Raw genomic sequence first — 236,956 nt, 5'->3', positions numbered from 1 at the left:
ATAGAGAAAAAAAATAAAAGTAATAATAATAGTAAAAAAAAACAAAACCTATAGCTCAGATGCAGTTTCATTCAGTGTTTTAACATGATTACTTTACAATTGGGTATTATTGTGCTGTCCATTTTTGAGTTTTTGTATCTAGTCCTGTTGCACAGTCTGTATCCCTTCAGCTCCAATTACCCAATTACCCATTATCTTACCCTGTTTCTAACTCCTGCTGGACTCTGTTACCAATGACCTATTCCAAGTTTATTCTCGAATGTCGGTTCACATCAGTGGGACCATACAGTATTTGTCCTTTAGTTTTTGGCTAGACTCACTCAGCATAATGTTCTCTAGGTCCATCCATGTTACTACATGCTTCATAAGTTTATCCTGTCTTAAAGCTGCATATTATTCCATCGTATGTATATACCACAGTTTGTTTAGCCACTCTTCTGTTGATGGACATTTTGGCTGTTTCCATCTCTTTGCAATTGTAAATAATGCTGCTATAAACATTGGTGTGCAAATGTCCGTTTGTGTCTTTGCCCTTAAGTCCTTTGAGTAGATACCCAGCAATGGTATTGCTGGGTCGTTTGGCAATTCTATATTCAGCTTTTTGAGGAACCGCCAAACTGCCTTCCACAGTGGTTGCACCATTTGACATTCCCACCAACAGTGGATAAGTGTGCCTCTTTCTCCGCATCCTCTCCAGCACTTGTCATTTTCTGTTTTGTTGATAATGGCCATTCTGGTGGGTGTGAGATGATATCTCATTGTGGTTTTGATTTCCATTTCTCTAATGGCCAGGGACATTGAGCATCTCTTCATGTGCCTCTTGGCCATTTGTATTTCCTCTTCTGGTAGGTGTCTGTTCAAGTCTTTTTCCCATTTTGTAATTGGGTTGGCTGTCTTTTTGTTGTTGAGATGAACAATCTCTTTATAAATTCTGGATACTAGACCTTTATCTGATATGTCATTTCCAAATATTGTCTCCCATTGTGTAGGCTGTCTTTCTACTTTCTTGATGAAGTTCTTTGATGCACAAAAGTGTTTAATTTTGAGGAGCTCCTATTTATTTATTTCCTTCTTCAGTGCTCTTGCTTTAGGTTTAAGGTCTATAAAACTGCCTCCAATTGTAAGTTTCATAAGATATCTCCCTACATTTTCCTCTAACTGTTTTATGGTCTTAGACCTAATGTTTAGATCTTTGATCCATTTTGAGTTAACTTTTGTATAGGGTGTGAGATATGGGTCTTCTTTCATTCTTTTGCATATGGATATCCAGTTCTCTAGGCACCATTTATTGAAGAGACTGTTCTGTCCCAGGTGAGTTGGCTTGACTGCCTTATCAAAGATCAAATGTCCATAGATGAGAGGGTCTATATCTGAGCACTCTATTTGATTCCATTGGTCGATATATCTATCTTTATGCCAATACCATGCTGTTTTGACCACTGTGGCTTCAGAATATGCCTTAAAGTCAGGCAGCGCGAGACCTCCAGCTTCGTTTTTTTTCCTCAAGATGTTTTTAGCAATTCGGGACACCCTGCCCTTCCAGATAAATTTGCTTATTGGTTTTTCTATTTCTGAAAAATAAGTTGTTGGGATTTTGATTGGTATTGCACTGAATCTGTAAATCAATTTAGGTAGGATTGACATCTTAACTATATTTAGTCTTCCAATCCATGAACACGGTATGCCCTTCCATTTATTTAGGTCTTCTGTGATTTCTTTTAACAGTTTTTTTGTAGTTTTCTTTATATAGGTTTTTTTTGTCTGTTTAGTTAAATTCATTCCTAGGTATTTTATTCTTTTAGTTGCAATTGTAAATGGGATTCGTTTCTTGATTTCCCCCTCAGCTTGTTCATTACTAGTGTATAGAAATGCTACAGATTTTTGAATGTTGATCTTGTAGCCTGCTACTTTGCTGTACTCATTTATTAGCTCTAGTAGTTTTGTTGTGGATTTTTCCGGGTTTTCGACGTATAGTATCATATCGTCTGCAAACAGTGATAGTTTTACTTCTTCTTTTCCAATTTTGATGCCTTGTATTTCTTTTTCTTGTCTAATTGCTCTGGCTAGAACCTCCAACACAATGTTGAATAATAGTGGTGATAGTGGACATCCTTCTCTTGTTCCTGATCTTAGGGGGAAAGTTTTCAATTTTTCCCCATTGAGGATGGTATTAGCTGTGGGTTTTTCATATATTCCCTCTATCATTTTGAGGAAGTTCCCTTGTATTCCTATCTTTTGAAGTGTTTTCAACAGGAAAGGATGTTGAATCTTGTCAAATGCCTTCTGTGCATCAATTGAGATGATCATGTGATTTTTCTGCTTTGATTTGTTGATATGGTGTATTACATTAATTGATTTTCTAATGTTGAACCATCCTTGCATACCTGGGATGAATCCTACTTGGTCATGATGTATAATTCTTTTAATGTGTTGTTGGATATGGTTTGCAAGAATTTTGTTGAGGATTTTTGCATCTATATTCATTAGAAAGATTGGTCTGTAGTTTTCTTTTTTTGTAATATCTTTGCCTGGTTTTGGTATGAGGGTGATGTTGGCTTCATAGAATGAATTAGGTAGTTTTCTCTCCACTTCGATTTTTTTGAAGAGTTTGAGGAGAGTTGGTACTAATTCTTTCTGGAATGTTTGATAGAATTCACATGTGAAGCTGTCTGGTCCTGGACTTTTCTTTTTAGGAAGCTTTTGAATGACTAATTCAATTTCTTTACTTGTGATTGGTTTGTTGAGGTCATCTATTTCTTCTTGAGTCAAAGTTGGTTGTTCATGTCTTTCCAGGAACCCGTCCATTACATCTAAATTGTTGTATTTATTAGTGTAAAGTTGTTCATAGTATCCTGTTATTACCTCCTTTATTTCTGTGAGGTCAGTAGTTATGTCTCCTCTTCCATTTCTGATCTTATTTATTTGCATCCTCTCTCTTCTTCTTTTTGTCAATCTTGCTAAGGGCCCATCAATCTTATGGATTTTCTCATAGAATCAACTTCTGGTCTTATTGATTTTCTCTATTGTTTTCATGTTTTCAATTTCATTTATTTCCACTCTAATCTTTGTTATTTCCTTCCTTTTGCTTGCTTTGGGATTAGTTTGCTATTCTTTCTCCAGTTCTTCCAAGTGGACAGTTAATTCTTGCATTTTTGCCTTTTCTTCTTTTCTGATAAAGGCATTTAGGGCAATAAATTTCCCTCTTAGCACTGCCTTTGCTGCGTCCCATAAGTTTTGATATGTTGTGTTTTCATTTTCATTCGCCTCGAGGTATTTACTAATTTCTCTTGCAATTTCTTCTTTGACCCACTCGTTGTTTAAGAGTGTGTTGTTGAGCCTCCACGTATTTGTGAATTTTCTGGTACCCCGCCTATTATTAATTTCCAACTTCATTCCTTTATGATCCGAGAAAGTGTTGTGTATGATTTCAATCTTTTTAAATTTGTTAAGACTTGCTTTGTGACCCAGCATATGGTCTATCTTTGAGAATGATCCATGAGCACTTGAGAAAAACGTGTATCCTGCTGTTGTGGGATGTAATGTCCTATAAATGTCTGTTAAGTCTAGCTCATGTATAGTAATATTCAGATTCTCTATTTCTTTATTGATCCTCTGTCTAGATGTTCTGCCCATTGATGAGAGTGGTGAATTGAAGTCTCCAACTATTATGGTATATGTGTCTATTTCCCTTTTCTGTGTTTGCAGTGTATTCCTCACGTATTTTGGGGCATTCTGGTTCGGTGTGTAAATATTTATGATTGTTATGTCTTCTTGTTTAATTGTTCCTTTTATTAGTACATAGTATTCTTCTTTGTCTCTTTTAACTGTTTTACATTTGAAGTCTAATTTGTTGGATATTAGTATAGCCACTCCTGCTCTTTTCTGGTTGTTATTTGCATGAAATATCTTTTCCCAACCTTTCACTTTCAACCTATGTTTATCTTTGGGTCTAAGATGCGTTTCCTGTAGACAGCATATAGAAGGATCCTGTTTTTTAATCCATTCTGCCAGTCTATGTCTTTTGATTGGGGAATTCAGTCCATTAACATTTAGTGTTATTACTGTTTGGATAATATTTTCCTCTACCATTTTGCCTTTTTTGTTATATATATCATATCTGACTTTCCTTCTTTCTACACTCTTCTCTATACCTCTCTCTTCTGTCTTTTCGGTTCTGACTCTAGTGCTCCCTTTAGTATTTCTTGCAGAGCTGGTCTCTTGGTCACAAATTCTCTCAGTGACTTTTTGTCTGAGAATGTTTTAATTTCTCCCTCATTTTTGAAGGACAATTTTTCTGGATATAGGGGTCTTGGTTGGCAGTTTTTCTCTTTTAGTAATTTAAATATATCATCCCACTGTCTTCTAGCCTCCATGGTTTCTGCTGAGAAATCTACACATAGTCTTATTGGGTTTCCCTTGTATGTGATGGATTGTTTTTCTCTTGCTGCTTTCAAGATCCTCTCTTTCTCTTTGACCTCTGACATTCTAACTAGTAAGTGTCTTGGAGAACGCCTATTTGGGTCTAATCTCTTTGGGGTGTGCTGCACTTCTTGGATCTGTAATTTTAGGTCTTTCATAAAAGTTAGGAAATTTTCAGCGATAATTTCTTCCATTAGTTTTTCTCCTCCTTTTCCCTTCTCTTCTCCTTCTGGGACACCCACATCACGTATATTTGTGCGGTTCATATTGTCCTTGAGTTCCCTGATACCCTGTTCAAATTTTTCCATTCTTTTCCCTATAGTTTCTGTTTCTTTTTGGAATTCAGATGTTCCATCCTCCAAATCACTAATTCTATCTTCTGTCTCTTTAAATCTATCATTGTAGGTATCCATTGTTTTTTCCATCTTTTCTACTTTATCCTTCACTTCCATAAGTTCTGTGATTTGTTTTTTCAGTTTTTCTATTTCTTCTTTTTGTTCAGCCCATGTCTTCTTCATGTCCTCCCTAAATTTATCGATTTCGTTTTTGGAGAGCTTTTCCATTTCTGTTCGTATATTCAGCATTAGTTGTCTCAGCTTCTGTATCTCATTTGAACTATTGGTTTGTTCCTTTGACTGGGCCATATTTTCAATTTTCTGAGTGTGATCCGTTATCTTCTGCTGGCGTCTGGGCATTTAGTCAGATTTCCCTGGGTGTTGGACCCAACAGGTTGAAAGATTTTTCTGTGAAATCTCTGGGTTCTGTTTTTCTTATCCTGCCCAGTAGGTGGCGCTCGTGGCACACATTTGTCTGCAGGTCCATTAACTTTGGAAAACTCTGCCATAGGGGAGGTTCGCCAGCCGAAGCGGCTTGGAAGAGTGCCAGCCGGCCCAGGGGTCCGAACGTGGGGAGGGTCGCTGGCCGCCGCAGCCTGGGAGAGTGCCCGCCCGAATTTCCCAGTTGGCCCGGGGCGCCAAGCGTGGCGGGAGGGCGCCAGCTGCCACGGCCCGGGAGAGTGCACCGTTCCCAGCCGGACTGGGGAGTCACGTGTTTGGAAGGGACCCCCCCCCGGTCACTGTTCTCCGTGGCCTGGGGATTTCCGATCCAATTCTCTCAGTTGGTCCGGGGGGCCGCGCGTGGTGGGGGCGCCAGCCGCCGTGGCTTGAGGGGACTGCCTGCCCAATTCTGCCAGCTGGCCTGGGAAGGAGGAGGGGAGGGACTCCGGCCGCTTGCCGCCCGACCCGGGGAAGCTCGCACCCCTCGGCAATCTCACTGGAGCAGGTTCTCCCAGCCAGTCAGCCGTTCCAGGATGGGGTACACTGTCTTTTTAATCTCTGTCGTGGCTCCGGGAACTGTTCTGTATCATTACTACTCCCCTAGTAGCTGTTCTGGAGGAGGAAAGGTGAGGATGGCAAGGCTGTCGAGGACGGTGGCGGAGGAGCCGGTGAAGGTGGAAGAGGGCACGGTGGTGGTTGGAGAGCCGCCAGAGCAGGAGGAGAAAGGGAAGGATAAGATGGCGGATGGAGCGCCGCCGGAGCAGAAGGGTAAAGAGAAGGGCAAGATGGCGGCGGGAGCGCCGTCGGTGGAGAAAGAGGAAAAGGAGGGCTAGATGGCGGCGCGAGCGCCGCCGGCGGAGAAAGAGGAAGAGGAGGGCTAGATGGCGGCAGGAGCGCCGGCGGAGATGGGGGAAGAGGAGGGCTAGATGGCGGCGGCAGCGCCGCTGGCGGAGAAAGCCTATTACTTATTTTTAATACATATGTTTTACTCATCTGTCAATAAGGAGCATCAGACACAAGATTTTCACAATCACATTTGCAAAAGCTGTATCATTATACAAGCATCTTCAAGAAACACGGCTACTGGAACACAGCTCCACATTTTCAGGCAGTTCCCTCCAGCCTCTCCATTACACCTTAACTAACAAGATGATGTCTATTTAATGCATAAGGATAACCTCCAGGATAACCTCTCGACTCTGTTTGGAATCTCTCCGCCATTGACACTTTATTTTTGTATCATTTTGCTCTTCCCCCTTTTGGTCAAGAAGGTTTTCTCAATCCCTTGATGCTGAGTCCCAGCTCATTCTAGGATTTCTGTCCCACGTTGCTAGGAAGGTCAACACCCCTGAGTCATGTCCCACATATGATCAATAAGGGCAGTGAGTTTCCTTGTCGTGTTGACTGAGAGAGAGAGGCCACATCTGAGCAACGAAAGAGGTTTTCTGGGGGTGACTCTTAGGCCCAGTTTTAAGTAGGCTTAGCCTGTTCTTTGTGGGGTTAATTTTCATATGAACAACCCCCTAGATTGAGGGCTCAGCCTATCATCTTGGTTGTCTCCACTGCTTGTGAGAATATCAAGAATTCTACACTTGGGGACGTTGAGATTTCCCCCTTTCTCGCCATTCCCCCAAGGGAGCTTTGTAGTTGTAGGATTTTAAATTATGCACTTTATGCCTCTTGTCCTCAGTTCCTTTATTTGCAAAATTAAACAGTTGGATTAGTTGGCTTCTAGCTTTGCATATTATCTGGCTCTCCATATTCTATGAACTTTTGTATTTATCCTTTCATACAAGAACTATGGAGAATCATTTTTCTATTATGCAAAGATGAAAACATAAAGTATTTTCTAGTGGTTGTGATATGGACCTCAAGTATATCCTAGTACTTTCCACAAGACTATAGAGATTCTCACCAGAGGGGGCTCAGCCAGTCACCTCCTTTTCATGGTCTCTCCTCAGCAGCTGGCAAAGCTAAGTATACTTAACTCTTTGCAGTCCAGACTTCTGTGGGCTGCAATTCTGGGCTGTAACAGCATTTGCTTTGATTCCTTGCACATCTGTCATTATTCCTGGCTGGGAGACTCAGCATAATAAGGTTGAAGAGCTAGGGGAAAAGAAGAAAATGGTTCACATATTTTTGATCTATCATCTTTCTTGTTACGCTTTACTCTCCCCTCCATTTATACCTTGTTTTCAACAATGGACATTCTCATTGAGATTAAAAACTCTCCTGCCCCTCCCTGCTCCATTCAAGCCCTCTTTTCACAACCTGTCCTTTTTTTCCCCCAACACTTGTTTGCCTCCATGTCTCATAAACACATAATGCTCTATTGAATCTGCTTGCTGATTTTAGGTGGGGCCCTGTGTTCTGAGGTTTACAAGTCAGTTTGGGCAAATAAGTGTATAGCTTATTAGTCTAGCTGCTAGAATATCATAGTAGTTATGTAATCCAAGCAGGCAGGTAAAAGCAGACAGTAAAAAGAGTTGAAGTGGCTGGTAGTCATCCTTGCAGGAAACACTCCAGGTAAGCCAAGTGATTTAGTTCTGCTCAAAGCCTTCAAATGTTTGCTTTTTCTTTGTCATTGTTCCTGTGCCTTACTCATTTTCATTATCTTTAGCGCCCCTAAAAAACAGTACCTTGCACATTGACTAAAATAATCCTTACATTTGCATAATGCTTTAAGTTTTCAAAGCATTTAAAAATGTCTTCTCCAAACAACCCTGTTATGTACCAATGATAGATGGTTTTGTATTATTTTATAGAAAAGACTTAGAGACATTAAAATGACTTGTCTAAAATCAGTGCTGCTCAAGTGAGAGAGCCAGAAAAACTCGGGTCTTCTGGCTTCTAAGTCACACTCCTTTTAAGTTCTACCATCTGAATACATGGTACCTAAGAACTTGGAGAGAAACTGGATGTTAGGAATGAAAAGTCAAAGTCAGACCACAATTGTAGCTAAATTGTTATACTGAAGTGAATCATCAGCAAAGTAGGGCAGCTTATCAATTAACTTTGTGCTAGCAACGTGCAAAGACAATGTGTCTTTGCCAAAACATAGCGACAGCCCATTTCCTATCTGCCTTTTGAAAGCACAATTGAGAACCAAGAATTAAAAATATTTTGTATCCCTAATCTGGCTGGCTATCACTGAATGCACCTATTCAAATGCTCCTGATCCCAAAGCCTATTTTCTCTTTAGATACATTTCTAAGAAGGTTGGTTATGACATGTTACATTAAAAGCATTTAATTAGAAGGGGGATATAGGGTGTAACTAGTATAAAGGCACAAGTAAGGCCAGATGTTTGATTTTGCTGTATTCTGAGTCCTGGCATAATCCATGGCATCTACTATGTGCTGTCAATTCTGGGAATTGTTTTGGGGGCTGGAGAATTAGCGATATCTACCCAAATGGCTAAAATGGTTTGGATGGCAATTAAATCTTGACTTAGCTGATGCACGCACATTCCCTGATGCTGGAGCCAGCTGCCACTTAGGCCTCTCAACTCCAACGAATAATAGAAAGAAACAAAGTTCATTTGACTTTTTATTTAATGCCCCAGTGCTCATTTTGTGGCAGTTGGCTCACAAAGCAGTGATACCTGTTGGTGCTTTTGTCTCAAAAAAGTCCTAGATAAAATGCCTTGTTCGGGCTTGGTGGTGGTGGCATTGACCAGTCTCCTGTGTCATTCCTCTAAGCTGGAGGACCTAGGCAGGAAGGCAGTTAAGACACCAAGCAGTGGTCAAATTAAAACTTTGACTGTCTTCCTGTATCTTGTGGGATTTTATAAAACACATAGGGTATCTGGGATGTCGTGAAGCCAATATTGAAGACTGGGGGGGTCAAGACCCATATTCCAAAAGTGCTCCAGTCTTCCAGCATGTTAGTTCTTTCTACTTTTGTCAAGCACTTCCTAGACATTAAATACATGAGGAATTAAAAGCAACAGTTAATAGAAAGAAAACAGTCTTTTGAGTCAGTCAAGAGGCCCTGGGACCTTGGTCTCTTTCCTCATCCACCCGACAGGAGATGCCAACCACAACCACAGCCCCCAGGGCTGTGGTAAAGGCAGGCAGGAATCAGGTAGGAGAGAGAAGCACACACAGGGCTCGGCACAGACTCTTAACGGAGCCATCTGCATTTGGCATCTCAACAATCTCAAAGCCTGAGCAGTAAGAAAACCCTGGTTGGGCATCTCTTAGTAACTTCAAAGACCTGAAGACTTGATTTAATACCACACTCACAGAATTCTGTGAACGAGAAAAGAGAATGAAGAGGCCAAGTAACATAGTTTAACTTTGTATTTGTGGAAGGCTATTCAAAGTATACAGAGTGCATGGACTCATGGGAAATCTGTTTTTAAGGGGAGACATCATGAATGCTGTTAGCAAGTACAAACAAGTTCAAACACAGTGAAAATCTGAAGATGCTATAAAAGCAAACCAATTTGAAATAGCTAACTAGAGTGACAATTTATTTACAGTTTATTCCAAAGTCAAAACTAAGGCAAAGACTGCATATAATTGAAACTGCTCTTTAAAACATTTAGGAATATGCCACGAGGACGACATGCTATTTTTCCGTCAATAAACCCAACACAATAGCCACTTTCCAATATTCCACCAAATTGCTGGCTTGTGTTTAGAAGTCATACTGTCTGTGCAGTATGCATCTCTGAACATTAGGGAAGAAGAATGCTCAGTACCTCTCAGCATAACCACGGAGAAACCCACGGACTGAGTAAACTGTAAATCCACACTTCCCATCTCATGGATGTTCTGGGGCATAAATTTACTAAGTATCATAGTAAATGGGGCTTTCTGTACTATTTAAATAAGTAAATGAGATTATTTATGGTTAAGTGCATGTACTGAATTATTAAGTGTGTACGATTCACTGACACATTCTTTCATGTTAGAAATACCCAAATGTATATCTGGCTTAACTTTCTTGCAATTTTAAAAAAACTTTTGGGCCATGATCCATGGTAAGAAATTCATTTTATGCTGTAACACATGGCACAACATATATACATATGCTAACATATGACAAAAGACTCAGAAATAACTTACCTTTACTATTGCTCATAGCGATTTATTACATTCTGTCCTATTTTGTTAAAAAAAATCCAGGCTGCAACCTATTAATAGTTTTCTTGTTCCCTGATTGGGTTACAACCTATAGTTTGAAGAATAATGAACTGGAGTATTTCTTCTTAACTACTCAGGGGACTAGGTGGGGCAATGTCTTGAAATCAAGGAAAACATCAAACAAGCACAATTGTCCATAATATTTTAATACTTTTTCCATTTTTAAATACTTGTTTTAATTTTGTGATTGTAACATGGAAGAACCAACTTTATTACTTTTTGAAAACATCATCAGGATCATAAAGCTATTATAGAATAGTTACACTCTACACACTCCCAAGGTACTTGAAAATGATTATGTTTTTGAGTCTGTAGCCGAACAATGACAATAATCCAAACACACATCTGTACAGCTCGGACTAAACACTGGTGAGAAGTGTTTAACTGGACAAACAACCGATAAGCTTAGAGAACCAGCACAATCTCACTAGAGGACCAGCTCAGCCCAACTAAAATGTTCTCAATAGCAACTGACACTGATGTTACTGTAAAGGTGTAAAAATTAGTTGAAGGAACTAAAAATTCCTCCTTTTCCTTATTTTGCATTCTTGTAGCTCCCTCACAGACACCCCCCTCCTTGATCGAGCTACCCCTGCAGCAATCTCAAAGTGCTGCAGTGATTACCCTCCAGCTGAAAACCAAGAGTCCAAGTGAAACACTGTGCGCTCTCACGGCCACCGGGCACTCAGGGATGAGCCCCTCATCACAAAGATTTTCCAAGTTTCTATCACAGCACAAAGGGTAAAAGGATAAATGATTTTGCTTGGGGGAAGAGAAGTAATAAATATCTCTGGATGAGAAAACATAATGGATATTCAAAATGTAGATTTTAGCCTTATGAAAATAATCCTGGAGACTCTGAATATTGTCTAAAAGACTAGTAGTACTTGGGCGGGCCACGGTGGCTCAGCAGGCAAGAATGCTCGCCTGCCATGCCAGAGGAGCCGGGTTCGATTCCCGGTGCCTGCCCATGTGGAAAAAAAAAAAACTAGTACTTCTCCAAATTCTGACCTCTTTTGAACTCTTTCCACTTAACTCACCTCTATATCTGACTGAGCAGGATTAACTCCAGTGAAGTACAGTTATCTAAAAGTAAAATGCATCTTTTCCTTTTCTTCCTCTTTTTAATACAAATATTTTTTAGTATAATCATGTTATTTACAGAATAAATTGCAAAAGTACATCATCATATTTAGTGCAAATGTAACTAATGATTTAGATACTGCTTTGTAAACTTTCCAAACCTTTGTAAAATAAAGCCATCCAATTTAAACAGCTACTTATCTGTGTTCATGATAGTTACCAGAAATGGCAAACAGAAAAACACTTTAAGTGGGCATAGAGGATATTTTTTGAAGCTTCCCATCAGTGGCTATGGTGAATAAACCTTCCCCCCTACCCCCAGCCCTCCCACACTCCCATCTCAACCCTATAGCTGATTGTAAAATAAAATACACATCTGAGGTATAAATTTTTCTTTTTTAAACATCACAATATAAAATGTTAACAGGTGATGTAGTAAACTGATAAGATAATTTGTGTTATTTGCCTTACTAGCATTACCACCAATATAGGCACTTTTCCACATAGTCAAATTATGAACAGCATTTTTCTGTAAGGCATAGTCATGCACATCATATAGAGAAAGGTAAATTAAAAAATAGAAAAGATTTATGGAGCATGAAATCTGCGTGCATAATGTAAGCATATGTTCTATATGTATTTCTCTCTGTACAGAATTAATAAATACCACTATATCTGATGCAAGTAATTCACATCCAGGATTGTGCATATTAAGCAATCAGACTAATCCCATCATTAAATTATTATCTTGCATTTAGCATTAAGACTCCACTACCACATGTGAAATATATACAGGACATGTTTTATATGACAAGACCCCTGCTTTATAAAATGAGTCTGGATTTCAGTGTTTTTACAGAGATGAACAAATCAGCAAAGCATGTACAAAATGCCTCTGATTTATATAAACATATTTGTGTATAAACACAATGAAAATTTTGCAGTGGGCATTCATTTCTGCTTCAATGAGTACCACTCTTTGCCTCAATTCCATGCTTCATGTTTTTTCACAGAGAACTAAAATATAAAAGGTACTTTACATTTAAGTTCTAAACAGCAACTACGGGAACTATTTCAGTTTGAATCAAGTGGAATCCTCTACTGCTCTGCTCAAGTTTCTGATCAAAAGGCAAATAGGTGCACTACTTGCACGTTCTACGCTCATCTTGTTAGACCATCTTTTAAAATGATCAAAGCTGGAAGAACTGACATACCTGTTACTGAATATTAGAAATATTAAATCAAATGCTAAACTCAAATAGTCTGATTCGCTTTAACATGTAATACCGTATATACTCTTACAAATTTCAAGAAAACATGAACTCATTTTATCTTGATCATTTTACCAGAAAGTAGTCTATAGCTACAAGATTTGCACAGATGTTTCTGTTTAGAGGCAGGCAGAACCAATATGGTAGTTACTAAATTGTATTTGTAACAAACTGAAAAAATCTGTAGCTCACAGTACACAACTAAAAAATACAATAGAAATATAAAGATATCTGGGGAAAAAATAAAGCTTTTTACTCTTTCTCCATCAGAACCAAAGTTCTTCATGAGAGTAAGACCATAGAAAAGGCAGAATCACTGGTTACTGACAGCCCTCAGTTAGTAAGAGACACTTTCCATGACAACATGAATCAATATAGAAATCAGCAGCAATGAATTCTATGATTATACAAAGCAAAAAAGTCATAAAATTCTGGACATAGATTTGAATGTAGGCCTGAAAAAAGAATCCCATCAAGATATTTGGTGCACAGAAAGCACATGCCCCATGTGCATTCAATTTTTGTGCTTTTCTTTTGTGCACAAAATCTGATACAATGGTGGATCTTAGGCTGGACCACAGTAAATTAAAAATTCTGAAAAAGCTTCCAAAAATTAAAGCATCAAATCAAGGTTTGTATTTCAAGGTTGATTTTTTTTTTCTCTTCTAGGAGCAAGCAAATAAAAAATATAGCCATATACATGTAATTTTACATGTATTTATAGTTATATGCTGAGCGAGGAGATCTAGCTGGAGACAGCTAGTGCTAGATGTTCAGCTTTGCTATTGCAATATTTCTTCATTTTTGTGCACAAGGCTAAGATCTTGGACCACCGGCAAGACTATAGATCCTATGTTCCAGCTTAGAGCATTCAAGCATATTTTCTTCTCCAACATGGAATATCACATAGCCTTGCCTTCAATCACTGCAAGAAAGAAAATGACAAGCATTAAACTCAGCAATATAGTATTACTAACAGCTGTAACACTACCTGGTGAACAGATTCTTCCCACCTACTAAATTTATGGAATGCAAAGAACCTCTATTAAAATTTATATTTTGAGGATTTTTACTTTTATAAATGTAAAATTATTAACCTTACATATTTGAAATCTTTTTCAACTGTAAGGAATCAGAAGTATAAAGAATTTTTTGAAAGCTAGAAAATATTTTAAAAAGGGCAATGTACTACAGGGAAGCAAGGGGGGAAGCAATCAGAGGTCTCTGGATTTGTACCCCACAAACTGGCATTTTCTTTCTCCAGCCTTCAATAAAATTATGCCATACAATATCATTTATCAAGTTTAAATACATACATAGATATATGTAAATTATGGGAGAAAGTTCTGCTCTATCTTTAAGAAACAAACTTTTGCTCTGATTTTATCAAATGAGTTTAAGTGTTCTGATTAAGATATTTAAATTTCTTTGGACCTTGTTAACTCTTTAAAGAACTTCCTGGAAGATGATGCACACTACTGAAAGTCATTATTTCTCCATCACCAAAATTAAGAACACTGGCTTTCCTAGGGTTTCAATGCTAGGATCCACTTTATATATACATCTATAATTCCTGTGAGGCAAATGTTATCCTAGGTGTACAAAGATTTTCACTGCATTTTAAGGTTTGACTTTGATTCTTCGTCACAAAGGAGCTGAACCTGGACTCAAAGGCCAGAGGTGAGTTTTGATCAGTGAGTCTTTTCAGTTATGTCTCTACATACACACATATCAATACACAAATGATGCTGATTCCTTCCCCTGAGACAAATTTTTTGTAAGGACTTCAACCCCTTCCCTCCTAGGTCTACAAAAGAAAAACACACACACACACACACACACACACACACACACACACACGAAAGAATGAGTACAGGAAATGCTCAAAAGCCTAGAGTCAAACACTATTAATAAGCTAACATGTTTCTTTTAAATGTTAAAAAAGTTATTCTTCTCATTGTTGAGAGCATGTTTTATATACAATGACATTCTAATCTCTTTTGCTTAATACACTGTCATATTTTCTGCCCTGTTTAGATGAATATGAGTCTCTGTTAAGAAAGTCACCCTAAACCATTAAGTTGGAGCCTGGGGGTGGTGTAAAAGAAAAGAGAAACCTGATACAGCCTTTGAAATCTGAGGGCTCTGGGAAGAGGCATAGAGCTGAGAAAGGCGACAAGCCTACTGTTGCTATAGTAGCATCAGGTTTGCTGGTTTATTTGACAAAATAAGGTACAATAACAGAATCAATAAGAAGTAATATGCCTGGATCTAACCATAATAATTCTAAAATATAGGCTATTGTAAAAATAGGCAGTGTACTTATGCTTGAAGTCAGAATCTCTGAAAGGCCTAGCTATATCCCAACCATTCAGATAAGACTGGAACCTGTTTAACATTTTCAGGTAATCTTTTCCCTGGGAAAAGTTCTTTATCTGAGACAGTAGTACGAGGTTCTACTATCTGTCTAGTTTTTGAGCTTTTATTTTTTTAATTTTCTATTCTTTTATCATCACATAGTTGTATATTCATCATCAGGATCATTTCTTAGAACATCTGCATCAATTCAGAAAAAGCAATAAAAAGAAAACAGAAAAAAATTCATACATACCATACCCTTTACCCTCCCCTTCACCGATCACCAGCATTTCAATCAACTACATTTACTTTAACATTTGTTCCCCCTATTATTTATTTATTTTTAATCCATATGTTTTACTTGTCCAAAAGGAGCATCAGACACAAGGCTCTCACAACCACACAGTCACACTGCGACAGCCACATCATCATACAATTATCTTCAAGAAACATGGAGCACAGCTCCATATTTTCGGGCAGTTCCCTCCTACCTCCATTTGAGCTTTTATTTTTAAGGAAAAACATACTATAAATAGCATCAGACAAGAGAATTAAAAACATCAATCATTATATAGGTATTGATTATATTATTTTTAGCTAATGAAATAGACTCAAGAATATAATTTCTCAGCCAACAATTTAATACCCAATGTAGATGAGGATGAAAGGAAGTTCATATATTTGCTGCTTATATGTCATAATTTGATAATATCTATTAAAATTTGAAATGTTTACACCCAAATGACAGTCTTTATGACGGAATTATACAAGTGGTTCTCAAATGGACCAAAAGACACACAATCTCAATAATAAGAAAAAGACAAATTAAAACTACACTCAGAGAGTACTTTTCAAATTGGGAAAAATCCAAAAATTCTGTTATTCATTACGTGAGAAGGTGTGGGGATAGAGGCACTCCAATATACTGCCAGTGACAGGATAAATTAATACCACCTCTAAGGAAGGCAAAATCTCCATTTCAAATACACTAACTCCTAGCCCTGCCACATCTTGTAGTTTATTCCACCAACAGAATACTGGTGAAAAAAAGTATGTTCTTCTATAACACAACATGTCCCTAGGGGCTCATCATGTCTCCCACAAATGGCATGTTCAGATGCCAACTCTTGGTCCTGAGTCACATGTCAATAAACTTTTGCAGATGTTATAGTGTGTTCAAACTCAGTGAGGATGGGGCTTAATCCATTATGGCTGAAGTAATTATAAGCAAAGAAAATTAGACTCAGAAAGAGAAGCGACAAGGAGTAGCCAAAAGCCCAAAGTCAATGGAACTTGGAGGAAAAAGGAGATGACATCACCACGTGATGGAAAAGCCAAAACCAGAGATTGCTGGCAGCTGGCCCCAGAACAACATCTTTGGGAAGAAACCATCAGCCTTGCTGACACCTTGAGTTTGGACTTCTTCTAGCTTCAAAACCATAAGGCAACACGTTTCTGTTGTTTAGTCAACCCCTCACACGTATCTGTTTCAGCAGCTAGGAAACTAAACTACAACGGAGTACCATACGGCCATAAAAATGACTGAAGGAGGTCTATTCTGATATGTAAAGACTGCCAAGATAAAATACGTGGGGGAAAAAAAAAGGTGCAGTACAATATGCACAATTATGCCACTTTTTCTTTAACAATAATAAAAATTGTATGTGGGGGGAAATACATTTGTTTGTGCTTGTTCAGGAATGAAAAAACAATCTCTGGGAATATACAAGAGAAACTGGTAACAATAATTATACACTTTTTCAATTTTTTTGGTGGAGAAATCTGGGTGGATAGGGGATGGGGTAATTTTTCCCTCTATACCTTTTTACACTTTTAAAAATTAAATAAAAGAGTTCAGCTCTTGGTACAAAGATGTATGGGACAGTAAAAATGTGGACTCAAGCTGGATACTGTTAGGACTGATTAATAAACTGCAACATTCATATGACTGATTTTAAAAGAATGACACTGTTCTTTATATATGGAAAAATATTTAAGACATTAAGTGAAAAAGGCAAGCTGCAAAACAGTAACTATAGAATAAGCATGATTTTAAAAAATACTTGACACGTGTCAAAACATACATAGAAAAGTTTGGAAGAATAATAAATCTAACAGCAGTTTTCTAGAGAAGAAAGGATAATAGGGAATCTGTACTTCTGAATTCCTGTAGTTCTTTAATATTAAATTTCTTTAAATGAGCAGAAAAAATAAACAATGAAAAAATAAGTTTGAAAGGCTATAAGCCAAAATTCTACCTGGGAACATAATAATAACACAATCACTTTGAATAATTAATGCAATTTTAGTATCTGCAGAGTCATACTAGCCGAATAAAGTTTTTAGAAAAGGATAAAATACATCTTCCCGTACCTGTTAATACTAGAACAAAATAGGTTTCCCTGCAGTTTTTTCTTGGACGTAAGAAGTAAAGCGTTTTAGAAACTTGGGGTACTCTCTTCTGGCCACTGCCCTCAACACTGAAGCTGGCGCCCAGCCTCCTGGGTTCACTAGACAGAGAGGAAAATCAACACCTGTTAGGAAAAGTTTCTTCAAATAGGTGTGAAGTAATCAAGTTGTTCTCCTGCTGTTAAAAAATTCTTCAAGTTGGAAAGGTTAGAATTTCTTAAAGTCTTAGCCATTAACACCTTAATACTAATCACCAGAAATAATTTGAAAGCAAAGAAGAAAGCATTTATTCCATTTCTAAAATGTTCCTGGCTCCCTAAATTATATGCAGACACTAATATACAACACCTTAGGCTATTTAGGGGAGATTTATTCATCGACCTCTACTATAATCAAATAGTTTTCTGTAACTTACTCAAGCATAATTCTTTCTTTAACTGTATGGGCAGTTTGGCACTGTAATAAAAAGAGCTTTTTTTTTTTTTTTTTTTTAGTATTTGATACTATTGCAGGTAAAACATGAGTTTAGTAAGGAATTAAAGCAAATGATGAAAATGGGCTGTGCATAGTGGGCCTATGTGAAATAAATATGTAACTAGCAACTAATGAGGACTAGGAGAACAATGATTCAGAAAACTAAAAAGCTTGACAAGGAGAAAAAGAACTGTTAATTTCCTCTCCCACTTTTGCTTATAATCCTAATTATAAATAATTATGTTAGGCACATATCTAATAAAATGGTTCTTAAAATGAAGGATGATGTGATCTAAAGATTTAGAGATTAGTGATCTAGAGAACAAGTATTAAAATTTATCTCCCTAGGTTCAGCTTCAGAAATTCTTTTTAATAAAAATGGAAGACATTTTATTATTACAAAAGTAGTACATGCTCATTACAAAAATATCAGAAAACTGTAGATGAACAAAAAAGGATGAAAAGAAATCCTAATGCAGTAGATATGGAATGAAATTCTGGCATGTATATTTTGAAGAAGTTTCTTTCCTGGATAATTCAGATATATTTCTGTCAGAATTAAAAATTTCTACTCTAAGAGATAAGAACTAAAAAGGCATTTGTATGAATTGTCAGTCATCATAATCAACAACATCCACATTTCAAAGTAGCAAAGACAAGCAGAAACATACATACCATTAGCTACATAAGTAATCTTGCACAGAATGTTATCCCTGCTGATCTCCTGATTTCCCTCTGGTGGGCTTACTAAGGTTTGACATATCATTGCAATATTTATTTTGGCACGGACGCATCGATTGTTTAGCTGGAAATAAATAAACAAACAAACAAATAAATAAATGGCAAAAAGATACCAGTATAGTAAATATTCAGTATCTTATAATCTCTGCTGATATAAAGTTACATTAAGTTAACCAAAACCATAACTCTTCTACAATTTTCAGCAAAATCTTCCACCAATAAACAACACATATGAAGGTAAGATGATGCCAGGAACGACTTTCCTTCCACTGTAGTAAATATGGAGCTAAACCGAGGTAGAAAACAGAGGTTTCACAGTAGTCAATAGTGGCTTTAGAAGTACCTGTGAGTGGGAACCTGTGGTCTCCTACCCATTCACGCGCAGTTTCATTCCACTTGGCCAAGAGAGACAACAGCCCTGCTGGATGCTCACAGCATGACCACGGCCCTCAGTTAACACAGGGGCTATACTGTGCCAAGGGGCCAAGCCAATGGAAAACAAATCTAAGAAGCATTACCAAATCAAATACAAGTGTGTGTGTGTGTGTGTGTGTGTGTATTTACGGTCTCTGTCTGACATTGTGCATTTGGCTTTACATCATACAATTATACATATGTATACATAGTACTTACAGGGGCACCATCGTGATCCACAGAAAAATTACAAACTATCCAAGTTTCAGGGTCATTTTCAGTCAAGGCTGGTATTTTTCGAATGGCAGAAAGATATAATACATCTCGCTGAGACGCAGGCCACACTCTCTGTGTAAAGAGTAAAAACCTTTTAAAAATCTGAACTACTTCTTTTTATTTATATATAACATGGAACTAACAGAGAAACAAATGTAAAACCAATACATGTTTTAGCTGAAGGTGAAATGTGTCACATTTTAAATGGAGAACATCTGAGAATATCCAAAGGATTAAATCATAAGCATTACTTAAAAACATTTTAAGTACAATATTAAATCTTTGTTTAAAATGTCCAAAGACTTAAAAAAGCAAAGATTTTAAGGGAAAGAAGTCTGATTCTATGATATTATAATCACATTTTAAAGAATTCCTAATCAGATTGAATCATTTGATTTTATGATATGTAAAGACAAATACATTACTGAATGACATGGAGCCCAGGTCTCTGATAAGTGGGACTGCCTATTTTTACATTAAAGAAAAACTCCTTTATCATCTCTAAGCTACATTTATTTTGGATTTTCTGGTATATATAGATGAACTCAGTCCTTATTATACACAGGGTCTTTCCTGATTATGGAATGTAATAAAATAGCTGACAATTCAGTGCCAATAAAAGGCAAATCATTTGCAAAATAAAATGGTTGATCTTTTAAAGATGTAAAATTTCATGAAGTTGATGAACGAAGTGTTAGATGCCAATAATAAATGTGGATTTGGCTGAGCTAGAACTAATGAATGTAAATCTACAATGATGATGCTAAAGACAGAAATTTAAAGAGTATGAATGATTTAAATACTATCATGAGACAAATGGCCCTCTTCAAGACCACACTACAAAAATAAGTCAAATTTAAAGGGAAAGATGTTGTATAATGTTATCTAATTTTGTTGAAAAAAAATTATGCCAAGACATTCTATTTCAAGGAATTGGCAAATGTAATTTAAATTTTGTTAAATATAAGATATATTATTTTCATAATTTTTAGCTTTGTTTCTCAAGTACTAAAACCTGTATGACCCTCCCTGCCACATCTACCGTTATTCATCAAGTGGAATTCCTTCAGCAGAAATGGTTTCTAGGATCAGTTATCTTTAGATACTAAGGGTCATTTTAGCATTTACTACATTTTAGATATCTCATCAGACTGAAAGTCTGTATCCTGAAACAGACTCCTCAATTTTATACATTTCTTGAGTAACTACCATGTAAAGTGAAGCCCAGCTCACAGTTATTAGAAATAAGATGTCTCACATAAAATTAAGCTCAAGAAATACATAGCAACTCTCATACATTTTCATATATTCAGATCAATTAAAAATCGTATCAAAGTGCGATGGTGGCTTAGTGGCAGAGTTCTCTACTGCCATGCCAGCGACTTGGGTTCGATTCCTGGTGCCTGACCATGCTAAAAAAAATCATATAGGGTGGGCCACGGTGGCTCAGCAGGCAAGAATGCTTGTCTGCCATGCCAGAGGACCCAGGTTCAATTCCTGGTGCCTGCCCATGTAAAAAAAGAAAAGAAAAAAAGTCATATAATAAAGAAGAAAATGAAGAACCCATGGAATCATTATATTTCTAAATAACAAAAAATACTAGCTTTTGGTGGCTCTTTTCAAAATTTTAATTCCTTTTGTTATTCTATATAAATTTATTATTTGGCAATTTTTGGAAGAGCAGAACAAAGTAAGGCAAGAAGAAAGATATAAAGCAAGATAAAAGATACCAATTCTATGATTTTAACTATCCTGAAAAGCCAAGGAAAAATGAAGTGAAGGGAGAGAACCAATTAAAAATAGAATGTTTCTGTCTGTTCTGGTAGATGACCAACGTCTCAAAAGTCATGCTCAGCAATTTTCCCTTGCTTTCAGGATAATCCACTTAGATCACTGGCATATCTATTAGCCTTAACAGTGGCTAACAGCGTGTTTCCATTTCCTTCATCATTATTGTCACAGACAACCATGACTCACTCTCATGTTTGAGACACAGTGATAATGTGATATTCTACAGAGACCAGGTGCTAGCAAAATATTTAAATGGATTTCAATAATTAAGGAATTTATTTTCTAAAGTGTGCACAAAGAGAAACCCATGTAGATCTTTATCAAATACACTGTTTCTGCTTATGTTACTTATTCAGCTTCTTGCATGCACACATTTCTGCTCTAAATGAGGTGAATATACCTTTCAAATACATGACATTCATGAATTATTATATTAATAGTATTATCCAAATAGTATTTATTTGGATCTTTTGCAGCATTTAATTTCCTGCCGAACTTTACTTTAGAGAGTTTATGTGTCTCAGTTTGAACTACATTGGAATCCTTTTTGGATGAAGAGATCTTCACCTTGTGCGTTTGATAAACGATGATTGCATTATCAGCTAATGTTTCCACCACATGAAAGTTTTCTATAGTTGCTGAAATAAAAAAAAATAATATTAATGGCAAAAAAGATATATCACTTTTTCCTAGAATGTGACTCCTTCACCTATGTTAAAAGTCAACTGTAAATGGACATTACAATAAAATGAACAGGATCTTGACCTACTAGGCTAAGTCCAAATGGAAGGTAGTTAACACTTAGGACTATAGATGTGGCTGTGAGGTGAGCACCAGGAAATCACCTCCTCTTTGGCCCAGTATCTATCTTCCACAACAAGAAAGCAATTGTAACTACTACAGTATTACTCAGGCTCAAATAATTCCCTAACATTATAAGCCCTCCCTATAATCCCTAATTTATTAAATCTGAATAAACTGTTCTCCCTAGGCTTAAGAACTGTACTTATGAAAAAGGTATGTCAAATTGCCCATGACAAACATCATATGATGTTAAGAAATATTTATATTTATGAAGTTTGTTGACTAAAGGGAACATATATACATACAGGCCAATGATAACCGTACCCTAACAACAGCAGGATTCACCTAGGAAACAAAAGTCTAGGAAAAGAGTAGTAGATAATACTGAGAACACTGATTTTAATCCTACCTTTTCAACTAACTAGTTCTGTATACTCTGATGAATCCTTTGGCCTCTCTGAATTTCACTTTATTGGTATGTAAAATGAAAAGAATTACACATATCATGTCAGATTACTGAGGTATTAGATTAAATGACATAGTGTACTGGAAAGCATTTTGCATACTATCTGTATCTGATCCTCCAGATGTTTTCTACATTGACTTTGTAAACTACAGATAAGATGAAGAAAGCTAATTAAATCCGATATTAAATTCAAAATAATAGTTAGATTAAAATATATTAACATAAGTGCTTACTTTCCCAGTCATTGCGAACATCAACATTCCAGAAGTAATTGCAGACCTCGTGCCCTGTAACACCTTTAACTGCATGGGTAGCTTTCAAAGGATCCAGAACAATCCCATTTTCTTCTACTTCTCTTCTGTATACCTAAAGAGGATATATTAAAAAGTAAAAATTAAACCCCTAAAGTACAAATCTGATAGCATGCTTTTAAACTTAGTTGCCTTTTAGAATTTTATTTACGAAACATATTCTATTAAAAGAAAATCAAAACAAATTCTAATTTATTAAGATAGATAACATATAAAAAGTATTTAAAATTCCAAATCCAAAGTAAACTTCACGACAAATAACATTCGTGATGAATAGCTATTACTATGCATTGTTTAAAAATAAACATTACCAATTAAAATTAGGTATTATTTACTAAGCATTCTCAAAGACTGTTTAATATGGCTAAGAAGGCCAAATAAGTCTAGTTAGAGCATAATCTCCTTAAGGATACTAATTTTAGGCTGTTTTATTCAACACTGTATCCCCAGCCCATTGAAGAGTACCTAAAACACAGTAGGAATTCAATTATTTGTTGAATTAATGATTGAAAGTCAAAATAGCAAAGAGATTATACAGGTCTGTCTTGCTTTAAATACTGTGGTTGTGTACCTAAAGTACTGAATAAAATACATAATTTCAAAATTATACAGGGTTTGCTATTTATTAGAGCTCTCTGATAAGTTCTTTCGGGAAATAAACAAATATGTTATGATGGGTAGAACCAGCTCTCAGCTCTATGGAATGCCTATGGGGCCAGATACAGTTAGGCATTTTCACATACAATTTCTCTTTTGCAGTCTCTCTCCAAACTTCCTTTCCCTACAAATTTATGCACATTAGTAGGACCACCATTTTCCCAGTCACCCAACTTGGCAATTCTAGACTCTTGATTCCTCTCTACTTCACAAAGCCATTAAGCTTATTGGAAATCTTCTATAACACATCCAACAAGTGGACTTTTCTGCTGTTACTAACCTGCTCCAGATATTTTTATCACCTGTGCCTTTCTTTTTAATTTTCTTGATATCTAGTTTTTTCCCTATCAGATTACTTTTCCTAAAATGCTACTTTGCAGAGTAGCTGAACTACTGCTACAGACAATAGACTCAATTTTCCTTAGTGGGTTACTTTTTGCTCCCCTAGCCCTAATTTCCCTCTCGCCTATGTTGCAGACCATAAAAGTACCTATTCTCTATTGCTCATTGCTCCGTAAAAGGACTTCATCCAAAGTATCACTCCTGGCTTTTCTTCACTCCTCATTTCCTCCTCCCAAGGGGAGGAATAATGACTTATCTGAAGGGTGAGTAAAGGAAGAGCTAAGCAGGCTTAACTCAACTTCTTTCTTTTGCAGAGAACATCCATATTGGTCTGATACTGGGGCCTGATCCTGTGGGTAAGACCTGTGATTGTCCAACTGTCACTGACATTATGCTTCATTCTAGGGTATCAGCAAGACCTGTGGCTGCTAACCTAAACCCGTGTTCTCTAATAAGCATATCAAAATTATAGCTAACATTGTTTTGTTGTCCTCACCTCTGTCACACCTTGCTTCCACATGCAGACAGAGTGCAAGTGCTTCTCAGTGTAAAATATAATCTAATTGCTTTAAAGCATAGAGATCATTGAATAAGATCAGACGGAGCCAAGTAATCTTATCTTTTTAAATCAATAAGCATTCCTTTCCCCAATTAAATTGTCAACTTGGAGAGTCTTATTAAATATCTCAGTATGCTTAGCATAGTGCTTTGGACACGAGTTAACCTAAAATTCAATGCTGTTGTGGCCACTTTTCAATCCATCGCTGTATCTCTCATTCCCTGCTCTTATTCTGTGTCTTTTTTGTTTAGGGATGTAAGCAAGATTAGCCGACCCAATGGCTAGATCTCAAAAAAAGTTTCAGTGAGAAAAAGAACAAAAAGTAAGCCACAGAGTAAAGAGGGAGAGAAACAAAGTGGTGTCATATGGGCACAAAATTAATTACATTAAAAAAAACACCACTAAATAAAAACTGTCCAAATACAGAGCCATCAGCTAACCATGAACTTGTCACATTTAACCTCCGACTTTCTTCTTTTCTGTGACCTAGGCACACAGAATGGTTTGGGCTTAGATTTATATTATGACCGTAAAGGAATTATTAATAACTAAACCAGGGAGACAAAAAAGCATTTTATTTCACAACATCTGTTACTTCTATGATTATACATAACAATTTCTGTTTTATAGTAGTTTTAAAACACTATTTTTATTCAGATCAGTATTATCAACACCCTTAATTATTCAGTGAGAATTACCTTCATTTCTCCTTCTTCTACAACCAATTGCCAATTGGCATCTCCGCCTACATCCTGTAATGAATACGTTATATGATTCTGTACCATCTCTTCAACCTTGCAAAGAAAAAGAAAACCATGAGAATTCATGTCCAATTAACAGCTGTCACAATCACTTAAATAAAATGGTACTCAGTTTACTTCAGTTCAGAAATGGTGCCCTTAGAAAGCTGAGCAACCAAATATACAAGAGTTAGTAGGTTTTATATAGTGTTGTAGAGTTTAGTCCACATTCCAGATATCCAGGTTAGTGACAGGAAGGGGAAATGCAGGGAAGGACGATGTTTCACTCAAATAGCATAGACTAGCCTAATGTGCATTATGCAACCCAAACAAGCATTTTCTGGAAAAAAGCTATGCCATTTTTTACCATAAAATACTTCCTTACAAAGATGATGTCTTAAAGCATAAAATCATGGAATACTAAGAATAAACAGTCATGAGGAGATCATTTAGTCCAGTGTTTCTATATTTAAGACTAGCTACAGATATCAGAAAACTTATTATAAATATGTGCAAAACTTTCCTTATTTCCTAGTTTCCCCTTTTATCATGAAGATAAGCCAATTTAAAAATAATCAACCCTCCATTTACTTGATTTCAATTTCACTGTTCTAAATTCTTTTAGGGACAGTGCTAATATTCTTATATGCAAGCATTTAAATATAATCACCTTTTAGTTTACTCTTTCTAAATTTCTTTTGCTGAAATGTAAATGCAACCCCTGCTTTCAACTATCCTAAATTATCCTTATGGATCTTATGTAAGAGCAAAGAAAGTTAAGTATTTCACACTCCCAGAACCCTCAATCAGATGTATTAGAGAAAGAATATACATGATTTTTCTTTGTAAAGTGTTTCAGTTTGAAACATGCTATAAAACAGAACAAAAGCTATAAAACTGGCTCTTTTATCATTTACCCATATATACTGTTTTTTCCAAAGATCTACTTTCTAACCTTTTACTAATAATTTTGTTTTGTGTAATAAATATATTAAAGGTAGAAAAGAACCATTAGAAAATATGTGCTTGTACTTCTATTTAAAAATAGTAAGAAAATACATTTGCATTTAATTTATTTACTTTACTTAAAGTCTATTGTGTTGATTGGATACTGAACAAGGAAACAAGTTCAAACATTTGAAATAGATATTAATGGTTTTGAGGCAGAAACTCTTAAAATTATTAACCCTGGTAATATAATTTTTCTACACTAAAGAATGTGATTTTGATTATAAATTATGAATGGATGGTATGGTGTGTGAATATCATTAAAATTGCAAACAAAAAATCCCTGTAAATTGTACAACTCAAAGAGTGAACCCTAATTAAACTATGGACTATTGTTAATAATACAATTATAATAATATTGGTTCATCAATTGCACAAAGGTATTACACCAGTGCAAACTGTTAATACAGGGAAAACTTTATGTGTGTGTAGGGCGTGTATAGGAATGCTGTACTTTCTGCATGATTTTTCTGTAAACCTGTATCTACTTGAAAAAAATAAAGTAAAAAAAGAGGATGCTATCAATATATAATTGTGACATGCACTTCTGTTTTATTAAATCTTCTGGATCTTAGAATGCAATTTTGGTTACAAACAATACGCATGATATTAAGTATCTCTTGATCTGGCAATAATGGCAAGAAAGGTTTTTTTTAAATTTTTTTATTAATTAAAAAAAATTACAGAAAGAAACACAAACATTCCCAATATGTGATCATTCCATTCTACTCATATATAATCAATAATTCACAATATCATCACATAGCTGCAGTTTCATCATCCTGATCATTTCTTAGAACATTTGCATCAATTCAGAAAAAGAAACAAAGACAACAGAAAAATAAAATGAAAACAGAAAAAAAAAAAAACATACATACCATACCCCTTACTCCTCCCTTTCATTGATCACTAGTATTTCAAACCAAATTTATTTTAACATTTGTTCCTCCTATCATCTATCCCTATTCCACACGTTCTACTCATCTGTTGACAAGGTAGTTAAAAGGAGCATAAGACACAAGGTTTTCACAATCATACAGTCACACTGTGAAAGCTACACCATTATACAATCATCTTCAAGAAACATGGCTACTGGGACACAGCTCTACATCTTCAGGCAGCTCCCTCCAGCCTCTCCATTTCCTCTTGGATAACAAGGTGATATCTACTTAATGCGTAAGAATAACCTCCAGGATAACCTCTGGACTCAGTTTGAAATCTCTCAGCCATTGACACTTTGTCTCATTTCACTCCTCTCCCTTTTGGTCGAGAGGATTTTCTCAATCCCTTGACACTGGGTCTCAGCTCATTCTAGGGTTTTTCTCAATCCCTTGATGCTGAGTCCCAGCTCATTCTTGGATTTCTGTCCCACGTTGCCAGGAAGGTCCACACTCCTGGGAGTCATGTCCTATGTAGACCGGGGAGGGTGGTGAGTTTGCTTGTTGTATTGGCTGGAGAGAGAGGCCACATCTGAGCCACAAAAGAGGTTCCCTTGGGGGTGACTATTAGGCCTAATTTTAAGTAGGCTTGAGCTATCCTTTGTGGGGTTAAGTTTCATATGAACAAACCCCAAGACTGGGGTCTCTGCCTATAGCTTTGGTTGTCCACACTGCTTATGAGAATATCAAGAATTCAACTTGGGGAGGCTGAATTTTCCCCTGTTCTCACCATTCCCCAAAGGGGACTTTGCAAACACTTTTCTGCTCACTTATCAAATCACTCTGGGATTCATCGGGGCATCACTCTGGACAAACCAACAAAATCTCATGTCCCACCCAAGGTTCCATGCACTTATGTTGTTCAACCAACTATCTACATAAGTAATATTAGGAGGTGCACTAGTCAAAATATAAATTTTGTACCAAATAAACATTTTTTGCTTTAGTCTCACACATAAATTGAAATTTTAAAATATTAATTACCATCCATTTTCAGCACCCTGCAGTAATGACATTCCTTTGCTCTTCCTCATGCACAAACATTTTTTAAATCTGTACATTTAGTCACTGTCATTATACACTCTAGGCAATCCTAGATCACACCATCTCAATCTTTATCATCTTTCTTTCTGATTTCATTTGTGCCCCCATCCCTCCTCCCTCTATCATTCTCACATTCAGCTTCATTCAGTGTTTTAACATAATTGTATTACAGATAGGTAGCATTGTGCTGTCCATTTCTGAGTTTTTACAATCAGTCCTGTTGCACAATCTGTATCCCTTCAGCTCCAATTACCCAATATCTTACCCTATTTCTATCTCCTGATGGTCTCTGTTACCAATGAAATTCTCCAAGTTTATTCACTAATGTCAGTTCATATCAGTGAAACCATACAGTATTTGTCCTTTTGTTTTTTGGCTAATCTCACTCAGAATAATGTCCTTAAGGTCCATCAATGTTGTTACATACTTCATAACTTTATTCTCTCTTACAGCTGCATAATATTCTATTGTATGTATATACCACAGTTTGATTAGACACCCGTTTGTTGATGGGTATTTTGGCTGTTTCCATCTTTTGGTAACTGTAAATAATGCTGCTTTAAACATTGGTGTGCAAATGTCCATTTGTGTCCTTGCCCTCAAGTCCTTTGAGTAGAGACAGCATATAGATGGGTCCCGTTCCCTAATCCATTCTGCCTGTCCATGTCCCCTGATTGGGAAGCTTAACCCAAAACAACAGTGTTATTACTGCCAGGGCAGTACCCTTCTCTACCATTTTGCCTTTTGGCTTTTATATGTCCTTCTAATTTTCCTTCTTTTTACCTTTATTCATGGTCTTCCTTTCTACACTCTTCTCCATACCCCTCTCTTCTGTCTTTTCGTATCTGACTCTAGCGCTCCCTTTAGTATTTCTTGCAGAGCTGGTCTCTTGGTCATGAATTCTCTCAGTGATTTTTTTGTCTGAAAATGTTTTAATTTCTCCCTCATTTTTGAAGGACAATTTTGCTGGATATAGAATTCTTGGTTGGCAGTTTCTCTCTTTTAATAATTTAAATGTATCATCCCACTGTCTTCTTGCCTCCATGGTTTCTGTTGAGAAATCTATGCATAGTCTTATTGGGCTTCCCTTGTATGTGACGGATTGTTTTTCTCTTGCTGCTTTCAAGATTCTCTTTCTCTTTGACCTCTAATACTCTGATTAGTAAATGTCTTGGAGTACATCTATTTGGATCTATTCTCTTTGGGGTATGCTGCACTTCTTGGATCTGAAATTTTAAGTCCTTCATAAGAGTTGGGAAATTTTCAGTGATAATTTCCTCCATTAGTTTTTCTCCTTTTCCCTTCTCTGCTCCTTCTAGGACACCCACAACACGCACATTTGTGCACTTCATATTGTCATTCAGTTCCCTGAGTCCTTGCTCATATTTTTCTATTTTTTTCCCTATATTTTCTTTTTCATGCCGGATTTCAGATGTTCCATCCTCCAGTTCAGAAATCCTATGTTCTGCTCTCGAAATCTACCATTGTAGGTTTCCATTGTTTTTTTCATCTCTTCTACCGTGCCTTTCATTCCCATAAGTTCTGTGATTTTTTTTTTCAGACTTTTGATTTCTTCTTTTTGTTCATTCCTTGCCTTTTTTATATCCTCCCTCAATTCATTGATCTGGTTTTTGATGAGGTTTTCCATGTCTGTTCGTATATTCTGAATTAAATGTTTCAGCTCCTGTATCTCATTTGAATTGTCGGTTTGTTCTTTTGACTGGGCCATATCTTCAATTTTCCTAGTGTGATTTGTTATTTATTGCTGGCGTCTAGGCATTTAAGAAAGGGCTGTTGATAAAAATATTTTTGCTGAGATTCTACAGTCTTTTTTTTTTTTTTTTGGTAGGGGCAGGCACTGGAAAATAGACCTGGGTCTCCGGCATAGCTGGCGAGAACTCTGCCTGCTGAGCCACCACGGCCCGCCCTGCAATCTATTTTTGTACTAAATAAACACTATCATAATATTTTATTCCTTTATTCAAAACTCTCAAAATAATATGGTATTGGGTTACAGGTTAGAGAAATTGTACAATTTGACTAGCTTTAATTAGAAAATTTAACTGCCTGAGGAAACCTGTATACTTCTAAAATCTTCTTGGAGAGGTAAGAGTTAACACTGTATTTCTAGTTAAAAATATATACAAAATGTATCTGATTTCCAAAAAGAGGAAGAATAAGAAAAGTTTAGGTTAACATGCACAGGTAAAACTACCACCTATTTTTTCACATTGTGACTGGAAGAAATTCTTCCTGTTTTTCAGATCCCAAGATCTCAGAAATCTTAAGATTTCAGCATGTCGTTTTTAGGTGTGACACCAGGAGTTAAGAACATTCATATATATATATATTCATATATATATATGAATGTTGCTATATATTTGATATTTATTTATTTATTATGAGATTGGAGAGAAAGAAATGCTTACAGAAATAAACCTTCTATTTCAAATGGATTACCTGCAAAAGGAGAATGTGAAGGATCAGATTCTGTTAACAAAAAACAAAGTTCTGTTTTTTTAAAAAAATTATTTAGTTATTTTGTGGGAAAATATGGAGGTAGCTGTGTTTTGCTTGGGAGTTTATTCCCCAATTAGATGTTTTTAATATTTGAGAAATGAATTTGAGAGTTCTTTTGATTTACTTTTTGGTCCAAAATTTTGATCTACAATTATAAATTGATAGAGGCAATACAAGTTTAAATACTGTACTTTAGAAAGGACATTTAACATCATGTTTCCAGATATATGAAAAGACAATATTTCTATAAGTTACTACTGTACCTATGGAAAATAGTTTTTATAGGAGGATAATTTAAATCCTTCTATATGGTATTATATCAGTTTCCACCACATATAGCTAAAAAAAAAAAAGATGTGATTCATTATTCCTGAAACAAATCAATAAAGACCCAATACTTGACATTTCTGTTTCAAGCTGTTTTATATACCGAAGTCTTTTTTTCTTGTTTCCTTTACTTAAGAGAACTTCAAAAAGTCCAATAGAGAAATAAACATAAAAGATGTATTCAGTGATGTGCTGAATAATAAGGAAATAAAAGAAACTAATAATAAGTACTCAATTACTTTAGTGATCATCTCTGTAAAACGTTCTTCATCATGAGATGTTTCTTGAGGCATTTAAGAGAGCTATAGGTAAAATCGCATAAAATTAATTTTATGTTCACTGCAAAAATAATATGAAGTAGTTAATGTTATTTGTGGGGCAGAGGCTTCGGCATTTATGGTTACACGAACATTCCACATGTAACCTAATGGTCTGCTTTACTTACTGTTTCAGTTAATGACTATTTCCAAAATGTGGTTAACAAGAATCATTAAGTTTGATGTCAAGAATAAAAACAAATCAAAGTTAGCATTGTATTAGACTTAAAAGTTGATATTCTGGAAAATAATGTTACTATTAGCACCTGCTATCACTTAAAAAAAAAAAAAAGACACCAAAATAATCAAAGCAGATATCCGATATCCCCTGCTTTGATAGTGTTTGTAAGTTTAATCAGACCAAGCATAACTTCAGGAATCATGTCCTTGATTTTTCTGGACCCAGAACTGAAAGCAATGAATTGCCACACATACCATCTTCATGTCAAATTAACTATGGAAAAATATGGAGATAAAACATATTTGAGATAAGCAATGATAATGCTCCAATTCTAACCTTTTCTTCCACTTCACATCTGAATCATTCAGTAGGATGCCTAGCAATATTAGTACAAAAATTTGAGAAGATACAAGAAAATTCCAAAAGGGCTCAAACTCATCTCAGCACTCTTTCTCTTATACATGTGAAAGTAATACAACTATACTTGTTGCTGTAAGTCAGAAAACCTTAGTGGGGTTTGTTTGAATAATTTATTTAAAACAAAGGAATAAAGGTGGGACACGATGGCTCAGCAGGGAGAGTTCTCGCCTGCCATGCTGGAGACCTGGGTTCGATTCCCAGTGCCTGCTCATGCAAAAAAAAAAAAAGAAGTAAAGCAAAGGAATAGTGTACTGTTAACCCAAAACAAAAATGACCAAAGTCATGAATAGGCAATTCACTGAAGAAATGCAAATGGCCAAGAAGCAAAAGAAAACTGGCTTGGGAGTGTAAGCTGGTTCAACTTCCCTAATGAACAGTTTGCCAAAAAGAATTTAAAAAAAAGAACAAAAAATCCTTAGAAATGTGTATGAACTTTGTTCTAACAATTCTACCTGTAGGAATATACTGTAAGGAAAGATGTCTTTACAAGGATGCTCACTTGTAGCACTATTTATAATAGAGAAGAACTGAAAACAAACTAAATGCTCAATGTTAGGTGAGCAGATAAATCTAGTATATATAGCCATAAAATAGATAAAGAGATGTAGACCTTTATTTACTGATGAGAAGTTGGGCCTTAAAAAGTTTACAAAATAGTATATAGAGAATTATCTACTTTGGTAGAAAAAAGACAATTATTAAATGTGTGTATATATTAATATGCGTTGGGTTACATGCATGCACACATATAAATATGGAGAGAAAGTACAGGATATACATGAGAATATTAACAGTGATTCAGTATTCTAATTTTATTTATCTTCTAGTTCTGCTAAAATAAGCATATATTAACTTGTACTATAAAAAAGGGAGGAGTGAATAACTACTACAATAATGTTACTATGAACAAAAATTGGAGAAGAGCTTATACAGGTTCTTTTTACAGTGTTATCTGCCCCAGATTCACCTGCAGATATATACTATCCAGCCTTTGATTTCCTTTTCCCCCAACAGAGGATGATTTATTTTCCTCTCTGATTTTTGAGGTGACATCTTTAAATGATAATTTTGTTATGCAAACATATGTGACCAAAAAGATCCTTTTATAAATCCGTGTCTTTTCTACTTTCTATGTTCTTGAATATTATTCTCTGGTTTTGGGCTATCAGCCAACATTCCCAAAACTAGAAGTCCTTTATAGCTCCAATTTCTCAGATTTGGAGCTACTTCATTCCCAATATATGCCTATTAGACAAATACATGCACTGTCACTAATTTCCTAGTAGATTCACACATTTTTTTGAAGTTATGTTCAAAGCATTTCCAGTTCAACATCTGATTACCCTATCCAATTGGAATTATGAACATCATTTCACTATTGAACACACCAGTCATGAGCCAAGACTACTTTTATGTCGACAGCAAAAACAAATGATCAAATGTTTACAAGGAGGTGATGTAAATGATCAAGAAGCTAGATATCATACCTGCATATAAAGATGGAGTAGATATGAATTGACTGTGTAATGTATTTAAATCATCTTTTGCAAATTACTAAAATTTAGGACAAATTTTATGACTTAGTTTCTAAATTAATTGTCAAGCTATCACAAAATGAAGGATTTGATTACCTCAAATATTTTAAGGAATTATGTGGACTTATTAACATTTAATGTATATTATATATGATGTAATATAATATATATGCTATATCTTAGTAACAGCTTTTGCCTTTCTAATGTTATACCGAATATCCTTAAAGTGTCTTACTAAACTCTGCTTAATACGTAGCTTGAGGATATGATGATTAGGGGTACCACAGACAAATTAATCATTAGTATTATTTCATATTATGCTCAAGTTTCTCAGTTAATGTTATTAACCGTAGTTCTTGATTCAATGTGACAGTATAGACTCAATCTGCTAGATTCTTTGACAATGGGAGATAAGACAGTACAATATCCTCTGAAACCAGCAATCTTACTAACTTGGAATAAGTTACCTTTAGAGATGCTTATGAATTTAGTTATAATTTAGTCAATAATTAATGCCAGAGCCCAAATCTGCTAATGACAGCAAATGTTTTAGCAAGAATAATAAATTTTTGAAAACAATGATATTGTCTCCATTTTTACTTCCTAGGGCATACAAAAGAGCATAAAAATAAACTATGAGCATCATATAATAGAAAGAAATCCATCAGCATTATTTTATCTCATATAATAGAAAGAAATCCATCAGCATTATTTTATCTCAATTTATAGACAATTATGGGTTACATAAAAAATTATGTAAAGAAGTAAGCTATGATCGCTTCATGGCCTTTTGGCTAAGATCAGGTGTAGACGTAAGCTATGATTTGGCAAACTTTTGTTAAAAAAGGTAACTGCCATTCAGTGATATGTGCGCCTATATTTTGTAGACTTTAGCTTTTCTACTGCTCTGTAACTAGCGGTCCAGGTTTGGGTTTTGATGTCCTAATTCTTGGGTATTTTCTGTATAATGGGCTTACATCCTTTCCTTGTTCTCGGAACATTTTCTTCGCTTTGTAGCCTGTGTATTCCTGTATCTCAAGGGAAAATAGTGACCAATACTGAGGGGTTTTAATAAGTCCGTTACTTTATTATTTTAATACAAGCTAAGTTTTAACAGAATAAACCAAGGGCTCTTGATAATACCTAGTTTTGGCACTGATTTATTGTGAAGGTAAAAAGAGTCGTGTATTAAAAACCACATAAATGGATAAGCAAAAGATTAGAAATATAAGAAGTTTGGATACGGGTGATATTTGATTAAGAACTATCACATCTCTTTAACAGTTAAAGTACTTTAGCAGTTTGAAGTAGTTCTTTTCTTCCTTGAATCTTTTGGTTCAAAAGTTAGAAAAACACATTTTGAGTTTTAAACTTAATTTTCTCTTATTGCACAGTAAAAAAACCAATGTAAATTTTATTTGCATATGTAAAATATTAGAAAGTAGTTTTAAACTATGCCTTTAAAATTTTTTTATTGGAATATCCCAAAAGAGAAAAAATAATGATGCAGACAACTTTGATGAGCTCAAAGAAACTATTTTATAATAACAGCTAATACATGCTCACACTGTTTAACACTTACTTTGTGCTCAGCTCTGCCTAGACTACACTTCTAGCCAGATCACAAAAGTGAAACCCAGAAAAGCTAGAAAACTTGGCCAAGATCACACAGCCAAATGGAATTTAAATTTGGTCATTTTGACTAGAGTTCATGTTCTTAACCACTATCCAAAAAAATACAGTGACCATAAGAAATACAAAGTTGAAGAGCAAAGATGTGAAGATTAAACAAAAATTTTGGTTAATGCTGATACTAAAAAATGTTTCTTTAATGGTAATTTTATTTTTTTTCCTGAACCTTGGATTTCTATTTTTTTTAAATTAGAGAAATTGTGGGTTTATAAAATAATCATGCATAAAATACAGGATTCCTATATATCACCCCACCAAGGGTACTGAGGGCAGAGAATGAAAGCATCCATCTTCCAGTCTTAAAATGAAAAACCCTTAATGATGCTAAATAAACTTAGACCAATTTCCCTAGACTTAGCATATGAACAGGAGTATTAATTCATAGTACCCAAGAGTAATTTACATAAGGAAAATGCAACTTGTTCAATGGAGCTTAGTAATATCGTGGGTATGAGATAAACATTGATTTATAGTTATTTCTGTTGAATGTAACTTAGGGAACATTTTAAATTAGATCAAAAATTATGTAGAAACGTGCTTTTATGCCATCACATATCCTGTAGATCATATACATCAAAACTGCTGAATTCTGTTTGAAGAAACAAATATTACACGTATAAAAACAAGGTACTTTCTACTTCCTTCAATTCAACTTGAAAATCTTCCTGGAATATCTAATATAAAGGCAAAACTCTAAGCTATTCACAGCAGAAGGTACAAACTACAGGGTACTACATGCAAGCCTGGTAGAGGAACTATTTAGTAGATAAGGAAGGCCTTTTCAATGTTTACTGTTACTGTTCAAATTCAAAACCAAACAAGTGGCCTAATCAAAAGATTTCTAGGAAGTGGAAAAGCAGGCTGAAACAAAGCACAGAAAGACTCAAGTCCACTCTATACAGTTATACAGTACCTGGGAGCTGAATCTGTGCACATCGTCAGAGGCACTGACTAGATCAATGGAAGACATGGAGGAAGAGCGACTATAGGGCTACCAGAGACAGACAAAGAAAAAACCAAGTAATCAGAACAAAGGCACAACAGAGCATTCAGTACCAACTTCCAAACACAAGATAAAGAGAGAAAACAAAGCACCATATGAAACAAGCACAGCAGCAAATGCTGACTTCATGCACCTATTATGTATTATGCTCCGAAATCTTTCTAAAAACAATGTAGTGCTTCCAATAACACAGAATACTACTAGAACCCCAAAGAAAAAGAAAGAGATTTCATTTGACTAGCTACACTTCTAGTAAACTATTTTGGACTAGCGACCCCCTAGCCACCCACTCTCCTTTATTTCCTAAAAAAAAAGAACATTATGGTCAAGAGTTCTAACTGTTTTGGAGGATGCATATGGAATACAACATACGATACAAAAAAAATCTCAATGCTTAGATTCAAGAAAAGGGGAAGAAACTTATACTACAAGATAGTTTTATCAACAGTGAAGGACAATAAACATATACTTTCAGTGAACTCTGACATTATCTTACCTTTTGGACAAATCTATGAGACCCTACAGAAGAAAAGGCATCTCCAGATGGCAGGGATGTGGGCCAATGTAACCTGATCTTTTCACTCTGTGACTGAAAAAACACATAATGTTAAGACGGGAAGGTTTTAAAATTTATTTTGCAGCTTAAAAATGGGTAAATATAACATGGAACTACCAACATTTCATTAATGAACACTTTAGTATTTATAAATATTTGAATCATGAATCTACTTTATAGTCACAAGCCTTGCCAAATTCTGAGACTTACTTCATATATCTCAAATCAACCTCTTTTTTCTGACTCCAAAATACAACCTGAGTTTTTGTCTCCAATTATGACTCCTCAGTATTCCTACACAGTATCGTTTACTATGAGTCAATCTTAACACTACTGACAAAGTAATTTTCTCCTATTTAAAACTATGTTCAAATCAGCCCATTGCATCAGAGTCCTGTAGGCCCAGCCATAGGCTTATATATCATTAGAACCAACAACACTATTTGTTTCACTTACGTTTCTAAGAACAAATCATGTACATCTCTTCAACTGCTCTCCATATCAGGTATTCTGCCTTCATTCCATTATTCCATTCCTGTTAAACTGCCATTTTATCTCTTTCCGCCTTCTCAGCCTGCCTAGTTTCTTCTACCTGACTCATTCAACAAATATTTACTAAATATTACACGCCAAAAACTGTCCTGTGAAGGATAGATGTTCATCTTCTAACTATACAGAAGACAGGTAATTCCTGTTCAACTCTGAACACAACTGCTAAGATACCATTTCTCACTCACTAATTTATCACACCTATCTTTTCCTATGTTTGCAAATTATGTAAACTAAAAAATATGCATCTTTGGAGAACTTCTAAGTACTGGCAATGCTGTTGAGAGTCCTGTGCGATATATAATATTTACAAAGAGGGAAATAACCTGAATCTAAAGAACTGATGCCTTGGATTATTGAAGATTAACTACTTAAGCGCTTTACTACTCTGTAACTATCTTTGAGTATTACATGTCATAAATACATCTATGTGCCTAGCTATTTGGCAAGAAAATTCATAGTCTAAAAAAACAAGTTTAATAACTTGTTTTGTAGAGCATTTTCCAGAGTATCATGAATATATTGAAATTAAAAGACAACATATTCTCATGAATATTTCATTTTCTAAAGCCAAGAGAAGTTTTCATCTATTTTCTTAGGCTTCTAGTCAATTACTGTACTGATATTTAGTAGAGTAGCATTTTAGAGCCAGAAGGGATGCGAATCATCTTGTCTCATCCCCTTGTTTCAAAGATAAGAAAATCAAGGACCAGAGAATGTAAGTGATAAGTTCCTAGCTGCATAGTTAGTCAGTGGCAAAACTAAGAATAAGCTCAAGGTGTCTTGACTCTAAAGTTCACTGCTTTTCCAGTAGTAGAATAGAATTCTTAAGGTGAAAGTTCCCACTTTTACTGAGTGCTGTGTAACATCTTTTGGGTCTATAATATGAACATTTTTTACAAAGTAATGTGGCATGAACTTTGCATTACTAATTTAAACAAAGATAAATGAAAATTAATCACAAGAAGCAATCAGTCTCTACTGTAGGTGGTTTGCCCTTGGCTAGACCAGTAAATGGGTATAATGGTCATGACGTTCTTAGTGATGATGGGACATGAATAAGTCAACTTTTCTATTCAGTTAATGTTATGGTCAGGTACATGTGTCAACTTGGCCAAGTGGTGGTACCTGTCTGTCTGGTGGGGCAAGTGCTGGCCTGTCTATTGCAATGAGACATTCTATGACATTTCATAGAATTAAATCACAATCATGTCAGCTGCATCCACAGCTATCAGCCAAGGGGAGTGTCCTCTGCAATGAGTGATACTTAATCTAATCACTGGAAGCCTTTTAAGGAGAATTCAGAAGAGACAGGCTCTCTTCTTGCTTCGGTTGGCAAACCTCTCCTATGGAGTTCGTCCAGACCCTCTATCAGAATCGTCAGCTTCACAGCCTGCCCTGTGGATTTTGGACTCGGCATTTCCACAGTCACGTGAGACACTTTCATAAATTTTATATTTGCGAGTGTTTCCTGTTGATTCTGTTCCTCTAGAGAACCCTAACTAATACAGTTAATTTGTAGTACAAAACTGATTCATCTATGATTTATTTGCTAGACATTTTATAGCCACAGTTTATTTATACGTGCTCAAAAGGAAGGTTAAGTTTCCAACTTAATAAGCAGAGCTTAAAGTTACGGTGAACTAAAATTTACCCTAAAGTACCATCTAGTGGTAAAATATAACAGTAACACTGCAGAATTAAAGAAGGCAAAGGATCATTCTGAAACTAGAGTTAAAGAATATGAGAAATGCTTTCCTTCAATTTCTATAGAAGTTGCTGGTATAATTGCTTTGTCAATGATGATGACATAACACTAAGCCAAGCAAAGTGAGGAAGACACTACACTACAGGTGAAGGTAGTGAAGGCAATAAAGGGATAAGCTAATGGAAACTGAATAGTACTACCTAGGAACAACCTGAATCAGTTAGTATAGGCATTTTGTTTTACATCATTTTATTATTACTGAGTATTAATTTAAAAAACCCTGTGGGTATAATTTTGTAGGAGGGTGGAGAGCAGATAGGAAAAATAATCTTAAATTCTTGGTCATCTTCCTTTTGAATTCATGTACTTGGTGAATAATGCATACGCTGCTTGGTGAACAGAAATTCAGAGATGGTCTCTTACTAAGACTAAATATATACTTGATATTAATAGAATGATAAAGTTGGATACTTCAAGTAGAACAGGCAGAACTTTTCCATTTAATTTCACATTTATTATGCATATTACCTCAAACAGTTATTGGTCTTCTTTCTATTGCCTGGAAATTGATAAATGAGTGAAAAGACAAAGATTCTTCTACATTTATGACTCACTGTGAATGTAGCTAACTTTCTAGGTTATCAGGTTCATAATTTTCAAATTCTGTTTATCTGAAATAACATATATGAAGGAATGCCTATAGTGTTAAAATGAATTTCAACTTAGAATTTGAATAATAGGTATACCTGTTCTTCTATTTTATCTTGTCTGTCAAGAGCAGCTTCAACAGCATCAAAGAACTCTTCTTCGTTAATCAGACTGTTTGGGCCTTCCTATAAAAACACACATACATACACAAAAAGATACAGCTGTTTAAAGAAAATAGAAAACAACTATAACCCTGGTATTAACTCTAGGGGAAAGCTGAAAATTGACTCAAATATTTCTTGAGCACATATTTATGAATCAGTTGGTATGTAGTATGCTTGACAATATTATCACAAAGATGAGAAACACATGCATTCTGCAAAACATATATGAATGCTAAAATCAATGAACTCACTCAGTGCTACTATTTCCTGTATTCTGACCAATATTGTGTTTGGGTAATAGTCTAGAGCAGGGATTGGCAAACTACACCCCACAGGTCAAATCTAGTTGGCCACCTGCTTTTGTATGGCCTAGAAGCCAAAATCATATTTTTAAATGATGGGGAAAAAAACCCCAAAAGAATAACATTGTGTGACATGTGGGAATTACAAGACATTCAAATTTCAGTGTCCATAGGTATTAAGTTCTACTGGAACACAATCATGCTCTTTCATTTACATGCTGTCTATGGCTGCTTTAACACAACAGTGGCGGAGCTGAGTAGGTGTGACAGAGACAATAAGGTCTGCAAAGCTTAAAATATTTATGGATCACAAAGTCTAAGATATTTACGATCTGGCTCTTTAGAAAAAAAGCTTGCCTAAGCCCACTCTACAGAAACCACTATCTAGTTGGAGATTAAGGTACATACAAGGTGGCAGAAGATCTACAGTCAATGGGAAGTACAGAAAGGAGATCAGAGGGGAATGGCACAGGCATATGAAAGCCTTGCTTTAATGAAGTCATTCCAAATCTTTGAGAGTTACTGGGAATCCCCAACAAACTACTTATTAAAAAAACCCACCTTTTTATTAAATACAACATACAGAACAGAGCACATCTCAGTGAATTCACCCTTCCAACAACTAGCCAGGTCACGAGGGTCATGAAAAAGAACTTTAACAATCCAGAGACTCCCTCCTGCAGGTCTCCTTTTATAAAGCCAAAACACTCCAAAGACACTCAAATACCACAGCAGCATTATCTATGATATCTATGAGAAAATATCCAAAATCTACTCCAAATTCAATGTACTTTCTAATGATTTTTAAATTATTGATCATAACCACATCTATGCTCTAAAAATTAGTAATACACATTCAGTTTACAGGGTGCTAGTCAATTCAGAGCTTTAGGAGTCTACTAATACCCATTAAAAATTTCCACTTTGCCAGTGGAAGACTAGTAAAATGGGTTATTCTTTTTTTCCTTTGATAACAACTCTGAGGGAGATGTAGTAATGTCGTTAGAATAAAATTTCCCTTATTAAAAGACTTAAAAATATTTTTTATCTCATCATGCTTACCAAGAAAAGGTGCTGCGTATTGCTAAATATACTGGAAACTCTATAGCCTTTATTACCCTCTAAGTGGCATTTCTTAGGTTAATGACGTTCCTTGAAGAGTTCTCTTCCCTTGGAGTCCTAATTTCCTTCCTCCCTCTTGAAGTACTCCTCCTCCTAGGTCTATTCCTTAAATGTTCCTTCTGGTTCCAAACTTTTGCTCTCCTCTCAGCATTCTTATTCATTTCCAAAGCTTAAGTCACCAACTGATGATGCCCCAATTCATTGCTACCTTATACTTTTATATACTTTTATAGAATCTTATATATTGTCCTAGGTGTTCTTTAGGATTGGCAGGAATGGTTTTGGTTGGGGTTTGGCAAGTTATCATAGGTAGCAATGTCTAACTGAAGCCTGCATAAGAGGGAACTCCAGAGTAGCCTCTTGATTCTATCTGAACTCTCTCAGTCACCGAGACCTTATTTGTTACACTGGAAGGTGTATTTTAAATTGGTGCATAAAGGGTGGTTTATTCAACAAGTAGCCCTGGAATAAAATATAGATTCCTATATGATATTCCTAATTTAAAAATATCCAGATATATTAACAACACATTTAGAAGAGATCATTAAAACATTAAAAACCAGAAAATATTGGTAAATATTTGAAATAAAGAATGCCTTTTTCAGCATGAAACATATAGAGATCACTTATCAAAAGACTGAGGGATCAATTACATGTAGGCTTAAAGCTTCTATATGGCAAAACCCATTATCACCGAAAGGAAGAAAATATTGAAAGAATGAAAGGCAAATATTATACATCTTCTAAATCAAAAGAAACAACAGCAACAACATTCTAATAAAACATTCAAATAACCTGGGCAAGTGAGACATTAAAGAAATATAAAGATCAATAAACATATACCCCACCCCCCCAAAAAAAGATTCAATCACATTAATAAATAAAGCAATATTTTTTGGCTCTGAAGCCAGTAAACACATATACCTAGCACAAGGACCATCCAACCTTTCTCCCTGAAAAAAACCTGTGCTGACAGAAGCAGACAAGAACAACATGCAAATATATATGGCTGGTAGCAGATAAACTAGAACACATTATTTTAGTTAAAAGCCTGGACTTTACACATGACAAGATGGATGAGGCTTGAGGACATAAAGCTGAGTGAAATAAGCCAGATACAAAAGGACAGATACTGTATGATTCCACTTTTATGACCATGGTAAAGGTAAAATCAGAGGCTTACAATACAGAATATAGGGGACTTAGAGATACATAGAAGCTAGAGATGGGTAAATGGTTAGCTACTGAGGTTGAACTCAAATATAAGGGAATAGATAGAAGTAGGGAACAGAGAGAAGTGAAGGCAGTTCACTAGTGGGTCTATAAGTAATATTACCACATTGAAGGTGAATATGATTGAAAGGAGTTGTAAAGACCCATATGTTCCACCAATTAACACTACAAATATAATTAAGTTCTTGCATGAACTACTGCAAAGGCATGAAAGAGTATATAAATTTGGGGAATAGAGAGAAAACCACTATTTCATGCTATGGGCTGTGTTTAATAGGAAAACATCAAGAGTATCATAGCAACACCTGGGATAAATAATGGGGGGAGAGACAAGAGTTCAGGGAAGGTCTGGATTTTCTATTTGGTGAGGGTGTGTTTATCGACTATCTTTCTCCTGGGAACAATGACATCATCTAAAATTGAGGGTGTTGATGGACTGTGGACTTTGGACATTACACATGATCCCCAATGAATGGAGGTGGCTGAAGGATGCACTGACTGAGAAGTAGATTGGCGAATGATGGTATATATATATGACTGGATATTGTGCTGCTACAAGAAGGAACAAAGTTGAGGCATGCAACAATGTGAATGGACCCATGCGACATCTAGTGGGACATTTCTTTTAAATATTTAGAAAATATTTGTTAGAAAACAGGGGCCTAGATTGTAAGCTGTTCTTATAGCAGTCACATTTAGTCTGGAGTGATAATTGTTATTTCTGGATTTTGAGAGGCTGTTTTATAAACTGATATTTAGGATGAAGAATGAAGCTGATCAGATAGGGATTAAGGTAATTCAGAATACAGGGATAAGGAAAACATAATTCAGAACCTTATCTACTCTTTGAGACCAAAGAAAGAAAGATTTCTTTTGTCCAGAACCTAAATTTTCTGTGGCACATAATCTAACACAACTTGTCTAGACAGATCAATTAAACAATCCAAACACAGGGAGCCCAGAATAAAAATGAGGGCCTTTAATCCTGTATAGCTTAGTGTAATGCCTGGACACATCCCAGAGTATATTAAGCAGATAATCAAAAAGTGTTGGCAAAGTCCCTTCAAAGATGGGAGAAAAAATATGGAACTATTAAACTTTACCACCAGGGAAAGCCCTGATACTGTGGCAAACATTAGGGACACCCCAAATCAACAGGCCAAGCCCTTGATCTTGAGGCTTACTGTTGTGAAGCTTATGTACGTAGTGGAGAAGCTTAACCTATCTATAGGCATGCCTAAGAGTTATTTCTGTAGGACCTCTTTTGTTACTCAGATGTGGCCTCACTCTCTTTAAGCCCAACTCTGCAAGTGAAAACATTGCCCTCCTCCCTACGTGGGACATAACATACAGGGGTGAGTGAAAGTTTCCCTGGTGGCATGGTAGATGACTCCCAGGGATGAGCCTGGCCCTGGCACCATGAGATCAACAATACCATCCTGACCAACAGGGGGAAAAGAAGTATAACAAGGTGTCAGTGGCTGAGAGAGTTCAAATAGAGTTGAGAGGCTATTCAAGAAATCACTCTTATGCGAGTTTTAGTTAGACATTGCTACCTACCATAACTTGCGAAAGCCCAACCAAAACCATTCCAGCCAATACTAAAGAACACCTAGGGCATTATATATTCTACAAAGGTTCCACAAACTAGAGTAACTTTCCAGAAATCCTACAACTTCCAGACGGGTCCACCATTCCAGAATATCATTCCCCTATCTCATATTATTGACAGCCTCTTACAAAATGAAAAAGTTAGAATGGGCTTAGCCCAAGTACCCCTAAAGAGTGGGAGAAAGATCAAAGGTGATGATGGAGTTATACAGAGAAGGTAGGGTTTAACAAACGAGCATGACTGTTGAATCATTAAATTGATATTTATTTTAGTCTCCAATATGTTAGAGCAGCTAGAAGTAAAAACCTAAAATTGTGGAATTGCAGCCTATACCAAACTCTGAAATCTGTTCTACAACTGTTTGCTGTGATGTGCTTTGAAACTTATTGCTTTTTTGTATATATGTTGTTTTTCCCCATCACATAGTTGTACATTCATCATCATGATCATTTCTTAGAACATTTGCACCAATGCAGAAAAAGAAATAAAAAGAAAACAAAAAATTCATACATACTATACCCCTTACCCTTTCCTTTCATTGATCACTAGCATTTCAATCTACTAAATTTAACACTTATTTCCCCTATTATTTATTTATTTTTAATCCATGTGCTTTACTCATCTGTCCATAAGGTAGATAAAAGAAGCCTCAGACTCAAGGTTTTCACAATCACACAGTCACATTGCAAAAGCTATATCATCATACAATCATCTTCAAGAAACATGGCTCCTGGAACACAACTCTGCATTTTCAGGCAGTTCCCTCCAGCCTCTCCATTACACCTTAACTAAAAAGGTGATACTTATATAATGCGGAAGAATAACCTCCAAGATAACCTCTCAACTCTGTTTGGAATCTCGGCCATTGACACTTTATTTTGTCTCATTTCTCTCTCCCCCCTCACAAAAAAGAAAAAAAATTAAAAAAAAAAAATTAATCTTGAGAAAACTTGTTACAGAAAAACCTGTCTATACTCTTTTCAAAAATATATTATGAAAGGCAGAAAAACAGGAAGTCTTGCAGATTAAAGTGAAAAGGACACAACAACTAAATGCAATGCGTGATCCTGGATTGGACCCTAGGAAGACTGTCATAAGGGACAATACTGATACAATTAGCAAAATCTGATTGTATATTAGGTAACAGTATTGTATCAACGTTAAATACACTGATTTTGAGTATTGTTTCATTAGAGACTGTCCTTATTCTTGGGAAACAGATGCTGAAATCATTAGGGGCAAAGGGCATGATGTATGCAACTTACTTTCAAATGGTTCAGAGATAAAAAGTGTAAATGTATATGTATATATATATATATATATATATATGTATATATATATATATATATATGTATATATATATAGAGAGAGGATGATAAAGCAAATGTGGCAAATATTAGTAAGTAATTTATAAACTTATTTATAAATTTATCAATAAATCTAGTATATGAGAAAAAGACCCTCAGCTTTTAGGGTGTATGTGAATTTTCTGTAATCTTTCTATTAACATATTTTATTTATCATATTAAAAAATAAGATAATTTAAAATGCTGATAGTTCTCCCAAAACATAAACCTAAAATACTGAAACAATCTGCTTAGCTTCAGAATAAAAATCATTATTGTAAAAGTGTATAGTTTAGAAATCTAGATTCTTAGCCCCCAAGAAGATAAATATATATAAATTTTATACGCCTCAAAAACAATGAAATGACAGCTTAGTAATTTTAAAATATTACAGTTCAAGTCTCATCATTATGGATTTCTACAGTTGGAAACACATTCCTACAGATCAACAGTAGTACTTTTTTTCCCTTCCAGTATAAAAAAATGACAAGAAATTTCCTATTTTCTTAAATAGAAGCTAGCTGTAACTATTTTTCATTCTACTTCTATCTCAATGAGACATACTCCTTGGCAACCAATTTAAAAAAATCTTCATTTCAGGAATGTCAATAATGTTTAAAGCAATTACCAGACACATTTCTTGCACTTTTTTTCTTTAAAGAAATATGGCAAACAGCTTATAAAATTTATGTATATATAAATATAAATGTGCAGGGGTGGGAGCTGGAGAGGGAGATTTTATTAATTGATTAACAAGTAAACAAAAGGGAAAATAAGTTGGTTTTAGATGATCTGAAACTTAAAGGCAATTTTAGGACAGTTTATCTTCCTGCTACGGATAAGAACCTAAAATACAGTATAGACTAAAACCTTTAGTCAGTAAGAGTACTCCCTGGTACTTGTATAACATGAAATACATATTTAACCAAAATAAACGTTGAGTAACAAATCATATGTAAATCTAGGCTATTTAAAGATTACAAAAGCGTTATTTAAAAATTAGTCACTGCTGTGATATGGCATATGTGTTTCCCTTTCTAAGATTAAAAAAAAAAATTCATACCTCATAATCTGGTCCTCCAAAGTGGGATTTTTTCTTAAGTTCTGTCACGGCATTTTTGTAGGCTTCCTCTATTCGTCTTCTTTTCTCAATTTCCTATTAAAGGAAAAAAAAAAGCAAGTGAAAAATTAGGTAGATTTCTTCTGCCTTTCACAGAAACTTCAAAAATTTGATCACATAACAATTCCACCAGGCATGAAAAATTAGAATATTATTCTGCCTAAGAAATCATATGTGCTGGTTTGAAAGGCTATATGGATCCTAGAAAAGCCATATTTTAATCAAAATCCCATTTCGTAATGGCAGAATAATCCCTATTCAATACTGTATGTTTGAATCTGTAATCAGATAATTTCCATGGAGATGTGATTTAATCAAGAGTGGTTGTTAAGCTGGATTAGGTGATGACATGTCTCCACACATTTGGGTAGGTATTGATAAGTTTCTGGAGTCCTACAAAAGAGGAGAGCAGAGAATGCAGCAGCACCACGAAGCAGAGAGTCCACGAGTCAGCAACCTTTGGGGGAAGGAAAATGCCTCCTGGGGAGCCAGGAGAAAAAGCTAGCAGATGACGCCATGTGTCCTTCCAGATGAGAGAGAAGCCCTGACTGTGTTCGCCATGTGCCATCTCACTTGAGAGAGAAACCCTGAACTTCATCACCCTTCTTGAACCAAGGTATCTTTTCCTGGATGCCTTAGATTGGACATTTCTATAGACCTAATTGGAACACTTTCTTGGCCTTAGAACTATAAACTAGCAACTTATTAAATTCCCCTTTTAAAAGCCATTCTGTTTCTGGTATAATGCATTCCAGCAGCTAGCAAACTAGAACATCATATTTTCTGTGCTAGATATATATATATGCTACCACTTAAATCACCACTAAAATTGCCATATAGATAGGTTACGTATGTAAAGGACTAAGTAACCGCAGAAGTCTCTAAAATACACTTAAAAAGATAATTAGCACCAGAGAAATGCCTATAATATATTCTCGCAGATTTTTTTCCCCAGTAAGAGCATTATTTATTTTGTTATAAAGAAAAAAGGCAAGGAAAAGGTATCAGGAAGAAAATAACTCAATATGTGGAACCAGTAAATTCTAAGAAGATATTTTAGGAAAGATACATTTCTAGTATTTAATGACAGCTGGTTAAGACTATTTTAGAGTTGAAAAAGACCTTAGATGCGTGTTTTAACCCTCTTCTTTTATAGATAAAGCCTACAGGCCTGAGAGGCTTTATGACTCAAACTCAACACTCATTAAAAAGGCTGGCCCTGAAGATGGTGGCTTAGTAAGACGCGCGGGTCTTAGTTCCTCCTCCAGAAAAGCAACTAAAGAAACAGAAACAATACGAAACAGCTCCCGGAGCCACGACAGAGACCAAAAAGACAGCGTACCCCATTCTGGAACGGCTGAACGGGCAGGGAGAATCCGCTGCGGTGAGATACCCGAGGGGCGCGCGTTTTCACGGCCGGGGCGGCTGGCGACTGGGGTCCCCTCCACGCACGTGGCTCCCCGGTCTGACTGGGAACGTTGGATAGCGGGGCCCTCCCACCACGCTTGGCGTCTCGGGCCAGCTGGGTAATTTGGACCGGTACTCCCTGAAGATGCGGCGGCCGGCGACCCCCCCCCCTCCACGCGCGGTTTCCCGGGCCGACTGCGAGATTCGGATTGGCAAGTTAAAGGAGCCACAGCATCTTTTACTGGTGGGCCCCGCAGACAGACGAGCGCCACGAGCGCCACCTACTGGGCAGGAAAAGAAAAACAACCCAGAGATTTCACAGAAAAACCTTTCAACCAGCCGGGTCCCACACCCAGGGAAATCTGATCAAATGCCCAGACACCAGCAGAAAATAATGGATGACGCTCAGAAAATTAAAGATATGGCCCAGTCAAAGGAACAAACCAATAGTTCAAATGAGATACAGGAGCTGAGACAACTAATGCTGAATATACGAACAGAAATGGAAAAACTCTTCAAAAACCAAATCAATAAATTGAGGGAGGACATGAAGAAGACATGGGCTGAACAAAAAGAAGAAATAGAAAATCTGAAAAAACAAATCACAGAACTTATGGGAGTGAAGGACGAAGAAGAAAAAATGGAAAAAACAATGGATACCTACAATGGTAGATCTAAAGAGACAGAAGCTACAATTAGTGAACTGGAGGATGGAACATCTGAATTCCAAAAAGAAACAGAAACTATAGGGAAAAGAATGGAAAAACTTGAGCAGGGGATCAGGGAACTGAATGACAATATGAAGCGCACAAATATACGTGTTGTGGGTGTCCCAGAAGGAGAAGAGAAGGGAAAAGGAGGAGAAAAACTAATGGAAGAAATTATCACTGAAGATTTCCCAACTTTTATGAAAGACCTAAATTTATATATCCAAGAAGTGCAGCGCACCCCAAAGAGAATAGACCCAAATAGGCGTTCTCCAAGACACTTACTAGTTAGAATGTCAGAGGTCAAAGAGAAAGAGAGGATCTTGAAAGCAGCAAGAGAAAAACAATCTGTCACATACAAGGGAAACCCAATAAGACTATGTGTAGATTTCTCAGCAGAAACCATGGAAGCTAGAAGACAGTGGGATGATATATTTAAATTACTAAAAGAGAAAAACTGCCAACCAAGACTTCTATATCCAGCAAAATTGTCCTTCAAAAATGAAGGAGAAATTAAAACACTTATAGACAAAAAGTCACTGAGAGAATTTGTGACCAAGAGACCAGCTCTGCAAGAAATACTAAAGGGAGCACTAGGGTCAGATACGAAAAGACAGAAGAGAAAGGTATGGACTAAAGTGTAGAAAGAAGGAAAATCAGATATGATATATATATAATACAAAAGCCAAAATGGTAGAGGAAAATATTATCCAAACAGTAATAACACTAAAAGTTAATGGACTGAATTTCCCAATCAAAAGACATAGAATGGCAGAATGGATTACGACCCAGCAATACCACTGCTAGGTATCTACTCAAAGGACATAAGGGCAAAGACACAGACGGACATTTGCACACCAGTGTTTATAGCAGCATTATCTACAATTGCAAAGAGATGGAAACAGCCAAAATGTCCATCAACAGATGAGTGGCTAAACAAACTGTGGCGCATACCTACGATGGAATATTATGCAGCTTTAAGACAGACTAAACTTATGAAGCATGTAATAACATGGATGGACCTAGAGAACATTATGCTGAGTGAGTCTAGCCAAAAACTAAAGGACAAATACTGTATGGTCCCACTGATGTGAACAGACATTCGAGAATAAATTTGGAATATGTCCTTGATAACAGAGTCCAGCAGGAGGTAGAAACAGGGTAAGATAATGGCCAATTGGAGTTGAAGGGATACAGACGGTGTAACAGGACTAGATACAAAAACTCAAAAATGGACAGCACAATAATACCTAATTGTAAAGTAATCATGTTAAAACACTGAATGAAGCTGCATCTGAGCTATAGGTTTTTGTTTTGTTTTGATTTTACTATTATTACTTTTATTTTTTTCTCTATATTAACATTCTATATCTTTTTCGGTTATGTTGCTAGTTCTTCTAAACCAATGCATATGTACTAAGAAATGATGATCATGCATCTATGTGATGATGTTAAGAATTAATGATTGCATATGTAGAATGGTATGATCTCTAAATGTTGGGTTAATTTCTTTTTTTCCGTTAATTAAAAAAAAAAAAAAAAAGAGAAGGGATAATTGGAGCTGAAGGGATACAGACTGTACAACAGGACTGGATATAAAAACTCAGAAATGGACAGCACAATACTACCCAATTTTAATGCAATTATGTTAAAACACTGAATGAAGCTGCATGTGAGGTATAGGTTTTTTTTTTTTTTTTTTTTTCTTTCTATTATTGTTTTAATTCTTATTCTGTTGTCTTTTTATTTCTTTTTCTAAATCGATGCAAATGTACTAAGAAATGATGAATATGCAACTATGTGATGTTATTAAGAATTACTGATTGTACATGTAGATTGGAATGATTTCTAATTGTTTTGTTAATTCTTTTTTTAATTAATAAAAAAAAAAAAAAAAAAAAAAAAAAGAGAAAATTGCACTAAGAACCACCAGAATGGTTACTACGGTCAACTACCACTTGCCTATACTAAGTATTTTCAAGGGCGCAGAGCAAGTGGAATTCTCATATACTGCTGGTAGACGGGTAAGTTTGTATAACCACTTTGGAAAACTGTTTGCCAGTACCCACTACAACTAAACATACACCTATGAATCACCAACTGTACTCTTAGGAATAAGCCCAAGAGAAACGAGTGCATAAATCCATGAAAAAAAAACAACAGAAAACAAAACAGCAACACAGGAATGCTCACAGCAGCTCTATTCATAATAGCAAAAAAGTGAAATCAAACCCAAATGGCCACCAGCAAGAGAATGGATATATAAATAGTGGTATAATCACATAATGAAATGCTATACAGCACTAACAAAGGATGAACTACTACTAAATTTAACAACATGTATGAGTATGGTGTCGAGGGAAAAAAGCCAAAGATTATATATTACATGATATATAATATATGATTCTATTTATGTGATATTCAAGAACAGGGAAAACTAATCTATAGTGACAAGTTAAAACTATGTTCAACTCTAGAAGTGGGGATGCAGCATGGACTGGGAAGGTACATGAACGAACCTTCTGGGAGCTAGAAAAGTTTTATACCTTGATTTCAGTGGTGGTTACAAGAGTGTAGACATATATGTAAAAAAACTTAGTCAAGCAGCATACCTAGGATTGGTGCACATCACTGTATGTATGACATATATCTCAATGAAAAAAGGGAACAAAACAAAAACACAGTGTGACAATATTAAAGAGACTTAGGAGAAAGTGAAAAAGCAAGTGAAAGAAACATCTATGAGTCTATTAATGCAATCAAAGTTATCCTCGATGAACAGACTTGCTCTTATATTGCTAAAAACTGAAACTGTTTGACCTTAGAATATTTGGGTTTCCTGGACATAGCTAGCTAACAAATATATTACTTTCTATAACAGAAGAGATTATTATTCCAGGTAACCAAGCAAAATCATTACCACTAAAGAAATACTAATTTTCAATTACCTAGATGAAAGAAAAATGAAACTGACACTAGAAATCTTCATAAAAGTATAATTTAAATCAACAACTCTATTACTAAATTGCTGTTATTATGTCACCTATCACCTTTATCTCTGCATTCACTAAATTTTAAGTCCCTTGAAGGATTATTTCCTGTTCATCATTGCTTCCTAGCTTAGGACCTAGCACAAAGTAGGGATGCAAATAATTCTTGAATGAAACAGAACAGTTTCAATAAAACCATAGTAAGTTATTACCATTCTTTTCAATTCAATTTTATGAATTGTTTAAAAGACATTTGTTGATAAAGAACACTTTCTATTTAATAACTTTTCTAGTCTGCTTAATAACCATTCCATGTAAAATGTAACTGGCATCCTATTATTTCAACCTTGAGAAAAAAACTGCAGTAAAAAAGGTGAATAAGATTTGACATCAGATAGACTTATAAGAAGACGACAAAACACAATAGTTTCCAGATTTCAACTAATACTGCCAATCTTTTGTGTCATTCTTTAGGTAAGTGTGAGACATGCAGAAGCAGCAAAAGTAGTTTTTTCACAGATCTTTTGCTCTACTTATTACTCCCCAATAAAGAAAGGCAAAGGCAAACATCAACAATCCCGAGGGCAACCCAAGTCCCCTCCTGAGGCAGCACATTAGCAGTGCTGAAACACGTGTGAATGTGGCTGACGGCAGAAGTTCAGAGTCACGCATGTCACCAGAAGGAATGCCAGAGGGTAAAACGTGAGACCACATAACTCAGGAAAGCTTGTGGTGGCTGAGGACTGTGACTAAAAGTACAAATATAAAAACTTTCTTCCATGGACTAGAACAAATGTACAGCACTATTACAAGGAGTAATAATAGAGTGGTACATGGAAAAAAATGACCTGTTGCAAGCTATGGACTACAGTTAACAACAATGTCTCACTATTCTCTCCTCAACAGTAACTGATGGACTATACCAACGCTCGGGATCAATGACAGGTGTAGAATAGCAGGCATGGGATGCTTAAATTCTTTCTCTTTTTATTGGAGTAATAAAAATGTTCTAAAATTCATTGTGGTGATGAACGATAACTATATGATGGTACTATATAAGCCACTGATTATATGCTTTAGATGGATACTATAGTGTATGAATGTATCTTAATAAAATTGCATTAAAAAAGAAAACACATACACAAAGTCCACTTCCATTTTCAGCAGGGCAAATAAGAAACTTGATTGCTGTAAAGATGAGGAAGCCATTATTACATTTGATTCTCTTGAACCTTTAGGCAATGGTTTTAAGAGATTGCCAGTTACCTTAATATATTATTTGGTTTGTGATGGTTAGATTCATATGTCAACTTGACCAGTTGATGGTGCCCAGATGTCCGATCAAGCAAGCACTGGCCTAAGTGTCACTGCAAGGACATTTTGCAGCTGGTTAATAAACCAGAAGGCTAGTTTATCAAATCATCAACTGGTTGATTGCATCTGTGGCCAATTACATCTACATCAAATAAGGGAGTGTCTTCTGCAATGAAAGAATCCAATCATCTGGATTTAATCTAATCAGTTGATGATTTTTTTTTTTTTTTAAGGGAGAAGAGAGAATTTTAACTTTTCTTCAGCTGGCCAGCCTCTTCTGGAGAGTTCACTGATGACCTTCATCAGAGTTGCCAGCTAGCGGCTTGCCTTATAAAATTTGGACTTGTAAATCCCCAAAGTCATGTGAGACATTTCTTTTTTAAAAATTTATTTATTAATTAAAAAAATTAAGAACAAACAAAAACATAAACATATAATTCTGTTCTACATATATATTCAGTAATTCTCAATATCATCACATAGTTGCATATTCATCATTTCTTAGAACATTTGCATCGATTCAGAAAAAGAAATAAAAAGACAACAGAAAAAGAAATAAAGCAATAACAGAAAAAAAAAGATTATACATACCATACCCCTTACCCTTCATTTTCATTTATCACCAGCATTTCAAACTAAATTTATTTTAACATTTGTTCCCCCTATTATTTATTTTTATTCCATATGTTCTACTCATTTCTTGACAAGGTAGATAAAAGGAGCATCAGAGACAATGTTTTCATAATCACACAGTCACATTGTGACAGCTATATCATTATTCAGTCATCCTCAAGAAACATGGCTACTGGAACACAGCTCTACATTTTCAGGCAGTTCCCTCCAGCCTCTCCATTACATCTTGAACAACAAGGTGATATCTACTTAATGCATAAGAATAACCTCCAGGACAACCTCTCGACTATGTTTGGAATCTCTCAGCCATTGACACTTTGTCTCATTTCACTCTTCCACCTTTTGGTCGAGAAGGTTTTCTCAATCCCTTGATGCTAAGTCTCAGCTCATTCTAGGGTTTTTCTCAATCCCTTGATGCTGAGTCTCAGCTCATTCTAGGATTTCTGTCCCACGTTTCCAGGAAGGTCCACACCCCTGGGAGTCATGCCCCATGTAGACAGGGGGAGGGTGGTGAGACTGCTTGTTGTGTTGGCTGGAGAGAGAGGCCACATCTGAGCAACAAAAGAGGTTCTCTTAAGGGTGACTCTTAAGGCCTTAATTTTAAGTAGACTTGACCTATCCTTTGTGGGGCTGAGTTTCATATGAACAAACCCCAAGACTGGGGGCTCAGCCTATAGCTTTGACTGTCCACACTGCTTGTGAGAATATCAAGAATTCAACTTGGGGAAGTTGCATTTCTCCCCGTTCATGTGACACACTTTTTTTTTTTTTTTTTTTTTTTTTTTTTTTTTAAAGAGAGAGGGAGGAAAGGAAGGAAAGACAGAGAAGGAAGGAAGGATGGAAGGAAGGAAGGGAGGAAGAAAGGGAAACATTTTTAAACATTTTCTTGTTTTATTATATTTTGTTTGTTTGTTTGTTTTTTACATGGGCTGGGGCCGGGAATCGAACCGGGGTCCTCTGGCACGGCAGGCAAGCACTCTTGCCCGCTGAGCCACCGCGGCCCGCCCCATGTGAGACACTTTTATAAAATCTTTTACTTATAGATATATTGTTGGTTCTATTTCTCTAGAGAATACTGAGTAATATAGCTTGGTACATGGAATGGTTCCTGAGAATCTTAAAAATCAGTTTTTACAATTGGTTTTCTACTCTGATTAGATTCAAAGGCACTAACGACTCCATTTCTAATAATCAAGATGGCACTGACAGACCATTGCATGAGCTGACAATACAGATATGCAAAATATCATCACCTGATTCTCCTAATAGTATTCTTACATGAGGCAAGGCTCTGGGTGACAGTGTTTTTGACATGTTAACAGAGTTTTGTAGATTAAGATGTATAATGATGTTGGCTGATTGTTCTTAGATATGCTGGATACAATTATGAGAGAAAGGAATGAGCTGAAGCTAAAGGCTTCAAATTTGAAATTTAAACACCATATGAAAGATGTAAAAGTTTACATGTATGGAAAAAAAAAAGTTTATATGTGTGCCCTGAAAGAAATTCTTATTTCCTGTGGTTGCAGATGAGATTTTTGAAAACCAGACACAGAGCCTCATTGTGAAAGTAGCAGATTTACAAGGTAAACTAAAATCTCAACCTTGCAGAGTTGTCTGCTGTTAAGGAGCTTTCACTGGAAAAGAATGGGAAACTTGGGATGGGGTCATATGGGTTGATAACGATGGCAGTGGGGACATGGATACCCTGAATTTTGCTGAGTCTTTGCTAGATAGACCTGTAATGGTGTGTCCTGAGGAAACAGCTATCCAACCTCCAGTCTGCCTTTAGGAGACAGCTTTCTGACCTCTAGCTACCATGAGGAAATAGCCACCCAATCTCCAGCATGCCCTGAGGAAACAGCTTTCCTAATGTTCTGGTTTGAAAGAAATATATAGCCTAGAAAAGCCACGTTTTAATCCTGACCCATCTTGTGGAGGCAGCCATTTCTTTTAGTCCTTATTCAGCACTGTAGGTTGGAAACTTGATTATATTATCTTCATGGAGATGTGACACACCCAATTGTGGGTATTAACCTTTGATTAGAGGGATCCACCCATTACAGGTGGGTCATGATTAGTTTACTGGAATCTTTTAAAAGAGGAAACATTTTGGAGGAAGCTTTGGAGCCACAAGAGCAACAGAGTCCACGCAGCCAGAGACCTTTGGAGATGAAGAAGGAAAATGCCCCTGGGGGAACTTCATTAAACAAGAAGCCTGGAGAGAAAGCTAGCAGATGTCACCGTGTTTGCCATGTGCCTTTCCAGCTGAGAGAGAAATCTTGAACTTCATTGTTCCTCTTGAACCAAGGTGTCTTTCCTTGGAAGCCTTAGCCTGGACATTTCTATAACGGTGTCTTAATTGGGACATTTTTATGGCTTTAGAACTGTAATCCTGCAACTTATTAAACTCCCTTTTTAAAAAGACACTCCGTTTCTGGTATATTACATTCCAACAGCTAGCAAACTAGAACACCTGCCACCAGTCTGCCCTGAGGAGTCTGCCATCCAACCTCCATCTAAAGAGATTAACCCTTCAGTGCCAGCTAAACCTGTACCCCCTCTCCTGGGGAAACAGCCCACATCCCCCTGTCTGGAGGGATTACTCCTCTTTTACCAGACAAAACTACAACCAAGTACCATGAGGTAACTGGCTTGAAAGACACTTCTATTCCTTTCCATGACCCATACCCACCATCCCTCTTTACTTTAAGACTCATGACTAGACTAAAATCCCAACAGGCCCCAAAAAACGACATATGAAGTATGAACAATGAGGAAGTATGCTATACTCAAAAAGAACTGCATGAGTTCTCCAATTTATATAGACAGAAATCAGAGTAATATGTACGGGATTAGATATTAAGAAATCAGAGTAATATGTATGGGATAATGATGGAAGGAATATACAGTTGGTTCAGACGGAATTTATGAATATGGGCCTGCTAAGCTGAGATTCTGCATTCAGTGTTGAAGCTCAAGGGGTTGGAAAGGGCATTTGTTTGGGTGGTTGGCTGAAACATGGATCAAAACGTTGCTGACATTACCTAAGTTCAAAATGCCAGAACTGCCCTGGTGTAGTGCAGATGAGGGGATTACCTCAGGAAATATCCAGAGGACACAACCTTCATCAGGACTTGGAGGAACAAATTTGTGAGACTAGCAACTTTGTCCTTTAAAGAGCTCTGTAGTTGCCCTTCTCTGTAGGTCAGAAATTACTGTGTGAACTACCATCACTGAACTGGAGTCCTTAAACACAATGGGGGATGTTCAGATCTGGAGTTGGTAAAAGCCAAGAGGTAACAGTTAATTGCCCTAGACAAGGAGAACATGGCTACCATATTAGCAGAATCAAAGCAGCAGTAAAAATAATCTAACTTGCTGAGACTTATGGTGTTGGCCAGATCATGTGGTACCTACAAGTAAAATAGATGGGTAGTCTACTAAATTCTTGTTTGAGCTGTATAAGTAGAAGAGTTCTAGGTCAAGTGAACAGAAGACTAATTTGAATTATAAAAGCAGAGAGTCATGGCCCTTTAATCAATTCCCACATTTGAGACAATTTACAGACCCAGAGCCCCTTGAATGAAGGGAAGGCTGGGTACCTTGGGCAAGTACCCTGTTACACTGCTGAAAATTTACTATGAACCTTCCAGCATTCCCCAAGGAGATCTACGGAATTCCACCCAGGGTAACTGTGCACTAGGAAAAAGGAAATGATTAGATATTTCGTGGATTACTACACAGTGGCAAGAAGTGACACGAATTCCAGGAGATCCGAAATATCACTCTGGTTCACTAGTCAGAGTAGGGGCTTATTGGAGGTCAGGTGATTGACGGAATTTTAGCTTAGGTCCGTCTCACAGTAGGTCTATGGGTTCCCGGACCCATTCTGTGCTTGTTTCCCCAGTTCCCAATATGTTACCATTCCCCAGGGTGATCAGCCTGCTACCTGGTTACAATTACATTGGACCACGTCCATCATGCAAGGGGCAGTGATTTGTCTAATTGGAAACAGACGCATACTCTAGATATGGTTTACTCCAGATATGGGTTTTTCTTCCCTGCGTGCAATACTGTCACCAAAACTACCACCCATGGGACTTATAGAATGCCTTATTCACCCTCACAGTATTTCACACAAGCATTGCTTTTGATCACGGAACCCACTTCACAGCAAATGAAGTATGGCAGTGGGCACATGCTCATGGAATTCTCTGGTCTTGCTATGTTCCCCATCCTCCGGAAGCAGCTGGGTTGATAGAACAGTTGAATGGTCTAATGAAGACTCAATGACAGTGCCAACTAGGTGGCAATACCTTGCAGGCCTGGGGCAATGTTTTCCAGGAGGCTGTGCATGCTCTGAATCAGTGTTCACTCTATGGTGCTGTTTCTTCCATAGCCAATATTCAAGGGTCCAGGAACCAAGAGGTGGAGATAGGAGTGGCACCACTCACTATTTTCCCTAGTGATCCACTAGAAAAATTTTTGCTTCCTGTTGCTGTAACCTTAAGCTCTACTAGTCTACAGGTCTTAGTTCCAAAAGGAGTGCTTCTACCAAGAGACGCAATGATTCCATTGAACTAGAAGTTAAGACTGCTACTTGGTCACTTTGGGCTTCTCATGCCACTGAATCAACAGGCAAGGGAGGGGACTATTGTACTGGTTGGTGTGAATGATCCTGACTATCAAGAGGAAATGGGACTGCAATACACATTGGAGATAAAGATGAGTTTTCCTGGAATATAGGAGATCCCCTAGGGTGTCTCTTAGTACCATACCCTGTGATTAAAGTCCATGGAAAACTTCAACACCCCAATCCAGGCAGGGCTACTTTAGGAATGAAAATTTGGGTCACCTCATCAGGAAAGAACCACACCCAACTGAAGTACTTCCTGAGGGTAAAGGGAACATGGAAGGGGTAGTGAAAGAAGGTAGTGATAAATATAAACTATGACCACATGATCAGTGACAGAAATGAGGACTGTGCTGGTATGAACATTTCCTTCTTGTTTTGTTATAAGTATATTTGTATTTGCACATAAAGCAAATATCTTTTCTTATCATATAATATAAGTAGTATTATTCAAGTTATATATTTAAGTTACAGAATATCAAGTTTAAGAGAGAACGTTACCCTATTCTGGAGAGATTTAGTGTGTTTCTGGTTGTACACAGGACAGCTGAGTATTGTCAGATGAAATATATTTCTGTTATTGCATCCTATTTAGAGATTAAGTATGGTTTAAGGTGATGAATATAACCGCCAAGTGGACAAGGGGTGGACTGTGGTGGCTAGGTTCAGATATCAATTAGGCCAGGTGATGGTGCCCAGCCATCTGTTCAAGCAAGCCCTGGACTAATCATTATCACAAGGACATTTCATGTCTGGTTGATAAACTAGAAGGATGGTTTATTAAATCATCAGTCAGTTGATTGCATCTATGACTGATTACATCTACCATCAACTAAGGGGGTTTCCTCTGAAATTAGGGAAGACTTATTAAGGGAGAAAAGAGAATTTTTACTGCTTCTTCAGCCAGTGAGCCTCCACTGAGGAGTTCACTGATGATCTGTATTGCGGTTGCCACTAGCAGCCTGCCCTATGAAATTCGGACTCATGCATCTCCACAGTTGCATGAGACACCTTTATAAAATTTCATATTTTCAGATATGTCCTGTTGGTTCTGTTTTTCTAAAGAATCATCACTAATACAGTGTGTTTACAGGGAATCTAAAAATTCAATTTGATCCACATTGAATATAGAGTTGATATCTTTGAAGACAATACTTTGACTCTAGAATATCTAGCCAATATGACCTACTGTCACTTGCATTTCAGACTTCTGATTAGTTCTCTTTTCTTCAAAAACATGGGGACCTTTTAAAACACAGAGTGCTATTTAAATTTTATGGCCACTCTGCCATTACATCAGTGAATATTTTGCTTTCCTTAGCATCCTGCTCAAATTGGTAAGATCTTCAAATACTGCAAGCAATGTGACTTACTGATGAACAATAAAATTCACTGTTATCTGGCCTAGTATCCAGAGCTAAATATAAATATAAAAATAGAGTAAAATTCCTTTAATTCTGCTACTTAACACCTAGATATGCTAGGGCTCAAGGTCCTTCTATAAAATGACAGCACTGAATTAGAACTAGGTCAGGTTCTAAGGTATTTTTCAGGTATTACATTTTATTATTTTACTGAATTTGAATTATAAATATAAATTTTCCTTCTAAACCAGTTCAGTGATATTCATCACACTGGAAATTAAATAGTCATAATATTCTTATCAGTGTGCAATTTAAACAAAGGCCCGAAAATACAAACATAAACCAAAAGTTCAATAGAACAACATAACATGTTAAGTGACATCACCATGACCTCTGAAATACATGGCTATGACTGTAATAAGTAAATGTTTAACTTTATAAATCGGTGTCTAAGTTAGTTCATACAACTTAAACAGCTTCATGTTTTAGATGCTAATGCTGGGTAATTTAAATGATTCATCACTTCCATTCCAAAGCATTATCATTATCATTATAAAATCATTAAATTCCTTTCAAGAAAGCATATTTTACAGTAACTGAATAAAGAATGGTATATCTCATTGAGAAAATGAGCCTAAGAAGCTCACAAAGTTTCCTTGAGCTCAATGGATTCTTCCATAAGAAGTTCGGTTTAAATGTTCAACTGATACATAAAAGCTAAAAAAAATGTGAAAGAAAGAAAAACTAGTCTTACCTTATCCAGTCTCTTTTGCCAGCTGTCCTCACGTTTTACCATTAATTCAATACAGTGAGAAAGTGTAGCAAGGATTCCAGCAGTAGTCGCTTTAAAAGTTATTGCTTCTCCTTTAAAGTCTATGCCATTAATTCCTTTTGGTGTTACATGTGGAAATACTGAAAAATAAAATCATTCACTGAAAATTTTTCCAGAGAAGAAATAATTCTTGATCACAACATAAGATTAGAAAATGTTTTGAAAACTACCAATTCAGAAGTTTTTGGATTGTAATTTTCCTCCTGTGGACAAACATTTCAAAATCTTCCAATTCAGGCTTGGGGAGCCTTCCAATTCAGGCTCTCTCTCTTTCTCTCTCTCTTTTTTTTTAATGTTTCTACTGTCAATCTTAACAAACAAATACATAGACATTCTTGATATACAAACATTCTATACATGGTGTACAACCAATGGCTCACGAGATCATCACATATATCTTTTTGAGTCCTTTTTTTCTTGATTTTTAATGTTCTGAAATCTATTTACGGTGCTATACCCAGTGAATCAAGTGGCAGAAGGAGAAACGCTTTTTTTTGTTTGCAATTTTACTGAGATGTATTCACACAAACCATTCAATGGCTCACAGGATCATCATATAATTGTACATACACCCCCATGATCAATTTTAGAACACTTTCATTAGAGGAGTAACACTTTTAATAATAATATTCTGCCAATTTAGAGAAGGACCTAATTATGGCAAGAACTACCTTATATTTTGAAAAATCTAGAATTTTAAAATATCTGAAGATAAACCATACAAATATAAAATTATAAAATTTTAGATAAACTTCCCAATTCAAGTTCAGCATCAATATTCAGTTAAAAAAAAAAGGCTCTAGTGTTTACATTTTATAACTTTAACTCAAGGAGAGACCTTGAATGAAATGAAAAATCTTAAAACTTAAGTGATGCAAGCAAAAGAGTATACTATCTTAAACTAAAGCCATTCTGAAATTCTTCCAGTAAAACATTTATAAATGAAATAATCAGTCTTCCAACCTTAAAGACTCATATGTAGATCTGACATCAAAGAAGTCATAAAATCTATAAAAAATCTATAAAATCTAAAATCTGTAAAAGAACAAACTGATAAACTGTACTTCATCAAAATGTGAAATTTCTGTTCTTCAAAAGGCATTGAAAGAAAATGAAGAGACTTGCCACAGACCTGGAAAAAAAATCTTTGCAGAGCATATATCTATCTGATAAGGGACTAAGACCCAGACTATATGAAGAGCTCTCAAGACTCAACAATAAACAACCCACCAAAAAACTGGGCAAAAGATTTGGATACTTGACCAAAACAGATAAAGATAGCAAATAAGCATACGAAAAAATAGTCAATGTCATTAGTAACTAGGGAAATGCAAATTAAAATCACAATGAGATACAACTACACACAGAATGACTAAAATTTAAAAAGACTGACCACATCAAATGGTGGTGGGGATTTGGAGGAGCTGGAACTCTCAATACAGCTGGTGGAAATGTAAAATGACAGAACCACTTTGAAAAACAGTTTGGAAGTTTCTTTAAAAAGTCAAACATGTATCTACCATATGATTCAGCTATTCCATTCCTAGGTATTTATGCAAAAGAAATAAGATATATTTCCATAGAAAGACTTGTGCATGGACATTCATGGCAGATTTATTTGTAATAGCCTAAAACTGGAAACAACCCAAATGTCCACCAATAGAGGAAAGGATAAGTAAATTGTGGTATAATTATACAATGGAATATTACTGAGAAATTAAAAGTAATCAACCATTGCCTAATGTAACAACACTGATGAACCTCAAACCAAGTAAGAAAGGCAAGAAAGAACACATACTGTATGGTTTCAATTATACAAATTCCTAAAAGAGGTACACTTACCCTGCAATGACAGAAACAGATCAGTGGCTGCTTGGGAATAGGGGCAGGGGTAGAACTGAGAGACTGCAAAGGGGCTCTTCACATGATGATGAACATGTTCACTATACTCGAACATATTGCATACCCCAGAAAAGCCACGTCTTAACCCTAAATCCAACTGTGTAGGAGCAGCCAATCATACCTCAATAAACCTATTTTAAAAGCTTCTGCTTTCTTTAGAAAACTAAAAAAAATTCTATAATTATCTTTTCTTTTTCCATTATTCTTACAAAATTGCTGTTTTAGTACAAACTATTATTTTTATTCATATTAACTTACAAATCAAAGTCATCCGTATTCTATATAAGAAAATGTGTTCAACTCTAATAATGAATCCTCACTGCTATTTCCTAACATATATATTTAAAGTCAGTACAAGATGAAAGAGCAACATGAGACATCTTTGTAAAAAATCTTGTAATACAGAAATGTATCTCCTTCAACTGCACTTACTACTTTCAGAAGCAGCCACCTCAAATCTTTTTCAGAATGATATGGAAGTTATATAATACAGTTCTTATCTTTCAAATACTTGAAAACAAAAATACTACATAATCTTTTTCAGAATGATATGGGAGATAAACAATAGATTTCTGAGCTTTCAAACACTTGAAAACAAAAATGTTAGGTAGCAAGGCCTCTGAAATAAACAAACGTCTCTCAGGTTATACCTGTTAAGGAAACAAAAGTCAAGAAGCAAAACATCTTAATTTGTCACCTACCAGGCTCTTCTAAGTATTGGTTACTTTGATTTTTTGCTCCAAGTCTCTTAAACCTTAAATTGTGGAACCTCAAAGTTTTTGATAATTTTAGATGAGCATACTTTCTAAAGTTGGTAGAATTTAAGACAAAGGATAAAGGGCCGTAAACAGATAAAATGACATACTTTATTTTCCTCTGGAAAAATAATACAATTCAATAAAAGGAAGTTGAAAAGAAGTTACCCTGAATATGAAGGTCACAAATAGAAGGAATGACAAAATAATCTACAAATCTAGATCTTTAAGTACTCAGGCTCTAAAGATCATTTTTTAAACGTATAGTTTAATACCTTACCTTACAAACTTCAAAAGTCTTTTAAAATACTAACACACAGATAATCAAGGGATTATCCTTAGTTCTCTGTAAGCTAACATGAATATGTCAAAAGAAAAAACAAATGTTGACAGAAGCTGAATGATTTGGAATATCCTCATTTCATGAACACTCTCATGTTCCATTTTGAATGGTACACATAGGAAACCTAAGGGGGAAGCCCCACAGTTAGGAATTTTTTGTTTTCTCACATGAAGCATTCCAAATGACCATGTGCAGTTGTGAATGTGTGTGCAGGCATGCAGAGGGGACAGAGAGATTGGTAGAGAATTCCTTCTGAGCAGACAGGACAATAACTTTGTTTAAATCTCTTCACTTTGTCTCCTAACTTCAAAGAGAAATCATGGCTGAAGACTGTGGTCTGGCATCAACTATACAATGGTCAACATCAACTGGTTTGGTACTACTGCTTCATCCCACAGTTGGGCAAAAACTGAATTAAAAATATTCTGACATGAAAAATTTGTGAGCTAGTTGAAAAGTGATCTGCAGGCCAAATTCTTAGATAATTAAAGAGTGAGCAGGTGCACACGGACTAGGGAGTGAGAAACACTATGATAGTAATCTAGTTTCCTAAGGAATGCAAAATCCATCAACACTAAATTTCCTCTCAATGAGCTTCACTCAGTATATTTTAATTTGATAGAGCAATTAATATTTCCTCCATTATATATAGTAGGTGACATGACAAAATGCTCTTGTATAGTATGCACACAGTAAGAACAGAGAGAGGTTGGAATATTGGTCAGAAAATCTGGCTAGAAATGTAGTTAAATAGGGATAACTAGAAAATAGATATGAAAAATCCATCAGATATAAAAAACTGTCAACATTCAATGCAATTTAACCGTTCTGAGGGCTCAGAGACAGGGAATTTTTGCTTTCCAGTGTAGGGATAAAGAAATTTTCAAAGCCAATCTAAACAAGAGGCTGGAAAAAATTGAATAATATTTTAAGTCACCTTATATGGCTAGTTTTCTTGTAACTGCTTTGAGATAAAATTCACATACCATAAAATTCACCCACTCAAGGTGCACACTTCAGTAGTTTTCAGCATGTTCATAGAGTTGTGCAATCATCACCACAATCAATTTAGAACACTTTCTTTGCCCCCTAAAAAAAATCTACTATCAACTAGCCAGTCATTAAATGTTCATATAAATAATGCTGCTATGAACATTTGTGTGCAAGGTTTTGCATGCATGCACGTTTTCATTTCTCTGGGATACAGATCTAGGTAGGAGTAGAATTGCTGGGTGAAATGGAACTATGTTTAACCTTTTCAAAACTCCAAAACTGTTTTCCAAAGCAGCTCTACCTATTTAGATTTCCACCAGCAGTGTATGAGGACTCCCCTATCTCCACATCCTTACTAGTACTTGTTACTGTATTTCTCTCTGATTATAGCCATACTAATGAGGATGAAGTGATAACTCATTGTGGTTTGGATTTGCATTTTCCTGGTAGCTAATAATGTCGAGGGTCTTTTCATGTGCTTATTTGGTCATTTGTATATCATTTTTGGAGAAATGTCTCTTCAGATACTTTGCTAATTTTTTAAAGGGCATATTTGTCTCTATTAATGATTTTTAAGTGTTCTTTAAATATTCTGGCTACCAGTCCCTTACTAAATATATGATTTGCAAGAATTTTCTACCATTTTGTGGGTTATCGTTTCATTTTTTAAATGGTATCCTTTGAAGCACAAAAGGTTTTAATTTAATTTTTATGAAGATGAACTTACCTATTTTTTCTTGTGTCACTTCTGCTTTTGGTATCAAATATAAGAAGGCTTTGCCTAACCCAAAGCCATGAAGATTCACTCCTGTAGTTCTTTTAAGAACTTTAGAGTTTTAGCTCTTATATTTAAGCCTATGATACTACCAGAAAATATATGCCTGGTTGATAGGTACTCTGGAAACAGGGTAAGACAAGGAGATTGGGCAATGCACCCTTTAGTATGCAGTCTTTCATTGAGCCTCTGGCTACCAGAACAATGAGCAAAACTATGAGGCTATTAGAGCTCAATAATCAGTATGTAAAATTCTATGTAAACAGTCCTACTGATAGGCCCATACCCCTACCTTTTAATTAAAAAAATTTTTTTTAATTGTGTAATACAACATACACACAAAGAAAGAATAAAAAAAGCAAAATTTTCAAAGGACACTTCAACAAGTAGTTACAGAACAGATCCCAGCATTTGTCATGGGCTACCATTCCATCATTTCAGATTTTTCCTTGTAGCTGCTCCAAAATACTGGAGGCTAGAAGGAATAATAAGATAATGATTCAGCAGCCATATTCATTTGTTAAATCCCATTTTCTCTGTTATACCTCCTCCTTCTCCTTCTCCTTTAATTCTTCTCCCAATCTAAAGGGATCTTTGGAGAAATGCTTGTTCTGACTTTTTCATGTAGAGAAGGGGTGTCCACAACTAAAGGATAGAGGGATGTAATTTCCTGATAATCCTGGAGAAGCTGGTCCCTCTGAGTTTCAGGATTCATCTTGACCTAGAGTATGGAACCTTTATTGAGTCTCAGTTCAAGCCCTAGGTGTTCTTAAGAGTAAACAGGAGTGATATTGATTGGGGTTTGGCAAACCATGGCAATTAGCACTATCTAACTGAAATTTACATAAGAGCAGCCTCTGGAACAGCTTCTTGACTCCATTTGATTTCTCTTGGCCACTGATACTTATTTTATTACACTTCTTTTCTCCTTTTTGGTAAGGAAGGTGTTGTCAATCCCACAGTACTAGGGCCAGACTCATCCCTGGGGGTCCTGCTCCTGTTGTCAGGGAGATTTTCACCCCTGAATCGCTTATACCATGCTGTGGGCGGAGGAGGGAAACAATTTTCTTGCTGAGTTAGGCTTAGAAAGAGAGAGAAGCAACATATAAGCAACGAAGAGACTTCTTGGAAGCACCTCTTAGGTCTCATTATGGGTAGTCTTAGCATCTCCCCTACAAAAATAAGTTTCATAAGAGAAAGCCTCAAAATCTAGGGCTTCTTTCTCTCTCAGCTAACATGGCAAGCGAACGCACTGCTCTCCTCCTCCTCTACGGTTCATATTCCCAGGGTATAAACCTCCTTGGCAATGTGGGACAGAAATCCGAGGATGAGCTGGGACTCAGCATCAAGGGATTGAAAAAACCTTCTCAACTAAAAGGGGGAAGGGAGAAATGAGACAAAATAAAGTGTCAGTGGCTGAGAGATTCCAAACAGAGTCGAGAAGTTATCCTGGAGGTTATTCTTACGCATTATATAGATTCCTTTTTTAGTTTATGGTGTATTAGAGTGGCTACAGGGAAGTACCTGAAACTGTAGAGCTGTGTTCCAGTGGCTACACTTCTTGAAGATGATTGTATAATGATATAGCTTTTGCAATGTGACTGTGATTGTGAAAACCTTGCGTCTGATGCTTTTATCTATGGTATGGACAAATGAGTAAAAAACATGGATTAAAAAAAAAATAATAGGGGGAACAAAGGTTAAAATCAATTGAGTAGATTGAAATACTAGTGTTTAATGAGAGGGATGGGTAAAGGGTATGGCATGCATGAGTTTTTTTCTTTCTTTTACTAGAGAGATGCAGTGTTCAAAAAAATGATCATGGTGATGAATATACAACTATGTGATGATATTGTGAGCCACTGACTGTACCTATGTCAAGAATGTTTGTTGTTTACAATATAAATACTAAAAAAAGAAAAGAAAAGAAAAGCCAGGGCTTGGCCTATTTTCTTAGGACTCTCCAATGATTAGGAGGATACCTGGGGTTTCCCAGATGGGATAGTTTAATAGTGTGTATGTATATATATATATTTACATATATATACTTTCCCCTTCAGTTCCTCAAGGGATTCTACAAATACTTTTTAATTATCAGTCCACCATAGTCTGAGATGTATCCTCGTATTATATTAAGCTATAGAGAATTACAAGACCTTGTTCCCATTCTTGATTTCAGGAGCTTGGGCTGTTTAAATGAGCTATCCAGAAAGGTTGATTTAGATGATGTGTCACAGAAAATTTTGGTTCTAGATATAATAAACCTCTCTGCTTTTGATCTCATATAGTAGCTGAAGGTCTAGAATACACACACTACTTTTTACCCTGCATTCTAATTTACCTTAGACCCAGCCATAGTGGCTTTGCTTTATTTGAAGTTGATCTCTTTTTCAGTTACTTTAACTGTTAATATGTATATAGCTATACTAACTTTCAGGTCTGCAGCCCTCCATTTCTGGGACCTAGCTGTGTCACAGAGCTACTCAAACTTCTAAGGAAATACCAGCTAATACACATAATAGCTCAGTGTCTTAGAATTCAGAAATACATCCCCAACTTCAAACCAAATATGGCTGCTATAAAGGCCCACAATCTAGGCTCTCACTTTTTTATAAGTATTTTCTGAGAAAGACCTTCGCATATTTGCTCTTTTGTTTCTGCCTTATTTTGTACAGCCCATTATCCCTAAAGTTTATTCAGTCTGTCCTGTGCTCCTCTATGTCCCTCCTTTTTGTAGCCACATCAAATTCTATCAAGTAAATGTGTCACAGTTTGCCAGTGTACTTCTCAGTCATTGTCACCGGCTCCCTCTACCTACCGGACCATACACTTTACCTTTTGCTAAGACTGGTATCCCTGAATCTAGAACTCTAGTTCAATTTCTACAGAAACCAAGGTTCTTTCCTGCTGATGAATGTAGGTTAGAATAACTGACATTTTTACAACTCCTTTACAATTTTTTCCGACATCAAAACAGAAAATCTTTGCTCCACTGAAGCAGATTATCATTGTAAAATTAAAATGTAACTGAAAGATTCTTCCCCAAATAATTTCCTAATTCCATAAAGATACATAAATCTGTATGACTAACTAAATTTCAGTGTTTCAGGACCAAGTTATAAGGACAACTTTATAATAAAAGGTTAATATTTTTCAGGATTGGGAGTTAGGTAGGTTATAAGAAAGGAGGAAAAAGCAATGATGAAAATAACAAGGGAGCAGAAAAAAGGAAAAGATAAGGGAGAAAGAAGCATTCAATCAATTCTCAAATATCCCAATATGAATTGCTTCTATACATAAAACATTCAAAAATGGTTTGAATATGTACAACAAAGATTTCACTCCATATTCTTTCATAATGTTAGCAAAGTAAGAAATTAGATAGAATATATTTTTTTTACAAAGCCTTATTTCTAACAAAACATTTTTAGGAATCCACTCTTAGTTTTTTTTTTTAGGATATGTCTAAGGAATACTGATGGCAAATCAATGGTCTTCCAATGAACAATCCAGAATTCTATCTAAAGAGTTACCCATTATAAATAGGGCTGCCTTTAATAAAATATATGAAATAAACCATCTTGCTCCTGGGTCTATATGCTATTATGCTGTGAAATAAAAGCTCTATCAGTCATTCTCCTTTAATCATATGGACTGTATACTTTTTAAACTCCATTTATCTACTGGAGCATGGAAAAGATGGAAAGAAATACACTCAAAAGACACAATTCAAGGCAAGTCCCATGTTTCACCCGTAGAAATCAATTTGTTTAGTACTAGAATTTTATTATGTCAAATACTGTGGAAATAAGTGGACTAATACCTGGAATTTAGCATGATCGTTAGATGGTGAACAATTATTAATATTATTAACCTCAGAACTCATACTTTACCTACATATATTTTCCTAGAAGAATTTTTCACTTGGGTTCTAGCCAGTTCTACTGCTTTTAAAAAATTTATTCAATCAGGTACTTATTCTTTGTTATAAAGTGACTTATACAATGCTAGTAAGTGTATTTTATCCAGTTGAGGGAAAAAAGTGTATTACTTACACTTTTCCTTACTGCCATTGGTATTATGAGAGAATTCTCCATCGGAACGAGTTGTAGGAAAATCATCTTCATCATCTTCTACCACTAAATAAAATACATTATTTAAGAGTATTAGGATAAAAGGACATAGAAATTAACCAGTTTATTTTTACTTTCAAATGAGTCAATATACTGTAGTTTCTGTGAACACAGGATCTTACTCATCTTTGTATTTTCAATAGTTAATAAGGTATGCTCAAAAAATATGCTGTGGAACACATTTAATACAATTATTTATTTTAAAAGTGTATCCATTCTCATTTGTGTAAGAGATGGCTAATGATTTACGAATTATTTTGATTTTTACTTTCAGTCTTTTCTTTTTTACCTCTGGACTATTTCTTATGAGAAACCTAGAAGGGTTGAGCAGGGAGAGGATTATCTTAGCCTAATTCTAAGAACATTTTTTCTTTTTTTAATATATATGTATTTTTTTAAATTAGATAAGTAGGCACAGAAAAAGCAGACAGTTCTCCCTGTTGAGCACAATGTTGGCTAAGGATCTTTCGTATATGTCCCTATCATAGTGACATTTCCTTCAATTCCCACCTTTTGAAGAATTTTTATCAGAAAAGGATGCTGAATTTTGTCAAATGCTTTTTCAGCATCAATTGAGATGATGATGATATGATTTTCCCCCCTTGATTTCTAATTGTGCTATATTACAACTGATTGATTTTCTTGTGCTGAACCACTCTTATGTTACTGATATAACCCCCACTTGGTCATGCTGTATAGTTCATTTCATGTGTCACTGGATTCGATCTGCTAGTATTTTTTTTGAGAATTTCTACATCTATACTCATTAAGGAGACTGGCCTCTAGTTTTCCTTTCTTTTAGCATCTGTTTTAGTTTGTTAGTTGCTGGAATGCAATATACCACAAACACAACTGCTTTTAAAAGGGGGAATTTATTAAGTTGCAAGTTTATAGTTCTAAAGCCATGAAAATGTCCAAAGCAACTAACGTAAGGCTGTAGTCCAATTTAAGGCATCCAGGAAAAGATACCTTGGTTCAACAAGGCCGATGAAGTTCAGGGTTTCTCTCTCAACTGGAAAAGCACATGGCAGGAACATGGTGACATCTGCTAGCTTTCTCTTCAAGCTTCTTGTTTCATGAAGCTCCCCCAGAAGCATTTTCCTTCTTCATCTGCAAAGGTCTCTGGCTGTGTGGGTTCTTGTGGTGCTCTCCAAAACGTTTCCTCTTTTAAAGGATTCCAGTAAACAAATCGAGACCCACCTGGAATGTGTGGAGTCACATCTCCCTCTAATCAAAGGTTAATACCCACAATTGGACCTGCCACATCTCTGTGGAGATAATCTAAATTTCCAGCCTACAATGCTGAATAGGGATTAAAGAAAATGGATGCCTCTACAAAATGTATCAGGATTAAAACATGGCTTTTATGGGGTACATAATCCTTTCAAACTGGCGTAACATCTTTACCCAGTTTTGGTATTGGAGTGATGTTAGCGTCATAAAATGTATTAGGTAGTGTTCTATTCTCCTCATTTTTTTGGGATAAGTTTGAACAGGATTAGTGTTAGTTCTTTTTGGGATGTGAGCCATCTGGCCCTGGGTTTTTCTTTAAAGGAAGATTCTTCATGTCTGATTGAATCTCTTTACTTGTGACTGGTTTGTCGACATCTTCTATTTCTTCTTCTTCTTTTTTTAACATTTTTATTGACAAAATAACATATAAACACAAACATTCTTAACATACCAACATTCCATACATGGTGTACAATCAATGGTTCAAAATATAATCACATAGTAGTATATTCATCACCATGATAATTTTTTAGAATATTTGCATAAATAAAAAGAAAAAACTCATACATACCATATCCCTTATCCCTCCCTCTCACTGACCACTAGTATTTCCATCTACCCAATATATTTTAACCTTTGCTCCCTATTATTTTTTTATTCATATTTTTTACTCATCTGTCCATACCCTAGATAAAAGGAACATCAGACACAAGATTTTCACAATCACATAGTCACACTGTAAAAGTTATACTGTTATACAATCATCTTTAAGATTCAAGGCTACTGGAACATAGCTCAACAGTTTTAGGTACTTTCCTCTAGCCACTCTAATATACCATAAGCTAGGAAGGGATATCTATATAATGCATAAGAATAACCTCCAGGATAACGTCTTGACTCTGTTTGAAATCTCTCACCCACTCAAACTTTATTTTGTCTTATATCGCTCTTCTCTCTTTTGATTAAGAAGGCTTTCTCAATCCATGATGCAGGGTCCTCATGAATACCAGGAGTTCTCTCTAATGTTGCGAGGAAATTTACACCCCTGAGAGTCATGTCACATGTAGTGGGGAGGGCAGTGAGTTCACCTGCCGAGTTGGCTTAGAGAGAGACCACATCTGAGCAACAAAAGAGGTTCTCTGGGGGTGACTCTTAGGCATAATTATAAGTAGGCTCAGCCTATCCTTTGCAGGAATAAGTTTCATAGGGGTAGACCCCAAGATTGAGAGCTCAGCCTACTGAACTGGCTGTCCCCGCTGCTTGTGAAAAAATCAGAAGTTCTCCAAAAGGGGAGTCGAATATTTCCTCCTTTCTCCCCAGTCCTGATGGGGACTTTGCTATTCACTGTTTGAATTACTGTGGGATATATTGAGGCATCACACTAACCTGGAGAAATAATATCTCATGCCCTATTCAAGATTCCATGTACTTCTGGTACCCAACTAAACTGACCATACAAGTTAAATTAGGTAATGCACTACCCAAAATATAATTTTTGCACCAAATAAACATCTCTTCCTTTGGTTTCACACAGAAAATGAAGTTTTAAAATATGGATGATATCATCCTTTACTCTGTATTCTGATCTACCCCAGTCCTATTCAGATTTACTTCATTCATATCTCTAGTCAAAGTCTAATCATTTTTTCAACTTTTTAAACAGTTTCTGTATGGGGTAGTGCTGACTTTCATAGCTAGAGCTCTAACTCTGAGTCTCAGGTATCACATAAATACCTGAAGTCTCTGGGAATAACCTGGTTATGTACTAGCAACTCAGTATTTCAGAATTTAGAAATAACAGTCCAATCTTCTTCTTCCTTTTTTTTTTCGCTTGAGCAGGCTCAAGGAATCGAACCTGGGTCTCCAGTATGGCAGGTGAGAATTCTGCCACTGAGCCACCATTGCACCGGCCATTTCTTCTTGAGTCATTGTAGGTTGGTCATATATTTCTAGGAATTTGTCCATTTCATCGAAGTTGTCTAGTTTGTTGGCATACAGTCATTCATAGTATCCTCTTAGGATTTCTAAAGTTTTTTCAGGGTCCATGGTAATGACTCCCTCTCATTTCTGATTTTGTTTACTTGCATTCTCTCTCCTTTGTTCCTTGTCAGCCTAGCTAAGGGTCCATCGATTTTATTGATTTTCTCAAAGAACCAACTTTTGGCTTTATTGATTCTATTGTTTTTCAGTTCATTTCTTTCTGCTTTAATCTTTGTTATTTCTCTTCTATTTGCTTTTGGGTTAGCTTGCTGATCTTTCTCTAGCTCCTCAAGGTGAGCAGTCAAGTCTTTGATTTTTGCTCTTTCTTTCTTTTCAATAGAGGCATTTAGGGCAATAAATTTCCATCTCAGCACTGCCTTTGCTATATTCCTTAAGTTCTGATATATGTAGTCTCACTTTCATTCGTCTCCAAATATTTATCACTTTCTTTAGCGATTTCTTGACCCACTGATTGCTAAGAGTGTATTATTTAATCTCCAAATAGTTCTGAAAGCTCTGATTCTTTTGTGGTTACTGATTTCCAGCTTCATTCTGCTGTGATTAGAGAAATTGCTTTCAATTATTTCAGTCTTTTAAAATTCATAAAGACCTGTTTTGTGCCCCAGAATGTGATCTATCCTTGAGAATGATCCATGAACACTACAGAAGAATGTATAGCTCTATTTCCTTCATCCTCTGTTTGGTTGTTCTATCTATAGAAAAGAGAGTGTATTGAAATCTTCCACAATTATTGTTAAAACATCTATCTCTCCCTTCATTTTTGCTAATGTTTGTCTCATGTACTTTGGAGCTCCCTGATTAGGAGCATAAAATTTATGATTGTTATTTCTTCTTGATGAATTGTCCCTTTTATTAATACGTATCGTCCTTCCTGTCTCTTATGACATCTTTACATTTAAAGTCTATTTTGTCTGATATTAGCACAGCTACTCCTGCTTTATTTTGGTTACAGCTTCCATGGAACATCTTTTTCCATCTTTACACGTTCATTCTATTTATACCCGTGGGTCTAACATGAGTTTCTTGTAAGTAGCATATGAACGGATCATATTTCTTAATTCATCCTGCCAATCTGTATCTTTTAATTGGTCAGTTTAGTCCATTAACATTCAAAGCTATTATGGTAAAGGCATTTATTGAATCTACCATCATATCCTTTGGTTTTTATTTGTCAGATCTACAAATTCTTTTCCTTCTCTTTTTATCCTTTAAGTTTCCTGTACTGGTACTCTTTAATTCTGTGCCCTTCTCCAGACCTCCCTCTCCAGTCTATTTTTTTTCAGCTGACAGACCTCCCTTCAGTATTTCTTATAGCGTTGATCTTTTGTTGACAAATTCTCTCAGTCTTTGTCTGTCTCAAAATTTTAATCTCTCCCTCACTTTTAAGGGACAATTTGGCTGGGATCTTTCAGGATCTTAAATATAACACCGCCTTCTTACGTCCACGGTGTCTGCTGAGTAGTCTGAACTCAATCTTATGTGGTTTCCCTTGTATGTGATGAGTCACTTCTCACTTGCCGCTTTCAGGACTTTCTGCTTCTCTTCAACATTTGATTAGTATGTGTCCTGAAGCAGGGGGCATCTTTGATTTGCATATTTGCCTTTTAAAAGGGTTGAGAAGTCCCCCCCTCCCCCACTATCTTCTCAACTAGTCTTTCTAGCCCTTTACTCTTCTCTTCTCCTTCTGGGGACACCAATGATTCTTATATTTGGGAGTCTCATGTTGCCCATCATTTCCCTGAAATCAATTCAAATTTTTCCATCTCTGTTGCCATTTGTTCTTTTGTGCATTCAAATTCAATTATCCTGTCCTCTAGCTTGCTTATTCTTTCTTTTGCCTCATCAATTCTGCTGTTGTGTCTCTGGTATATTTTTAATTTGGTCTATAGTATCTTTCATCTCTGTGATTTATTTTTCTACTTACTCTTTCAAATTTTTTATGCTCTTATATTGTCTTTTTGTTATCCTTTATGTCTTTAGCCAATCCACTGAATTTATTTAAGAGAGTTGTATGAACATCTCTGATTAGTTGTTCCAATATCTGTATATCCTCGGGTGTTTTGATTTGGTCATTTGGTGGGGCCACATGTGCCTGCATCTTCATATGCTTTGTGATTTTCCTTTGGCTTTGAAGCATTTGATTATCTTGACAGGGTTATTTTGAAAGTTGATTTCCTTCAGTCTTCTAAGGTTTTGTATTTTCTTGGGTTTGCACTGAAGTCTTGTCTTATACTTGGTTCATCAGTAATCACTTGCCAAATCAAGGCCTGGACCTCATGCAGGGATGCAATTCTACTTGAGGATCTGCTTGAACCTAGACAGATACATAGATTGCTAGACTGTACATTCCGTTTCTTCCCAGCAGATGGCATTCTTGGGCCTCCTCATCTCCTCTGGCCTGCCTCTCTCCAGGTGTGGCACCCAGAAATTCCAGCCAGGAGTACTGGTCCCAGTAGGTGCTGAAAGCCACAAACCCCAGAGCTGGGTCCAGGCAGTTTGCTGGGCATGGCCTCTTATCCATGGTGGAATCCAGATGGAGCCCACTCCTCCCATTCTCTGCATTCCAATTCTTCAGGTTTTTCATCGAGGACCTCCCTATATAGTGTAGAAGACCCTCTCAGGTCACTTGTACCTTGGGAACTGCTGTTCTGGTCATTTTTCTGTCACTTCTGTAGATGTTCCTTGGAGTAGGGGTGAACTCACCCTATCCTATTCCCTTGAATTCTTTCTTGTGCCATGGTGAAGAACTTGGAAGCCGAGATGCAGCAACCTGTTTGGCGAGCAAACTAGGAGACACTTCTCAGATCATCTGGATTTGCACTAATCTAAGCTTTAAGCTAAAAGCACAAATACCCAGGAAAACAGTGAGTTGGCTCAACATCATTGGGATGATACTAGACCATCCTTCTCCTTAGTCTTCAAGGACCCCAGGGATGCCTGGGGATCAGAAGTCTGATTCAATGGACCCAAGGGATCAGCACTCAGAACAACAAGCCAACAACCTGGGACACTGGGGACCAGTAGGAAAATCTACCTTTTTTTCCCTCTCTCTTCTTTGCAATTGGTGGTGCTTTTCTACTGCAATACTGCCTAGCAGCATTATTACCTGCAGGCCAGCCAACACTGGCCCATGAATAGGACAGTCAAATATAACTCTATCTTACAATTAAATCTCTTTTGTAAGAGTGAGGGAAACAGCAAGAAATTCCTCATGTACAGCTTTTATGGCCTTATATCAGGACCATCCCATGAAAGGCTCTTGCAAATGATGTTATGCCCAAGAGAATTATCAGGAACTTCTTCCTCATGACTCTACTTGTGGAAGGAAGCAAATACTCTAAACAATCCCCTTTATATAGTATCCCTCCCCTAAATTCTCATTTAATCTCTATTTAAACCCACTGCAGCCAAATATATAGCTTTTCTTCTAAATTATGCTATATCTTTAGCCTTCAGGAAACAGGAAACTTAGAGGACAAAATATCCCCAGGAGCTTGGTTTTAGACTTCTCTCCGGTGGGATGTGCAGTAGCACCTTCATAATGTAAATATGAATAGCTCCCAGGGAGAAACATCCCAGGAATGCCCAGTGACTTTACTCCCTATGTTTCCAAGTAATTGGGCTGATGCAGAGGAAAATGCCCAGTTCTGGCAGGTGTTGGGAAAGCAACACAGTCACACTGATGTTAATAAAGTACCACTCATTTCTTTTTCCAGAGAAAATGGGAAATACACTTAATAGGAAAGCAGAGCCCTCTGGTGGGACACTCAATTATGATATCATTCTCCAGTCTGTAAAAGATAGAGAAACTAGAAAAAAAATTGCCTATGCCCAAATATTTATAGCTCTCTATCAAGAGGAGGACCTGAGAGGGACTTGTAGCTTATTATGCTCATGTCTGAATTTCCACTAAAGGAAAATACCCATCTGTTAAAAGGCATTTAAAAATGTGCAGCCAACACAGTTAATTGTAATAAGCTAAAGAAATAATTCAGGAGAAAGAGGAAACCCCATTTCTGTTCTAGGGGAGACTAGTGGAAGCCTTAAAAAGTTACCAGTGTAAGCCTGGATTTCCAGGAAGGTCAGATTCTGCTGGGTACCCATTTATTTCATCAGCCAGTCTGTCCCTAACATTTGGAGAAAGCTGCAAAAGCTCTCCATGGGCCTGCAAACTCTCACTACTGACTTATTAGAAACTGCCTTTTCTGTCTTTAACAATCAAAACAAAGCCATGGAGGAGGAGAAGGGAAAGAGAGGTAAGCAAAAGAACAAACAGCTTACTGCAGTCACTGTTAACAGCGCCTTGTCCTCTCAAGGTCATCCAATTCATGGCTCTAAGCCTCAAGGGTCTTGCATCAACTGTGAGTCAAAAGGCCACTGGCCAAGAGGGTGCCAGAAACCTCAGGACAACCCTAAACCTCGGGACCCACTGGGGCTTACCCCAAGTGCCATCACCATGGGCTCTGGGTCCGGGGACTGCACTGTTTCCTGAAAGGGGGGGGCAGGACAGCACCTTGAGCCCTCCTCACAGCAAGTGAAGAAGACCGAGGGTGCCTGAGGATGCATATGCCTCTGCTGACTTCATATCTGACCCACTTAGAGGAGCCCCAGGTGACATTCAACTTGACATGTAAAATTATTAATTTCTTAATTAACATGGGAGCAACTCTGTCCTAAACTGCCACTTTGGGTCTATCTCACTTGGACTTGCCTAGTTAAGGGAGTTGATACTAAAGTCAAAATCAAAATCTTCACTACCCCTCTCCTTTGTAAGCTCAAGGACACTGTAGTGTCTGATCAATTTCTCATTGTCCTTAAAGTCCCACCCCTTTCTAGGGAGAGATCATCCCTCATTGGGGGCCACTATAAAACTAGTAAACCCATGTGGTTAGTGTTTATCTCTTGTTTGCACCAAGGCCACTACGAGATCCAAGGCTTCTTGGCATCCCAAAGGAAATCCTTAAGCAAATAAACCCATCCTTATAGAACAAAGGCATCCAGGGGTGAGCCCACTAAATAGCCAATGTCTATATTAAAATTTTCAGTCCTAAATCTTAAAAGACAAATTCTTTTGTATCCCTCTTCACCCTAATTCTCAATACCTATTTGTTTCTAAATGGCAAGAGACTTCAAGATAAAATTCCTGCCCTGCTCTCTTAAACAGTGCTGCCCCAAGGGTTTTGAAATAATCCCTGTATCTTTAAAAATGCCTTAGCAAGCAGACCTTACTGACCTCCAACTGCCTCAAAGTACAGTCTTGCAATATGTTAATTTTATGAACTAACATATTAATAGTACGAAAGTAAATTCTGTCTACTACAGTCAATACTAACCAAAATTGAATAGGCCAATTTATAATATTCTCTTTAAGAAGTTCTTGTATAAAACCATGTATTCCTACAAAACTAAAGTTCAGTCTTCTCTCTATTAAAATAATATAAATTGTTAGCCTACTCTTTTATTGTATAGTATAACATATATACAAAGCAAAGAATTAAAAAAGCAATACTTCTCAAAGCACTCTGCAATAAGTTGTTACAGGACAGATCCCAGAGTCTATCACAGATGACCATAAGATCCTCTTAGATTTTTCCTTCTAGCTGTTCCAAGATACAGGAGGCTAGAGGGCTTGAATAATTTATCATCACAATCGACTTTTTTCTTTCTTTTTTTGTGAAAAATAACATATATACCAAAAAGCAATAAATTTCAAAGCATAGCACCACAATTAGTTATAGAACATATTTCAGAGTTTGACATGGGTTACAATTCCACAATTTTAGGTTTTTACTTCCAGCTGCTGCTCTAAGATCCTGGAGACGAAAAGAGATAACAATTTAAATGATTCAGCATTTATATTCATCTGTTAAATCCTATCTTCTCTGTATAACTCCACATTACCTTTGATCTTTCTCTTTAAGGTGTTGGGGCTAGGCCATTCTAACAGTTTACTCTTAATGAAAGGTTATAAAGTCTTTCTTCACCACCTGAGTACTCTGTCTAAATGTCTAAGTTAATCATATCATCCTTTACTTCAAAAACAGGTTTTCACATTCAAAGAAAAATTGTTACAAAGGATTTGTTCTCTCACCTTGTAAAAGGTACAAAATGGTTCAACGTATTACATTAAAAAAGTGTATGAAAAGTATTTTGATAATTAAAAGAAATTTTCTATCCTATTAGCTAAATTTGCAAATGTAAAATGCTGTTCACATATTTAAAAATTGTATAAAATTCCTAAAACTTGACAATGTTCTATCCTAATACTTACCTGCATAATGTTAAAAGTTACAAATCACGGGAACAACAAAATTTACTTGTCAGTTACACTACTCTAAGGCTTCTCTAAAAGTCAAGGTGGTCAGCCATATGTCAGAACTTGAAAGGAGAGAACAAGGCAACTACACAAACTATGTTTCACCTGTTAACATAACTCTAGTACATGTGTAAAAGAAAAACAATACAAAAATTCTGTTGTAGTTTGTCAAATATTTTAATCTCTAAAAGCGGTTTCATTAACCAAAAAAACAGTAAAAGTAAAGTATGCAGTATTCAGTCAAACTACAACCAAAGCCCTGCCTCCAGGGACTTTTAAGTCAAAAAGCAGAGCTAATTTCCCTCACCTGAGCTCTAAAACAAAAACAAAAAGGCTAAATCTTTACATTTAGTCTTCTACGTTCATGGAGCAATGTGAAAAGAGAAAGACCTTTTCACAAAAGAGAGAACCCCAATTAATGCTGCTCCAAAATACTCAATCTCTTAAATGCTGTGATTTTACCATCAGAAAAATAGTGGTAATTTTTGCCCTGGCCATTAAAAACATAATACTAAATTTTTCAAGTAAATATCTGGGCCAGCACGGCAGCAGCTCAATCATTCAAACCCCTTCTAAACCTCATTATTTTTTGTTTATGCTGTATGGTGGTGGGGGTCACATTTCATTCTTTTTCCATGTGACTATCCCTAAACCTTATTCTTGCACCCCTTAACTGTCTCTCTTATTCCCCAGTTAAGCAGGAGCAGGTCTCCCAGCTAGAATTCACTGTTAGACCTAAATAATGGCCATTTCCTTCCCTCCTCCCCAGTCTCTCTTGGCTAATGCGTCTTTGGCCCACTCACTTCTACCCTTCTCTTGCTATGGGTGGCCCTTGCATTTTTAACTTCTCACCAAGCTTATTTCTTACAGACTAAAAGCCTTTCACACCAATGCGGATGCAAAGACTTTCAGTTGTTTTAACCACCTGTCTCCACTTAAATGAGAAACCGAAACAGCTCTATGTACTATTAGGCAGGTCCTAAAGACTCTGACAAGCAGGAAGCAGCTACAGAAAACAGGTCCTCATCCTTCAGCAACCCTTAAGATTTAGGGTGAGAACTCTCTGACGGGGAAATTGAGGTAGGCTAGAAGAGGGAAAGAAAAAAATATGAGGGAGCCCTTGTGCAACAGTGGTTAATCAAGGTCAGGAGAGCCCATGTCTTGGACAGACAACCTGCTTAGGGCTATCCACTTACAGGAAAACACCAGGCAGCGGCAGCTGACCCACCCACCTGGAGCCAAATGACCCCCATCTAGGTGAGTCCTCTATAGAGAAGGGTGGAGGCAACTAACCCACCCAAATGCACTATATACCACTAGGCACCACCCTGGAGAGAAGGGAGGAGAAGAGAAAGCCCCGAACAAGGAAGTGTGTGTGTGTGGGGGGACGGGCGGGGTAAGTAAAGCTAATCTATAAAAGCAAATGGCCCCACATTGTTTCTTGGCCTCTCATTTCTTTTCCTGCAAGAGTGCCCATATGTTCTCTCACATATGTATTCAAAGAATTTTCTATCTGCTTACTTAAAAAAAAAAAGAGTAAGTTAACTGAAGACCCTCTCTTTAAAATAAAGAACACATTCAAAGTTATTTAAAAATTTATATTTGGCTCCATTATTGATTTCTTTTTCTATGAGAAAACAGAGGAAAGGAGGAAGGAAGAAAGGAATAGAGGGAGGGAGGAAGGGAAGGAGAGGATAAAGTGAGAGAAAAGGAGAAATAAAGAAAAGGAGAGAAAGAAAGTAGGAAGAGAAAAGGAAAAGGGGGAAGAGAGAGAGGAGGAGAGAGGGAGGAAGAGTTGGGGATGGGGAAAGGAGGAGAGAAGAAAATAGAATGGGAGAGTTAGGAAGGGAAAGAGATGGACTGATTCCATATCTGGAGGATTTAACAATACTTGCCTCTAGGATTCATCATGGGGTAACTATTAGACATAATAATGTGAAATGTCCCATTACCGATATGATATATACTATATATTTTTAAGGAAATAAAGAGTATCATCTGACAATATTAAATGGATCATAAATGAATTACCATGTTATGAAAGTACCCAAGTAATATAGACACTGAAATCAGTTACATTGGGAATTTGCAGCAAAGTGACTAAACTACCCTTATCACTTAAAGACATCATTACCCTTTAAGATCAAGAGGCTTTAAATCCATTCATTCTCCAAGAAAAAATAGCTGTAATAGCCTAATTAACCTTTATCCCTTTGAAGTTCATCCTTGGATACAGCATCAGCACAGGCATCAAAGTATTTCTGCAGAGTATCAACTTGTCTACATAAAATGTCTCTAAAGGTTTCCATTTCAGCCAATTTCTCACGTAAACTGTGGCCTTTCTGCAAAACATACAAAAAAGGGGATGTCTTTTCAATGGAACAGTCAATGTCATCTATGGGATCCTTATGGGGGTGTTATCTGGTCATTTAGAAGTCTTTGACTTTCATTACATTTGAACTCTCTAACATTTCTCAATAGTTGAAAACTGAGAGTAATGTAAAAGATTTTTGTCCATAGAGAAACAAATGAGCTTTGTCCAGTGGAGATGCACTGATTTTCATCTGTGAAATGAAAATTCTGACCAGTTTTGTATATATTAGCAAATTCATTTCAGCATTCTTCATTGCCTATATATGTGTCTGTTCTTCAAATTCTCCTATGAAACATTTTTTTTCTTTACATCTTACCTCGTTAATTAACAAATGAAATAAAATCTTTGACCCTGTTCATTTTATATTTGTATGAATTAATATTTTACTCCTTAAAATTTTAATCTGTAACAACTTCAAACAGGTTACTTTGCAGAAAAGTTCTTTTAAAAAAGCTATCAGATAAGTTCTGTTCACAGCATTCAATACTAAATTCACTCAATTTATGTTGCCTTAAAAGCAATGATAACCACAAACCTTGAATGAAGACGTGGATGTTGCAGAATAGCCACTTGCTCCAGATACCAGTGACACCATTGAGCCATGTCGACGCAAGCTGGATTCAGATCCATATCCAGATTCAGTCTAAAAAAAAAGTAAACTACATGAAAAAAATCAAAAAAAAAAATGTTTAAGAGAAAACAAAAGTTTTCCTATAAAATAGTATGATTACTAAAACAATAATTAGTAATTTGGGTTCACACAAGAAATATAAACAACCTACTGGCATTAAGCAATGCTTTTTCAACTCCTAATTGCAGTTTAATTTAGAAATTTACTACCTACCTATTATCTACTTGGATAGTGGACTGTAAGTGTAGTAACAGGAGAACTTTTGGTACTACTTCTTTAAACTGTGAATCACAAACTTTGACACAGCTCAAAAACCACTGTCTCAAAGAAACCTTTCCTATTGTACTAGGCAGTTTGACCCTGCAATTTGTTCTCAACCAGTCTTACCACAACATGACTACTGCATTTACCATCCAATTAGAGTAGTTTATATTTTATAATTACTACTGGACTTGAGCTTCTGGAAGCAGATTATAACTTTTTCTTTTTTGTAGCTACCTTAGAAGCTCATGCCACAATGGCAGTTTCCAATTTTTCTTGTCTTTAAGTAATCACACCATAGAAGATAACTGGATTCCTGGATGTTGGGACAGAATTAAGACTCAGCATTGTGAAAGTATTTTAATCTAATTTCAATGAGGTTGGCATTCTTCAGAGAATCAATTTTAAAGCTCATGTTCCCTAATATAAATGCAGTACTAACAACTGAAACAAAGCAATTGAATATTTGAAAAAAAAAAACTTCCAAATACCTGAAACCTGTACAAGTATTTTGGATAACCGTGCCAGTTTGAAAGGATGTATGTAACCTAGCAGCAACAATTAAATTAAAATCTCGATTTTCAAGATTAAGAAAAGCCATGTTTTAATCCTAATCCCATTTTGTAAAGGCAGCTGTTCCTTCTAATCCCTATTCAATACTGTATGTTTGAGACCTTGATTAGATCACCTCCCTGAGATAATCTAATCCTATAAAAGAGGAAACATTTTGGAGAAAGGAGGAGATTCAGAGGGAGCAGAGAAGCATGACATGGCCACGAGAAGCATAGTTCACCAGTCAGTGACCTTTGGAGACGAAGAAGGAAAACGCCTCCCAGGGAGCTTCATGAAACAGGAAGCCAGGAGAGAAAGCTCGCAGATGATGCCTTTCCAGATGAGAGAGAAACCTTGGCCGTGTTCGCCCTGTGCCTTTTCACTTAAGAGAGAAACCCTGAATTTCATCAGCCTTCTTGAACCAAGGTACTTTTCCCTGGATGCCTTAGATTGGACATTTCTACACACTTGTTTTAATTGGGATATTTTCTCGGCCTTAGAACTATAAGCTTGCAAGTTAGTAAATTTTCCTTTTTAAAAGCCCAGGTATATTGCATTCTGGCAACCAGCAAACTAGAACAAAAACTAATTACTTTCTATTGTTAATTGTTAAAGCACAGTGAATCAAAACTCTTCTGTGGAAAAATCACAAGGCATCTGTATTATTGTAGTGTGACAGTATATCATATCATCTCTATTACGGTTATTTCTCTATTATGATTTTATCAGATATTGAGAGTTATCAATTTTTCATTTGAATTAGGGGAAAATCCTAGATTTCTGAGACATGAAATGTTTTTGTTTTAACACTAAAGATAAGCACTGAAAACTTAATTTAAGAAATAAAATAAGACCTAGTTACTTTTAGGATCAAACCTAGTAGCAACAATTACATTAAAATCTCGGTTTTCAAGATTAAGATTTATAAACATTAAAATTACAGAGAATATATTCTATAAAACATTTCCATTGATACTTCACATCTCCTGTGCTCTAGATCCTGAAATTCATTACATAACTAAGGTAGCTATTGTTTACCCATGATATATATATATATATATTTTTTTTCACTGTTTGGGTTGTGCAATGGATTTTTTTTTTAATTTTTTTTTATTAATCAAAAAAAAAGAAAAGAAATTAACACAACATTTAGAAATCATTCCATTCTACACATGCAATCAGTAATTCTTAGTATCATCACATAGATGTATGATCATCATTTCTTAGTACATTTGCATCGATTTAGGAAAAGAACTAGCAAAACAGCAGAAAAAGATATAAATGTTAATATAGAGAAGAGAATTAAAATAATAATACTAATAAAATATATATATATATATATAAAAAGGAAAAAGAAAAAACAAAAACAAAAGATACAAACAAACAAACAAACAAAAAACTATATTTCAGGTGCAGCTTCATTCAGTGTTCCAACATAGTTACATTACACTTAGGTATTATTGTGCTGTCCATTTTTGAGTTTTTGTATCTAGTCCTGTTGCACAGTCTGTATCCCTTCAGCTCCAATTACACATTATCTTACCCTGTTTCTAACTCCTGCTGGTCTCTGTTACCAATGATATATTCCAAGCTGATTCTCGAATGTTGGTTCACATCAGTGGGACCATACAGTATTTGTCCTTTAGTTTTTGGCTAGACTCACTCAGCATAATGTTCTCTAGGTCCATCCATGTTATTACATGTTTCATAAGTTTAGTCTGTCTTAAAGCTGCATAATATTCCATCGTAGGTATACGCCACAGTTTGTTTAGCCACTCGTCTGTTGATGGACATCTTGGCTGTTTCCATCTCTTTGCAATTGTAGATAATGCTGCTATAAACACTGGTGTGCAAATGTCCATCTGTGTCTTTGCCTTTAAGTCCTTTGAGTAGATACCTAGCAGTGGTATTGCTGGGTCGTAATCCATTCTGCCATTCTATGTCTTTTGATTGGGAAATTCAGTCCATTAACTTTTAGTGTTATTACTGTTTGGATAATATTTTCCTCTACCATTTTGGCTTTTGTATTATATATATCATATCTGATTTTCCTTCTTTCTACACTTTAGTCCATACCTCTCTCTTCTGTCTTTTCGTATCTGACCCTAGTGCTCCCTTTAGTATTTCTTGCAGAGCTGGTCTCTTGGTCACAAATTCTCTCAGTGACTTTTTGTCTATAAGTGTTTTAATTTCTCCTTCATTTTTGAAGGACAATTTTGCTGGATATAGAAGTCTTGGTTGGCAGTTTTTCTCTTTTAGTAATTTAAATATATCATCCCACTGTCTTCTAGCTTCCATGGTTTCTGCTGAGAAATCTACACATAGTCTTATTGGGTTTCCCTTGTATGTGACAGATTGTTTTTCTCTTGCTGCTTTCAAGATCCTCTCTTTCTCTTTGACCTCTGACATTCTAACTAGTAAGTGTCTTGGAGAACGCCTATTTGGGTCTATTCTCTTTGGGGTGCGCTGCACTTCTTGGATATATAAATTTAGGTCTTTCATAAAAGTTGGGAAATCTTCAGTGATAATTTCTTCCATTAGTTTTTCTCCTCCTTTTCCCTTCTCTTCTCCTTCTGGGACACCCACAACACGTATATTTGTGCGCTTCATATTGTCATTCAGTTCCCTGATCCCCTGCTCAAGTTTTTCCATTCTTTTCCCTATAGTTTCTGTTTCTTTTTGGAATTCAGATGTTCCATCCTCCAGTTCACTAATTGTAGCTTCTGTCTCTTTAGATCTACCATTGTAGGTATCCATTGTTTTTTCCATTTTTTCTTCTTCGTCCTTCACTCCCATAAGTTCTGTGATTTGTTTTTTCAGATTTTCTATTTCTTCTTTTTGTTCAGCCCATGTCTTCTTCATGTCCTCCCTCAATTTATTGATTTGGTTTTTGAAGAGTTTTTCCATTTCTGTTCGTATATTCAGCATTAGTTGTCTCAGCTCCTGTATCTCATTTGAACTATTGGTTTGTTCCTTTGACTGGGCCATATCTTTAATTTTCTGAGCGTCATCCATTATTTTCTGCTGGTGTCTGGGCATTTGATCAGATTTCCCTGGGTGTGGGACCCGGCTGGTTGAAAGGTTTTTCTGTGAAATCTCTGGGTTGTTTTTCTTTTCCTGCCCAGTAGGTGGCGCTCGTGGTGCTCGTCTGTCTGCGGGGCCCACCAGTAAAAGATGCTGTGGCTCCTTTAACTTGCCAATCCGAATCTCGCAGTCGGCCCGGGAAACCACGCGTCGAGAGGGGGTTGCCGGCCGCCGCAGCTTGGGAGAGTGCCGGTCCAAATTGCCCAGCTGGCCTGAGACGCCAAGCGTGGCGGGAGGGCCCCACTATCCAATGTTCCCAGTCAGACCGGGGAGCCACGTGCGTGGAGGGGACCCCAGTCGCCAGCCGCCCCGGCCGTGAAAACGCGCGCCCCTCGGGTATCTCACCGCAGCGGATTCTCCCTGCCCGTTCAGCCGTTCCAGAATGGGGTACGCTGTCTTTTTGGTCTCTGTCGTGGCTCCGGGAGCTGTTTCGTATTGTTTCTGTTTCTTTAGTTGCTTTTCTGGAGGAGGAACTAAGACCTGCGCGTCTTACTAAGCCGCCATCTTCTCCGGAAGTCTACCCATGATATTTTAATTAGCAAACGTCCTTTCAGGTACAAGAACATAAAGATTCTACACAATTAATAAAATTTTTATGTTCTCATTTTTATGTAAATGATATTAACAATAGTTCATTTATCTGAAGCAATGCTTCAGTAACTTCAGCGCTTCTGGTATGACACCAAACCACAAGAACAAATGAACTATTATTAAAAAAAAAAAAAAAGCATGTTTAAAAAGCAAAAAGGGGAGATGTATCTTAGTTTGCTAAAGCTCCCAGAATGCAATATGCCAGAAATGGAATGGCTTTTTTTTTGCATGAGCAGGCACTGGGAATTGAACCCCAGTCTCTGGCATGGCAGACAAGAATTCTGCCACTGAGACACCGCTGCACCACCCTGGAATGGCTTTTAAAAAGGAAATATAATAGGTTGCAAGTTACAATTCTAAGGCTGTGAAAATGTCCAAATTAAGGCACCAACAAGAGGTTACCTTCACTAAAGAAAGGCTGATGCCATCCAGAATACCTCTATCAGCTGGCAAGGCATGTGGCTGGTGTTTGCTGTTTCTTGTCCCCGGTCTTGTTGCTTCCAGCTTCTGATGCCAAGGGTTTCTTCTCTAAACATCTATGGGCCTTCATTTAGTTTCTCCGGAACACACCTCTGGGTTCTGGCTTACATCACATGGGAAGGCACATGGCAATGTGTGCTAGGCTCTGGCCATGTCTAGGTATCCGCTCTCTCAGTTGGCACTCCAAGCATCCCCAAACATCTGTGTCTCTGAGCTCTGAAGCAACGGTTTGCCAAGCATCTACATCTGAGGTTTCTCCAAAATGTTGTTCCTTTGAAAGGACTCTAGTACACTAATCAAGACCCACCCTGAATGGGCAGAATCACATCTACATCTAACCAAAAGGCCACACTGACAATTGGGTGTGCCATATCTTCTCAGAGGTAACCTAATTAAAAGACCACAACTACAATCACTGTAGAGATAATCTCATTAAAGGGGTTTCCACCTTTCGGTATTGAATCAGGATTAAAAGAAACAATTGCCACCACAAGATTGGATCAGGATTAAACATGCCTTTTCTGGGGGTATGTAGTAGTTTCAAATCAGCACAAGATTATGAGTAGACATTAATTTTTAAAAATAACTACATGAGGCAAAGATTATGATCAACAAACAGAGGGAAAGACAATTGAGCTCTCACTTCCAAAGGTTAGAAAACCAAACTGCTCAATGAATTTAAGGTTGCAGAGGGCCTAATGTTACCTAAAATTAAAAGAACCAAGGCAAGCTTCCAAAAACCTTCCTTTGCGTCCCTATTACTCCTCAAAATATAATGGCTTTACCTTTGCAGGAGGACTGCATTTTCTTTCTTATTACCATGATCCCTCATCTTTTTACCTTTACCCAGTAAAGAAGTGTGTATTAAGTGCCTAGTTACGCTAGATATGGGAAATTCAGTGTCTCAGCCATTGTCTATCGTAGAGTAGCCTCTGGATCTTCATAATGCAAGATTAATGGCCCCCTAGTAAAAATCCATCCTTATCCTAAATCCTTAGTACATAAAATTCAGATGATCAGGGATCTTCAAAACCCCTATAAAGAAACAGTTCTCTGAGGGTCTGAGAATATGGGCCATAAGATGCAAAGATAAATATAAATCTTCTTTTCCTGACTATTCAATGATCCTTCTATCAGACCATTATCAGATCAACAAAATATTCCAGAATTCTTTAAATGGACTACCTTTCTCTATGTTACTGTGCTGATTTGAACCTATCATATACCCCAGAATAGCCATGTTTTAGCCCTGATCCAATCTTGTAGGGCCAGACTGATTAAGTTGTTTCCACAGAGATGTGGCCCACCCAATTGTGGGTGGGACTTTTTGATTAGGTGGTGTCCATGGAGACATGTCTCTACAAGTTTCAGAGCCAACAGAGGCAACATAAGACCCAGATGTTTAGCAATGCAGAAAGAAAACACCTCCAGGGAAGCTGTTTGAAATTAGAAGCGAAAGAACAAACAGACCTCACCATATGCCTTACAGATTGGCCTTTCTTGAGTCAAGATATCTCTCCCTGGATGCCTTAGTTTGGACATTTTTATAGAAAGTTGCAGTAAACTTTCAACTTAGTGAATTTCCCTTTTAAAAGTCTTTCCATACCTGATATATTGCCTTCTGGCAGCTTTAGCAAACCAAAACAGTTGCCTTGGAACTCCAAGGGGCCATAGCTACTATTTAGGATCTTGACACCATTAAATGCCTAAAAGCTATTAAGAACTAGAATCATACAGTTGATCAGTTCATTCAAATGCTAAGACAAAAAATGAACAAGAAAAACAAAGAGTAATGGGAAAAGAAAAATAGAGATTATAGGTGTTAGTAACATTGGCAGGGAATAGACATGAGATGTAATTTTTTTTTTGAACTAATCCTGCATATCAGGTATAAATCCCACTGATCATGCTGTGTAACTCTTTTAATATGCTGTTGGATTCAGTACAGTAGTATTTTGTTATGGATTTTTACATATATTCATAAACGATACTGGTCTGTAGTTTTATTGTGGTGTCTTTATTTGGTTTGGGTATGACAGTAATGTTGTCCTTATGGAATGGATTAGTCAGTGTTTCCTCCTCCTCAATATTTTGGAACAGTTTAAGCAGAATTGAAGTTGTCTTCCTGGAATGTTTGGCAGAATTCCCCTGTGAAGCCATCTGGTCCTGGGCTTTGTGGGAGATTTTGATTACTGATTCAGTCACTTTAGTAGTAATTGGTTTGTTGAGATCTTCTTGAGTCAATGTAGGTGGTTTGTGTGTTTCTAAGAATCTGTCCATTTCATCTGGGTTATCTGATTTATTGACATACAGTTGTTCATAGTATCCTCTTACAGCTTTTTTTTCTTGCCAGCTGGGTCTAAAAGAGCAGCGTGGTAGTTAGATTCAGGTGTCAACTTGGCTAGATGAAGGTTCCTAATTCTACTGCTGTGGACATGAACCAATGGCATGTGAACCTCATCTGTTGTTGATTACATCTGCAGTTGTCTGCCTGCTGCAATGAATGATGTTTGATTTAATTGGCTGGTGCTTAAATGAGAGAGCTCAACATAGCACAGCCTAAGCAGCTCAGCATATCTCATCTCAGCCCAGGTCTTTGGAGCTGCAGAAAGGAATTATTCTGGGGAAAGTTGCTGGAACCCAGAGGCCTGGATAGAAGGCCAGCAGAGATCGCCCTGTGACTTCCCATGTAAGAAAGAACCTCAGTTGAAAGTTAGCTGCCTTTCCTCTAAAGAGCTAACGAAATAAATCCCCTTTTATTAAAAGCCAATCTGTCTCTGGTGTGTTGCATTCTGGCAGCTAGCAAACTAGAACAAGTAGTAATGCCCCTCTTTTTATTTCTGATTTCCACTACTTGTGTCCTCTGTTTTTCACCTTACCCATCTAGCTAAAGGTATTGTTGATTTTATTGATCTTTTCAAAGAACTAACTTTTGGTTTTACTGATTCTATCATGTGTGTGTGTGTGTGTGTGTGTGTGTGTGTGTGTATGTGTGTGTGTTCTATTTCAATTGTCACTGCTCTAACCCTTGTTATTTCCTTCCTTCTGCTCACTTTGGGTTTAGTTTGCTTTTCTTTTTCTAGTTCTCCTAGTTTTGAGGATAGGTCTCTGCACTGAACTATTTTTTCTTTTTTTGGTGTAAGCATTTAGAGCTATCAATTTCTTACTTAGTACTATCTACCTCCATTGCATCCCATAAATTTTGGTATGTTGTATGAAACAATTATTTGAAGGTAGAACACTGACAGTCTCCCTCCCCCCACCATCAACAATGACCAGATGGTATTCGATTTAAAAGAAAAAAAGAGAAAGGAAAAAAAGAAGGAAGAAGTAGAAGACGGCAGGCAAAATCCATACCCAAAAGAGCAGAACAGTTCATGAAAATGAAATTGCTACTTTCAGGTAAAGAAAATGCATACATGGGAATAACAAACCCTCTAAACATTCAAACTTCCAGCAGATAATAGCACCAAACATTCAGAGTGAAATTGTCAAACTTTAACAATGCTTGCTCATAAAACATTCTATTTAAAAAGCTACAGCAATAAGTTCTCAACTATGAATTTACTAACAAAATATATTTAAAGTTAGAACTAGATGGAATCAAAACAAGACTTACATTGTGCTCCACATCTCAAAGTAAAGCAATGCTTTAGAGATGAAACAAAATAAATCATTTTGGGAAAATATTTTGGTGCCAAGAAAACTATTAAGAATCTTTCTATATGGCAGAATCACCCAAAAGGGATTTCAGCTTACAGCAATCATATAGTTCACAAAAAATAAGACTTGTTATCAGATATTGAGATTTATTTTAAGTCTTGGAACAAGGCACTGAGCTAGGTTCTTTATCCAAAATAGTTCTAGTTTCTTCTTCCTCTCTCTTTTAATAATAATGCTAACTTTATAAGCATAGCTTTTCTACATTTTAGTTGTTGTTATGGTAAAGTTTTTCATTAGATGTAAATATAGAAAACTGCAATAAAAATAGGACAGGTCTATTTGGTAAAAATATAAGATATTTCAGTAGTCACTTATCTCAGACAACTGTGCCTGATTCATTTCTAAACAGAAAATCTGAATTGTCCATTTAAATACAATACCACCCTACAATCTACAATCCAAATATTATACTAAAATCAGATTTTGGATATTTATTTGAAAATTATCTAAAATTCAAATGAGTCTACTCTAACTTACTTGCTCTATATCATATATTAAGTCTTAAACTGAGCAAATAAAAACTGCCATATTTGTTTTTATATCTTGAAATAAAATGTGATTATTATCAAGCTTTACTAAACATTTCTTCACTATAAACACATTTCTTGTATCCTTATCTATTTTTTCAAATTCCACTATTTCAAAACAGGCACTATCTCCTTATAATGAAGACATGATAGAACAAAAGAGCAATATTGATGCAACACATTTTAAGTGACAGTTAATAAATGAATGTGGAGGCAGAGCATTAATTGCATTTTTACCTCTAATAAAGTTTCACTTAAATAAATTCCATTATAAGTTATATAAATCATTCCAAAGAAAAAGTATAGTATACTCATGAATTCCAATTTAACTGTTATTCAATTTAAATAATGAAGATTCATCTGTGGCTCTATTGTAATCAGTAACTACACTGAAGTAACTATAAATATTAATAATTAACAAATAAGCACTAATGAACCCTCACTGCTTAAGAATCAGTCATTCTGGAAATGTCTATAATCCTGCCAGTGATCCTGCCATCATGCAAAACATTTCTGATGATCCTCTTACAACTGGAATCATTTTTATAACATAGCCACAATACAGGCAGAGCCATTTCAAATCATTTTTGGAAGCCACAGAATAAAACTTAAATTTTTAGTTTCATTATTTTAAAGGAATAGCTTCAAAATAGTGTAATTAAGCTTGATCATCCTACTTATTTCTACCTCGGGGCTCTGAATTAGTTTTGGATTTCCCTCAAAAATCAAATCTATCACCAAAGATAGTAATATCAATTTGATACCACTAGCGTTATTTTTTGTTAAACAGCTTTGTCATCAGGGCTAAACATAATTTTAAAAGGTATAAAACTGTTCTGAAAAGTGACAATGTTGTTAAGACACATACTTTGCTTCCCACGGTATCCACTTTGAAGGGAACTATTTTCATTTGAATTTATAAGGTCTGCTATTTGTTAGTAGGGTTGGAGAAATAAGGACAGACATAGAAAGAAATTACTTGGTGCTCACATGTGAAATACTGTTAAATGTTCTTAATAAATCTTAACATGCTTTCAAGATATCAATGATATGATTTTTAATACTTTAAAGATTCACTGGCTTTTTCACATCCCATAAGGAAAAAAAAAAAAGATGGTGAAGGTGAGTTTATAATCTCTAATCACCAGTATGATATTTTGAAAACACCAAATTTTACCTAAAATTAGTAATCTGGAATTCGAATACTGTAGGAGCTGTTTGTACAATATATCTGCTTTTAGATTCCACATATAAATTATTTTGCATAAAAACCTTCCTTCCCATATTTGCTAATATTTTAAAGTAGTATTCCTGAACATATTTTGTACAAACATGAAATGCCATTTTAGTTCAAGGAAACATTTACTGACCACATCCTACACAGAACAAGGTTTACTCCTGGATATTGCAGTAATGAGACCATGCCCTTGCTATTTTAAAATACTTGTTTCATTTTTTTCTTTAAAGAAAAGCAATCTAGTAGCCACTAGAGGGGGCCAGCAGCACATTTCAAGTAATAGTATACTTGGAAAGCTGATAGAAAGGTTACTTTTGGTCAAAGTCCAATAGTAACCTTTGGACTAATTTCCTTACATTATTCCCTCTGTACTTCGACTTTTCAGAACATTTAAAAGTATTAAAAATTGGATCATATAGTCCAAATTCATGAATCTAATAAAACACTAAAAACGCACAAAACCAGACTTTAAAAGAAAGCTCCCTTAATGTCACAGCTAAATTTTATAGTTTGCTTTAATCATGTGGGAGATGAACATGTGATATTTTGCACAATCTATTCATCAGCTAATCTATCTCCAAAAACAGTGGAATAAAAGCACGACGCAATTTCATGCTCATAGAAGTTAAAATCTCATTTAGCCTCGTAAATATGTATTGAGCCCTCTATAGGAGTAGCAGCCTACAAAGCAGAACAGAAAGATATGAGTGAGAAAATAGGCTCCAATGTAACTTTCAGAATGCTAGACCAAACAGTCATTACCCAGATTTAATTTTTCTTTTTTTGCATGGGCAGGCACCGGGAATCAAACCCAGGTCACTGGCATGCAGGCGAGGACTCTCCCTGATGAGCCACCCTGGCCAGACCAATTTTTTTTTTAATGCTGTATGGTGGGGGTCACATTTTATTCTTTTTTCATGTGAATATCCCATTATTGCAGCACCATTTGTTGAATTTTTGCTTGTTTTTTCTTTCTTTTGTTTGCTTGTTTGTTTGTTTTTGGGAAGTGTATGGGCTGGGAATTGAACCCAGGTCTGCTGCATGACAGGCGATAGTTCTACCACTGAACTACTCTTGCGCCCCTTATTTAAAAAAAAAACCTTTAAAACTATATGGCTGGTCTAGATATAGAATTCTCTACACTAATACCTAATACCAAATACTAAATACCAAAATTTAGGCAAACAATTAAAAACTGTATCTAGTGAATATCCAATATAAGACGGTCCCCCTTGTTGATCTAGTTGGAGAAATAAAACATTTGCAGAAAGATTCAACCCACAATGATTCCCAGAAATTGCAGCACCACATAAATCAAAGAAATTTAAAAATACGTCGAAGAAAATAGTATTAAAGAATTATTTTATCATATTCTAACCATCTGGAAACTAATGGCAATACAGTAACTTTTTTCTGTAAACAAGATACTTTTTCCAAATCATTCTGGGAAACATTTGCTCCTATTAGTCCATGAACTACCCAGAGAGAATTACCTCAAATTCCTTAGTCATTTCTGTAACATAATTTAAAAATCAGTACCAATTATAACATCTCTTTTGAAGGTCATCTATGGGACTTGGTTATTCATTTAACATTTTCTTCTACTAAACCAGAGCATGAGATGAAATTTCCTTTATAGAAATATCTGAACTAGCCAATTGAAATTATAAAAGTGTTCTTTCTTGAGTTGTAATACATGTACCACACTAATGTGAGGTGTTAATAATAGGGTAGAATGAGAACTCTATTTTACGCATGATTTTTCTACAAACCTATAAGCTCTCTAATAAAAATAATTTTTTTTTAACTGCTGTTATGAGATGAGGCCATATCTCAAACAGACGGTGCCTTCGGCAAAGATCCTTCTAAGTTAAGGCCAGAAAACTAAGTTTTAAATGAATGCTAGAACAAAATAAAACAGTAACACTAAAAATGCTCAAATACTATGTGGTACTGTAGAAAGAAAGGGCCACAAAATTTCCTTTCACTTTCCATCATTTCAGAGCTTCCTCTCTTATACTTTAGAGCTTTGGATTCCATAACATATTTCTAAATCTATGGGAATAAAGTAGGTTTTTCAGTAAGCTGTCAGTCCTTCTTCTGTAGCAAAATCTGTTAAGAAACCAATTTCTGACACAATAAGAAGATTCTAAATAAAGCAACTCTGACACTCTGAAATTCAGTCTTATTTTTTTTCTAGACATTAGTAAGGCAGATTTTTTTTCCCTTTGGGAGGAGAACTGATGAAAAGAAACAGATGAGTAATTAAAAATGGGTATTTTATATATTAATTCAAGAGACCCACCTTGGATAATAAATTATAACAACAGCACCAACAATAAAATCTAGTACTTAGGGCATCTACTTTGTGCCAGGCATGATATAAAATGCTTTAAATGGCTTTATCTCTTTTAATCCTTATAGTAGTCTATGTAAGATAGACACCATTATTAAACCCATCTTATAAATGATTCTATGTATGTCTTCAAGTCACACACTGTGAAATAAGGGAGCCAGGATTCAATTCCAGATTATGCCATGTGGCTTCAACACCCAGAGACTTTGCTTTTTACCTCTCTTAAATCTGTCAATTTCTTTATTTTCCTATTGCCATTCTCTAGTTCTGGTCACCTGATATTTCAGTTGGCTTAACATGCAGCTTTCCAGCTATCACAGTCTCCCCTCCCTTGAAATCTTCTCTCCAGTGCAGCCAGAGTAGTCCTTTAAAAACAGACATCTGGTTCTTTCACATCCTGTTTTAAATCCTATTTGGCTCCCCATTTCTTCTAGGAACAAGTCCACACATTGCTTATAAGGCCCTGCTGGAGACAGAAACTATCTCAGCCTCTATATTCATTTATCACTCAGTACTGGAGCCTTTCATATTACTTGCTTTAAGCGGATATTATCTGTTTTAAAACAAAGCAGAACTTGAAAAAAATAGACAAGAATATAAGAAGTATGCTTTATAGTGAAGAAATCTTTAGTAATGCTTTGCAAAATTTATATTAAATCATAAGTACTTAAATAATGTTAGCTACTACCTCCTTTCTACATTCCACAAATATGGGGTTTTCCTTTATATTTCTACTCTAGGAAAATTGATATAGGGGAAAACAAATAATAAAAAGAAGGAGGTGGCAGGAGATATAACAAAACACAACCACTGCCCTTTACATCTCTTGTTTTATAATTTGCCCTAGAGAAAAGGGCCAATGAATATTTTTCTTTTAAAAGATAGTTAGAAAAGCACAGTAAATTTGTTTTTTTTCAATATTTTTACTGATAAAACACAAACATTCTTTTTTTTTTTTTTTTTTTTGGTTCCTTATGTATTGTTTTCCTATCTTTTTATCTTTTATTTCTTCATGACAAAATGAGTCTGTTTTTTTTTAAGGAAAAATGGACAAGTGCACAACAATAAAACACAAAATGTTACCCATAGATAACTACTGTCAATCTTTTAGCGGACACAGCTTTCAGAGTTTTTTCTTTACATAGCTTACCAGGTAAATATCTTTGTGGTTTTATAGAAATGAACTGATACTATGTATCTGGTTCTGCAAACGAGTTTTTTTTAAATTTAGCAATGTATCATAAACATTTTTTTCCATGCAATGGATGAAAATACCCTACTGAAACACAGACCGCTGCAAGTCGGTCAAAAGGCGGCTGGTAATGGGACACCTAAAGCAAAGTATCAGCATAAGGTTAAAGCATAGAGCTAGCAAATGCCTGCCTGGGAAATGCAAGGAATAAGAAAGCAGAGTTGGCTATGTTCTTATCAGTCAAAACACAAGTGAAGCCCAAAGGCACTACACATAAGGAATGTCTTCAAAGCCCCTTTGTGAGGCCCTACAGCCACCCCTGAGCTCCCTTGGGCCCCTTGGGTGGAAAGGGTTCTGTAAACTGTTTTGCATCCACATAAACCCCCCCAATTTCTGTTTGGTTTTTTTCACCTCATCCTCCACCCTAGCCATCTCATCAAATTCTCTTATCATCTCCTCATTACTCAAATGCATATCATGTATGGCCTCCTTATATTCCTTGAGATACTCAGCTAGCCCTTTGTTGGTTTTTCTTTTTGCTTTTCTGGGTACACCATCCTCAGCTGGGCGCTTTACTGCTGCCCTTGGTTTGCTCTCTGGATTTCCTTCTTTTGGTTTTCTGCTATTCTCTGACTTTCCCTCCTTCTCTGGATTTTCTTTGTCCTTCAGCATTTCCTTATCTTGTGTCTTTTTCCTATTTTCTGCCTTTCCCTCATTTTCTAACATTTCCTTGTTTTCCAGAGTACAAGCTGCTTCTGTCTTTCCCTCATCGTGTGGCTGTTCTTCATTTTCCATCTTGTCTTGCTTTTCAGGCTTAATTTCACTTTCATTGTAGAGTTCTTCCATGTTGAGATTTCCCTTCCTTGTCCTGTCCTGCAAAGATTCTGAGCAAGTTCCTATCCTTTTTCTAACCTCGAAGAGTGTCAGGAACAACAGATGCACAGGCCTGAAGGAACCTGGAGCAACAATAAAGAATCCAAAGACGCAAGCCGACAGCGCCAGGGGCACAGCTGGGAGGGTGGGAGCCCGGGTCTCACAAACATTCTTAACATACAAAAATTCCATACATGGTGTACAATCAATGGTTCACAATGTCATCACATAGTTGTGCATTCATCACCATGAACATTTTTTAGAACATTTGCATTAGTCCAGAAAAAAAATACCACTTACCCCTCCCTCTCACCGACCACTAGTATTTCCATCTACTCATTTTAACTTTTGTCACCCTATTATTATTATTTTTTTAATCCGTATTTTTACTCATCTTTCCATACCTTAGATAAAGGGAGCATCAGACACAAGGTTTTCACAATCACACAGTCACACTGTAAAAGCTGTATCATTACACAGTCCTCTTCATGAAACAAGGCTACTGGAACATAGCTCTACAGTTTCAGATACTTCCTTTAGCCACTCAAATACACCATAAACTGAAAAGGAACATCTATATGATGCATAAGAATACCCTCCAGGATAACCTTTTGACTGTTTGAAATCTCTCAGCTACTGACACTTTATTTTGTCTCATTTCTCTCTTCCCCCTTTTGGTCAGGAAGATTTTCTCAATCCCTTGATGCCAGGTCCCAGCTCATCCCATGATTTCTGTCTCATGTTGTCATGTTGCCAGGGAGGTTTACACATCTGGGAGTCATGTCCTACATTGGGGGGTGGGGTGGGGGCGGTGGAGGGCCGTGGGTTCACTTGCTGCATTGGCTTAGAGAGAGAGGCCACATCTGAGCAACAAAAGAGGTTCTCTGGGGGTGACTTTTAGGCCCAATTTTGAGTAGGGAAAGCACAATAAAATTTAATCAATCAAACTATTTGGAGGAATGATTTTAAAAGTTGAATTTTTACATTGTTGTCTGGGAAAGATTTTTTTTAAGGGGTAACTATTTTTTTTAGTTTTCAACTATGCAGCCATGAGGAAAAAACTGAAATAGAACTGGGGCGAAGCTGGGGGAGAAGGATGGTGGAGGTAGATAGTACAAAAATTTTAGATGCTTTTTCTTGGAATAATGTCACCATTTACCGATCACCTATTTTGTCAGACATATGTCTAATATTTTACTTATATTCCCATAATCTTACAATTTCACTTGTGTGCAAAATGGCAATAACAACTATACTGAAATACCATCTGAAAAGATTAAATGATAACATATTAAAACGCCTAAGGACTCCACGTCTCTAAAGATGAGAGTGGTACTACTGAAAGGAATATAGAACTAGGAGACAGACAATGATACAAGCCTTCCTATCAAATATCCTCTGTCAAGTATGTGGATGAAATACGTAACTGAAAAATGACAGAACTATTTTCAGCTACTTTGATACTATTCCTGTTATTCCTACCTCAGTTGTCTTTTATCCCTTAATATCAAACAAGTCCAGGATATTCACCAGGCAATAAAGACAACATTAGCAACATCTTTTTAAGAAAAATTTCTACCTACCCCTATGTACAATATATTCAGCAAGTAAAATTAGAAAACAGCTTTCACTGTTGTCAAGATGTGTAAATCATGCCACCCACTATTATTTTTCCACATCAAATATAGAAAAAGCAGAATTCCATCTGTCCTAGTGACCACCTGAAATTTTCACTCCTGATTAAATAAAAATTCAAATATATCAAGACTGTAAAAAATGATTTTCACAGCATATCTCATCTTCTTTAATATCTTTATTACAATAATATAGAACTATTATTCTACTACAGATAGTCTTTTTTTATCTCTTATCTAAAATAATATTTTGCAAGCAATTTATAAACTAACCAAGGAAAGAGATGTAAGCTAAAACCTAGCAATATTCAGTTTAAATTGTTAGTAGCAGATATAAGGTAAGTAGTATAAAAACTTGTGAATCTGGTAAAACCTACACAAAATCATACAACACATTTTCAGGATACTATATTTGTAGTTACTGCCAATTCAACCATATCCTTAAACACTAAAAGTTCTCATCTTCAGGTAATACAAAGGATTCAATATGAAAGAAACATATGTTTAGATGATAGTGACATAAAAGGCCTCTGCCTACTCTGTGCTGTTTTTATGCCCCTATATTAAATGCCAAAAATATCAGATTATAAAACAGAAACCTTCCTCATCTTCATGGAACTTAAAATTTTTCATAAAAAACAGACAAATAATTACACAATTATGACTGGCAATCAAGTCAATGTAAGCTGAAATGAAAAGATAATCAGATTCTCTCGGATATTTACTTTGGGGATTTCCTCAAAGTTAGTAGTACTCATTTAGTAGTTAGTAGTTAGTAGTACTCAGAGTTGAAGGTAAAAAGAAGCCAAGAGATAGAAAGGGGTCATTACAAACTAGGGAAAAAAAACTTAAAGTCGAACGGGGAAGCAAAAGTTATGAACAAACAAGAACTATGAAACAGAAAGGAGAAACAGCATAGGATAGAATTAAGCTGTGTTAATTGTATTTGGGAGCAGGTGATAAGAGGGTAAAGAGTGATGGTAACAAGAGTATTCAAAGAGTGAAGTTCTGTCTTTCTTGGTGGGCAGAACATTCTGAATTTTGTGGTTCCTAGGTAATTTTCTCATTCTGCAAGATAACACGACTTGGCCTCGACTCCCTGTAACCTAAAGAGCTTAATTCCAATGAATGAACTATGACACCAATATCTGTGGTATCTTTCCAAATTTTTAATATCCATCTGATCTAAGTAGATGTCAATGCTTATTTTTAGTGCAGATGTTACAAAATTGTTTTACAAAGTGTCTGTACCAATTTACAATGGATGAGATTATCGATTGCTCCACCTCCTCTCCAACATTTGGTATTGCCTTTTTTTTTTTTTAACCATTCTGGTAGTTTTAGAATGGTATCTCACTGTGTATAAAATTTGCATATTTTATTAACAATTTGGATATCCTCACTCATGAAGTTTTTTGGTTATCTTTTTTTAATTGCAATGTCTACATTTTCCTTATTGACTTATAGAAATCTCCATGCCTATTTGGCATAAAATGTTGTCAAGTTATATTTCTTTGACTTGCTAGGTAATATATATGAATAGCTACCCAAATATCTTCTTTCTTTGCTATTCCATGTACAATCCTCCCAATCCTCTTGTGCCATCTTGGTTCCCAGATTTAAAAAACCTAGCTAAAAATTCTATAAATCAGTGATCTTTTTTTGCCCCCTTTCCAAGATAGTTTACTTGATTAAGTATTTATATACAGATGTTGGCTCAGATCAATCCAGTTTTCAAAAATTGTATGCAATGAAATTGAAAAATGCAAAGTTATTTTATAAACCTTTGACAGTTTATTTTTATTCTAGAACCAAGGAAAACTAAAGAGGACTGGTATCTTGTTTTCCTCCTTGACTTCATCAACCTCAGAAATGCTGGTAGTGCAATGTTAGCTATTTTGAGGCACTAACCATCGATAGATAGATAGCTGGTGAGCAATTTAACAATTAACTCTCACTATTAGGAGCTAATCAAATTCTTAAGTTTAGTGAGTGAAACATTCAGAGCTACAATGAAGTTTCTTTGCAGGCTAACAAAATTGCGTTGTGATTCTAGGTACTGGGTTTTTTTACAATTTACCTGAGAAATTAGCACAACTCTGACTACTCTGGCAACTACTAGATTTGCCCTACCTTCAAAATTGACAACTCTCAGACGAAAAGGGGAAGTGAAATCTGTTTCCATTTGCTTCTCTCCATCACCATCATATGATACAAACAGATAAATGGAGAATGGGTTCTAATCCACTGACCTCAAAAAATGATATATTAAGTACACACTAAAAGTAATGAGTTAAAAAAGTGATATTTTGCTTCTTAATTAAGCCTCTGCCAATTAAACCAGATTTAAAAGGTAAAGCTAAGTTTATATATTAAAGCAGATAAATATATAAGAGATGTAAAGGATCCCTGGTATCTATTAAGACAATTTTCCAATATTACAGTTGTTTTAAAAATGGCAAAGACAATATGACTTTATAGGGCTCTGAAAAACCTGTTAAGAAGTAACAGGTAAATCTGCTAAGTAAGTTTACATCAAATTTAAGATTAAAGATAGGAATGTGTGAGATAAGCAGAAGTTGCTCCTAAAATTAGAAAAAGCAGTAAAATCAGGCTGAATCTGAGATAGAATGAGGGAAAAACACAGTTCATTAAGGTGAATAGCAACACAATCTTTAAAAGATCCCTTAAGTGAGTCTTGGTTATCATTCAGGTGGCTCAACCATGGGAATCTTTTGGGAAGAAACTTTTTTCCATGTCCATTTCAAGTAGAATGCATAGAGGTCTGGTAAATTCCTTTCAGGAACGTTTTCCCATCTAAATTTCCTCAGACAAAAATCCCTAAACTCCTCAGGTTGAAAATAAATCTTTCTTCTGAAGGTATTCAACAGAGCTTTACATTTGAATTAACAGGCCTTCGCAATGGGTTAAGAACAAAGCACATTAGGGAATACAAAAAACATTAATTACAAAGCAACTGCCTGTAGATCCCTGCCACAGAAACTCAACATCTGTAAAAATTACTATTTGGTTGCTTCCTCCCTAATTGTATATTTTCCTATGACTCCTCATGTCTTGAATGTTTTCTCAAATGTAGGGAAAAATCTGTGTGGCCCATGACCACCAAGATTTCAGGGTCTACTTAGGTTGCTCTCGTACGGGGATAAAGGAATGTCATGATCACTACAAATGCTGCCAGAGCCAAGAAACTTAGTTTTTTCAACATGACTCTTAAATCTGCTAGTGCTAGGAAAGCTAGCTTCTTTTTTACTTCTCTCCCAACCTCCTTTCTTTCTTTCTTTTTTCTTTTTGCGGGTGTGTATGTAGTAGTGTGTGTGTGTGTGTGTGTGGTTGTGTATGTGTGAGTGGTAGCAGAGCAATATTTCTTTCATGGTAAGGAGAAACTGTGTTTAGGCAAAATCACATATATTCCAATTGTAAGATTCTAGGAATAATCTCACAATTCTTTTTTTATAACAGCATCAACAAATGGTTTATCTCAATTCCTTCAAACACGAATTATGTAGAAAATGCCTAGAGAGGGCATCTGATAATATGAAGGCATAACTTTACTAGAAAAATGTTAGTTTAATACAAATAAAACCAAACCATCCTAACTTTACACTCATACAGCTTTTTGTTTTTAAAGAATTTTCACAAACACCATCTCATTTGATCTCAAGACAACATGGACCAAAAAATATCTAAAAAGCCAAACCCCTTCTTTAAACATCATTTATTTGGTGTCTATTCCTAAGGAGAAATACAGAAAATTAACGGACTCCACACAATAAAACCAGCACACTATTTCAAAACAAAATTACTGGTCTGATACACATGCACCCCTTTCTCTAAATTAAATTGAAATAGGATCTCTGAATTTAAGAGTGACTTTCTTCTACAGGGCTACTGTTTAGAAGTCACACTAATTTATGCCATTTCTAACATTAAGAAAATGTAAATCACAGAATTATCTTTTAAAACCTTTTCTTGTACTGAGCAAGTTATTCTGGAAAAATACCAAGGATAAAATGACAGGGTTAGACAGATCAAAGAACCCTATTATATTTCTGTATGAGTAATCATCTAATACTGACAATGAAGATTAAAGAAAAAATATCTTCAAATAGGACAAATCCCCCCCAATCCTTACTGTACTGTAAATTATTTCAAGTGGAAAATTTATGTCTAATCCTTTGCTGATTCCTACAAAGAAGTTAATTAGTATGTGTCTAAACCTTTAAAGAGCTCATGGTCTACGCAGTAAAATACTACAGATATAAAGAATATATACAAAATATGAGAGCATCAGGATTCAAAAAACACATGATTTAAATCAACAAATTATATATTACATATATACATACTTGCAGGAAGACAGAAGTCTTGCTGCCTAAAAGCTTCAGATAGATATGGGTTTGAATACTGATTCCTTCACTAACTAGCTGTGTGACCCTGGACAAGATACTTAACCACTCTGTGCCTCAGCTTCCTCATCTGTAAAATTAGGATAATAATGCTAATCTCATAGGGTCATTGTGATGATAAAATAACATAAAGTGCTTATTACCATTTGTGGTACATGTTGAGTTCTTAAAGATGCTAGCCATTTGCATCACCACTACCATTAATACAGGCACACCTTGTTTTGGTGTACTTTTTGCTTTGTTGCATTGTCACAGATTATGTTTTTTTTAACAAATTGAAGGTTTATGGCATCCCTTCATTGAGCAAGTCTATTGGCGCCATTTTTTCAACAGCCTATGCTCACTTTGCATCTGTCATATTTTTTTTTCAATTTAAAAAAAATATATTTTTATTGACAAAACAACATACAAACACAAACGTTCTTAACATACAAACATTCCATACATGGTGTACAATCAATGGCTCACAATATCATGACACAGTAGTATATTCATCACCATGATCATTTTTTAGAACATTTGCATCACTCCGGAGAAATAAAAAGAAAAGAAAACACTCATATATATCATACTCTGTCATATTTTAATTAAAGTATACACATTTTTTTAAAAAGACATAATGCTACTACTACACACTTAAAGACAACAGTACAGTTAAACATGACTTTTAATATGCACTGGGAAATAAAAAAATTCATCTGACTCCCTTTACAGCAATAATCACTTTGTTGTGGTAGTCTGGAACCAAACCAGCAACATATCCAAGAATACTTGTATTGCTAAGGAGGTCCTGTGATAAAGAATTCTATTTCCATGTGTGTATGTGCAGTTATGTGTCTGTGTGTGACAGAGAGAGACAGAAAGAGAGAGAGAGGGAGAAAAAGAAATGGATCAATACACAAAGCTTACTGTAATAAGCAAAACGGCATTATGGAAAGGAAGGAATACCAGACACCCCTCCTCACTCCTTAATCTCTTCTTCCACATGTTGAAAATTACTAAAACCTGCTAGGGAAGTCCTAACAAAGGCCCAATAGAAAGAAAAGGCAAGGAAGAATCATTAGATGATATCAGAACAGAAAAAGACAGGTCCGCTATTCTAACCGTGATAACTGGTCCTGGTTCAGCCATTCTAGGAGCAGGTGGTATAGTTGAGGAAGTAACTGTGAGAATGACATGGGATGACAGGCACCCTGGTTAACTCTGAAGGACAAAATTCTTGCTTGATTATGACTTAGCTATTTGGCTTGCTTGATTTTGTTTGGGGGAGAGTGGTAACAATACTGCATACTGTCATCCTTCCCCTTTTAAGTAACTTACCAAGGTCATAAAGCTAAAAGTAGCAGTGCCAGGATTCAAACCCCATATTACCAGACTCCTCCGGAGTTCAAACCTTAACCAATACAATGAACTGCTCTTTTTGGCAATCTGTTGGCAGAATGATGTGTTCCTGTGTGTCTTGTAAATATACAATAGTGGAATTCAGAGGATACATTCTAACCTGAAGGGGGTGAGCTTATGGGAATGGCTTTGAAACAGAGCCTACCAAGGGTAATTGAAAGAAAGCAGATTTAACATAAAATAGAATCCTAAGAACCCAGGAGCCAAAAGGTAGTAGAGCCCCAAGCAAGTTACTTAATTTTAAACTAACTGCCAGATTTTTCATCTGTAAAACAATACTTTAAGTCAGCTCTCAGGAGAGCAGGGAGAAAATCAAGCCCTTAAAATATTCAGTACATTAATTAGTACTTGGTGATCTTCAATAAGTGACAATCATTATAATGCCTTAACAATTTGATACTATGTTTGAACATAATAATGCATATTTACATTGAAATAACTACATTTAGGTTTTGCCTTCAATATTCTTTAATGATACTGAAGATTACATAAGGAAATATCCTCACTATCTCCCTGTCTTGTCTACAGGAAAAATATTTTAAACTTTGCTGATTATGTTTGCTGATAGCATTTTAAATTTCTCCCTCCCATATGCTAGTTTAATAACTCAAAATCACTTATTTTTAGAGTTCACATTCTATTTAAATTTTCACTGATATCCTACTTACTTGGCATACATCATATAGATATTGTACTTTTCCAGATTAGAACACAATACTGATAATTAAAAATAGTGGATTTCTTTTTCTCTATCTAGGAATAAACTGCCTTTAGAAATCAAAAAGGAAAAGTTTTTACAAAGTATCTGGAACTTTGCAATTGAATCTTTTATTTTCAAGAACTTAAATTTGCTAAAAACCTCTTATTTTAGACCTGCTCAGCTTAAGTCACACTGCTCTGAGAGAGCAAAATATTTTATCTATTCACTGTCCAAAGATGCAAAGAAATCAGTAATATGGAAGAAATATAAAATCCAAGTTTCTTTCACTCAAGGAGAAAACACTGACAAATGGGCACCTTGCAAAGGAACTCTAACTGAACTTTATTGAAAAAAGCTAGTAAAATAAGTATGCTTAATTAAAACAGAACCTAGGAACCTAGTCCTGTAATTTAAATAAACTGATTAAGTCTTTAAAGGCCATCTCAGTTAAAAATATAGAAGCAGTTCTACTTAATAACATCTTTAATTATTAGTGAGAGGGTTGGTCTTACTTAAGATACATGAAATTGGCTATTCTCCGCATAAACAGATTTAGCAATTCTCAGTAAATGTAGAACACTTTATGAAGAAATAATTTAATTTCTTGAACTTAGATTTGACTTCAAAGACCTTGCTTCTTCCAGTGTGTCATTACGCAAAAATACATAAAACATTCTGGTAAGCATTTTAAATACATCTCATTTATTCCCTACTACAACTTCGAGGGAAATTTCCTCACCATTTACAGCTGAGAGACCACACTAAGAAGAGAGTAAACACCATATTCAAGATCACATGTGGTGCACATGGCAGGGTTTACAGTACTGAATCTTGGTGAATGCGGCGCCACAGCTTTGGGACTCTGAAATGCTAGTTCATGTCTCTTTTAAATGACAGAAATCAGACTCTTTTTTTGGAGTAATGATACCAAGATGACTAAGAATTCCAAATGCCTTAGCAAAGCTAAAAAGTGGAGAAAAAGAAAGGAATCCTAGACAATTTTCTTTTGTCTGGGAAAAAAATCATAATCAACATATCAAGATATAAAAGCTAACATGTGATCAGTATTAGGAAGAATGCATTCATGGTATCCTAGGCCAGACTGGTTTTTCTTGTTTTGTATGTATACACGGGTGTATGTGTGTTTTTCACCTGTTAAATAACCAAAACCGGTATTTCAACTACAATTCAGTGAAACCCAAATGGACAAGTACAGACAAGTACATAAAATAAGTACAAAGTAAGTTTCACCCAAGAATGGCACAGTGAATTTAGAATTTTCCTTATTCTTTGCTTTTACCATATTACTGAATTAGCTAATAATGCAGACCATATACTTCTGAAGTCTACTTACCACTGAACAGAAGTCAAAGCCTAGCTTTAAATTACAGGAATGTAGCTTTTGCATTTATATAAGACTTATAATCAACTTATTATTAAATAATTCCAAATTAACAAAGATTAAATGACTTATAATAGTTTATACTAAGAATTCACCCAAATGGTTACAAATGACTACAAAAATTTAAATAAAAGCTTTTAAATATTTGAGTTTCACAATCCACCATTACTTTAAAAATCTTTTACCTAGCTTATAAAAAAGGCGTTTGCTATGAGGCAAATCCTAAACATGAAAATCAAGACTTATTTTATAAAAAGGGAATATTTTTGTTTTTATTAATAATTTAAAAAATTCATAATAAATTTCCTTAGGGTAAAGTGTTAGAAATCATATTGTTTAAAAAATTTACACCTGTACTGCTTTAATATTTACCACCCAAATAATGTGAAACTTTTCAGAGCATACATTACATACCAAGAATTTTTAAAGGAGCTATTTCCAGTCTCTTTCCAAGTCCTCCACAGAGAGGTAAGTACTGGAGACCTTACCTTGTGCTGCTCAATGGCATCTATCCACTGTTGTCTGTGATCTGGATCCTGAGCACGAAGATACCAAACGCTATCATTTACACTAATATCAAATCGACATTCATCAAAATCATGAGGCTGTGCAGAAAAAAAGTAGAAAATGAAAACCAGAGCTAATTATTTTCTTATTTTTAACAAACACATGAACATAACCCATTCTCTGCTAGTGGGAAACTTTTTTACTGTTTTATTTTTCTACTCAAATAACATTTTTGAAGATGTCTCAGATAAGAGAGCACAATAAGACCATAGTTACCGAAACCAAGTATCATTCATACGTCTATCAACAAACTGACAATATCCATTTTAAAAAAGAGGTAATACTTTCATCAAATATTTGAGTTAGTAACTAGTGGGTATACTATTGTGAGCATAATAATAATAATAACAACAACAATAATAATAACCAACATAAGTTTTAGGAAAGACATTTCTTTTTTACTTGACCCCATTATTCAAAAGTAAATTCCAACAGGAACAGTATTATTTCATTAAATTTGATAATTAAGATATTTTTATATTCCAACACAAAGCATATTAAGATTTCTCTCCAAGTATCTAAAAATAACTTCCTAGGTCTTGTATGCCTTTGAAAATAATAGCTAGGAGCACTTTCAATGAAAAGCACAAAGTAAAATAACATTGCATAGGCTGTCTCCATCTTAAGTGTCAGCCCACCTGTGCACAGCCTCCGAATAAGGCTCCTTTAATTGAGTTTTCATTCCCTGTCCTTCCTCCTGGTCAAGAAACCTATCATTTTGGTGCTGAAACCTGGGACCTGGAATGGAACAAAATCCACTTCCCTCCATTCCATACTAACACCAGCAAATCATATCAGGGTAAGGAAAAATGTTCTCTTTTCTGGCACTCTTTCTAAGGGAGAGCTGCCTCTGCCAGGTCCGGGAGCCTGAAACTCACTGGGCTTAAACATCTCTGGGGGTTGGGTAGGCATGAAACCCTCTTGATTGTTTCTAAATTCTCTCACTGGGCTTAAAACTTTCAGAGGGAACATCTTGATTATTCCTAAGTCATCTAAGAGTGACAATTTCTCCTTACCTATCTGCTGTCATAGGGAGCAGGCAGTCCCAACTGCCCTGTGACACCCCTTTGGGTTGCTTACTTCAAAATCTTAAAAGTCCTTGGCCTTGCTGCTGATTTAAGAGCTAAGAGATTAATTTTTTATTGCAATACTGCCTGGCCAGAGTACAAATTAGATAACAGGTCAGCCTGGCCAGAAAACTGAACCCTTGACCCATAAATTCTTCCAGACTTTGACAATTACTGTCAGTATCTCTGCAGTGGAGTCTGAAGTCCTATATATCCAGGCCTCCTCTGGCTTGTGCAGGTACACCTCCCTCTCTCTGCCAAAAGACCTTCTCTTCAGCTCCCATCCCGGCAGTACGCAGCTTCCCGGGCCAACCTGCAGCTGCCGTGGCACACCAGAAGGCAACATGCCCCCATCTTCTCCTCCCAACCATCTCCAGACTCCACTCTACCAGAGTCTCAACCCTCTTCTAACCTTTCCTACCCTCCTCCTCCCCCAAACAGTCCCTCCTAGTGTAATTATTGTAAACAAACCTGGACTTAAAAAGAAACTGCCCTGGAATTTCCCTAAGGAGCAGAAAACTGCTAAAGGGCTGACGGTTCCAACTCAGCCTGGTCACAGCTTTTAGTAAAATAAATCTAATAATAGAAATAATTAAAGAAGGGTATAGGAATGCCCAAAATTCCACAGCCCTCACCTAAAACTTTCAAATCAAAGCTCAATACGCCTGATTTTTTTCTGTCAAACCCATCCCTGCTCCAAGGCCTAGCCACCTAAAGCAGTTATGGAGAGAGGGCTAGGCACAGAGAAATATGGTGAGGTGTGGTTTACAATTCTTTTTTACTGGGCCTGGAGATTAGAAATGGTAAGCATAAAGATGCTACAGAAAAAGCTATATTTATTAAAATAAATTTATGGTAAATTTTGAACTAAATAAATGCAATTTTATTCTGCTTAGATTTGTTCTCCCTAAATTTATACAAGCTTATTGATAAAATTAAGCTAGTCTAAGGTAATACTGAATTGGACTGAAAGATTTTAGGCATATTGCAGTGTAATCATTTGTGTGTTCTGAATACAAAGTATATATAAATACATGAATGTGTGCCTAACCCCAGTATAAATTTCGTCCTTCTTCCACTATTTTGTAGTATCTCTGTCTCTTTCCCCTTCAGGAATACTGTTACTGGAAGGAAGTATGCAGGTTCAAAAGCTTTGTGAATTTAGTATCAAATTTATTTCTAATTATCTGCAGTCTGGATAAATAAAAATTATAGGTGGAATGGATATGGAAGGTGATAGAAAGTTTAACATAGTGAATTCTATTTGTTATAGTTACTGTTGACTATAAGCACTGAATGAATGTAGAGTTGTAAAAAAAAGGAGTTCATGAAAGTGAATTTTGTTTGTCATGGTCAGTGTTGACTAAAATTTAGTAAGTCTTTTTATTATATATTTCAAAAAAGTTTTTGGTCAAGCCGGGTATTCACACAAAACTAAAGTTTAGCTTTTCTCCCTGTTAAAAGAATGTGGAATATTAGTGTGTTCTTAAGTAAGGATTTTAAAAAGTTCTGTTTTCTTAATCATTAGAGTACTCTGTCTAGAAAACAAAGATTTTACATCAGAATAATATCCTTAGCCTTCTCATCCTTTATTTCAGAAGACAAGTCTTCTCACTGTTCAAGAAAAAACTGTTACAAATAATTTGTTCTTTCACGTTGTATAAGTAAGGCGCTAAGATATTTTGACCTATTGCATAGGAACTGTTTGGGAATCCTGTTGCTGGTTAAATTTGTATAAGTAAAATAATATTATACATATATTTAGAGATTGTATAAAACTTCCAAAAATGTGACAATGTTCTCAGTATCCATGTTATATCCTATTACTAATTTGTATGATATTCAGCAATGTTATGGTATTAGTCATAGTTTTAATTATCCTTTACAAGCTACAAATCATAGAAACAGCCAAATTATCAGTTGTACTGCTTTGCTCCAATACTTCTCTAATAGCATATGTGGTCGGCTATAGGTCAGAGCTCTACCTGTAACAAGGAGAAACTTTAAACGAAAGACAGGACAAATATATATAATATATAAAATATATTATATTTTATCTGTTACTTAACCTAAGTCTGGTAAATGTGTAAAAGTGAAACATTTCAAATGCTCTGCTATGGTTCGTTAATATAAAACAACTGTCTAATGATTTCATTTCTGAAAGTAACTTCATTTAACAATGCTCATAAAAATTAAAGCTCAGATTGTAAGCTTTAATTGTTATTTTTAAATTCTACAATGTCTTACTCTTTCTATAGCCCAGTAGTTTCCTGGAACTTTAAGCGTCTCTGTGACACCTAAAACTCAGATTTAATCCTTCATCTTTGAAAGTCAGCATGGGTCTATACAGCAACCATTACAAAAAAATAAAAAATAAAAAATAAAAGCCTGAAAAAGATCAAACTCTGATTAAATATGTGATGAAACTGATCTAGTTAAAACAAAGGAAAATTAATATACAAGGTAAAGAATTTCTGTATTTTAAAGCTTTAACTTTTGTGTGCGATAAAAAGAAAAATGTTTACTTTGTTCAAAATTTAAGTTTTCCGTAGCACACTATCTAATTTAATCTGTCTAGGCAGTTAATTTAAACAACCTAACAACCTTATTTGATACAGAACCTGGAATAAGGAATAAAATCTTAATCTGTACAAATTAATGTTATACAGTGATGAATTTCAGAATATTATAGGCAAAAAATATGTAAAAGTGTTTGCAGAGGGGCTGGGAAAAATAGAACTATCAAACACCCCCACCTGGGGAATTCCTAACATTTTCTTAAGCAAGAAGGGCTTCCAATTTAATAAGCCAACACCTCAGTTTTGAGGCTTGCCCTTATGAAACTTATTGCTTGTAATAGCAAACTAAACCTACTTATGATTAATGCCTAAGAGTCATCTTCAGAAAATCTCTGTTGTTTAAATGTTGTCTCTTTATAGGCGAAACTCTGAACTTCCCCTCAATGTGGGACATGATTTCCAGGGGTATAAGCCTGGCCCTGGCAGCATGAAACATAAATGACCCAGGCACCGTGAGACATGACTGGCTCTGGCATCACAAGACATAAATTCCAAGGATGAGCCTGGCCCTCGCATCGTGGATTATCTGGCCAAAAGGGGGAAAGGAAATAGAGTTTCAATGGCTAAGAGATTTGAAATTGAGTTGAGACATTATTCTGAAGGCAACTTTTATGCAAATTTCAGCCAGATATTGCAAACTGCCACAATATGGAAAATCCCAACCAACAGTGTTCCTGGAAACCCTGAAAAATATTCTGTGCTCTATAAAATTTTAATTATTAGGTTTGTTTTTCAGAGACTTGAAACCTCCAGATTGTTCTAATTTCAGAGACGCTCTGAAACCTAGAGATGACGGATTCTCTAAGAACCACCACCAATTTAATTGTATCATCCCTTTGCCCTTGATGACAATGCCCCTTTCAGCGTTAAGAAGTTACAGACTCATTGCCCAGATATCTCGCCTCATTTTTGGGCCCTGGGCCTCTTAAAATTCTTAACCAGTTTTATACACAGAACTGTCCAAATCACGATGAAGCAGTCAGCGACATGCTACTCCTCTGGCAAAAACACGAGTACCAGGCACTGCCCCGTGACAAAACATAGGGACAGCTCTACACTCCCCATCAGTCTCCAGCAAATATTCTAAGAAGCTTTACCCCTACGATTTCCAGGGAACCCACCAAGCCCACCCGAGCCCATGCCTCTCGCCCTCCAGTGGCTGTAATCTTGACATAAGCTCCCCTTACCCAATATCTGCCCTCCAGCAGTTGCAACCCTGCATGCTACAGCGGTGTTTTCATTTTAAACCTCGCAATGACAAGGTGCCAACTCCTGACTTAGCCTCGCTTCCAAAACCAACCAGCTGTAACCTGCCAAATCCCTACTCCCAAGCAAGACACAGAAAACCACCAATTTCTTTTACCTACTTCCCATCAACCATCCTATATAAGCTGTACCCCGTCCTCTGCGTGGGGCTGTTATAGCATCAGCCCACCTGTGCACAGCATCCCCAAAAAGCTCCTTCAATTGAGGAAAAAAAAAAAAAACGAAACACAAACCATTACCTATAATCTATAATATCTATGTCAGATAGAGGAAACTCCCTATATCAAAGTGAAAACACCTATGAAAATTTCAATTTTTTGGCTTCAGTTTTACATTCTTCACAAGAATACATAAAATGAAAGTTTTCTATCCTTGATTTTTCCCCAATAAAAACATTTTCTAAAAAATGTTTAAGCCATATTAACACAGTGAACACAATTCAATAAACACATTATGAATTCAAACATGACAGAGTCCCATCACACATATTGTCCCTTCTCCCACTAGAGTACAGAATCAATCTATACCTCTTTCTGTGAACAATCTTAGCCTTATAGGGGAGAGAACTCTCTTGTCAATGTAGCGATAATCTTATTTGCTGAACACAATTTACATATAGTTCTTTCAGTATTTATGGATTTATTCTCTCCTTCTTTTAACACATCAACTTTTTATCTCCTTTTCAGTTTAGCAAAACAATATAAGACAACTTCGTTCTTCAGCCTACGGAACAATTTCTTTTAAGATTAAGATAACAAATTTTGGTTATGACTGACTGCCTAAAAGACACAAACGAACACTTCCTGACAGAGGGCTTCAAAAGGGATTTCTATAGATCAGAAAAAAGTGTAACAGAAAGATTATATAAAAGGTTAAACTCTGAACTGGGTGTAGAAAGACTTAGGTAGAAATTCAAAGAAAGACAACAAAATTTTTAGTGAACTTTATGGAGATATGATTAATGTACAGTAAACCTTACCCATTTAACCATATAATTTTATGAGTTTTTAAAACTGTATATGCCCATAAAATCACAAGGCAAACAAGATATATAATACTTCAGTGGTCTACAAAAGTTCCTCATACTCCTGTATAGACCATCCCTCGCTCTGCACCAGCTTCTAACAACAAAGGATCTGCTTTGTTTCACTATATATTAGTTTGCATTTTTTGGTAACTATATACAAATGGAATCAAGTAGTACGTAATTTTTTGTACCTTTGTTTTTACTCAGCATAAAAATGCTGACATTCATCCATATTGTTACATCTATCAGTAGTTTATTCTTTTTATTGCTGGGTAGAATTTCATTATACTGGATACAACACATTTTACTTATTCATTCACCTGTTGGACAATTGTTTCCAATTTTTAGCTATTTTGAATAAATTTGCTATGAAAATTCATGTCTTTATATGGACATATGTTTTCACTTCTCTTGACTAAACTACCTAGGAGTGGCATATCTGAGTAATATGAGAGGCATACATTCAACTTACAGGAATTGCCAAACAGTTTTCAAAAGTAGTTGTACCAAAATTTATATTTTGACTAGTGCATTTCCCAATATAACTTACGTAGACAGCTTAATTGAACACCATAAGTATATGGAATATGGAACCCTGAGTAGGGCACAAGATTGTGTTGGTTTGTCCAGAGTGATGTCCCAATATATTCACTGTTCACAGTGAGCAGTGAATAAAAAAGTATTTGCAAAGTTCCCTTTGGAGAATGGTGAGAAACGGGGAAAATTCAACTTCCCCAAGTTGAATTCTTGATATTCTCACAAGCAGTGTGGACAGCCAAAGCTATAGGCTGAGCCCCCAATCTTGGGGTTTGTTCATATGAAATTTAACCCCACAAAGGATAGGTCAAGCCTACTTAAAATTAGGCCTAAGAGTCACCCCCAAAGAACCTCTTTTGTTGCTCAGATATGGCCTCTCTCCAGCCAACACAACAAGCAAACTCACCACCCTCCCCCTTTCTACGTGGGACATGACTCCCAGGGGTGTGGACCTTCCTGGAAACGTGGGACAGAAATCCTAGAATGAGCTGAGACTCAGCATCAAGGGATTGAGAAAACCTTCTTGACCAAAAGGGGGAAGAGTGAAATGAGACAAAGTGTCAATGGCTGAGAGATTCCAAACAGAGTCCAGAAGTTGTCCTGGAGGTTATTTTTATGCATTAAGTAGACATCATCTTGTTATTCAAGATGTAATGGAGAAGCTGGAGGGAACTGCCTTGAAATGTAGAGCCGTGTTCCAGTCTTGAAGATGACTGTATCTTGTATCTGTTTCTTGAAGATGATATAGCTTTCACGATGTGACTGTATGATTGTGAAAACCTTATGTCTGATGCTCCTTTTATCTAGCTTATCAACAGATGAGTAAAACATATGGAATAAAAATAAATAATAGGGGGAACAAATGTTAAAAAAAAATTTAGATTGAAATGCTAGTGATCAATGAAAGAGAGGGGTAAGGGGTATGTAATGTATGAATTTTTTTCTGTTTTCTTTTTATTTCTTTTTCTGAATAGATGCAAATGTTCTAAGAAATGATCATGATGATGAATATGCAACTATGTGATGATATTATGAATTACTGATTATATATGTAGAATGGAATGATCAAAAGTTAAGAATGTTTGCATTTGTTACATTTAAAAAAAAATTTTTTTTTAAAAGTAGTTGTACCATCTATATTCCCACTGCAGTACATCAAAGTTTCAATAGTCTATCATAGTTCCATAGTTCCAGTCACTCTATAACCTTGTCAATACTTGGCAACTGAAAGTCTATTTAATTTTAGCCATTCCAGTGGGCATAAAGTGGTATTTCACTGTGGTTTCGTTTTACATTTCCCTGATGATTAGTGATACGGAACATCTTTTCATGTACTGACTGACTACTTACATAGCTTTTTCTGCAAAGTATTTCTTCAAATTATTTCTTTTACTTTTTTTTAATTAGAGAAGTTGTAGCTTAACAGAACAGTCATGCAAAAAATACAGGATTCCTAAGAATAAAATTAAAAAAAAAGAAAAATTTAAAAAAATAAAGAAAAATAAAATACAGGATTCCCATATATCAGCCTATTATTAACAACTTGCATTGGTGTGGTACATTTGTTAAAACTAATAAAAGCACCTTTTAATAATCATAATATATATATTTTGCTCTTTCCCCTTTCTGAGCCCTTAATCTTGGGGTTTGTTCATATGAAACTTATCCCCACAAAGGACAGGCTAAGCCTACTTAAAATTAGTCACCCAGAGATCTTCTTTTGTTGCTCAGATGTGCCCTCTCTCTCTCAGCCAACATGACAAGCAAACTCATTGCCCAACCCCTCTCTTCATGGGACATGACTTCCAGGGGTGTGAATCTTCCTGGCAACATGGGACAGAAATCCAAGAATGAGCTGGGACTCAGCACCAAGGAATTGAGAAAATCTTCTAGACTAAAAGGGGGAAGAGAGAAATGAGATAAAATAAAGGTCAATGGTTGAGAGATTTCAAACGGAGTTGAGAGTTTATCCTGGAGGCTATTTTTATGCATTATATAGATATCACCTTTTTAATTAAGGTATATTGGATAGGTTGGAGGGAAGTGCCTGAAAATGTAGAGCTGTGTTCCAGTAGCCATGTTTCCTGAAGATGATTGCATAACGACAGAGCTTTTGCAATGTGACTGTGTGATTGTGAAAATCTTGTGTCTGATGCTCCTTTTATCTATGGTATGGACAGATGAGTAAAACGTGGATTAAAAATAAATATAGGGGGAATAAATGTCAAAATAAATTTAGTAGATTGAAATGCTAGTGATCGATGAAAGGGAATGGTAAGGGGTTGTTCTAGTTTGCTAGCTGCTGGAATGCAATATACCAGAAACAGAATGGCTTTTGATGAGGTTTTCCATGTCTGTTCATACATTCTGAATTAATTGTTTCAGCTCCTGTATGTCATTTGAATTGTTGGTTTGTTCCTTTGACTGGGCCATATCTTCAGTTTTCCTAGTGTGATTTGTTATTTTTTTGCTGGCATCTAGGCATTTAATTACCTTAATCAGTTTATTCTGGAGATTGCTTTCTCTTCTTTTATCTAGGGTTTTCTTGCTGGATGAATTTGTTGTCTATCTGTTCTTTGACATACCGTTCAGCTTTATCTGGACCTTTAGCTTAAGTTTTGTTTAACAGAGGAGAATTTTTCAGTTCTTGTTTTCTTGTTTCTTGCCCTGCTTGTGTGGTGCCTTCCCCCCACCCCCACCCTTAGGAGGGTCTACTATGGTATTATAGACCCCAGCCAGATTTTCCCAGACCAAACTGGCCTCCTATCAGGAGGAAAGAGTCACCTGTGTCGGTTTTCCGTGAGGGTGAGACCCAGCAGGTTGAAAGACTTCCCTCTGAAGTCTCTGGACTCTGTTTTTCTTATCCTGTCCAGTATGTAGCGCTTGTCTGACTGCAAGTCCCACCAGCATAAGATGATGAGGTACCTTTAACTTTGGCAGACTCTCCCTGCTGGGGGCGTGGTGGAGACAGAGGAGAGGTTGTAGGCTGGTTTTAATGGCTTCAAATTACCAAGCTCTGGGGTCTGAATTCCTTGATGGAGGGATTCCACCTGAGTTGGGCTTCACCCCTCCCCTGGGGAAGACACAGGCTCCAGACAAGCCCCCAAAAGAGCTCACTTCTGCCTATGCCTGGGGCAGTTGCAGCCTGAAAAGTCCTGCTGCTGTATCCAGAGGCAGTCAAGTCTTTGTAGATATACAGCCACAAAAACCTCTGTTTCCTTCTTTTTTTTTTTTTCCCCTTTTTCTGTCAGTCCTGCCTCCTTGGCACCGGGGCAAAAATGAGCAACCTCCACTTTGATCAGGTTAACCTAAGCTGGGGCCCTATTTTTATAGTCAGAATTTGTTAATTAGTTCCACAATTAGCATTTAATTATGTCCAGTCCCTGCTGCTGGTAAAGTCCTTTCCTTTCCCCTCTGGGAAGCAGCCTGTGGGGGAGGGGCGCTGGCCGCCGCAGCTTTGAGAACTCATGGTTTTGGGGGGTGCTCGCAGCCGGTCCAGCTGGTCCAGACTGGGATATGCTGTGTGTCTGGTCACTGACGTGGCCCCAGGAGCTGTTCTGTACTGTTTCTGGTTATTTAGTAGTTGTTCTGGAGGACGAACTAAAATGCACACGTTGTTAAGCTGCCATCTTGACCCAGAAGTCAGAATGGCTTTTAAAAAGGGGAATTTAGTAACTTGCTAGTTTACAGTTCTAAGGCTGAGAAAATGTTCCAATTAAAACAGGTCTATAGAAATGTCCAATTTAAGGCATCCAGGGAAAGATAACTCAGTTCAAGAAGGCCGATGAAGTTCAGCATTTCTCTCTCAAGTGGAAGGGCACATGGGGAACATGTTCAGGGTTCCCTTCTCATCTAGAAGGGCACATGGCAAACACAGCGTCATCTGCTAGCTTCTTCTCCTGGCTTCCTGTTTCATGAAGCTCTCCGGGAGGCGTTTTCTTCTTCATCTACAAAAGTCGGCGGTTGATGGACTCTCCTTCTCATGGCTATGTCATTCTGATCTGCTCTCTCTCTGAGTCTCTTATTCTCCAAAATGTTTCCTCTTTTATAGGACTCCAGAAACTTGTCAAGACCCACCCACATGGGTGGAGACATGTCATCACCTAATCCAGCTTAACAACCACTCTTGATTAAATCACATCTTCAGGGAGATGATCTAATTACAGATTCAAACACACAGTATTGAATAGGGATTATTCTGCCTTTATGAAATGGGATTTAGATTAAAACATGGCTTTTCTAGGGGACATACATCCTTTCAAAACCAGCACCCTCTACCCTCTGGACCCTAAAAAAGACATGTTTTCCCCATATACAAAATACATTCATTCCATAACGATATGAGAGAAACCTAAACCATTCCAGTAACATTTCAAATACAAGATTAATACAAGATTAAAATCAGTACAAAGTCTCATTAAAGTTAGTTAAAGGCATGGATAGTCCTAAGGCAAAATTTTCTCCATTTGCTCTGGACCTTTGAAAACTCATAACAAGTTATTTGCTGCCAACATACAAAGGAGGAACAGTCATGGGATAAATATATGCATTTCCATAGGGAGGAAAGAACAGGGGTCACTGGACCCACACAGTTTCGAAAACCTGCAGGGCGAAGTCCATTAGATTTCAAAGTCTGACAATCATTCATTTTTGTGGCTTTAGAAAGCGGCAGTCCCACCCTTCCTTAGGGCCTATGCAGAGGCCTGCCTCTCTCCAAATGGAACCTTGGGGGACAATGGGGAGACCACCTTTTTCTCAGCTCCACCCTCTCCAAGCACTGGGGTAACAATTGGGCTTTCTGCCATCTCCGGGGCACACACTCAACCCCTCCATGTGGTGGCAGCCAGGCTCTCCCCAAACTCCAAGGAATGTACTTCGCCCTCTCTAAGGCCTGAGGCAGCATGACTCTTCTACTGCAATGAGGTGGAAGGCCCATCCTCTGCCTTTGGGGCAAACTCACCCTCTTCATGGGGTTGGGTGGGTCCGCTCTCCTGGCCTGAGGCTTCTTGACTTCAGACCTCAGCCTCCATGGTTTTGCCTCTGAAGTTATTTTTCCTCCAATGTGTCCCTTCTCTGAACCCCCCAGTCCAGACTGGCAGTGGCTCTGTTTATACAGGTCCCACAGCACTCTCATTGGCTTTCTATGCAGTAGCCTTGGATCATGCCCATCAGACCTAAGGAATTTCCACAAATCCTTCCTGGATAACTCCATGTCCAATTCTGGCTTTCTCTGAAATGGCTGACTGGTTCCACATTTGGCCAAATCCTCAAATAGAGCACTATTCTCTCTGGGGTCTCCCTTCCTGGAAGCCCAGAATTTTCCAGGACATCAATTTCTGGTTTCTTTGTACCCAAAAGTTCAGTTTTCAGCTTATTTCTTTCCTGTTGCATTTCACTATAAGCTGCAAGGAGAAACCAGGCTGTACTCTCCACATTCAATCTGGAGATCTCTTCTGCTAAATATCCAAGTTCATGGCTTTTAAAATCTGCCTTCCAGCCAAAGCTACTAGTCAATTTTGCCAGATTATCTGCCATTTTAAAACAAGGCTTGTCTTCCTTCCAGTGTATAATAACATACGCCTCATTTCTGTCTAAAGCTTTATCAGAAGTGTCTTTAGAGTCCACATTTCTATCAACAGTCTTTTCAAAGCATTCTAGGCCTTCTCAATCAAGCTTCTCACAACTCCTCCAAAATCTTCCCCTTATCCATTTAAAAAGCATTACAATATGTTTGGTATTTGTGAATTGTAGCAGCAGCAGCACCCCACTCCTGGTACCAAAATCTGTTCTAGTCTACTAGCTGCCAGAACGCAATATACCAGAAACAGAATGGCTTTCAAAAAGGGGAATTTAATAAGTTGCTAGTTTACAGTTCTAAGGTTGAGAAAATGTTCCAATTAAAACAAGTCTATAGAGATGTCCAATTTAAGGCATCCAAGTATTTATAAAACATTGCACCCACAACAGCAAGATACATATTCTTTTCAAATGCTCATGGATCATTCTCCAGGACAGACCATATATTGGGTCATAAAACATGTATCAATAAATTTAAAAAGACTGAAATTATACAAAGCACTTTCTCTGATCATAACAGAATGAGCTGGAAATAGTAAATGAAAAGGCCTGGAGAACTCACAAACTCATTTAGGCTAAACAACACTCAAACAATCAGTGGGTTGAAAAAGAAATTACAAGAAACATCATTAAATATCTCAAGACAAATGAAAACAAGAACACAACATATCAAAACTTATGGGATGCAGTGAAGGCTGTCCTGAGAGGAAAATTTATTGGTCTAGCCTACATTAAAAAAGAAGAAAGAGCTTAAATTCAAGATCTAACCGTTTCCATCAGCATTCCATAGCCCTGGCAGTGGTAGTCTATTCCAGTCTCCAGCCTCTTTCAGAACTCCCTGAACTAGCTTCAACTAGCCCCCTCAGAGATATGAGAACCTGCTTCATGAGCGCCACTTCTCAGATATGTAGAGTATAGCTCCCCAGTGCTCTTTCAAAGCATTAAAATGTTAGCACCTGCTACATTGGGTATAACTTTCTTTTTAGAGGTCAAGACTCAGTTGTATAAAGCACCTTTTACCAATTTCTGAGATAAGAACAGCAGATGAACAGTGCCTCTCCAGAAAAGTCTGAGCCTCAGTTCCCTAGGGCTATTTCCTTTGAGTTTCTGAGATACTCTCTGGCCTGGCAGCACTTTGAGTTCAGAGGTTTAAGTCTCAGTTTCAACTGATGCTACGAGGCCATCTGATGCTGCTGAGTCATCTCAATAGACTCAGAAAACACATTTGACAAAACACAACACTCTTTTCTGACAAAAACATCCAACAAACTTGGAATAATGAAATCTCTTCAACCCAATAAAAGATATGTATAAAAAACCCAAGGCTAATACTGTACTTAGTGGTAAAAGCCAGGATGCTTTTTCTCTAATATCAGGATCCAGATGAGGATGCCTAAACTTACCACTTCTATTCAACAATGTACTAGAGGTTCTATCCAGGGCAATTAGGAAAATAAAATAAAATGAAATAAAAGAGTGCACGGGTAGTTTAGTGATTAGAATGCCCATCTTCCATGCAGGAGACCCAGGTTCGATTCCCAGACCATGTACCCTCCCCCTCAGAAAAAAAGAAAATAGAAAAATAAAACATCTAGATTGGAAAAAAGATGCAAAACAGTCTTTATTTGCAGATGACATGATCTTGCACAGAGAAAATACTAAGGAATCCACTAAAAAATTTATACCCCTGGGAGTCATGTCCTACATTAAGGGGAGAGGGCAGTGAGTTCACCTGCTGAGCTGGCTTAAAGAAGCTGCATCTGAGCAACAAAAGAGGATCTCTGGAGGTGACTCTGAGACAAAATTATAAGTAGGAATAAGTCTCATAGGGGCTGTTCTAGTTTGTAAGCTGATAGAACACAATATACCAGAAATGGAGCGGCTTTTAAAAAAGGGAATTAAGTTGAAAGTTTACATTCCTAAAGCCATGAAAGGCATCAAGGGAAAGAAATCTTAACTCCAAGGAAGGGACAATGAAGTTTGGGGTTTCTCTCTCACCTGGGAAGGCACAGGACGACGACTGCTAGCTTTCTCTCCCAGCTTCAACAGTTTTCCTGGGGCTCTGTCTGTTCTGTTGGCCCTGTCAGTTCTGTTGGCTCTAAAGCTTTTTCCAAAATGGTTCTCTCTTAAAAGGCCCTAGTAAGCAATGGGTGGAGACACATCTCCATGGAAACAACAAAAAAGATCCCTCCCAGCAATACTGAATGAAGATTAAAGGACATAGCTTTTGTGGGGTGCATAACAGCTTCAAACTGGCACAGGAGGAAACCCCAAGTTCAAGGCTCAGCCTATTGATTTAGCTGTCCCCGCTGCTTGGGAGAATATCAGGAATTCCCTCCAAATGGGGTAGGTGAATATTTCCTGTTTTCTCCTCAGTACCCCAAGAGGATTTTGCAACTACTTTTCTATTCTCTACCCAAATTACTCTAGGATGTATACAGGGATCACACTAACCTGGACAAACCAACAAGATCTTGCAGCCTGTGCTGGTCTGAATCTGTGGTGGACCCCAGAAAAGCTATGTCCTTTAATCCTCATTCAATATTGCTGGGTGGGAGCATTTTGATTGTTTCTATGAAGATATGACCCACCCAATTGTGGGTGGTAACTTTTGATTAGATGATTTCCATGGAGGTGTGTCTCCACCCACTGAAGGTGGAGTTGCTTACTGGAATCCTTTAAAACAGGAAACATTTTGGAGAGAGTCCTTTTTGGTAGAGCCACGAGAAAGCCAGCAGATGCTGCCATGCTTGCCATGTGCCCTTCCAGCTAAGAGAGAAACATTGAACGTCGTTGGCCTTCTTGAACCAAGGTATCTTTCCCTGGATGCCTTAAATTGGACATTTCTATAGACTTGTTTTAATTGGGACATTTTCTTGGCCTTAGAACTGTAAACTAGCAACTTACTAAATTTCCCTTTTTAAAAGTCATTCTGTTTCAGATATATTACATTCCGGCAGCTAGCAAACTAGAACATGGCCTATTCGAGAGTTCATGTACTTACAGTGTTCAACTAAACTGATCATAAAGGTTAAGTTATGTAATGCGCTACCCAAAATACATAAATATTTGCACAAAATAAACATCGCTCCCTTCGGTCTTTCACATAAGTTAAAATTTTTAAATATGGACTACATCATCCTTTACTCTGTATTCTGATATACATTAGTCCTATCCAGATCAGCTTCATTCATATCACTACTTGAAGTCTGATCACTTTTTCAGCTTTTTAAACAGTTCCCATATGGGGTAATCCCGACTTTCATAGCTACAGAACTCTAAATCTGAGTCTCAGGTGTCACATAAATACTGAAGTTTCTGGGAAATATATACAAACAGCTCAGTATCTCAGAATTGAGAAATAATAGTTACAATTCCTGAATATATGTAACTGCTATACGAGCTTATAATCTGGGCCCTTTACAATAGGCCCCAACCTGATAACCCACATTCTCGACTTCATCTCACTGAGTTTTTATATTATAGTCAGTTCATATGAATGAGGCATAATAATATTTGTCTTCTTGTTTCTGACATTTCATTCAACATACAGTCCTTAAGGTACATTCACTTAGTTGGGTGCCTCACAACTTCATTCCTTCTTGCAGTCTCTCAGTACTCCATTGTATGTAATCAACACAGTTCCATCTTCCTTCCCTCAGTCACTGTATCTTTAGACCACCTCCATCTATTGCAAATTGCAAACACTGCTGCCATGAACAGTAGTGTTAAATGCCTATTTGCGCATCCTGGTCTTCATTTCCTGTAAATATATACCTAGTAATGGGATTGCTGGATAATATAGCAGTTCTATATTTACCTTCCAGAGGAATCATCAAACTACCTTCCAGAGTGGCTGTACCATTTTACACCCCTACCAACAGTGGTAAGTGTGCCTCTTTCTCCAAATCCTCTCCAGCAGTTGTCATTTTGTTTTTTTTGATAATGACCATTATAGTGGGCGTCAGATGATATCTCATTGTGGTTTTGATATGCATTTCCCTAATATCTATGAAGTTGAACATCTTTTCATGTGCCTTTCAGCCATTGTACCTCCTCTTCTGAGAGAAAGTGTCTATTCATGTCTTTTGCCCATTTTTTAATTGAGTTGTTTGTCTTCTTGTTATTGAGTTGAAGAATCTCTTCACAATATTCTGGATACTAAACCCTTATCTGATATGTGGTTTCCAAATATTGTCTCCCATTGTGTAGGCTGCCTTTTTACTTTCCTAACAAAGTTCTTTGATGCACAAAAGTGTTTAATTTTGAGGAGATCCCATTTATCTATTTTTTTCAATGCTTGTGTTTTCGGGTGTAAGGTCTAGGAAACTGCTTCCTATTACAGGATTTATGAGATATTTCCCTACATTTTCTTTTAACAGTTTTATGGTCTTAGCACTAAAATATAGGTCTTTGATCCATTTTGATCTAGGGTATGAGATATGGATCCGCTTTCATTCTGTGCATATGGATATCCAGTTCTCCAATCACCATTTATTGAAGAAGCTGCTCTGTTCCAGGTGGGTTGGCTTGACTGCCTTAATAAAGATCAATGTCTTGGGACCTCCGGAGAAGATGGCGGCTTAGTAAGACGCGCGGGTCTTAGTTCCTCCTCCAGAAAAGCAACTAAAGAAACAGAAACAATACAAAACAGCTCCCGGAGTCACGACAGAGACCAAAAAAGACAGCGTACCCCATTCTGGAACGGCTGAACGGGTAGGGAGAATCCACTGCTGTGAGATACCCGAGGGGTGCACGTTTTCCCGGCTGGGGTGGCTGGCGTCTGGGGTCCCCTCCACGCACGTGGCTCCCCTGTCTGACTGGGAACGTTGGATAGCGGGGCCCTCCCGTCACGCTTGGCGTCTCGGGCCAGCTGGGCAATTTGGACCAGCACTCCCCCAAGCCACGGCCAGCGACCCCCGCCTCCACGCGCGGTTTCCCGGGCCGACTGCCCCGCAGACAAACGACCGCCACGAGCGCCACCTACTGGGCAGGAAAAGAAAAACAGAGCCCAGAGATTCCACAGAAAAACCTTTCAACCAGCTGGGTCCCACACCCAGGGAGATCTGATCAAATGCCCAGACACCAGCAGAAAATAATGGATGACGCTCGGAAAATTGAAGATATGGCCCAATCAAAGGAACAAACCAATAGTTCAAATGAGATACAGGAGCTGAGACAACTAATGCTGAATATACGAACAGAAATGGAAAAACTCTTCAAAAACCAAATCAATAAATTGAGGGAGGACATGAAGAAGATATGGGCTGAACAAAAAGAAGAAATAGAAAATCTGAAAAAAACAAATCACAGAACTTGTGGGAGTGAAGGACAAAGAAGAAAAAATGGAAAAAACAATGGATACCTACAATGGTAGATCTAAAGAGACAGAAGCTACAATTAGTGAACTGGAGGATGGAACAACTGAATTCCAAAAAGAAACAGAAACTATAGGGAAAAGAATGGAAAAACTTGAGCAGGGAATCAGGGAACTGAATGACAATATGAAGCGCACAAATATACGTGTTGTGGGTGTCCCAGAAGGAGAAGAGAAGGGAAAAGGAGGAGAAAAACTAATGGAAGAAATTATCACTGAAAATTTCCCAACTCTTATGAAAGACCTAAATATACAGATCCAAGAAGTGCAGCGCACCCCAAAGAGAATAGACCCAAATAGGCGTTCTCCAAGACACTTACTAGTTAGAATGTCAGAGGTCAAAGAGAAAGAGAGGATCTTGAAAGCAGCAAGAGAAAAACAATCTGTCACATACAAGGGAAACCCAATAAGACTATGTGTAGATTTCTCAGCAGAAACCATGGAAGCTAGAAGACAGTGGGATGATATATTTAAATCACTAAAAGAGAAAAACTGCCAACCAAGACTCCTATATCCAGCAAAATTGTCCTTCAAAAATGAAGGAGAAATTAAAACATTTATAGACAAAAAGTCACTGAGAGAATTTGTGACCAAGAGACCAGCTCTGCAAGAAATACTAAAGGGAGCACTAGAGTCAGATACGAAAAGACAGAAGAGAGAGGTATGGAGTAAAGTGTAGAAAGAAGGAAAATCAGATATGATACATATAATACAAAAGCCAAAATGGTAGAGGAAAATATTATCCAAACAGTAATAACACTAAAAGTTAATGGACTGAATTTCCCAATCAAAAGACATAGAATGGCAGAATGGATTACGACCCAGCAATACCACTGCTAGGTATCTACTCAAAGGACTTAAGGGCAAAGACACAGACGGACATTTGCACACCAGTGTTTATAGCAGCATTATCTACAACTTCAAAGAGATGGAAACAGCCAAAATGCCCATCAACAGACGAGTGGCTAAACAAACTGTGGCGTATACCTACGATGGAATATTATGCAGCTTTAAGACAGACTAAACTTATGAAGCATGTAATAACATAGATGGACCTAGAGAACATTATGCTGAGTGAGTCTAGCCAAAAACTAAAGGACAAATACTGTATGGTCCCACTGATGTGAACCGACATTCGAGAATCAGCTTGGACTATATCATTGGTAACAGAGACCCGCAGGAGTTAGAAACAGGGTAAGATAATGGGTAATTGGAGCTGAAGGGATACAGACTGTGCAACAGGACTAGATACAAAAACTCAAAAATGGACAGCACAATAATACCTAAGTGTAATGTAACTATGTTGGAACACTGAATGAAGCTGCACCTGAAATATGGTTTTTTGTTTGTTTGTTTGTGTGTTTGTATCTTTTGTTTTTGTTTTTTTCTTTTTCCTTTTTATATATATATATATTATTAGTATTATTATTTTAATTCTCTTCTCTATATTAACATTCTATATCTTTTTCTGCTGTTTTGCTAGTTCTTTTCCTAAATCGATGCAAATGTACTAAGAAATGATGATCATACATCTATGTGATGATACTAAGAATTACTGAGTGCATGTGTAGAATGGAATGATTTCTAAATGTTGTGTTAATTTCTTTTCTTTTTTTTGATTAATAAAAAAATTAAAAAAAAAAAAAAGATCAATGTCCTTAGATGAGAGGGTCTATTTCTAAACACTCAATTTAATATCACTGGTCAGTATATCTATCTCTATGTCAGTACCATGTGCTCTGACCACTGTAGCTTCATAATATGCTTTAAAGTAAGGTAGTGTGAAACCTTCCAATTCATTTTTCTTTCTCAAGAAAGATCTATTGTTTTTGCTACTTCTTTATAGAAAGTTGATGGGATTTTAATTATTATTGCATTGAATCTACAAATCAATTTGGGTAGAATTGACATTTTGACTATATTTATTCTTCCAATTCATGAACATGGAATGCCCTTCCATTATTTAGGTCTTCCATGATTTCTTTTAGCAATTTCTTGTAGTTCCATGTATAGGTCTTTTGTATCTTTAGTTAAATTTATTCCTAAATATTTGATACTTTGATTGCTATTGTAATTGGAATCTTTTTTGTGATTTCCTTCTCAGATTGCTCACTAATTGCGTATAGAAACACAATTCTTCCCCTCCTCTAAAGAGAAGACATGCCTCAGGGAATTCACTTGACTAGTTATTTTTTCTCAGACATGTGTTAGTTTAGCCCTTGCCTGGGACAGTGCTGGAGCCTGAGAGTGCTTACAGTTCTATCTATTGAGCTGTTAGGAGGTTGAAAAAAAGGGGCAAAAAGTATTTTCATAGGTCCACCAATCAAGAACTTGAATTGGTATGTGGCTCTATGTATCCCCAGGCTCTATGTGCCCCCTTTACTGGGGTCCAGCCCTTTCCCACTATTATGTGCTGTCCAACTCAAAAAGCCTCATTTCTTTTTTTCTTTCTTTCCTCTCCATCAGCCCTGCCCCCTCTCTGCTGGGGCGAAAACTCCTAGTTCCTTTAGTGCTTATTCCAGATTTATATGTCCTCAGGGCCTGTTTCGGTAGGCAGAATTTGTTAATCAATTCCGCAAGTGGAGCTTGGTTGAACTAAGCCCTTGCTGCTAGTAAAGTCTGTTTCCTTTCCCCTCAGGAAACCAGCCTATCAAGCTGGGGCACTGGCCTCCATGTCTTGGGGGACTTACAGTTTTATGTGGGATCTCAACAGTTCGACCTCTTCCAGACTGGTGCACACTGTGTGTCCGGTCACTGATGTTCCCCCCCAGCAGTTGTTCCTTATAGTTCTTGACTATTTACTAGCTGCTCTGGAGGGGAAACTAAATTTCACACGTCACTATGCTGTCATCTTGCCTCACCTCCTATGGTCAAATGATTGTTGACAAGGGTACCAAAATCATTGAACAGGGAAAAGATAGTCTTCATAAATGGTGCTGGGACAACTGGACAGTTACATGCAAAAGAGTAAATATAAACTCTTACCTAACACCAACTATAAAAACTAACTCAAAATGTACCAAAGACCTAAATTAATAACTAAAACTATAAAATTCTGAGAAAAAAGCATAGCAGTATTTTTTCAAAATGGCTTATTATAGCATGCTAGATACATAAAGCTACAAGTACTGGAATACTAAAATACATATGCTGGTCCCTAATCTACTATTCCCTAAACAATGCTAGAAACAGTCAAAATAACCTTGTAATCTTGTTTTTTCTTCCTTTAAATACTGATTATATTTTTATTTGGGAAAGCCAGTTCTTCTGAAGCCTGGATTCTTCTGGTAAACCTTTCTAAGTAAACTTCTTTTCTACTTCTGAGCCTCCTTTGATACTGTAATTGGAATCTCCTATCTCCTCCCCTATATTCACCAGAACTTAGCTTTCTCTGGTCTAGTATATGTGAGGGATACAGCTGGGGGTGAAAACAGGACTCACTGAAAGTTGGTAAAAGTTGTGGTAATAATACTTCTTTAAGTAAAATACAATAGAACTGGTTGAAGTTTTCTACTCTCTTACTGCCTCACTGCTGCCCCCATTCTGACCATAATGATATATACAGCAATTAAAAACACAAAAAGTGAATTCAATAAGTCTAATAAGGTCTAATAAAATATCTACCAAAAAAGTAGTAAGTTTTAGTAGATACCTCACTCTAAGAAATATAACTATATTAATAAGCAAGTTTGTATATATGAAAAATTACATTAAAGATGAACTATAACCACTTCTGAGCTATTTGATTAAAGCTCAAGTTAATTTTCTTTATTTTGCTTATCTGTATTTTCAATAAATCACAAGCAACACTTTTGTTAAAGGACAAAAAGCTATTTTAAAAAATATGTAGGACTGTTAAATATGGTGGACTGAACACCACATTTAACAAGGTGTTAAATGTGCTAGAATGACAAGAGAATTCTAAGTGTGCAGAGGGGAAGGGCAAGCTAAACAGCAAGTTTATGGGCACCAAAAAACCATAGAAAGAATAGAAAGAATGAGAATAGGAAATATGAAGCTTCTGGTTTCTATAATTCTTCTAGCAGAAGACTATAGGTTTCTTATGCAGATATGTTGAAGTAAAAAGACCCCTTAGCAAAGATACCAAAGAAAGCTGAGGGAAAATGTGTAATGTTTAAAACAGGAAGATTAGGGCAAAGTATTTACTGTATACTAAGACACCCATGCTTCCATCTATTCTGATTCCATTCTGCACCAAAAGCAAGTAGGGCTCCTCAAAGAAAGCGATGATTCCAGGACTAAGGCAGGGAAGATACAAGATGAGCCTGGGAAATCTTGAGCCTGAGAATAAGGAATTTATTTTAAAACAAAAAAACAAGGTTATGGAGGCATGTCGAAAGGACAAAGGAACTGGCTTGAAGGGGCTTCCAGTAGCCAAATCTAAGACAATTCTAAAATAATTAAGTATATTATTAGATTATAACTCATTGAATATAACAAGATTCTGAAAGTTCATTCTGTTAACAAATAGAAACAAAAAGAGGCTAATTGTTTTTACAGTAAGAAGCCGACTGGTAAATGTGGAAGGAGTTTGTAAGCTTAAAAAAAATCACCATTTTGTAACCACTATAGAAAAGAATGGGTGTTGGCAAGAATCATAAATTGTCACTAAATCTAAGAAGAAAAGTTTGACAAGGAACATATTTACTTGGTCTTAAACTCTTTCCACAGATTAAAGTTTCAAGGACAAAAACAACAATTATATAGCAGAAAAACAGGACACCTTGACCCTTGACTGGATGATTGAAATTAACATTACAAATAGGGACACACAGATACCTACGCTTCTAATGTCATGACTTGAAAAGGACACAACTTCATTTTATAGTCAAGGATGCATATCCTGAATCTAACTATGAAGAATCGCTAGACAAACCCCAAATGAAGGTTATTCTATAAAATAGCAAGTTTGCATTTTTCAAAAATATCAATGTTAAATCAGACAAAGAAAGGCTAAGGAACTGTTCCAGATTAAAGAATCCTAGAGGTATGACAAGTAAATGCAATAAATGCTCTGGACTAGATTTTCTGTTGAAAGGGAAATAATTCTATAAAAGGCATAGGAACAATGGGTAAAATTGAAATATTAACTGCATATTAAAAAGGTACTGTATAAAATCCTGAATTTGATAACTATATTATGATCACCTAAGAGAACATTTTTGCTTTTGAAAATCACACACTAACGTATTAAGGAGAAAAGAGGAATGATGTAGTACCCCAATCAAGATGTTTGCGTGAAATGTTCTAAGGCTGGGTGCCCCCACATAAATTTTGAACTGCCACCAAACTGGTAGAACATCTTTCCAAAGCTCTGGAAAGTAGTTAAACAGTGGCAGTAACAGGGCGAGCAATGACTCTAGAAAAAGACAATTTAAAAAGGTAGAAAACCTCCTCAAAATTTTTGTCCTTGCTGGACAGAAATCCCAGAATGAGCTGAGATTCAGCATCAAGGGATTAAGAAAAACTCTAGAATGAGCTGAGACCTGGCATCAAGGGATTGAGAAAACCTTCTCGACCAAAAAGGGGAACAGTAAAATGAGACAAACTGTCAATGGCTGAGAGATTCCAAACAGAGTCGAGAGGTTATCCTGGAGGTTATTCTTATGCATTAAGCAGATATCACCTTGTTATCCAAGATGTAATGGAGAGGCTGGAGGGAACTGCCTGAAAATGTAGAGCTGTGTTCCAGTAGCCATGTTTCTTGATGATGACTGTATAATGATATAGCTGTCACAATGTGACTGTGTGATTGTGAAAACCTTGTGTCTGATGCTCCTTTTATCTACCTTGTCAACAGATGAGAGGAACATATGGAATAAAAATAAATAATAGGGGGAACAAATGTTAAAACAGATTTAGTTCGAAATGCTAGTGATCAATGAAAGGGATCAGTAAGGGGTATGGCCTGTAAATTCTTTTTTTCTGTTTGTTGTATTTTCCTGTTGTCTTTTTATTTCTTTTTCTGAATTGATGCTAATGTTCTCAGAAATGATCATGATGATGAATATGCAACTATGTGATGATATTGTGAATTGCTGAGTGTATGTGTTGGGAATGTTTGTGTTTCTTGTAATTTCTTTTAATTAATAAAAAAAAAAAAATACCCTTGCTGGCTTCTTTCCCATCCCACAGCAGCTCAGTGTTGATCTGCTCCATGTTCCCACTGTGGGTCCCTAGTCCTGGTTCTGGAAAAAACTGAGCAAACCTGTGTACATAATGGGTTTGTCTATACCAACCTGTCTAGCAGAAGCCTAAAGGACTGAAACCAGAACACTAATCAAGTGTTCACCATTTCAGTACTTGCCCTGTGCATAGATGTGGTTCTCAGAGCTTTCATATGGAATGCTGGAGGAAGAAAAGTCAAATTGCAGCTGCCTAGGGCAAAGGATTGCTGGTTATGGGACAGAAAGTGTGGTACCTGGAACCATGAGGAAGCACATTTCAATGGGGAAATAGGGACATTTATACAGATCCATGTAAAACGAGTTAATTCTAAGGTGGCAATGGCCAGGGCAAAACTCAACTGCAGAAAAGACTTGGGGAGTCTCAGTGCTTTTGCCTCAAGCTATTCTGTAAACTCTTTGTATGGATAAGCCCTGAAGGAAAGCACTCTGCACAGGTCAATCTGCAAAGACTTAAGGCATGTTTTGCTTTTTTTAAATTTTTCCTTTGTAAGTTCCTGGCATTTAAGGAAATCTCTGTCTTAAGAGCAACTAGATATAAGTATAATAAGAAATGTAGGTTTTAATAAATGTTACAAAACATACAAAGAAACAGGAAATCATGACCCACGCAAAGCATAAAGTATTAGAAACTATCAACAAGGAGGACAAGGCAAATAATTTTTTTAAATGGTCCTGAATATGCTCAAAGAGCTAAAGGAAAATGTGGACAAAGAACTAAAAGAAATCAGGAAAACAATAGATGAACACAAAGATAGTAACAACAAAGAGACAGAAATCTTGATAAAGAATCAAACAGAGATGAAGACTATATTAACAAATTAGAAAGGTCCCAGAGGGTTCATAGCAGAGCTTGCAGAACAGGTGAACTTGAAAACAACTGAAATCATTCAGTCTGAGAAGAAAGAAAAAAGAATGAAGAAAAGTAAACAGAGCCTGAGAGACCTCTGTGGTATCATCAAGCATACCAATATACACATTGCGGGAGCTCCAAAAGAAAAACGAAGAGAAAAAGGGGCTGTGCTGGTTTGAAAGGATGTACGTCCCCTAGAAAAGCCATGTTTTAATCTAAATCCCATTTCGGAAAGGCAGAATAATCCTTATTCAATACGTATGTTTGAATCTGTAATTAGAGCATCTCCCTGGAGATGTAACCCAATCAAGACTGTTTGTTAAACTGGATTGGGGGAAATGTGTCTCCACCCATTTGGATGGGTCTTGATTAGTTTCTGGAGTCCTTTTATAAAAGAGGGAACATTTTGGAGAATGAGAGAGATTCAGAGAGAGCAGAGAATGCTGCAGCACCATGAAGCAGAGCCTGCGAACTCTGGAGATAAAGAAAGAAAACACCTCCAGGGGAACTTCCTGAAACTGGAAGCCAGGAGAGAAAGCTAGTAGATAATGTCGGGTTCACCATGTGCCCTTCCAGATGAGAGAGAAGCCCTAGACTGCATTTGCCATGTGCCTTCTCACTTGAGAGAGAAACTCTGAACTTCATCAGCCTTCTTGAACCAAGGTATCTTTCCCTGGATGGATGCCTTTGATTGGACATTTCTATAGACTTGTTTTAATTGGGGCATTTTCTTGGCCTTAGAACTAGCAACTTAATAAATTCCCCTTTTATAAAAGCCATTCTGTTTCTGGTATATTGCATTCCAGCACTTAGCAAACTAGAACAGGGGCAGAGAGAATATTCAAAGAAATAATGGCTAAAAATTTCCCCAATTTAGCAAAAGACATGAATATACACATCCAAAAAACTCAATGAACTACAAACAGAATAAACACAAATAGAAAAACACCAAGATACATGATAATCAAACTGTTGAATGCCAAAGATAAGGAGATAAATTTGAAAGCTTTAAGAGAGAAAAAATGAGTCATATACGAGAGCCTCAATAAGATTAAGCACTGATTTCTTATCAGAAACTATGGAGAAAAAGCATGGATGGCATAAAGTACCAAAAGCAAATAAACGCCAGGCAAGAATCCTGTTCTGTCAGAACTGTCTTTCAAAAATGAAGGGGACTGTGAATGTGAAAAAAAAAAAAAAAAGGAGAACTTAAGACATTTCCAGTTAAACAAGAGCTGAAGGATTTCATCACCACTAGATTGGTCCTACAAGAAATGCTAAAGGGAGTTCTGCAGGTTGAAAGGAAAGGACACTAGACAACTGTGTTAGTTAGATTCAGTTGTCAACTTGGCCAGGTGAGCATACCTAGTCTTGTTGCTGAGGACATAAGCCAATGTTGCGTGAACCTCATCTGTTGCCAATTACACCTGCAGTCAGCTAGGAGGCATGTCTGCTGCAATGAGTGATGTTTGACTTAATTGGCTGGTGCTTAAATGAGAGATTGCAACGTAGCACTGCTAGCAGCTTGGCATTCCTCATCTCAGCACTTGGAGCTTAACCCGGGCCCTTGGAGATGGAGAAAGAAATCACCCCGGGGAAAGTTGTTGGAACCCAGGGGCCTGGAGAGAAGACCAGCAGAGACCATCCTGTGCGTTCCACGAAGGCTTTCCAAGAACCTCAGTGGAAAGTTAGCTGCCTTTCCTCTGAAGTACAAACAAAATAAATCCCCCTTTATTAAAAGCCAATCCGTCTCTGGTGTGTTGCATTCCAGCAGCTAGCAAACTAGAACAACAACTGAGTAAAGCCACATGAAGAATTAAAGATTTCCAGTAAAGGTAATGACACGGGTAAATATAGAAGTTAGTGCTACTGTGTATTTGGTTTGTAACCCCACTTTTCACTTCTTAAAATATCTAAAATGACAATGTATTAAAAGTAATGATAATTTGGAACTGAATGTATAAATATGTAATTTGTGACAAGAACCACATAAAGGTGAGGGGTTGAAGGGTTATAGGAAAATAGTTTGTATATGCTACTGAAGTGAAGTTAATATGAAACTAACCAAAATTGTTACAGATTTAGGATTTTAAATTTAAGCCCCATAGTAACCACAAAGAAAATATCAAAGAATATGCAAATTGATATGATAGAAAGTAGAGCACAAGATTCAGGAGTGGGAGTGGAGTGTGGTGGTAGTGAGGTGGTGGGGTTGGGGACAGAGGGTAATTAATGCATAAAGGTGTAAGATTTCTGTTTGGGGTGATGGGAGAGTTCTGTTAATGGATGGTAGTTAGGGTGTAGCAACATTATGAGGATGACCAATACCACCAATCCTACTTGGGCATGGTTGAGATGGAAAAATTTATATTGTGCATGTGTTCCACAATTTAATAATTTAAAAAAGAGAGCAACTAAAGAGCCGATGGCAATTAAATGTAAAACATGCTCCTAGAAGGGATTTGAGAGTGGAGGAGAAAAGGGCATAAGAACATTATATGAACATATGAAAAAACTGAAACAGACTAAAAGCTTTATATCAATATTAAAGTTCTTGAGTTTGATAACTGCATATGAGATGGTTTCATAAGTGAATATCTTTGTTCTTAGGAAGTATTCATGGGAGTATTATGTATTCAAGGAGCATGACTCATACAACTACTCATTAATGTTTAGAAAATCGATCAATAAATGGAGAATATAGACAGAAAGACAGATATAGCAAAGTGGCAAAAAGTTAAAATTGGTCGATCTGGGTATCTAAAGGGCAGGAATGTCTGAGTTCTCTGTATGGGTGTTGTATTATTTTTGCAACTGTCCTGTAACTTTGAAATTATTTCAGAATACAAAGTTTAAGAAGAAAAAAAAAAAGAGGTATGAGTATGTAACCTACACTGGAATGACCTGGAAAATAATAAAGGGTATAAGTGTGTGTATGTATAGGAAAAGGATGATAAAAGAAATGCTGCAATGTTAAAATAAAATTGTGAATCTGGACATTTACAGTTTATTCTACATTATAGATAACCTCTGGTGTAACTACATCCTTCCAGTTGTTTAGTTCTGGAATGATGTGATTCCTCATTTCTTTCACATCCCAAAAGGAACCCATCAGAAAATCTGCAAACCTTATCAGCCCTATCTTCAAAATAAATCCAGAATCCAACCGTTCCCTTTTTCTCTACTATTGCTACTCTGGTCCAAGGGATCATCATTTCTCATATGGACTATGACAATAATCTCCTAAAGCCACCTAATTCTGTCGCCTCCTTCTATCCCTGCCCCTTATCATCTATTCTTAACACAACAGTAATAGTGATCCTATTCTGTTACAAGGATCGAACCACTCCTCCACTCAAAAGCCTCCAAAACTTCTCATCCACTCAGCAGAAAAGTCCAAGTCCTTAGAATGACCCACAAGGCTCTACACCATCAAGTTATTACCCTCTCCCTTGTTTTCCCATTATTCTCTCCCTTGTCTAGTATACTCCAGCCATACTGGTCTTTTTAATATTCTTTAAACTAACCCCAGAAAGCTTTATAACTGCTGTTTCCTCTTACCTGGTCCTATATTCCCATAAATGGCATGGCTCATTCCTTTTTCTCCGGATTTCTACTCAAATGCCTCATTTACACATTGTAAGAACTCCTTCCCTCATGTTTTCACATCTCTGAAATACGGATGTACCTTACAACTCAGGTCAATTTGAATTGGCAAACGCAGCATATAAAATAATGTTGCATCTTAAATTTGGTGATGTCTCAAATTCATTTAAATAAAGTAATACTTTGTCAGAAAAACCATTCTAAGCTATCATACAGTAAAAGATGGTTAAAACAATCAAAATTATTTAATAAAAATGTCTTAACAGTTTAAGGGAACAGAACTTGGGAGGAGACTTCTAGACAAGGTCAGTCTGAATAACTCCATGGTCCCTAACTCCAAAACATCTTCCCATCACTGTGTTTTTAACCTTACTTGCAAATCTTATAGGAAAATATATAGAAAAGCTAATTATAAATATTCCACGTAACATATTGATGTACCCTTTTGTTACTATGGCTTTTATTTTCCTGAATTTTGGAAATCTTTGAATAAACAAAACCACTGCTTTCAAGTTCTAACCTCAAATTAAAGATTATGATCTAGGCAGTCCCAATCTCTAAATTTCAGTAGGCTTTGATATCTAAACTTGTAACGTTCAATACAGTAGTCATCATAAAATCCTGAGAACAGACCGCGGAGTCCTCCGTTGGGAGAAGATGGCGGCTTTGTAAGACGCGCGGGTCTTAGTTCCTCCTCCAGAACAGCTACTAGGGGAGTAGAAACGATAAAGAACAGCTCCCGGAGCCACGACAGAGATCAAGAAGACAGCGTACCCCATTCTGGAACGGCTGACTGGCTGGGAGAACCCACTCCGGTGAGATCGCCGAAGGGCGCGGGCTTCCCCGGGCCAGGGTGGCAAGCGGTCAGAGACCCTCCCTTCCTCCTTCCCGGGCCAGCTGGGAGAATTGGACAGGCGGTCCTCTAAAGCTGCGGCGGCTGGTGCCCCCACCACGCGAGGCCCCCCCGGACCAACTGGGAGAATTGGATCGGAAATCCCCAGGCTGCGGAGAACAGTGACCGGGGGGGTCCCTTCCAAACACGTGGCTTCCCGGTCCGGCTGGGAACGGTGCACTCTCCCGGGCCGCGGCAGCTGGCGCCCTCCCGCCACGCTTGGCGCCCCGGGTGGGCTAGGAGATTCGGACGGGCGCTCTCCCGGGCTACGGCGGCCAGCAACCCTCCCCGCGTTCGGATCCCCGGGCCGGCTGGCACTCTTCCAAGCCACTTTGGCTGGCGAACCTCCCCCATGGCGAGAGTTTTCCAAAGTTAATTGACCCACAGTACCTTTTGCTGGTGGGACCCACAGACAAAGGAGTGCCACGAGCGCCACCTACTGGGCAGGATAAGAAAAACAGAACCCAGAGATTTCACAGAAAAATCTTTCAACCTGTTGGGTCCAACACCCAGGGAAATCTGACTAAATGCCCAGACGCCAGCAGAAGATAACGGAACACGCTCAGAAAATTGAAAATATGGCCCAGACAAAGCAACAAACCAATAGTTCAAATGAGATACAGGAGCTGAGACAACTAATGCTGAATATACGAACAGAAATGGAAAACCTCTTCAAAAACGAAATCAATAAATTGAGGGAGGACATGAAGAAGACATGGGCTGAACAAAAAGAAGAAATAGAAAAACTGAAAAAACAAATCACAGAACTTATGGAAGTGAAGGATAAAGTAGAAAAGATGGAAAAAACAATGGATACCTACAATGACAGATTTAAAGAGACAGAAGATAGAATTAGTGATTTGGAGGATGGAACATCTGAATTCCAAAAAGAAACAGAAACTATAGGGAAAAGAATGCAAAATTTTGAACAGGGGATCAGGGAACTGAAGGACAATATGAAGCGCACAAATATATGTGTTCTGGGTGTCCCAGAAGGAGAAGAGAAGGGAAAAGGAGGAGAAAAACTAATGGAAGAAATTATCACTGAAAATTTCCCAACTCTTATGAAAGACCTAAAATTACAGATCCAAGAAGTGCAACGCACCCCAAAGAGAATAGTCCCAAATAGGCATTCTCCAAGACACTTACTAGTTAGAATGTCAGAGGTCAAAGAGAAAGAGAGGATCTTGAAAGCAGCAAGAGAAAAACAATCCATCACATACAAGGGAAACCCAATAAGACTATGTGTAGATTTCTCAGCAGAAACCATGGAAGCTAGAAGACAGTGGGACGATATATTTAAATCACTAAAAGAGAAAAACTGCCAAGCAAGACTTCTATATCCAGCAAAATTGTCCTTCAAAAATGAGGGAGAAATTAAAACATTTATAGACAAAAAGTCACTGAGAGAATTTGTGACCAAGAGACCAGCTCTGCAAGAAATACTAAAGGGAGCACTAGACTAGAGTCAGATACGAAAAGACAGAAGAGAGGGGTATGGAGAAGAGTGTAGAAAGAAGGAAAATCAGATATGATGTACATAATACAAAAGACAAAATGGTAGAGGAAAATATTATCCAAACAGTAATAACACTAAATGTTAATGGACTGAATTCCCCAATCAAAAGACACAGACTGGCAGAATGGATTAAAAAACAGGATCCTTCTATATGCTGTCTAGAGGAAACACATCTTAGACCCAAAGATAAACATAGGTTGAAAGTGAAAGGTTGGGAAAAGATATTTCATGCAAATAACAACCAGAAAAGAGCAGGAGTAGCTATACTAATTTCTAACAAATTAGACTTCCAATGTAAAACAGTTAAAAGAGACAAAGAAGAATACTATGTACTAATAAAAGGAACAATTAAACAAGAAGACATAACAATCATAAATATTTATGCACCGAACCGCAATGCCCCTAAATACGTGAGGAATACACTGCAAAAACTGAAAAGGGAAATAGACACATATACCATAATAGTTGGAGACTTCAATTCACCACTCTCATCAATGGGCAGAACATCTAGACAGAGGATCAATAAAGAAATAGAGAATCTGAATATTACTATGAATGAGCTAGACTTAACAGACATCTATAGGACATTACATCCCACAACAGCAGGATACACCTTTTTCTCAAGTGCTCATGGATCATTCTCAAAAATAGACCATATGCTGGGTCACAAAGCAAGTCTTAAGAAATTTAAAAAGATTGAAATCATACACAACACTTTCTCGGATCATAAAGGAATGAAGTTGGAAATCAATAATAGGCGGAGTGCCAGAAAATTCACAAATACGTGGAGGCTCAACAACACACTCTTAAACAACGAGTGGGTCAAAGAAGAAATTGCAAGAGAAATTAGTAAATACCTCGAGGCGAATGAAAATGAAAACACAACATATCAAAACTTATGGGACGCAGCAAAGGCAGTGCTAAGAGGGAAATTTATTGCCCTAAATGTCTATATCAGAAAAGAAGAAAAGGCAAAAATTCAGGAATTAACTGTCCACTTGGAAGAACTGGAGAAAGAACAGCAAACTAATCCCAAAGCAAGCAAAAGGAAAGAAATAACAAAGATCAGAGCAGAAATAAATGAAATTGAAAACATGAAAACAATAGAGAAAATCAATAAGACCAGAAGTTGGTTCTATCAGAAAATCAATAAGATTGATGGGCCCTTAGTAAGATTGACAAAAAGAGGAGAAGAGAGAGGATGCAAATGAATTAAATCAGAAATGGAAGAGGAGACATAACCACTGACCTCACAGAAATAAAGGAGGTAATAACAGAATACTATGAACAACTTTACACTAATAAATACAACAATTTAGATGAAATGGACGGGTTCCTGGAAAGACATGAACAACCAACTTTGACTCAAGAAGAAATAGATGACCTCAACAAACCAATCACAAGTAAAGAAATTGAATTAGTCATTCAAAAGCTTCCTAAAAAGAAAAATCCAGGACCAGACGGCTTCACATGTGAATTCTATCAAACATTCCAGAAAGAATTAGTACCTACTCTCCTCAAACTCTTCAAAAAAATCAAAGTGGAGGGAAAACTACCTAATTCATTCTATGAAGCCAACATCACCCTCATACCAAAACTGGGCAAAGATATTACAAAAAAAGAAAACTACAGACCAATCTCTCTAATGAATATAGATGCAAAAATCCTCAATAAAATTCTAGCAAATCGTATCCAGCAACACATTAAAAGAATTACACATCATGACCAAGTAGGATTCATCCCAGGTATGCAAGGATGGTTCAACATAAGAAAATCAATTAATGTAATACACCATATCAACAAATCAAAGCAGAAGAATCACATGATCATCTCAATTGATGCAGAGAAGGTATTTGACAAGATTCAACATCCTTTCCTGTTGAAAACACTTCAAAAGATAGGAATAAAAGGGAACTTCCTCAAAATGATAGAGGGAATATATGAAAAACCCACAGCTAATATCATCCTCAATGGGGAAAAATTGAAAACTTTCCCCCTAAGATCAGGAACAAGAGAAGGATGTCCACTATCACCACTATTATTCAACATTGTGTTGGAGGTTCTAGCCAGAGCAATTAGACAAGAAAAAGAAATACAAGGCATCAAAATTGGAAAGGAAGAGGTAAAACTATCACTGTTTGCAGATGATATGATACTATACATCGAAAACCTGGAAAAATCCACAACAAAACTACTAGAGCTAATAAATGAGTACAGCAAAGTAGCAGGTTACAAGATCAACATTCAAAAATCTGTAGCATTTCTATACACTAGTAATGAACAAGCTGAGGGGGAAATCAAGAAACGAATCCCATTTACAATTGCAACTAAAAGAATAAAATACCTAGGAATAAATTTAACCAAACAGACAAAAAACCTGTATAAAGAAAACTAAAAAAAACTGTTAAAAGAAATCACAGAAGACCTAAATAGATGGAAGGGCATATCGTGTTCATGGATTGGAAGACTAAATATAGTTAAGATGTCAATCCTACCTAAATTGATTTACAGATTCAGTGCAATACCAATCAAAATCCCAACAACTTATTTTTCAGAAATAGAAAAACCAATAAGCAAATTTATCTGGAAGGGCAGGGTGCCCCGAATTGCTAAAAACATCTTGAGGGAAAAAAATGAAGCTGGAGGTCTCACGCTGCCTGACTTTAAGGCATATTATGAAGCCACAGTGGTCAAAACAGCATGGTACTGGCATAAAGATAAATATATCGACCAATGGAATCGAATAGAGTGCTCAGATATAGACCCTCTCATCTATGGACATTTGATCTTTGATAAGGCAGTCAAGCCAACTCACCTGGGACAGAAGAGTCTCTTCAATAAATGGTGCCTAGAGAACTGGATATCCATATGCAAAAGAATGAAAGAAGACCCATATCTCACACCCTATACAAAAGTTAACTCAAAATGGATCAAAGATCTAAACATTAGGTCTAAGACCATATAACAATTAGAGGAAAATGTAGGGAGATTATCTTATGAAACTTACCATTGGAGGTGGTTTTATGGACCTTAAACCTAAAGCAAGAGCACTGAAGAAGGAAATAAATAAATGGGAGCTCCTCAAAATTAAACACTTTTGTGCATCAAAGAACTTCATCAAGAAAGTAGAAAGACAGCCTACACAATGGGAGACAACATTTGGAAATGACATATCAGATAAAGGTATAGTATCCAGAATTTATAAAGAGATTGTTCAACTCAACAACAAAAAGACAGCCAACCCAATTACAAAATGGGAAAAAGACTTGAACAGACACCTCTCAGAAGAGGAAATACAAATGGCCAAAAGTCACATGAAGAGATGCTCAATGTCCCTGGCCATTAGAGAAATGGAAATCAAAACCACAATGAGATATCATCTTACACCCACCAGAATGGCCATTATCAACAAAACAGAAAATGACAAGTGCTGGAGAGGATGCAGAGAAAGAGGCACACTTATCCACTGTTGGTGGGAATGTCAAAGGGTGCAACCACTGTGGAAGGCAGTTTGGCGGTTCCTCAAAAAGCTGAATATAGAATTGCCATATGACCCAGCGATACCATTGCTAGGTAGCTACTCAGAGGACTTAAGGGCAAAGACACAAACGGACATTTGCACACCAATGTTTACAGCAGCATTATTTACAATCGCAAAGCGATGGAAACAGCCAAAATGTCCATCAGCAGACGAGTGGCTAAACAAACTGTGGTATATATATACGATGGAATATTATGCAGCTTTAAGACAGAATAAACTTATGAAGCATGTAATAACATGGATGGACCTAGAGAACATTATGCTGAATGAGTCTAGCCAAAAACTAAAGGACAAATACTGTGTGGTCCCACTGATGTCAACCGACATTCGAGAATAAACTTGAATATGTCATCGGAAAAAAAAAAATACAGTAGTCATTAGCCATATGTGGTTACTAAGCCCTTGAAATCGGGCTAGTTTAAGTTAAAATGTGCTATAAATGAAAAAAAAAGTGCTATAAATGTTAAATTGCACACTGAATTCTGAAGACGTCTTCAATAAATAGAAAACAAAACGTCTGTATTTTTAAAGGATTATATATATGTTAAAATGAAAATATTTCGAAAGTACTAAGTTAAATAAAATGTATAAAGATATAACTTTTAAAATGTGACTTTTACAATGTGACTGCGTAACTGTGAAAACCTTTTGTCCAATGCTCCTTTTCTCCAGGGTATAGACAAATGAGTAAAAAAATATGGATAAAAAATAAATAACAGGGAGACAAAAGACAAAAGGTAAAATAAATTGGGTAGATGGAAATACTAGTTGTTAATGACAGGGAGGGGTAAGGCGTATGTTATATATGAGTTTTTTCGTTTTATTTCTTTTTCTACAGTGATGCAAATATTCTGAAAAATGATCATGGTGATGAGTATCCAACTATGTGATGATACTGTAAGCCACTGATTGTACATCATGTATGGAATGTACGTGTGTGACGATTTCTCAATAAAAATATTTTTTAAAAATGAAGAATACAAACAAATGCTTCCATAGGCATACACACTTCTAGGATAGACCAGAAATTTAACTTTGGCTATTTTTTTTTAGTGCAGGACTAAGAGTGGAGGAAAGAGAAACAATTACTTTTTAAACCTAGTAATGCCACAAATTATAGTTTTTACCATGTGCATTTTATTTTAGAATAGAATTTAAAGAAATGATAGAGGGAGGAGGGCTGGGGGCACAAATGAAATCAGAAGGAAAGATAGACAATAAAGAACTGAGATGGTGTAGATATATATATACCACAATGAAAATTCTGCATACAAATATAAGTATAACGAAAAAATCTACAATGAACTAATGTATTTTTTCCTGAGCAGATGCAATGTAAATGTTCACTACAAGTTTTCTTTTACCCAAATGAGCCATGCACTATTACTATTATCCATAACTGAAAATAAGAAATGTATATTTAACTCTATAATAACCAGCATAGTACTCTAGAAATACTAGTTAATAAGCAAAAAAACAGATAAAATTTCATTTGTCCCCATTTTTTTAAAAAACTTTTTTTATTATACAGTATAACATATTTACAAAGCAAAGAAATAAAAAAAAGCAATAGTTTTCAAAGCACTCTTCAAAAAGTGGTTACAGGACAGATCTCATGGGCTTCCACACATCATCATCATCATGACCATATATATACATGCATGTATATACCACACATCATCATCATCAATGCTCAAATTGCAATCTCATACTTTTCGATTATTCTAATCCTAATGCCACTTTTTTCTCTCATATTTTTCCTTCTAGCTGCTCCAAAACATAGAAGGCTAAAGGGCTTAAATATTTTATCATCACAATCGACTTTTTTTATGAACAATAACATATATACAAAAAAGCTATAAATTTCAAAGCACGGCACCACAATTAGTTGTAGAATATATTTCAGACTTTGACATGGGTTACACTTTCACAATTTTACGTTTTTACTTCTAGCTGCTCTAAAATACTGGAGACTAAAAGAAATACCAATTTAATGATTCAGCATTCAGATTCATTTGTTAAGTTCTATCTTCTATGTATAATTCCACCATCACCTTTGATCTTTCCACACCTCTCACTGGGGTTGTTTGGGCTATGGCAATTCTAAATTTTTGATATTGGAAGGATCTGTCACTGATATAGGGTAGGGAGATGGAAGTATCTGATGTGCTGGAGAGGCTGGGCCAGGTGTCAGGCATTTGTCCCTATTTTCACATTAACTATCAACATGTTATTTTCAAAGAGTCATGCATCATAACGGGTAAGCATCAGATAATATACAAATTGGTAGAGAGGAGGAGGATCAAGGGAAGAGACTCGAGTTTAGAAAATATACTTCCATCCACTATTCTGCCTTCTATTGTGAATAATAATCTATTTTAAAAGAGAAATAACACAGTCAATAAACTATATACAATTTCAAAATACACTATGTACCACATACTGGTACACATATATACTAGTCAAAATAAATACTGAGCTTTTATGTTCAAAATATTTCTTAGAAGTTATTGCTAAAAATTGAGAGTAACTGTTCCAATATCAACACTTCCAAACAATTCCCCCACAAGGTTTCTCAATTTGTCAGTCAACTAAATCTTTTAAGCATTTGTGTTTCATTTTCAAACTTAGAATATATGGGAGGGCAAGAATGTATTAAAAATAATGGAAAAATGCTGTAAGATTTTCCTTAAATGTGTAACTTAACAAATGTAAGGCAGATTGAGATATCAACATAAATCTAAAGTATATCTTTTACTTCTATAAGAAATATAGATTTTATCATAAGAAAATCTGACTTCTTTTTGAATGCATCAGTAAAATCTATGCTTATTTTCAAGGTTCACCATGCTCATTTTTAGATTAAAACAATAGCTCCCTTAACTGACCTCTGCCTTAGTCAACACCCTTTCTGTCCATGGCACGCTGACCACTCTCAGACAGTAGACTATACTTAGTGTAATCACACACTTCTGAACCCACTAGAGGGATTATATGCTAAACAAAAGTCAGTTTGTTTCCAAATCTGTTTATGCAAGTTATACCTGTTACAGTCCTTCCATAATTTAATTAAGCATTATGTAAGACCATGGAACATGTGTGTAAAGAGAAAAAGTTTAATGTAAATTAAGTACAGTGATTCAATAAAAGTGAGTCAATTTTTAAAGGCATTGAATTAGATAAAGGAGGGACTTTAAAACATAAGAGAAAACCTATGAAGGAGAATAGCTTACCGTGATGACAGCCTTGCTAAGACAGATGGATCCCCTGCAGCCATACTCTGTCTCATCTTCAGATTTGTAGTAACTGAGAGTATTATTTTTCAAAACTACCCAACGATCCTGCCATCCATGAATGTAGTTTGTCCACTGGGGGTGGAAGTTGGGAGAGAAAGGAAAACAGAAACAAAAAAATCAGTAAATATTTAAAATTTCTAAAACAACAGTCAAACTAATTTTAAAGCCACAATGTGAAAAGTCACAATTTAATTGTGAGCATAAACAAACAAAAAAAATGATTACAAAAAGTGAAAAGTTGAGATTTCTAGATTGTATAATGACTTTCAGGTAGTTTTGCAAAATTATAAATAAAATAAATAATAGACAATAGATAAAAATAACACTTTCATCTCTCTAATAGTGAGGAATAGAATGAAACAGGATTTCAGGTAAAAATTCTATTTAATCTTTCATGCGCTTTCATCTTCCCTCCTCCATAACTACAATATGCTCAAATTATTTTGGTTCTTGCCCTAACAAATTCAAGGGAAAATTAGTTCAGCTATATAGTCTATCATTCTCCTATGTTAAGTAAAACATGATGTTCTCTAAATCAATAGAAGTGTGAAATCATTAAAATTCCATTTTTGTTCTAAGTTATTCACATGAAAGTTTATGATGGTAATAACTTTATTTAAAGTAAAAATACTAGACCATTAATCTTTAGCAATTCTGTATCAACTTTAATTTTTTCTCTGCAGAATTTAATATTATATATTTAAAATAGTTCATTCATTTTCCAAGTTAGATATATTTTTCTGCCCTAAGAGTAATAATACAAATATAAATTTGGTTTTCAAAAACACACTTGAATTATCTGACTCTAGTACTTATAAATGGTTTTGGTGTTAGTAAAGCCTTGGGGGAACACTAAAAATCATTATCAATAAGCTGGGATAAAGGCAGAAATGTAACTTCTATAGGAAGACTTGATTTTACCTATTTTTATACTATCTGAACAATTTAGAATAGATTGTTAACACTCACTCAGGCTCTTAATTCACTGAGAAATCTTTACTTTCCTATCCCATAACTCTCAATGTTTGAGATTGGCTCAGCTTTTAGTGAATTCACCTCTTTCCATAAGGTGTGTTTCCCCTGGCTGCACTGCTACTTCTACAGTTTTTCAGACTCAAACTGGGCGCAGGGTTAGTATACGTGTATCTACAGAGTCCTGGATACAGGATTAGACAGACTCAAACTACTTTATTAGCTGAGTGCAGAGCTTTGATAAATTGCTTAACTTTTCTGAGCTTCAGTTTCCTTACCTATTGTTGTTTGGGAGGCTGAATAAAATAATGACTACTCCAGTATTTCCACAGAAGATACTCAGTATCAGACTGTTCCTTCACAATCTTTTTAGCGCATCACTAAATCCTACTCATCTTTCCTTCATATCAAAGTCTTTAATTCACATCCTCTTCTCTATTTCAATTAATCCAATCAAACTATCAGGTTTGCAGATTCCTGAGAAGGCTTCATAACCTCTTTACCTACATTAATTTCTTGCTTTTTATTTCATTGCTTACATAACGTTATTTACTTATTAACCATAAATATTAACCATATTTATTAACCACATTTATTTTTCTTACATTTTATTCTTATTTAATGTCTCCAGGCCCAAAGCCTACATTAATGACTCCTTACTGCCTATAATAAAAATTGTTTTAAATGGAGTTCAGGATTCGCCGTAAATTAATCCCACCTGCTTCCAATTACTGTCTTTCAAAAGGCCAGTAACAGGGCGGGCCACGGTGGCTCAACAGGCAAGAATGCTCACCTGCCATGCCAGAGGACCCGGGTTCGATTCCCGGTGCCTGCCCATGTAAAAAAATAAAATATAATATTTGCTTAGTTGAAGGCAGAGCTATGCACAGCTAGTGAAGCTAAAGCTTCCAGATAGCTCACTAGAACAGCCCACTTTCAAAGTGGTGGTGGTGGTGGTGGTGTTGGGGAATATGTGGTGCAGAGCAGGTGTGTACTTTTAATTTTTAATTATTTTCTCATAGAAGGTCCAACAAATTATATTGTCAGTAAATATTAGTTGCTGTTATTACCGCTAGAAGGCAAATTCTCTACTCTCATAATATTCCCTCATTCTTCCCTGGTCCCATTTAACAAATATATACAAGGCAATATGCTAGACTCTGCAGGAGAAGAGATTTCTGCCCCCAAATCAGCAAGCATAAATTCAAGAGAAAAAAATTATATTTAGATTAAGAATAAGAAACAAGTTACAAACAAAATCTACAGAGTTCAAAGGGAAAGACTCTCAAATGGTTAGCACCAGAAGTAAAGGTTTTATGGAAAGGATGGTATTTGAAATGAACTTCCTTAAAGATAGATAGAATTTCAGCCGACAGTTAGGTCTGTGATGAAATAGAGAATAAAGTAAACCATGTAGGATGGAAGGGATTCAGAAGAAGATGGACAAGATTTATTCCATCCAGATTTATTCGGTCAAGTCTCACTAAGGAATGAATCCTTTCCAATCCACAATCTACACTGATGCTTGTTTTAATTTTAGAACTTATAATGCTTAAGAAGTGATTCTATAGAAAATATGTTTCATAGGTATTGCCATATATGTTAGATTTTTTTTTTGGTCTGGTATATTTCTAATATAAATTTACCTCCCTACCCCTCCCTTTCCAAATCCACTCAATTTTGGGGAGGGGGGAAAGACATCAAACAAATATCTATAGTAATAGATGTTAAAAGAACAAGTACTGAGTTCTAACTCTTGTTTAAATTATCAATTGAATACAAAGGGCTCAAAATATAAATTTTAATTTAAACACATATATCATATTCAGTACATGTTTATGTAGTCAATATAAAATCTTCTTGATTAAAAAGTTTACAAAAAAATTACAACCCTAATTGTCAAATTTCAGGGAAATATTCCTTCACAATAATACCAAAACATATATACTTGTTGATTCCATGTACATACAAACAGTCAAAATTGAAGCAATTAGCCTTCCATAGATGTGGTCAACTACTGCATTTCTACACATTTAAATACAAGGAGGTAATCTAGTTTTTTTATTTTACCCTATGCCTACTACACGGTTGAGTACTTACTGTATGTTTTATACCACTCATTCCACTCTCCCTATTCCTCTCAAAAAAGTGATGACCTACTAGTAGGTCAAAGACACAGTTTTGTAAAATACTTAATGCACCACGCTACTAATACAGCAGCCTGCTTATCTAATGGGGAAGTGATGAAACGACTATAATCACTGTAAAGCCATAAACCTGTTTGAGAACTATTCCCATCTAAAGATGTATGCCTACTGCACTACATGTTCAATACAGATTCCTAAATTACAAGATACATTTCATCTAAAGACACCCTGGGGATCTTCACTTTTCTGAAAACTTTCCACTTAAATTTCATGATCACAGTATCAACACACACATATTTTACCATTATACAAATACAAGTTAACACTGCAAGCCTAGTTCTAACACACTCAGTCCCTTTCTAGGCCCTTTCTTCCCAGCCTTCTAAAGACATTTGGAGCCTGATATAAAATAATTCTACAAATGAGATCCAAATGCTTAGTAGCCAAATGGTACTGGAAGGAGAGTGATTTCTTAATAGCCAGTGGCTGCACATGATCTAGTATCTTATGACCAGTTTGCTAAGGGACTGGCCCCTGCTCCCCCTTTCCAAGATAACTGCAAGCTCCAGACATTTCTAAAATTTAACAGGAAGAAAGAAGGAAATTGAAAAGGCTATGTGAATTTTCTCACAGCAAACACCTAAAAAAAAATTTATGAATTTCATAAGGAAAGATCATCCACTTTTTCTCTTAAAAAGGGCTGCTTCAATTTTAGTCCTACAAATGAAATTTTGTTTTGATTTTGAAAAAAGAATTTTTAAAAATACAGGAAAGGTAAGCTGTCTGAAAGAATATTAATAATGCTCTTCTTCCTGGACTAAAAAGATCGGTGTCTATTTTGACATGTTTCAAGTTATTATGAGTATTTCTTGAACTTATGCTGATTACAACAGCTCTTTTCTGAACTGGGGTAGGGGGTGAGAAAGGAACAGTTTAAAACTCGTCCTCAATCAGATCTTCCTCTACCCCTCACGTGTGATGTCCTACTACCTCAGATGTCAGCACCCCGCCGGGCTCTCGGGCTTGGGTCCAAACAGCCGCGGAAGTAGAGCCCCGCAACCCTACTCAGCCTGACCTCTCCTGGGAGTCCCATAGGCGCCGCCCTGTGCCCGCCGTCCCGACACCGCTTTGGTCCAGCCCAGATTCCTGCGCCTGGGGCAGCTGCCGCCCTGGGTCGCAAGTCACCGCGGGCACCCTGCCTCGCCAACTGCAGCCGGGCGGCATCTTCCCTCGGTCCTAGGCCGCTGCCGAGCTCCTCCTGGGCAGGCGGGGCGGCCAGCCCTTCTTCACCCCACCCCGCCCCGGCCCGGCCCCAGCAACTGCGACAATCCTCCCAGCCCTGCACCCGGACGGTCCCCAGCCCCGTACCCCCGACGGTCCCCAGCCCCACACCCAGACGGTCCCCAGCCCCGCACCCCGACGTTCCCCAGCCCCGCACCCGGACGGTCCCCAGCCCCGTACTCCCGACGGTCCCCAACCCCGCACCCCGACGGTCCCCAGCCCCGCACCCCCGACGGTCCCCAGCTCCGCACCCAGACGGTCCCCAGCCCCGCACCCAGACGGTCCCCAGCCCCGCACCCCCGACGTTCCCCAGCCCCGCACCCCGACGGTCCCCAGCCCCGCACCCCGACGGTCCCCAGCCCCGCACCCTCTGCGTTCCCCAGCCCCGCACCCTCGGCGGTCTCCAGCCCCGCACCCCCGACGGTCCCCAGTCCCGCACCCTAGGCGGTCCCCAGCCCCGCACCCTCGGCGGTCCCCAGCCCCGCACCCCTGACGGCCCTCAGCCCCGCACCCACGGCTGTCCCCAGCCCCGCACCCTCGGCGGTCCCCAGCCCCGCACCCCGACGGTCCCCAGCCCCGCACCCTCGGCGGTCCCCAGCCCCGCACCCCGACGGTCCCCAGCCCCCCACCCCGGCGGTCCTCAGCCCCCCACCCCGGCGGTCTTCAGTGCTGCACCCCGGCGGTCCCCAGCCCCGCACCCCCGACGGTCCCCAGCCCCGCACCCCCGACGGTCCCCAGCCCCGCACCCCGACGGTCCTCAGCCCCGCACCCCGGCGGTCCTCAGCCCCGGCGGTCCCCAGCCCCGCACCCCGGCGGTCCTCAGCCCGGGTGGTCCTCAGCCCCCCACCCCGGCGGTCCTTAGCGCCGCACCCCGACGGTCCCCAGCCCCGCACCCCGACGGTCCCCAGCCCCGCACACCCGGCGGTCCCCACGCCGCACCCCGGCGGTCCCCAGCCCCGCACCCCGGCGGTCCCCAGCGCCGCACCCCGGCGGTCCCCAGCCCCGCACACCCGGCGGTCCCCAGCGCCGCACCCCGGCGGTCCTCAGCCCCGCACACCCGGCGGTCCTCAGCCCCCCACCCCGGCGGTCCTCAGCGCCGCACCACGACGGTCCCCAGCCCCGCACTCCGGCACATTCCGCAGCCCCCGCCCGCGACGGCCCGCGCCTCCCGCCCAGCCCCACCCCAAGACCTCGGCGGCTCGCCTCACGGCAGGTGAATCCGGGAAGAGCGCTGCGGCCCTGCGGATGGCCCACCTTGCTAAGGACCCCGCAGCGCTCCACCGGCGGCCCCGACTCCGTCTCCGGATCCTCCTCGGAGCCCGACGAGTTCCAGCTCTGGTTATCCGACATGGAGGCGCGACAGCCGAGCAGGAGACCGGCCTCCGCTCCCTGTCCTCGGGGTGAAGGGTCGGGGGATGGCGGAAGGCAGAGCGCCCGCTCCGGGGCGGGGGGGAGCAGGAGGTAGGACGAAGTCCGCCCGCCGCGCCGCCGCCGCCGCCGCGCCTGACACCGAGCGGACCGGGGAAGGAGGAGCAGCGGCGAGGGGAGCCTGCCCTTCCAGCCGTCAGCAGCCGTCGTCGTGGCCCCTGCGCTGCGCCCAGCGCCAGCACCCGAGCTCAACCCCCTCGATGCCAATCTCAAACCAGGAAGGAGGAAGAAAGGAAGAAGGAAGGAGAAAATCCAGCTGAGACACCAGGGTCCCCTCACACCTCCGCCACCGCCGCCATCTTGCTGCCTGGCCCACTATTTACCCTTCCCTCCCCTTTGCCCCTCCCCTTCGTCCTCCCATTCTCTCCCGCCCCCGCCCCGCCCCCTCCCAACGTCTGACGCGACACGCCGCGGGCGCAAGGTCCCCCTCCCGCACCCTACCTCCGATCCTCCCGGGTGACGACGGGTAGAAAAGCAAGAGACCCTGAGCAAGGAGTGGAAGGGGCAGTGCGTTGCCGCGCTGCATGCTGGGGAGTCTCCGCTCCGTCTGCCGCGCGGCTGCCTGGGAGTTGTAGTCACGGTCTTGAGGCAACCGCTGAGTGTCCGGCGCTGAGGGTGCTGGTCGCCTTGGGGACAGTCCAGCGGTGAGTGGGCTTCGTTTCACACCTGTGCGCTCTGTTCCCTCGGCTGTTCTCCCTCTGCGCAGCGTGTTTGTGACGCACCCGCCGGGTTGGCGGGCCGGGACCTGAGATAACTCTCGCACAGATCCCGGGGCCTGCCTCCATGGCGGCGTTCCGAAAGCCGGGAACGCGCGGACGCGGGAGTGTACCCGGCGTTCCCGCGTCAGCCCTGCCCACGGGATTGCGAGCTTTCTAGTGACGAGGGGAGTTTTCTCTCCTCCAGACTACCATTGCAAATTCCGAAGATCTTCTGTCTTTCTCTTTAGGAGTTAGACTTCACACTTCACATTTTCCGCTTTTGAAGGCAGCGTGCCCTTAGCTGCTCCTCACCAGAGCAAGTATCCGCGTTGTGTTAGATATCTAGAGTTTTTATTTCGTGGAAAGTAATTAATTTTGACGTTGTCAGATAATGAATGACGTTAGAAAACTGTGAGAATGTGAGATGATAGCCTGGAGTTTCCCGGGAGTTGTAAGCGAGTATCTTATACCTGAGTCTCTGCCAATCTCCTCCTCCCTGAAAGATAGTAAAGGTTGGAGTAGAAATTTTCTTGCGAAAGACCATTGTTTCAAGACTAAAATTGAATTAGTGTAAAGCCTAGTACAAGATCTAAGAGATCTAAGAGCTCTTGTCTATTCTTATGCATACTTTATAAGGATAATTTTACTGTAAAACCTGCGTTTTTATTGCTTCAGGTCTTTCCTTTGCTACCTTTACATCTTGCCAATTTCTTGATAATTGCCCATAATTATCTCCTGATTCCAGAGTTCTTAGAAGGAGTACCAACTTCCTGGGACTGGACAGATGGAATGGAGTTTTTGAGTCTAAGAGAAAAGGCACCGTGACCAGAAATAATTCTGGTAGCAATAGAGACTTTAACTGGGATCTTCAGGAAAGAACTGAATCATATGATGTGTCCGTTAATATCGTCCTTTGCTCTAGATTGACACTTAGAGATGTTGAATCTAATGTAACTAGTTACAAGTCCTATTCTTCTTGCATGAAATTAAGTGATAAAGCATAACAGAAATCCATTCAGGTAAATAACCTTAAGAGATAAATTTTTTTTTCTTTTTACCGAGAGGTAAAACATTTGAAAATGTTAATTTCAACTTGTTAATTAAAACATAATCCCAAGGGCCACGGTTGGCTCAGCAGGCAGGAATGCTTGCCTGCCATGCCAGAGGACCCAAGTTCGATTCCCAGTGCCTGTCCGTGTAGAAAAAAACATAATCCCAAGGTTGTCATTACAAAACAAAAGAAACCCAGGTAGCACTTTTTCTTCTTTATTGAATTACAAAATTACCCCTTTAGAATGTTGCATATTGTAGCAATTAGCTTTTTTTCCATACCCCCTTCCTCTCCCTCTCACCAATCACAAACATTTCAATCTACTAAATTTATTTTAGCATTTGTTCCCCCTGTTATTTATTTATTTTTAATCCATGTTTTACTTGTCTGTCAATAGGTAGATAAAAGGAGCATCAGACACAAGGTTTTCACAATCACACAGTCACACTGCGAAAGCTGTATCATTGTACAATCATCTTCAAGAAACATGGCTACTGGAACACAGCTCTCCATTTTCAGGCAGTTCCATCCAGCCTATTACACCTTAATTTAAAAAGGTGATATCTATATAATGCATAAAAATAACCTCCAGAATAACCTCTTGACTCTAGAATCTCTCATCCATTGAAACTTTTTGTCTCATTTTGCTCTTCCCCCTTTCGGTCCAGAAGGTTTTCTCAATCCCTTGGTGCTGAGTCCCAGCTCATTCTAGGATTTCTGTCCCACGTTGCCAGGAAGGTCCACACCCCTGGGAGTCATGTCTCACGTAGAGAGGGGTTGGGCAATGAGTTTGCTTGTCATGTTGGCTGAGAGAGAGGCCACATCTGAGCAACAAAAGAAGTTCTCTGGGGGTGACTCTTAGGCCTAATTTTAAGTAGGCTTAACCTGTCCTTTGTGGGGATAAGTTTCATATGAACAAACCGCAAGATTGAGGGCTCATCCTATTGCTTTGGTTGTGCCCACTGTAGCAATTAACTTTTGCTTTGCCTTCCTATTACCTAATGTAGTTAAACTTCCTATTTCTGATTCTTTTAAGGTTTAGGTTTTAAAATGTCGTTATGCTTAAGTAAATGATTGTGAATTATTGAGAAATCCACTTCATAAGGCAATGCAATTTAGAATCATGAAAGTGTAGTATGAGTTTTTGTTTTTTTAAATGAACATTCTATTATATTGCATTTTATGCAATTTCTAGGTTGTGTGTGGTTGTGACTCCCAGCACTTAGGTTCACTAAGGTGCCACTCACTCAGTAGGAAATTGCCTTATTGTATTTGGTATTAATATGAGGGAAATTGCCTTTTAAAAAGAGTTCTTAGCACATTGTTCCTCTATGCTTTTAGGATTATTTAAAAAAGAATTAAGTGCAGGAAGGATGTTTGTATAATAAGAATACCACATTAGATGTTGGGAATTACTTCATTACTGTTGATGGGTAGGAATTGCAGTACAAGAATAAAATACATGAGCTTTCTTTATTCTCTGGTAAGAGTGATAGCTTCTAAGTTTTTTATTTTACTTGGGGTCTTTCCCAACCCACTTCTAAATGTCCTGTATTTTCTTTCGGTAATTTTTTATTTTTAGAAATTGAATCAATCTGGGATTTAATTTTGTGTATGGAATGTGATAGTAATTTAATTATTTTTTAAAGCTGGCCACTTGGCGCAATACTTTATTGAATAGTCTATTCTTACTTACCCTTACATCTTTATAAGATGCAAAATCCCCCTATACCTACACCTGTTTCTAACTCTGTTCTTTTTTATTGATCTGTTTTTACCTATGCTAATAACCATACTGACTTATTTAGCTTTTTAATATTTTCATATATTTTAATAGCAAAATTATCCTGATATTCTTTTTCAGTGGGATATTCTTTTGTATCTTCTCTTCCAAGCGAATTTTAGAACAGCTTGTCAGATTGCAGGAAAAACTCTCTGGGGAATTGGATTGAGAATGTATGTAATTTGTGAAGAAATGATATCTTTGCAATATTAAGTTGTTTCGTTGGTTAGTTACTTTCCATACCTTATCTGATGTATTCCTATTTGACTCTTCCCTTAAAAATCATATAAGGTGAACATTGTTGGCCCCATTTTAAGGTTAATGAAACTGACAGATGCTAAGTAGCTTGCTCAGTGTGGCATAGCTGCCGAGTGGCAGAATTATGATTTGAACCCAAGTCCATGTGATGTGCTTCAGAATACCCCTAAAACTGGGAGGAATTGTGTAAATAAATAATGTATTCTATAGGTAAGTCTATCAGAGCAACTATGCTCTTAATTCAGCTAATATTTTTGAACATCTATCATTTGCTTAACCCTTACATCTATGCTATCTCATTTAACCCCAGCATCAACTATGTGGGATTTATTATTATTTTTGTTTTACAGCTGAAGAAACTGACCCACAAAGAAATAACTTTCCAGATCTCATAAAACTAGTAAAGGACATAGCTGGAATTTGAGCCCAAGTATCTGATTCCAGAATTCATCCTCATTTCATCAGATTTCCTGATCAGTTCCTCTTTTTCTGCCTCCCTATTCTCCTACCTCTCCCTACTTTCCAGCATCTATCTCCACTAATACTAGTCCCAAAGCCTTCACCCCTGCCCTTTACTCCAATTACCAAAACACAGAAGCCAAAAAAAAGCACAGGTTTTGACACTGTAAATGTTTGCAATTTCACTGATCAAAGGTGGAAGAATGAAAGAAATACTTGTTCTTGATGTTGGAACTGTATAGCAAGAGAAGTTCTAAGTTGAAACTGAGAATACTTTCTAATTGAAAATAATGGTTTTATAAATAGTCCATAGGTTCTGTATTGCCACAGTATTTATCAAAGATGCATTTTCAGCTAAATAGTCCTTTATTAGCTAACTTTGTTGTCACTTCCAAAAAAGTAATATACAAATGAAGCTTTGAAACGTGATCAGTTAAATACTGGAGATTTACATCAGAAACTTAATTTTGCAAACTTTGAAGTAGAGATATTAATTTGTGAAAGAAAGATAATATATGACCTACATTTAAAAACTTGGCAGGCAAATGAACAAAATAAGGCATTTGGCTAATGCAGATGCCATTTTTGACCTTATTTTAATGTCTTGGATAATTACCTGGGTGGTGAAATAATGGACCACTTGAGTTTTCTACTTTGTCCTGTTTTGAATGAAAGAAAAAACAAATATATATCTATATAAAGTGAGTTATCTGTGTGTATGCATGTATGTATCACTCTTGTGATAGAAGAAAAGGTAATTATAAATGACATAAATTTGTTAAGGTGTTTCTAATACCACTTTACATTCAGAGTCTTCTGGATTAATTTTCATCTTACAGTTGTAGTTCTTGTTTTCCCAGGCATTTTCTTAGTCACCATCAAGAGAAATGATGATTGCAGCATTTCTTAGCAGTGCTCTACCATTTGTCTCCAGGGTTTTTTCCAAAGCTGCTGACACCCATTCTGCATGTTTCCATGTATAGGTAATGACAGTTATGTCACAACTGCTGCCTAGATGACAAGGATTTAGTGAGGTACCCCAATTTTAGAGATGTTAATATTTGAAAAGAAATGTATATTCTTGAAGCAATGAAATATAGTATTTGTTTTATTTTAAGCAAGTTTCCCTCATATTTTTCCTGAGATAAGGTTTATAGTTTTCAGAGTATGTATATTTTAAGAGTAACATTTTATACCATTCTGCAGATTGCATTTTTGATTTAACAGTAAATTATGGACATCTGTTTCAAGATATTTTAAGACCACATGAAATTCCTTTGTTTATGGGCAATCGAAAGTTTCAAACTTGCTATTACAGAAATGCTATAGGAAGGGCGATGGTGGCTCAGTGGCAGAGTTCTCACCTTCCATGCCAGAGACCTGGGTTTGGTTCTTGGTGCCTGCCCATGTAAAAAACTAAAAAAATAAACTGCTGTAGGGAACATTATCTTTGTGTACTTGTCTAACTCTATTTTTAGGGTTAGTTTCCAGTAGTGGGCTGCTAAAAATAGTACAATTTTACAGTGTGATACTGTCAAATTGTACTTCAAAAAGTTGTATTAGTTTGTACTGCCTTATAGTGTAGAATTTCTCCCTCTTCGCTTCAAGGCAAAGGATGGTGGTAGAATAACATCTGAACAAGCGATTGGAAGCAGATTGAGGCCAGATGTCCCAACAGAATGAACTACTTGGATAAGTTTATTAGTGTTGACCATTTGGGTACCTGACTATTGTTCTTATCAAGACTGTTGAATGAAGGGGGTAGAAATACATTCAACATAGGTTGAATCTTATTCTGAGATTGTGAAAATCTCAGCGTCCTTAACTGGGCCTCATACAACAATTAGAAACTTGGAAAATGAGATCTCTGTTTTTCTATCCATCTCTAGACCTCATGGTATTTCTCATCTCTGCATTCTTGTGTTCTCAATCTTTGTTTCTCTCTCTCTCCCTTTCTCACTCTGGCTGTCTCTTTTAACTCATGTCTTTCATGTAATCCAACATGGTTTAAGTACCTCTCAGAGTCTCTTAGTTCAGATTTTCAAAAGGAACAGTTAACTGGCTAGCCAACACTCTGATCGGCTTTTTCTGAAAGTGTAGGGTTACTGTGGAATATAAGGCTACTCCTTCAGTCCTTTGCTGGTGGGAGGCAGACTGGAAACAATAGGCATCTTTAGTACCTATGCATTACAGTCAGCTTCGGTTGAGTGCTGGAGGGAGAATTCCAAGGAAAAATGAGTTAACGTATATGAAAATTACATTATTAAGCACCATACATAACTGATTCTTTTCAAGGACATAGCACATACTATCACGTGATCAGTGTTTAAGTGACTGTATTAGACTGCATATATTATTTTCCCCCACTAGAATGTAAATACTTTTCATTGCTTCAACCTTAGTTCCTAGAATATGCTTAATACATACAGGTTATTGAGTATAATTAATGAATGTATTATACCTTATCATTCAGTTAATTTAATTCAATAAGTTTATAATATGCATATTATCCTAATTATTGTAGGTACTTTTAAGAGAAGTAGTTCCTGATATCAAGGATAGTATATCGGAAAACAGGATAAAAAAGGTATGTCTATTTATGTGTACCTGTATAACTGATAGTTGAACCAGTGTTTTAGGTTCAGAGAAGGTAACCTTTACTCCTACCACCTGAAAATGATAAGCCTGTTCTCTAATTCTGTTATCTTATCTTACTTCAGGATCTCTGTAGGCACTTGCCCCAGGTTTTTTAGTTGAAACAGTGGCCTTTTGGAATTTTAAAAACAGAGGATTGTCCAGGTATCTTGATCTTTTTCCACCAAGTTATTATGTAAACTATTTAATAGCCTTGCAACACTAAAAATATAATAGGTTGATATGTTTCTCTTTTTATGATTTGTTGCCATACACAGTGACATTCAGCATGTCCCCAAAATAGGAAGTTCAGAAATTTTAAAGATGTAAAACTCCTCTGCAAATATCTGCCTTTTCCAGCTTAAACTATACTATTTGCCTTTTTCTTTCCTGTTTGACTACTAGTAAATCATATTAGTCTCACCCAAAGTACCTCTCAGGCCTGTTAAATAATCTTGAGTTGTAGTCATGATGGTAGTATTAGTTTACTAAATACTGCCAGAATGCAATATACCAGAAATGGAATGGCTTTTAAAAAGGGGATTATTAAATTACAATTCACAGTTCTAAGGCCATAAAAATGTCCAAAATAAAGCATCCAGAAAAAGAGGAAAGAAAATAGTACCAGCATGAGCAGGAAAGAAATAGGAATTTTGTAGCTGTCTGCCTATGAATATTTATATGTAAAGAATGTACATAAACTGGGCAAAGATCAATTAAAAGTCTGCTTTAATTCAACTAGATTTTATGATTGACTTCTGGTACTCTTTTTGGCAACTGGCAAAGTTAGTTCTACCATTTAAAAACCTTGTTGAAGTTCATTTATAGACTCCTACTTGTATTGCTTACGCTTAATGTGAACACAGCTGTTAAAATGTGAATCTAACTGAAAATCATTCATTTCAAAGCCGTATGTTGATTATACACAGGTAAAATGCACTCATTCTTTTAAAAAAAGTCACCACAAAAGATAAAAATACTGTTTTAGTTTTTTAAAGCTGTAGTAATGCAATATAACCAGAAATGGGAATTTGTTAAGTTGCAAGTTTACAGTTCTAAGGCCATGAAAATGTCCAAATTAAGGCACCAACAAGAGGTTGCCTTCACTCAGGAAAGGCTGATAACGTCTGAAACATCTCTGTCAGCTGGGAAGGTACATGCGATGTCTGCTAGCTTTCTCTCCTGGCTTCTTCAGCAGTTTACCTGGGGGCATTTTCTTTGATCTCCAAAGGTCTCTGGCTGTATGGGCTCTGTCAGCCCTGAAGTTTTTCCAAAATGGTTCCCTTTTAAGAGGCTCCAATAAACAACCCCACCTTTAATGGGTGGAGACACATCTCCATGGAAACCACCTAATCAAAAGTTACCACCTAATCAAAAGTTACCACCCACTGTTGAATGAGTCGCATCTCCATGGAAACAGTAAAAAAGATCCCACCCAGTAATACTGAATGAGGATAAAAGAACATGGCTTTTCTGGGGTACACAACAGTTTCAAACCAGCGTACATATATAAAAGAGCAATCCCCCTGTCATTGTCAGGTTCGTGTTTCCACTTGGCCAAGTGGTGCTGCCTGTTTGTCTGGTTGGGCAAGTGCTGACCTGTCTGTCCCTGTGAGGACATTTCATAGAATTAAATCAGAGCAAGTTGGCTGCATCAACAGCTGATTCCATTTGTAATCAGCCAAGGGGAGTGTCTTCTGCAATGAGTGATGCTTAATCTAATCACTGGAAAGCTTTTAAGGAGGATTCAGAAGAGACAAAGGCTCTTTTCCTGCTTCAGCTGGCAAGCCTCTTCTGTGGAGTTCGTCCAGACCCTCCATTGGAATCATCAGCTTCACAGCCTACCCTACAGATTTTGGACTCTATGTTCCATGGTTATGTGAGACTTTTATAAATTTTATATTTACAAATATTTCTTGTTGATTCTGTTTTTCTAGAGAACCCTAAGTAATACAACTTGGTACCAGGAGTGGTTCTTAAGAAACAGAATCTTAAAAGTGAGTTTTTATGAATGGTTTTTTACTCTGACTGGACTCAGAGGCACTAAGGAATCTGAGTCCCATAATCAGAACGACACTGCCAATCCATGGAATGAGTTGGCAAAAGAGATAGTCAGAATATCACCTTTTTTTATTTGATTCTTTTAATGCTTCGCTTGTACAAAGCCAGGCTCTGGGGGGTAATATTTTTGACATCTTTACAGAGTTTTGTGGAAATAGTAGGTATAGAGATGTTGGCTGGTTGTTGTTAGATACACTGGATACATTAAGGAGTGAAAGGGATGGGCTTAAGGCTTCGAACAAGAAGCTTAATAACATCTAACAGATGTAGAAGTTTCTGTGAGTGTCCTGAAGGAAAATCAAATGTATTGTAGCCGTAGACTTGAGATCTCTGAAAATCAGACTCAGAATCTTATTGTTAGAGTAGCAACTTTATAACATAAACTGAAATTTCAATCTGGCATGGTGTCTGCTGTTAAAATGAGGGCATTGATTGGAAAGGAGTGGGACCCTGAAAAATGGGATGGTGACATATGGGTTGATAATGATGTCGAGGGCGAGGTTGAAACCCTAGGTCTTGCTGAGTCTTCTCTAGATAACCCTGTAATAGTCTACCCTGAGGACATAGCTGTCCCACCTCCAACCTGCCTTGAGGAGTTGGCCACCCAACCTCCACCTGAAGGGATTAGCCCTAGAATAATTAATCCTGTTTCACCAGATGAAACTGCAAATGAAGGCCCTGAAGCAAATGGCCTGGAAGATATTTCTAGTTCTTTTCATGCCCCACCCCCACCACCCCTCATTTCTTCCAGACCTATAACTAGTCCCAACAGGCCCCTAGAGGTGAGGTGCAAAGCATCACACATGAGGAGGTACATTATACTCCAAAAGAACTGTGTGAGTTTTCCAATTTATATAGACAGAAATGAGGGGAATATGTGTGGCAATGGATTTTAAGGGTGTAGGATGATGCTGGGAGGAATATAAGGCTGAATCAGGCTGAAATTATTGACATGGGCCCACCAAGCAGAGATTCTGCATTCAGTGTTACAATTTAGGGATTAGAAAAGGCATTAACAGTTTGTTTGGATGGTTAGTTGAAACATGGATCAAAAGGTAACAGTTTGTTTGGATGGTTGGTTGAAACATGGATCAAAAGGTGGCCGACAGTACCTGAGGTTGAAATGCCAGAACTGCCTTGGTATAATGTAGATGAGGGGATCAGAGGCTTAGAGATATTGGAATGTTAGAGTGGATTTATCATGCAAAGCCTGCTCTTACACCCCAGAAATGTCCAGAGGATGTACCTTTTACCAGAACAGTGAGAAATAAATTTGAGACTAGCGCCATCATCGCTGAAGAGCTCTGTAGTTGCACTTCTCTGTAAGTCAGATATTACTGTGGAAACTGCTGTCACTGAGCTGGAATCCTTAAACACAATGGGAATGACTGAATCCTGAGTTGGCAGAAGCCAAAGACAGGGTGGACGTGGCTATTATAATAGGAAACTCAAAGCAGGAGTCAAAATAATCTGACTCACAGAGATTTGTGGCATTGGCTAGTAAATCATGGGGTATCTAGAAATAGAATAGATGGGCAGTCTACTAAATTCTTGTTTGAGCTGTATAAACAAATCAGTCATAGGTTAAGTGAACAGAAGTCTAACCTGAATTACAAAAACACAGAGTCATGGCCCCTTAATCAAGTTCCAGACTTGAGACAGTTTACAGACTCAGAGCCCCTTGAATGAAGGGGAGGCCAGGTCCCTTTGAGGGAGAACCCTGTTACACTGGGGGGCTTATGGAGGCCAGGTGATCAATAAGAGTTTTAGCTCAGGTCTGTCTCACAGTGGGTCCAGTGGGCCCCCAGACCCATTCTGTAATTATTTCCCCAGTTCCAGAATGTATAATTGGAATAGACATACTGAGCAAATGGCAAAATTCCCACGTTGGCTCTGACTCATGCAATGAGGGCTATTGTGGTGGGAAAGGCCAATTGGAAGTCACTAGAAGTGCCCCTACCTCGCAAAATAGTAAATCAGAAGCAATACCAGATTCCTGGAGGGATTGCAGAGATTACTGCCACTCTTAAGGACTTGAAGATGCAGGGGTGGTGATTCCCACCACACCCCCATTCACCTCTCCTGTTTGGCCAGTGCAGAAAGCAGATGGGTCTTGGAGGATGACAGTAGATTATTGTAAGCTCATCCAGGTGGTAACGCCAATTGCAGCCTCTATTCTGGTTGTGGTATCGTTGCTTTAGCAAATCGATACATCCCCTGTACCTGGTATGCAGCTGTTGATCTGGCAAATGGTTTTTTCTCAATAGCTATTAGTAAGGACCACCAGGAGCAGTTTGCTTTCAGCTGGCAAGGTCAGCAATAGACTTTCACTGTCCTACCTCAGAGGTATATCAACTCTCCAGCCCTATGTCTTAATTTTGGCCACAGGGACCTTGATCATTTCTCCCTCACACTGGTCCATTATATTGATGGTATCATGTTGATTGGACCTAGTGAGCAAGAAGTAGCAACTGTTCTAGACTTATTGTTAAGGTGTTTGCATGTCAGAGGATGGGAGATAAATTCAACAAAAATAGGGGCCTTCCACCTCAGTGAAATTTCTAGGTGTCCAGTGGTGTAGGGCATGTCCAGGTATCCCTTCTAAGGTGAAGGATAAGTTGCTGCATCTGGCCCCTCCTATAACTAAAAAAGAGGTACAACGCCTAGTTGGTCTCGTTGGATTTTGGTGACAACATATTCCTCGTTTGGGTGTGCTACTCTGGCCCATTCAGTGAGTGACCAGAAAAGCTGCTGATTTTGAGTGGGGACCTGAACAAGAGGAGGCTCTGTGACAGGTCCAGGCTGCTGTACAAGCTACTCTGCCACTTGGGCCATATGATCCAGCAGATCCAATGGTGCTGGAAGTGTCAGTGGCAAATAGAGATGCTGTCTGGAGCCTTTGGCAGGCCCCTATAGGAGAATCACAATGCAGACCCTTAGGATTTTGGAGCAAAGCCTTACCATCTGCTGCAGATAACTACTCTCCTTTTGAGAAGCAGCTCTATGCCTGCTACTGGGCCTTGGTAGAGACTGAACGCTTAACCTTGGGCCACCAAGTTACCATGAGACCTGAGTTGCCAAACATGAGCTGGGTGTTGTCTGGCCCACCAAGCCATAAGTTAGGCATATGCAGCAGCACTCTATTGTAAAATGGAAATGGTATATATGAGATAGAGCCAGAGCAGGTCCTGAAGGCACAAGTAAGTTAAATGAGGAGGTGGCCCAAATGTCCATGGTCTGCACTCCTGCCACATTACCTTCTCTTTCCCAGACCAGAGCTATGGCCTCTTGAGGAGTTCCTTACAGTGAATTGACTGAGAAAGAGAAAACTTGGGCCTGGTTTACAGATGGTTCAGCATGACATGCAGGTACCACCCAGAAGTGGACAGCTGCAGCACTACAACCTCTTTCTGGGGTGTCCTTGAATGACAGTGGTGACGGGGAAACCCTCCCAGTGGGCAGAGCTTCGAGCAGTGCACCTGGTTGTTCATTTTGCTTAGAAGGAGACCTGGCCAGAGGTGTGTTTGTATACTGACTCATGGTCTGTTGCTCATGGTTTGGCTGAATGGTCAAGGACTTGGAAAGACCATAATTAGAAAATTGGTAACAAAGAGGTCTGGTGAAGAGGTATGTGGATAGACCTTTTTGAGTGGGCTGAAAACATGAACATATTTGTGTCCCGTGTGAATGCACACCAGAGGGTGACTTCAGCAGAGGAAGGTTTTAATAATCAAGTGAATAATATGACCTCTTCTGTGGATACCAGTCAGCCTCTTTTCCCAGCAACTCCTGTCATTGCCCAATGGGCTCATGAACAAAGTGGTCATGGTGGTCGGGATGGAGGTTATGCATGAGCTCAGCAAAATGGACTTCCGCTCACCAAGTACCTGGCTACAGCCACTACTGAGTGCCCAATCTGCCAGCAGCAGAGACCCACACTCAGCCCCCAGTATGGCACCATTCCCCAAGGTGCCCAGAAGTTTATAATACATACTTTTATTACGTAGAATTGATTTCTTTCCGTTAAAATTACTGTAATAAAAAATATATAACAAAATTTGTCATTTAAACCATTTTTAAATATACAAGGCATTAATTACATTTACAGTGTTGTACTACCATCACTACTGCCCATTACCAAAATTTTTTCATCACATGAAACAGAAACTCTGTACCCCACCCTACCCTGCCCTTGAACACCTCTAATCTACTTTCTATCTTTATAAATTTGCTTATTATAGATGCTTCATAAAAGTGAAATTGTACAATATTTGTCCTTTTGTGTTGACTTATTTCACTTACAATGTTTTCAAGATTCGTCCATGTTGTAGCATGTAACAGAACTTCATTCCTATTTATTGTTGATTATTGTATGTCTGTACCATTGTATGTCTTTACCACATTTGATTGCCCAGGTTTGCATTGAGGTCTTTTTCTTACTGAAGTTTAAGAGCTCTTTATATAGAAAGGATAATTTCACTGGAGATAGTATTCTAGGTTGGTGGGTGTTTTCTTACAATACTTTAAACATTTAAACCACTCTCTTGTCTATGTGGTTTCTGAAAACTCTAGTGTAAATTTAGCCTTGTTCTTCTATAGGTATTGTTTTTTTACCCCTCTGACTTCTTTTAGGATTTTCTCTTTGTCTTTGATTTTCTGCACTTTGAATATGATATGCCTAGGTGCAGCTTTTTGATATTCTGTTTGATGTTTCCTGAGCATCCTCAATCTGTAGTTTGGAGTCTCGATAGTTTTGGAAAATTCTCAGCCATTACTGCTTCAAATATTTCTTCTGTTCCTTTCTCTTCTTCAGATATTACTGTTATATGTTATGTTACACCTTTTGTCATTATCCCGTGGTTCTTAGATATTGTTTCATTTTTTTTCAGTCCTTTTTCTCTTTGCTTTTCAGTTTTTGAAGTTTATATTTTTATATCTTCAAGCTCAGTGATATTTTTCTCAGCCATGCCCATGTGTCTAGTCTTCTGATGAGTTAAAAGGCATTCTTCATTTCAGTTAAGGTGTATTTGATTTCTGGCATTTCCTTTTGATTCTCTCAAGAGTTTCCATCTCTATACTTACACTACCCATCTGTTCTTGCATGTTGTCTACTTTTTCCATTCGAGGCTTTGTGTATTAATCATAGTTATTTTAAATTACCAATCTGATAATTCCAATATCTTTGCCATATCTAAGTCGGGTTTCAGTACTTGACTTATATCTTCAGGCTGTATTTTTTGCCTTTTAGCATGTCTCACAATTTTTTGTTGAAAGCTGGATATGATATACTAGGTAAAAAAAAAAGACTTACGTAGAGTTTTAGTGTGAGTTTTATTTATCTGGCTACATTAGGCTGTGGTTGCTGCTTGTTGTAGGTGTTAGAGGCTAACATTTCCTGTGGTATCCTTGTGAGACTTTGTCTCCCCTATTGTCTTTGGGTTTAAGAAGGATCTTAAATAAGAATCTGTGTCTTACAGTTCTTTCAGGTGTAGTCCCCCATTGTACAGGGGCCCTACACTACAGGAGGAGTGGTAAGAGGTATGTGGAGAGAAAGCATTTTATAAATCCTGTAATTAGGTCCAGTCTTTAAGAGCCTGTATCCCTGTGCTGTGCACCTTCACAAGTGCTTCTCAACTTTTTTGTCCCCACCTCTTATGTGAAATAGAAAAAAGCTAGAGGGGCCTGGAATTGGGTATTTACTTTCCTTCATGTAGAAGATCAGAAAAGGTTGGAGTTGGATATTTCCCTTCCCCCAAGTTGTTTAGACTCATAAAACTCACCTGGGTTAGGCTCTGGTAAAACAATTTCCCCTGAAGGCAGGACTTTTTGTTAAGGAAAACCAAGGGAGGTAAAACTTATGAATTTGTGTCCCCCACTCCACGCCAAAGGCTTGAGAGTTTTTCCTTTCTCAAGCTAGATCAGAAACTCAGTTTCTAGCAATTAGTCAGTTACCCTTTAAGCATTCCTACCTGATGCTGTCTCGTGGTCATTTCTGTGCCAAAGAAGCTGTAATTCTCTGTATCTGCCTCCCTCTCCAATTTTGGGGCAATGTTTTACCTTGTGACTTCAGTTCTGTTAATGGATGTAGAAAGAGTTGTTAGTTTTTAGTTTTTCAGCTTTGTTCTTTTGAGGGTGGAAGTGGTGATTTCCAAGCTCTTTACATGTTGGACTGGAACTCTTACTTCTTAATAAAGAGGAATATTTTGACCTTTTTAGAAATTATAGTTACATAACCAGAAACCCGATTTTAAGTCCAAAAACTAGGTTGCTTTTATTCTTAGCTCAGCCTTTGAGTAAGGAAGGTAACACACTACATGGTTCTAATCTCTGCTGAAATAAATGGATACTATTTTCAGAGTCTCCTTGACTCTCAATCCTTTGAAGCCTGAGGCCTGAAATGTAGAAACGTTTCCAACAATTACTAGATTGAAAATGAAAAAAAGGAAATCAAGACATAAGATACGTTTTCTGTTTCTTAAAAAAGTTATGGTGTCTCCTAGAGGCTGAGAAACTTCTTACTTACATGTGAAGGTCATACAGTACAACTGCATTTTTATATGAAGGAATTAAAATTATGTTCAAAATAAGCATTTATCAGATATTTATATATTTTTTAAAGATAGAAGCTAAACTAGAGTTCCTTTGTCTTGAGAATATTCTGGGATTTAAATTAAAGCCTTACTCTGAAAACTTGATTTAGTCTTAAGAGTATGTAAGTTTTATTTTTTTACAATGAAAATACATTCACCATGCTTAATTAAAATAAAGCGTTTCTGTACATATTCTAGATAGTAATATATGTGATTTCTAAATCAGTCAATTTAAGCACATCATGACAATGCCTTCAAAATTATAGTTAAGCATCATGAAATCTAATACTACATTAGATATTTAGTGTTGAAATTTCATGTATCAAAACTGGGTTACCTTAATATTTATTAATTGATTTGAGATAAGCTAAACTATAACTACTTAGTACCTTCATTTGAATTTTAGGATCATGTGAATGGCAAAGCATTGAAAGCTATGAAAAATGATCTCTTCTTTTAGTTTATTCAAAAGTGTCACAAGATCCAAAGGGTGGGTGTTCTTCTGCCTTCTGTAAAGTTAAGTGGCATTTTGTATATGTGTGGTTTTATTTTTCTCACTTGTCATTTATTTGGCAATGAAGATTTTTGCTGTTTGCGATTTCTCAGTTGGGTACATGCTGATGTTTATAGCCAGACTTGCTTCCATTTTAGAAAAATAAATCAGAATGAGAATCAGAGGAAAGTATCAACATTTAGTTGCATGCTTACTAATTGTTTACTGTGCCAGGGTCTCTGACATATGTTATCACACATCTAATCCTCATAACCCTAGAAAGTAAGGTTTATAGACCAGAATACCAAGATCCTTAAATGTTGAAATCACAAATATGGCCCAAGAAGGCACAACTAGTTAAGTTTCAGAGTTTAACTTTAAGTCCAGGTCTATCTGACTTCAAAGCATGTACTCTGCACTATTATCAAAATGCCTCTTGGAACAGAACTTTTTTTTTTATGAAGCACAGAGTTTGATATGAGTTACAATTCCACAATTTTAGGTTTTTACTTCTAGCTGCTCCAAAATACTGGAGAGTAAAAATAAATTAGCATGATGATTCAGCAATTATATTCATTTGTTAAATCCTATCTTCTTTGTTATAACTCCACCTTCTGCTTTGATATTTCTCCCACTCTTTAGAGATATTTGGGCTATGCCCATTCTAACTATTTCATGTTGGAAAGGGCTGTGGATATTATGGGATAGGATGATGGAACTAGTTATTAGTTTGAAAAGGCTGGCCTCTCTGGGTTTCAGGACTTATCTGGCCTAGGAACCCAACTGGAGGTTGTAGGTTTCTGGAAACTAATCACAGTTTATAGAACCTTTGTAGAATCTCAGATAAAGCTCCAGACGTTCTTTTGGGTTGGCTGAAATGGATTTAGTTGGGGTTTGTCCAACCATGTTAAGTAGCAGTGTCTAGCTGAAGCTTGTGTAAAAGTAGCTTCCACAGTCACCTTTTGATTCTATTTGAACTCTCAGCCACTGATACCTTGTTACCATTTTTCCCCCTTTGGGTCAGAAGGGCATTGTCGATTCCACGGTGCCAGGGCCAGGCTCATCCCTGAGAGTTATATCCCACATATGTCACATTGCCAGGGAAACTTTCACTCCTGGATGTCATGTTACTCGTAGGGGAGATGGTAATGATTTCACTTACAGAGTTGGGCTTAGAGAGAGAGATACCACATCTGAGCAACAGACGAGGTCCCCTGGAAGTTACTGTTAGGCAAAACTGTAGGTAGGCTAATCTTCTTTGCCACATAAATAAGCTTCACAAGAGCAAGCCTCAAGATCAAGGGCTTGGCCTATTGTTTTGGGAGTCTTTAATGTTTGAGACAATATCAGGGGTCATAAAGTTTAACAGTTGCGTATTTATTCTCTGTCCCTCAGGGGACTTTGCCCAATACTTTTTAATTATCTGCTCAACAGACTCTGGGATGTATCTGGGTATTACATTAAACTATACAAAATTAGAAGCCCTCATTCCCATTCTGTGCTCCCTGTGTTTGGATTGTTTAAATGATCTATCCATAAAGGTGAGTTAGATTATGTACTACAGAAAATTTAGGTTTTGGACAAAATAAACCTCTCTTCCTTTCATCTCATAGAGTAGGTGAAATTCTAAAATACAGACAATGTCTTTCTTACCCCTGTATTCTGATTTATCTTAGTCCCAATCCAATCAGCTTTGCTCTTATTTCTAATTGAAGCCTGATCTCTTTTTCAATTTCTTTAACAGTTGCATGTGGCAATGTGATCTTTAGAACTGTAGAACTCCTACTCTGTGTTTTAGGTGTCACACAGGTACTCAAAGTTCTAGAGACATACTGGGTTATACATATATAACACAGCCTCTTGATGTCTAGAAATAATAACAGTTACCATTCAGGACTAAATGTGAACTACTATAAAAGCTTACAGTCTAGGCCCCAATTTTCTTATAAGTATTTTCTAATTGAGACCATATAATATTTGCCCTTTTGTATCTGTGGTGTTATTTTACATCTCATAATTTCCCACAGATTCATTCAGAACATTGCATGTCTCATGGCTTCATTCCTTTCTGTAGCAGCACAATATTCAATCATTCTACTTCTCAGTCAGTGTATCCTTCAGTAACCTCCATCCATTGGGAATCACATATAAGGTCCAAAGTCATCAGTCCATCAGTACTCTCAATTTTAGACAATTTTCATTGCTCCCAAGAGAAAAATAACCAATAAACACACCCTCACCAAATAGAAAATCCAAACTTCCCCTTAACTTTTGTTCCCCCCCCCCCCCATTTTTTACCTCTGTTGTTGCTATGGTACTGTTGATGGCTTCCTGTTAAACATAGCCCATAGCATGCAGTAGTAATTTTCCTCTGTACACTAATATTATAAATTATTTGAACAAGATTCATACCTTTGAAGTAGTTCATGCAAGAACTTATTTATATTTGTAGTGTTAATCGGTGGGACACATGTCTTTATACAGTCTCTTTCAATTATGTTCACTTTCAATGTGGATATATTACTTTAAGATGTACTAATGAACTGCCTTCACTTTTATCCATTCCCTTACATTTAAGTTCAATCTCATTAGCTAACTGTTCTATCTTTAGTTTGTGTATCTCTCCTATGTTCTATATTATAAACCTCTGAGTTTGCCTTTACTATGGTCATAAAAGCGAAATCATACAGTATCTATCCTTTTTGTGTCTGGCTTATTTCACTCACCATTATGTCCTCAAGGTTCATCCGTGTTCTCACATGCTTCGGGGTGTCATTTTGTCTCACTGCTGCATAATATTCCATTGTATGTATATTCCACAATTTGTTTATCTATACTCATCTGTTGATGGGCATTTGGATTGTTTCCATCTTTTGGCAATTGTGCATAATGCTCCCATGAACATCGTTGTGAAAATGTCACTGCATTCAGCTCTTCTGGGTGTTTACCAACTAGTGGTATTGTTGGGCCATAGGGCAACTCAATATGTAGTTTTCTGAGGAACCACCAGGCTGTCTTCCACAGCAGTTTTAACATTGTACATTCCCATAATGTGCAATGGTGCATAAGTGTCCCATCCCCTCCCTCTCATTGACCACTAGTATTTCGATCTACCCAATATATTTTACCCTTTACCCCCCTAATATTTATTTATTTTTATCCATGTTTTTTACTCTTCTGTCCATATACTGGATAAAACGAGCATCAGACACAAGACCTTCACAATCACAGTCACATTTTTAAAAGCTGTATCATTACACAGTCATCTTTAAGAATCAAGGCTATTAGAACACAGCTCAGCTGTTTCAAGCACTTTTCTCTAGCCGCTCAATACACCATAAACTAGAAAAGATATCCCAGTAATGCATAAGAGTAACCTCCGAGATAAGCTCTTTGAAATCTCTCAGCCACTGAAACTTTATTTTGTTTTATTTCTCCCTTCCCCCCTTTGGTCAAGAAGACTTTTATTAATCCCGTGATGCTGGGTCCTAACTCATCCCAGGAGTTCTGTCCCACATTGCCAGGTAGCTTTACACCCCTGAGAGTCATGTCCCACATAGGGAAGGGCATACTGTGTTCATGGATTAGAAGAGTAAGTACAGTTAAGATGTCAGTGCAACCCAAATTGATTTATACATTCAAAACAATACCAACAAGTTACTTTGCAGAAATAGAAAAGCCGCTAACCAAATTTATTTGGAAGGAAAGGATGCTCCAATAGCTAAAAATATCTTAAGTAAGAAAAATGAAGTAGGAGGTCTCACATTATCTGACTTTAAAGCATATTCCAAAGCTGTAGTAATCAAAATAGCATGGTGCTGGCATAAAGATGGATATACTGACCAGTGGAATCAAAATGAGTGTTCAGAAATAAACCCATGCATCTATGGACAATTGATCTTTGAAGCGATTGTCAAGACAGCCCATCTGGGACGGAGTACCCTCTTCAAAAAATGGTGTTTGGAAAACTGGATATCCATATGCAGAAGAATGAAAGAAGATCCATATCTCACACCCTATAACAAAATTAACTCAAAATGGATCAAAGACTTAGACATTAGAGCTAAGACCATAAAACTGTTAGAAGAAAATCTAGGGAAATATCTTTAAAATCTTGTAATAGGAGGTGGTTTCCTAGACCTTTCACTCAAAGCATGAGCATTAAAAAAAGAGATGATAAATGGAATCGCCTCAAAATTAAACACTTTTGTGTATCAAAGCACTTTTTGTCAGGAAAGTAAGAAGGCACCTACACAATATTTGGAGACCACTTATCAGATAAGGGTTTAGTATCCTGATTATAAAAAGATACTTCAACTCATTAACAGAAAGACAAATAACCCAATTAAAAAATGGGCAAAAGACATGAACAGGCACTTCTCAGAAGAGGAAATACAAATGGCTAAAAAACAAAGGAAATGATGCTCAACTTCACTGGCTGTGAGGGAAATGCAAATCAAAACCACAATGAGGTACCGTGTCACACACACTAGAATGGCCATTATCAAAAAAACAAAACAAAACCACAACTGCTAGAGAGGTTGTGGAGAAAGAGGCACACTTATCCACTGCTGGTGGAAATATCAAATGGTACAACTGCTTTGGAAGGCAGTTTGGTCATTCCTCAGGAAGCTAAGTATAGAATTGTTTTGTGATTCAGCAATCCCATTGCTAGGTATATATTTAGAGGACCTGAGGGCAAGGACACAAGCGGACATATGCACACTGATGTTTATAGCAGCATTATTTATTATTACCAAGAGATAGTTAAAAACCATCATCTGAATGAAATGTCAGAAACAAAGACAAATATGGTCTTGCCTCAGTTGTATGGACTTACTATAATATAGAAACTGGGTGAATTGAAGTCAAGAACATGGGTTATCAGGTTGGGGCCTATTGTAAAATGTTCTAGATTATGAGCTCTTACAGCAGTCACATATATTCAGGAGTTGTAACTGTTACTTCTAAATTCTGAGATACTGAGCTGTTTGTTTGTAACCTGGTCATTCCCAGAAACTTTGGGTATTTTTGAGACACCTGAAACTCAGAGTCAGAGTTCTGAAGCTATGAAAGTCAACACTACCCCCTATAGGAACTGTTTAAAAAATTGAAAAAGGGATCAGATTTTGAGTGGAGATATGAACGAAGCTGATCTAGATAGGACTAAGGTCAATCAGAATACAGGGTAAAGGATGATATGGTTCACGTTTGAAGACTTCAATTTCTTTGTGATACCAGAGGGAGAGGTGTTTATTTGCTGCAAAATTTGTATTTTGGGTAGTGTATTACCTAATGTGACTTATATGGTCAGTTTCCTTGAACACCGTACTTACATGGACTCTTGAATAGGACATAAAATCTTTTTGGTTTGTCCAGGTTATTGTGATGCCCTGTTGTATCAGAGAGCAATTTGGGCATGAATGGAAGAGTATTTGCAAAGTCCCCTTGGGTGACTGGGAAGAAAGGAGGAAATATTCAACTTCCCCATTTGAAGATTCCTTAATATTCTTGGAAGCAGTGGGAACAACCAAATCAATAGGCTGAGCCCTCAGTCTTGGGATTTGCATCTATGAGACTTATTCCTGCAAAGAATAAGCTAAACCTGCTTATGGTTATGCCTAAAAGTCACTGCCAGAGAACTTCTTTTGTTGCTCAGATTTTCTTCTTTTGAACCACCCTTGCATTCTTGGTATAAACCCCACTTGGTTGTGGTTTATAATTCTTTTAGTGTATTGTTAGATTTGATTTACTGGTATTTTGTTGAGAATTTTTGCATCCGTATTCATTGCAGAGATTGGCCTTTCTTATGGCATCTTTACCCGGTTTTAGTATTAGAGTGATGTTAGCTTCATAAAATGAGTTAGGTGGTGTTCCTTTTTTCCTCGATTTTTTTTTGGAAATATTTGAGCAGGATTGGTGTTAGTTCTTTTTGGAATATTTGATAAACCTCTGTGAAGCCATCTGGTCCTGGACTTTTCTTTTAGGAAGTTTTCTTATGATAATGTCTTTACTTGTGATTGGGTTGTTGAGATCGTCTATTTCTTCTTGAGTCAGTGTAGCTTGTTCGTGTGTTCCTAGGCACTTGTCTATTTCATCTCAGTAGTGTAGTTTGTTGACATATAGTTGTTCATAGTATCCTTTGGGCTTTTCTTTGTTGTTGTTTTTTAATTTCTTCCGGGTCCGTGGTAATGAGTCCCCTCTCATTTCTGATTTTGTTTATTTGCATCCTTTCTTTTTTTCTTTGTCAGCATAGCTAGGGGTCCATCGATTTTACTGATTTTCTCAAGGAACCAATGTAAGATGTTATTCTTTCTATTGTTCTTTTGTTCTTCAGTTCATTTAATTCAGCTTTATTCATTGTTATTTCTCTTCTGTTTGCTTTGGGGTTAGTTTTCTGTTCTTTCTCTAGTTCCTCCAGGTGAGCAATTAGGTCCTTGACTTTTGCTCTTTTTTCTTTTTTAATATAGGCATTTAATGCAATAAATTTCCCTCAACATTGCGTTTGTTGCATCCCATAAGTTCTGATATATGGTATTCTCATTTTCATTGTCTCCAGATAGCTACTGATTTCTCTGGCAATTTCTTCTTTGACCCACTGGTTGTTTAAGAATGTGCTACTTAATCTCCATATATTTGTGAAAGTTCTGGTTCTTTGATGGTTATTGGTTTGCAGCTTCATTCCATTGTGATCAGAGAAAGTGCTTTGAATAATTTCAGTCTTTTCAAATTTATAAAGACCTGTTTTGTTCCCCAGTATATGATCTATCCTGGAGAACATTCCATGAGCACTAGAGAAAAATGTATATCCTGATGTATTGGGGTATAACAATCTATATATGTCTATTAGGTCTAATTCGTTTATCACATTCAGGTCTTTATTTCTTTGTTGATGCTCTGTCTGTTGGTTTTATCTCTCGAAGGTGAGTGGTGTATTGAAGTTTCCCACTATTATTGTTGAAGCAATTATCATTCCCTTCAGTTTTGCCATTGTTTTCTTCATGTATTTCGGAGCTCTTTCATTGGGAGCATAAACATTTATCACTGTTATTTCTTCTTGGAGAATTGTCCTTTTTGTTAATATGTAGTGTACTTCATTGTCTCTAACGATGTCTTTATGTTTTAAGTTTATTTTGTCTAATATTAGCTACCCCTCCTCTCTTTAGGTTACAGCATGCGTGGAAAATATTTTTCCATCCTTTCACTTTCAATCTATTTATATCCTTGCATCTAAGATTACTCTCTTCTAAGCAGCATATAGCTGGATCATATTTCTTAATCTGTTCTGCCAATCTGTATCTTTTAATTGGTGAGTTTAGACCATTAACATTCAAAGTTACTGTAAAGGCATTTCTTGAATCTACCATCTTATCTGCCCTTTGGATTTTATTTGTCAGATCTATATATTCTTTTCCCTATTTCTCTTTTTATCCCTTAAGTTACCCTTACTGGTATTCTCAGTTCTGTGCTCTCCTCCAGACCTCCCTCTCTCATTTATTTATTTTTTTTTCAGCCAACAGAACTCCTTTTAGTATTTCTTGTAGGACTGGTCTCTTGTTGACACATTCTCTCAGCACTTGTTTGTCTGTGAAAATTTTAATCTCTCCATCACTTTTGAAGTACAGTTTTGCTGGGAACAGAATTCATTGCTGGAAGTTTTTCTTTTTCAGAATCTTAAAAGATATCATACCACTGCCTTCTTGCTTCCATGGTCCCTGTTTAGTAGTGTAAATTCGGTTTTATGTTGTTTCCCTTCTGTGTGGCAGATCGCTTTTGCTGTTTTCAGAATTTTCTTCGTTTCTTCAACATGTGGTAAATTGATTAGTATGTGTCTTGGAGTAGGCCTATTTGGATTCATTCTATTTGGGGTTCTTTGGGCTTCTTTGATTTGCATATTTCTGCACGGTGAGATGGGACTGGGGTAGGGGGTGGTGGACTGTGTATGGCACAGTTGTGCACATGAGACCTGTGGAAGTGGGGAATGCAGGTGTGCGCAGGGCGGGGGCAGTTTGTGGTGTGTGGATGAGCAGTAGAGTGCACGCGGGGCTGGGGGCATGGGGATGTGGCAGGGATTTGCAGGGGGGTGATTGGGGTGTAGTGTAGGTGGGAGAGGCGAGAATGCAAGGGTTGGGTGTGGGCCTTGGGTGCATGTGGTGAAGGGGGATGCTAGGTCATAGGTTGTGGGGCTTGGTTGCATGGGTGGTGGGGGTGGTCTCAGGTCATGGGTGAGTGGGTAGATGCATATGGGTGTGGCTTACTCAAGGAACATAGCTTAGGTTACTTCCTAGTCCCCGCCTCCCTGTCTATGCATTTCTGAGGGTCTGGGGCTCCATTTGGAAAGGGGTGCATTAGGATTTTTGCATGAGCTTGATTGTTTTTGGTTCTCTCCATCTCATCAGCTTTTTCAACCAGGTCCTCCCTGTGTGGTGTAGAAGATCCTTTTAAGTCACTTGCAGCCTGGAATTGGTATCCTGTAAATTCTTGAGCTGCTCTTTAGAGCAGGGGTAAACTTGACCTATCCTATTCCATTTTCCTGGAAGTCCTTGTGACTTTATCTTAAAGGGAGGAATGTGAGAAAAGTCAGACTGGATATTTGGTTTAACTTTAATAATGATAATTATTATTGATTGAAATCTTGTGTAGCAAATATCATAGTAAGCATTTAACTTACATTATCTGCTGCCTTCACAAAGCCATTTAAAGTATATATTAAATCTTACTTCCCAGGACATAAAGGAAAATCATCATACTTCCTGATTCTATGTGATCTTCTTTGATAGGCTCTCCCTGTCAGTTTATGGATTTCTAGGTAAAATCAATGAAGAATTAATTGGAAGAACAGGGCTAACCAAGACTAAAGTGAGATTTTGAGAAAATTAGAGAAGTTAGCAGAAATATTCATCCATAAAAACAAAAGCTGGTTCTCCACAATGTTGTAAATCATGAGCTAAAAGGAACCTCTGGGGATCCCAGTCTTCTAAAACTTAATGTATTATTTATTACCTTTGTCCAATAATTTTTTCAGATTTAAATATATTGGAGAGCATTTAATCAAAGAAATTTAGCCAAGCTTAATTTTACCCAGAAATTTAATCTCCCACACAATAAATATAAAGTGCAGTGTTTTATATATTAATGGAGTCTAGAGAGCATTTTAATATGTAAATTTTAATAAACCTTATAAATTTTACTTCCCAGTGCTTATAAAGCTCATACTTATATATTTATCTTAGGTTTAATTGTTTTATTATGTTTCTTTGTTTGCCTTCCTGCCTAAATGATTCCTCTCTTGTTTGTTTTTATATAACCAGCATCCAGCAAAAGCTTATAAATTTTAATACTAATCCCTAAAAGTTTTAATCAATTTATCCATCAAATGTCTTAGAGCAATAAGGTTCATAAAATTGAAAGTTCTTAGTTCATATATTTGTCTTTGCATATTTAATGTTGTTAAACTTCAGAAAACCTGATCTTTTTTTTTTTTAATTAAAAAACTTCCAAAACTTTCAAATGTTGTACATCCTGCAAGCAACAACTTCCCGTTCAGTATTCCCCTGTGGTAGTTTGGTTCAGGTATCAACTTGGCTAGGTGAAGGGGCCTAGTTCTATTGCTGTGGACATGAGCCAATGGCATGTGAACCTCATCTGTTACTGATTACATCTGCAGTCAGCTGGGAGGCGTGCCTGCTGAAATGAATGATGTTTGATTTAATTGGCTGGATGCTTAAATGAGAGAGCTCAATGTAGCACAGCTAAGCAGCTCAGCATACCTCATCTCAGCACTCGCAGCTCAACCCAGGCCTTTGGAGATGCAGAAAGAAATCACCCAGGGAAAATTGTTGGAACCCAGAGGCCTGGATAGAAGGCCAACAGAGATCATCCTGTCCCTTACCACGTAAGAAAGAACCTCAGTTGAAAGTCAGCTGCCTTTCCTCTGAAAAATTATATGTTTTTAACGAAAAAAATCCCCTTTTGTTAAAAGCCAGTCCGTCTCTGGTGTGTTGCATTCCAGCAGCTAGCAAACTAGAACACCCCTCATTGCCTGGTGGTCTCATCTACTTTCTGTCTCTCTGAATTTTGCTGTTTCAAGATATTTCATGTAAGCAAAATCACACAATATTTATTATTATGTGTCTTGCTTATTTCAGTCAGTATAGTGTTTTCAAGTTTCATCATGTTGTAGCGTGCCTCAGAACTTTATTCCTTTTTATGGCTGGATAATATTCCGTTGTGCATATGTAGCACAGTTTATTTGATTTGTTTCTACCTTTGGTTGTTGTGAATAATGTTGCTATTAACCCTGGTATATAAGAATCTGGGTCTTACACCGTTTTCACTGTTTTGGGCTGTATATCTCTGAGTGAAATTCTGGATCTTTTAATTCTATATTTAACTGTTTGAGAAACTGCTGAACTACTTTCCACAAATAAAGAAACTCATCCACTTTCTGCCAAGCATTGTTTCAGGCATGTGGAATTCATTAATAATAAAAAAAAATCCCTATCCTCATGGAGCTTATATTTTCACAGGGGGCAATAGACTATAGTCATACTAAGTAGAATATATTATGTTCAAAAATAGTAAGGGCTATGGAAAAAAGAGAAAGAAGCATTGGGAAGAGGAGATGGGAAGGGTAATCAGACTGCAATTTTAAATAGGGAGGTCAGGGTAGACTTTCACTGAGAAGGTGACATTTAAGCAATGACTTCAAGGAGATGAAGGGGTTTGGTTAAAGGTTATCTGGTGAAAGAACCCTCCAGGAGGAGGGAACAGCCCGTGCAAAAGCCTCGAGTTAAGAGTGTGCCCAGCATATTCAAGGACCAGCAAAGAGACCAGTGTGGCTGGAGAGTGGTAAACAAGGAGGAGATTTTTAGATGTGTATGAGGGTAGACAGGTAAGGACTCCAGATTCTTTTGGATCTAGAAGGTCTTTTAAAGACTTTGGGCTTTATTCTGGAAGGAGTATTAGGTGCCAAAGTATAGTTTTCAGCAGAATAGTCATAGGTTCTGACTTCTGGTTTTAAAGAATCAGTTGGGCTATTAAGTTGAAAACTGTTAGGAGGGCAAGGGCAGAAGCAGAGAGACCATATAAGAGGTTTGTGCAATAATACAAGAGATAATGGTGGTTCAGATGAGGAGGAAAACAGTGAAGATAATAAGCAGTGGTTAAATTCAGGATGTATTTTGAAAGCAGAACCCACAAGATTTCCTAACAGTTTGGATGTAGGGTGTGTGAGAAAGAGAGGGATCAAGAATGACTCCAAGGTTATTTGCATGTGCATTTGGAAGGAATTTGAGTTGCCCAGGACTGAGAGGCAGAAGGCTCAATTGGAGTGGTTTGGGGGATGGGTGTGTTCTAGTGTACTAGCTGCTGAAATGCAATGTACCAGAAACAGAATGGCTTTTAAAAAGGGGAATTTAATAAGTTGTTAGTTTACAGTTCTAAGGCTGAGAAAATGTCCCGATTAAAACAAGTCTATAGAAATGTCCAATCTAAGGCATCCATCCAGGGAAAGATACCTTGGTTGAAGAAGGCCGATGAAGTTCAGGGCCTCTCTCTCATCTGAGAAGGCACATGGTGAAAACAGTCAGTTTCTCCCTCAGCTGGAGGGTACATGGTGAGCCCAGCGTCATCTGCTAGCTTTCTTTCCTGGCTTCCTGTTTCATGAAGCTCCCTGGGAGGTGTTTTCCTTCTTCATCTCCAAAGCGCTGGTTTATGGGCTCTCTGCTTTGTGGTGCTGCAGCATTCTCTGTTCTCTCTGACTCTCTCTCATTCTCCAAAATGTTTTGTCTTTTATAAGACTCCAGAAACTTAAATCAAGCTACCTTACAGTTTTGCCTGGTGCCAGTGTTACTGATAGCCCAGTGCTTCTGTCACAATCAAGGACCAAAACTAATTCTTTTCAGAGTTTTTTTGATACATAATTAATATTCCGTATGTGAAGTAGTAGTTCTCAATAAATGTTTAGCTTACATGTCAGATGTCTGCATTTAACCTCTTCACTCTTCTGAAGTAGTGATATGTGGAGATTATAACTGAATTGCATTCACCTATTTTGCTAGAAAATGACACACAATTGTATTATTGAGGCATGAGGCAAAAATGGGGTAATGTTAGCCTAGATCTGAAAAGTCAAATAGAAAAAATTCAGATGATGAGAAAAGAAGATCAGACTCTCTTCCCTTGGGCACCTGTATATGGCATCTGTACTAGTGATTCCTGCACTTGGGGGCATCTTGAAAACACCTGGGCATTTCTAAGGAATACTGGTGTCTGGTCTTCACTTCCAGACCTGATTTATTGTATGGGATACAACCTGAACATCAAGAACTTTAAAATCTCTTCAGAGTCTAATCTACAGCAAAATTTGAAAACCACTGTGATTTACATTTACTTTTTTCCCCTGATGTAATTGCTGTTAATAATTACAATATCCATAATTCTTTTTATCCTTTGCTGATGCCAAAAACTGAAGCAGCATTTTTAAGAAAAGGTTTACAAGGCAGAGTAAATTAAATGAGTCCTCTCTAAATCATGAAAATAAGAAGTCCCTGTCATAATCTGTTGAAGATTCATGACACCTGTTCACCTGGCCATTTAGCGCATAAGTGAAACACAAATTTGAGACAGCTGACATACAGTAGTTATATTAAATTTGGAATAAGAAGATCTGAATTCAAATCCCAGTTCTGCTACTTAATAGCAGTGTATGATGGACAATTCACTTAACTGCTCTGGAATTCTATTTTTATTCTCCCTAACATGAGATTTACCAAATCTCTGTCACTTGGTTGTTTGAGAGATTTTAAACTATAGAGATTATAAACTATAAAAAACGTATAAAATATTTTAATGATTATTTTTCTGAACCTTAGAAGTAATATAACACTGTAAAATGTAATTTCCTAGAAATAATAAATTATTTTTTTTCTTTATTTTTTCATTGCCTTAAGAATGGAGCTCTGCATGCAGGAGAGTATAAATGCTGTTGAATTTATCAAGTTTATTGGAGGAAATGTTGTTTCTGACTTCCTATACAGTGTATTAATCTGGTGATAACCATGAACTTTGAACTTGGGCCTGGGTTTCAACATAAATGTTAGCAAATTTGTGTCATTAGACATGTTCTAAGACATTTTGGATTTCTTTTCTCTTTAAATTGGAAATAATAACTTCCTTTCAAGGCTGCTAGCAAGGTTAAATGTGAAGCACGACACCTAGTGTCAGGCACATAGCATGCATACAGTCAATGCTAATTCCTTTCTTCCCTCGAAAAGTAAATAATTTTTTTAATCAATGGCTTTTCAGTTGCTAAGATTCTTAAATTCCAGACTATCAATTATTTTCATTTTTGACTGATTTCTGTATCATTTTCACTTTGTCTTCCTCCTCTGTGGATGATTTTTAAAGTAGCGTTTATTTTGTTTGCTTTTTCAGATAATTTTAGAAAGGCATTTTAATCTTAAATTTGAACCATGGATATCACAGAAGAGAAGAATGACAATTACAAAGATGATCTTCTGCTCAGAATGGGACTTAATGATAATAAAGCAGGAATGGAAGGATTAGACAAAGAAAAAATTAACAAAATTATTATGGAAGCCACAAAGGTATGTTTCTTGCTTCCTTCGATGTCTTTAATTTAGTAACTTTTCAATTTTCTGTTTAAAAGAAAATCAGTAAGTTTTGAATATTCCTTTAATTATAGTTTTTAAGATTTTAATATGTAATTTATTAGATACAAAAGAGTATATAATAATCTCCCTTCATTCTGTTGTACTTGCTATCTAGTTTTCTCACATGCATGTACATGTATGTACATGCAAAATTATGTGTTCTTTTTTATCTTTTTTAACTCCAATAGAATACTATAATTGTTCTTTCTTTTTTTTTTCCAATAAATATAACTTGGAGGTCTTTCTCTATAAGTAACTAAACATCTTCTTCATTCTTTTTTATATTCCTGTATGTGTGCATATTCTATAATTTATTGACCAGTTGGAATCCTTTACTGATGGACTTATGTCATTTCTCATTTGTTCTTATAAATATTACTACAGTTGTACTTTATAACTTTATGTATGTGCAAGTATAAATTTATGGTAGATTCCTACCAGTGGAATTGCTTCACCAAATGCATATACCACCAAAAGATCTATGCATTTGTAATTTTTATAAATTGCTCTATTCTATGTACAATATATGACATTAAAAACTGTTTGTAGCATTTTTTTTGTATATATGAGCTTGAAAGCCTTTTTCATAAACTGTCTATTCCTACCTGTTCTAGTTTGCTAGCTGCTGGAACAGCTTTTAAAAAGGGAAATTTAATAAGTTGCTAGTTTACAGTTCTAAGGCTGAGAAAATATCCCAATTAACACAAGTCTATAGAAATGTCCAATCTAAGGCATCCAGGGAAAGATACCTTGGTTCAAGAAGGCCGATGACGTTCAGTGTTTCTCTCTGAGCTGGAAGGGCAGACACATAGTGAACATGGTAGCATCTGCTGGCTTTCTCTCCAGGCCTCTTATTTCATGAAGTTTCCCATGAGGCGTTTTTCCTTCTTCATCTCCAAAAGTCAAGTCTCTGCTTCATAGTTCTGTGGCATTCTGAAGCTTTCACCAAAATACTTCTTCTTTTGTAGAATAACAGTAAACTAATCAAGACCCATGTAGAATGGGTGGAGACACGTCTCCATCTTATCAGATTTAATACCCACAGTTGATTGAGTCACATCTCCGTGGAGACAATCCAATCAAGTTTCCAACCTATAGTACTTTATAAGGATTAGAAGAAACTGTTGCTCCCACAAGATTGATTAGAATTAAAACATGGCTTTTCTAGGGTACATAAATCCTTTCAAACTAGCACAGTACCCTTTACAGATTTGTTCATTTGATTATTGTTTGTCTTTTGATTTTCCTTATGATAATTTCTGTTCTGCAGAAATTTGTTTGCTTCTTTTTGTATAGTTGAATTAGTCAACTACATGTGGTTTTCTCCAGGGTAATAAAAGAATTATTTATAGCTTCTTCTAGTACTTTTCCATTTCATTTCTTTTTATGAAATATACATATAGCAAGATTATATAAATGTAAGAGCATATCCTTATTAGCAAATGCATACTGATGCCTGCAACTTGGTTTGAAATATTTTAGCTAAAAAGAGGGGAAAAAGCAAGTTTGTGTATACATGTTTAAGAGTTAGGGGAAAAATCAAATGTGGCAGGATATTAACAATTGGTGACTAGGTGAAGGCATATAGGTACTTGTTGGACTGTTGTTTCAACTTCTGAAGATATGAAAATTCCAAAATAAAAAGTTGAGGGAGAAAGAATTTTTAAAAAATATTTTTACTGATAAAATAACATACAGACATACAAACATTCTTAACATACAATCATTCCATACATGGTGTATAGTCAGTGGCTCACAATATCATCACATAGTTGTGTGTTCATCACCATTATCATTTTTTTGAACATTTATATCACCCCAGAAAAAGAAAGAAAAAGAAAAAACTCATACATACATACCAATACCCCGTACCCCTCCCTGTCATTGACTAGTAGTATTTCCAGCTACCTGATTTATTTTAACCTTGTGCCAGTTTGAAAGGATGTATGTACCCTAGAAAAGCCATGTTTTAATCCTAATCCCGTTTTGTAAAGTCAGGCATTTCTTCTAATCCCTACTCAGTACAGTTCTAAGGCTGAGAAAATATCCAAATTAAAGCAAGTCTATAGAAATGTCCAAACAAAGGCATCCAGAGAAAGATACTTTTGTTCAAGAAGGCCGGTGAAGTTCAGGGTTTCTCTCTCAAGTGAGAGGGCGCATGGCAAACACAGTCAGGGCTTCTCTCTCAGCTGGAAGGGCACATGGCGAACATGGTGTCATCTGCTAGCTTTCTCTCCTGGCTTCGTGTTTCATGAAGCTCCCTGGGAGGTGTTTTCCTTCTTCTTTGTTTGTATCTGTAATTAGATCATCTCTCTGGAGATGTGACTCAATCATGAATGGTTGTTAAGCTGAATTAGGTGGAGACGTGTCTCCACCCATTCAGGTGGGTCTTGATTAGTTTACTGGAATCCTATAAAAGAGATTCAGAGAGAGCAGAGAATGCTGCAGCACCATGAAGCGGGGAGTCACCAGCCAGTGACCTTTGTTGATGAAGAAGGAAAACACCTCCCAGGGAGCTTCATGAAACACGAAGCCAGGAGAGAAAGCTAGCAGATGACACCATGTTCGCCATGCGCCCTTCCAGCTGAGAGAGAAGCCCTGACTGTGTTTGCCATGCGCCCTCTCACTTGAGAGAGAAACCCTGAACTTCATCGGCCTTCTTGAACAAAAGTATCTTTCTCTGGATGCCTTTGTTTGGACATTTCTATAGACTTGCTTTAATTTGGATATTTTCTCAGCCTTAGAACTGTAAACTAGCAACCTATTAAATTCTCCTTTTAAAAAGCCATTCTGTTTCTGGTATGTTGTATTCTGGCAGCTGGCAAACTAGAATACCCCCCTATTATTTGTTTATTTTTTTATCTTTATTTTTTACTTATCTGTCCATACCCTAGATAAAAGGAGCATCAGACTCAAGGTTTTCACAATCACACCAGTCACCTTGTAAAAGCTACATAGTTATACAATTGAGAAAGAATTTTTTAAGCATAAGAAAACATATATGATTTTAAACACAATAATAAAAGAAAACGGAAGTTCAAAGATGAAGTAATCAAATATAGCATATGGACTCTGATTGGATACTGGTTTGAACAAATCAGCAATAAAATGTATTTGGAACACTTAGGGGAATTTGAATATGGACAGGATATTGGGAACTATTAAGGAAGTACTGTAATTTTGCTATGAAAATATTATTAAAGTGAGACAGTGGCTGTTATTTTGCACGCTGAAGAACTATGGAATGTTTAAATATCATGGTATCTGTAATTTAAAAACATTCTCCTAAAAATGAAGCAAATATGGCAAAATGTTAATAGTTGTTAAGTCTCCATGATATGTGTGTGTTCATTGTACTACTCTCTCTTTTTCTGTGTTTGAGACTTTTTAAAATTTTTAATCATAAAAAGAGGAAAAATATAATCCATGAACCAGTTTTCAGGTTGAAAAATAAGAACATTTTAATTATTATGGATAGTCCTATTCAATCCTCTCCATACAACTCTCCCTATGTCCCAGTATCATTTATTAATAATCCTTCTCATTTGTGGTGCTTTATTTTCTGTTCCCCTGGATTGTGTACCTATTCTTTTTTTTTTACATGGGCAGGCACCAGGAATCGAACCCGGGTCCTCAGGCTTGGCAGGCAAGCATTCTTACCTGCTGAGCCACCGTGGCCCTGTGTACCTATTCTTATATCTATACAGCATGATCCTAATTATAATAGTTAATAGTAAATCTTTATTTGCTAGAACAAGATCTTTCGTTCTTTGTTCTTTTTCGGGGCTGTCAGGTGTTCTTTATGTTCTTCCATATAAATTTATACATACTCCTCTAGTGTTTGGTGTGTGTAGTGTAAAATCATAAATTATGTCTTTTGTAAATTCAAATTTTCTAACTTTTCCTGCTATATTGCAATGTAATTTTCTTTCTTTCTCTCTCTCTCTCTCTTTTTTTTTTTTGCATGGGCAGGTACCGGGAATCAAAGTTCTTCGGTAGAACAGGCGAGAGCTCTGCCTGCTGAGCCACTGTGGCCTGCCCAATGCAGTTTTCTTTTTAAAAACTTATCATAGGGTCCATGGGCAGTTCAGTGGTAGAATGCTTGCCTTCCATGCAGGAGACCTGGATTCAATTCCCAGACCATGCGCTCAAAAAAAACCTAGGAAAGTTAAAAATATACATAAAAGTAGAGATTATAGTAAAATTAATCTCCATGTAATCATCATCCAGCATCAACAGTTATTAACATTTTCTTCAGATATCATTTCATCTATCTCACTTATCCCTCCCCAAAACTGATTTATGGAATGGAGGTTGGAGGTAGACAAATCCCAATGAAATGCACATATTCTTAGAAAGTCACTAATTAAAATGGACTCAAGAAGAAATAGAAAATCTAAACAGACCATATTTTAATTTCCTAGCTGCTAAAACAAAAGCCATACAATAGGTTGGCTTAAACAACAGAAATTCATTGGCTCATGGTTTTCAGCAAAATTCAGGTGTCAGCAAGGCCGTACTCTCTCCAAGGCTGTGGCATTCTGGGGCTGGCTGCCAGTCATCTTTTGTCCTTGACTTCCATCATGTGGTAATACACATGGAAGCATTTTTTCCTTTCTCTTTCGACTTCTGGCTGCCCCTTGGGACTTCTCTTTGTGTGGCCTTGTCTATAAGGTCTCCAGTATCAGGATTAAGACCCTATCCTGATTCAGTTGGGCCATACCTCAACTGGTGTAACCTAATCAAAAGGTTTTATGTATAGTGGGTTCACACGCAAAGGAATGGATTAAGATTAAGAGCACATTTTTCTGAGGTGCGTAATTCCAAGCCATCACAGACCTAGGAAAAGGAAAGAAATTAAATTAGTAAGTTAAAAAAAAAAAAAAAAAAAAAGCCCAGACCCAGATGACTTCACTGGTGAATTTTATTAGACATTTAAAGAAGAAATGACACCAAAATTATACCAATACTCCACAAGCTTTTACAGAATAGAGAGAACTCTATATTCTTTGAGGCTAGTATCATTCTAATGTCAGAGATGGACAAATGTATCACAAGAATATTGATCACTATGAATGCGAAAGTCCTCAACAAACTATTAACAAACTGGATCCAACAATAGTTAAAAAAGATTACACATCATGACCAAGTGGGATTTATCCCAGAAATGCAACATTAGTTTAGCATCTAAACATGAATTAATATAGTATACCATATTAATAGAATAAAGGACAGAGACCACATGATCATTTCAATAGAAAAAGCATATTTGACAAAATTCCACTCTCATGATTAAAAAACTCCTTGAACAAACTTGAAATGGAAGGGAGCTTCATCAACCTGATAAATAGCATTTATGAAAAACCTAGAGTGCACATCATACTTAATGGTGAAAAACTGAAGGTTTTCCTTCTAAGATCAGGAAAAAGGCAAGGATGTCTGCTCTTATTCACTTCTGCTATTCAGCATAGTCCTGGAGTTTCCAGCCAGTGTAGCCAAGAGAGAAAAAGAAATCAAAGGTTTCTAGATTGGAAAGGAAGACTTAAAACCATTTCTGTTCATAGATGACATGATCATGTATATAGAAAATGCTAAGGCATCTACAAAAAAATCTATTACAACTAATACATATGGCAGGGTTGAGGAATGCAAGATCAATATGCAAAGATAAATAGAATTTTAACAGTGACCAATGTGAAACTGAACTTAAGAATACAATTTCTTTCACAATAGCATAAAAAAAATACTTGTGAAGAAATTTTACAGAAAAATGGACAAGACATACACTGAAAATTACAAAAATTCGTGGGAAATTGAAGATCTAAATAATTGGAGATATATTCTTTGTTTATGGATTAGATGACTATATTGTTAAGATTGCATATCTTCAAGAATTGATCTATATATTAAACATAATCCCCAGCAAAATTTCAGCAGCTTTTGTTCTTTTTTAGCAGCAATTGACAGGTAGTTCCTAAAATGTATATGGAAATGCAAAGCAACAAAATTGTTTCCAAAACAATTTTGGAAAAGAACAAAGTTGGAGATCTTTAACTTTCCAATTTTGAAACTTAATATTAAGCTACTGTAATCAAGGCAGTGTGGTACTGCCCATAGTGTAGAAATATAGAACTGTAGAGCTGAATTGAGAGTCCATAAATAAATCTTTATAGTCCATTGATTTTTGACAAAGTTGCCAAGGCCAAAGGATAGTCTGTTCAACAAATGGTACCGGGACAATTAGATATCCACATACGAAAATGATGAATATAGACCTTTATACCATACACAAAAAATTAACTCAAAACAAACTTAAACATAAGAACTAAGATAATAAGAATTTAACAGAAAACATAGGAGACAGTCTTTGAGGCCTTAGTTTAAATGCAGATTTCTTAGATACAACACCAAAAGCACAGTCCATAAAAGAAAAAGTTGATGAATTTTACCTCATGAAAATAAAAACTTTTACACTCCAAAAGATACCATTAAGAAAATAAAAATGTAAGACAGAATAGGAAAAACTATTTGCAAGACAAACATATCTATAATATACAAAAATACTCTTAAAACTCAGTTATTAAAAACACAAATACTTCAGCTAAAAAATGGACAAAAGATATGAGCAGGCATCTCATTAAAGAAGATATACAAATCAAGCATGTACGTGAGAAGATGCTCAACATCATTAGTCCTTAGGGAAATGCAAATTAAAATCAGTAAGATACCATTCACACTGTTATAGCCTAAATGGCCACAATAAATAAAAAACAATATACATGACAGGAAGGATTTGGAGAAATTGGATTCCTCATACATTGCTGGTGGGAATACAAATTGAAAAAGTGCTTGGGAAAATGGTTTGGCAGTTTCTCAAAATATTAAACATAAAACTAACACATACCCCAATAATTCTACATTTTTATTCATGAGAAATGAAAATACTGTCTTCACAAAGATGTACACTCAAATGTTCACAAGGGTATTATTCATAATAGCTAAAATCTTGAAACAATCTAAATGTCCATTAACTGGTGAATGGATAGATATTATGTTGAATGATAGAATGATGAGTAGTTTTTTCTTTAAGTTTTCTAGATTTTCTTTAATGAAGTATGTTCTAGTTTGCTAGCTGCCAGAACGCAACACACCAGAAACAGATTGGCTTTTAATAAAAGGGATTTTGTTTTGTTCTTCAGAGGAAAGGCAGCTGACTTTCAACTGAGGTTCTTTCTTACATGGGAAGGCACAGGGTGATCTCTGCTGGCCTCTGGGTTCCAACAACTTTCCCCAGGGTGATTCCTTTCTACATCTCCAAAGCCCTGGGCTGAGCTGGGAGTGCTGAGATGAGGTATGCTAAGCTGCTTTTGGCTGTGCTACCTTGAGCTCTCATTTAAGCACCAGCCAATTAAATCAAACATCATTCATTACAGCAGGTACGCCTCCTAGCCGACTGCAGATGTAATGAGCTACAGATGAGTTTCATGTACCATTGGCTCATGTCCACAGCAATATAACTAAGCACCTTCACCTGACCAAGTTGACAACCGAATCTAACTACCACAATATCACATTAAATTTTTGAAAATACTTTTGAAGGAGTAATTTTTAGTGAAGGAGATACCTGATGACCCATCTGACTAAGGCTTTGGATATGCCCCATGGATCCTGTCTAAAAAACATTGCTATAATCTGAGTGCAGATCTATACTCATCTCAGAAAGCTTGTACTGTGCTAAGTACTGCCTCATAAAAATCCCATCATTCAGGCACTACTAATAAATTTTACAGATAAGGAAAATGAGACATGGATATATTAATTAATTTCAGAGATACCCAACTGGTAAGAAGTGAGTTAAGGTTTGAAAGCAATCATTCTCTTCCAGACATTGTGTTCTTAGCACTGTTGTTATACTGCAGTGATGTTTTCCTTCAGATATTTTCTTATTCTTTGTTTGGTTTTCCTACATAGGGATCCAGATTTTATGGAAGTGAGCTCAAGAAGGAAAAGCAAGTCAACCAAAGAATTGAAAATATGATGCAACAAAAAGCTCAAATTACTAACCAGCAACTAAGGAAAGCACAATTTCGGGTATCAATTCAGTTATTAAGTAAAATGGAAGATGGTTGAGTAGTAATTGACAGTTATAATGCATTATGGTCAAGTCATAATTTCATAATAACTGAAAACAAGGTGAAATGCAATATTCATTATCTTGCAGATAGTACAGATTTGCTTCCAACCCACCTCAATAAAGCAAGTCACATACATTTTTTGTTTTCCCAGTGCATGTAAAAGTTGTGTTTACTTGACACTGTAGGCCTTTAAGTGTGTAATAGCAATACATCTAAAAAAAAAATGTGCATACCTTAATTAAAACGTGACACGGAAACCTGAAGTGAGTGCTGTTGGAAAAATGATACCAGTAGACTTACTTGACATAGCGTTGCAAATATGAACTATAATTAACAGTTATATATACCACAAACCTTCAATTTGTCAACAACACAATATCTGTGACGTGCAGTAAAATAAGATATACCAGTATTGTAAAGCATAAAATTTAACAAATGTACATACTTTACTAAACATTCCTCTGCTCTTTGACTTGACACCTGGACACACCGTCTTCTCTATTACACTTGTCCATTATTTGGGCTAAGTTAAATGGTTCCTTATAACTTGCCCATTTTCATGAAACATATGATTGACAGAGCTAGGATTTAACTCAAAGCTATGTTCTTTTTATTATATAAATGCTTAATAGCTACAAAAGGCCACAGGATAAATGTGGCATGTTTTCCAATAGTCCTGATTTTGCAAAAAAGAATTGGAAGAATATGTTAACTAATTAAACTAGAAAGTAATTTCAAAGGTAATTGTGTTATATTAAAACAAAAAAATCATACTACTGGATAGAATGGCAAAGTGTGCATACTTCTTTTGCAGCTTTATTCAGATATATTCACACACCATACAATCTATCCAAAATTTTCAATCATTGTTTCATGGTATCATCACATAATTGTGCATTCATCACCACAATGAATTTTATAAAGTTTTCATTACACAGAACATCCTTATCCTTTTTCTCCCCACCAATCCGTACCCATTGTTGACCCCTAGCATTAGTGTAGTACATTTATTACTAAATGCTGAATATTGCTTTTAACTATAGGCCATAGTTTATAAAAGGTACATTTTTGCCCCATATATCACTCCATTATTAACTCCTTGTAATTGTGATATATATTTCTTCTAGTTCATGACAGAACATTTTTATATTTGCACTCTTAATCACAGTTATCATACATAACACAGTGAATCTTGTGGTGGATGATGACTGTGATTAACTGTACAAATATAAAAAAAGTTCTTTTGTGAACTAGAACAAATATACAACACTATTACTGGGAGTTAATGGATGGGCATATGGGAAAAAATATACCTATTGCAAACTATGAACTATAATTAACAGTTATATATACCACACCAATACTATAAGTCAGTAATGGGGGGATAAGAGTTATGGGATGTTTGGTGTTTTCTTTTTCTTTTTCATTTTTATTTTCTTTCTTTTTTTTTTTTTTTTGCTGTTTGAACTTTAATATCTCAATATCAAACACAGAAACGCAGTTTTCTGCTGTGCTTCCATTCATAATAACAATTCCAATACAATATGAGTAAATGGAGAAAATGTGGTGGAGGAAGAACCCCTTAACATTCTTTGTCTAAAACAGGGTTTTCCCATAGACCTTTTTTTATTATTAATTTAAAAAAATTAACAACAAACAAACAAAACAATAAGATATCATTCCATTCTACATATATAATCAGTAATTCTTAATATCATCGCATAGTTGCATATTCATCATTTCTTAGAACATTTGCATCATTTAGAAAAAGAAATAAAATGCTAACAGGAAAAAAAAAGATTATACATACCATACCCCTTACCCCTCGCTTTCATTTACCACTAGCATTTCAAACTAAATTTATTTTAACATTTGTTCCCCCTATTATTTATTTTTATTCCATATGTTCTACTCTTCTGTTGATATGGTAGCTAAAAGGAGCATCAGACACAAGGTTTTCACAATCACAGAGTCACATTGTGAAAGCTATATCATTGTTCAGTCATCATCAAGAAACATGGAACACAGCTCTACATTTTCAGGCAGATCCCTCTAACTTCCACTATATCTTGAACAAGGTGATATCTACTTAATGCGTAAGAATAACCTCCAGGATAACCTCTCGACTGTTTGGAATCTCTCAGCCATTGACACTTTGTCTCATTTCACTCTTCCCCCTTTTGGTCAAGAAGGTTTTCTCAATCCCTTGATGTTAATTCTCAGCCCATTCTAGGGTTTTTCTCAGTCCCTTGATGCTGAGTCTCAGCTCGTACTAGGGTTTTTCTCAATCCCTTGATGCTGAGTCTCAGCTCATTCCAGGATCTCTGTCCCACGTTGCCAGGAAGGTCCACACCCCTGGGAGTCATGTCCCACGCAGAGAGGGGGAGGGTGGTGAGACCGCTTGTCGTGTTGGCTGGAGAGAGAGGCCACATCTGAGCAACAAAAGAGGCTCTCTTGGGGGTGACTCTTAGGCCTAGATTTTAAGTAGACTTGACCTATCCTTTTTGGGGTTAAGTTTCATATGAACAAACCCCAAGACTGGGGCCTCAGCCTATAGCTTTGGTTGTCCACACTTCTTGTGAGAATATCAAGAATTCAACTTGGGAAAGTTAAATTTCTCCCCGTTCTCACCATTCCCCGAAGGGGGCTTTGCAAATGCTTTTTCACTCACTGATCGAATCACTGTGGATTCATCAGGGCATCACTCTGGACAAACCAACAAAATCTCATGTTCCACCTGAGATTCCACGTACTTATGGCGTTCAATCAAACTATCTACGTAAGTTATATTAGGAAATGCACTAGTTAAAATATAAATTTTGTAACAAATAAACATTTTTTGCTTTAGTGTCACACGAGTTGACATTTAAAAATATTAATTACCATCTATTTTCAGCACCCTGCAACAATGACATTCCTTTGTTCTTCCTCATGCAAAAACATTTTTAAAATTTGTACGTTGTACATTTCACTATTATTATACACTCTAGGCATTCCTAGATTATACCATCTCAGTCTTTAAGATCTATCTTTCTTTCTGATTTCATTTATGTCCCCAGCCCTCCTCCCTCTATCATTCTCACATGCAGCTTCATTCAATGTTTTAACATAATTATATTACAGTTAGGTAGTATTGTGCTGTCCATTTCTGAGTATTTGTATCCAGTTAATTTCATCTTTCATTTCATAAAATGTTATTTTTCTTTGTATACTTTCAAATTCTTCTTTATTCTTTCCCAGTGTTTTAATATCCTTTATCTCTTTAGCCATCTCCTTGAATTGATTTAGGAGGTTTGTTTAAACACCTTTGATTAGTCATTCCGAATTCTGTATACCTTCTCTGAATTTTAAATTTCTTCCTTGATTGGGCAATATCTTCCCAAGTTTTAATAAGCCTTTTGATTTTTTTTTTTTGCTGCTTAATGGGTATCTAATCAGGTTGATGGATTTGTTCTGAATGTCACTTTCTCTCTAGTATTTTTTTGTTGATTGGTTTTGTATTAAGGCTCATATTTGACAGTTGTTTCATCAGTAATTCCCAGCCAAAGCAGGGCCAGGTACCCATGCAGTGGGTACAGACCAGGTCACTAAGAGAGGGTCTTGAAACACTCCAAAAAACCCCTTTTATTTTTCCTTCCATATCACCAGGGTGCAATTTCCTTCCTGCCCAGCAATTGGCACTCTTTTACTACTTCTTCCCTTCCTTCAGCTGTTTGAGGGGAGGCTGTTATGACCCTGCCAGTTCTACCTGTGACTTAGTCCAAACAGTGGTACCTGGTGGCACCTGACCAGGTCAAGCTGAAATTGTAGGATGTTATGTTTTAACTTCACCGGCCAATATCTGGCTCAGTTCTAGGCTCTGTTCCCTTCTGTATTTGGGGGCAGAAGATTTTCACAGCCATCCCAACCCACATCTGACCTCTCAGGCAAGTATCTGGCTGCCTGCCTCTGTTTGCTTTGAGGGTGGGGAATGGGCCTGGAGCTGTAGACAGAATTTCTCACGGTATCTAACTGTGATTTCTCAGTCTCTTTGTTTTGTACTTCCCTGGATGTTGTACTGAACTTTCCTCTCCCAATATTCAAAACAATAGATTCAAACAGTTTCTGCCTGGCTACTCATTGCTTTTGGGGGAGAAGTAGGTTCTGCAGCTCTGACTTATTCCTCCATTTTCCCAGAACTGTGCAGACATTTTAAAGGTAAAACACAAGTCTTCTAAAAATTGGGGAGCTTTTGGTTTCTCTTCCTGGGTTTTCGGGGGTAAATATTCAGTTTTCTCTGCTATTAAAAGTAATTTCAGAGGACCCGTATCTCACACCCTATACAAAAGTTAACTCAAAATGGATCAAAGATCTAAACATTAGGTCTAAGACCATAAAACAGTTAGAGGAAACTGTAGGGAGATATCTCATGAATCTTGCAATTGGAGGCGGTTTTATGGACCGTAAACCTAAAGCAAGAGCACTGAAGAAAGAAATAAATAAATGGGAGCTCCTCAAAATTAAACACTTTTGTGCATCAAAGAACTTCATCAAGAAAGTAGAAAGACAGCCTACACAATGGGAGACAGTATTTGGAAACGACATATCAGATAAAGGTCTAGTATCCAGAATTTATAAAGAGATTGTCCAACTCAACAACAAAGAGACAGCCAACCCAATTACAAAATGGAAAAAAGACTTGAACAGACACTTCTCAGAAGAGGAAATACAAATGGCCAAAAGGCACATGAAGAGATGCTCAATGTCCCTGGCCATTAGAGAAATGGAAATCAAAACCACAATGAGATATCATCTCACACCCACCAGAATGGCCATTATCAACAAAACAGAAAATGACAAGTGCTGGAGAGGATGCGGAGAAAGAGGCACACTTATCCACTGTTGGTGGGAATGTCAAATGGTGCAACCACTGTGGGAGGCAGTTTGGCAGTTCCTCAAAAAGCTGAATATAGAATTGCCATACGACCCAGCAATACCATTGCTAGGTAGCTACTCAGAGGACTTAAGGGTAAAGACACAAATGGACATTTGCTCACCAATGTTTATAGCAGCATTATTTACAATTGCAAAGAGATGGAAACAGCCAAAATGTCCATCAACAGACGAGTGGCTAAACAAACTGTGGTATATATATATACGATGGAATATTATGCAGCTTTAAGACAGAATAAACTTATAAAGCATGTAATAACATGGATTGACCTAGAGAACATTATACTGAGTGAGATTAGCCAAAAACTAAAGGACAAATACTGTATGGTCCCACTGATGTGAACCGACATTAGAGAATAATCTTGGAATATGTCATTGGTAACAGAGACCATCAGGAGATAGAAATAGGGTAAGATAATGGGTAATTGGAACTGAAGGGATACAGACTGTACAACAGGACTGGATACGAAAACTCAGAAATGGACAGCACAATAATACCTAATTGTAATGTAATTATGTTAAAACACTGAATGAAGCTGCATCTGAGGTATAGTTTTTTTATTTTATTTTATTTTATTTTTTATTTATTTTTTATTTTTTTATTTTTATTTTTTTTCTCTATTATCATTTTATTTCTTTTTCTGTTGTCATTCTATTTCTTTTTCTGAATCAATGCAAATGTACTAAGAAATGATGAATATGCATCTATGTGATGATATTAAGAATTACTGATTGTATATGTAGAATGGAATGATTTCTAAATGTTGTGTTAGTTAATTTTTTTAATTAATAAAAAAAAAAAGTAATTTCAGCACCTCCTATGAGGGAGTACCGGGTTCGATTCCCAAACCATGCACCCCACAAAAAAAATTTTTATATTTCAGGAGAAACTTCGAGAGTAACCAAGTGACAGCAGGCCCTGGTGGATTGGAAACTCCAAAGCAGTCAAAGTTCTGCTGGTAAAGCTAAATTGACTGCTAGACTGATTTACCCTGTTACCAAAATCTGATCCACTGTTAAAGCATTGTAGGATTACAACATGAAGATAAAATTTTAATATTAATCTAATATGCTACAAAATCCTTCTCTTGTGAGTGTTTGGATCATAAATTTCATGTTTTCTGTACTTAATTATAAAGTGGTATTTTTGATATATGCTTTCTCAGAGCATAAGCTAATTTTTATCTTCTGTGTTTTCTTCTATAATGAGAAAAGATAATTTGCTACCTCATCATTTTTAATTTTTCACAGCATTTTACTATATGGTAGACTTGGTTTCAGTTTCTTTTTTATACCCAGCCCATTGATCATTTTTATTCGAATACCTTTGTACTCTTAACCTGTTATTTTTACCATGGTTTGTACTATTTTACATAAGAAAACTGGTTTCCTCACATATTTGTTTAAAGCTGGATATTATCAGATTTTAGTTTTTGCTAACACATGGTCCAAAACATTATCTCATGGTAATTTGTATTAAACAAGTAAAGAAGAAACTGCGTGTCTATCTTTAGCCCTGTTCTAGTTTGCTAACTGCCGGAATGCAATATACCAGAATTGAAACAGCTTTTAAAAAGGGGAATTTAATAAGTTGCTAGTTTACAGTTCTAAGGCCAAGAAAATGTCCCAATTAAAACAAGTCTTTAGAAATGTCCAATCTAAGGCATCCAGGAAATGATTCCTTGGTTCAAGAAGGCCGATGATGTTCAGCGTTTCTCTCTCAGCTGGAAGGGCACATGGCAAACATGGCAGCACCAGCTGGCTTTCTCCGTGTTCTCAAAAGGAACTCTCTATTTCATGGTTCTCTGGCGTTCTGAAGCTTTCTCCAAAATCCTTATTCTTTTGGATGATTCCAATAAACTAATCAAGACCCACGTAGAATGGGTGGAGACACATTTCCATCTAATCAAGTTTAATACCCACAGTTGATTTAGTTACATCTCTGTGGAGATGACCTAATCAAATTTCCAACCTATAGTGCTGAATAGGGGTTAGAAGAAACTGTTGTTCCCACAAGATTGATTAGGATTAAAATATGGCTTTTCTCGGGTACATAAATCCTTTCAAACAGGCACAGCCCCATTCTAGTGGCAAGAATTTAAGTTGTCTGATCACACTTTACTGCAAGAAAAACTGGAAAATATCTTCTCAAGCCGGATGGCCACATGCTCAGCAATGGAAGAGAAAGAATGGATTTGGGGATACAACTAGCAGTCCAACACAACATCCTTTCCCCACATTTCTAGAGTTTGTTTGTTTTCCTCTTGATTTATAAGATCTTTTCATATATTAAAGGTTTATCTTTTCTCTGCTATTTGTTGCAGATATTTTTCTTATATGTTTGTCTTTTAATTTTGCGGGGTTTTGTTTTTTTACCTATACAGTTGTGTGTATGTGCTCAAATCCAACAGTATTTTTTTGTGAGTTTTGTTTGGGAACCTCAGGCCTTTGGTATTGTGCTTGGGAAATTGTTCCCCATAACCAAACTTGTATGTTCTTTTAGTATTTTTTTTTATAGATTTTGCTATATTCAAATCTTTCATCCATTTGAAGTTAGTTTTGATTTAAGGTGTTGTTTTGGTCCACTAAAACTGCTAGAATGCAATGTACCAGAAGTGGATTGGCTTTTTTTTTTTTTTTTTTTTTTGGCTTTTACCACAAGGATTTATTAGTTTACAAATTTTCAGTTCTGAAGCCATGAAAATGTCCCAATGAAGGCATCAACAGGATGATACCTTCTCTGAAGAAAGGCAGCTGGCATCCAGGGTTCCTTTGTGTGGATTGGCTTTTAAACGTATTTATTAGTTTTATAAATATCAGTTCTAAGGCCATGAAAATGTCCAAATTAAGGCATCAAGAGAAAGACAACTTCTCTGAAGAAAGGCTACTGCATCTGGATTTCCTCTGTCACATGGGAAAGCACATGGCCAGTATCTGCTGGTCCTTCACTCAGAGGTTCCATTTCCCACAGCTCTCTCTCTTCAGTTCTCTCTGGGTATTTCCCTTTTAGCTCCATCAGCTTTTCCTGTCTTGTATCCTCATAAAGGACTCTAGTAAAGGATTAAGTCCCACCTTGATTTGGGTAGGTCACATTTCAGCTGAAACAACTTAATCAAAATATCCCACCTACATTAGGTCTGCACACATAGAATGGATTAAAAGAACATGGTCTTTTCTTGGGTATATTACAGCTCCAGACTGCCACAGACGTGAAGTATTTTTTTTTCTTACAGTATTCTGTTTTCCCCTAAATGGTATTATTTTTTTCCTAGATGACAATTCACTGGTATCAACACCATTTATTGTATCATGAGTCCTATTTCCACTGAAATGAAATGAGGCACTTTGATGTATAAATTTCCACTGTGCTTAGATTTGTTTCTGGACTCTTCTAATCAGTTGAGTCTTTTCTTGTATCAGAACCATACTGTCTTAATTACTGAACAATAGTAGTACAGTTTTACTATTTATACTCTCCCTCACTACTCTTAAAGAAAAAAATATTTGTTTTTTTTTCATAAAATGGTTTCTTCCAAATAAACTTTAAGCATCATTCTTGTCAAAATAAAAGTTCCTTTTGTCCACAATAAAATTATTTTTAAATTGATAGTAATCTTAAGGCAGTTTACTTTCTAACCGTTTTTGGTAAGTCTTATTTCTTTGTACTCTACAAATATCATTCATAAAGTTTTAAAGAAACAATATATGTAAGTAGTGCCATAAAACTTTTTGCTGTTCATACTATTTTTAAAGCTCCTATCCTTAAACATGCTAATAATCTGAAGGGATAGAAAATATTTTACATTATATAGCAGAACTTCAGCTTTTGTTTCAGTTTTTAGTTTATTATATCATGGAAGGCTTTCTGGCATCTTATGCAAGAGGAACGGCAGGAAATGTGTTTTATGTTGATTGTTGAAATATTTCATTTCTTGAGGTTCCTCTAAAAGAAATTGCATAAATGGGAGGGGACTTAAGGAAGTTCTTAGGAGTCTAGACCTTCTAAAAGAGCAGAGATGTTTTCAAGGGAAATATTTTTGAGTCATAAAATTTCCAAGTACTAGATTTTATTATATGTGATAAGATAGTATGAACTATTGCTAGTTAAGCTGAGATACATAATCTTTGCAGACATGAACTCCCATGGTATTTATTCAAAACCTCTCCAAGTTATTTAGCTGTGGCCCACCCCATTCCATTCTTATTAGACTTCTTAAAGGCACAGTCATTTTTGTGGCTGCTGATACATCTTAAAATAACATAGGTTCATAAATTGAATAGGCAAACATTCATGTTATATTAAAAATGGCAGCCACATGCTAATCAGTGCATTTTGACCATCTTAACAATTGATTTAGCTACAATTTACTCAACAATTTTTAGAGAGATACTAAGTCAAGAAAATGAAAAATATTATTTCTGAAGTAGTCTCCCAAATCTAATATAGAGTGATAGAATTTTTAAAAATAAATAAGACATAATATACATATAAATTATACCATTAGTGTTCAGTTTGAGCTTAGAATCTGTTTTAGGAAAGCATAAGTCTTTAAATTTGTTAACGACTTCTTAAAATGTGTTTTAGAAAAAACACAGGCTTTGGAGTAACTTGGTTTCAGGGTCTAGCTCTAAAGCTTACTAAATAGGGCAAATTACTTAGTCTTACTGAACTTTATTTCCTTATTTGTAAAATGGGAATAATAGTTATCTCAGAATTATTCTGACAATTAAATGATTTTATATGGAAACAATTAGCATATTGTACAACACATGTAATGTATTTAACGTCACTTCTACTTTTAAGATTATAGATAATATCATTAAGTCCTTATTGTATCCTTAGATAAATACAGTTCATGAGCATCTCTTTTAATTCATTAACAACCTTTTGAAATTGGTTTATTCCCACTTTATGCATAAGGAAGGTAAGGATTAGAGGGGTTAAGTTGCCCACTGTATTGTAACTAATAAGTGACAGAGCTGGGATCCAAACCAAAGCCCTTATTCTTAACCACTGACACACACTGGTCTCAGCAGAAGCAAAGGGTTTACTGTGCATAGAACAGACTCAGATCAGGACTTGAAAGTCTTTCAGAAAGGAAAACTGTGCTGAGGAAAATGGAAAAAAGGAAAACATGAATAAGGACTCCAGTAGAAGATACTTGAAAAAGCAGTGGGGATGTGCATATGATAAATGTAGTAGAGATGAGTTCAGAGAAGGGCGACTAATGAAAAATAGTAGAGGAAAGCGAAATGTATGAGTTATGCACTGAGGAGTTTTCTTTTTTGGCAACCATATAGTTACTTTAAACACAAAATAGAATAGATGCTGAGGAAGCTGTCATAGCATTATTATGTGAATCTGAGAGTTTTCTCCCATTTGGTTTGTCTTTTTGTTTTTCCTTTCCAGATGATTTGGGGTCAAGATATTTCAAATACTACTCCTTTAATCTTATTTGATACTGATTTTTAGACATATTTTATAGATTAATGAAGAGTTTGCTTTTAATCTCCATTGTTTCTATCCAGTTAGCATGCTTTTCTCTATCGTTGCTTTTATTAGTCTCCATAGTTTCTATCCAGTTAGCATACTGTTCTCAAGTATAAATATGGATTACCTGGAAAGGATAGTTGTTTTAAATCTGAATGATAAATTGTAGAAATATTGAAATGTTCTATTTAGGTATATGATACCTCATTGTAAGGGATCAGCCTTCTCTAAAATTTCTACCATAAATACTGCTCTTTCTTTTTTAATCAACTCTAAAAGATGAGTATAAATTTCATTCCTTTTTCCTACCAGTCTCCCCTCCCTTTTGGAAAAGAATTTAAAGGCAGATAAGATCTTTCTCCTGAAGAAACTCAAGTTTAGTATCTAATAGAGTACATGCCATGGTAAGAATAGAAAAACAAGTAAGGGAGCATTAAGTTCTGTGGCATGAAGGATGGAGAGCCAGTTAAGTTATAGAAGTCTATAACAGAACCTCATCTGAAAGCCTGCACAAAGTCATTTCTGAATAAGCTTGAACCTTAACTGTAAGTTAAATATGTGTTCACATTAAGTAATAGCAAATCTAACTTATAATGGTGTTCTTTTCCCATATTACAAAGTCTGGAAGCAGGCAGTTAAGGGCTGGTACCTTGTCATCACAAAATCTCCCAAGTTTTCCTGCTTTCTATCTCATCACCTCATAGCCCCTGACATACTCAGGATTCAAGGCTGAAAAACTGAGGAGAGGACAGCACTAGCTCATCAGATCCCTTCGATCAGAATAGCAAAAGCTTTTCCAGATACACTCCCACCCCACCCCAACCCTCCTACAGCAGACTTCCTTATATATTTCATAGATCAAAACAGTCATCCCCAGCTGCAAGGGAAATTGAGTATTTAGCTTTTTCAGCCTCTGAGAAAAGGAATAGTTGGGAATGGACATATCTACTTCATAACTTTTTTTTTTTTTTACTGATGTACTTTGGTTCTTGCTACCCCCTTTCATTTCTTTTTTTCTTACAATGTGACTTTCTCTCTAAAGAAATTTTTTACTTTTCTGAGGATTTTTCTCATATGGCATCTACTCAGTGAAATCTTCCTTGGTCACCTTAAAATTTCAAGAGCGCTACCACACACATACATATTCTTATCACTACCCCTTCCCTGGTGTATTTCTCTTTTATAAATTTCTACTGTTTTTATTTGCTTAATCATTTGGAATATTTTGTTTACTCTCTGTCTTCTCCAACTTGAATATCAGCTCTATGAAGTAAGGAATTAGTCTTGGTTTTTTCACTGCTGTATCCCCAATGATTAGGACAGTGCCTGACACATAGTAGACTTTCAGTAATTGTTTGTTGATTTATTCAGGAGTGTGAGATATTTGCTATATTATTTTGGGTGCCTTATGATATCATTTAAGTGCTCTTATATATATATCTACATACTTATTTAGATACTACTATTATCTGTTACAAGTAAGGGTATATTTATGATTAATGGAATTTCATTATTATGTTGTCTAAAAACTTTTTTTTAATATCAAGGTTGACAGAATTGCAATGGAATTAGAGCAGAGCCGGGATCTGAGCAATACTATAGTCCATATTGACATGGATGCTTTCTATGCAGCTGTAGAAATGAGGGACGATCCAGAACTGAGGGATAAACCCATCGCTGTAGGATCCATGAGTATGTTGGTAAGTCTGTAAAGGTCAAAGACAAAAATGAAATTTCATAACATATTCAGTAAAACTTACTGATTCATGACAGGGGAAGCCTTTCCTCAGTTCAGCCAGTTTGCCAAGTATCTTTTGGGATACTTGCCCAATTACTGAATCCTTTAAGCTTCCCTTGAGGTACAGTTTTTTAATTTCCATTTGGCAAATAAGAAAACAAACTCAGGGAGATGTTTAATAACTGGCCCAAAGTTACAAACCTGGTAGATGGTAGAGTTGAAGAAGAAAGAAAAGAAAATGTTATTCTAAAGCAGAGACTGGTGAACTGTGGCCTGTAGGCCAAATCAGTTTGCTGTCTTTTTTTTGTAAATAAAATTTTATTGGAGCATAGTTAGACTCATTCATTTATTATTACTGTTGCACTTACAGAGCAGAGTTGAGTAGCTACAACAAAAACTGTGATTTGGAAAGCTTAAAGTAGTTACCATCTGAGCCTTTAGAGGAAAGGTTTGCCAACCCCTATTCTAGACTAACATATTTCGTTAATATAATACATTTAGATTGCATTTAAGCAGCTTCCCCATGACTTGAAACATTTGCTTTTCTGATTATTGCATTGCTCGTCCTTATTGCCACCCTAAACATAGAAAAGGTAAGATGACTAGGATAGCTCTAAGTGGCTGAAAATGTGTGAGTTAAAAGTAGCAACCAGAATATCTATTCCAGCTTTTTTGGAGTAAGTGTAGGGGCAATATGGGAAAGATCTACAAAGTAATATGTATGATAGCGTAAAATCAAAACTTAGTTCAAGATAGTGACCTATAAAAAAATGTTCTTGAATTGTAAATGCATAGCAATAATGTGTTTCTTATGAGTGCATCGATCAATATGTCCATTAGGTTTGTTTATTTTTTCCCATGGGGTTAATTTTCTTTCAGTCTACTTCAAATTATCATGCAAGGAGATTTGGTGTTCGTGCAGCTATGCCAGGATTTATTGCTAAGAAACTTTGCCCACACCTTATCATAGTGCCCCCAAACTTTGACAAATACCGCGCTGTGAGTCAAGAGGTAAGTCTGATATTTCACTCCCTACTTATAGCCTGGTTTCCTCTCACCTGCAGAGTTGTTTCCTCTCATCTACAGACTCAAATCCAAATACGTTAGCACCTCAGAATTTGACCTTAGGTTACTCCTTCAGTCTCACCTGATACCACTTTTTACCTTATATATGGAATACTGAGCTGCGTATAATTTTCAAAGTACTCATTTTTATTTCCCAATTTTTGCCTTTCCACATGTTTTTCCATCTGCTAGAAAACTCCAGTTATTCCCTCAGAAAACTCTGAATTACCTTAATTGCAACATAAATTAGCTATTTTTTCTTATATACAGTGTACGCTTTCTGCTAGAACCACTTTTTGTATTTCTAATTCCCAGGATTGACTTGAGTAATTGCTTTCAACTTCTTTTCCAGATGAATTTTTTTTATCAGTTTTTACAGTTAACAAAGCTTACTTATTTTGATTAGCTGCTTTCCTTGCCCCACAATCTGATGAAGATGCTTATGAGCATTTAATGTCTGAGAGACTGATAAAGAGAAAATTTCTTGGAAAGGATCTCTGAAGTATAAAGATTTGATTGTCACTAGAATTGCCTAAACTGTCATGTGAAAAACTGCCATTTTTCTGTTTTTGATGACATTAAATATTGGCTTGTCATTCCAGGTCTAGAACTTAAGTCTTAAATTAAAATTTTAGAGTGTCACATCAAAGACTCTTAGACTGCTATGGTAAAATGAAATGTGTTAAAGACTATTGTCTGAATTGAAACCCTGAAAAAACTATGGCCTGCTACTTACTACCATGTACCATAGCAATGGTCTTTACAATTGCTCCTCTTATTTGTGTGTAATCCACCTCATTTTCTCTAGAAATAACATCCAACCTCAAGTTGAATTTTTTTTTTTTTTTGTTTTTTCAAAAACAGTATGTAGAGGCAAGTGCTTTTGTTCCTACCTTGGAAAAAGAGGTGGAGAAGCACACTCATATTTGGTTACTGCATACCTCTTTATACTAATGCTAATTAAAAAGAGATGAAATGCTAAGCACTGATATTAGAAGATTTGAATAGTCTGAACATATTTCAAAGACTTTGTAAAAGAATTTTTTTTAAGTTCTCTCCTTGAGTAAAGCTACTGATAGTAGAGTACTGAGAACCAATATGTTTCTAGTTCTCTTAATTCTGTTTTTTTAAATAAATTGGAGAAATCTTTCTCCAAATTGGATCAGGATCGAGCTAGTTTTTTTGTGGATGACAAGTGGATTCTTATGTATAAAAGAACTACAGCACAAATTCATCATTGACTACAAGTGCATTAATATTTATGGCTTAGTTAAAAAGCTTAAGGAAAAGCCATTTTTATTTTATCCTAAATAATAGAAGAGCTTTAACTTCTAAGCTTTAGGTGCTTATTTTTACTGGAACATGTCCATTTTAGTTCTTATAGCAGTGTTCTGTGAAAAGGAAGTTAGTAAATTTTCAACAGTGTCTCCAGGAAGTACTTCTCATTCACAGTAATCTTAGTTGGCTGCCAACTATAGACTTTCCAGAGTTTCATTTTCACTAGAAAGATTCTATTTGAGTACATTATGAAAATGTTTTCTTCTATAAGAACAAAGCTAACTAAGCTATCAGTAAAGCTTGGCCAAGTTTTATATAATCATTTTCTAAATTTCTTTTCAACTCAGCAACTCATAATTATATTAAGCTAAAAAGGTATCTTTTTATAAAACAGAGTTTTCTCACGATACAACAGACATCTGTTAAATGCTAGATGGAAGTGTAAAATAATTCAACAAATAGGAATTTTCTGCTATGCATACAATATTGGCAGCCATTCCTTCTAATTACATCTAATACTTGAACAGTAAAAAATTAATTTCATAGTTTCATTTAATAAAACTATCTTATATAAAAAGCATTTCTTAGATTGTAGCAACTATAATCCTGATGTCTTTATGTATTCCTTTCATCCCAAGATGCAACTCCAGACTTTTCTTCATCATTTAACATAGGCATCGAATTTTGCCATCTTTTCCATTTCAGATTCCAATAGGTAATTGAGCTTTGTTTTCTTTATGAATACATGCATTAATGTGTATTGATTACAGTTGTATGTGCATGTTATAATTTATTGAAATAGAACTACTTTTGAAGCAACATAGTCCCTTGATGTAAGATTATTCCTTTTTAAAATAAACAAAAACCACTAAAAAAGGTGAAGGAGAGCAGGACCCTTTCAAGCACACTGCTACTTTTGACCAGCTACCTAAAATTACATTGATTAACCAATTTTTTGTGCCTACCAGAATGATATTGTCTGCGATTTATTTGGATCTCCTATTTAATGTAGTTATGAGTGGCCAAATACAGTTTATATCAAATGAAACTTTTTCATGGTTTTCTGCCTTTGCAATTTATTATAATATAAATAAGAATTTGGACAAATATGCTCTGGCAGTAAATAAATCCATAAGGTATTGATTACAGGATCATTAATATAGTTGCATAGTAAGAATATTATTATGCTCTTATCAGCTAATGTGACAAGAGGTTTTGCTGTGACATCAATATTTAAACACTGTTTTGTTCATTTTGGAGGTTAAGGAAATACTTGCTGATTATGATCCCAATTTTATGGCTATGAGTCTTGATGAAGCCTACTTGAACATAACAAAACACTTACAGGAAAGACAAAATTGGCCTGAGGAAAAAAGAAAATATTTTATTGAAACAGGAAACGTTGCAGAAAATGGTAAGCAATTTTATTAAAACTGACAACCCCAAAGAACAAACAAACAAAAAACCCTTTGAATTAACTCAGTAACTCAGCATGTGTAAGTGGTAGGACTATATATACCTTTATAAAAATGAAAAGAAAGCAGAAACTTAAAATATACTAATCAATTTTCTAAGTTAAATATGTGGAATATCACTTATAAACCAAATGAGATTGTTAAATCTCTAGCCTGTAAGAGTCTGCAGAAAGTCCCTTTGAGGGACTAGGGAGAAAGGAGGAAACACTGAACTTCCCCATTTGGAGAATCCCTGATATTCTCACAAGTCATAGGGACAGCCAAATCAACAGGCCTAGCCCTCAATCTTGGGGTTCACCCCTATGAAACTGATTCCTGCAAAGGATAGGCTAAGCCTGCTTAGGCCTAAGAGTTACCCTCAGAGAACTTCTCTTGTTGCTCAGATGTACCCTCTCTCTCTCTAAGCCAACTTGGAGGTGAACTCACTGCCCTCCCCTCTATGTGGGGCATGACTCCCATAGGTGTAAATCTCCCTGGCAACGTGGGATAGAACTCCTGGGATTCACCAAGACTCAGCATCATGTGATTGAAGTTGCCTTCTTGACCAAAAGGGGGAATAGAGAAATGAGACAAAATAAAGTTTTAGTGGCTGAGAGATTTCGAAGTTGAGGGGTTATCCTGGAGATTATTCTTATGCATAATATAGATATCCCTTTTCAGTTTATGGTGTAATAGAGTGGCTAGAGGGAAGTACCTAAACCTGTTGACCTGTGTTTCAGTAGCCTTGACTCTTGAAGATGATTGTATAATGATATAAGTTTTACAGTTTGACTGTGTGATTGTGAAAACCTTGTGTCTGATGCTCCAGGATATGGACAGATGAGTAAAAAAAAAGGATAAAAAATAAATAAATAATGGAGGAGATAAGAGGTAAAATACATTGAGTATATTAAAATACTAGTGGTCAATGAGATGGAGGTGTAAGAGGTATGGGATATATGAGTTTTTTCTTTTTGTTTCTTTTTCTGAAGTGATACAAATGTTCTAAAAATGGTCATGGTGATGAATACACAATTATGTGCTGATATTATGAACTATTAAGTGTATACCATGTATGAACTATAATGTGTGTGAAGATTTGTCAATAAAAATATTTTTTTAAAGAAATTTAAAAAAAAAAGTCTGCAGAAGACTTCTGGGGAAGATGGAAGAGGAGAGAGCTCTGGAACTAAGTCCTTCTACCAAAATGGCTCTTGAACAGGCAGAAACTGTCTGATAAAACTGTTGAGGGATTCTGGAGACCAGAAGAACACTGTATAGCATCCAAGGAAAAGGGAGAGGAAGAGACTGACGAACTATGGGGAAGAGTGACTTGCTCTCTCCATATAGCAGCTGTTGGCACCCATCTCCCACAATGCAGACCTTTTGTGGGTGGGACCTTTTGACTAGTTTTTCCCCATAGAAATGTGACCCTGCCCATTCAAGGTGAGTCTTAATCCACTTACTGGAGTTCTTTAGGAGATGGGGCACATCAATAGATAGAATATCTAGACAGAGGATTAATAAAGAAGCAGTGAACTTGAATAATACGATAAATGAACTAGACCTATCAGACATAAACGGAGCTTTATATCCCAAAACAGCAGGATATACAGTCTTCTCAAGTGTGTATGGATCATTCGCCGGGATAGACCACGTATAGGGTCACAAAACAAGTCTTAATAAATTTAAAAGATTGAAATTATACGAAACACTTTCTCTCATTATGGTGGAATGAAGCTGGAAATAGTAACAGGTGGAGAACTGGGAAATTCTCAAATATATGTAAGTTAAATAGCACACTCTTACACAATCACTGGGTCAAAGAAGAAATTGCAGGAAATCATTAAATACTTTGAGATAAATGAAAATGAGAACACAACATATCAAAACTTACAGGATGCAGCAAAGACAATGCTGGCAGGGAAATTCATAGCCCTAAACACTTACTTTAAAATGAAGAAAGATCTAAAATTAGAGTTAACTGCACACCTGGAGGAACTAGAAAAAACAGAAAAGTAATCCCAAAGCAAGCAGAAGATAAATAAAAAGAGTAAAAGTAAAGGAAATTGAGAATAAGAAAACAGTAGAATTAACAGAACCAAAAATTGTTTCTTTCTGAAGATCAATAAAATTGACAAACCCTTAGCTAGCCTGACAGATAAAAGAGGAGAGAAGATACAAATAACTAAAATCAGAAGTAAAGAGGGGGGACATTACTACTGACCCCACAGGAAAAAAAAGGGATCATATGAACAACTATATGCCAACAAATTAGTCAACTTGCATGAAATACACAAATTCTTATAAACATCTGAACAATGTATACTGACTAGAAAAAAATAAAAGCCCTCAACAGACCAGTTACAAGAGATCAAATGAGTCTTCAAAAACCTCCCAACAAAAAAAAAGCTCAGAACCACATGACTTCAGAGGTGAATTACACCAATCATTCAAAAAAGAATTAATACCAATCCTGATGAAATTCCTCCAAAAATATTGAAGAGTAACGAACACTGCCAAACTCATTTTATGAGACCAACATCACCCTAATACTAAAGCCAGATACTATAAGAAAAGAAAATTGTAGACCAGTTTATCTTACGAATATAGATTCACAAATCCTCAACATGATATTTGCAAATAGAATCCAACAACACATTAAAAGAATTATACACCATGATTGAGTGAGTTTTATCTCAGGTGTTTTGAAGGGTGTTCAAAACACGAAAATCAACTAATGTAATATATCATATTAACAAAACAAAGATGAAAAACCACATGATCATCTTGATTACCATAGAAAAGGCATTTGACAAAATCTAGCATCTTTTCTTCATAAAAACACTTCGAAAGATAAGAATAGAAGGAAATTTCCTCAATGTGATAAAGAGCATATATGAAAAATCCACAGCTAACATCATTCTCATTGGTGAAAATACTGAAAGTTTTCCCTCTAAAATCTGCAACAAAACAAGGATTCCCATTGTCACCACTATTCAACATTATGCTAAAAGTTCTAGCTAGAGCAGTTAGGCAACAAAAAGAAACAAAAGGCATTCAGATTGGAAAGGATGGTCCCAAAATCATGAAAAATCTATAACAAAGCCACTAGAGCTAATAAATGAGTTCAGCAAAGTGTTAGGATATAAGATCAACATGGAAAAGTCAGTCGTGTTTCTGTACATTAGTAATGAGCAATCTGAGGAAGTAATCAAGAAAAAAATTCCATTTACAATAGCAGCTTGTAAACAAAAATGTAATCTTGTTCTAGTATATAAGTCCCTATGAGATAGGCTTTCAAGAATATTGTGCCATGGGGTTCTATCAGCAGTAAGTTGGAGTAGTGGTAGGTCATAAATTAAAATTATCTGCTGTTTTCCCCTTTTCAAAATGTACTACATCTTAGGAAATATAATGCTAACTAATGTGTCTATGTAAGAAGAAAGTAATATTAAATGTATACTTTACAATATACGTCTTGTTGGCCAAGTGCCGGTCAATGTAAGGAACTTTGAAGTTTCTTACACTGCCTGGCACTTGCCATCCAGATGGGATGCTGTAATCTGAGCGTTTTAGATGACAAGAAACCTTAGTTTTGAACTCTACTTCTTCACTTAAGGGGATTTTAAAGATATTTCTGTTGGTAAACAAATAAGAAACCAGTTCAGCTTCTAATTACATAGCTAGGCCTCACAAAAGATGTAGAATGTAATTCAGGTTAAAAGGGTGGCTGTGATTCATTAGCATTTCTAATGTACCAGAAGACAGCCTGCTTTGCTTCCTACCCTAACACTTTGCTATTACAGTGACTCATCTGAGGATAGGGTAGTAGAGGTATGAAGTATACAAACCATATAAGGAACTCTACAGAAAGAGCTTATGAATGTGGCAGGTACCTTACTTGGTCTACAGATTTTCTGCAGCTCTCTTTATCTTGATTTCCACCTATTCGGATAAAGAAAAGAGAATCCAGGTAAACAATTTTAACTATTCTTCATCCTTCATCCTTTCTGAAATACTCTGCATTTTAACACCAAAATTAGGAAAATGACAGAAAATCAAATGCATAAGTAAGAGCTAATAAAAGTTAAAATTAAGGCTTATTTTGTATGTGGCCTGAGAATTCAGATTTGGAAAACTTCTGTAACTTAATTCATATTACAGAGTTTAAATTTTGAAATCCGTCAGGAACATATATTATTCACAGATGTTTCTTAGAAGTTTAAAATTACATAAACATTACCTTTAAAAAATCTTACATGATCAGGTTCATATTGAAAGTAGTATGCATTCAAATGTTTCTTGAAAATAGAAATTTAATTTTTGTTTCTGCATTGACTTTAATTTAGAAAGTTTTTATATATTATCAAATTATAATGTAGGACCAGAAAACTGCTTTTAATCATAGATCTAGTAAATCCATTTAAACTGCATTTCTCTTCTATTAAACTGAGAAAGTAAAGTCTATTTGAATTGTTCATGAGGAAATTTTTAATATAGATCTAAGTGTAATTACAGGGCATTTATGAAAAATGTAAATAAAATTAAAATAATATTACTTTACTTTTGGTAATCACATTAATTTACTAGTTTGCAGAATACTGATAACGATAAAGACTTCTTGCCATTAGACTTGAATTTTATTGATGGGATCAAGACCTTTAGAATTTGTATATATAAAGAAAAATAACTTTCAAAGATAATTTCTATTCCAAATACTCCCTGGTAAAGGTGATACTTTACAAATAAGCAAGTTAAAATTTAAATCAGCATTTGAAAGATAAAAATTTAGATATGTTAACATCTGAAGAATTTCTGTTATGAATGAAGAAAAATTAAGATTTTCCCTCTAAAAACAAAACAAAATTTATTTTTCAGTATTATCCTAGGTTGCTGTACTGGTTTAGAGGATGTATGGACCCTAGAAAAGCCATGTTTTAATCCTAATCCCATTTTATAAAGGCAGCCATTTCTTCTAATCCCTATTCAGTATTGTATGTTTGAAGCTGTAATCAGATCATCTTCCTGGAGATGTTATTTAATCAAGAATGGTTGTTAAGCTGCATTGGGTTGAGACTTGTCTCCATCCATTTTGGTGGGTCTTGATTAGTTTCTGGAGTCCTATAAAAGAGGGAACATTTTGGAGAATAAGCAATTCAGGCAGAGCAGAGCAGAATGACATAGCCACAAGAAGCAGAGTCCACCAGCCAGAGACCTTTGAAGATGAAGAAGGAAAATGCCCCTGGGGAGCTTCAGGAAACAGGAAACCAGGAGAAGAAGCTAGCAGATGATGCCATGTTCGCCTTGTGCCCTTCCAAATGAGAGAGAAACTCTGACTGTGTTCACCATGTGCCCTTCCACTTGAGAAAGAAACCCTGAACTTCATCAGCCTTCTTGAACCAAGGTATCTTTCCCTGGATGCCTTTGATTGAACATTTCTATAGACTTGCTTTAATTGGGACATTTTCTCAGCCTTAGAACTGTAAACTAGCAATTTATTAAATTCCCCTTTTTAAATGCTTAATGCATTTTTTTCCTCATTCCTAAATATTAAGACATTTTTTACAGAGATGAGTAAAAGAAAAAGATTTATAAAGAACAAAAGCAATATGAATCTAAACTTACTTCTATTTCTGGATTCAGGTTAATTTTGGGTACAGAAGTTAGTGAGTTTTACATATATGCCTTTTAAAAATATATAAGAAGATGCAAGCCAGGGAAACCCAAGGATCACCAGCAGGCCAGCACCAGTATATTACAGGCTTTTGGAAGAGGGCATCGCCTTGCTAACACCTTAATTTTGTACTTCTCCTAGCCTCAAAACCAGTAATGCTGGCCTCACAAAATGAGTTGTCAGATTTCATTTTACTTCTTCCTTAAATGTTTGATAGAATTCATCAGTAAAGCCATAGTGGTATTTAGAAGTCTGTGGCTTAGGGACCTTGCCCCAATCTAGATGCAGAGTGAGAAGCTGTAGGGCTCCATCCCCCAGCAGAAACGTTGAACCACCAACAAGAACTGGCAGAAACGTCTTTCTAAAAAAGCTCCAATTAGCAGTTAAAGGATTACAGTAAGAGGACAAATGCCAAATCAAGAAGGCCACAGAAAAATGTGCCCTGCTGGCCCCACCCCTAATTCCTCAAGGGCTCAGGACAGAGCTGGCCTATATATAGTGTGGATCCCTGGTCCTGTTTCCAGAGGGAGCTGAGTAACCCTTGTGCACATACTTGGAGCATGTATGTCAGAACCAGTCTGTCTGGTGACCTGAGGGACTTAACTATACCCAAACTTGCCTTGTATGTTGAAGGCAATGCACAGAAATCTCCTATAAAGCTCTGTGGGAGAATAGTCAAGTTAGACGGCCTCTGGCAAGGGATTGCTGGCTGGAAGATGTACAGTGCAGTGGTTAGGACTGTAAAGAAACTTGTTTCTTAGGGAAGAGTAGACATTCATACCTGTAAACCGGAGAAATCCTAGGGCCAAATGCACATGCCCAAGACTAGAGGCATGAACAGAAAGAACGAGGGAGACCATTATATTTTGACCTGGAGCTATTCTCCAAACTCATTATATGGATTATTCCTAAAGGACTCCCACTGGCCACTCTTCAAAGACTGGGAAAGCTGTTTTGTTTTTTTTTCCTTTAATTTATTTTTGTGTGAGCTTCTTGTATTCAAGGAAAGCTCTGTCATACCAATAGCTGCATATAGGCTTAAGAAACAGATGCCTCAGAGTATAATTCCAGCTATAAACACACTAAAATATCAAAATGTTCAGGTTTCAACAAAAAATTACAGAACATACAAAGAAACAGGAAGTGATTGCCCAAGCGAAGGAGAACATTAAAGCATTAGAAACCATTAATTAGGAGGATCAGTCCTGTCCAGACAGAGACTTTTCAAAAATGACCCTATGGGCTACTGTGGCTCAGCAGGCAGAGTTCTCCCCTGCCATGCCAGAGACCCAGGTTCAATTCCTGGTGCCTACCCATGCTAAAAAAAAAAAAAATGGCCCTAAATATACTCAAAGAGCTAAAGGAAAAATGGACAAAGAGTTAAAGGAACTCAGAAAAACACTAGATGAACACAAAGAATATCAATAGAGAATTGAAGCGATGAAAAGAAACCAAATAGAGCTAAAGCTGTAGTAAGAGAAATTTAAAATCTCCTAGAATGGTTCTGCAGCAGTTTGGAGTTAGCAGAACAAAGAATCAATGAGTTTGAAGATGCGACAATTGAAATCATCCAGTTTGAGGAATGGAAAGAAGAAAAAATGAAGAAATACAAACAGAGCCTGAGGAATCTATGGAATACCATCAACTGTAACCATATGTAGATGACATTGTTGGAGTCATAGAAGGAGAATATTCAGGGAAATAATGACAAAAGTTATGAATATGTACATCTAAGATGTTCATCAAACTACAAACAGAATAAACGCAAATAGACCAATACCATGTTATAATCAAACTGTTGAATGCCAAAAATAGAGAATTCTGAAAACTGTGAAACAACATGTCATATACAAGGAAACCTTAGTAAGATTAAATTCAATTTCTCACTGAAAACCACAGATAAAAGAAGGCAACGGGAAGACATTTAAAGTGCTGAATGCAAAAATTGCCAAGAATTTTGTATCTGGCAAAACTGTGTTTCAGGAATGTTGGAAAAATTAAGACACTCCCAGATAAACAAAGCTGAAGGACTTTATCACCATTAGACTGGCCCTATACGAAATGCTAAAGAAATAGCATTTTCTAGAATAGAAAATAGAATAGAACTCAGCATAAATCTCAGTTCTGCAGATTGACAGGAAAGAACACGACCATTGGTGAAGCCACTTGAAGAAATAAAGCTCTCAGGTAAAGGTAATGACATGAGTAAATATAAATACCTGTACTATTGTATTTTGAGTTTGTGACTCCACTTTTTACTTCCTACATGATTTAAAAGACAAATACACAAAATGTAATAATAAATCATTGATTTTGGAGTCATAGTGTATAGTCATGTAATTAGTGACAAGAACTACATAAAGATGGGGGCAGTGGAGTGTAGGAACAAGGTTTTTCATACTATAGAAGTTAAATTGGTATCAAAGCTAACAAGAGTGTTAGATTGAGGATGTTCAATTTAAGCCCTATGGTAACCATAGTGAAACTGTCAGGGTATATGCAAGCTTATAGAGACAGAAAGTCAACAGAAGCAGGTTTTGTGGGTTGGGTAGGGGTGTGAGGGAAGCAGGGTTAATGGGGAGTTAATGCAAAATGAGCATAGAGTTTCTTTTCCAGGCAAATAGGATCCTGCAACATTGTGAATGTGATTAATCCTGCTGAATGATATGCTTGGGAGGGGTTGGGATGGGAAGATCTATGTTGTATATATGTTTCCACAATTAAGAAGAGAGAAAGAAACAAAAGCGATAATGATAATTGAACACGATATTGATTGTGATAAAAGAATGAAGGATCAGTAAAACAATGAGATATAAGAAAAAATTGGAATATAGAATGAAATTTTTTATTGGTGTTAAATTTCTTAATAACTGCACTTAAGCTGATTCACCTAAGTGAATATCCTGATTCATAGGAAATGTACGCAGACATGTGTTCAAGGGTTGTGATGTTTGCAAGCTGCTCTCAAATGTTCAAAAGTTAGATAGGGAAATGGTGATAAAATATTAAAATTGGTGGATCCTGAGTGTGGAGGGTGGGGATATGTTGGACTTCTCTGAATGTGGTTTGTATTATTTTTGCAACTGTCTTGTAAATTTGAAATTACTTCAAATTATAAGGTTAAAAAATGAATTAAAAAATTCAGAATCAGTGTGTTCTTTGTAAACAGTTACAAAACATAAATGATACTATTTTTTATCTTGATTCTTCGAAAACTAAACTTGATTTTCTCTGTATTTGGAAAGAATCTAGGAAAATTGACTTATGAAATGTGTCCTTTTCACAATGAATATGAATTACTGTTCCTGTTTATAATTTAGATAAACCAGGAAAGGAAGTTAATAAACTGAGTGAGCGTGAACTATCCATCTCTCCACTCCTTTTTGAAGATAGTCCTCCTGATTTGCAGCCCTCAGGAGTTCCTTTCCAGCTGAACTTTGAAGAACAGAACAATCATCAAGTACTCCAAAACCCAGTTGTTTTTGGAACATCAGCTGAGGAAGTGGTAAAGGAAATCCGTTTCAGAATCCAGCAAAAAACAACACTGACAGCCAGTGCAGGTATTTTAAAGGATGCTGGTGGATACATTCGATATTTATAATGACCTCATTGGCCAATTCATGTGTAACATTAGTAGGTTTCTCATAAAGCATATAGTAACATTTTACTTATCCATTATTTGTTTCAATTTCTAAAACCCACCTATTTAGAATAACTGTGAAATTACCAGTAAATTAGACTTAATTAGAAAAGCCTGTCAACCCAAAGAAAGAAACTATCACACATCCCATGTAGCTATCCTTTTTTTAGTCACAAAATATACTTAGTTGATCTTGCATATAATATTTGATTATTAGTTTTTCCTTGAAAGACTTCAACCCTATCCAGGATTGCCTTGCAAGAGAAAACCCAGCTGGCCCACAGGATTAGAGACACAAGAAACACCAACTAGCAGCATAGCAGTATAGGACCACCTGGTGACAGGGAAAACATTGTACATACCCCACCAGCCCACGAGGGCATCACTGTGCCTTAGCGTAGTGACTGATGTTCCTAATGAGGGCCTCTAATTATATTATAACAATCATTCATGATTAGGTTAGTCTTTACTTTCTATACCAAAAAGAGAATGAGTAATAAATTTTAGGAAGATATGTATAAAAATTGAAATGATCTGTCAGAGTATATTTGAATTTACTTATTTCAAGTTTTCTTGAGACTTTTAATCTAGAAGTTATTAGACACCTTTCTGAAAAGTAGTAATTTGTTTTGTAATATAAAAAAGGAAGCATAAAGTTAATTGTCATTGTTGTAAGTCTATTGCAACCAAAACTCCTTGATTTTTCTCCCTTTATGTGTATAATCTATAAAAATTTTTCAGACATTAAATATTCCTCCTAGACTATCTTCTGGATCTTTTCTGAGAAGTAGATATGGAGCCACAATAAAACAGCACTGTATTCCTACCAAACATATTTCATTTCTTAATATATAAGCTCAGAAATTACTCTTAGGTATTAAAATACCGCCAGTATTTAAGTATTCTTCATTTCTGCTACCACATTACGACAATTTCTTTCCCTGAAATTATAGCAAGTCCTGGTGAATATAGACAGTAGTCAAATGTTATTTTTAAAGTAGCATTCCACATCATTTCAATTTCTTCCATTTAACATTGTGTTTTTTCCCCTATATTGTGATCACATTTTAAAAATACACACATCAACCTTTTAGTCATCAGAGTGTTCTTCTTTTAAGGCATTGCTCCAAATACAATGTTAGCAAAAGTATGCAGTGATAAGAATAAACCAAATGGACAATACCAAATTCTCCCCAACAAACAAGCTGTGATGGACTTCATCAAGGACTTGCCCATTAGAAAGGTAAGTATTTTATGTAAAATTTAACACCTATATATATATACTCTGAATTTCTGAAGAGGGCCTTTTTTTGACTGATGGTAATCATTCTTTGCTGAAAAAAAAGCAAGACCTATAATGGATGAGTACACTTGAAATTTTAAAAATTTCTGAGTTTTAAAACCTTATAAGTGAGATTCAGGAAACTAGTTCTTTGGAAGTTTTTAAGAAATTGGTATATGACAGGCTTATATATGTTTCTGTATAAAAGAAGTGAAATAAAAAGACTACTTCTAAGAGTCCTTTCAGCAGTTAACTTAATGCTATCTTAGTTTTAATACACACATTGCTATTTCAAACAGCTTTATAATTTTGATCCAGTTTTTTTCACTAAAAGTAAACCAAAATATTTAACTATCTTTAAAATGGTAAAATTATCCCGTAGGAGTTCCAGAAAGTATATATTTAAAAAAAAAAAACTTGTAGATTTTTAAAAATTATTTTTAGTTTTTAAATTATTTTTGAAAACTTCCAGACTTTTCTGCACATATAAGTTTTTTTTAAAGTAGTAATGGCACTATACATCATATGTTTTTCTCAGACTTGCTTTTCTCTCTCAACATAATGTATGTGAGCAAATTTAAATATAACTTTCTTCAATGCTCACAAGAAAGGATTATCATCGTATTAACATATGATGATTACTATTATATGCAATATGTTTTGCAACATTCTTTTGTTTTGTTTATTAGAGAAGTTGTTGGTTTATAGAACAATCATGAATAAAATACAGGATTCCCATAAACCACCCTACTACCCACATTTTGCATTAGTGTGGAACATTTGTTACAACTGATGATAGCACATTTTTGCAATTGTACCATTAATTAAAGTCCATAGTTTAACTTAGGGCTCACTGTTCATATAGTGTAGTTCCATGGATTTTTTAAAAAAATTTTATTGTTACCATATGCAATCTTGCATTTCCCCTTTTAGTCATAGTCAGATATATATTTCAGTGCTATTTATTCCCTTCACTATGTATGTTACCATCACCACTATCCATTACCAAATATTTCCATCAGTCCTAGTAGGAACCAGCTCATGTTAAGTCCTAACTTCTCATATCCTATCCCTACCCCGTCTCCTGGCAACCTATATTCCAGATTCCAACCCCACAAGTCTGCTTACTCTAATTTTTCAAAACAATGGTATCATACAGTATCTGTCCTCCTAAGTCAGGCCCACTTGACCCAATATGATGTCCTCAAGGTTTATCCATATTGTTGCTTGTATAAAGACCTTGTTCCTTTGTATGGCCAGATAACATTCCATTGTATGCATATACCACACTTTGCCCATCCATTCATTGGTTGATGGACACTTGGACTACTTCCAAACCCTAGTAATTGTGAGCAATGCTGCTATGAATATCATTGTGCAAATACCTACTCTGAGTCTCTGCTTTTTAAATTGTTTTAGGCACAGACCTAACACAGTGGGACCCTTGGGTCATATGGTATTTCTATACATAGCTTTATGTGAGGAACTGCCAAACTGTCTTCCGCCATGGCTGCACCATTTCACATTAGCACCAGCAATAAATGAGTATTCCTGTTTCTCCACATCTTCTCCAACACTTGTGACTCTGTTTTTTTAACAGCAACCACTCTAATGGATGTAAAATGGTACCTCACTATGGTTCTGATTTGCATTTACCTGAAAGCTAATGATCATTTTTCGTATGGTTTTTGATCATTTGCATATATTCTTTGGAGAAATGTCTGTTCAAGTCTCCTGCCCACTTTCTAATTGAGTTGTTTGTATTTTTGTTTTAGTTGAAGAATTTCTTTATATATTCTAGATGTTAATCCCTTAATAGATAATGTGATTTCCAAATAGTTTCTCCCATTGTGTAGGTTTTCATTTTACTTTCATGATAAAGCCCTTTGAGGAAGAAAATTTAATTTTGATGAGGTCCCACTCATCCATTTTTTTCTAATGTGCCGGCCTGTTTTTCAATGTAGGAATAAGTGTGCCATTAAAAAAAAGTCCTGGCAGGTGGCTCCACCTGTAAATTTATCAGTATGAAGGAGACATTCTAACTATACTTGAATTTCTCTTAAGGGATACCCAAAAGGGACAGATCAGTGGTTCAGAGAATAAGCACCTTTTGGAATCATGTCAACTTGTTCTTTGAAATGGTATCTGTACAATAGTTTGAGAAAACTAAAGACCTGCATACAGACAGCACTTCTAGATACACCCTCCCCACTTATAGAAGATGCTGAACCAGAATGGGAGAAGAAAAGCATGACAGAGAGCTCTAAGGATCTGGCCATCTGGTGCCCTGGCAAAGGAGACCCTAGAGTCCCAGGAATCCTTCCCACACCCACTTCTGAACATTACACTCAGCCCTTGGCATTGCAAGAAACACACAGAAGCTGATAAGATAAAGATCCTTGAAATGAAAAGATTCATGCTGGGGATATTGCTTCCAAGATCTTGAAAAGGCAGAGTAGGAATGTTAAGATCTGAAAAGAAAACTAGAAATTCTGTTGGCATCTTCAACATTTAGAAAGGAAGCATAAAACTGTAGTGGAAAGAACTGGAGACTAGGATAGTAAGCCTGTTGAAGAATTAGTAGAAGACAATGACATGAAGAATAAACTGGAAGAGCTGAAAACAGTAAAGCACCACTAAGGTCATTGTCAGAAGGGACCATTGAAAATGCTTGCTTGCCATGCATCGGGAAGGCCTTGAGAGAACTTTGTGGGCAGTATATTATCAAATGTGATATGCCTTGTTATATTCCGGAAAGTAATGAAAGAGTTGCTGAAATGGTAAAAGCAGAGGTATTGTGAGAATGTCAAGAAACCACCCCCAAAATGCTCAAGTATCACTTGATTTGCCTCCAGCAGATTTTGCAGGATAATAGAAAACAGGAAGGGGCTGAGAAAAAGATTATGAATGCTGCTGGCAAACTTGCTACAATGGCCAAATTGCTGGAAATGCCTATTTCTAATAAATCCGAAAGCCAAATTATAGTCAGTATCACACTGCCTCTGACTTCAGAGGTGCTGACTGAAGTTGAAAAAACAAAAAGAGATGATGTGAACCCAAATGTACCAGGCCACGTTGGAAGTAAATCAAACAGTATAAAAATTATCCCCAGAAGTAAGTACGAAAAAGCTCCTAAAAAGACTGCTTGTTACTTAGAAAGCGATTAGAGGACAGAGAGCACAGGACACAAAGCCTGTGGGTTCCAAAGAGTCACATTTAGACCTTCAATTTGGGGATAACAATTAACACCTACTACACATTTTGCCAGGGAATGTGTGTCCTGAATTTGTTCTTTGTGAAGGTGAAACAGGCTTCCGTTTGCACAGGAAGAAGGACTGCTCAATGATACTGACTCTGAACCACTTCAACATTTATCTGCTTACCTCTTTCTTGGAACTCTCAGAAATAAACTCTTACTTCAATCTCCCTTGGTCTTTTGAAATCAGGATCAACGCATACAATATTCAAGGTCCTAATGAAAGACCTGGTTTAAAAATATCTAAATGCAATCCACTGCAGTGAAAATGTTGCGCCTGAGGAAAGTCAGCATTTGGGTATTCTAGAAACTACAGTAAAGGATAGAGGGGACCTTGACGATCTCCTAGACTGGAATTTCAACAATGGGATTTTACTCTGTACCAGTCAGGAAGTACTATTTTTATATGGTAGGTCACAAGGAACACTAGCTTAACTAGCTGAATCTGCTAATTCAAACCGTTTTCAGCAACGAGTTACCAATCAGATACAGAGAAAAGTAATATGATTTGTAAATCTACTAATTGCGAGAGTGATCACCCTACAGACTTGTCAGGATAAACCACATATTTGCACCCAAGGTAGCTCAGTATGTCTTTTGGATACCCAGCTCATCATAAGGCTGATCTTTTAAAGTCAGAGTCCAAAAAACTGAGCAGCACAATACCATCTTCAGTGTATCTGCAGCCTTCAAGAAAATTAGCTGCTTCCCTCTCCAGCCAACAAATAGCAGCTTTCATAGCCCATTTGTCAATCTTGACTAATTATACAGTGTTTAAGAAGAATCATAATATATTGACAAGAAAGCTGGAAGGGAAGACTTCATACTGAAAAAATTGTGGTTTCTACCTACTTTAAGTTGATTTAATAACATCTATTATATGAGTAAAGTAGTCTCATAAAATTACTTGAAATATTTGTGTTGCCTTAATCTTCCAAAGGCCTAGTGGTATATGTGTAACCTGCTTATTTTTGTTTGTGTGGTGCTTATTTTTGGTTGCCAAACCATTTATTTTTATACTTATAAATTAGTTCACTGTGCAGTTTTAAATTATTGCCTATTTAATAAACTTGCAAATGGTTTGTAGGAAAAAAAAAAGATCCTGGGGTCACATAATTTTTTAGCTTGCCACCATTGGTGGACTACAGCTGATATTAGTATATTAAAGATTGATTCTTAAGTCTTGAAGTAAAAGGTCCAATAAATTTGTTTATGCTACTATTCCTCAAGTTTGTGGGAACACAGAGAACTTTTTTTTTTTAATACCTTTTAAAATTCCATGGAATACTAGGTTAGGAAGTATGTCTAAAAAGTAATTAAACCTGTTTTCTTCCATGAAACTATAAATGTAAAAACACATTGTTCATAGTTTCTCTGAGATTGTAGTCTATTTTATTAATTTCAGAATCTATTAATGATAACTATTGATTCACCTCTAGGTTTCTGGAATAGGAAAAGTTACAGAGAAAATGTTGAAGGCCCTTGGAATTATTACTTGTACAGAACTCTACCAACAGAGGGCATTGCTTTCTCTCCTTTTCTCTGAAACATCTTGGCATCATTTCCTTCATATCTCCCTTGGATTAGGTTCAACACACCTGGCAAGGTATCTCTGAGTGGTCGTTTTGCCTTTTCTTTATGATTTGCTGTAATAACACTTTTAACCATTCAGATGGGTGCTCTAAGGATAACATGTCTTAAAATTACTTTAGGCTAGTTCAGTTAAGAATATTTTAAAATTAGAACCAACAGACTAGATATGGGGAAAAAAGGAAAAGAGAAAGAAAGAATTACTCCTTACATTGTTACCTTGAGCAGCTTGGTAGAAAGACAAAGGGATATTGGCTACCCTTTCTGACCCTGGCGTGGTTTTTGTTCAGAACCTGGGAGGAATGCTGGTGGTCAGGATGTTGAGGAAAGAAAGATGGCTCATATTCCAGAATTCACACTTTAAGTGAGAAGATACAATGATTCTTTGAAAGCTTTAATGAACTAACTATAATTCTTTCCTTGTCTAAATTTGTAAATGATTTATTCATTCAGTTATGAGTACTTACCTTTTATTAGACACCGTTCTAGGTACTGAGGATATCATAGTGAATGGGGACAAAGTCTGTCTTTATGGAATTTACAGACTTACGTGGGAGACAGAAAATAATCCAATAAACATGTGAAGAAATAATAGATTGAGGGTTTAGATTTAAGGAGTAAGTAATTGCAGCAGTTAGCCAGAGGCAGAGACCTGCAGGAGCCAGTCATGCAAAGATCTAGGAGCGCAGTGTTCTAGGCAAAAGGAGCAGGTTGAGGAGAGACTCTGATTTTCTTCCCTGCTACTCCTTCATCTAAATTTCAAAAGAGGTACTATAGACGAGGAATACACTCTTGGGAATGGGTGAAAAGAAGGGGATTTAAAAAAAAAATCATGGAACTAAAAGTTGGAACTAAAAATTGTAAAAAAGTCATGGAACTAAATCATGGAACTAAAAATTGTAAAAAAGTATTTTTTTTTTCCATTACAGTTTTCCATTTACAATGGAAAAAGTCATGGAACTAAATCATGGAACTAAAAATTGTAAAAAAGTATTTTTACAATTTTGTCTTCATTCCAGCATCCTGCCCTCAGAATGACTCCTTTATATTCTTGAACTTAAACTTGTAAACAACAGTAAGATTACGGGTTCACGTGTGGTTCAGGGATAGAATGCTCACCGGGTTCGAGTCCTAGACCATACACCGAAAAAAAAGGAAGACAGACAGACAGAAAAATGCTGAGGAGACATAAAAGCTTGATCAATTAAACCTACTGAATCTTACAGAGATTGCAAGTCCTGTTGCTTCCTCCTCTCTTTTCCTCATTCTTTTGAGTCCATAGTTAGTTGACTTTGTCTTAGGTGGATATAATGAAAAAAAAAACAAAGACATCATAATACTATTAATAATCTACTATTTGAAGTAGTAATAAATAAAACTGTCTTCTTTAACCCAAAATTTATCTTCTATTTTATTTCTCATAGTACATGAAAATGATACAGTTCTTGCTATAACACAGCACAGCAAATATTAACATATGATATTAAGTGATGAGGTAATGCTTTTAAGTAAAATTCATAGGTAATTTATAATCATGAAATAGCAACTCTGCCTTTTCCTCTCCCACATTCTCTGTTTCCTTCCTCTGCTTCATTATTATTTTTTAATTAAAAAAAAGAATTAACAACAAACAAAACAATATCGTTCCATTCTACATATATAATCAGTAATTAATATCATCACATAGTTGTATATTCATCATTTCTTAGAACATTTGCATCGATTTAGAAAAAGAAAAAGACAACAGAAAAAGAAATAAAACGATAATAGAGGAAAAAAAAATTATACATACCATACCCCTTACCCCTCGCTTTCATTTACCACTAGCATTTCGAACTAAATTTATTTTAACATTTGTTCCCCCTATTATTTATTTTTATTCCATATGTTCTACTTTTCTGTTGATATAGTAGCTAAAAGGAGCATCAGACACAAGGTTTTCACATTCACAGAGTCACATTGCAAAAGCTATATCATTGCTCAATCATCATCAAGAAACATGGCTCCTGGAACACAGCTCTACAGTTTCAGGCAGTTCCCTCCAGCCTCTCCACTACATCTTGAACAACAAGGTGATATCTACTTAATGTGTAAGAATAACCTCCAGGATAACCTCTGGACTCTGGAATCTCTCAGCCATTGACACTTTGTCTCATTTCACTCTTTCCCCTTTTGGTCGAGAAGGTTCTCTCAATCCCTTGATGTTAATTCTCAGCTCATTCTAGGGTTTTTCTCAGTCCCTTGATGCTGAGTCTCAGCTCATTTCAGGATCTCTGTCCCACATTGCAAGGAAGGTCCACACCCCTAGGAGTCATGTCCCACGCAGAGAGAGGGAGGGTGGTGAGACTGCTAGTCATGTTGGCTGGACCTCTGCTTTATTTTTTAATCTGTAGTAGTTCTCCCCCTCTAACATACTATATATTTATTTCTGTGTTTATGTGCCTTCTTCCATTTGGATGTCAGTTTCTTAAGTGTAGATACTTTGTCAATTTTATTCATCACCATATCCCTAGTACCTAAAACAGTTTTTGATTAATCGTAGGTTCAATAAATATTTAGAAAATGAATAATCTACATATCATTTCAGTTTTTTGATTTCACTAATTCCTATCAGAACAGCTAGAATCCATTGGTTCAAGTTCTATATCTTCACCCTATTGCCCTGAAAACAAATTCTGACTGAGATTTTATGGGGTAATATAAATGAATAATGAATAGGCTACAGGAGAGAGAAGTTAATGTAGTAGGCTAAAAACTAGGTACTGATGGTAAATTACTTAAATTTAATTATATACTGCAGCTACAAACCATTATGTTACCACCTCCAATTTGTTTCTCTAAGTTGTGATGTTTTTTTAAATATATTTATTGAGAAATATCCATACACGTACAGTCCAACCACTATACAATCAGTGACTTCACAGTATCGTCACCTAGTTGTGTATTCTTCATCATGATCGTTTTTAGAACATTTCTATCACTCCAGAAAAAGAAAGAAAAAAGAAAAAGAAAAAGAACTCATACATCCCATACCTCTACCCCTCCTTCCCATTGACCCACAATATCACAACCTACTCAATGTTTATACCCTTTAGCTCCTTCTATTATTTTTATTTTTTTGTCCTTTTTCTCATTTTTTACTCATCTGTCCATACCCTGGATAAGAGGAGCAACAGACACAAGGTTTTCACAATCACACAGTCACATTGTAAAAGCTATATAGTTGCACAATCTTCTTCAAGAATTGAGGCTACTGGAACACAATTCGACAGTTTCAGGTACTTCCCTCTAGCCACTCTAATACACCATAAACTTAAAAGGAACATCTATATAATGTGTGAGAATAACTTCCAGGATAGCTTCCCTATCCTGTTTGAAATCTCTCAGTCACTGAGCCTTTATTTTGTCTCATGTCTCTTTCCCCTTTTGGAAAGAAGGCTTTCTCATTCCAATGATGCCAGGTCCCAGCTCATCCTGGGGAGTCAGGTCCCACATTGCCAGGGAGACTTATACTCCTGGGAGTCATGTTCTATGTAGTGGGGAGGGTAGTGAATTCACCTGCCACGTTCATTTAGAGAGAGAGGCCACATCTGAATAACAAAAAAGATACTCCAAAGGTATCTCTTAGATATAATAATCAGTAGGTTTAGCCTCTCCTTTGCAGGAATAAGCTTCATAGGGGCAAGCCCCAAGACTGAGGACTCATCTTATTGAATTGGTTGTCCCCACTGCTTGCGAGAATATCAGGAATTCCCCAGATGCGAAAGTTTAATATTTCCTCCTTTCTCCCCAGTCCCCCAAGGGGACTTTTCAAATACTTTTTTATTCTCTGCGCAAATTACCCTGGAATATTTCAGGGCATCACACTAACCTGGACAAACCAACAAGATCTCATGCTCTATTCAAGATTCCGTGTAATTATGGTGTACAAGTAAACTGACCATATAGGTTAAATTAGATAATGTGCTACCAAGAATATAAATTTTATACCAAATAAACATTTCTCCTTTTGGTCTTGCACAGAGGTTGAAGTTTGAAAATTTGTACCTTATCATCCTTTACCCAGTATTCTGATTTACCTTAGTCATGTCCAGATCAGCTTCATTCATATCTCTAGATGAAGTGTGATCACTTTTTCAGTTTATTTAACATTTGCTGAATGGGATAATGCTGACTTTCATAGTTTCAGTGCTCTAACTCTGAGTCTCAGGTGTCACATAAATACCCAAAGTTTCAGGGAACAATCAGATTATATACAATTAGTCAGTATCTCAGAATATAGAAATATCAGTTACAACTCCTAAATATATGTGACTGCTCCAAGAGTTTACAATCTAGGAACCTTTACAATAAGCTCCAACCTGATAGTCCATGCTCTTGACCAGTTTACCGAGTTTGTGTATGATAGTTAATTCTTATGAGTCAAGCATAATATTTGTCTTTTTGTTTCTGACATTTTACTCAACATGCTGTCCTTAAGATTCATTTACCTACTTTCCTGCCTAACAACTTCATTCCTGCTTGCAGCAGCTCAGTAGTTCATTGTATGTATGTACTGTAGTTCACCCTTCCATTCCTCAGTCATTATACCTTTAGCCCACCTCCATCCATTGAAAATCACAAACACTGCCACCATAAACACCAGGGTGCGAATGTCCATTCCTGTCCCCACTCTAAAAGTCAACAAGGATGGGGGGGAAGAGTATGAAGGAGGAGTATGGATTCTATGCAGAAGAAAAGTAAATGTCTTCATATAGATTATGGTGGTGAAGGCATGTCTGTTTACTTAGATTGGATTATATGATGTGCAAATAAAATAGTTTTAAAATGAACAGAGAGAAACAAGTGCTACAGAAAATGTGAAAGATGTACCTGTTCATTGTTGGTAGGTAAGCTGAGAGGTGCAGCCACTCTGGAGAGGAGAGTGCAGGTTCCACAAGAGGCTAGGAGTGGTGGTGCCATGTGGTCTTGCAGCCCCTTAGCTAGTTATTTACCTGAAGGAACTAAGTTGTGGTTTTTGACATTCAGTCTTTTCATGGAAGCAGTTTATAATATCAGCCTATTTTCAGATTTGTTCTTTTCAATATAGATTCAATGTATTAAATCACATTAGAATTTTAGCAATATTCATTCTTTAGTGAAACTTTCATTTATAGATAAGAAAAGTTCAGGTTTTCATGAGGTATAAATTTTAGCCAAAACATTATTGGGATATCTAAATTGATATGTTAAATTGTCTTGTTTGACTAAAATGAAATGAGTCTTCCTTAAGAAAGTAAATTAAGACTTTTTTTTTTTCATTTAAAGGGATGGAGAGAGGAAAAGTATGAGTGTTGAGAGGTAATGTTTTGTTATTTATTTGTTATTGTTTATAACACTATTTTTAGCTTTAAAATTAATTTTTGGCAAAATATCACTGGCATAAATTGATTTATTTGAAAACCATGCTAACAGTTTTCAACGGTTAAATGAATACCTCAATACAATGCTTCTATTAATACCTTCTTTTGCTATACTCTCAGTGGGAAAACAATTAGCTACAGCTTTTTCTTTTTTGTAAATCTTGGCTTTGCTCCTACCCTGTGACAATCAAGCAGATGAAGATTCCAAATCTTAATTGCAACCCTTGTTTTTAAGAAGAAGTGATGATGGCTATTTACTTTAGAAATTTTAGGAGTCAGAGTGGGAATTGTTCCTGAGACTCCTTAATTATCGGTGAATGTGAGGAGAGACATCAAATAATAAAATGTTGAAGATAGAGAGCTTAGAGATTGTGATGGTTAGGTTCTGGTCTCAGCTTGGCCAGATGATGATGCCCATTTGTCTGGTCAAGCAAGCACTGGCCTGACCATTGTTGCAGAGATATTTTGTGGCTGGTTAATAAACCGGAAGGCTGGTGTACTAAATCATCAGGCAGTTGATTGCAGCTGTGGCTGATTACATCTGAGATCAACTAAGGGTGCTTCTCTTGCAAATGAGATCATCTAATCAGTTGAAGACATTTAAGAAAGAAGAGACTTTTTTGCTGTTTCTTCAGCCAGCAAGGCTCTGCCGTGGAGTTCCTTGAGATCCTTCATCAAAGCTGCCAGCTTCACAGCCTGCTGTGTGGATTTCTGGCTCTTCCATTCCCACAGCTGCATGAGACATCTTTATAAATCTCATATTTACAGATATCTCCTGTTGGTCCTGTTTCTCCAGAGAACTCTGAGTAATAGAGAGATGATCTCATTTTTTGTTTACAATCTTATGTGGAAATTGCTTCAGTTTGCTAAAGCTGCTAGAATGCAATATACCAGAAATGGATTGGATTTCACAAAGGGCATTTATTGGGTTTCAGATTTATAGTTCTAAGGCCATAAAAATGTCCAAATTAAGTCATCAACAAAATGTACCTGAACTCTCAAGAAAGGCTGCCAGCATCTAGAACACTTCTGTCAGCTGGGAAGGCACATAGCTGGCATCTCCTGGTCCTTGCTCCTGGTTCATTGCTTTCAGCTTCCAATTCCAGTGGCTTTCTCTCTGTCTCTTGCGGGTCTTCCCTTAGCATCTCCGGGCTTTTCTCTTTCTAAGTATGTGTGGGTTCTCTCATAGCTTCTCTGGATCAAACTCTGGATTTCCTCTCTTACTTTAGCATCTCCTGGGACGTTTTTTGTCTCCAAGTATCTTTGCTTTATCCAAAACATCTCCCTCTTAAAGGAATCTAGGAAGTAGATTAAGACCTTCCTTAAATAGGTGGGGTCACCTTTCCATAGAAACAACCTAATGGAAAAATCCAACCCAACAGTCGGTGTGCCCCTACAACATTGTATTAGAAGAACATGGCATTTTTGGAGTACATTTCAGTTTCAGAACCGTATAAGAATCAAATTTTGATGGAACCTCAATGCTTGTGGAAATATATTATTATTTTAAAAGTCCCTTGATTATCTCTTCAAAGCAGACCTGAGTTCCACTGAGACATTTAAGAGCCATGATCCTTGTATAATGTTGTGTTAATTTTTCACACATATTATTTGTGATCAGAAAAGCTGAATCATTTATACAAGACAATACATTCAAGAAATGACTGTGATAAAACTTGCTGTTTTAGGCAGTGATTTACATAAATGTAAAGTGAAAGAGAAAAAAGGACACATCTCGAAGTGTGATAGATCTGTGCTATTTAATGCTTTGTCTTCCATTTTGTCTTTTGTTATTGAGAATAATACTTAATAATATGTTCTTCACTTCTTTCTTTAAACTTTTCTTGGCTTCTTTAAAATTGCACATTCCTTGGCTTATGTCTCTCTCACTAACTCTGACTCTCCTGCCTTATAAAGACCTTATAAAGACCCTGTAATTCCACTGTGTCCAACCTGATAATCCAGGATAGTTTCTTCATCTCAAAATCCTTAAAAACATCTACAGAGTCCCCTCATTGCCACGTTCTAGGGTTTAGGAATATGGATATTTGGAGACCCATTATTCACCATTCCCCAGAGGAGTAGCTAGTGTGGCGTTATCTATGAAAATCACAGATACATATACCATGTGATCCCACAGTTATTTTTCTAGGAATTCATTCTGCAGATTGGTCAAATCTGTTTTATATTTATACAAGGTTGTTCATAGCATATCTTTATAATAGCAAAAACTTGAAAGTAATTTAAATATCCATGAATAGAGGATTGTTAGATTTTGTTGGATCTTTAAATACTATGCTGTCATATAAAAATGAAAAATTATTTACTGAGGACTTTCTCACCAAGATGAATTTAGAAAAGCAAAATGCTGAACAATGTGTCTAGCACTTTGTTTTTATAAAAGTTGAGAGAAAAATGTTTGCTTATATACGCGTAGAATATTTCTGGAAGAATTCCTAAGAATAAAACGTGGGCAACACTTAATGCCAGTAGGAAAAAGAACTGGATGGCTGGGGATATGAGTGGAAGGGGACTCTTCACTGACTAGTCAGTCCTCTGCCTAGGGTTTAACACTCAATAGTCTGTCTCTCTTTAATCTCTTCCTCTTACATCTTAATATGTTTTCTCTCAATTTCTTTCAAAGCTTGTGCAGATGAATTCAGATTTTCTACATTTCATATTACCAGCTCTCCATTTCCAGTTGTCTGTTAGACAACTCTACCTGGCTGCCCTCGACCAACCTCTTATATTTACTCAGACATTTTTCTTCCAGAAAATAAGTGTGCAGTTATTGGAATAACGTTTGTATCTATACTTTTTAGGATAAGCCCCTGCAGCAGAAACTATATGCACATATGCCCTAATGTTTGTAAATTCTGAGGCATTGGTTGGTGACTTTAACCATTTTTTTATATAATACTGTAGAGAGAACAAGAGCATTAAAATTTCTCCTTTGCTAATCAGCCTATCTAAATAGCTTTCCATATTTAGGTAGATTGTAGATGGTTTTATTTGATGTAATTATACTTTAGTTCATCTGAAAACCTTATTGTGTGCTGTAGAACATATAACCTAATTCTAGGACATTTAAACATACTGCATCATTCCTGAATTATCCTGAATTATAGTTTACTTTGTGCACCAAAATTTTTCTTGTCTTTCAAGGACATTCAGTGAGATAAGTAAATCAGAAGATCAGTACAGCTTGTGCCAAGAACTTTGCAGTGAACTTGCTCAAGATCTGCAGAAAGAAGGGCTTAAGGTATTTTATTTTGATGTGTTGTTCTTAAAGCAGGCATTTCATAAAGATGAAAACAAATTGGAAAATGTTGGGAAAGAATATTCCCATCCCCAAACCCGTCAGAGGCAAAGTCAGTTTTGTCCCATATCTGAGGCCTATGGTGATGTCATTGTATGCAGGAGCAACTCTTGAGGCTGAAGTGGTTCCAAGATAATTTCAGAAGTGTTTATGCCACCTTGGAAGTGTTCTTGAATAATTTCAGAATAAAAGTTATATTGGCAGTAGGGAATAAGGCAGGGGAAGAATTTCCCTAGGAATGTATTTTGATATTATAAATGCCCTTCCAATCATTTAATATTCTGCTCAGGTAGATGATGATCTTCTAGAATAGGGTATTTTATTTAAAGTTCTAATCAAGGGGCTTAACATATTGAGAACAAAAACCTGAAACAATGTGAACTTTCTGTTTTACAGTCACTCACAATAATCCGTACTTAGCATTTTTCCAACCCTCCAAAACCAGAGGTAGAGTTATTATAAAAGTATAAAACAAAAGTGTTTAAGAGCTGTTACAGAGAATGGAGTATCTGATGAATGAGTACTTTATTTCAGTTCATCTGTATGTCAGTTCATCTGTATCACAGCTTGAATGTAAAAGGAGTTCTTACATGTAAATGTTTAGCATAGTGTCTAGCATATAATAGGCACACAATTAGTGTGAGCTGTTCACAAAACTTTTTCAAAGAAATCCCTTTGAAAGATTTTTCCCCTCCCTTTTTATGTTCTGAATTAACCTGTAAAAAAAGATTTAGTATAAAGGAAGATTGTCGATTAATTTTGCCTTTTATATAAAGGTCTTTTAGAAAATTTAGTTGGGGAGGGACTATTAATTATTGGCTAAAATGGCTTTTTAAGATTGCCTATGGACTTTTATCATTCTTTGTGACCATTCTTCCCTCCACACACAGGCTTCAGTAATATTTTTTTAAATATTTTTATTGAGATCTTCTTGCACCATATAGTTCATCCAAAGTATACAACCAGTGGCTTACAATATCATCACATAGTTGTGTTCATCACCGTGATCATTTTTAGAATGTTTGCATCACTCCAGAAAAAAAAATAAAAGGAAAAAAGAAAAACCCCATACATCCCATACCCCTGACCCCTCCCTCTCATTGACCACTAGTATTTCACTCTACCCAATTTTCTTTTACCTCATATCTGCATTATTTACTTGTGTTTTTTGTTCTTATTTTTTTATTCATCTGTTTGTGACTATTTTATTACAATATTTTATAAATAATTGATTATGCTTTCATATTTTTACATGTGCCTGAGACATCTTTCTGAATTTTTCTAACCTATAAAATTATTTGTCTTCTAAAGTGAGACAATTTTATAATGTAATCTATTTGTTTAAGGGTAGAACAGTTACTATTAAGCTGAAGAATGTGAATTTTGAAGTAAAAACTCGTGCATCTACGGTTGCATCTGTTATTTCTACTGCAGAAGAAATATTTGCTGTTGCTAAGGACTTACTAAGAACAGAAATTGATGCTGATTTTCCACATCCCTTGAGATTAAGACTTATGGGTATAACTTTTCTTGTTTTTACTTATTTCTGTTAGACTTTCCTGAATATTTGGAAGTATTCTCAGTTCTTTTTATTTCTTGAACCTGTTTAGAAAATTGTTACTATACTGCTCCCATTTACCTTAATTCTTAGAAGCTGATGCATGTAAAGCCATGATCATTTGTTTAATTCCAGTACAGATCAATTAAAATTGCTCTTTCCTTATTACATGCCCCACAATCCCTTTTCTGAAATCCTTGGGGCTAGATATATTTCAAAATTCAAAATTTTTCAGATTTTAGAAAATAAATTGAATGCGTATTGAATGATACTCCTCTAGGATGTGGGGCAGCATCCCATAATCAAATACATTAATATTTCTGTAGCAGAACAAAAAAATATTCAAAGTGACTGTAAGGACTATAAATAGCCTCACATCAGACTATCATTATTTATCATTTGTTTCCAGTTTCCAGTGCTCTTCAGATTTCACAATTACAGATAATTCTTAAGGCATTATATAACCGTATCTCCAGCCATTCTGTGGTTAAAAAGAAGAAAAAAAAGAAATATGTTTCCAAAGTGAACTGGGTAGAGAATGTAAATGAATAAACATTCCAAATGCCCACTTTACTCCTCAGAGTAGGTCATTAGCCTTACTTTCATATGTGAAAGATAGCATACACTATAGAATATTGAAAAAGTATGTTGAAGACCCAAAGAGTTTGTGTAGCTGACTCTAGTACTATTTAATGTTATCACTTGTGAGCTATTAATAGAAAGGCCTATATAATCATGCCAACTCAAGTAGATATGTAACATTTAATGATCCCTACTTTTATAAAGAAAAGTAAATTTCCACCTAAAATACCAGCATTTGAAAAATTCAGAAAATATCCAGTGTTTCTTATTATTTCTCTAACCAATCCTTTATATAAATGTCAAAACGGTGTTACACAAAAATTTTTTATGCACTGTGACTGAATTAGTTTTGCTTGATTTGAAATTAATTAGTTGTATTTTGTGTAATTTAGGTGTGCGGATTTCTAGTTTTCCCAACGAAGAAGACAAAAAACACCAGCAAAGGAGCATTATTGGCTTCTTACAGTCTGGAAGCCAAGCTCTGGCAGCCACTGGATGTATATTAGAGAAAATTGAAAAAGATCGATTTATAAAACCTCTAGAGATGTCTTATAAGAAAAGTTTCTTTGATAAAAAAAGATCAGAAAGAACCTGGAACCACCAAGATACACTGAAATGTGAAACTGCAACTAAACAAAGTTTACACAAATCACAACCATTCCAAGTGTTAAAGATAAATGAACATTTAGAAAAGTCAAAGAATTCAGATAATTGTCAGATATTTACCTGCCCTGTTTGTTTTAGAGAACAGGGAAGCCTCAGTCTGGAAGCCTTTAATAGACATGTGGATGCATGTCTTAGTGAACCTTCAATCAGTGAAGACTCTAAAATATTCTCATCTTCATATGGTTCTTCTACCGAAGTTAACAAGAAAGAAGATGCTCATCAGTCTTTTCCGCCCTGTGAGAAAAAGTATTCTCAAACACATCAGAATAATACAGAAATTACCTCGGTAGATTGTGGAGATTTGGTAGAGACTATAGGTAATGCATCTAAAGTAGAAAGTATAAATTCTATAAAAAATAAGCCCAGCAAAGAGAAAAGTTCTAGCCTTCCAAGCAAGTCTTTTAATATTGAACACTTTCATAAGAATTCTTCTTATTCTGTTTCCTTAGAAAATGAAGATGTCTCCTCATTAAATACGCAAGAATCCCTGCAACCTTATTTACATAAAGTAATAACAGACGAAGCTCTAGTTTGTCCTGTTTGTAACCTAGAACAAAAGACTTCAGATCTTACCCTGTTCAATATGCATGTGGATGTTTGTTTAAATAAAGGTATTATCCAGGAGCTGAGAAAGGATAAAGTTAATCCAGCTAAACAACACAACGAAAGCTCTAGAAGTACTGGTGAGTTTGCAGTTATTTTAAAGATCTTCATTTTCTAGGAATATGTTTTACTAGATATTAATGAGATTGTCGTTAACTCTGAAACATACTGTTAAAGTGGTGGTTTGTGGATGTTGCCATGTAGAAACTCTTAGTTACCATAGATTAGAATTAATTGAAGCCACTAGATTTTGAATTTTGGGAAAATTCAAAATGCACTTGATGTAGAGCAGAATGAACTCAAAGGTACAAATAACTAAATGATCTAATCAAGGAAAATTTTCCTTCACAGAACATTTGCCAAGGCACAATGATAAATGAACTATAGTTACACAGCCAGAACGCCTCTTTGTTTTTTGGTAGCTCTGACTTTAGAGAAATTTTTTAAAATCAGGTTAAGTGTATAATAATAAAACTAGTAAATTATACGAAAAAATATTCTATACAGTTTCAGATATATATTAATATAAACTATATAGTATTAAGCGAGATTTTATTATTTTTAATCAGTTGATTTTAACCTTTTAAATTTTTATATACCTTTTAAATTATTTCATGTTACTCATTATGGAATTTTTTTACTTTTCTTCTCTCTGTAGTTAACTCAAGCGTAGTACAGAAGACTGTAACAAAAACAAAAAGGTATGACTTACTTAAGCTTTACCACAGCTAACTATAAATCTGTCACGTTTTGAGGTCTAATTTTTAAGAGATGTTGTATTTTGCTTTTGTAAATCATCAACTAACATTAAAAAAAGTGATTTGCAAAATTATTTTTTGATCCTTTTCTGCATTTTAAATGTGTGTTCTTTTTCATTCCAGAGTTGGCTTGAAGAGTTCGGCATCAAAGAAAATAAAACCAAACAATTCCAAAAACACTCTTGATATATTTTTTAAATGAAGATTAAATTTTATCATTACTCTTTAATTGGAATTGATTATTTTATAATCAATGAATTTATTCTTCTTCATTTTAAGTTTATAGTTCAGTGAAAGACAAGTGCAATAATCCCTTCTGAAGTGATATTTTCTTTTATATGAATTTGGAATATATAATATTTACATCTGTTTATCTTTTTGAATAACTATGAAAATTGCACTTCCTGTATGCATCAATTGAGAATAAGTTGTGTAAGAGAAACCTAGGAATAGGATTAGAAAGTGATATCTTTATTATTTTTTATAATGACTATAAACACATTTATAAGGGCTTTCAGAGGTTTACACAAACCTATTCTAGCAGAAGAATTTTTCAGCACTTAACTGCTTTTATGGCATTGCACTACTATATTTATACTGTCTTTGGGTATTTCATAAACTTTCATAATTAAAATTTACCACAAGTGTTATGAAGAATATTAGCTGAACTAGCATGATTTTGTTACCTTCAGGAAAATAATGTTGCAATATTATTATCTATGTTAAAGGTTTTTTCCTTAAAATATGATTATTTATTTGTTTTTATCTTACTTAAAGTCCTTTATCTTTGAATAAGTTCTTGGTTGACATTTAAAAATATTTAATCAAAGATTCAAAGTAGTTATTATATCGGAATTTTAAATGGCAGTATTTAGTTTCTTGGCACTTATGTTTGTACTTACACAAATCTATAAAAAAGAATAAATTGTACAATCACTTCATTATAACCTGCAAGAAAAAATTGAATGTGTATTAATACAAAAGAATGTGTATTAAAACATCTCACTTGGTTATGTTTTTATCACATTTTTATTAATGTTTATGAAAGAAGACAGCTTAATGGCTTTAAATAGTTTCTCTAAACACATTGGAGGTATTAGTAAGAGTTTTTATCAAAAGGCAATTTTTAATTGGAACATGAAAATGAAAACCAGTTTTTATTAATACTTCAGGAACTGAATTTTTTGTTCTCATTATTTTTTCATATTTTTTATCTAAATATATAAGGAAATAATACTTTAGGGATAGTTTAAATTAGGATCTTGTACAGTCTTTGTCCAAAATAGTAACTTGACTTTTAGTTAAATTAGACTTGAAGCCTGTTGGCATGCCAATTTCTTGCCTAATGTTATTATTCACTATAGCAGATATACATTTTAGAGTTATGGTTGTGGACTGTGTGATTTTGTAAATTCAGTACAAAATTAGGTTCAGTGAAACACTGATTTGATGTATTAAAAAGTAGATAGTACCACCATATTTAATTTTTTATATCTTGTTCAAGATTTTTTATAGTGTTTTCACCCTTAGAGTAAATACTAAATTATTTTCATCTAGATGATACATTTAATTAAATGTTTTATTATTCATATTTAATAATTTAAAATAAATATGAAGGTTTTAAATTGAACTCTCAGCCAATAGAGATGGTTTTTCCTTACTTTCCCACTGTTTCTCACTTCTGATTTTTCCTGATGATCCTTTCCTTACCTTGCCCCTTCAGGCCTAAGGGTGGCAACAGAGCCTTGCTATTTCTAGCTCAGATCTGTTGCTCTATCTTTCCTGTTTTCTCTACATCCTACCCACACCTCTGCAGAAATTATGGCTACCTTTCAATATTCTCCTTTTCTTTCATATTATTAGAACTTCAGCTGGGCACATGAATCACCTGAATAGACAACTATGTTTCATCAGTTTTTTTTTTGTGCATGGACAGGCACTGGGAATCAAACCTGGTTCTCCTGCATGGCAGGTGAGAAGTCTGCCTGATGAGCCACCGTGGCCTGCCCCAATTCTTTATGTTGTATACCTCTAAGAAATAATACCCATGATGGGGAATCTGATATGATACCCCTGAATAAATATGGGATACCAAAGTTTATACCTTCAGAGCAAGGATGAGGGAGAATAAATCCTCCATGAAGAAAGAGACAGCAAAGCAACATGCATGCTCATCCTTCACACTGGGTGAAGAGAGGAACTGCCTTTGAGAATTTGAATCACAAACACGTACACGTGTTAGTTTGTAATCTGAATTCACACTAGCAGTGTGATCCTAAAAAAAAAGCCCAAGCAAAGAATTTGAAGTGTTATTTGCTTGATACTGTCCCTCAAGACTGTCAGAAACAAATGCAGATCCTTTCTGGAATAACCCAACTTCAATATAGGTAGACAATTTAATAGCTCAAAGAGAAGTTAAAATGTGGGAAATAGGGGTGCACGGTGGTTTGGTGGTAGAATGCTCGCCTTCCATGCAGGAGGCCCAGGTTCTGTTCTTGGACCATGTACCTCCAGTACCCCAAAAAGGTGGGCAATAGGTATTACAGACTTAATGAAGTATGGCATATCTTTCACCCTTGCAGCTAGGTGTAGCCATGTGACCAAGTTTTAGCCAATGGTATATAAGAGGAAGTACTGTGTAGCATCTGGGGCATTATCTTTACCTCTTCTAATTTGTTCCCTCCATCCTGCTGCCTAGAACAGATGCTGCTGTCTTAGACAGGAGCGTGGAGTTTACACCCTGGGGATGGTGAAGAGTAGTCTGGAAGAGGTGGTCTCTCAGTACTTCATGGAGCAAAGGCGTATCAGCACTTGACTGCACATCTGTAGACTTCTACAAGAAACAAAAATAAATTTCTTATTTAAACCAGGGTTGTGGTTTTTCCTGTTAATTATAGCTGAATTCTAGCTGATACAGGATGTAAAGATTATTAAAACATCTTTGTCCTCAAGGAATGAACAGCTATCCCAGGTAACAGTTTCCATTCAGTATGGCAAGGGTTATAATAGGTGAATATACATAGTGAGAATCTAGGGAGAGACACGAGAAATCACGAAAGGTGTTTTTAAAAGAGAAAGTGTCCTTAAACAGGCCCTGGATTTAAAGGTTTACTTCAGAATAGAGCATTTTCCCCTAGCCCAGACCTTAACCTTCTTTTAGGGGAGAAGCTAAAGTTTTTGGGATGGGTGGACAGTTATTCTTCATCTGGCTGAGTTGTAGCTCATATTTGTTCAGCAGATACTGAGGGCCTGCTGTGTACCTGGTACTGTTTTAGGCCCTGCAGAGCAGCAAGGAACAAAAGTTAGAAAAACATTTGTCTTTATGAAGCGTACGTCTCAGAGCGGGGACACCAAACAAGTACAGGGCATCACTTCAGTGACAAGTGCTACAAAGGGAAAAGATGACAGAAGAGGAGTGAAGGTACGGGGCACTGTTTCAGATGGTGTGATAAGAGAAGGCCTCTCTGAAGGAAGGATAGTTGAGCTGAGAACTTGAAAGAACATTAAATAACCTGGAGAGCAGAAGTGGGGTAGGCGAGGCTGTTCTAGGCAGTGAGAAATGGAAGGTTAATGGCGCTGAAGCAAGAAACACTAGAGGACCCACAAGAATGGGGAAGAGTTGCAGGTCCTGAGGTCAGAAAGGTGGAAGAGTAAGATGTGGGGCCATCTTGATGTATTGCTGCATTTAGGATTAACCTGGTGGTTGAAAATTAATTTGCTGTTTTCATAGCATCTTTTCCAGCCCTGTTTTAGTGTTCTCCAGAGAACCAACAGGAAATACATACATGTGTATATAAGATTTATTTTAGGGAAGTGGCTTACAAGATTGAGGAGGCTGGTGATTTCAAAATCTGTTTGGCAGTCCCTAAGCTGGAAATTCGAACAAGAGTTGATGTTACCGTCTTGAGGCAGAATTTCTTCTCTGGGAAACAGTTTTTTGCCCTGAAAGCCTTCAGAGGTCCACCCACATTACTAAGTCAAAATTACAGTAGACTATTAATCACATCTACAGAACACCTTCACAGTATCCAGGCAGTGTTTGGCCAAATAACCATACACCATAACCTGGCTCGATTGACTTATAACTCTCAAGCTCTCAACAAAACTGAAGTCCAACCAAGACTTAACATTCACATAATCCACTGCTTTGGGGTTTTTGCCTCATCTGCTAGAATAGAGTACTACCATAGTACTATAAGAAAATGCAGTATAAAATGATGATGCATTTTCTCTTGTCATTGAGAGAATTAACTAAATTTCTTTGTTTAGAATTTGAAAATGTGACATGAATTACTTGGATACACAGTTGGGATTTTTCCGTAGTTGTCTACAACTACAGCCATTGTTAGTAGTCTGGCACTGTTTCCCCTGATTCTTTTTAGTGTATATTTTCTGATTTTTAAAATTTAGCTGTAAACATATTGTATATGCATAAAATTTTGTATCTTGTTTTCCCATTTAGATGTTACAAATACGTTCCGTATTACTACATAGTTATCACGTCCCTTTTGTAAATATTAGGCCAATTGCACTTTTAAAGAAAAGTTTGAAGTTGTATGTGGTGTTCTGAATACAATGAAAACATTTTGGCATATATTTGTATTTTCATTGATAAAACATTGTTTTGAGAACACTGAAATTTCATAACATTAAATGAAACTTTTTTTTTTTAGAAGAATAGAATATTTGAATACCAGATTTTCTGTCTTATTTGAAGTTTGTATTTTAGGGTTAGAATTTGTTTTACTTGCTCCGGTATAATTTCATTTTTAAAACAGAATCAGCCAGGAAATACTATAATTGCATGATACAAGAAATTAAGAGAATCGGATTTTATTTAAAAGAAAAATCTGGATGCCCATTTAGAACTGATTTACTATTCACGTTCCTATAATGTTGGCTACAAATTCAACCTCCGCAT

At 36.6% G+C, this 236,956-nt stretch overlaps 3 protein-coding genes and 1 pseudogene across 28 annotated transcripts; 2 read left to right on the top strand and 2 right to left on the bottom strand.

The window, feature by feature from the left end:
- Positions 1–13,466: 13,466 nt before the first annotated feature.
- CERT1 (ceramide transporter 1) lies at positions 13,467–150,460 on the bottom strand. 4 transcript variants are annotated; one of them, XM_077139437.1, is made up of 19 exons: positions 150,348–150,460; positions 149,733–150,114; positions 144,016–144,150; positions 106,657–106,773; positions 81,633–81,740; positions 80,927–81,065; positions 69,096–69,179; positions 60,195–60,352; positions 46,333–46,425; positions 39,589–39,675; positions 36,526–36,618; positions 35,940–36,017; positions 25,003–25,098; positions 22,669–22,801; positions 21,733–21,803; positions 19,318–19,446; positions 18,619–18,748; positions 17,434–17,570; positions 13,467–13,627 (listed from the first exon to the last, which is right to left on the bottom strand). In XM_077139437.1, the coding sequence occupies exons 2-18, from the start codon at positions 149,826–149,828 to the stop codon at positions 17,443–17,445; spliced, it is 1,875 nt and encodes a 624-aa protein (XP_076995552.1). In that variant the 5' UTR covers positions 149,829–150,114; positions 150,348–150,460; the 3' UTR covers positions 13,467–13,627; positions 17,434–17,442. The 4 variants fall into 4 exon arrangements, with proteins under 4 accessions (XP_076995552.1, XP_076995551.1, XP_076995550.1 ...); XM_077139436.1 differs by lacking the exons at positions 106,657–106,773; positions 150,348–150,460 and having other exon boundaries at positions 149,733–149,950; XM_077139435.1 differs by lacking the exons at positions 35,940–36,017; positions 150,348–150,460 and having other exon boundaries at positions 149,733–149,948.
- Positions 95,512–96,759, bottom strand: LOC143665699 (transcription elongation factor A protein-like 4). Its single transcript, XM_077139439.1, has one exon. It carries the CDS (start codon positions 96,575–96,577, stop codon positions 95,999–96,001), a length of 579 nt encoding a protein of 192 aa, XP_076995554.1. The 5' UTR covers positions 96,578–96,759; the 3' UTR covers positions 95,512–95,998.
- On the top strand, positions 150,309–234,909 carry POLK (DNA polymerase kappa). Of its 23 annotated transcripts, XM_077139414.1 has the most exons (20): positions 150,314–150,550; positions 151,350–151,623; positions 152,053–152,212; positions 153,520–153,611; positions 155,016–155,189; positions 156,680–156,742; positions 179,371–179,543; positions 187,581–187,700; positions 199,715–199,867; positions 200,785–200,916; positions 203,509–203,662; positions 212,700–212,939; positions 214,138–214,262; positions 218,997–219,163; positions 224,455–224,487; positions 227,715–227,811; positions 229,215–229,386; positions 230,401–231,357; positions 231,936–231,978; positions 232,159–233,883. In XM_077139414.1, exons 7-20 carry the CDS (start codon positions 179,409–179,411, stop codon positions 232,235–232,237), a joined length of 2,607 nt encoding a protein of 868 aa, XP_076995529.1. In that variant the 5' UTR covers positions 150,314–150,550; positions 151,350–151,623; positions 152,053–152,212; positions 153,520–153,611; positions 155,016–155,189; positions 156,680–156,742; positions 179,371–179,408; the 3' UTR covers positions 232,238–233,883. The 23 variants fall into 23 exon arrangements, with proteins under 23 accessions (XP_076995546.1, XP_076995543.1, XP_076995540.1 ...); XM_077139419.1 differs by lacking the exon at positions 151,350–151,623; XM_077139416.1 differs by lacking the exon at positions 153,520–153,611.
- LOC143665788 (centrosomal protein of 152 kDa pseudogene) lies at positions 216,319–218,984 on the top strand (annotated as a pseudogene).
- Positions 234,910–236,956: the final 2,047 nt, after the last annotated feature.

Source organism: Tamandua tetradactyla, chromosome 21 (assembly GCF_023851605.1).
Source record: "Tamandua tetradactyla isolate mTamTet1 chromosome 21, mTamTet1.pri, whole genome shotgun sequence".
NCBI classification, from domain to species: domain Eukaryota; kingdom Metazoa; phylum Chordata; class Mammalia; order Pilosa; family Myrmecophagidae; genus Tamandua; species Tamandua tetradactyla.
Note: the sequence above shows the minus strand (reverse complement) of the source record. Positions and strands in the feature narration are given on the sequence as shown.

Excerpts from the sequence above, each read along its gene's own strand:
- LOC143665699 (XM_077139439.1), bottom strand. The coding sequence starts at position 96,577 with ATGGAAGAACTCTACAATGAAAGTGAAATTAAGCCTGAAAAGCAAGAC.
- POLK (XM_077139425.1), top strand. The coding sequence starts at position 179,409 with ATGGATATCACAGAAGAGAAGAATGACAATTACAAAGATGATCTTCTG. Across the intron at positions 214,263-218,996 it reads AGGACTTGCCCATTAGAAAG|GTTTCTGGAATAGGAAAAGT; the intron begins GTAAGTATTTTA and ends ATTCACCTCTAG. Across the intron at positions 231,979-232,158 it reads ACTGTAACAAAAACAAAAAG|AGTTGGCTTGAAGAGTTCGG; the intron begins GTATGACTTACT and ends TTTTCATTCCAG.
- CERT1 (XM_077139437.1), bottom strand. The coding sequence starts at position 149,828 with ATGTCGGATAACCAGAGCTGGAACTCGTCGGGCTCCGAGGAGGATCCG. Across the intron at positions 144,151-149,732 it reads GCTGCGGGGTCCTTAGCAAG|TGGACAAACTACATTCATGG; the intron begins GTGGGCCATCCG and ends TTCCACCCCCAG. Across the intron at positions 46,426-60,194 it reads GGCAAAAGAGACTGGATAAG|GAAATTGAGAAAAGAAGACG; the intron begins GTAAGACTAGTT and ends TTCCTTTAATAG.